Source organism: Danio rerio, chromosome 5 (genome assembly GCF_049306965.1).
Source record: "Danio rerio strain Tuebingen ecotype United States chromosome 5, GRCz12tu, whole genome shotgun sequence".
Classification (NCBI taxonomy): domain Eukaryota; kingdom Metazoa; phylum Chordata; class Actinopteri; order Cypriniformes; family Danionidae; genus Danio; species Danio rerio.
The window spans coordinates 44,365,358-44,618,515 of NC_133180.1; the positions used below are offsets into that span (position 1 = coordinate 44,365,358).

General features: G+C 36.6%; 2 protein-coding genes across 12 annotated transcripts; one reads left to right on the forward strand and one right to left on the reverse strand.

Moving 5' to 3' along the window:
• Positions 1 to 2,277: 2,277 nt before the first annotated feature.
• On the forward strand, positions 2,278 to 85,563 carry si:dkey-40c11.2. 4 transcript variants are annotated; one of them, XR_012406294.1, is made up of 17 exons: positions 2,278 to 2,596; positions 41,581 to 41,636; positions 43,785 to 43,897; positions 48,946 to 49,020; positions 59,185 to 59,322; positions 59,496 to 59,573; positions 62,229 to 62,380; positions 62,472 to 62,526; positions 62,612 to 62,686; positions 73,375 to 73,480; positions 74,068 to 74,562; positions 75,341 to 75,769; positions 75,848 to 75,928; positions 78,438 to 78,547; positions 78,636 to 78,687; positions 79,806 to 80,345; positions 80,422 to 83,735. XR_012406294.1 is itself a non-coding variant. In XM_005165436.6 (16 exons), exons 1-16 carry the CDS (start codon positions 2,511 to 2,513, stop codon positions 79,940 to 79,942), a joined length of 2,238 nt encoding a protein of 745 aa, XP_005165493.1. In that variant the 5' UTR covers positions 2,278 to 2,510; the 3' UTR covers positions 79,943 to 85,563. The 4 variants fall into 4 exon arrangements, 2 of the variants coding, with proteins under 2 accessions (XP_005165493.1, XP_005165494.1); XR_012406295.1 differs by having other exon boundaries at positions 78,441 to 78,547; XM_005165436.6 differs by having other exon boundaries at positions 79,806 to 85,563.
• rtkna (rhotekin a) lies at positions 83,870 to 232,326 on the reverse strand. Of its 8 annotated transcripts, none has more exons than XM_005165341.6 (13): positions 231,940 to 232,326; positions 110,585 to 110,784; positions 107,403 to 107,464; positions 104,316 to 104,369; positions 103,522 to 103,639; positions 101,496 to 101,720; positions 100,802 to 100,896; positions 97,993 to 98,099; positions 97,785 to 97,913; positions 93,899 to 94,064; positions 93,299 to 93,403; positions 92,468 to 92,558; positions 83,870 to 89,696 (listed from the first exon to the last, which is right to left on the reverse strand). In XM_005165341.6, the coding sequence occupies exons 1-13, from the start codon at positions 232,048 to 232,050 to the stop codon at positions 89,690 to 89,692; spliced, it is 1,470 nt and encodes a 489-aa protein (XP_005165398.1). In that variant the 5' UTR covers positions 232,051 to 232,326; the 3' UTR covers positions 83,870 to 89,689. The 8 variants fall into 8 exon arrangements, 7 of the variants coding, with proteins under 7 accessions (XP_005165398.1, XP_073806795.1, XP_073806796.1 ...); XM_073950694.1 differs by lacking the exon at positions 231,940 to 232,326 and adding an exon at positions 193,579 to 194,027; XM_073950695.1 differs by lacking the exon at positions 231,940 to 232,326 and adding an exon at positions 154,655 to 154,749.
• Between the last annotated feature and the right edge of the window lie 20,832 nt (positions 232,327 to 253,158).

Here is a 253,158-nt window from a genome sequence, read left to right on the forward strand (position 1 = left end):
GGAAGAAAGTAGTTCCTCATACAAAAGTGTTTTGAGACTACCTGTTTGATTTTCTTTTTTTAAATAATTGATTATGCCGTTGAACTGTTGTATAAATGTAACATCACACAAGTACCAGTGTGGCTAGATATTGTCACTGGTGGGAAACTAAGGCACTTGGCCTGCGGCCTTGAGCCAACGCACACCTTCCACCACTGTCGATATACAGTTATATCACACTGCTACTCGTGTGATATTGCACATATAAAATCAGGACTGTCAGAGATGAAGTCTTAACATTAAGTGATAAAGTAAATGTCTTAACATAAGTCTTATTTATTTTGATGAAATGTGTTTATTTTAAAGCATTGGTTACACTTTACAATAACGTTCATTAGTTAATGTTAATTAATGCATTTACTAACATGAACAAACAATGAAAAATACATTCGCTACTGTATTTGTTCATGTTAGTTAACATTAATTAATGAAAATACAGTAGTTCATTGTTAGTTCATGTTAACTCATGGTGCAATCACTAATGTTAATAAGAACGGACTTGGATGTTAACAATGCATTTGTAAAGGCTTAATTATGATTAATAAATGCTGTACAAGTGCTGTTCATGATTTGTTCATGTTAGTAAATGCATTAACTAATGAACCTTATTGTAAAGTGTTAACAAAGCATTTACTGAGTTTTATAAGTACTGTTGCAATCTGCCTTTTTTAAATCTATTGCCATTTTTTATGTTTGTAGACATTGACAGTAAGCGTATAAAACTATGTATAAAATGAGTATAAAATGACTTCTAGTGCAATTACTTTGTAAAATATTTAAATAAGGGTGAACTTTTGATTATTAAACACACTGAACTGAGCTAAACTGAACTGAACTTATACACTGAAAACTGAACTACACAGTTTCAATTTACTATAATCTTCTATGTGAAGCTGCTTTGACACAATATAAAATTGAAAAATAAAGATGAATTGAATTGAAAAATGATCTATTTAACAGTTTAATTTGTCAATTATGTTGTTACTAACGTGAGAGTTTAACAGTAACAGAAGGGTTTATCTAGACATCCCTATTCCTATATAGCATAAATGTGAAAATCATGAAATTAATCATTAACTTTTTTCTTTTCTTCTTTTTCCTTGTTCATATTTTGTTATATTGTTATGGCCGGTAACATCTTGTGATCCATGGCATATGACTATCAAATATAATAATAATTACAAATATAATCATGAGAAAAAACTGAAAGAAATTATGACTTTGGACACCAAATACCTGCAATTATAGAACCACTCTTATACTAAATAACACACTTTAAGCTCTTCATGACTAATAATGCATCTCACATGTGCACAAATTTATTGTTTTTTAACTTTTTAAACTTTTCTTTCTTTATTTTTTTGATTCAGACTAAAACAACCAAGAGAACTCAACAAGTGTGAACATGCCAAGATTTACACTTACAGTGGCTGCCACATCAAAATTCAATCATTTTCAGATTGAGGTGACATAGTGGCGCAGTAGGTAGTGCTGTCACCTCACAACAAGAAGGTTGCTAGTTTGAGCCTTGCCTGGGTCAGTTGGGGTTTCTGTGTGGAGTTTGCATGTTTTCCCTTCATTCGTGTGGGTTTCCTTCAGGTGCTCCTGGACATGCGCTTTAGGTGAATTGGGTAGGCTAAATTGTCCGTTGTGTGCGTGGATGTTTCTCAGAGATAGGTTGCAGCTGGAAGGGCAGCCGCTGCGCAAAACCAGATATAATCTGGCAACCCCAGATATTAAGGGACTAAGCCGAAAAAGAAAATTAACAAATAAATTTTCTGATTGAAATGCATTATTTTGGTTTTGGTTCAATGTAGGATTTAAATTCCTATTATTTCATTTTCCAAACCATGCAATTAACATTATTAACACTAGTTAGTAAATAATTAAATCTCTACACTTGTAAGGGTGAAAAAAACAAAGGAGCTGCAATGTAGTCCAGAATAAAACATGCACAGTCATCTGGTCGTCTAATGACCTAACCTAAAAAGAATGCCCATAAACCCATTGCAAATGAGTCCTCGTATTTAAACAGTCTAGAATATAAAACTGGATTACACTGCTATCTCATAGTTGCTATAATATAACTACATAATACGCTATGAATTTATCGTTAGCATCAACCAAGATAAAGTGAAATTGTGCAACAGCTCGGTGTTTTTCGCCCGGAGAGCAGCAGGAGGAGGAGGAGGAGGAGCTTTTGGAGGTTTCTTTTCATGAAGTTTTTCCAGCAGCAGCAGGACTGACTGATGCACATCGGCGGTGTTCTCCTTCTCCTCCACCTTCAACAGCTCTGCACATATACCCAAGTGGTGCTCGCGAGCACCCTCTCCATATACCAGCTCCTCATCGCTTGATAAACTCACCCTGAATGCAACTTCGGAAAAGGGAACTGCATATTCACTAAGGCCACAGAGCGTGTTTTGACGTGCACTGGTCTCGTGGAGTACAAGAAACACTCCAGCATCAGGATGAGAGCGATTAACTTGGACACGTACAGCCTGTCTCTGCTGACCGCTAAAGAAGACATCCTTAACCCGCGAGCATCCACCAACTGGTAAGTTACAGTAAACATTATTTTTAGTTCGCTCGCAAATCTTATCGGGCTGCAGTATTATACTGCTTTTTCAGCGTTAAAGGTACATGCAACATTTTTAGTGTTCACTTAGGAAACTAATCTGATCTTTCTAGGTAGGCTACTTTTGAGACAACCGAAGACATGTTTTCTGATGCTTTAAACTGATAATGCGCAGTTGCTTTTAAAGGTTGTCAAAATTCGTTATGTTTACGCTTTGAATATACAGACGTTTTTCACTTTGTAAAGAAAGCTGAAACTTGCACGACTGAAAAATCCTGCTGTAGGCTATTCTTGAAGCACATTAGAGAACTTTTTGAGAAAAACAAAATATACGTGCAACCGCCCAACCAATGCTCATTGCTCAAATAACCTGAATGAGTTTTTAATTTGTATTTGTATTATTTTTTAATCAAATCTGAACTGTAGTTTAGAGACAAGTACAGCCTACTGTTTTTGTTCCACTGGAAGTGATTGATGTGATATTTCTCATAGTAATTTTTGGTTAGTGTTTATCTGCATGCAAATGAGTTGCTGAATCTTATAAATAGGCTACTGTATATTTTTTAGAGTGAAAACACGATAAATGGCAACTGTGAAGACCAATTCATGCACAATAACTTAATTAGTTGTATGCATGTATTTACATGTTTGTCATTTTATAGCGCCACCTTTTGCCCAAAAAGGATGAAACTTCTAAAATCCCTGAAGTACTTAAAAGTAAAGTTCACCCAGAGATGAAAAATTTGCATATTAGCTTCGTATATATAGTCAGAATTTTTAGCCCCTCTTTGAATTTTTGTTTCTTTTTTAAATATTTCCCAAATAATGTTTAACAGAGCAAGGCAATTTTTAAAGTATGTCTTATAATATTTTTTTCTTCTGGAGAAAGTCTTATTTGTTTTATTTCGGCTAGAATAAAATCTAACTTTTTAAAAGCCATTTTAAGGTCAAAATTTTGAACCCCTTTGAGCTATATATTTTTTCGATAGTCTGCAGAACAAACCATCGCTATACAATAACTTGCCTAATTACCCTAACCTGCCTAGTAGTTAACCTAACCTAATTAACCTAGTTAAGCCATTAGATAAAAATATCTAGTCAAATATTATTTAATGTCATCATGGCAAAGATAAAATAAATCAGTGATTAGAGAAAATTATTAAAAATATTATGTTTAGAAACTGGGGAAAAATAAACAGGGGGACTAATATTTCTAATAATTCTGGTTTCAACTATATATATATATATATATATATATATATATATATATATATATATATATATATATATATATATATATATGAATTAATTTATTTTATTGTTTTGTTCTGGTGCATGACAAAATAATACAAACACATATTACAAATGTTCACTAGTAGGCTTACTAAATGTAAAGCCAGGATGTACAGGATGTATACAGTGGTGACTATGGACAGAACAATATTATAAAAAAAAAAAACCTGGTGAGTAATTTTAAATTGTGTAAAAAGACATTGTCACATAAGACTAAAAGCCTTTGCATACTGGGATACATACAGGGACCTCTGCTTTGTCCTCCTCATTATGTCATTTGCAAAGTAAACGTTCATACGAAGCTGTTTTAGTCATTATATTGACCTATTCTTTTATCTGGAATTTTGGGAGTTTTCCGGTGTTTTAAGATATTATATATAATTCTTACAAATCTTATAAATTCTTCTTCAGTCATTTCAGTTTATCGGTTTATCATTTTATAGAGTGAACATCTAGTTAATATTAGCTCATTTATTTACTAACATTTACAAACAATGAGCAATTCTTGAACCAACTTTATTTATTGTTATTCAACATTTACTAAGGCATTACTTAATGCAAAGTTAACATCAGCTAGCAATGAACAACTGTATTTTCTTTAACTAATGTGAACAAAGATAAATAAATAATACAATAAATGTATTGTGGACAGCAAGGTGCTTCAGTGGCTTGGCACTGTTGCCTCACAGCAGGAAGGTCGCTGGTACGAGTCTCGACTTGGCCAGTTGGCATTTCTGTGTGGAGTTTGCATGTTCTCCCTGTGTTCGTGTTGGTTTCCTCCAGGTGCTCTGGTTTCCCCCACAGTCCAAAGACATGCGCTACAGATGAATTGAATAAACTAAATTGGCTGTAGTGTATGAGTGTGAATGAGAGTGTGTATAGATCCCAGTACTGGGTTGCGGCTGGAAGGATATCCACTGTGTAAAACATATGCAGAATAAGTTGGCGGTTCATTCTGCTGTGGCGACCACAGATTAAGCCAGGACTAAACCAAATGTATCGTTCATTGTTTTTTTGCACTGACCAATCCATAATTGTAAAGTATTATATATTCTTTGCTGTGTGGCTCCACCAATAGTGCTCTAAATTGCAGTCTTCTATAAATTATTGGGTTATTCTGTATATATTCAGTTTTTATTAGGGTTCCAGCAGTTCATTTTTAGAATCCTAATAAAAAAATCCTCTGGATTAGTGTTCTAGAAAATGGAACCATTTATTGGCCTATAAAATGATTCACAGCTTTTTCTTGGTTCCTCATTCGATGAGCATGCACGTGCGTGTGCTCATTTAGAATTGAATAATGTAAGAAGACCAACCGGCCCCTTTCATTTGTGACTTTCTACCATGATGTCATGACGTTAAATTCTGCCTCTGCTTCAGGCCTCTGCGGAGGGTAGTAGTTAGCGGGGTGGTTTGCACTTAAGTGGACACCCACATGATTAGAGACACCTTTTTCTGTAACTGAATACATCTGCGCTCATTCATTTTGAGAAGTAGTTAATAGCCTGTTCCCACTTGCCACTCACACGACTGCATGATGTCATCTTAGCTGGCTTGTAATGAACTGAAAACATTGCAGAGATGACAGTCAATTGTTTTATTATAATCTGCATGTGTCGGCTTGGATATACATCTGCATTACGCCCGATCTGACAGTCCAAAAGTGACGCAGTGTCTTTCCTCTGTGATCCAGATCCAGTGTCAGGTCTTGGCAGCTCACGTTTGTTATATCAGCAGCGTCATTGTCTCTTGTATTTCAGCAGGCTCAGGCTAATTCCAGCAAACGCCCCATCAGAGGCTGCCTTACTGATCCAGGCAGCACCCATTCTATTTTTCCACATGCTTAATCACTGTGGAAACATGCTCAGAAACAATCACTGACGCTTTAGGCTTTACAAGCATATCAGGCCCATTCATGCAGTGCCTGATGCTGACAGCTTAAACAGTGATGGTGACACTTTTGTAACTTTGTATTTTTCTTGTCTTCTACACTGTCATGTCAGCTTTATGTCAAGTCACTTGCTGCAAGTAAAATGGCCCATAAGCTGAAACAAGCCCTGTAAATTTTTATCAAAAGGGGAAACCAACACTTCTCCATGACAGCTATCTCCTATCTATGTACATTTGTGGTCTGAGCAGTTGATGTCATTGATTAGTTGAGCTGATCAGATGCACTTTAAACACCCAAGAATTAGAAACAACTTACGCAATTAAGAGCTTTTACATTTTATTATTCATAAAACCTGAATTATTTAAATAGAAAAATACTCACCTATTTCTCAATAAGTTTTTGATCAGCCATCAACATATGTGTTTCCATGACCCAGAGTTAATCCTCAATTTTTGTATTGCATGAGAAATGTGAATGTGTGTGTGTATCATTCTGTAATGCATTTAGTTGTTGTTTAAAGCCATTTCAGTCATCACACTGTAGTCATCTTCTCATCAGCAACATGCATCTAAACAGTCTCTGGGTCATTGCGTGTAAAGATTTTGGACATCCTATTACACAGTTTTATTGCACCCAGACGGTTTGCTGCATTTGTAAAGCACCCATGTCTGTAGGTCAGGGCTATTCAATTAGTTTGTCATGGGGGAAAGTTCATGTAAAGTATCCCAAACGAAGGGCCGGAGAGATATGTCTTGATATATGAGTGATGACACAACTGCATATAAGAGCCCATATGCTGTATTTTTGCTCCTTAAGACACCCACGATGGCTTTTTCTACATTAAAAATGTTAATATATTGTATTTTGAAACTACATAAAAGTCACTGCATTGTACAATAGACTTTATTTTTTTTACAAACATTCAACCGTTGTATTTCAGAGCACAACAAAAGCAGTGCATTAGGCATCTTCTACATTCAGACACATTCATATGTTATGCTTTGAACTGTATAACAATTATGGATGCAACAATGATAGATTTTGGTTGTACGATTATATAATCTGAAGAGGGGAGGCAGTGGTGCAGTAGGTAGTGCTGTCGCCTCACAGCAAGAAGGTCGCTGGGTCGCTGGTTCGAACCTTGACTCAGTTGGTGTTTCTGTGTGTAGTTTGCATGTTTTCCCTGCCTTCGCGTGGGTTTCCTCTGGGTGCCCTGGTTTCCCCCACAGTCCAAAGACATGCGGTACAGGTGAATTGGGTAGGCTAAATTGTCTGTAGTGTATGAATGTGTGTGGATGTTTCCCAGAGATGGGTTGCGGCTGGAAGGGCATCCAATGTGTAAAAACTTGCTGGATAAGCTGGTGGTTCATTCTGCTGTGGCGACCCTTTAATCATGGTTTCATGGTTATCACGTCTAATGTAAATTTCAGCTTTATATTAGGTAAGTTGTTTAGAATAACTGTTGTTGCCATCTGCATACATAATCATTTTAATAATAACTCGTCTAACATATCTTTTGTTTACATTGCACTGTAAACAAAACTCTCACCGTGAGATGTTTTCTACTGCATGCGCCTGGAAAGCTGCAAACGCTTGTGTGCGCATATTGTTATATATTCTTACATTAGAAGTAACAAACTTGCAAGTGGAAAAGACGTGATATGGGAATGGCCGCTGCTGTAGTTAATGCGGTGTGCATGCGTATTAGCCACAGTGTACTTTGTGAACTTTACAGTAGCGCACAGTTGGCAACTTGGCATAACTTTATTAAACTGCAGCAGTTTGTTTCAGTTGTGGCTTAAAGAAGCCTTTACGATTAATTAACTGTGACGTATTAAAGCGCAGTTAATAGTGAAATCGGCTAATTGTTGCATCCCTATTAACGATATCAGTGCACTGTACAAAAGTCATTTTCTACAAACATTTTCAAATGTTTTTCGGCTGCCCGTGCCACTCGCTTATGGTGACACGCTCTGTGCAGCCTTCAACTGCAGCTCATGCTGTATTGAACAGACGCACTTCACTTCATTACTATAGTGACCGTTTTTCGACTGAACTAAATTTATTTTTGATATCTTGGTCACACTGTTTGGAGGGCCGGAACAAATTGTCTCCGGGGCGGGTTCGGCCAGCATGCCGCCAATTGAATAGCCTGAATAGGTAGTTCTGTATAATACAATTTACTTTCTATGTGCAATTTGATTGGACAGAAATCACAGGACTGAATTTTCTAATCCCATAGAGAGGAAAAATAGTAGTGACTGCTAGAATGTAGTGACTGCTTTTTTAAAGGAAAGAAGTGGAGTGAAAGTACAAACACTGCACTAAAATTTACTCAAGGGAAAGTAAAAGCACACATTTTTAAACTTACTTAGTAAATTTTATTTCCTGAGAAAAACTACTCAATTACAGTCATTTGAGTATCTGTAATTTGTTACTTCACCCCACTGGTTACTAGGTTACCAATACTACAGTCAACCACTCTAACAATATGATGATAATAGTTTATTTATCTCTTTGACATGTACAATCTCACTGTTGTGATTGGAATGTTCAGAGCGTCCCGCAATCAGCTGCTTAATTCAAATCTGCTTTTCCCATGATGCCTTATATTAATATTTTAGGTTTTAAACTATTAAATACACATAAATACTACCAAAACAAAACATTTATGGTTTGTAAAATACACGCTGATCTCTATGCTATCTTACACATAATCTGACAATTTGCCAGATCTTCACATAGATACTCACTGTTTTGGTTACTAGAACATATTCTCTGTGCTGTCTGCCTGTTAAAATGTCACTAACTATAATGTGTTTCGGGAGAAGCTGATGAATTTATATGTTGTAAATGCTGAAGCTCTAATCTCTCTACTGCAGTGCAAACTAATGTGACGTCAACCATCACATCACAGCTTATAGTTTAAACAATAAAATAATACATGTTCTTACACATAAACACATAATAGTTTTTCCAATTCTGATGTTAACAATTTTGCATTGATGCAAAAAAACAATAATTTGAAAAAAAATTATTAAAGTGGTTTATTTGATTGATGATAGGGTTATTTAGGTAGATAAAAAACACACTTTCTTTTTGAATGAGACATGTTAAAATATTTTGTATCATGCGTATATGATTGTGAAGGAAATTATTGGTTTATCTGAAAAGAACTTGAGAAAAGTACTTCAAAATTTTTTTTTTCACAATAGAGAAAGTGAGATCTGGTATTTTGTCACCCATATAATTTCATTATATTGTAACAACATCATAATTTTCTACAATAGATTTTTTCTGTGATTAACAATAGAAAAAGAGGCTTAGAACAATGTGATGATTAGAATATATATATATATATATATATATATATATATATATATATATATATATATATATATATATATATATATATATATATATATATATATATATTTATTTATTTATTTTATTATTATTATTTTTAAATTATTTAATAATTTATTTATTTAATCATTTATTTATTGTTTTATTTATTTATTGTTTTATTTATTTATTGTTTTATTTATTTATTTATTTATTTATTTATTTATTTATTTATTTATTTATGTTTGAGCCCTGGCTTGGTCAGTTGGCGTTTTTGTGTGGAGTTTGCTTGTTCCAAAGACAAAGACATGTGCTATAGGTGAATTAAATAAGCTAAATTGGCCCTAGTGTATGTGTGTGAATGCAGGAGTGTGTGGGTGTTTCCCAGTGTTCGGTTGCTGCTGTAAGGGCATCCGCTGCATAAAACATGTGCTCGATCAGTTGCCGATTCATTCCACTGTGGCAACCCCTGATTAATAAAGGGACTAATTCAAAAAGAAAATGAATGAATGACTTTTACCCCTCAAAAACATTTCTTAGCATTCAGGACGGGTATTACCTCTTTGTCAAACCATGACTGATTCGTCATGCTTGATCCATCTATCAGTTATTCACATGTTCTTCAAAAGTTAATGATGGTCAATGGTCCTTTATTTCCTCATAGCATTAAGCAGCTGCAGTGTTTGCTGTTCATGGGTGTGTAAAGATCACACACATTAGTCCTGTTCAGCCAGTGTAGTCAAAACTAACACAGTATCAATTGCTGCTTGATTCTTTGAAACATCCTTATTGTTATTGTCATAATTTGTTTAGTGCTTGTATAGGGAGATAAAAAAAAATGTGATTATCTGGCTTTGTACAAACTAAGGACACATTTAAGATTGTATTGTTTTGGTTGTAGGCCATAACATACTCTATTGTTCTGTCAAAAGCAGCGATTTATTGTATTGTGTGTGAATTTGTCATGCTAAGCCTTAGGCAGGCAAGGACAACTCCTGAGGGATGTGACTGGACTGGATTTGATAGGAAACTGTGAAGGCGTGGCAGAATTCCTTCCAATGAACTTTGTAGGAGGCTTTGCTGAAAAGCCACATTTGTGACATTTGAAGATCGAAGGTGGCTTCACCCCCCTTGTAGACAAAGAGGGATTCAGAGGCTGCCCTTTACCATTTTTTCAGAGTAACACACACACACACACACACGTGCACACGCACGCTAATCTTTCCATGGTGATAAAGTTAAACCATACACATCTGCATGTAATGAAGGAACAGAGCTCGGGTTCAGTGTATCTCAGGTGTTTACATCTCCATGCTGTTGGATCACAGGTTTATGCATAATTTAAGGGCCTCAAGGTGCAATGTTCTCAAGTTACCACTAATAAAACATCTGCTAAGCCTGAGTTATTACCACAGGAGCACTGTTCATCGTTAATACATAATTGTGTCCTTAAATGACCTCTGGTGATAGTTAGAAACAGATAAAACAGACAAAATAGTATAAAAAGGCATCTACAGTCTATAACAGCATCTATTAAAGCTTTGACAAATATGATCACAGCAAACAGTTTCTCAATCCGTGTTTGTAACCAGAGAGCCATTGTCATATACAGGTGAAGTCAGAATTATTTGCCCCCCTCAATAATTAGCCCCCTTTTTATTTTTTCCCCAATTTCTCTTTAATGGAGTGAAGATTTTTTTCAACACATTTCTTATCATAATAGTTTTAATAACTCATTTCTAGTAACTGATTTATTTTATCTTTGCCACGATAATAGTAAATAATATTTTACTAGAAAACTTTTAAGACACTTCTATACAGCTTAAAGTGACATTTAAAGGCTTAATTATTTTGATTAACAAGGCATAATAGGGTAATTAGACAAGTTATTCTATAACCATGGTTTGTTCAGAAAAAAATATCTATAAAGGGGCTAATAATCTTGACCTTAAAATAGTTTTAAAAAAAATTCAAAACTGTTTTTATTCTAGCCAAAATAAAACAAATAAGACTTTCTGCAGAAGAAAAAATATTATCGGACATACTCTGAAAATGTTCTTGCTCTGTTAAACATCATTTGGGAAATATTAAGAAAAGAAAAATTCTAAAGGGGGTTTAATAATTCTTACTTCAACTGTATGTTTCTATACATGTACACTGTAAAACCCAACAGTCCACTTTATCAAATTAAATAAGTGTAGTTAGCTTAAAATTGACTAAAAGTTAATTGTACTCATTTGAAAATAGTTTTTAACTCAGTGTTGAAGGTAATGAGTAATACCTCATTACTTCAGCTTAAATGAAGCAAGTTCACTGTAATCATGATGACAGAGCTTTAATTTTTTGGCCAACTATCCCTTTAATGACCAGTGCATGACCAGTGTTATTACTTTTCTAGAACTTTTCCGGTTCTCTGAGCACTTAAAATGTTTATAGTACGGTGAAAGAAGGAGATTAAACATTGATGTTGAAGTGGTTGGGAGAGTGTGCCTAAATTGTTCAACAATAATGCATTACAAGTATGATTTTAGATTTAGAATTAACAGATATGTTTGACAGCTTATAAAGAGATAAAGTACAAAACAGGTGTCTCTGGACTATTAATTAATTTAATCTATTAAGTAATTTGCACTAATATGCACCCTTAAAGCATAAATAGGGTCCAAACATGTACTTTTAAAATGGTAAATCCCTTTGCAACTTGGTACCTGTTTAAGAAAATAGAAAATAGTTTATTCTTCAAAAAGAAAAAGCATTCATCATTCTGAAGTAAATTTACAGACCGATAAATATTTTCAGTCAGGTGATCAAGCGTGTGATCTTAACCATCATTGAATACAACATGAAGATCAATGTGGCTTGTTTGTCTAAGTACTTTTATAGCATCACTTTAGAGGGGTTATTTAGTTTTATGGTGGTTGTGTTTACCACAGTAATGTTTTATAATGGCAGATTAGTAATTAAACCATTGAACGGTAAATGAAGAGACATTTTAGTGTTGACTTTAAAAGTAAGAGCTTCATTGATTTGCTTCAAAATACCCATGGGGTTTTCCCAAGAATGTTGATAATACAAAATAGTAAGCTGATCTTGAAAGCCCCAGGTTGTTGGATGTGTTAATGTTCTTCATGTCAATTGTCAGTATTTATGCCGGGGTGCTGATATGTTTTGTAAATTTTCTCTAATCCTTAAAGTATCACCTTGAACGTACCAATTATTGTTTTCACCACACTACTGTAATGCAAAGACGCTGAATGAGCTTCTTTGCAAATGGTCTGACTGAACATTTGCACACAAACATGTATGAAACCTGTACATGTCTTATTATTTTTGTATTATGATGTGTCTGTTAATGCCCAAATACCTGCTGTGCACCTTCTCCAACTGTTACTCTTAATCTAAAACCTTAAGCCATCACCTTGTGTGTTTACATCTAATTTTATGTATCTGGATTTCACATTTGGAAATTTCACACTGATCATATCATGTAGAGCTGGGTGATATGAAAAAGTGTATCCTGATGATATATAACAGTCTAAGGGCTCTATTTTAATGATCTAGGCACAAAGTCTGAAGTGCAGGGCGCAAAAGAATTAAGGGGTTATTTGAATCCACTTTTGCTATATTAAGGACGGAAAAATATGCTCTGCGCCGTGGCTCATGGTCTAACAGGGTTGAGCTTATTCTCTTAATGACTTATGGTAGTGTTTTGAGAATAAATCAGTCTCATCTCCCATTCCCTTAAGGAGTCAGTTGCGTTGCGCCATAGCGCATTTGCTCTTTATTTGGCAGTAAGTGTAAAAACTGAAAGCTTCACTAGTGAGAAAACAGTTAAACAGTCCATCTGCAGCGTGAGATTGAGTGAATGAGCCTCCTCCAATTGACCTTTACTTTCACTTTCACTTTCTCTCTTTCGTGGATAGGGAAACACACATTCACAGACATTCATTAGCCTACATAATTTATTTAGTTTGTTAAGCACAAAGATTTCTTTCAAAACTATTTGTAAATTCAATTGTAATTTACAGCAAACAAATAAATGAACAAAAATAACGAAGTGTGGTCAAACAAATATCCAAATACATATGCTATGCCTCATGTGGTCCAAAACCTGACAGGTGGACAAATCTAAGCTTGTTTTTAATAAAACAAAGGGCTTTGGTTTTTTCATTTGAACTTTTTTATGGATGGCTTTCCCGCTGTTACCAATTAGTCCAATTAGCTTGCCATGTATGTCGGTGGAGTTGAGACGCAGAGAGGAGTTGACCACAATGATGGGGTGTTGTGAAGAATGGTTCCAGAAAGCAGGTTAGATAGAACCAGTAAATAACAGGGTGAGAATGTGGTAAAAATGTGGTAAAAATCAGGCAAGGGCTTTTTTTCTGTATTGCTTTTTAAAACTTTATTGGTTGGGTTTAGGGAAGGAAGAGGCTTGATCAGTTGATCTTTTAGTCAGTCAGGCAGTCAACAACAGCTTCTGGTGGATTTACACGAGAACAGCAGGTGCGAATGGCACTCGCGAGAGAAATTTTAGATCTAAAAAAAATGTACACAGCGGCCTCTGGTGGATTTGTAAAAACAAAAACTGCAAAAAAGCGTAGCTCCTGGGATATATTTGGCACTCACAATAGAGGTTTTCAGAATGAGCCTGGGTTGTACATGTAATATTGCGTTCATATAAATTATAAAAAGTATTACTGCAAACATGTGTTTTGTGACGCCACAAAAAAAACGACAGAGAATTTTATGAAACTACATTTTTTTTTTTTGTTCATACAATATCAACCATCATATGTCACAGACCAAATATCATGGATCATTAACATGTGTTGTTTCTAGAGAAATGGCCTGTTCTCCTCCAGCTCTTCCACTGTTGAACTCTTTGGGGAAATGTTAATGGAGGTCCTCTAAGCTGAAGGCCGGGTCAAAAGCCTCAAACAATGCTGTTTGTTGTATGTTGGGTTGTAGTCCTACACAGATGGCCTGTGGTCGTTGGCGGAGCTGTGAAGCATTAACTTGTCTAGTAAAATTAACATTTGTTGCATTTGGATATCTGGATACTCTTAGAAGTCTCCAGATATCTGCTACTCTTCCAATATGTTGAAATGGCTTCCAGTTGAGATTTTTTTGGTACTTTCCTAAACCTTTAAGATCAATAATAGATTCTTGTGCAAGCCTTTCCGTGCTCAGCTTTCAGGTTGCGTGCTTGCCAAAAGTTCTGGCAAATGAACAGGGCACATATGCCTCTTTTCATTTTGCTTTCATGTAGTTTTGGCTAATCTTGTCTAGTTGAAAGATTTTTCCATTTCATTTGCTACATCATGTTAAATGCATTTTCTTTAAGCATAGAGACGACCCTCTGAGTTTTCCTGAGAGCACTACATCATTTTAAACATTTATCATGCTCTCAAATTTCATCTCAGTCTTAAAAGAGTTTTTTTTTTTTAATATAAACTGCAAACTTCTAAAACTTTACAGTTTTAATTCAGTAAGAGCTCCAGAAGTCTGAAACAACAATACTAATAATCAGCATTAGCGCTGCACAATACATCGTTTCAGTATTAATATCGCAATGTGTGCGTTCGCAATAGCCACATCACAAGATATGCAATGTTGAGTTCGAGTTAGGGTTGGGTCGATAGACGATGCCATCTTCCATTGCTGATGGTGGATAGACATCATGATGCTGAGCCAGCATCACAACCCTCTGCCCCACCCCCGTCGCAGCAACCCGCTCGCAAAAAATACACACTCAGTCCCCGTTTACATTTTAGACCAAAAATGATCCACATCCACAGTGACGTTTCATCTAACATTTCTGAACAGTTTTCTGTTCACACTATACTGCTGAAAACGCACATCACACACACACACACTCAAAAACACACACGCATACAGTCATGCGCTGCATCATACGTGCATGTCAGCTTTGTCTGGCGACTCTTCGGTCTTTTGAATCTATCAGGTAACGTGTCACAGCATCAGTACACTACTTCAATCTTTTGTTTTCACGCTTATACTTAGTAATTTTAGCAAAAACCTCAGATACTGTTGGTTGTGCACCTTTTTTACCAACCAATTTTGCCAACTCCATTATAACTACATAGATCACTCTGCCTATTCATGCCAGGGTGCTAGTGAAAAAGTGATTGACAGGTGGCAATTTGTGTGTACCTTATCTTTATTTATTTATGATTTGGTTATGGGTGAAACAAAGACCATGCGGGTCAGGTTGTTGAAACGGTAGGCTATAATTAATTAATTCTTTATAAATTCATTAATTATTCATAAGCCGCCTACGACGACGATGCCATCGTCCATCGTAATGTTTCACATTAGACATCGTAAGATGCCAAATTGTTCAACATCACCCAACCCTAGTTTGAGTTTCACTATATTTACCCATAATAGAGTAAAAGTTAATCATCTGCATGTGATGTGAGCATTTGAATCATTTTGATAATACAGCAAGAAGTTATTAAAGATGAATATTATTGAAATATTTATATGATGTGGACTTTGCTGTGTTGTTCTACATTTGATTATTCGATTTCTGCACCCAAACACTGTTAAAACTTTCCCCAGAAAATCATAAAGCACTGTTTATTTCACTTTAATATTTGCTCCATTGTGTTTTTGTTTGTTTATCATATGTATATAATAAAGTATATAAAGCAAGTTTTATATTTTTTTTATAATTTTTTCCTCAACAAACAATCCCAATCAATCTACAAAAATTACTTTCCAAATAGAGCTTTTTAAGTCATCTGGTGAATTTGTATTTATTCGCAATTCTATATATATAGAATTATTAGTATATATATAATATATAGAATTATTAGTCCCCCTTTGATTTTTTTTTTATATAAATATTTCCCAAATTATGTTTAATAGAGCAATACATTTTTTTCACAGTTTTTTTTCTTCTGGAGAAAGTCTTATTTGATTTATTTCGGCTAAAATAAAAGCAGTTTTTAAGTTTTTAAAAAGTCATTTTAAGGTCAAAATTATTAGCCTCTTTAAGATATATATTAAGCTATATATATTTTTTGATAGTCTACAGAACAAGCCATCGATTTACAATAACTTGCCTAATTACCCTAACCTGCCAAGTTAACCTAATTACCCTAGTTAAGCCTTTAAATGTCACTTTAAGGTGTAAAGAAGTGTCTTGAAAAACATCTAGTAAAGTATTATTTACTGTCATCATGGCAAAGATAAAATAAATCAGTTATTAGAAATGAGTTATTAAAACTATTATGTTTAGAAATGTGTTGGAAAATCTTTCTCTCCGTTAAACAAAAATTGTGGAAAAAATAAACAAGGGGGCTAATTAAACTAATTAAACTTTCAGTGTCATATTATCCTTTAGAAATCATTCTCATATGCTCATTTACTGCTCAAATGTGAAGAATACTTGCAGTGCTTGAAGTGCACCATATCTGATTTGGGGATTGACACTAAAATGCCATTACTTTGAGATTCAAAACAAAAATATCATGGATCAACTGTGATTTGTTACACGCCTAATTTATATTTAAACAAAAAGGTTATACTGTTCAACACGTGTTTAAACTATAGCCTTTTTTACAGACTTTTTTAATGAACATATTGGTATTTTTTTGCCAAATATTTGAAAAACTGGTTTTAAATTACAAACTTGTTATACCTTCTTTAATAATGCTGCTTTTAGTTTCAGTCCCAAACTAAGCACACATCTCGACAAGGTGGGGAATAACATGGTGCAGGCTGAGGTGCGTTTACAAGGAGGTCTTTATCACACCCCTAATAACTCACAGTAGTCGTGTACCTATAAAGAGGTCTTGTTGTTTGCAGCTCAAACTAGCATGTGTGCTTTTTCTTCATACTCAACCTATTGTAATTGGACCTCATGCGGCTCGCAGGTTTTCTCTCCACCACTTAAAAGCTCTGACTTTGACTACTAGCACAACACAGATGTAGAGCCTTGAGAGAGTTTGCAACAAAGAATTAGCCAGTACAAGTTTTGACACATTTGAGCTTTTTTATGTGACTTTAGTGTATCAAATTATAACGATTCATCTCATTTTAATGTTATTTGCATTGGCAAAATCAACACCTTCTATTTTTTTTACTTATTTTTTTTGGGTGTTGATAGTTCTTCATATGCTGGTGGCATAATATGAAGTGAAAATAGGAAAATAGGTTTGTGGTGATTTGGGTTTACAGTACACACAACACAAGATTGGCTCTGCCTGAGGCCTTTAATCACCTCAGATTGGAAACTTGCACAGGGCAGATCAAATCAACAAACAGCCTGCATACCTAAAGACTCCCACAGAGTAATGAGAACGACTCTAACACAACCATAGATCCAGAGCAAACTGATGTTATCTCATCCGTCACCTCACATAACCTGAAAAAGCATGAGGTTTTGCCTTCTAAATCTTTTATTTAAGATTATACTAAGACGAAATACTATAGACAGGACTTAATCTGTTAGCAGTACGAGATTGTCAGTGGTTGTTTTGGAGCTCGGTCACAGGTGACTGGGTATCCTAGAACTGGCATCTCTCCATTGCATGGATTAGATTGTATGGTAGGTGCAGTTTCAATAAAACTGTTTTTTTGATTCAGGCATTTGTTTTGGCATGTGTCTAATAGCTCAAGTCATGGGATATTTTATTGAATGCTATTCCTAACATGGAATTAGTTAAAAAAAAACAAAAAAAAGTCTGCCTCCCATGAGCATCTCGCTGATCTGTCTTCTCCCTCCCAAGTTTCGGCACTAGTGTGATACAGTTTGTTCATTTATCTGAGGAAGAGGACAAGCCGGTGAGATGCTCAGGGTACGCAGATTTTTTTTTCAGTTTAGTTACCTATTCTTTTCTTGCAGTTCTCTCTCTCCCTGTGATGTGTCCCTGCAAGTTTTTATGCTGTCTCTCCTGTACCATTATTGCAAAGACTATAGACTATTTTAAGGCATGTATACAAAAAAACAACCAAACAATGGTCCCATTGTATTTCCTGTTTTACATTTTTATTTTTTATATACTTTGAGAATCTAAAAAGAGTCATATATTGGTAATACTGTTATGATAGCTGTTTTATCATTGAGTTATGATTGAATCACCTCTTGTTACAGTTATGAAATAGTTTGATAACAATGACCACAGACATGACCACATCGAAATGGTATATAGGCCGCACTTACACTGCAGACCTTGATGGCCAATTTCGATTTTGTGACTGTAGCTGATTTGTTTGATGACCCTCTTACATCATCTTTTAAAAGTGACTTGTATCTGATTGTCTGCATTTACACAGCACACAATGACAAGATGTAATGAACAGTAAAAAAAAAAGAGCTGGCGCTGACTCACAGCTGATAATAAAAGAGCGCCCTTTTGTCCATTCATGTATTTAATCTGTTCACAGGGTTTCACTTTTTAAATTATTTTTGACAAGTATTTTACTATCGTTTATGACAGAAAAGTTCTCATTTGGCCATCTTTTTTTAAGCCAGTAGGCATCTTAATGTAATGTCCATGGCGTGATTTATGCACTTTATGTATGCAAAAGTATTATATATTGTTTATTTGGCGGATGTTGCGGTCTCTCTCACTCTCATTCTCTTTCTTGCTTGCTAACATGCTTGAATACTTGTGCTATATGACAATATAAATGCTTTTTTTGTTCTAGTATATGAAATATAAGTTTGAGACTGAAAATAAAATGAAAGTGTCAGACTTGATGTCATTCACTACAGTTTTTAATGATGTGCGACTCGCATTGGCATGTGAAAATCCAATCTACCTGCTTACACTGCAGACACGAGAACACAGATCTGATTCATAGTGGTTAAATTTCCATATATGAACAAGGCCTGAATCTGATTTGAGTAAATCGAAATCCATGTGATTTTTTCCTGCTTACACGCACATGTGCTGAATCCGATCTGTGCCACATAGGAGTAAAAGATCGGAATTGGGTCACTTGAACTATGCAGTGTAAATGCAGCCAACGGTGTTAGTCATTTGCCAATTGACAATACTTACTAGCCACCATTCTCCCGATCCAGTCTTTCTTCTTGACAGGTGTTCAACCAAACCCTCCTTTTGACAGTCTGAAATGCAACTTTTCCCTTATCTATTTGGGAAGAAGTGCATTATGATGTGAAAGCTGTCATTATTGTTTTTTGTAAGTTGTTTATTCCAAGATATGATTCAGCATTTGCAACCTTTCTTTAATTCGTTCTTTTTAGGGTGTAGTTTTTTTTGTCCGTGAAATGAGTAAATAATGAATCATAAAAACATTGGAAAAGTAATGGTGGGAAAGGTGTGAGACATCTTAGAGAGGAGGAAAAAAGATTAGTATTAATAATTACACATACTTCATCTCAAAATGAACATTTACTCACATTTACTAACTGTGAGGTGGTTCCAAGCTTTTGTAATTTTTTTTCTTGTTCTATTGAGCAAAAAAGAAGCTAATTTGAAGGATGTTGGAAACTGATAGCCATTGACATCCACAGTATAAGAAAAATGATGTTAACACTTTATTTTGATGGTCCATTTGAGTATTAGTAGACTGTCTGCATAATATCGGTTGATACTGCTCCTTCAACAGACATTTAACTGACTATAAGAATCTGTGCAAATAGGGCATGGGACGATAACATTTTCAAGGTATACCATGGTTTGGAAAAGTCAAGGTTTTGAAATCGCCAAAATTTTCTGTAAAACCGTTCCTAAAGTATGTGTAAGATTTTTTATTTACTTTTTTTTAGGACAACGTTATCTCCATCCAAAGATGCCATTTTATTTTGTAAAGAAATCTGTGTTTTTGAAACTAATAAAAACAGCAGAAGTCAATGATTAATTTGAATTATTTAGCCTGAGATGTTTACTGCAAAATATTTTAAATCTTAAAAAAATTAAATATATTGCTTTCAAAGAGGAAATAAATTGTTGTTTTTTTACACAGACTTTTAAAAAAGAATATATTTCAAAGCAGTAATCAATGCAATACTGTGATACCGTGAAACTGTGATATTTGTATCCAAGATTATCATACTGTCACAATCTTATACTGGCCTAGTGCAAGTACATGTCAACTTACACTAACCCTAAACCTAACCCCAACCCCAACCCCAACCCCAACCCCAACCTAAAAGTCTACTTTTAATCGAATGAGAATTAGTTGTAATTTAACTTAAATTTAACAAACAGTCCAAAAAAAAATAAAGTGTGACCAAAATGATATTCTGTAAAATACATCTAAACATCTATGCTGTATTTTTGCTAAATAACTGCATTATTGACATCTAATGGTAGGGTTTGCATTTGTGGAATGTTAGTAATCAGATAGGTTATTGCCTATTTGCTAATGATTACTTACCTCTTCATGCGTCAATAGGCTAAAGTAGGTCACTAAGCTAAAGGTTCACCAGACGAGGATCGCAGTGCCACATCTTTAATATTTAAAATCCTACAGCTCAAGAGGATGTTCAGAATCCTGACACTGACATAGCCTTCGAATAAATGGATTATACTTGGCCCAAATAGTTGTAAATTTGCACATACATTTACATTATGTGGTTCACATTCTGGAGCCTGATTCTGTTCTCTGTTGATTATTGGCCAGGCAAACTGAAACTGTTGCTTTTGCATGTTTCCACAGACCTGGGAACTGAACAGTGATGTAATGCTGCTATGTGTTTATCCCACTGTAACCATTCCAAAATCAGTGTCCTAATGTTTCTGAGGGCAGTTCTGTCCTTCTTTATTGCTGTTCACAATACTAAGAATGATCCTGAGTGAAATATCAAAAGTGAAAATATCAAAACTGCTCTCAGTTTTTGCTGACATTGACACCTTGATTGCAAATTGATCCAAGAATAAAAGAAAAAAAGCCTAAAAAATAAACAAAAAGTGGTGTAATAAAGTCAGAATGGTGTAATAAAGTCAGACCAAACTCATTCACACCACCATTTTTGAAGTGTTTCCTCAGATTTAACTGTTTTGTCTGCACATCTGGGTCCTCATGTACGAAGACTTGCGTTGAATTCATGCTAAAACATTCATACATCTGAATTTTTCATTTGCATCGAATAGAAATGTTTCTGACTCACGTATGCAAATTCTCCTTCAGATATTACCTTTATAGCCATGAGCGTGCAGTCGATCACTCCGATTACATTGGGAAAACTGGCAATTGTTGCAAATTGCACTTCAATGTTTGGCTTTTCAACTGCATGGTATGGAAACCTTATATACCTGCTAGACATATGGATGATCCCGTCCCATACAGCTGCCATTGCACGGCTCAAAGATACTTTGTAGTGTGCAATTTAACACAATTGCCTCTAGGAGTCGCCAATGGACATAAAACAAACACACATAAGAAATGCACGTACGCCGGACATAAAGTTGGCGTGGACCAACGCACATTCTCACTTTCATTTCATCGTTAGTAAATAAAACGTCAGCATGAAATCTGGCGTACGCAAAGTTTTTGTGCGTACGCAGCGTTGAGGCCCCTGGTGTGTAATGCCATCAAATTGTCCTAGCCAGCATGATGCAACCATAGCTTATCTTGTACAGTGAACCATATAAAGTTGTTTATCCATAAATTAAAAAGCAAGATGAAGAGGAGTGTTTGTGCATTCTGACCGTGTAGGGGATAGCAGACAGTGTGTACATGAGCAAGGGTCTGTGTTCCAATAGCTGTGTGGGACAGACGCCACAGGAAATGCCAGAGTTTCCCAGAGGATTGTTGTGTTGTAGAAGCCAGTAGCTAAACTCACCCTGTCCGGTTAGTGACTTATCAGGAAAGTGTTGAAGAAAGCTACACAGTGTTGATAAATTCTGAGTTTACTTTGGCTTTACATTTTCATAACATTGAAAACTCCATCTTGCTGAACATGTTTACAAGTTTTCGGTCTTTAAATACTGGAGGAGTAACTGGACTACCATTCAAATCCCCTTTAAATAAAGAAACTCTACAGAGTAACAATGTATAATAGAATTTTTTTTTTTAAATGACATGAATTACATTCGCTACATGAGAATTAATTCTGCTGAAAGTAATACTGATTTCTTTATTGAAGCAGTATAGAAAATGGCACTTACAGCACCATAGCAGGACTCCAATTGGCAAGGAAAGGAACACATTTTGCAATCTTTTTTCCTGTCAGCACGATACATTTTTTTAAGGATGTTGCACTGGTGTCACACATTTTTCTGAACTGATAGACATTGTTGATTTGGAGGATTTCATTAGTTTAGATAGTTTTTCCTTTCCTGCTGCTGAGAAAGTCTAAATTTATCCATTAACAATCTACAGTGCTCTAATTCGGACAACGCTGTAAGAGACAGCAAGGTGCTTATTGATATCATCAATCTTGCATTTAAAGAATTTAATAAAGTCATTACTTCTATGTTGAGAAAAGCTTGCTGATGCTTTATTTAGATTGGCCACAGATTAGTTTAAAAGACAGTGTTATGCATATGTATGAGTACTAAATGTGTCTATTTTTTTATTTACATAAATGTCACAAACCGTAATATATGCTACCTTTCACTATGATAGTGAGGTTCTACAGATCTATAAGGCATCTGTAAATGCATAACATGAGACTATTTTTATAGATGGTTCACTTTCCTGCTCACTTTCCTGCTATTCTGAACTCAAGCTACTGTCAAATATGCATTTCTAAAAGTCAAAAACGCATTATTACTTGTACATATGCAGCACTACCAAATCTAGTGTTGTTGCTACCTTAACTATCGGCTTTTATTAACTGTATGGTATGGGTACGTCTCACTTTTGTAGACTTTAACACTGCATTTCGTACCTACCCAGCAGACACACAATATCATAAGACATTAATATTTGGTTAGATTTAACCTAACAAGGGCAATGTACAGCCAAGGATAGTGTTATTTTGGCGCCCAATAACGACAATGAAATAACATTGATATTTGGTTGATTTTAGGCTGTGTCAGAAAGTAACCAACATCTTAAATCAACATCATATTGACGTCAAATACTGAGATTTATTTGTCAGGTATGGCAACCAAAATCCAACGCCTGAAAATCGTAACGTCCACACAGCGTCAAGTTGAAACATTATTAGACATAGTTTTTAGGTTGCGTTGCAAAGTAACCAAAATGCATCATCTGTCCTATGTTGGACATTGACGTCGGCCTAATTTTTCATCAAATTGGAACGTCTTGTGGCGTTGGGGAACTACGTCAATCTGACGTCATGTTGATGTCCTGTGCCTGCTGGGTAGAATCTGGTACTTCTTTTAGAACCATCTCTTTTTTAGGTCCAAGTGAACCATACCATTACCAAACACTCCTAAGCCATGATTGGTAGAATTGAGAGAATCATTACTACCAGTGTTATTGGATTGTATGACCTGGAATGAAACCAATAATGTCATGGCAGTAAAAGCAGCACAACTATGTGATAATCCTACCCACTTTAAGCAGTACTAAATAGCAGTGAAATTGCAAACTGAACTGAGCAAAAATGAACTGAAGAGAGCCGAGCTGTGCAAAACTGTATCATACCATGCAGGAGAAAAGTGGCTTTAATACCACCAGAGCCAGTGCTCTCAAGTGGAGTACATGGCCATGAGTTTGAATCTCATGACCTTTTAAACTTTATACTTTCAATGCAATGTGTTTATTTATATTAAAGTTTCTGCAAAAATGTGAATGTAGGGATGTCCATGTTTTGGAAAAGCTGGTGGCCCAAAGCCCAAAGTCAGAGGGTTCGGAATGGGAGGACATAAATCGTTCTGGTGTAATTTAAATAATGAAACATTTTATGTAATTATATAATTATAGTATGCTCCCCAAGCTCAGATTCAGCAGTCATTACAAAAAATAATTATAGCCATCAAATTATGAAAATTGGATTGTGCTCTCAGCTGTTCCACAGTAAATAACAACTGCTTGTAAAGTTGTAGAGTTTGGAGGTCAGCAGTAAATGTCCTTAAAGGGTAATAGCAGCATTGTTGATGGAGAACGGGGAGTCAGTTCCTGTGATTCTGATAAGAGCTGTAGTAACCTTTTTGGCCGTGATGCCTTGCTGAAAAGATCTGTCATCTCAATTGGACTTCCTTCACTGATGAAGGTTGTGTTTGTATAGAAATAATAGAAGCTTTTTAAGAGAAGAATAGCAGGCAATTGATGCTGTCTGTCTTAAGCAACCTGGCTTTTTTCAGCAGATAGCTGTTTATGTGTCAAAAAAACCTATAAGGTTACAAATGAAAGACTACAGTTGCCATTTGTAGAGTGGGGTTACATAGGTGGGTTCATGTTACATAGTAGTTACTTGAGTAAATGAAGCTTTAATCAGTGCTGAAACACCAGACATATTGTTCCTGTTTTTGTGTTTGTTCAGGTTTTATCATAGAAGCACTGAACACACCTATTGACTAAGAAGTGTGATTATTCTACACAACCATTTTTTTGTTAGTCACAATTTTGTCATTATATTTAATTGCAAAAGAATTACAATTTCCTTGGCTAAAAGCTTGACCGCAACAATTCCTCTATTAGATTGTTGCACTTCACAGGTTCTTGAATTACTTGCCAAGTTTACTATGTAGACAGTTTTGCAAAGCCCAACAGCAAGCATACTTACATCAACAACTAAACTAAATTAAATGTGCCTCCTGATTTGTATTTTTTACCAGTAGAACAAGTTAGTATGCTAGCTTGGATGATTTTAATATTTATTCATTTAGGTTGACTTTTAGTAAAAAAAACAAAACAAAACAAAAAAGTGTTGAGCTTATCATGTTCTTTTAGTGTTTTCTAATGTCTAAATATTTTCCTCAAAATTTAATACGTTTATTTTTTGATAAATAATTTCATTATGGATTGCAGTTTCTTAAATAGTTAAATAATATTTTAGTACTCAAAAACCTGCACACTTGTAGTAAATCAAATATGTTTAATATGCAAACAAATTATTATATTTAGTATTTAAAAATTATGTTTCTTTTATGGTTTCTTCAGGTAAGCCATACTTTTGTTTTGATGTCACCACTGGCTTGATTGGTTTGGGAATTCACATAGATGGATTTGCTGCACATAGATGGATTTGCTGTTAAGTGTTTGGACTTTTAGCAGTGAAATTTAAATTCAACTAAACTGAACTTCACCTGAAAACCGTACTGACAGTTTCAATTTACTAGAACTATTTACTGCATATTAAGCTGCTTTGACATAATCTACATTGTAAAATTGCCATAGAAATAAACATAAAAAAATAAAATTAAAAAATTTTTTTTAATTTAATTTAATTTAATTTAATTTAATTTAATTTAATGACGACATTTACCCATTCACCTTCAATTATAACATCAAACTGACATCTCTTTGTGCCCTATAACTTCCCATTCCACATTAATTCAAGATTTTTTCTCTCTTTCACACACTATTCGACACCAATTCATTGTGTGCCCATATATAACATTTGCATGCCAACCTCTTCAGTCTGTTTTCTTTTCCCATCCCCCAATCCTCCTAAATTCAGTCCCCCATACTCCTTTTCATTTTCAGTCTCCCTCCTTCACTGTTTATTGTCAACTCTTCCACTCTGTCCGCTCCCTCTCTCTCTCTGTCTCTCAGGAAATCCTGGTGCGTTCATTTCTCTTCTACTCTTCAAATAGCTGCCATTAGCACAAAATTGGCACTCAAGGGACCGATCCTCCTCACAAGGCGAGCCAACATTAGTTACACTCTCATTGTAGATGTCTTATGATGCTGAAACTTATTCATATAAACAGTGAAGTTAATTTAATAGCCTTTATTATAATAATAATACATCTTTGTTACAGTCATTTCCAGAGTTGAAATCTGCATTTCTTTTAGCTGTTGAACTCATTGAGCTGTTTGCCTGTGTATGTTCAGGCCAGCATACACGCGAATGAATAGCACTTGGCACACTTACTGTATTCAGTACGACAAAGTTACTGTGCCAGATGGCAATGTGCTTAACTTGTTTAGTACTTTCTGCAAAGGTTGTTAGAGAGCCCACCGTCCAGACTGGTATAGCTCTGCCAGGCCTCTGTTTGATGCTTCAATAGCCATAATTGGTCTTGAGCCATTTTCTTAGAAGTAGGGCTATTCTTTTGCAGGTTTGTTCCATTTGGTATTGACTTTTCAAGACATATACGGTGCAAAATATCCATTTTCTTCAACTTTGGATATATTAAACTGTAATCTGAGGTTCAGCTCACAAGCGAATTTACATATTGTTGTTTCACATTGAATGCCTCGGGCCAGCAGACTGCAAGCTTGGGCAAACCCTTTTACTCTATATTGCTGTTATGAACGAGGCTGTTTTTGTCTTATTAGGCAAGAACTGAGTAAGGGCTTGGACTTTTCTGCTCATAATACACAGAAACGTACAATTTGAAATAACTGTTTTCTTATTGAATGTAGATTTAAATTAGTTTAGGTAACACTATTTTGATGATTCATTTGAGTATTAGTAGAATGTCTGCTTAATATCTGATGATACTGCTGCTAAACAGACATTTAACTGACTATAAGAAACTTTGCAAGTGCGTGTCAACTTAAGCCTGGTTTATACTTCTGCGTCAAGTGATCGGCATAACCCACATAGCCATGCATTTATACTTCTGCTTGCTGTTTCTGTTGCTCTGCAATAACACTTTAGAAACGCTAGGTGGCAGTGGGGGTTTAATGTTCCTCTGTTGAGTTTCTTCACTGGTGTTTTGTTTTGTTTCTAAACACTATCTTAATGTACAAGTGGCTCAAACTCGCCCATTTTGAGACTGGACGTGCTCGAATTTGCGGACTTGCAACAACATTAATCATAATGTAAATACAAAACAACAGTCTCCATCTGGAGCTTCTCACGGAAACGCATTGGGCTCGCACGTTTCTCACCTCCGCTTACACTCGTCAGCGCTTCTAAGCCGACCAATCACAGAGCTTGCGCTAGGCGTCATTGCAACATGTACTTAAATTTTTTAGAGGTGCGCGTCAGTGACGCTAACGGCCACGGCGAGGGCTATGCATCTATGCGTAGGCTGCACCGTAGCATTGGCATGTGCTTGACGCAGAAGTATAAATCAGCCTTAACCCTAACCCCAACCTAACAGTCTGCTCAAAATCTAATGAGAAATAGTTGGCATCTAGATGCCCTGTTTCTTAAATTCAACAAAAGGACAATCAAAATAAAGTGTGAATTTAATTGTAATTTCTTCATCTTTACTGCAGTTTTCTGTGTCAGAACTTAGAAATTCTAATATGAGGATTTGCTGTTTTATTATGATCAGTTATTACTGGCACAAGTTCACTAATAATGCTTTTTACAGTTCTTTTTTATTATTCTTACAATATATATATATATATATATATATATATATATATATATATATATATATATATATATATAGTTGAAGTCAAAATTATTAGCCCCCTTCGATTTTTTTTCTTCTTTTTAAAATATTTTCCAAATGATATTTAACAGAGCAAGGACATTTTCACAGTATGTCTGATAATATTTTTTTCTTCTGAAGAAAGTCTTATTTGTTTTATTTTGGCTAGAATAAAAGCAGTTTTGATTTTTTTATGAACAATTTTAGGGACAAAATTATTAGCCCCTTTAAGCTATATTTTTTATCGATAATCTACAGAACAAACCACTGTTATACAATAGCCCCTTTCACACAGTGATACCGGTAAATATATGGAAAATATCCGGAATGACTTACCGGTATATTCAAAAAAGCGCTGTTCACACAGGCGTGGACGTTACGGAAATTTTCCGGAAAAGAGCATTCACACATCCATTCCAAAATACCGGTAAATTCTGACATCATTCACCACAAATGAGCTTTAAACGGCTGCGCTTGTTTTTGTAAACATTTGACTAAATTACAAACTCTGTGGATGATCAATATTGTGAACAACTTTCGCAGGATCACTTTCGCATGTCGAGATGTTCATAATATGTGCGTGTGCAGGCGCTCACAGGCTTTTTCACAGGCACACGCAAAGCTTGAAGGTAAACAAACAACGGCTTATCATAAGCATCTTATCGATGATTATTTACACAGTTGGCATTAAGAAGAACATATAAACGTGATCTGACTAACTTCTAGCAGCTAAATGTGCCTGGAAAAATATTCAAAGGCTTTTAGTCTCACAAACCGCGCGGACGTAAATGCATCTGACTGTTGTGATTGGCTAAAGCAGACGTCTCACGTCAGCACGTTCTAGACGTGTACGCGCTTATTACAGCAATCTTCCTTCTGCATTCACACAGCGCAGCATTCCGGCAAATTGCCGGTAATGTTACAACTTCTCTTTCCGAAAAATAGCCAGAACGAATTTACCGGTATTTTCAAAAAGGACCTGTTCACACATACATGTATGTGTGAAAGGGGCTAATAACTTGCCTAATTCTCATAACCTGCCTAGTTAACTTAATTAACCTAGTTAAGCCTTTAAATATCACTTTAAGCTGTATAAAAGTGTCTTGAAAAATATCTAGTAAAATATTATTTACTGTCATCATGGTAAAGATAAAATAAATCAGTTATTAGAAATGAGTTATTAAAACTATTATGTTTAGAAATGTGTTTAAAAAATCTTATCTTTGTTAAACAGAAATTGGGGAAAAAATAAACAAGCAGTCTAATAATTTAGGGGGGCTAATAATTCTGACTATATATATATATATATATATATATATATATATATATATATATATATATATATATATATATATATATATATAATTTATTTTTATTTTCTTTTGTCTTGCTTCATACTATTGGTGAAACTGTGATACATTTTATTTTTAGGATTATTTGATCTAAAAACAAAGGACTGAATCAGTTTCCCAAACTGACAACAACAACAATGACAATACTAATAAATGTTTCCTCCTGAGCAGATCATGATTTGATTTATTTGCTTTTGAACAGAAACATCATACATAAAATATCTTCACCAAAAAATACATTACATCTATAATGATACTAGACTATTTGGATTATGTGACACTGAGTGATAATGTCAAGACTGATCTTGCTAAAAATTCAGTTTTAAACCACAGGAATTAATACTATTTGAAACTACATTCAATAAAACAAAAGTTATTAAATATCTATCTATCTATCTATCTATCTATCTATCTATCTATCTATCTATCTATCTATCTATCTATCTATCTATCTATCTATCTATCTATCTATCTATCTATCTATCTATCTATCTGTCTGTCTGTCTGTCTGTCTGTCTGTGTGTCTGTCTGTCTGTCTGTCTGTCTGTCTGTCTGTCTGTCTGTCTGTCTATCTATCTATCTATCTATCTATCTATCTATCTATCTATCTATCTATCCATCCATTCATCCATCCATCCATCCAACTATCTATACAGTATATGTGTGTGCAAATAAGACCAGCTGCCAGTGATTTCAGTGTAGTGACGTTTAGACCTGGTTTTATGTGTCTGCTTTGAATTTATGACCGTTTTATAACAGACCCAGGAATAATAGTGAGCCAAACAGTGCAGCCAACAAGCCAAATTTGTAGACAGTAAAGCTGAACTGGCAAAGACCTATTAGTCATTTAGTATGTTCAAACTAAGGGGTCTAAGGGCTTTTCTGGAACAGTAAAATGTGCCACAGACGACACTTGACACTTTTCATACTGCTTTTAAGAGAAAACTGTTTCCTCCGTGCCAGTTTGGTTTCACAACCAGGTAGGTAAAAACTCCTGCGGCCCCTCTTCTCTCTTGAGCCACTGATTTTGCTGAACGCTTCTCTGCGCAGCTGTTTTCCAGCTTTACGCACTACAGATGGAATGTGGCCATCTTAGGCAAGGTGGACATCCAAGTCGATTTGGCCTGAGAGTTTGTTGTAAATTTATCAGTTTCAGAGAAAAGATGTAGTTAGGATGTTAGAGACAACATTTTGCTTAGCACGGTAAGCTTCTGCATTTAAGAAAGATGTAATTTTTAGGCCAATTTGAAGTGAAATTAAGGTTTTTGTCTTCTGTGAAAGTCTTGAATGATTTATTTTAATGTGGTTGTCCATGTTGAAGAGAACTTGTCACAGATCACTCACACAAATCATTCCTGCCTTCACAGGTACTTTATGAATACCAGTGTTCATGTCTGCGCACGCAGTCATTAGAATGAGTGATCAATAAAAAGTAATATTATCTCTAACTGCCATCAAGCTTTATGTGGGTCAGAAGTTCACTACATGAAAACGTTCAATTCTTGAAAACTAACATGGAAATCTGGAGATCTTGAGAACATGAGATTAAAACATATTGGGCCAAACAAAGTTTAGTTTACTATGTTCATTTGATTGAACATACATTAAAACATTACATCAATACATTGTTGTGATGTATTACATTTAATATACAAATCTGAACATTATATTTTCTTTATAATGTATCTTAAAATTGCATTTTTTTTTCACTTTAGTTCTGTTATTGCCCATTCTCACTGACTGGTAGAGTACCATACGGGTTGGTACGGGTCACATTTATCAGGCTTGCATTTCCACTGCAAAAAGGTACTAATGGTGGGCGTGGTGAGACAAAAAGCTTCAGTTGACGTCATTCTCGCTCGAGGAAATGTCAAAGTAAAGCTGTAGAGGTCGTTCACAAATCATATGAGAAGCACTTCTCACAAAACAGATGCTTTTCTATACACATAAATATTCGTGTATAAATGTTCGTTATTAACCTTTCTGTGAACAAGATTTGATTATAAGTGCAGATCAATGATGCGAAGTAGCCTACTGTAACATCTGCAATTATATAAAATAAATAAATACATGCAACATATAAACACATTCAGCCCCTTACAGTCTCTAAAATGTTACCAATTACAGAAAAACTACACGCAGCATGCATTTAGTCCTTATTTGGGTTCAAAAACAACACGCAACATATAGCCCAGTGCAAACCTCTCATCTGTATCTTTAATCTTCAGCAGCACATGTAACCTCTGTCAGAGAGTAATTTCGTCATTCCCAGTTCATAGTAGGCTATTATAGTTATAGTTAAACATGGCAGTTTGTTCATGTTTTAGGTTGCTGAAAGAATCATTTTCTCATTGTTTTTTGGCTTCTCCTTTGTTTTTTTGAGCATCACTTTTTGTCCATTTCTGAAAGCATCAGCTCTCAGAAGAACTTTAATAATCACGCACATATTATTATCATCAGCTCGCGCTTTAGACGGCCTCGTGAACAACATTGGGGCACAGGATAGCTTTTGCTCTTCTTCTTAGCTTTGTGGATCTTCATCATGATGATGACAAGGTTTGTTTAAAGGGGTGGTCCAGAATGTTATTTTTAAGGCTTGGTTGTGTTAATAAGATGCAAAGCAATGTGTGCTCATGTTTAACTTGAAGGAAATCGTGTTATTTTTTCATAAATCTCACTTTGATTATACACAGCTACTCAGCTAACATGAAAACGACTGTCATATTTCCTAGTTCCTCTAAAAGGCCCACCCTCAAGTGACTCTGATTGGTCATCATCATAATATGCTGTGATACGCCGATCGGCTTCACGTCACGCCCTGACAAGCACGCGCGTTTTGTGTAAACAGTCAGTCAGTCAGTCAACACGTGTCTGTAACGAGTGAAAATGGGATGCGGCTCCTTTAACTGTTTCTGTGCCTTTTAGTGTGTTTATGCGTGTATACGATGAAGTATTTGTAACACGAGAAGCGCATGTGCGCGGGAGAGATTTTTATTGTTCTTTTTCTCTCATGCTCGGATTAAGTTATTTTCTGTGGTGACAGAATAAAGCACAAGATGTGAGATGAGACCTTTGTGAGCCTGGATTGATTTGTTTTTGATGTTACACTCCAGTTGGGAAATCATTGCTGTATTTTTTTTAAATCAATGCGTTACAGGACGTCTTTCATGCATATGCGGAATATGCCTGTGTAAGTAACATGAATCGTTCACATATCTTTTGCGACTTTATTGTCCGAGTTGTAAAACGCATAGCATAGCTGCCTATAGAGAGAAATTCTGCCGTCTCACACAGAGAGACGCAGGTGCTGGCCAAGAGTGCGTGTATGTGTATGTGTGTGTGTGCGTTTACAGCCGTTTGATAAATATGGATTTGTAACGTTAGCTAAGTCGTTAGCGGTTACCATAATTTCCCGTTGTTTACATCTTTGCTACAACACACCGTTAAAGTTAGACACTGTACATGTCATGATCAATTTTAACAAATAAAAACACTTACAGGTCATGACTCAGAGTTCACAGCGTCTCCTTGCTCCATCTTTGAGGAGATTTTAACTGAATCCAGCACTGAACTGGGAGAGATTCTGGAAGCTGTGTTTTGTCAAATCATGCTTGCTATGTATTTTATAGTTCTCTGGAACATAATTAATATTGAACTGTAAGCACTTCTGTGTTTGGGTCGTGTCATTTGGAAGCCCAACAACAGAAACAGAACAGCTCTGTGGAAACAGCAGGATGGCATTTCTCTCTCTGCAGTAACGTTACAGCGCCTCTGGCCACGGCCTTTACCTGCGCAGTGTGGGATGCGCAATAACGAACTTTTGTGATCTCACAGGGGGCGGAAGTATTTTTTGTAGTCCCCAAAATTCGTTAATTGTAGGCGTTGCTAAGCTAACTCTGTACAAATCAAGGTCTCCCTTTGCATTATACTTTGAATATTTTACATTCAGAGATGCTGTTTATGTTCACACAGCTACATTACACATCAACTGAAGTTTAAAATATAATATCGTAGTGGACCACCCCTTTTGTTTAAGCTCAGGTCGACCGTCACTCATTATTATATGTATATATTATCACAATGTAATGTCTCGGCTGTGTATTTAAAAATGGCGCTTTCTTTGTTTTCATTCTCCTGGTTTGTTTACGTGCTAGTTACTCATCTCTGTAAACCAAAAGAGGTAAGCTGCACATCTTCTTCTTCTTCTTCATCTAGTCTCTGCCTTTTGGTACCCTTTTGTTGTGCTAAGTGGTACGGTTGTACCAGTTGTACATTAAAAATGTACCGAACCGTACCTTACCGTATTTCTCAGTGGAAACGGGCAATTAGACTTCATTGTCACTTGATTTGGGAAAAAAAGAACAAAAAAAAACAACATATGTAAACGTTTTTAGAAATGTTAAAGAGCCCATATTATGGGTTTTTGAAAATGCCCTTCCATGTAGTTTGTAACACAGCTCTAAGTGAAGTGAAGTATCCAGCTAAGGCTTAAATCTGTAAGTGTACAGTGTTTAAAACTGTTGATTCATCTATAAAAGAGTCGACTCATAGTGCTTCAAACGAGTCGCCTTGATAACGAGTCATTAGGTGTTTCACCATGACGTACTAACGAAACCAAGTTATGCGTGTGCGCGCGCTGTCGTCCGGAGGTGTGTGTGTGTGTGTGTGCGCGCGTTGTCGTTCGGAGCAGGGTTAAGTGTTTGTGTGTGTGTGTGTGCCTGTGCGCGCACTGTCGTCCGGAGGTGTGTGTGTTTGTGTGTGTGTGCGCGCGCGTTGTCGTCCGGAGCAGGGTTAAGTATGCGTGTGTGTGTGTGTGTGTGTGTCTGTGAAAAGAGCAGAGTGAGACAAGCTAGAAGATCACCTAGACAGTTTTTGGAGTTTTTGCTCAATAAAATAGTTAATCGTCTGTATTTTTAAGTCCATCGACTGTATTTACATTGACCCACTGGCAGCTAAAATCCACGCCTACACTATCGAGCGTGTATGAACTGTGATTACTTTTATATTGCTGATTAGCTGCTGGGCATTTCACTCTCTCACTGAAGGCAGTCAACCAATCGCAACAGGCTGTCATCGGTCCAATCAGCGCAGATTAGCTTCGCGCTAAGGAGGGGTTTGGGAACAAATGAATCACTGGACGATTCATACATGAGTCGCTCAGATAATTAGGTAAAAATAAATGCAGATTATAAGACCATGAAAGTGTTTTTTGACCTTGCATGCATATTAAACTGTTGTTGGAGACCCTTACAACCAAGATATGACCCTATTTCATGTATAATATGGGCTCTTTAAAAAATATCTGTACTGCCACTTTTGATTTATTTAAGGAAACCTGAAAAAGAATTGACCTCAACATTTTGTGATACAAAGTTATACAATAAATAATTGTTATAATTGCACTTATAGATGTGTCCTTGTGATGTATTTTCTTCTTCATTTTAACACAAACACCCACGTGAATCACTCGGTCTTAAAATTTCCTTCCCATGTTTCCTGTCTCCGTCTTTCTTCTTTGTGCTGCCTGTCCAAACCTCGTCCACCCTCATTTGTTTATGGCCTGTATTTCTCTCTTTCTCCTCCATTCCTCATTCTCTGTTCTTGAGCTCATTGCTGGCTGTGCTGCAGAACAGGCTGCTTGTGTTTTTCTCATCAGGAAGTGTGTAAGTGTGAGGTGAAGACGGTCCAGACGACTTCCAGACAACACCTCTCTCCATTAACTACACACAGAAAATGTCCGTTGCAGCGTTAGATTTGATTTCAAGAACAGCAAAGGACAAGGAGAATTGTTTTTTGAACATGAGTTGAGTGGGGTTTTAATATACGATCAGATCACACACTATGATTTACACATTATGCTTGCAGTAGATTCTTGCATGTTGTTCTCTGGACTTCTCTGCTTTGTTTTTTTGGAGTTTTACTGACAAGCTCTTCTAAATAAAATCTAGACTAACTCAGTCTTGTCCTGCAGGTTTTTTTTTGGGCATGTGCAATTGTGACAGGGGAATTTGTATGATATAAACCACACTGGGTTGTGTAACATTCACGTTTGACAAAATTGCATCAATTGCCAGGTGTGAGATGAGTCAAGAAAAGGCATGCTTTTACAACCACATTTGGAAATATTGGCAAAGACTTTAAGTTGTCTTGCAATAAATTAAGAGTACAGATTTGATCAATTTATGCATTTAATTAAAATTTAAATCATGACCTGCTATTAGTTGCCATAAAAAATCACATGAGATCACAGCTCATTGAGAAATCTAGTGATCTATGAAAATTACATATGTACAGTCAGGTCCATAAATATTGGGACATCAATTGGGACAAACTGCTCATTGTAATTGGGATAATGAAGGAATAACACACACCTGGACATGGAACAGCTGAGAAGCCAATTGTCCCATTACTTTTGGTCCCTTAACAAGTGGGAGGAACATTTACAAACTGTTGTGATTTCTACACCTGATTTGAATGTAAATACCTTCAATTTATGGCTGTGGTCACACTAGTTTGAGCACGCAAAATTCTGTTGTAGGGCGCTGTGAAAAGGGGCGGGATTAAACAAGATTATTAGACATTTTAAAAAGTGAGCGATGGGCCAATATTTAAAATTTCTGTACAGAGAGGTCATGTTTTGATCTTTGATTGGTCTTATGTAGCCATGTGATGCGATTTTGCAGATCAGAGTTCATCAAGGTTGAACTTTGCACTGCAGCGAACTGCAAAACTTGACTCATGAGTTTATGTTTCCGATCTGATGCATTCGCGTGTGTATGAATGGAAGTCAATGGAGAGAAAAGTCCAGTGTGACCTGACAGCAGTTAAAGCACCCCTTGTTCGCTCATTTCAAATCCGTTGTGTTGATGTATAGAGCCAAAAATGTTAGAATTGTGTTGATGTCTGAATATTTATGGACCTAACTGTATGTATGTATACAAATTCATATTTGTATTAAATTATCTTATATATGTCCAATTTATATGGAGTTTACATGTTCTCCCTGTGTTCGCGTGGGTTTTATTCGGGTGCTCAGGTTTCCCCCACAGTCCAAAGACATGCGGTACAGGTGAATTGAATAAAACTAAATTGGCCGTAGTGTCTGAATTTATGTGACAGTGTATGGGTGTTTTCCATTACTGGGTTGCAGCTGGAAGGGCATCTGCTGTGTAAAACAAATGCTGGATAAGTTTTCGGTTTATTCCGCTGTGGCGACCCCTGATGAATAAAGGGGCTAAGCTAATGGAAAATGAAATGAAGTAAAAACAAAACTTAAATACGTACTTTTACACATATTTCATTTAGGGATGGGAAGATTAACCGATATGTATCGATACGCGGTTATGCGCGTTCACGATGCGAGTGCATCGGTGGAGCAGCAGAGGATGAATGAAATTTTGGAAGCAAATCGAGATGCATCGGTTTTTGCGAGATGCATCGATTTTTCCGAGATACAGCTTATATTTTTAATATAGAATGTATTTTTTATTTATTAACAAGTGTTGTCAACCTGTTTTTGGCGCATAATTTAATCGACCTACATAAAGTAAGCCTTAGCAACGGATTTGCGGATGTGCACACACTACAACTCAGTGTATCAGGTGTGCGGATGAAGCTAGTGGTGCGCCCTCAGAAAGCGCGAAAAGCAAAACAAACATTTTATTCCCCACTGAGTTTTAAATCTAAAGTATGGCCAGCAACATTATGGATTTAAGGATGGACGACATGACAGGACAGATGCAATTTGCAAAATGTGCCGCGCATCTGTAAATACGCGGGCAGTATGACTAATTTGATATCTCACTTGAAGCGGCGCCACGGTGTTGTTGTGGAAGCATCTTCCAGTGTTTCTGCATCCCCGGCTTTCGCACTGCTTCAACCAGCTCCAAAAGTGGTGAGAAAAGCATTGCAAGTTTTTTTTTTTTTCCATGCGCAACAGTTCTGCTCGCTCTACGCCAATAACGAATGCTATTGCATTGTTCATCTGCAAAGATATTCAGCCTAGTGTCACGGAGAACGAAGGTATTAAACACCTCCTCCTGTTAATTTTTATTTAATTATAATAATAATAATATTAATAATAATAATGATAAAAATAATTCGGTGGCACAGTGGGTAGTTTGACCACCTCACAGCAAGAAGATTGCTGGTTTGTTATATTTTTATTAGCCTGTTGTTTACAGTGACAGTGATGTTTCAAAGCAGCATAACACTGCTAGTTCACAACCTTAAGTTTTGAATAATCAGTGGCAAAATATATCTTTGTAAAACTTGTTTTCATAGTTGAAAAGTTAAATCACAATTCTTGTTGTGCAATGCTAAATTTATTTATGTTGAAAGAGTGCAAATATATACATATTTTTTTAATATATATTGCACTTATACATTCTGTTTATCTTGAAAATACTTAAATAATATGTGCTATATGTTCTAAAATGGCCCTCTACTGTAAACTGACACTCTGTCTCTGAGAGAAGAGCCAGTTTGTAAAAAAAAAGTTTTGGTTTTGCTTGGTTTATAAATAATCAAACTCATTCAATGGCACAGCATCCTCTTTCACATCATCTCATAAACTTGATCTAATTAGTTAGTGCTGAAATATCGCATCGTATCGTGATATGGGTGTGAATCGTATCGTGTTGCATCGCAATATGTCACAAATGTATCGCTAATATATCGGATCGTATTCTTTGTATCGAGATGCGTATCGGATCGGCATTATAGCTTAGATGCCCAACCCTAATTTCATTACATTATACATCTATTTAAAAAAATTTTTTTGCATGCAAACATTTCCATGTATCAGATTTCTATGTAAGATCAATGGAAAATAGCAATTATCCAAATAATTTCCTATGGTCAAAATCAACTCCTGCCCTACATTTACTCTTATATAAAAGGCCATTTCACTTGGATAAATGAGAAAATAAGAAAAGACGATCACAATCTACATTTACATCCTTTCCATGACAGCTTTATAAGTGTGGATGGTAGGTGGGCTTTGCACTGAAAAACTGTGTACAAAAGTGACTGATTAGTCAATTCACACCGTTGTCATAAATGATTGCTGTTTCATGCAAGCATGTGGAATTTTTGAGACCAATTCATGTGGAAAGTGAAAGACTGAGAATAAATGCAGAAAATAAAAGGCATCTTTTCACTACATGCAAAACAACTGTAGCTTCATGTGTACTTTAGCTCACTAGGGTGCGTCATAGACGCCATGGAGATGCAATTCATGCCTGAAAGACAATGAGTGAAGTGCTGGCTGTTTGTTCTCCTTTACTATATCAATAGTGATGTGTGTGGTCCTGACTGCATAGATAAATACAATTTCACTGGAGCTGCATGTTTAAAACATGCAGCATGATGTGGTTTCACCCTTTAGCCCTATTAACGTCTGGCATTAAGGTGCATTTTGTTCAATCTGATCACAGGTGTACAATGCTAAACACGGGTTTAAATGGGGTCTAAAGTGTTTTGAGCTTATCCACTCTTGACCTCTTTCCAGTAAAAAATGCATTTTAATGATGGTTGAATGCCTTCAAACAGCCTCAAAATATCGCTTGATTATGACCCGAGTCTTAAATTATAATGTCACATGCTAATGAAGTGTGCTGTGCTGTGTTACTTTATTCTGTTAAACACAAAAGAAGATATTTAAAAATGCTGGAACCTGGCAACTTTCCTAGTAATGTTTTTTATTATTATTATTATTATTATTATTATTATTTTAATCTACTATGGAAGTCTATAGGTGCCAGCAACCAGCATTTTTAAAAATAGTAAAAATGTTGTATTCTCATAAAAAAGTTTTAAAGCAAAAACATGGTCTTATTTTACTTGAACAAACTGACTCTGCTGTCCAATTATCCACAGACTAATTACATGCTTTGAAATGGAACAAATACACAACGTGATCCTAAATGAAATGTAGATTTGTTTATTGTAATGCACTCAAGCATCAATTTTGTGTTTGACCCAAGTATCAGCTGTCGGCATGAGTTTAAAGTTTTCTTGCTTAATTAGAAATTATTCTAGCTGAAGTCATTTCAAAATGGGATTTATCAGCCTAAAAACCTTCTCTCTTGCAACACTCCTGATTTTAGTTTTTTGAACTCTTTGGTGTCACAACACCTAGAATGAATGAACATGTCTTTTAACTCCAGCACATGATCAATGATTTAGAGGAAAAACCCTTTATAGACGTGTGTTGTGTTACCCTAACTGACGCTTGCTACAAGAACATCTCTGATCCTCCATTACTCGCACTCTCTTGGCATTTTTATTCTGTTGCTGACGGAAAGAACCTGAACAATGGTGTCACAACATGCTAATTGCAGACTGATTGGTAGCTTGCTCTGGTCAAACACAGACTCTGATGTGGGGGGAACGGGCTATTATTGTTGGTCGTGTCTGAGCCCAAAGCCCAGAGGTCACAATCTGGGAGGATGCCAGAGATCAGAGACTTTGAAGACAATGGGCACATGATGACCCACTGCTGTAGATTATCCTCATTCAGTGTAGACTCCAGGGCTCATAGCGAGGGGGTTTACTGTAATAGCCCGATTAAATTCATTTAACCTGAAGTTCTGCACAGGATTTTAGTAATTAAGAACAATTGTGGTGGTTCCTGCAGCTCATTGAATGCATGATGAGATTAGCGTCAAACTTCTCTTGATATTCATTTGTTTCCGAGTAGTAATAAAATACAAATGATACAGAATTTTTGACACACAAACAATAATTTTGAAGTGTTTTTTTGATCTCTCTATTTTAGTGTCAATTATTTATTTAATAATTATGTGGTGAAGGCTTCATTAACAATAGTTAGAGAAACAGAAATGTCTATTTTATTATTTTATTTTATTAGAAATCTATCAACTGAATTTTATGTATTATCCATTATTATTTATGCTTCATTATTATCAATATTTACTAGTTTATTCATTATGTTTCCTTTAGCTTAGTCCCTTTATTTATCAAGGGTTGCCACAGTGGAATGAACTGCCAACTTACCCAGTATATGTTTACATAGTGGATGTCGTTTTACACTGAGCCACTGTATCGTCTCCTACTGTTTTATTCATTTCAGTAAATCTTTACACTAGATGGATCATCACTCTGAATCAACTTTTTTTTTTTTTTTAAATCTGTTGAACAAATGATTCAGTGATGATTGCATTTTTACCAGTTGCCTGTCACCACCTATTGTAACGGTAAAGGTGAACTGATAAACTTCAGAAGCATTGCTACTTTCAAACTGTAATTTACTCCATTTAGATTGCCAAACTCAAAGCTGTTATTCTGGTATAGCTGTTATAATTTAAATGCCTTTTACACAGAATGACAACTGCTATACATTATTATTATATACAGTTAAAATTATTAGCCGCCCTGAATGATTAGTCCCCCTGGTAATTTAAAAAAGACTTATTGTGTTTCTGTCACTCCAATATGTCTGTGGACACTCTGTACATACACACAGTTCTGTCCAAACAGCTCACAAAAGGTCTTTTCATCATAGGTGCCCTTTAAATCACAGCACAGATTTCAGAAAAAAAAAAAAAAAGAATTTCCATGTTGCTGTAAATAAATCGATGTGCATACGGAAATATTTACTTCCACAACAATGGTCATTGTGATAAACATCAATATTATTTAATGTAGAAACCAAATATATGTGTATATATATATATATATATATATATATATATATATATATATATATATATATATATATATATATATATATATATATATATATATATATATATATATATGCAGAGAAAGAGACAGTGACTTCCCCAGAAGTTTCACTAATAGTAACCCCTGAGAGCAGAGAAAGCATCCCAAGAAAATGTAGTGTCACATGCATTTCATTTGATGTGTCTTAATTTCTCAAACTAACTGCTACACCTCTATTTCACTGTTTGCTTTAGTGTGGCCCTTATACAAAATCCATTATTTTCTCTCAGCCTCAGTTTCAAGTAATAGTCCCAAAGCAGCCAATGAATGATACATAACCACAGACAGCTGTGACCCGGGTTCAAATGCTGTTTTGCGATTTCTTTCACTGTAATTACACTGGTTATTAGAGCTAGTAGCCCTAAAGAACTTTGGGTTACAAGTCTTGACTTGCACTTGTCAGAATTAAAGCTTCACTATACCAGTGTGAAAAGCCAAATAGCAACATCAGTGGACAACTCTGAGGGATGTTTGCTCAAAAATCAAACAACTAAACAGAACATTTGGTATCCGCATTACTCCACAGGGCTTGGTAGGTTTACTGGGGTCAATGCTTGGTGTGCACAATACATATTCAAAACCGAAGCATTCTGGGATAACACATGGTCTTCACGCCCAGGCCCATTTGCTGTATTTTCGGATGACGTAAGTGTGGATGGGATGCTGATTATGTTTGAATGTGGAATGCATGATTTGTTTCAGACTGTGAGAGGTCGGGTTCTCTATAGATATATTGACTTTTCACTTGCCTCATGTTAAATTGCTATCAGCACGACCTCTATATGGTCTGTTTCAGGGCTTCGGGTTACAATCTGGTTTCAGCAAATCTTGTAACTTGACTTTATCAGCAGTTTTTTAAAACATGCGTGTTCTTCCAGAGTAGTGTACTGATGTGTTTTTCTCACTCTGTTTTTTCAGGGCCTTATTTACATATGAGGGAGTCAGCAACAATCTCAAACTCACAGATTCAGGAGGTAAGAACATTTTGTTTATCATTTAACTCTTGAAAAGATTAAATTGCTAAATTTCCCATAAAGCATGATACATACAATTTTATTTTACCTTAAAATATTCAAAAACCACAAGAAAAGTTTTATGCACTCACCGGCCACTTTATTAGGTACATCTTAGACCCATCAGAAGACGGGGACACTGTACTCATAAGTCATAAAATCATACTCAGCTACTCAAATTCTTAGGTAGGCAGTGGCATTGAAACAATGCTCAGTTGGCACTAATGGGCCCAAAGAGTACCAAGAAAATATCCCCCACACCATTACACCACCACCAGCCTGAAATGTTGATACAAGGCAGGATGGATCCACGCTTTCATGTTGTTGATGCCAAATTCTGACCCTACCATACAAATGTTGCAGCAGAAATCGAGACTCATCAGACCAGGCAACGATTTTCCAATCTTCTATTGTCCAATTTTGGTGAGCCTGTGGGAATTATAGCCTCAGTTTCCTGTTCTTAGCAACCAATGTGGTTTTCTGCTGCTGTAGCCCATCTGCTTCAAGTTTAGACGTGTTGTGCATTCAAAGATGCTCTTCTGCATACCTCAATTGTAACAAGTGATTATTTGAGTTACTGTTGCCTTTTTATCAGCTCAAACCAGTCTGGCCATTCTCCTCTGACCTCTGGCATTAACAAGGCGTTTGTACTCACAGAACTGCCGCTCACTGGATATTTTCTATTTTTCAGACCATTCACTGTAAACCCTAGAGATGGTTGTGCGAGAAAACCCCTGTAGATCAACAGTTTCTGAAATACTCAGACTATCACTTCTGGCACCAACAACCATGCCACGTTCAAAGTCTCTTAAATCATCTTTCTTCCCCAATCTGATGCTGGGTTTTAACTGCAGCAGATCGTCTTGACCATGTCTATATGTCTAAATGCACTGAATTGCTGCCAAGTGATTGGCTGATTAGATATTTGTGTTAACAAGCAGCTGGACATGTGTACCTAATAAAGTGTCTGGTCAGTGTACATTTAGCTGACATGCTTACATTATTCCAAATGTTTTAAAGAATGTAAAATTTAGAGAAATAGGCAATTTTAACTAGTGACATGGACCATGTTATTGTGCAGCCATGCAAATAACATCATACACTATGATTTCAAGATTATAGTTTTATAGAAACGTAAAACACCAAAGATGCTTCAATATGTTGTGTTTTATTAGACTGCACAGATCAGCTTTTTACCAAAACCCTAAAATGTATTTAGTTTCGTACAATTGTGCTGCTTCTTTTGCATATGATCACGACTAGATAAAAAAGAAGTCATTTGCCATTTGGGATGCAGCTATACTGTAGCTTTAAGAACTATACTATTCATACTCCTACACTGTAAAAAATACTGGGTTACACACAATTCCTTCATGTTGCCCTAACACAAATTGATTAGGTTAACTTAATTGTTTTGACTAATTTAAGTGTATTTAACATAAAACTATTAAGTTGTCCCCCAAAAAACTTAAGAATCGTGTTGGTTCAACTCACATCAAATAAGTAGTTTGTACAGACAGCAAAAGTCATTTTTTTTGAGTGTACATACATTTCTTGAATTGGAAAAATCCACTGCTTTTATGGAAACTCAAAACTAGGATCATTTACTGACGCCATCAGCTTCTACATATTGTCCTGAGCGTGAGCAGGGCCCATGGCACCAGCACTGCATTTTTGAAATGCTTAATAAGACAATAAGTGGAAAAAAATACTTCCAGAAGCAAGGTCACTGCAAATGTAGGCAGTAACTGTTGTGCTCTATTTGAGTCGCTTTTAAAGCTCAGTCTGAGGGCAATCATGCAGCATTCGCATGTGAAACGCTCCTAAACCAGAGAGGATTACCAATTAAACCAGAAACTGCCAACACCATTTCTCCTAATGTCAGATGAAGCAGAAAATTCTCACATGAGAGAAGGAGAATAAACCAGGACCACTTATTACATCAGACCTGTCCGGTTCTCTGCAGATTATGATGATAATCTGGTGAAAGAATGCAAGTGTTTAGTGGCGTTTACTTTCATGTGGTCATTAATTCATAAAGATACTTTAATTTTTCTCTGTAATTCCTCCCTTCCTCCTCGGTTTGTCTCTCTCTCTCTCATCTGCCAGCTGGAGGTTTGACAGAATTGGTTGGGAAATTTCACAACAGCAGGCCCGTGTATGGCCTCTGCAGGGTGGGACTGACAGAAACAGGACAACCGCAGATCGTCATGGTCTGCTGGGTAAGTTCACATGTACAATCTGTACGTTTATATACAAGGAAAAAATCTCTACCATTTCGTTTTTTCATTCTTTTGGGGAGTTTCAAACATGTGTAGCTCTTATAACAAAAACTTCTGGATGAGGTCATTTTCCCTTGCTCTGACTGGATGTTTGAACATCACACCTAGCTCCCATTGGATGTTGCCATGGGGTGTGATCCTCAAGTGGTTGCTGATTGGCTGGAGCTGCCACATCATTAAAGAGTCTGTGTTTAAGCAATGGATGTGAGGCTCCTGTTGATGAGACGTGTCAATGGCTTCACTTCACAAAAGAGCTTTGACCTTCAGACTTTTAACTAAAGGAGCTCAAATACAGCTGGAGAGAAGCGTTCTGGGAATCTTTCTAATATCCATCTTGGAGCTGGTTGCTGAGGTGATAAGTGGGAATGTTGTGTTTGGGGTCAGAGGTGCCATCTGTAGCCAGTCAGGCATTGTATAGAGGAGGGGGAGAGTGGACATTCTTGTGAAGCAGACTGGTACTGAGACACATGCATACAGTACACACCTCTGGCTCCCCAAAAGAGAAGTTGGTTACAGATTGAAATAGTTCCTGTCTTCCTGTATTTTACCTCAGTGTTTTAAAGACTTAAAGTTTTTTACTATATAAATTTACAGCTTAAAGATTTGTTTTGATTTCAAGTATATGTGACCCTGTACTACAGAACCTGTCATAAGTATCAATTTTTGAAAATTGAGACTAATATATGTCACATTAAATCTGAATAAATAAGTTTCCTTTGATGTATGGTTTGTTAGGATATGACGATTTTTGGTCCAGATACAACTATTTGAACATTTAAATCTGAAGGTTCAAAAAATCTAAATACTGGAGAAAAAGCCTTTCAAGTTGTAAAAATGAAATTTTTTGCAATGCATGTTACTAATAATTTTTTAAAGTTTGATGTATTTTTAATAGGACATTTACAAAACCTTTCATGGAACATGATCATTACTTCATATTATAATGGTTGGTTTTTGGAATAAAAGTACAATTTGACCCTTACCTGACAAAAGTCTTGTCGTTGATCCCAGTTGAAAGAGCAACAAATAATAACTTGACTTCTAGTTGATCATTTTGAGCTAAGTGACAGACCTTCTGGAACCTGCAAGGACTCAAGATTCTCAGAGAAATCAGTCAAGTTTGGTGAAGGAAAAATCATGGTTTGGGGTTACATTCAGTTTGGGCGCAAGCGACAGATCTGCAGAGTGGATGGCAACCTCTTCTTCTTATATTTCAGCCTCCACATCAACGTTCCTGAAAGTAAAGAGGGTCAAGGTGATGAATGAGGCATTTAAGATGAATCCAAAGAATCTTGATGAACTCTGGGAGTCCTGCAAGAACACTTACTTTGTCATTCCAGATGAGTTATTTGAGTCATTGCAAAGATAAATGGATGCAGTCCTCCAAGCTCATAGGAGTCAAGACACAATATTAGTTCTTTTTCCACAGCACCATGACTTTACATTCTATACTGTACACTGTTTTTGTTAAGTGGCAAGACTTGCAAAGTCAGACCTTAAGGTCCTAATTAAATAATTAAAAATCAAGGCATGATCATATTTAATTTTGGTAAAATAAAGATAATCTCGAGGCCTTTGCCTTTCCTATAAGCCACTTCTGAAACCAAATGATCAACTAGAGGTCAATTTATTATTTGTTGTTCCTAAACTTAGATTTTAACCACTTAGATATTACTTAGTTTTGACTATTGCCAAAAACATGCTTGTGCAACATAAGATTGGTTTTGTGTTCCAGGGTCACACATGTTGCTATTTTGACCTTGTTAATGATCAAGCAAAAATACATTAAGCAGTTTTCAATTTTGATAGTAATAAGAAGTGATTGCACGGAGGATTATGTAACACTGAATAAAGGTGCAATGACATGTACTTTGATAGAAGACCTCATTTTTTTCACACATGATCTGACCACCAGTTGACCTCCACCCTCCTGGAAGTCTTAAGATGTGCTGGACTGAACAGACAGATAGTCTTGTGCTCCCATTATCAATACGAGATAAAAAAAAAAATTAATACAACTCTTGATGGAAGTAAACTTTGTGACATTGCAATTTGTTGAATGTACGCCATAATCAATGTCACAGATGATCCTAAAAATGGTCACTATCTGACCCTGAGAAGAACCATGTTCATTAAAAGGCTTTGAAATTTGCATTTTTTGTTGAATGTGGAGTGTAATTTAAATGAAAACACTCAGGGCAGAACAAAAATGAGCTCCTACACCTTTTAAAAATACAGCTAACAGTGTTTTGTTTTTATCACAGCTCTGCCAGTGTGAGTAGTTGACTTCAAGCGCATTTAGCAATAGTGCAACTCTCACACTGATTGCCCACTGAAGCTAAGCAGGGCTGCGCCTGGTCAGTACCTGGATGGGAGACCACATGGGAAGGCTATGTTGCTGCTGCAAGTGGTGTTAGTGAGACCAGTAGAGGCAGTGGCGTAGCGGACGGGCCCGCAGGGCACGCACCGCGGGGGGGCCCCGCGTGATTAGGGGGCCTCATGTCGTCGCGATTTTCAATAATTGAAAATTCAGGAACCGCAATAATCAAACTCTTGGGAACAACTGTGGTCGGAACCAAAGTTTACAGGTCTGTGTTCTCTGAACACCTCTCAAGCGGTGGACTACTTCATTCTGATTGCTTGCCGCCGAACCGCGTCATAGCCAATGAAGACGCGCCGCTGTTTCTCGCCGCCGGTTCTCGTTAAAAAATTAATGACTTCTGGCTACTTTGACGCTCTCGCCGTTTTTGGTTTGTGATCGCTCCTCAGTTTGTGAAGAATTCCCCGCGTTGTCGATCCACCCCGCCTATTTTCCCCGCTCCTCAATTTGTGACAGATATATACACTAGATATCGTATAGGGACCCTGAGAATGCGTCAATAGCGCCGCCACATTGGTACAGTGCTTCCAGGACAAATGTCATTCAACCGCACTAGTCAAGACAGTGTTATTACGTGAAGATGCGGGACTTTAGCGCTGTCTACAAGTGTAGTAACGAGCAAACAAAGAAAACAAAGCACAAAGGCAGAAAACTTCATAGGTAATATTAAGTTTTTATCTGATTTTGTATGTTCTGAACGTTGTGCTAAACAGGTAACGTTATTGATGATAACAGTCACTTACTGCATTAATCATAAGGCAAAGCAGCTCCAACTCGCACTAAATACTCGGCTTATGCTAGTTTTGTTGAATAAAATCAGCAAACAATGCAAAATAAATATGACAACGAGATGCTGCGCTGCCAGAAACGTGTATTAATGTCGGCTAGTGAAAGAGACATTCGGGGGATTCATTCACAAACGAATCGCTCCCTCCGTCAGTATGAGAAGTGAAAGCAGGAGAGGAGGATGTGTTTCAGGACACGGATTAGATCAAATTTAACAGCGAGGGTGAATAGTAAATTTCTGTACACGCAAACACAAGCTTTTTGTCAGGAATGCCCGTGCGATCAGTGATCCATCAATGTAGAAAAGTGATGTAAAATTATAATTTTCATTAAAAAAATTGCATACTAACATCCAGGAAAACTCCCGATCATAGATATATGTGTATATCTCTGTATAAGCACCCCCGCCCACCTTCGACTGGGGGCCCCGTCGGTGATCCCTGCAGGGGGGCCTCCGCATTTTGCGCTACGCCACTGAGTAGAGGGCACTCAACTTGCAGTCTGTGTGGGTCCTAATACCCCAGTATAGTGAAGGTGACTCTATAGTGTGTGCCATCTTTTGGATGAGATGTTAAACCGAGGTCATAACTCTCTGTGGTTGTTAAAAATCGCAGGATGTCCATCGAAAAAGAGTAGGGGTTTAATCCTAGCCAAATTGGCCCACTGGCCTCTGTCCATCATGGCCTCCTATTCATCCCCATATGATAATTGGCTACATCACTCTGTCTCCTCTCCACCAATCAGCTGGTGTTTGGTGTGCTGTCTAGTGCAATATGGCTGCCGTCGTGTTATTCTGGTGGATGCTGCACACAGGTGGCGGATTTTTGTAAAGCTCTTTAAGTGTCCAGAAAAGTGCTATATAAATGCAAGCAATTATTATTATTATTATTATTGTGAAGGGGGCGGGACATGTCTGTTACTGGAGAGCATTTGATTGGTCTGAAGATTTGATGAGAAAATAAGAGGTAACGTCAAAAAATGATTCAGAATTGACAAACTGCAAGCTTTGGATGTTTGTATGTATTTAATGTGAATTTTGTTACTGTTTTGGAGCACGCTGCCCTATAAATGTCCTTAAGAATAACATACTGATACTAACATCTAACCTTATTTTGATTCCAACAATGACTTTTTGGACAACTATAAAAAATCTCATGCAAATAAGTGTTTACTTCTAGTCCTCTAGTAGTATAAATGTATCTCTCTTCCACGTGTCCTGCAAAATCACATTTGCTGTCCCCAACAGACAGGTAACCAGGGGGTCACCCTATCACAATATGTGGACATTTGATTCCATGTTTGCGCAAATAAATACAGCTTTGGTGAATATAAGAGACTAGTTTTGAAAAACAATCTTACCAACCTTTTTATTCATGCTAGTGTGTCCATTTAGTTTCACATGTTGCATGTTTATATTTTGATTATTTGAAAGGGATAGTTGACCCAAAAATGAATATTTTCTCACTGTTTATTCAGATAAATCAATTTAAACCCTTTATGATTTTTTTATTCTGTTGAGCATTAAAGAAGATATTTTGAAGAAATCCGAAAACCTTTAAATTTTATTGTATATATAAAAAAAACAAATTGTATAGAAGTCAGTGGTTAAAGGTTTCCAGCTTTCTTCATAAATATCTTCTTTTGTATATTTTGAGTTGTAGAAAGTAACTCAAACAGATTTAGAACAAACGAAGAGAGATTAAATGATGACAGAATTTTTTTTTTTTGTGTGAACTATCCCTTTACACCTCCTAATTTTCCTCATGGGACTATAGGTTGTAGGTTTCTTTTAAAATACAATCTCTTTGTCTTCATTGTGCAGGTTGGTGACGGTGTGGATGAGCTTCGCAGAGCTGAATGTGCCAGTCATGTGCCTGCCATCAAGAACTTCTTCAAGGTAAATCAAAAAACAGTTGCCCACAACTAGATGCCTTTGTTTTGTCTTCATTCACATAATCGAGTTCTGCAGACATAGTTTCTCATAAATTAGGTATTTACAAATGAGAAATAAAAGCGGTATGAATGACAGTGTAGGAATCTTGAACAAACAGATTTTACAGCAGTTGAATAATTTTTATCTTGTAGCTGTTTATGAGTTGCGAAATGAATGACAGATTAAGATTGTTAGACATTTCTTATCAGATAATCTGATTCCTCACAATTCTTCTTTTTCTACTTTATTTGATTTATGTGATGTTATCTTCCTTTTCCTACACCGTCAGCTTGGAATTATAAGGTTCTATCTGCGTTCTGAATGATTTTGAGATATTGAGCTTTAAAGTTTTTGCATTCCATAGCAAACAGTATGTGTGTAACATTTGCTTTTTTTAAATAAAATGTAAACAACTTATAAAAAACATCATATAATGTAAATAAGTTGTCATTTAATAGGAATGTCAATAACTCAAAGAAACTTAAAGAATGTCAATTTTGACGAAGATGTCAGATAGAACCTTAATTCTAAGGTGACGAGACTGTAAAAATACTTTTTAATACACAGTTTTCTGTGTTTTTTATTTATTTACCATTGTGAATTGCATTATTGGATGTTAATCTGTCAACTTTTGATGTTGAAAATTCAACTCTAGAGTTTAATAAAGTGACTTTTTTTAAATATTATATTTTTATTTGACTTTAAAGCAACACAGAGCAAAACAGAAAGCAACAATTATAAAGACAGAAAAGAAACGGCAAACAAAACATAAAAAAGACAATAGACAGAAAAAGATTTTAAAACCATTGATGTATCCGCTCCTCCAGTTTTATTCATAGGATAACAATGTTACACATATATTTCTAAGCCAGTGGGCAGAGGCAATATGGTGATCTTGCAAAAAATGACAGGGTCATACCTTTAAACTGTTATCCTTCACATTTGACAGATTTTCAGGTGGCTTCGAAGCCAGCAATTCTATCAGAAAGATTGTGTCTAAGTCTCTCTAAATGTTAAGTGTTAATGTAGAGTTCAGGAAAGCCAGGATATAACACAGTGGTTTTGATTCATTTTTCCATAAACAAACAATCATTTTCAACAGCCATTCCATATTGGAAAGCTTTTTTAATTTGATGACTGAACACACAAAGTGAGTTCCGACCTAAAACAATGATTGCTGGATCAAAAAAAGACTTTTAAATTTCACTCCAAAACTGGCATGACCAAAAAAAGATGTCCTGAGGAACCCTCCGCAGGTTCACATTTGTTACATTTAGAGGGGATATGGGGTTTTATACCAACAAAGTGAGTTATATTGACATATTAGAATATTAGCATATATATTGACATATTAGCATAATATACAACATCAACCCATATAATATATCACTTTAAACTATTAAAAATTTTAATAAAAATCACCTTTTCTAACTTTTCAAGGTTAAAACTTGTTGAAATAAACATCAAGGTTGCATAATGCAATTCAGAAGCATAAATATAGGGGAAAACACGGTTCACAAAATACAGAAAACTGCTAATTTACAGATATTTTTACAGTATTACATTGCTACTTTCTTGAAAAATCTGATTTATCTTAACCTCTTTGCACACTCAAAAAACGTAATTGATTTGCATGTATGCATACTTCATATACATATGAAAGCAGCGATGTCAAGCAGTTAGTCAGTGTGCTTTTTAATAAACGAATACAAAAATGAAAGAGGCAAGTAAATGGTTAAAGTAAACTTGTGTCTTGTGTCTTGTTTTCTGCCCATTCATTTGAATGAAGGGACAGGATATGTAAATCAGCCTCTGACACACAAACTGAAAGCACAAACCTTCCCAACATGTGTACAGATGCACTCCTGTGTTTTATTCTGAGATTTCCCTCTTGTAAATGGTTTCCTTCCTTCGCTCGTATCTGTGAAGTGATGGCTAGCAGCTTGGTGCCAGCTCTTATTGTATTAAACTCTTCCTCCGGTGTCATGCCCTATTGTTCTCCTGAAGAACGAATTGTGCCGCTGACAGGCACCACGCAGCCCTACTGATAAAAGCAGAAATTATGTCAAGGGAAAGGTTAAAAGTGTTTGTTTTATGCGTTTTTAAATGATTGTTTTAGCATTAGTATCTCTTAGGAAGTTTTATGTATCTTAAGTACGCGTCTGTGGGTTTATTTACTTCACCACCCAGATGATGGGGCTTTAACACTTCCATATTTTATTAATTATTATTATTATTATTATTATTTTGGTTGCTTAAGATTGTTAAACGTACTTTATGTCTGGGATTTTGTCTGGGGTTTTGATTGCCTTATAAAGACATTGCCCGGTCAGCTCCCCAGGCATGCCAAGAATGCTGTTTATTCAATTCTCTGTGTTTCTTTCTCTCTTTTGAGATCGACAACCTTCATGACCTTGTATTGTGTCGTTTATCCGCAGTATGTGTGTGTGCGTCTGAAAAATGTCAGAATGAATGGATTACAAGTTTCTTTTATGATATTCCCATTTGGAGTGAAATCTTGTTGGGTTATTTCTGTGTTGATTGATGGTTGTTCAAGCTGATGAACTTTCATAAGGTCAGGAATGAAGTTTTATAGCGTGGGAGAGGCTGAGCCTCCCCCCGCAACCAACTAGAGCTTATACTGTATGGGACTGGACCCCGTTATAGCCATAAAATGAGACGGCCGGAGACAAGCTGTCACAGGCATTTACAGTGTTCTGTCTCGACGGTCCTGCAGTAAATTAATGATAACACTTTCTAAATTGGGATTGAGGGATCTGTGAAATCTCCAGCGTGTGACAAATCCACAAGTCACAGATGAAAACCTTTCTGATTCACAGACAGTCCACAGATGCCTTTGCCTATGTTAAAATAATTAGAGTTATGTCATTGTTTGCTCAGTTATTTTAAAAAACATTATCTTCTTTGTGGTCCATGGAAAAAGTAATAATTAACTTGAGGTTGAATAAATGCTGACAGAATTGACATTTTTAAGCAAACTATCACTGTTTTCAGCTGCAGTATGTAAGTTTGACACCCAGTGGTTGGACTAGGTATTGCACTCCTGGTTCAAAATGCATGCAAGAGCAGGATGCCAGATTGAGTACACTAACAGGAGTGTGCCTGGATATCGAGCCTAAAGGCTGATTTAAGGCTAATTAAATTTAAAAGGAACAGCATGCGATAGAAGAATTATTTTCCATATTAAAAGGAGTTTTTATTCTAACCAACACCTCAAATATATATATTTATTTCTTGCAGCTGAACAACAGGACAAACTGACAATGATCACCTCAGGTACACTGCTATGCTTTATTCAGTGTTAAATGCTAATGTGAGTTTGAATGTCATTTTACATGACATGTATTGCCATACTACTGAAAGCAGCAGCATATAGTTCACCTCAGATAAAATTAACTGTTTGAAATTAAACTTTAGAAGTGTGACTTAGTGCAACCCAACACCTATCAGTGATATCAGCATGTACATTTAACAATGTTCAAGAGGTTTAATATGTATGAATTAAAGTATAAACCTTACCATTTCACTAGAGTGCAGTAAGGGCATTATTCTGACCTCTGTTCTGAATAGCTGTATTTAAATTGTTGTCATGCTGTTTCTGGTGCAAACAGCCCAATTACGTATCTCTGAAAATGTCACATACATGTAGCATGTTGTTAGGACACAGGGTTACATTGTAACAGGCTTACTAGAGATGCGCGGATCAGCTGTAATGTCACCCGAATCCGTGGCTTTATAATAATCATCCACCCGCCACCCGCCCGCACATATAGTTTTATCTGATATATGTATCCACACCCGACCCGTACCTGAACGTCACTTTAATAATTTAACTCTTGGTTTTAGGCATGATGACCACCGTCACCATGGGTATTAACAGCAGATTCAGTGAGCTAATCTGAGCATCTCTGATAGTAAAATAATATGTTAATTGTAAACACTTTGAAATTTGTGGGGATGTCTAGGTGTCGGGCGTGAGGTGTCTGAATAACACAGCTAAGTAACGACTATGGACAAGGTTTCAGGCAGCCGATGCAATCGGAACCTATACCAAAGTTGGTGATCCGGGGGTGTTATAGAATGCTGAGGACCGGGTGGTGGGGGTTGGTGGGGATGAAATTACGAGAGTTTTCCGGGAGAAATAACAAAATGGGAGGGTGGTGGGAGATGGGTCTGAAATACGGGAAAAACAGGAGTGTTGGCAGGTATGGCCTAAATGGCAGCTATGTTACAGCATGTTTACTTGGCCTTTTTCTTGGCACTGTGCAAATACAGAATAGCATATACTGTGCCTAATTTCAGACGATTTCGCCTCACCTCCAAATTGCGGCCAGCCACACTGAATGAGTGTTTGCTCGCACCGCTTGATGTAGGAATGTACAAGATTCTCCTCACAAGGCGATGCAGTCATGGAAATAAGCAATCATGTTTCTCCCAGAACTATAGCAGATTTTCCTCTGATGACTCTACTAACTGATAGTTTGAACAGTACTCTTGCACTTCATCCATTATTTTGGGCGTCTTAACATCCCATTCTTCAAAGCTTACACTCTGCTTTTCACTGGTCCACTGCCATGTCCTGCTACATCCACCCGTGACCCACCCACAATTAATCATAATGTATTTTTTTATTACCCAACCTGCCCGCCCCGTGGATTATCGACAGCGCCCGCAGATATAACCGCCATCCGCGCATTACTACTGTCCACCTAATGTTTACGTTTGTAATATGTATGTTATTTGCTAACTAATATAATAACTCTGAATCTGCGTCTCATTTCGGAAGCTGTAACTGTCCACCGTAGGTCACATTTTTGGTTGTGGGCACATACTTTGAGAGCTTTCATGACTAAATGAATCAAATACATTGTTTTCCTTCAAGGCGATCCGGGCTGCTGAAATATAATTGACATAAGTGGCATTGGGGGGTAAAGGAACCAAAACGAAGACAGACATTCAGTAACAGGCATTTTCAAAGCAGAATATCTGACTTTAGCATTGTTTTTCAGCAAGTATGTTGACTTAAATGTTTCTTAAATATCTGTAACCTTATTATGGTATTATTATACTTAAGAAGAGTCAAAAACTTACATGCAGCACCTTTATGGCGCAATAGAAAAAAATGTTTGCAAGCTGATTCTGATTACAAGTGGATGATTCTTAATTCAGATGTATATGGGAACTGACTATTAAGCTTTTCAGATAGGGCTGTACGGCAAAATTCAAAATCAAGATAAAGATATTTAAATAGGCAGGTGTTGTCAAATGAGGGCAAACATACAGATTAAAACACCAGCAGTCTCCTTCAGCTTCTTGTGATCTGATTTACCAAAATGCATCTTAATGTAAAGAGAGATTCAGAGGTCAACAACACACTCATTTTTCTGATATTTAGTCCAGGCCTGGTTTACAAATACACTCAGGGATAGGGAACTGAATCAAATGTAAAATCCAATTCATTTATCACAGGCACATCTTGGCTTCTGAGATGTGCCTACAGCATATCAGTAACAAGATGAGCCACAGTGCAATCGAAATCCCTCCAGTTACCCCTCCCTGCTTTCTCCATTTATCACTCACACTTTTTATTGTCTCTTCATGGCGAGTCTGTGCTAGTAAAAGCTGTCATGTGTACAGAATGATTAGTCGGTGCTTTAGTGCTTAAAAAGAAATGTAGGACTGTTTGCTTTTGCAGAAGAGTCATCAAGGAGGATGTTTGATATGCAGCAGTCATCAGAGAAGACTATTAATACCAATATATCCACCTTTTCATTTTGCATTAATAAAACTAATAGAAATTAATTATTTTAATGTGCAATACATTCAAGGTCTGCATACCAAGGCTGCATTCATCAAAAAAAATAAATAAATAAATAAGTAAAATGGACAACACATCACCACTTCTGCTAAAAGTGAACCCAAGATACCTCAAAGATGAATGCTGACATCTTACACTGATGGCTTTATTTGGAGCCAGAGCCTGTGCAGTAGTAATTGAGAAGTGAATATCTTAATAGTTTAATATATATTAGGCTTCATTTACCTGACAATAATATAACCAAAAATGGGGAAAAAATTATATTGAGTTTTTAAAAAAAAGTGTTTTCAACAAAAGATTTACAAAATGATCAACAAAATGTTTATGCATATCTGCGGAAATGTCAAAAATTCTGTATTGTGCATACCAGGCTGATATTTGGCACTATCACCTTCTTAGTAAACAGTACCTGTTGGGAAATTATGTCATGCAGTCGGCAGCTCTGCATTTGGGTCAACAGTATGTCTAATTTGTCATGACCTGTAAACTGCTTTTTGAATGCAATTTGAAGTTAATCCTCACATACAGTTCAACTGGAAGGTATTGATAGCGCTTCACTTTTTCCACATTTTTTTGTTACAGCCTTATTCCAAAATGGATTCAATTCATTTATTTCTTCAAAATTCTACACACAGTACCACATAATACCACATATTTTTTTTAAACTGTTGCAAATTTATAAAAAATAAAAAAACTGAAAAATCCCATGTACATAAGTATTCACAGCCTTCTCAATTACAACAACATTATGATATGTTAATATTAAAGCTTCCATCTCCTCCTGAACCTTGTGAAAAAGTGTGCCTTGGCATGAAATTAGCCACTAATATTAATTAGCAGCGAATATTAATTTACATTAACTAGGGATATGGTTTCTTTCTAACTACTGAGAGATTTCAGCTGCAGTCTGAGCTTTCCATGCCTTTTTACACTTCCCTTTCTTGATGTGTTTAATGCGTTTTCCCTGTGTTATTTCATTTTATTACACACACCTTATTTTCTAAGCTAATTTGTTTTGCTTTCTTTGCATTGTATGTATGGATTACTAACATTCTAAGAATTTAATATTTAGAAGGTTTAAAATGAACCACGTTTATTTGGAAAAACAAACCTTGTGTAATGTAAAGCAAATTTTCATAATGCAGAACAAAATATTTGTGAGCCCGGATACTTGATCAGTATTGTAGGTCTCGGTTTTCTGCATGATTGACTGATGTGAGATGAGCTTTTATAGTCTGAAGCGCTGGTGTATTCTAACAATGAGCTGCAGGCGTGAGGTGTGTATGGTAGAGCATCTGTCCTCAGTCCTGTTAATACTGCTAAGGCCCTGAAGCTAACTGTATGTCAAGGGGCTCATCTAAAGCAAGTAATAACAGAGAATTAAGTCATTTAACTCCTCCTGAGTGGAAAAAAGGATTGACGCGATAAAGTAGGGAGGAGAAAATTAGCCCGAATTCAACATAATGTTCTATAGATGAAATCAGCAGAGTCACTGTAAAAGCAGTGAGTGAACGAATCGGTCCGGACACGTTGAAGTTGTTTGGTAAAATGTGGAAAGAGAGCTGAATGTAACAGCGTGGTAATCCATTGTAGAGCTGTGGGTTTTGTTGGGTCAGAGCCCAATCTGCACTCATGAGGCCCTGCGGCAATGAGTCTCTGTTTCTGTGTTCTTCTGCTCCCTTCCCTCCCACAAACCAGATTACTCACTCTGAGCGAATACTCTAGATTCACTCACAGTGATTTGATGTGTTTTGTTGAGCAGTGATTAACTATGATATCCTGTCATGGAAATCCTCCGAGGATCTTTATCTCAGTGACCTCAGAGCTGTTAATGAATGCTGGTGACAGAAAAATCCCTTATAAGGAAATATTTAGTATGTGGAGTTGTTAGTTTTAGGCCTATACATTCTTACATCCTGCTTCTGATATAATAATTCTGACACTTAAAGAAACACTGCACTTTTTTTGGAAATAGGCTCATTTTACATGTCACCTAGTGTTAAACAGTTGAGTTAGCTTCAAGAGTTCACACTTAGCTCATGATCTATACATAGCTTGTTTGGTGTGCTGTCCCGGGAGAGAGCCCTGAGCTCAAGAGATCCTCCTGTCCAGGGCTCCCCGCTTTCAAAGAGTGACGGGAAAGTGAGCTCAGGTCAATCTCAAACTCCCCTGCTGCTGAGGCCAGTGTGAACTTCCTCAGAGTAAGACATTAGAAAAAAAGATTTAGGCTTATTTTATCTAAAATATAGAGCATACCAGGGAACCCTTTGGGAAACCCACGCGGACACAGGGAGAACATGCACGCTCCGCACTGAAATACCAGATGGCACAGCAAGGACCCGACGCTTTTGGTATTCTCACTGTGAGGCAACAGTGCTAGTCACTGGGCCACCATGCCGCCCTTTCTGAATAAAGGTGGAAGATGGGGAGGAGGGGGGTTTCTTCCAGACAAAGATAGTTGTAGAAAGGAAATGAGGATATATATAGTGACTTGGGATCCTTTGATTGGAAGATCATGATTAGCTAACGAGGGCCAGCTGGGTCAATCATGAGCACGTGCTCCTCTCCAAATTAGTTTAAAATGAAACTTCACGTAGCATAAATAATCGAATTGGATTAGACCATTAGCATCTCGCTCAAAATAAAAGTTTCAATAATTTTTACTATTTATATCTTGACTATTCTGTAGTTATATCATGTACTTGTGACTGACAGAAAATGAAAAGTTGCTATTTTTAGGTCGATATAGCTATGAACTATACTCTGGTGTAATAATCAAGCAATTTTCTGCTGTATCATGGCATATGCAGCACATGAAAATAGTGCCCAGCTGTAATACATGATCATTTTAAAATATTCACATAAAATGATTTAAAATGTTCCTTTTTTCATATTGTACTTAATTACTGTTGTAGTACTGTAAAAAAAAAACATCCAGTAAGAAACATCCTGATTTTACACAGATTAAAATTAATAGAAAATAATGTTCAAACAAGGTTTAAACAAGGCAAAAAATGTAATTTTACAATTATTTACAAAGAACCCGCAAGAAAAGAAAATATAAAAATAAAAATGTATAAAAATGTATTTGAATTTATGAAAGCTGAATGATATTTTCTAATTTTGAATGTAATTAAATTATCGTTTCAGCGATTTTTTAACAATTGGAATAAGTGTTTAAAATACAACACATATAATATAACACATTTATTCATTCATTCATTCATTTTCTTTTCAGCTTAGTCCCTATTATTCGGGGTCGCCACAGCGGAACAAAATGACCAACTTATCCAGCACATATTTTTCGCAGCAGATGCCCTTCCAGCTGCAACCCATCACTGGGAAACACCCACACACTCATTCACACTCATACACTACAAACAATTTAGCTTACTCAATTCAACTATAGCACATGTCTTTGAACTTGTGAGGCAAACCAGAGCACCCGGAGGAAACCCGCGCGAACATGGGGAGAAAATGTAAACTCCACACAGAAATGCCAACTGACTCAGCCGATGCTTGAACCAGTAACCTTCTTGCTGTCCCACTGCGCCACCGTGACGCCCAATATAACACATAAGAAATATTATATCTATATTATTAATTATAATAAAAAAATATACAAAAATACAGTTTTCAAAGTAAATTAACATACATGGCTTAATCGTGAGACTAATTTGTATCCCTGTATTCTTTAAAGTATGGATGAGACACATACTTGCTGGAAAACCTATATATTTATTATTTACAGTAGAAGTCAAAATGATTATCCCTCCTTTGAAATCTTAATAATTAAAAAAATATTTTCCAAGTGCTGTTTAAAAAAGAATATATGTATTTTAACATATTTTTAAACAATAGTTTTAATGACTCATTTCTTTTGCAACTAGTTATTTAGCTCAAAGTGCAATCTAAAGGCTTATCTAGGGTAATTAGGCTAGTTAGATTAATAAGGCATGTGGTTGTTAAACAGTGGTTTGTTCTGTAGCCAATCAAACAAATAATAATTTCGTAAAGGACTGACAATGTTGTATTTAAATTTGTTTTTATAAACTGCCTATACTCCAGCCAAAACTTAAGAAATTACACTTTTAATGTTATTGGAAATACAGTGGAAATGTTCTAATAAACATCACTTGGGACTTATTTAAAAAGAAAAAGAAAAAAAACATTCACAGGAAGGCTAATCATTTTGCCTTCAACTGCATATATATTGCCCAGTTTCAAAAATGTGTTTATAATTGAGCAATTCAACGATGGTCAGTCTCTTGATGTTTGTGTCATTACAGGAGGCTCAAGCATTTATTACAGCCTCTCAGCAAGATGAGGTGACGGAGGAGCAGATTTTGGCTGCGGTTGCAAAGATTCGACCACCAATGGAGAGAATGAGGAGACCCTCAAAGACAGTGGATAAGGAGGAGACTGTGGTAAGTTACCACAAAAAAACCCAAAGCCTTTGCTTTGTACAAGAGATTCATTCATTAACATTGAAGAAGTCTGTTTCTCAGTGAGAATAATGATACACATCATCTATATTGTCTCTCATTGATGTTTCAGGTTAATTTTGGTCTTTTGTTGCATTTTTGTGCCACACTTATAGGGGACAAACTACAGGAAAACTAATGCTGCAATGGAGATGAGACGGATTAACAGAGACTCCTTCTGGGCACGTGCAGAGGTACAGTACAGCTCAACAATCTTTACATCTGGAGTTTCACTTAACAGCTCATTCTTTCTCCAACTATAATTAAGAAGGTTCTTATTTGTATTGCCTTTCCCTCCCATGACATATTTTTATAAACACAAAAAATTCAAAATTTGAATCATCCTGTGAAAACCATTTTTAAAACATTGCGCTATCCTGAAGATAGTACTTTAAAACCTTTGGGCAGGCTCCTCCAGCTTTGTGGGTGTGTCAGATTTCAAATAACAAAATTATCTCTGTTATTTTAAAAGTCACCTATAATGAAAATCATCTGTAAGCTGTTTGAACAGAACTGTGTATGTATTGTGTGTCCACAGTTATATTGGGATGATATAAAGACAATAAGTCTCTTTTTTTCCCTGACGTTAATATAGGATCAAAATCCCTTTCTTTTTAATGCCCACCTTAATGTGACGTAGGAGTGTGGTTTCCTCGCCCACCCATTTGATTGACAGCTGCGTATTAACATGTCTCCGTAGTAACTCGTATGATCATATCAACAAGATAAGATGTGTGCAAAGCTACTGGGATTAAAAGATCTGTTCAGCTCTCTGTGATAATTAACCATCATCAGATGTGACCAAGAATGAGCTTTACAAGTTTAAAATGTTTTTAAAACAGTGCATGTTTGTAATGAATTACAGCGATTTTACCGTCTTTATCACTACAGTCTCATGTTAGTACAGTTATAAAAGAAGACACTTCAATCCCAGTTTGTGGAGGTTAAATCAGGTTTATTTTGTACATTAACATAACAGATATACAGTGGACAGTAACGTGTAACCTGGTACATTTCCTGTGCAAAAACAGTGGAAATTTAACGTGCGCACTGTGTGTGTGTGTGTGTGTGTGTGTGTGTGTGTGTGTGTGTGTGTGTGTGTGTGTGTGTGTGTGTGTGTGTGTGTGTGTCTTTGTGTCTGTATGTGCATGAAATTTGAAACATCGTTGTTTTTGACTCATTGTTGCAGAATTAACTTCACAACAAATACATCAAATAATCATTGGGAGAGTTCTTACTGTAGTATTTCTCAAACCGTCACGTGAGATCTGCTTCATTCATGTCTGTCACTGTGCTGTTTACCTGGCGCAGCCAAGGTGGAGATTGAGGCACACTCTGACAGGCACATGGGAACGGTGGGCGGGGAGAACTAGCGTTAAAGGCACAGCTAACAAAAATAGCTATATTTTGTTCTGAGCAGAAAATCCAATACTCTGAAAGCTGTAATAAATAATTTGATGGGTGTTTTGAGCTGAACATTTAGAGACAGATTACAGATTCTGGTGACACAAGACTTTTCTTGAACAATTGGTAAAATAGGTGCTCTTTAAAGTCAAATCCTTATTCTAATTCTGACAAATCATAAAGTCTGATAAGTCTGACAGTGACTACTGCATAATTGGTTCTTCTGTTTTATGTGACAGAAATGTATTTGTGGTTTGCAGATTAACAAAATCTTTAAAAAAAAATCTTTAAAAATTTTAATTAGTGAAAAAATTATATTTAGTAAAGTACAATTTATTTATAGCAAACGTAATCTTCTACAACTTGTTTATGCTTTATTTTATTTTGCACTTTGGTGATAATCTTCTTTAGTAATAGAGCAACCTCACAGTTGGTCTGCATTCCAAACCATTGAATTGCAAACGCTTACTGTATATTGGTATTGTGCAGCTTTCACATCTATAAAATAAGGAACTAAGAGATAATAAACAGTCAACCAGAAATTATACAGAAAGATCTGGTAATTTTTCAGTTGGCTAGAAGTGCCCCGTAGAGCTTTTTAATGCCAGGTTCAGACTACACACAGTGCATTTAAAATGGGATATATCGCCCTCTGAAGGGCAATTCACAGTGAAACTCAGAAATTCACAGTGAAAAACAGTCTGTGACTCTTCACTTTGTCGTCACAGAAAGATTAGCATATTGATATACATTTTTTCTATGACAGGTTTGTTTATTTTTGTGATGTTGACCAATAAGTGTGCAGATGTTCTTTTGTAAACAACTTTCAAATATAGAGAAGGAAAAGAGAAACAATATAAACACAAGCAAGTCATGTTTATGCTCTTGTTTCCTGAAGTTAGTTGCTAGTTCCAACTTTTTGATGACATCACATGTGTACTTAAAGGGACAGTTCACCCAAAATTACAATTCTGCCATCATTTACTCTCAGGTGATTTTTTTTCCAAACCTGTATATATTTTTGTTCTGCTGAACACAAAGGAAGATAATTTAATGAATGTCAGTATCTAATCAGATCTCGCCTCTTATTTACTCCCTAATATTTATTTTTACAATGTCAGTAAATAGAAGATCAGTTTGGATATTGACATTCTTCCAAATATCTTCCTTTGTGTTCAGCAGAACAAAAATAAATTTATACAGGTCTGAAACAACCTGAGGGTGAGTAAATAATGACAGAATTTTTATGTTTTGGTGAAATATCCCTTTAAAGACAGAAATGATGATTGGTTAAGATCGTTTGTTTCTTACTCATGACACAACAGTGTGACTTTTTTGTAACAGGCAAAAATATGTTGTAAAGTGTTTTCATTTTATTATTATGTGTATTTTCAGTGCTACTAAAAGTAGTTTATCATAAATTTGTGCCAAATAATGTGTTTTAGCGTGAGGAAGAGGAGAGAAAGGAAGAAGAACGTCGAAGGGCTCTAGAAGACAGGCGACGCTGGGAGAGAGAAAGAGTCCTGAAAGAAAAAAAAGAGGCTGAAGAAAGAGACCGAAAGATGAATGAAAAGCTGCAGATGATTGAAGAACAGAGGTTTGTATGGTACACCTCATAAAAGCCTGCTTTTGTCTGAAGGGATAAGTCCATCTTTCAGCTTCAACTGCCTGCTGATTTTATTTCTCAGGAGGATCCAGGCTCAGCTTGAGGAAGAAGGTCGAAAAGTGGAGAAGTCGAAATGGGTGAGTGTGTCCGTGACTGCATTTACACTCATTCTCTGAGGTTTAAAATCATATAGTAATGTTGTGTTGTTTGTTTAATTGACAGGAGCAGCAGCAGAGAGAGCATGAGGAGGACATGAGGGCTCGGCTCAGACGCAGCGAGTCTATTGAGAAAGCAGCAGTGAGTTTTTTCTTCAGACCTCATAACCTGAATTAAATGTAGTGTAATCCCAGTACTAAGCTACAGTGTCAAACAGCCACAGCCTTGGAGAATTTATTTCCAACCCTGCTTTAGCACACTTATCTGTAGGTTTCAGTTTTATCATAGGAATCATAGGATTTGTAATCTTCATTTCATCCTACGGGACTCCTGCAGAAATCATGTTCACGGATGAGCTAAAGTATTCAAAACTTGTTATTATAGTTGTATGGAGCAGAGTAAGACTAAAATCCATTGACATGAAATGAGAGTGCTTGAGTAATTGGTGGTGAGAAATAAGAGCGTGACACAGCAAGAAGAAGTGGAGCTTTTATTATGCCACAGTTGAACACTTCTGGTTCTTTTGGTTATGATCACCTGAAGAAGAAGCAGCACAGTTTGATCATACTAAATATGTTTTAGAGTTTTTTATAATGTTGTTCTGTGCAGTCTAATAAAGCAACAACATATTAAAGCATATTGTGTTATAAGCTTTAATATTTATTTATTACTTTTATTAGCTGTGATTTTCAGAAGAATAAAAAAATAAGAGGAATGATAATAAAAAAGCATATATAGCCATTAGATTATGTTAAGTGCAAGACAAAATAAATGTATTACCTAGCCTCACTGCGACAAGAATAAACATAGTTTATACATAATCATATTGAGCATGTTTAAATGTGTAAACATACTTTATTTTACTTAGTTAAGGCAATTACACTTACAACCACAAATCAGAAAAAGTTGGGACAGTATAGAAAACACAAATAAAAAGAATGTAGTGATTTCTCAATATAGACAATATGAACACAAACTATTTCATGTTTTGTTTGTTGAACTTGATTTCATTACAGTATGTACATCGTTTCCTGTCATTCTGACCTGCAACACGTTCCAAAAAAAGTTTGGATAGGAACAATTCAGGGCTAGTAATCAGTTAAATGGGTTAAATAATGTCATTTGCAACAGGGGATAAATGTGATTTGGTACAAAAGCAGCATACAAGAAAGGTCTAGTCCTTTCTTAGAGCAAAGATGGGTCGAGGACTGCCAGTTTGCCAACCAATAAGTGAGAAAATTATTGAACTGTTCAAAAAACATGTTCCTCAAAGAAAGATAGGAAGTAGGGTTGGGCATCTAAGCTATAATGCCGATCCGATACGCATCTCGATACAAAGAATACGATCCGATATATTAGCGATACATTTGTGACATATTGCGATGCAACACGATACGATTCACACCCATATCACGATACGATGCGATATTTCAGCACTAACTAATTAGATCAAGTTTATGAGATGATGTGAAAGAGGATGCTGTGCCATTGAATGAGTTTGATTATTTATTAACCAAGCAAAACCAAGACTTTTTTTACAAACTGGCTTCTCTCAGAGCCAGAGTGTCAGTTTACAGTAGAGGGCCATTTTAGAACATATAGCACATATTATTTAAGTATTTTCAAGATAAACAGAATGTATAAGTGCAATACATATTAAATTATATATATATATTTGCACTCTTTTAACATAAAGGTTTACCATTGCACAACAAGAATTGTGATTTAACTTTTCAACTATGAAAACAAGACAAAATAAATGTATTACCTAGCCTCCCCATTATTGACACCCATTATTTTTATCATTATTATTATTAATATTATTATTATTATTATTTTAATTAAATAAAAATTAACAGGAGGAGGTGTTTAAAACCTTCGTTCTCCGTGACACTAGGCTGAATATCTTTGCAGATGAACAATGCAATAGCATTCGTTATTGGCGTAGAGCGCATAAAACTGTTGCGCATGGAAAAAAAAACTTGCAATGCTTTTCTCACCACTTTTGGAGCTGGTTGAAGCAGTGCAGGAAGCCAGGGATGCAGGAACACTGGAAGATGCTTTCACAACAACACCGTGGCGCCGCTTCAAGTGAGATTTCAGATTAGTCATACTGCCCGCGTATTTTACAGATGCGCGGCACATTTTGCAAATTGCATCTGTCCTGTCATGTCGTCCATCCTTAAATCCATAATGTTGCTTGCCATACTTTAGATTTAAACTCAGTGAGGAATAAAATGTTTGTTTTGCTTCTCGCGCTTTCTGAGGGCGCACCACTAGCTTCATCCGCACACCTGATACACTGAGTTGTAGTGTAAGTGTACACATCCGCAAATCCGTTGCTAAGGCTTACTTTATGTAGGTCGATTAAATTATGCGCCAAAAACAGGTTGACAACACTTGTTAATAAATAAAAAATACATTCTATATTAAAAATATAAGCTGTATCTCGGAAAAATCGATGCATCTCGCAAAAACCGATGCATCTCGATTTGCTTCCAAAATTTCATTCATCCTCTGCTGCTCAACCGATGCACTCGCATCGTTCACGCGCATGACAGCGTATCGATACATATCGATTAATCTTCCCATCCCTAATAGGAAGACATTTGGATATTTCACCTTCAACTGTGCATAACATAATTAAAAGATTCAAAGAATCTGGTGGAATTTCAGCACTTAGAAAAGGGCGTAAGCCTAAGCTGAACTACGGTGATCTCTGATCCCACAAATGGTCCTGCATCAGGAATCATTTATCTATAATCAATATCACCACATGGGCTCAGAATTACTTTGGCAAACCTGTCAAGTACCACGATACATAGTTACATCAACAAATTTCAGTTTAAACTGTACTGTGCCCAAAGAAACCCCTACCATCCACCCTACCAGTGGAAGCATGTACTGTGGTCTGATGAATCAGTATTTCAGGTCTTTTTTAGGAGAAATGGACACCGTGTCCTCCGGACCAAAGAAGAGAAAGATCATCCAGACTGTTATCAACAACAAGTCCAAAAGCCAGGGTCTGTCATGGTATGGGGATGTGTTAGTGTCCTTAGCAAAGATAACATTGAATGTGTGGTGCATTTTGAAGCATGACGACCCTGTACTGTTGCCCACCTTAAGACTTGTTTGCAGGAATAATCGGACCAAATTACATCCGAAACACTTCATCACTTGGTGTCTTCAGTCCTTAAATGAATGACAACTTTTGAGTAGCATCATTACAAAGTGGTAAATGCTTCACTGTTCCAACTTTTGAAATGTGTTGAAAGAACCAAAATTGGAATTTGTGAATATTAAAAAAATTCATAAAAATTCTGAGAAATACAATAAATAATGTTTGTTGCATTGTCTGCAATTAAATACAAGTCAAAGTAAATTTACAAAAAAAAAAAAAAAAAGTTAAAATTACTACTACATTTTTTAAATTTGCTTTCCATACTGTCCCAACTTTTTTCTGATTTGGGGTTGCACATTACAAACATTTACAATAGTAAACCATAATAATTCATGTAACACTGCTTAAATGCGATAGAAAATTTGATTAAATTCTACCTATGTATATCATTTAATCTGTGTACAGTATGACTTTGGGCTTTACATGACCACTTATTAATCGGGCAGATAGTCATTGGTTTATAAATGTGTGATATGTTTCCCCAATTGATTGATTGTAAGGAAATGTTTGTTTAGTTTTGCATTCTGATAGCTTTTGATTGGGCCACCACTTTGTCCCGAAGCAAAACTAACTAAGACCCTCTTGCTTTATTAAATCAAACACATTTATGCCAAGTTCAGACTGCATGATTTTTAAAGTAGTCGTGTCACAGATGTTTTTACACTGCTTGACTATCTAAGCTAGCGTTTTGTCGCTGCTTTGTTTACACTGCAAGATGGATCAGCGACAGGGGCTTTCTCATTGCATAACTTTACAATAGGAAGAATTTTGTCTCACAGCCAAAAACACGTAGTATATTTTTTGTTATTAACTACACAACGAGAAAGAAGCCTTTAATGGGGTAGAAAATGTACATATTTGCTCACCTGAGTTTGGAAGGAATTAGCAATTTCTTCTCAACTTTCTTTTTTAACTTTCTGTTTAAAACGTCAAAGAGACACGGGCGCTCCTGTCAAACCTCTAGTTTTTTCTCAATTTCTTGGGTCCAAATAAGTTGGCCTTATGCTGGCCTGCAGGTACACACACACACAAGTGAATGCTGCTCTCTCATTGGCTTTAGGTGATCGCTGATGTTATTTTCAGTCAAAACTCATTTCACACGGCATGATTTAAATCGCAGACAGCTCCAGTTCCCCTTCGGGGGGAACTCCAGCACTATAAGTGGATTTGATTGTTAAAATCCACGCATTGGGAGGTTCGGTTCAGAAGCTACTCGTCTGAAAGAGTATTGAACGGGCCAATTAAGAATGAATTGGCAGCGCAAGCCTGCGCAGGTGAGCGGCATAAGCAATCAACTGAGTATATAAGCTCACCTGGCGCCAGCAGACGCTATCCTTTTCGCTTCAGAGACTTTTCTGATCGAGCTTCATGAGGGTTCCTCCTGCTGTCTACAGCCACTTAGAGCGAACGAGTGTCTCCCGGTCCAGAGCGAATCCACGCAGCGGCAGATGGTCGAGCTGGGTTTCTCCCTTGCCTGGCGTCCCTTTGGGTCCGGTCCTCCAGAGCGGTGCGTATTGTTGCAAAGCATCCTAAAAGAGCAACACAGTCGTGCAGCACGTCCTTTTCAGGACGGCGCTCCGACTGTGCGTTTCTGGTTGCGGGGGTTTCCTGGCTCCGGATGATGGGCACGATCACTGCATTACATGTTTGGGGGTCCAGCGTGTTAATGTGGTGCTCGGGGGCGGTTCATGTCGTCACTACGATGCCATGACCGTCGCGCAGTTGAGATCGCGGCAAACTCTAGTGAGAGACCGAGCCACCCCAGTCGCCTCCTGTTCTGCAGCGGGCGCTCGGGCAGATCTGAGGGTTCCAGCGAGAGATAATCCGCCGCCTAAGGGCTCGCGGACCTCTCGCTCCTCCAAGCGCTCCATCCAAGCTTCGGGCGCTGGGAGTGATCCGTCAAATCAGATGGTAGCTCTCACGCTCGCTGTCACCGGAGATCAGATGTCCTCCGCGGCATCGGAGGGTGGGCTTTCATTGTCCGACGATGATCCGGACCCGCTCGCCCCCTTCAGGCAGGTGAGCGCTGTCAAAACGGATACTGAAACGGACGTGTTAGCCGTGCTTTCCCGGGCTGCTTCGGCCGTGGGTTGGAGATGGTTTATGCCCCAGCTCCGCGGCCGGACCGACTAGAGGGGCGTTCCCTTCTTCCCGGCGACGCACAGTAGGCTCACGCGGTCTTAAAGAGCACCTTTTTTCTGCTCGTGCTGCGTGTCCCTCCACCCTCACCACTCTTGGTGGTGGAGCAGCCAGGGGGTATGTGGCGATTCCTCAGGTTGAGTGTGCGATGGCGGTTAATCCGCGCAGCGCCTCTTCTTGGCGGGGTCTGCTTCGTCTCCCATCCAAAGCCTGTGAGTTTTCGGCTCCCTCGGAGCTAGAGCTTACAAAGCTACGGACCAGGCTGCATCCGCCTTGCATGCGATAGCCACTGTCCAGTGCTACCAAGCGCAGGCGCTGGCCGAGCTGCACGAGGGTGGGTCCAACCCAGGCTTATGAGCTTCGCACCGCAGCCGACTAAGCTCTTCGGACTACTAAGTCCGCTGCGTGTGCTCTGGGGAGGACGATGTCCACACTAGTGGTCCAGAAGCCCCACCTCTAACAAAACTTGGTTGATATGCGCAAAGTTGACAAAGTCTGCTTTCTTGACTCGCCCATATCCCAAGCTGGTCGGCGACACAGTCTGCGAATTCACCCAGGAATTCGAGGCAGTGAGAGAGCAGTCCGATGGGTGATGTCTAATCGGCGGCCCCGTAAGCCCGCTCCGCCCGCCGTGCCATCCATACCTGCTCCTCGCCGAAGGCGCCCGCCTACGAGAGCTGCACCGCCCCCCCACTCGCCTCTGGCGAAGCGAGCGCATCGAGCACCTCGGAAGCAGGCCACTCCCCCTGCCCAGAACGCCGCTAAGTCTGGCAAACGGACCGCGAAGCGTCCCTGGGACAGGTCATCTGGAGAGGAGGGAACTTGCTCTTTCCCCGCTGGAGGGCGGGGCGCCATTTCCAACGGCACTTTTTACTGCCATGAAATGAAAGGGCACTTTTCCACTTCTCCGGAGGTGACAGCCCGAAATCTGCCAGTTTGAGCTCAGCTCTCTAGCTCATAGGTTCGGTGCACTCCGCCAGTGGCTCACGGGCACTGCAGGCCCTGCCAGCCTGGGACGCGCCGCCTCTCAGCTCGCAAGGTCTGCATGCTCCGCCAGCGGCTCACGGGCGCTGGGGGGACGGTCTCCCTTCTCCCAGCCCCCAAGCCCCCCCTCCGGAGTCAGGGTGTGGAGCCAGAGCGAATCGCTCTCCTCCAGCTCTTCTGTGGGACCCTCGCGCTCCCCGGATCAGCACACCCGCTCCGCGCAGGAGTCAGGGTGCGGAGCCAGAGCGAAACGCTCTCCTCCAGCTCTTCTGTGGGACCCTCGCGCTCCCCGGATCAGCACACCCGCTCCTTGCTGCCCCTCCGCGGGTACGTCAAGGTTTGCTGCTATGACGTCATTAGCGAGGGCTCTGCCTGCCTGATTAGCGCGGGCCAGCCCCTCGCGGTGGCTCATACGCACGATCAGACTCGGCTACGAACCACAGTTCTCCAAACGGCCTCCCAGGTTTACGGGCGTGTATTTCACCAGGGTCTATCCCCTGTCCGCCCCTGTCTTGCGAGAGGAGATTGCTGCCCTCCTGGCGAAGGGTGCAATCGAGCCGGTACCTCCAGCCGAGATGGAGAGCGGGTTTTACAGCCCGTACTTCATCGTACCCAAAAAGAGCGGTGGGTCACGGCCAATCCTAGATCTGCGCGTTTTGAATCGCTGCCTTCACAAGCTGTCGTTCAGAATGCTTACGCAGAGGCGCATCCTCCGATGCGTTCGTCCTCAGGATTGGTTTGCAGCCATAGACCTGAAGGACGCGTATTTTCATGTCTCCATTCTTCCACGCCACCGTCAGTTTCTGCGGTTTGCGTTCGAAGGTCGAGCATGGCAGTACAAGGTCCTCCCCTTCGGGCTCTCTCTGTCTCCGCGGGTCTTCACCAAACTCGCGGAGGGTGCCCTAGCGCCTCTGCGGCTTGCGGGCATCCGCGTACTCAATTATCTCGACGACTGGCTGATTTTAGCCCACTCTCGGGAGCAGTTGACTGCGCACAGAGACGAGGTGCTCCGGCATCTCCGCCTTTTGGGGTTGCAGGTCAACTGGGAAAAGAGCAAACTCGCCCCGGTGCAGAGGATCTCTTTTCTCGGGATGGAGCTGGACTCGGTCACCATGGTAGCGCGCCTCTCCGGAGAGCGCGCTCGCCTGCTGCTGAACTGTCTGAGGGAGCTCGACAGCAAGTTAGTGGTCCCACTGAAATATTTTCAGAGGCTCTTGGGGCATATGGCTTCCGCTGCGGCCGTCATGCCGCTCGGATTGCTCCATATGAGACCACTTCAGCACTGGCTTCAAGATCGAGTTCCGAGACGCGCATGGCATGCGGGCACACACCGAGTCTCTGTTACTGCGCTGTGTCGCCGCACCCTCAGCCCCTGGAACGACCCCTCGTTCCTGCAGGCCGGTGTGCCTCTGGGACAGGCGTCCAGTCATGTTGTTGTTTCGACAGATGCTTCCAGCACAGGCTGGGGAGCCATGTGTGGCGGGCATGCAGCTGCGGGCCTGTGGGTAGGTGCCCAGCTGCATTGGCACATCAATCGCCTAGAGCTGTTGGCAGTGTTCCTTGCTCTCCGCCGTTTTTCTCCGGCGCTGGGGCAGCAACACGTGCTGGTCAGGACAGACAGTACGGCGGCGGCAGCGTATATCAACCGCATGGGGGGTATGCGCTCTCGCCGCATGTCTCAGCTCGCCCGCCGTCTGCTCCTCTGGAGTCACCCGCGGCTGAAGTCGCTGCGCGCCATTCACATCCCAGGTATGCTCAACCGTGCAGCCGATGTGCTCTCACGGCAGCAGATTCACTCTGGAGAATGGAGACTCCACCCCGAGTCTGTTCAGCTGATATGGGCGCGATTCGGGGAGGCCCAGATCGATCTGTTTGCTTCTCCCGAGAACGCTCATTGCCAGTTGTTTTATTCCCTGACCGAGGGCTCTCTCGGCACGGATGCACTGGCCCACAGCTGGCCTCGGGGCGTACGCAAGTATGCGTTTCCCCCAGTAAGCCTGATCGCGCAGTTAATGTGCAAGGTCAGGGAGGACGAGGAGCAGGTTTTGTTAGTTGCGCCCCTCTGGCCCAACCGAACCTGGATATCAGAGCTCTCCCTCCTCGCGACGGCCCTCCCTTGGCAGATCCCTTGAGAGAGGACCTACTTTCTCAGGGACAAGGCACCGTCTGGCACCCTCGTCCCGATCTCTGGAACCTCCACGTGTGGTCCATAGACGCGAGGAAGACTTAGGTAACCTGCCGCCCGCGGTGGTTGATACCATCACTCAGGCTAGAGCCCCCTCCACGAGGCGCGCCTACGCCCTGAAGTGGAGTCTATTCACTGAGTGGTGTATCTCTCGCAGAGAAGACCCCCGATCTTGCCAGATCAGTGTTGTGCTCTCTTTCCTTCAAGAGAAGCTGGACAGCAGGCTGTCGCCCTCCACTCTCAAGGTTTACGTTGCTGCCATCTCCGCTCACCATGACGCGGTGACTGGCGGCACCGTGGGAAAGCATAACCTCATCATCCGGTTCCTCAGAGGCGCTAGGCGAATTAATCCAACTCGCCCCCCTCTCACGCCCTCTTGGGATCTCGCCCTCGTTCTCACGAGCCTGCGATTTGATCCCTTCGAGCCACTTGATACAGTATCTTTAAGATTTCTGTCCCTGAAGACAGCTCGGCTGGTCGCGTTGGCCTCCATTAAGAGGGTCGGGGACCTGGAGGCATTTTCGGTCAGTGACTCGTGCCTGGAATTCGGGCCGGGATTTTCTCATGTTATTCTGAGACCCCGCCCGGGTTATGTGCCCAAAGTTCCTACCACTCCTTTTAGAGATCAGGTAGTAACCCTGCAAGCGCTGCCCCCAGAGGAGGCAGACCCAGCCCTGTCCTTACTTTGTCCAGTTCGCGCTCTGCGCATTTATGTGGACCGTACTCAGAACTTTAGATCTTCTGAGCAGCTCTTTGTCTGTTATGGCGGACGGCAGCAGGGAAGTGCCGTGTCTAAACAACGTTTATCCCACTGGATTGTGGAGGCCATTTCATGTGCTTATTTGAGCAGAGGCCAGCCGCGCCCCCCAGGAGTGCATGCGCACTCCACTCGGAGCGTTGCATCCTCTTGGGCGTGTGCGCGTGGCGCTTCTTTAACAGACATTTGTTGAGCTGCGGGCTGGGCGACACCCAACACATTTGCAAGATTTTATAATCTGCGAGTGGAGCCGGTTTCCTCAAGGGTGTTAGGTACCTTTGGTGATTGAGGAAACAACTCGGTAGGTGTTGTACACGCTTGCGGTGCCTTTTTTCCCTAACACGGAGAGATGTGCACCGTCCTGTCTGTCAGTAAAGTTCCCCATTTGGTGAGCCCTGCAGATTCCTCCGAGGCCCCCAGCACTGACTCAGCGGAGGAGTCACTTGCTGGCCCATTACGTAGTAGGTCTGCCCGCTGGTCAGCCCGCGTTTTGGGTATAGGTGCCTGCTATGGCCGATCCCCGCTGGTGATCCCCATGTGCTTTTTCCGCCACGGTTAAGTTCCCCCCCTGGGCGGACCCGTGCTTTCCCTATCTGCTAACCACCTTTTATGCGCACTCCCCCTTTTCAGGGTTAGTCCATATGTAATTCCATTTGTTTCCCCCTATTGGGTGCGGATGGTCTCCGCAGCGTCCTCCCTACTGGGATGGCACGCTTCCCAACGTACTGTCGTGTATTCCTAGAATTATCTAGACGCTAGCGACTCCCAAAAAAGATACCTTTTCCGTAAAACTTCTTTTGAAGTAGGATAAGTTAGGGCCAAGGGCACGTTGGAGGACCACGCCTCTCGTGATCTGGGTGCGTCACGCTTGCCTGACCGCTCTCTCATGGTGGGTGTTGGTAAGGTGCAGTCATTATGGCGCTTTCAATGGGCTCCCAATGCGTGGATTTTAACAATCAAATCCACTTATAGTGCTGGAGTTCCCCCCGAAGGGGAACGTTTGAGGTTACTAAAGTAACCCTTCGTTCCCCGAGGAGGGGAACGGAAGCACTATACTCCGTCTCCATAATGACTGTCCCTTAGCTGTTAAAAGTCTCTTCAGCTTAAAAAGGATAGCGTCTGCTGGCGCCAGGTGAGCTTATATACTCAGTTGATTGCTTATGCCGCTCACCTGCGCAGGCTTGCGCTGCCAATTCATTCTTAATTGGCCCGTTCAATACTCTTTCAGACGAGTAGCTTCTGAACCGAACCTCCCAATGCGTGGATTTTACAATCAAATCCACTTATAGTGCTTCCGTTCCCCTCCTTGGGGAACGAAGGGTTACTTTAGTAACCTCGAACGATATTCAGCACACCAAATATCTGAAAGGCATCGGCGACTCATCTGCGATTGTCTCATATCGCGTCTTTGATAGTTTTAATCTGTGTGATTGTGACTCACGTGCACGAGCACCGATTTGCCTGTGATTTCAAGCATTTGTCAGCGATTTCCTAAAACTTGTCAGCGAGTCAAAATCGGGGCTAAAATCATGCAGTCTGAACTTGGCATTGGCCGAATTGAACAAAGCTTCTTTTGTCTGTAGGAGGCAGCAGCACTTGTTTCCCAGCGCACCATGAATCCCAGAGAGTTTTTCAGACAGTTATCAGCATCTTCACAAAATTCTTCAAGTCCTGGATCACCACGCTCAGGTAAGCAGCTTTCAGAATTCTTATCAGCTTAAAGAAAAAGTTCACCCAAAAATAATTATTTTGTCATATTGTGCTATTATTGTAGAAATGATAAAAACATGTACTGCAACCAATGACTTTCATAGTACTTGTTTTTTCTACTATTGAAGTCAATGGTTACAGGTTATCAACTTTCTTCAAAATATCTTCTTTTGTGTTCAAAACAAAAAAGAATCTCATAAAGGTTTGAAACCACATGAGCGCAAGTACAGTTTTATTTTTGGATGAACTATCCCATTAAGACCTGTTCAAACAAACAATGATAACTCCAAGATAAAAATGTTTGTTTGGTTGATTAAAAGCATGTACTTACCGCATTTTTATTGTCTGCCAATTTAAACACTTGCACTTTGACATTCTGATATGCATTAAATCATCTTATTTTTCATTAGTCGAAAAAAAGTCATAGAGTTTTGTTGTTGTTATTATTAAAGTTGAGCTAAACCGAGTTAAACTCAGAGTAATTTTTATAGTTACCTTCTTTTATGTATGAACTGGTCTCTGTTATTAATTCGCCTTTTAATTGACTCGCCTTTCATTTTATCCAGGAAAATCTCCATTCCGTCGCTACCAGCGCAGTTTGACAGACACTGCCTTCATCTTTGAGAGGACCAACTCCACCTCTGGTCCCACATCTCCACTCAGTCCTTCTGCGAGATCCCCATTCACACGGACCGCATCCACATCCTCATACACATCCTACAAATGTCCAACATCTCCACTTAGTCCAACTTTCCGGAGGATCCCTTCTCCACAGCACCCTCCAACATCTCCCCCCACATCGCCTCCTCCACGCTCCGTCCCGCCGCTGTCTCCTCTACCCAGTCTGCCAGTTTCCAGACCCCCTCCACCCCAGTCTACACCACCCAGCCGACCTCCTCCTCAAGCCCCAGTCCAGCCTTCAGCTCCACCTGCATCTCCAGAGCCGCTGGACATTCTCAATAAGTCAGAGACGTACATCTGTGAGGTTAACCAAGAGGAATTCACTGTCGCTACAGAACGTCCCACAGCTTCACTCTCTGAAAATGCCATCAACACTACAGGTAAGTGAGTTTAAGTCACAATAGAGAGACATAATAATTTAATTAATTCAATTCATCTTTATTTCTATGACGTTTTTACAATGTATATTGTGTCGAAGCAACTAAAAGTTCTAGTAAAATTAAACTGTGTCAGTCCAGTTTTTAGAGTTGAAGTTCTGTTTAGTTCTGTTCAGTGCGGTTTAAATTTCAGTACTTAAAGCCCAAACACTGAATAGCAAATCCATCAATGCACAGCTCCACAAGTCCCAAACCAAGCAAGCCAGTGACGATAAAAGGATAGTCTACCCAAAATTTAACATTTACCCACTATTCACTCAACCTTAGTGGTACCAAACCTTTTATGAATTTATTTGGTCCCACTTTATATTAATGGCCTTCACTAATAGCTACTTACATCAAACAATAAATACAATGTACTTACTTTGTTAAAAATGTTTTGAGTTGGGATATGGGTCACATAAGGGTCTGGTTTGGTAATATGTGTTTTATTGATGGGTTAAGGTTTAACAATCATTTTATGTCACACTTTATTTTGATGGTCCGTTTGTTGAATTAAGCTACATTGCATCTACATGTCAACTAATTCTCATTAGATTATAAGCAGACTGTTAGGTTAGGGTTAGGGTTAGGGTTAGGGTTGGAAAGTACTTGCAAAATTAAAAGCTTAACAGTAACCCATTTACTAATACTCAGGTGTTCTTTGAAAGTTACGCACAGTCAACAGAATATGTAAAGTGGGCCATTAAAATTAAAGTGTAACCCAATATATTCTCTCCAGATCTTGTTACTGCCTCTCCAATGCTGTGTGAATCAAAATCAGAAGTGGACTTTACAGTTAGAGCTGTGCTGGTTGAAGAAGACGAAGACGAAGAAGAAGATGATAAAGTAGAGGTAGAAGAACCAGACCAACCGTCAACTTCAGATATCAAAGGCAGCACAAACTATGAAGAAACAGTGGAAACAGTAGCAGAGGAAGTGGAGTGTGAGGATGAGGATGAGAAGAGTATAATCAGGCCTCTGGTGGAGGTTGAGGAGCAGGAGCAGGAAACCATGTCTGAATCTGAGGATGAAGAAGATGCAGAGGAGAAGCCGGCTGCAGAATCACTGGACAACCAGAACACTATTGTGGAGGAGCATTTACAGGCTGAAGAAGACAGAAATGTGATCTCAGATGATGAAGCTGAGGAAGATCCACCAGAGAATCAAGGTGATGGGAAGACACATGTGAATGCAGAATGTTTCTGTGGTCGGGATGTCATTGATATTTATCTTGTTGTGTGTTCAGAGTTGTGTGTGAACGTATCTGAGTTTGAGCTGATGACCGGAGAAGATGAATTTGAATGTGGGACACCGCTTAACGGGACAGGTAATGAGCTATATGAGCTAGAATTCTCTTTGTTTCAGAAATTGCTAGTTAAATTATTAGAAATCTGTTACCACTTGCACCACCGACCTTGTTCCGCTCACACGGCTCTTAGCCATGCACTAATTGCTACAATGATTTTTAAAACAGCATTTAATCACTTTAATACCCTCTCCTTTATGAACAGTATTCTGTGAATTGACATCTGTGTGAATTCATGAAAATATTACATTTGTTCTGATCTCATACCCCCTTACATTCTTACCGACCAGGCGGGAGTCCCTGGGCTCCATTATCTCTAGGCTCAGGGTTCTCTCCCTGGACAGCACAATAAACCTGCTGTTATTATTAAGCAATATCTAAATGTGAACTCTTGAAATGTAGATTAAAACACCATCAGAGGCCTTTTGACATTTGCTAAATCATTTTACATCATCGGTTAAGTATTTTTGACAGGTCAAAAAACAAAACTGGCAAAAATTAAGAATAAAAATAATACGATTTGGACATACGTTGATTTCACATTTTTTACAGGAATTTACATTTTTTTTAATGTTAATAGTAATTGACTCTATACTTAAGATGGAACTGTCACTTAAAGGAATAGTTCACCCAAAAATAAAAATTCTGTCGTTATCAAAACAAAATAAGAAACTGATTGAACTGAACTATCTTCTTTCGTTGAAAGTTGAAAAGTTGAAATAATTTTCATTTTGGGGTGTACTGTCCATTTAATTTGTTTTGATTAAATGCAAGTTTTTTTTTTAAACCAGCTACGCTTATTACAGTATTTCTTACAACACTATTGACATTTGCACAACAGTTAATGCATTTCTCTAAACAATTAGTCATTTGTGCACATCATAGTAGCAGTTTTTTATTCCTTCCAACAAATTGCAATTGCTTTCATACAACTCTCTGCTATTTTTAACATTATTATTTGCTTATGTCATGTCAGTCAAAACAAACTAAACCTGTGAATGCTGAATAGTCATTCCATATAAAACTAATAGTCCTCATTTCATTATTTGAGTCATTAAATACAAAAATGTTGAACTAGTTGTCAAATTCTTTCAAGCAAATTTGATAAAAAAAAAAAAAGTCTTCTAAATTGAACAATTTCATGAATAATTTACAGACCTGTATATGTTGCAGGTTCAGTTTCAACATGTTCTTCAATATTGTATGCAGTTGTGCACAGCTATACCCAAAGGAAGTTTGTGTTTGTTGTAAATAAGGGTGTATTTATTCTTTTGCACAATGCTGTGAATAAATTAAAACTACAAAGAGCAAATGCAGTAAAAATGTGAAACATACATATCCAGTGTCTTGTACTCAGATACCTCACTAAATGTTGTGATGTCTAACTTTACTGTATTTTTTAAATGGCTGTGCAAATAGTATATAGTGCTGTCTTGAGCATTTTCAGGAAGTGTCACCAAAATCTGACATTTTTGTCTGGAAAAAATGTCCAGAGTAAACTGTCATAATGAAAACAGAACAAAGTCATTTGACTATCTTGTTCATAAACAATGGTGTCAGGACTTTTCATTTTGATGACACTGACACTTTTATTGACATCAGTACTTGCTTTTTAGGAATGAGCTGTCCATTTTGAGCAAGTGACACGCTTTTGCAGGTTATCAACTAGGTTTTGCAGTTTGTACTAATTGTTTAGAACAGGGGTCACCAACCTTGTTCCTGGGGAGCTACCTTCCAGCAGAATTCAGTCACAACCCTGATCAAACACACCTGAACCAATTAATAGTACCCAACGCAACACTTGATAATTACAAACAGGTGTGTTTGTTCAGGGTTGCAACTGAAATGTGCAGGAAGGTAGCTCTCCAGGAACAGGGTTGGTAACCCCTGGTTTAGAGAAATGCTTTAACTGTTGTGCAAATTGTGCGATTGACTCTATACTTTTAATGGAAGTAGGCATTTTCCTAAACTGTCCCTTAACGAAATAAGTTCAACAAAATAAAAAATTCTATCATCATCAAAACAAAATAAGATACTTTGAAGAATGCTGGGAACCAGTAATTCATTTTCAAAGTATTTGTTTTCCATACCATGAATGTCAATGTGTCCAGTTTCCAACTGTCTTCAAGCTACCTTCTTTTGTTTAAGATGATAGAATTTTCATTTTTGGATGAACTATCCCTTTAAATCACAGGTCTCAATCTCGATTCCTGGAGGGCCGCAGCTCTGCACAGTTTTTCTCCAACCCTAATCTAAAAGCTGATCCAACTAATAATGGTGTTCAAGACTACTAGAGACTATTAATTAGGTGTGAGTTAGAAGTGGTTGAAGCTAAACTGTGCAGAGGTGCGGCCCTCCAGGAATTGAGTTTGAGATCATTGCTTTAAGGCAACACAGAATATAGAATTAAAGTTGATGTGACTTGAGTTTTTAGGTACTGAACTGAAGCATCTGAGATTTTTGTACTTTTGTAACTTCACTACTGTGTTGTGTGATGCTTATATGAATGATGAATGACTTTGTTTTCAAGTAGAGGACGTGGATGTATCTGAGCACAGCACACCTGAGCGCTACTGTTACACCGTCAACCGAGAGGAGGAAGATGAAATCCAGACGGAGGTTTTAAAAGAGAATGGCGAAGTACGTACTACAACTCACATGACGAATCATCATCAATTTTCATGCAAAAAAATATTTCACATTGTAAAACATGTCTTTCACCTTCTAGTCATCACCAGAAAGACTTCTGCGCGTCAGAGCTTTATACGACTACCAAGCAGGTTAGTGTCGCTTACTTCAAGGGGGGAATAAGTAAGGGATTACATCTACTGAAAAAAAAGAACGTTTCATGGTTATATATGCTAGGCCCGTAGCCAGGGGGGTTCGGATGGTTTGAAAGACCCACCCCTTATAGACAAAGCTCCTTTTTTGACTGCTATGCCATAATAAATAGTGAAAATAACCCATCAAAAAATGGATGCATACAATCTCATTCAAATCAAATCAAATCACTGAAATCACTTTTATTGTCACATCATAGCACACATGCTGCTGAAGATGTGATAATGAAAGTGATTTGAGTGATTTGATTTGAATGAGATTGTATGCATCCTTGTGACAACTGTTATTAAGTGTCATTCACTCCTTTAAAATTGAATCCTTTAAAATGCAAAGATGACATTGTTTCAGATGTCTTTAACATAAGCAAATAGATCATAACCAGTCTTTGTCTTGTCATAAGTTGCCATAAACCTGTCATAAACATGATTGTTATAAGGCCATTATAACTGTCATACATTTCATAACAGCATCACAATCACTGTGGTGGTAAAAATTTAACTAAATATCCTTAAATATTAATAATGCTGTTCTAAAATGATTATTGACGATTTACTTTTTTGTTCCTCTGAAAAAATATTTATGACACAATTAAATGGCCTCATGACAATCATGTTTATGACAAGTTATGTTTCTCTGTAAGGTCAAGTTGTCATGACAAAGACAAAGGCAAGTGTTGATGTATTTGTTTTTTGTCAAGTCGTCATGACGATGACATCTCCAGCAATGTCATCTTTGCATTTAAAATGACATAGCTAATTGTACAGTACGACACGCAATGGCAGTTGTCATAAGCATGCATAAAATCTCCTTCATATCATGAGTATAAAGATGACAGTCTTATGAACACGCTTTTCAAGTTGTGTTATCAAGCAATCCATAGTGTATAAACTCATGGTTTGAGGTAGATTTTTATACTAGTAATATACTGATGTAAAAGGCGTTTTACGATTCTGAAGTTGAAATCATATACACCTTTAATAGCCAAGGGAGACTTAATAATCCAGGAATATATTTATTTTTGGGTGAACAATCTTTTAAACCTCTCTTTTCCCCACAGAGGATGACACTGAGCTGTCTTTTGAACCTGGTGACATCATCAGCGATGTGGAAACAATCGACAAAGCGTGGTGGAGGGGCTGCAGCAAAGATGGACGCCAGGGACTTTTTCCTGCCAACTTCGTAGAGACCATCTAAAGACTTCTCAATTAAAGACGGTTCCTCTTCCCTTTTTCTCTTCACCAGTTCTCAGGGACTAAGAACATAAAGCCCCGTCTATGAGGACGTAGCATGTGCTCTGAGACTAAGAGTCACAGGAAAAGGGTCTGGAAGTGAAGCGTTCACAGGCAGAATCCAGCCAACAATCCTTTACAAGCAGCCAAAGTCCACAATGGAGCCTTTCATGATCGTCCACTGCAAGACTGAGGAGGATTCTCACACAACGCCAGCTCAGATACGGATTCAGTACACTTCCTGTTACACAAATCATCAAATCATACACAATTATCACACACTTTACATCATTTATTATTTTACACACGGTTCTTACTGTTATCATTACCAAAGGTGGTGGAGCTGTCTACTGAAGTTTGTTAATCCAGCTAACATAGTCATGTAACGGCTCACCCTGAATATAGAAACTTTTTTTACTGTGTCTGATAATGTAGGTTAAGTAGCCGTTACATGCTATGTGTTTTGTTTTTTTAAAGCAGAGACATGTTTACAGCCGTTTGAAAGGCCGAGACCAAATGTAATCAAAGCTAACGGCTTCATGTAGAAACTATTGCTTAAAAACAGTGCTATATTTGATCTATGACTATTTTAAAATGTAATTCAGAGAGATGAATGTGCAAATGTATGCCCTACTTCCAGATGTGAAATCTACGAATCCCTAATTGTTTCAGATCTCTGTCCTATAAAACATCCATTGTTTTACTTTGTAAAAGAGCGCAAGCCATTATCTAAATCTTTCACTTCTTTATGAGGAGCAGAAAGATTTGTTTGGGAAAAAAAGTGAGACCTGATCAGATTTCAAAATTTCTCAAAAATGGTATGTACTGTACACACTTTATAAAAATAAGATCTTTAAAAAAACTGGGGTTTATTGATATAAACTAGCCTAGCGGAGAGGATAAACCATAACTAGTGAGTCACGACACTACTATGATTACAATATTTTGCTTTAGCAAACAGTGCTTTGACATGCTGAAAAGAGTTCACATGCTGACCTGGGAGAGAGCCCTGAGCTCATAAGTTCCTTAAGCCCAGGGCTCCCTCCTGTTTGCAAGCCAAGAGGGGAGTTTGAGCTCAGTTAGATCTTGAGAACTCCCCTGCTGTAGTACCTAATGAACCACTGGGCCACCATGCCACTCATCTTGGAAAGGAGGAGAAGGGGTGGAAGGTGGGAATGTTCAAAACGAAGATGGCTGTTATATGAAACTTCGGATATTTATAGTGGCTTAGGAATCGTCTGATTGGTGAATCATAAATTGAATAATGCAGGACTGGCTGCAAGCAAACATATGCACGTGATCCTTTCGAAATTAGTTTATAAATAAACCACAAAAACCCATTGAAATCAAGATTTAATTTACAAGGGTGACCTGGCTAAGAGCTGTGCAACACACGACTTCTTAAGAAAAATAATAATAAATAAAATGTAAAGATACAGATTAGTTATTCAGCTGTACCACATTACAATACTGTATGTTAAAAACACATACGTTGAGAAATGGACTGTCGTTGTTTGTTATAAAGGATAGAATGAAATGATTTGATTGGGATGAGCTCAGACATTTTTAGATTAGACTGAAGAGTATTCCAGGATGAGGGAGTGGCATGTCTAAAGGCTCGCCTCCCCATAACCTTATATTACAAGCAGACAGCAGTATAATAGAACTTGGCTGCCATTACATATTTTTAAATGCTCTGAAACCTTGCACATAAACTATCGTTCAAAGGATTGGTGTCTGTACGATATACGAAATATTATTATTTAAGTAATTTTCTTCTGCTCACCAATTCTGTACACTCTCAGAAATAAAGGTAGAGGAGCTGTCACTGGGGCAGTATTTTTTCAAATTATACACATTTTAAGAGTTTAGATGCAAAAACCTCTACAGTAAGTTCCATCTGTAATTTTCTTCTAAAATGAGCATTTTTCAAAGCCTCATGTTTATGTTCAGTTATTTCATGTTGAAAGCGATGAAAATAACTCATTATTCACCATAAAAGTGACATTTCTGGACCAGGACATAGAAACCTGAAAAATGGTAATATTAGAAGAAAGTTTCAGGTGGCACTTCATTTGTACCAAAGACTCTAGATACATCTTAAAGGGACGTTGTTTGTACCCAGAGTTCACAGTGGTACCTCAAAAGGGCATATTAGTACCCAATTGTACAGATGTTGCCACCTCAATATGTTCCCTCTGCCGCTGGACTTGCTAATCAAATGTCTCTCATTCTAATAAATAAATGTTCGTAACGGAATAACGTAAAAGGGCTTTGTTATTCACTCAGCATGCACGGTGTAACCGTTTTCAAAGTCTGTCTAATTTGTTTAACTGCAGGCTGATGAGATATACATACAAGATTGACATTTAAACTAAAAGAAATTCCTTTGACCATAATGGCGATGTTATTATCTCAAATTTTAAACATGCACACACTACAAGATATGAAAACCATGGCACAGCACACACTAGAAGATATTATGTGCCCGATGGAGCACATCACCTAAGTGCAGTATAACTTGATTTATCTATAATTAGTGTTCACTATGTAAATGTTTGACTGACTGCCACCACACTGGATGACACAACAGTCAACATCAAATGAAATGAGTGTAGTCAACAAAATTCATTTGAAAAGAGTTTTGAACTCAGTGTTGAAGGTAATGAGTTAAGTAATACCTCATTACTTCAACTCAAATGGATTAAGTTCACACTACTCACATAGATTTTTTTTTACTCAAATTGTTTGTAGCAATCGGTTTCCTTAAACGGTATGAGTTGACAACTTATTGAGTTCTACAGTACTCAGTTGGTTTGAGTTCTCTTCATTTATTGGGTTTTACTGTGCCTGAATTGCTTCATTTACTCGAATGTAATAAGTTCACAGTACTCATTTGGATTAGTTTTTGAACTTAAATGGTTTGTTGCAATCAGTTTTCTCAAATGATTTGAATGACCTTAACATTTTGGGGTTTTACATACATGCAAAACACACTCATGCACTCAAAATAGGTTCCCTTTTGCATAGCTAATAGTGGCAGTTATGAAATAAAATGAATGGGCATTATGGACCCTTCAGGTATAAGTACGTTTTGAAAAGGTACTTCCCCAGTTACAGCTCCTGCACCTTAAAGTTAATATTGTGATAATGATTATATTAGAAGAAAAAACTGCTTTCTATTTTGATTTATTTAGTTTTCAGTGTTACCTGATGTGGATTTGGTGCTCGAAATACAGCATTTCTTTGGCCATTAATAATTATTGCAAAAACCTACTTTAATCCACATTGAATTAATTAAATGTCCTATCAATTAAGATAAAGTTTGCTGAATAAAAGTATTCAAAATGCGTAAAAAAACCTACTGTACTGACCAAAAACTTTTGAACAGTAGTATATACGATAAGGTAATGTTCACTTTTGTGTAAATATTATGAAATACATGTTGTTTTTCTATGTAATTTATTTATCTGAACATGAACAGATATATTTCCTCCCTCTAGCTAAGGTTTATTCCAGTCATTTTTCAGCTAACAAAGTTCTTCTGTTTGTTTTTATATGGAAAAATCACACAAATACATTTACCCTCTATTCTCCCTTTCACTCAATTCTTATTGTAATAACCAATTAGATGTGTTTGTTTTTTCACAATCTGCAATTTAATGCTTAATTTTATGTGTTTGCCTTGTTTCACAGCCAGTACACTGCCTTCTTTCATACTGTTTTGAGGCTCACAATCATTAAAAAGACATTATTCACATGTGTATTAATGCATGAGATCAAATTAAAGGGATACTGGGTCATAATGGATTTACTATCTAGTAAAATCATTTGACAAATGCACTGCAAGAAATGAAAGAGAATTACACACACACACAAACACAAACAAAACTGCTGCATTTACTTTTAATTTAAGTCCATCTTTCCAGTCATTTGTTATCGTACATGAATCTATTAGTGTCCAAAGACATGCAGACTGAAATGACACTTACCTCCGGGTTAACATTCAATGTTATCTAGCAGGATGAGAGTCTCATAGAATATCGATATCTTTATAACAAAATTAATGTGGTAAAATACAACTTTAATAAAAGCACGAAATGAAAATTACAAAACTTTACAATAACAAATAATGTTGATTGAATATACAGTTTTTAAATACAAATCTGTGGTGTGTGACTGACAGAGAACTGTTTGTTTTGTATCGCATCATAAACCAGGGGAAAACTCTTCTCAATTTGACAGAAGTTAGGCTGATATTTCAACACTCGCAAAATGGCTTTTGCTGCCATTTTTGATACATAAAGATGTCTCTTAATCTAAAATGACAGATAAAACATAATACCTAGAATATTGTGCAGATGTGTTTTCTGCATCACAGTTATTTTAATCTGTTTAATATTTTTATGGCAAGATGAATTGTAATTTCACTCCTGAGGTTTTTATTGAACTAATAACAGTACAGTAACTTCAGTTATTGTAAATATTGCTAACACAAGTCTTCAGGAAAACATGCAGTTTATCAGAACTGGAGGAAATGCTTTGATGCTCTGAATTCAAACAATGGACTTGCAAGCCGACAGGGAAACAGAAACAATTTGAATAATCCATATAAAAATCTAATATATAGCATTATATGCAAATGACAAAATAAAACCTACAAGTTCATGTTTGGAATATATTTGTAATTCCAATGTTTGAAAAAAATGTTCAAATATACTGGCTATAATTTTATTTGTGTTCATATGTTTGATTTACACTCACCGGCCACTTTATTAGGTACACCTTACTAGTACCGGGTTGGACCCACTTTTGCCTTCAGAATGACCTTAATCTTTTTGATCGCTTTTTGATCTTTCAATGTTGGCTCCTTCTGTCATTGTGAAGAAGAATTCACCCACTAACAGGGAATGTGAGCTGGCATTAGACCAGCATGAGACAGGTCAGTTTTACATATTCCCCCACATCCCAAAGGTGCTCTATTGGATTGAGATCTGATGGCTGTGGAGGCCATTTGAGTACAGTGAGCTCATTGTCATGTTCAAGATACTAGTCTGAGATGATTCACGCTTTATGACATGGCGCGTTATCCTTCTGGAAGTAGCCATCAGAAGATGGGTACACTGTGCTCATAGAGGGATGGACATGGTCAGCAACAATATGCATGGTTCGACATGTTGTGCATTCAGAGATGGTCTTGTAACGAGTGATAATTTGAGTTACTGTTGCTTTTCTATCAGCTCAAACCAGTCTGGCCATTCTCCTCTGACCTCTGGTATCAACAAGGCATTAGCTCCCACAAAACTGCCGCTCACTGGATATTTTCTCTTTTTCGGACCATTCACTGTAAACCCTAGAGATGGTTGTGCGTGAAAATCCCAGTAGATCAGCAGTTTCTAAAATACTCAGACCAGCCCGTCTGGAACCAACAACCATGCCATGTTCAATTACGTAAATCACCTCTCTTCCCTATTCTGATGCTCGGTTTGAACTGCAGCAGATTGTCTTGACCATGTCTATATGCCTTAATACATTAAATTGCTGCCATGCGATCCATTAATAAATACTTACTTTTTGTTTCACTTATCAAGCGTATGCGTCTTCTCCTCATTCACCCAGCATCAATAGACTCACTGATTGTTACGTATCATCCCTTTAATTATTTAACATCATAAACACGTAACAGTTGCTTAGAAATTTGCATTAACGAGCAGTTGGACTGGTGTACCTAACAAAGTGGCCAGTAAGTGTATATTGCAAACATGGCATAATTTTATTCATTCATTTTCTTTTCAGCTTAGTCCCTTTATTAATCTGGGGTCACCACAGCGGAATGAACCGCCAACTTATCGAGCATATTTTTTACGCAGTGGATGCCCTTCCAGCTGCAACCCATCTTTGGGAAACATCCATACAAAATAATTCACATTCAAACACTACGGACAATTTAGCTTATTCAATTCACCTGTACCTGGAGGAAACCCACGCAAATGCAGGGAGAACATGCAAACTCCACACAGAAATGCCAACTGACCCAGCCGAAGCTTGAACCAGTGACCTTCTTGCTGTGAGTTTATATACGTGAAATCCAAATATGATCTTGCAGGTCCTACATGTAATTTCCATGTATCAGATTTCTATATGGGAATGCATGTACCGTAAATTGAAGTCTAGAATACCCTACAGTATTAACTTTAAGCTGTTGTAGCTTTGCATAGACAGGCTTTAACTGCGACAGCTTCATAGAAAAGCACGATTCAATCAAAACACACAAAACGGCATATTTCATTGATTGTGCTGATTCCTGGTTAATGTGTGTTCAGATTTTGTAGTTCAAAGACAGATGTGGTTCACATTTGCTGAGCGAGATAAAGTATGTACAGTAATCCTGAGGTCATCACAGTCGCGGTAGTAAACGGAGTCACATTAAATCCCATCATTACAAACATGAATTCAAAACCGTTAGTATTCTGGACCTTTGCACACACTGAAGCCAAGCAAAAAAGCACTTTATGAACTATAACAGACAGAGCAGCAGATATTATACATTTATTACCATATGTTAAAGGTGCACTCGGTACTACCGTTCCTCAGGTGTCAAACAAATAAAGAATCTATTATTTCTGAAAAACACTCTGCGAATCTAAAAGTCAAAGAAATAAAGGTACAAAACCCGTCACTGAGACATTAGCTTTTTAAAAGGTACAAGTTTGTACCTAACATGTCCACATTTATACCATAAATGTGCTTATTCATTCATTCATTCATTCATTCATTTCCCTTCGGCTTAGTCCCTTATTTATCAGGGGTCGCCACAGCTGAAGGAATCACCAACTATTTCCCTATATGTTTTACGCAGCAAATATCCTTTCAGCTGCAACCCAGTACTGGGAAACACCCATAGACAGTCATTCACATACACACACACACACACTCATACATCATGGCCAATTTAGTTAATTCAATTCACCTATACCACATGTGTTTGGATTGTGAGAAAATCGGAGCACCCAGAGGAAAGTTACCTACATAAACACTGGGAAAACATGCAAACTCCACACAAAAATGCCAACTGGCCGAGTTGGGACTCATCCAGCGACCTTCTTGCTGTGAGGCAACAGTGCTAACCACTGAGCCACTGTGTTGTCTAAATGTGCATATTAATTTTTAAATTGTATTAAATTGTAGCTCCTAGTGCCTTGAAGGTACTAAAGTGTATTCTAAAAGTACAATTGTACCTTTAAGGTACCAATACGCCCCTGTATGGTACCAAAAAGGTACCTTCTAAAGAGGTGCGGCCCCAGTAACAGGTTTTGTACCTTTGTTTTTGAGAGAGTATAATAAATGTCTTATTCTGTTAAGATAAACACTCCTGTTATTAGACGCTTTCCCACACAGAGCAAATGACTTTCAATAGAGCATTTCTGCAACAACATTGTAGTTTATCAGTGTATATGCAAAATGACCATACAGCACAACATCAACAAAACTGAGACTGAGCGCAGCTTGAAATAAAGTCAGTTACTGATAATGTCCATATTATGGAAATGCAAATGCAGAATTTACACTGATACAGAAACACTTTCTTTTTGCAGGTTGATGTGATTAAGATGCACTGGCACTTATAAATAAAGTGGAAATCATCAGCTGTAGTGATATTTCATTCATTTATAGTTCATAGTTTACTCTCCTTCATATTGTTTGAAACCTGATTGACTTTCAACAGACAGACAGACAGACAGGCAGACAGGCAGATAGACAGACAGATAGATAGATAGATAGATAGATAGACAGACAGACAGACAGACAGACAGACAGACAGACAGACAGACAGACAGACAGACCAGACAGACAGACAGACAGACAGACAGACAGACAGATAGATAGATAGATAGATAGATAGATAGATAGATAGATAGATAGATAGATAGATAGATAGATAGATAGATAGATAGATAGATAGATCAACAAACACAACCTCATGGCAATTATTGACTATTATGTTTTGGCAAATTACTGACTAACGTTTATGAATTGGTAAAATCTCTTTTTTGTGTAACTAAACCTGAAATTGGTCTCAGATTCACCAAAATGTAAAATTGTTAGGTTTACATGTGAGATCAGGTTGGATTGCTATATTATATTTCTATTATATCATCTATCTATCCATATTTTTATTTATGCTTTTGTGTCTATTCTACTATCTATTTATATCTATCTTGTTTATTTATTTATGTTTTCTTGTGAGATGGACAGAAATAAAAAAAAGAATGTCTTACAGGTTTGAAAAGACATGATGGTGAGTAAATGATGACAGAATTATTTCATTTCTACATGAACTACTCCTTTAAATTTAATGGTAGTAAATTTTTGTGAAGCTTATTGGTCATGAAATATACTACTTTTCAAAGCTTTGGAGTACTTATATTTTCTATTGTGTTTCTATTGAGCTTTTTATTTAGCTAAAAATAAAAATAACAAGCATCATTTAAAAAACAAAACTCCACATTTTAGTATCCATAAAACATGCTTCATGAGCAGCAAATCAGCATTTCAGAATGATCTCTGAAGGATGGTGTGACTCTGAAAACTGGTGTGATAATGCTCAAAATGCATGTATTCTCACAGGAAAAAGAATTATAATGAATGAATTCTTGATCCACATTTTAGATTAAATAACTGCATCCTGAACATAAAATGCTTCCTAAATCTCACCAGCCTCCAACTGATGAAAGTCTGTGTATTCTCCAGTCTTAACGTGTTGAACACTCTGCAGAATTGAGCCTGACAGAACCTTCTAGAAACAACAGACACGAACAGTGGCCAGAAGTTCAATCAGAAGATCTCACAAAACCTGGAAGATCTCCAATCCACCCAAAAACACCTGAACCACAAAACAACACCACACCACAATCCCCAAAGATCTAAACCACTGAACATAAAGAAACTATGTGCACTGCTTCATATATTAACAACTTATTTTATACCCAATAAAGCACAATCCCCATTGCTGAAGCTCCATCAAAAGGCAGAAGAAAAAGTGAATTCCGCATGTTGCTCTCCGCAACTTTTCCAGTTTCCTCCAGGGTGAAGTTGATGTTGATTTAGATGCTACACCTGACTCTGCAGCCAGTTTCGGGGGTCCAGCTTGGCCCTCAGGTTCCTCAGGCTGCGCCTGGCATTAGACGGCCTGGAGAAACCCAGTTCTGACTCTTGACTGTTGCTGCCCTCGCTGGAGCTGCTGCTGGAGGTGGAGCTGGAGCAGGACAGGCCTGTCTGAGCGGGACGGGGAGACACAGAGCCTGCGACTGGAGGCTGACAGGAGCACCGATAGCCACCATAGCCTCGGCCGCGCAGGGTGGATAGCTTGGCGTCCAGAGAGAGGGTTCGTGGACGGAAGCGGCTGGACAAGGAAGAAGATGAGTCGGGAGACCACGCTTGACGAAAACAGGGGCTGATGCTGGAGGGACTGTCACTGTCGGAGGTCAGGCTGGCGTTGGAGGACAGCAGGCGAGGGCTGCGGGGCGGTCGGCCATGCAGGTGGGGACTGGGCGAGCGGGGCGGCAGACGTTGATGGTTGAGGGGGGATCTGGGAGGATCTTCTTCAAATAAGGACATCCAGTGAGGGGGAGACCCGAGTTGAGTCCTCAGCTCAAACTCTTCCATACGACGAGTGAGGATGTCTGTGACTGTGCCGATGTCGTCAGAGGTGTCAATAACTGTGAAGGGAGACAGAAAAACTTCTAGTAGAAGAAACTGGACTGACTCTATAAGAACTAACAGTGTTTTTCTGTTTAAAGATCATTCTGGATTAACATTATCATGTGTTTTATATTTTTGTTCTTAGCAGGTGGGATTTTGTGACTTATTTTTGCTGTTCATAAGTGTCCATTTTTAGAAATACAATAAGCTTTCTACTGATGTATGGTTTGTTAGGATAAGACAATATTTAGACAAGATAAAGCTATTTGAATATATGTAATCTGAGGATTCAAAAATTTATATTGAGAAAAATTAAGTGTTCAAATTAAGTTCCTAGCAATGCATATTACCAAAGTCCCTTTAATGCAAGTCATTTCACTCGGCAGCCATCTTAGAAACGCCTCTCGGGAATTATGCAGGCATTCTGTCTGAATGGGGAAACATCAAATTCTCCAAAATTTCAGGCCAAGTTTCTGATTAAATTTCATATTAGGAATCACCAATAAAATGAAACAACATCCGAGTCTTTAGTTTAATTTCTAAACGTTCATATGTCACAAAATCTGCAGAAACTGACGTCTGGTCCGAGCCCCTGTCCCGGAGAATCTTTAGTCTATAGCAGGGGTCTCAAACTGCCAGCCTGTGGGCCATTTGCATTTTCATTTGCGTATATCCACCCCCCACCCCAAACCAAAACTAATGTCAAAAAAGGAGATTCGGCTCAACTAAACATATATTTTTAAATCACTATCATTGTTGTGCAGTCGCATATATACATGTGGATTTGACCCCCCACCTATTGGACATTTAAGGTACTATAATATATACTGTAATAGATCCGACTATGTATTAGGATTACTTTCAGTTTCTCTCAGTGTGAGGTTGAGACACATGCAGATTATTTTTGGGGCTGATTTAAACGTACATACATGTCTGTAAGTGCTCTTTTTTCACTAACGCTCTATTTTTGGAAATATTCAAGGGTCATTTGATTATAATCAGTTTTATACCACCTGTATTCTGTTGTACAAACACCTCTTCATGGCTTTGACGTTATGCTGGTGGTGATAATTTTGCTAATATTTGATTAAATGGTCTCATTAATAGATTTTCCACATATGCATATTAAGAATTATATTAAAAATTTGCTTTAGTAAAATGTTACTGCTGGCTAAACTGAACATGTTAAAGTAAATGTGAATATGTACATACTTCCCCCCTCTTTGTTGTAGTTTTACAAAAAGGAAAGATATTGAGAAGAACAATTGTCAGTAAAGACACTAAAGTTTTTCAACTGCATTCTGCTGTCTTACGCTATCTGTTAAACTTTTGGTTAAGCAACAATTGATTGGGACATAATAATTATTATTAATATCCATGTTATTAAATTGTAGTATTTTCATAGCAATTTAAACTACACCTTCAATATGTACAATAAGAAACAAAAAGAAGGTGCTTTGATACTGTGGGGAAGAATGTCTGAGTGCATCAATTACATCAGGTTTCCACTTTTTTCGTGTGCTGATTGTAAAACGGTCCTCCTATGAATTGTCAGTCACTGATATGGCCCCCCGCCAATTTGAGTTTGAGACCCCGGGTCTATAGCAATCGCTGTTTTGCTCCTATACTAGAAGGCAGGGCTTCATTCGCCACGTCGTTACACTTTTCCCCATTTAAAACTATTCGAGTGATATGTCTTGTGTATTCTACAGTCTTTGATATTGCTAATCAAAAAACGAGTTTTGATATACTGTATTTACTGTAGGAAATTTACAAAATATGTTCATGCAAACATATCTTTATTTAATATTACTTAATATTTTGGCATAAAACAAAAGCCAATTATTTTGACTTTCACAGTGTATTTTTGGCTATTCCCATAAATACACCTGTGCAATATAAGCCTGGGGTTTTGTGGTCCTTGGTCACATATTTTGTTGTATTATAAAATGTTGAAAATGTTGAAATAAAGAACTTAAAAATTTTAAATGCAAGTAAAAGTAACACAAAATTATTGTTTCATTGTCTGATTTTTTTATCAAATAAAACTATTAAATTTTAAAAACCTAAAATATAGCAAGGTCATTTTTACAAATGAAATGAAATGAAATAAAATTGTATCGTTTATTTAATTTTTATATATGTTTTATTATTTATTAGCTTTTTTAGAATATAATTTTAAATTAGAATTAAGCAAATAAAAAAGCAAACATAAATTAATTTTATTAATTAAATACAGCAAGCTCTCTAATAATAATAATAATAATAATAAATAATAAATAATAACTATAAAATATAAAATAAATAAAAATATTAATACTATAAAAAGAAAAGTAATAATAATAATAATAATAATATAATGAATGATAATATAATGCATAATAATAATAATTTTACTACTAATAATAATATGAAATTAATAATAATATTAATAAATAAATATCAATAATAATAATTATAATAATAAAAATGTTAAATGAATGGTAATAATAATAATAAATATAATAATAATAATAATAATAATATAAAATGAAAATTAATAATACTTATAAAAATGAATTTTATTAACATTTTTATTATTTTTTCACGTTATTAAAAATGAAATACAGCAAACTCCCTAATAATAATAATAATAATAATAAAAATAATAATATTACAAGTCTGAGATTGCTGCTATTCTTTCACAAATGATTACAACCATATTTAAAATCTACAGGAAAAAAAAGCTTGGGTTGATGCAAGACAGTCGTATCTTATGTGGTTCGAGCATGAGGTCAGACCACTTCACCTGTCATTGTAATAGGACGAGAGCAGAGCTCGAATCTCAGCAGAAACAGCATTATCCTGCAGCAAGAGCCCCTCGCCAGACGCAGGGGCCACTGAGGAGCCGCAGCAAATGCAGCGTTCAGGAAATCAGTGTTTACACAGCAACCAAATAAAGATGCGGTGGTGAGGAATGTATGGGATGGATGATTGGATTAAAGCAGGAAACCAGAAATGCATATGAACAAATACAGGAGAGTATGAAAAATTAGGAAAAACAAAGTAAAAGCAGGGGAAAACAGACAAAAAAGACAGAGAAAGAGAGAAAAGACAGTCAGTTTGTCATTCAGCGGTTAAAGAAGATACATTGAGAAAGAGAAAGATTCAGATCTGACAGAGGACATGCAGTTCACTGTTAGATTTACAGTCATATCTGTGTTATTCCTGCTCATGCATTATTTCTGTCTCATACTACTAGCCTGAATACTTGATTCTGATTGGTTGATGAACCTTTTAAGGTGTGAAGTTATTTTCAGATAATCTGATTTATAAAGTAGCTTCAGGCAGGTCTTGACCACATTACAGTTCCAAATCACTCAATGATTTCAGGTATTTCAAATTATTTTCTATTCAGATGTCACCACAGTAGAATAAATTGCCGCTATTATTATTTTTTATTATTTTGCATCAACAAACATAATTGGACCATCATGGAATGAAACGGTTAAGCAAAGAAAGAAAAAATATAATGAACATATAAAGCTCTGTAGTACTGCTGGTGTTTATATTGTGACAGACAGTACAGAGCTGAAAACTGCCCTTCAGCATTTGTGAATGCATGTCTGAAGCAACTCACCCATCTCATGGTACAGAGAGCCCTGCTTTGGCGTGACTATGGCAGGTTTGCGTGGTGAAGGAAGCTCGATCTTCATCAGGTCGTCACAGCACTGCCTCCACTGGCCTGTAGAGGGTGCAAGAGGATTAGACACATTTCCCATAGAAGTCTTTTGTTGTTGTCACAATGACAAACATAGCCTACTTTATATAATGGTGGCAAATTACTGGCACGATAATTGGGTTTTAAAGCATGAATTAAATGTTTAGTTTGAGTAACAGGCCTGCATTACAGTTCCAAAGTTCAAGCAAACAGTTGTATCATTTGCACTCACAGGTTAGACAATGTTATAAAGACTGTTTCAAAGAATGTGCTAAAGTAATTGTGAGAAAACAGGATGTCAACAAATCATTTTTAGGAGAACGGAAACAACAGATTTATAATAACAGCAGCAGAATAAAATTAAAATATGTGAAAAATAATCAGATTTTTTTATGAGGCAAGAACACTTTACTGTACACCACATAAACACAATCAAGCCTTCGAAAATAGCTGTAAAATATATATTATTGAGCAACCTGTTAGTGCTGAGTTTAGTATGCAGAGAGTTGCTGCACTCACTCATATCATAGAACTGCTGCCAGAAAGCCTCCATCCAGCGCTGTGTGTCTTCTCTGCTGTCGGCTGATAATGTGTGCGTCACCTCCTCTCCTCCATACTGGTTAGTGATACAGATGTTCTGTGCTTTGCTCTGAGGGTCCTTCTCTGCTGCTCTTATTCTCGTCTCCTGAGACACACAAACAGCACGGATCTCTTAATATTGTGCTGTTTATACATATGCTGCAAACTGTGATGGAAACTGACATTTCGTCAATTATTGACCCAAAATTGTAAACATTATTCATTCATTCATTCATTTCACCTTCAGCTTAGTCCCCGATTTACCAGGGGTCACCACAGCGGAATGTGCAATATAAAACTTGATCATTGGTTTCGCTTCACCTCAATATTTACTCAGCAGGCATACAAAATCATAAGACGTTAATATTAGGTTAGATTTAGGTCATGACGTCAGGTGACCAAAATTCAATGTCTAGCCAGCATCTAAGGAAAACGTTATTTTGACATCCAATAACGACATCAAATTACCTTGACTTTTGGTTGATTTTAGGGTATGTTGGAAAGTGACCAAAATCCAATGTCTGATAGATGTCATAGTGGTACCGTCCACACAACGTCAAAGTGTAACATGATTAGACGTTGATATTTGTTTAATTTTAGGTTGGATGTTGGACATTGACGTTGGCCTAACATTGGGTTTTAACGTCAACCCAATTTTAATTTCTAAAGTCCCCACGATATTGTGGGATTCGTTGGGGCACAACGTCAATATGGCGTCATGTTGATATCCTGTGCCTGCAGGGTAAGTTCATGCAGCCATGTAAGAGGCAGAAAAAATGTAGTGTCAACCAGTCATTATAGCAAACTTTGACAGACTGTTACAACATGCAATATAATTATTATTGTCTCTAATAAATTTTTTAAAATATATCTTTACACTTTCATGAAACTTATGAAACATTCTGAATTATGCAGTTATGCATCCCGATTTTAAATTCAGGTGAAGGATTCATAATTATGGTAATAGCAGCATAGGAAGCATGTGAAATTTGAAGACCAGTTTCTGTTGGAAGTCATTAATTAAATTTATTTGTTAAAAAAAAAACACAAAAAAAAAAAAAAAAAAAAAAAACAACTGTTGTGTTTTTTAAAACTTTCCATGGTAATACAAAGCAAAAAAATGACAATTTAAGTCTGGGTCTTTAATGTAAGTCATCGAATACTAACTGTAGTCATTTAGATGTATTTTTGTTGACATAGGATTATTTTGGTGGCCTTTTTGCCCTAGCCCCTATTATTTTCACACCAAGTGCAATAAAAGGAGTGAAATGAGTCGACTATTAACTGAAGTAGCAGAACTGTAAAAGGAGCTTTTACACATTTCCTTCAGAGCCTGCAGGTGTCAGCAGAGCTTCAGGAAAGCGTCAGCAGTATGTAGCGGTCACCTGAGAGCTGAGGAATGTGCAGACTCACAGTGCAGCTCTCAGATGTTCAAACAAAGTCTTTGTGCTGGCGACACGCAGAGCTCTCAGGGCACTCAAAGACCCAGATCCACTGCACCACTAACAAAAAGCCTTTTCACAGTTACAGACACAATGAAGAATGCTCTGATGGCTACATCTCTACTAAAAACAGAAAATGCTTCTGAAAGAACACTTTCAAAACGTTCACCATAAAAAAACTCATGATATTTCCAAAAGCAGAACAATGACCCTGATATCATGAGCATGAGCATGTTTTCAAATTCCCACAGTAGCACTCGTTAGTGTTGTCACGAAAATGTTCCAACTTTTATACAATAGTTAAAAAAGTATCAATATTTTAAACCACTTTCAATACCAGATTACTTCAAGTTTCTTCTTTCTTCTTTTACGTCTATTAAACCATCATTTATAGCTCAATGTTAGGGTAAGTGCACCCAACACATTTTCTTTTGGATCAACTAATACTTTAAGGGTTTTTATTACCGGCTGATTTAGGCCAATTGTTCAAATTTTAACTTGCCATGTCAAAATGTTTCACTTGCCCACCTGAAAAATAAAACCTAAAGTAGTAAAATAAAACAAAAATATATATGTTTAAATTCCCTCTATCAGCCCTCTCTCATCATGGCCTCCCAATCATCCCCATACCCTGAATTGACTCTATCTCTGTCTCTCCACTCCACCAATAGCTATGTTTGTTTTTGTCATTGCTTTGAACCACATAACACAATTTTTCCATGTAGTACTCTAAAAAAATTCACAATTTTTAATTAAAATTTTAGTTTAAGACAATAAAATACTAGACTTATAGCCTAGTATAGTATAGTCTATACTAACTTATAGTTAATTATATAAAATATTCTTGTCTTTAGGTAGGTCTAACTGTCGTTTTGCAAGATATTTTTTCCTCAACTGTTTCCTTTCAGTTTAGATTGTGTTTTAGGTTGAGTGTTATGTTTTAATGAGGGTATTTTGACTTTACTTGCTATATTTAGGCCCGATCCCAATTCTATTTTAGTACCCCTACCTCTACCTCTTCCCCTTGGCCCTTGAAACAGAGTATGAAGGGGAAGGGCTTTAAATTTTACCCCTATGTAATGGGACACCACTACAGCACCTGCACACGTCATCATATGTCATTGTGATTTCTTGCTTCCTATGGAATCACGACTGCTATAGTTATTCTAGTTGCGTTATTTTTTTTGGTATTTATCTTCAGGAAATCACTGAAGGCATATATTATTTTATCATAATGGTCTAATGTGGCAATAAGCTTGTTACTGTACTGTGCATTTACACAGTGGCCATATTCATCTATGTAAACACATGAAAACAACATTAACATTGTAGCAGACACTTTAAAAAGGTCACTCCCAGCCACTAGACTTTTCTGACAGGGCATTTCAGTGTCATCGAGTGTCAGATTGTTGTGGGACTGCTGTGCAGGAGATATTATTATGGATTATAGATAGCTAAATTTAGCGTTTTTTTAATTTATCGTTTTATTTTTAACGCATGACTGTAAAACAGGAATGCAGTCATTAATATATTAAAACATATGCTTTTTTTGTTGTAAAAATTTGTAATAATGACAAAAAATCAGTGTATCACATTACTTCCGTGTGCAGCCACTCTAGATGGTGTATTCTAGGAAATTTTCTTATCCCTTGGTTTTGAGCGTGGTCCTAAAAATCTTTATTTCAAGGGCTATCTAGCCCTTCTCCTTAGCCCTACGCCTTCAAGCTAAAGAGTATTGGAACCCACCCATTCCTTCACATGAATGCACAAAATGAGGGGTAAGGGGATGGGCTAAGGGGTAGAATCGGGATGGGGCCTTAGTCTATCCATTGACGCCTAAGAGCATGTAAAAGAAAATTCTGAGTGTGCTTCACACAGGTGAGTGGACATGACAAAGCAACTGTAAAAGACAGATTCTTTCCTCTTCTTATGCACCAGACACTTTTCTACAAACACTCATTTATAAAAACTCAATAATAATAATAGAAAACCTGCTAACCTAACAAGCTTGTCATGGCATCTATATATTGCTACTCTCTTGTGATTTGAAGTGCTTCATTTATTCTCATTTGTAGGTCACTTTGGATAAAAAACATATTTGCTGAACGAATAAATACAGGGATTCAAAAAGATTACCACAACTTTGAAAATCTGTATTCAATCAAAGAAACATGAAGGAGCCTTGGGTAATTAATTAATGTAAAGTGAACTTAACAAACTTAAGTTGTACAAGTTCATAGATGTTCAATAGATGTTCAATATGACCCTCTCCAGACACTTGAGTGACATCAACCCGATAGTTGTGGTATTCTTTTTGAATCACCCTGTATAAATTAAAAGTTAAAATTCAGCATTTCACAACACTAGCACTGAATATATCTTACTTTGTTGATGCCGATAGTTAAGACAGGCTCGACGTTGGCCTCCATGTCCTCTTTTTGATGATAGCAGAAGAGATTTGTTCCTTTCAAAACACCATAGACGTTCGTCCAGCCCTGTGGCTCACCTCCGAGCTTGAGAAAAAAGAACGAAAGAAACATGAGCCAAAAGAAATCTGAAATCCGAATACTTAAACGAGTTTTTCATACACACCTTTACCCTCAGACAGCCACTCATCATCTGCTGTGTCATACAGTGAGGTTGAGCAGCCAGACGACAACATACACTGCCATACAGAGGCAGCCAGTACGAACACTCCTCTACAGACAGACAGACAGACAGACAAGAAAAGAGACATTAAAGACAAAGAAACCAACAAAGTCAGAAGATTGTATTGTAGAAACCTAGTAAACAAGCTATTCAAGTGGTGTCATGTTTTGCATTCTATATTTTTAGCATACATTTTATGGCAGACCAAACTATCATCTGGAAGAGTGAACAGCCCTCATTGAGACTGCAGTAACTCCTTGAACATAAAGACGGCTATAAGCGCCTCTTATTGGCCATTCACACATCACGAGCGACCATCCAGAGAGGTTTATGAGCGTGACCTAAACACAATAAATCTGACAGATGTCCACAAAACAAACACTCTCTCTCTCAAACACACACACACACATACGGATGTGCTCTGCAGGCATGTCTGTAATTGATTACCTGCAATGTGAAGAAAACTAGCATGTCATAAAATAAACGTGCTTTAAATAAAAATCCAGAAGCACTTGTTGACAGTCTTATGAGAAAATAAATCATCTCACTTCCGATTATAATCTATAATCTAAAATGCCAAATTATAATCTCAAACTGTATTTAATTCATTTAAATTATTTAATGTTTATTATTATTACAATAATAGTTAAATTATATATAATATAAATTATTAGCCCTCTTGCTGTTCTTTAAATTCATTTTTAAAATATTTCCCAAACGCCAAAGAAAATGTTATTGACACATTTTCAAATAAAATATTCATGATAATTAATTTTTAATAACTGATTCTATTTTCTTTATCATTATGACAGTACATATGATTATATTAAAATTATAATATTTTTTTCCTTTAGCTTAGTAACTGATTTATCAGGGGTCACCACAGCAGAATGAAAAGCCAAGTACTCTGGCATATGTTTTATGCAGTGGATGCCCTTCCAGCTGCAAGTCAATACTGGGAATTTTAAAATAATAATAATACATAATATTACAATATAATATATAAATGTAGAAAATGTGGATGAAACTGAAACATGTAGGTGCAGTTTTAAGGAATATCCATGCCAATAAAGGCTTTTTAATATTTTTCCATATTTTTCGATGCCTTTTGCTGTTAATTCTGATAAATCCCTTCACAAAGAGCACAGACACATGAATTAAGCTACCCCTGAGCACTTTTTGTTTGATTTTGAACAATATTAAAGCTATTTTGCAAGATAATAGTGTTAGCTTAAAGGGGTGCTCCACTACGATATCATATTTTAAACTTTAATTGATGTGTAATGTAGCTGTGTGAACATAAACAACATCTCTGAATGTAATATGCTCAAAGTTCAATGCAAAAGGAGACATTAGCTTTTACAGAGTTAGCTTAGCAAAGCTTACAGTGAACGAAGATTGGGGACTACAAAAAAAAATATACATTCAGGCTAGTGAGATCACAAGAGCTTTAGGTTATGCACATTCACCATGTGGATTTACCACACGTATACACCCCACGCAGTGAAGGGGCGTGGCGCTGTAATGTTATAGCAGAGAAAGCTTAAATGCCGTCCAAAATGAGGTCTGCTGCTATTTTCACAGAGCTATTTCTGCTTCTGTATTTGGGCTACCAAAGGACACAGCACAAAGAGAGAAGTAATTAAAACGTTATTTTAATTATGTTCCAGAGAATTATAAAACATATATAGCTAGCATTTGACAAAGGACAGCTTCCAGAATCTCTCCCAGTTCAGTGCAAGATTCGGCTAAAAACTCCTCCAACCAACGAAGCTGTGGATTGTGAAGCACAACCTGTGAGTATTTTTATTTGTTAAAATTGATAAACTACAAGCACAGTTTCTAGCATTAATGGTATGTTGTAGCAATAACATAAACAAGGATGTAAACAACGGGAAATGCTGTTTGGCACTGCCAACAATTTAGCTACAAATTCATATTTATCCGTCAAACCGCTGTAAACACCCACAATCTTTAGCAGCGCGTGCAGTGTTTCTATATGCGGATGCTTTCAGTGTCTATGTGACCACTTTCCATGCGTTCTACGTGTCAAATGACAAACTTGCAAAAGATATGAGAATGTTTCATATTACTTACACATGCTTATTACAAATATATGTAAAAGACACTTGTCAGATTTTATTTTAGAGAGCAGGCGTGAGCTGTGTGCTCTTCATTCTCATTCATATCTGATTCAGGCAGCTAACGCTGCAAACAGCTGCTCTGACTGACTGTTTACACAGCGCAAAAACGTGTGCTTGTAGGGGCGTGACGTGAGTCAATCTGCAAATCACAATTAAGTTAGCTGACCAATCAGAGCCTCTTGAGGGCGGACCTTTCGGGGAACTAAAAATATGACAGTCGTTTTCATGTTAGTTAAGTAGCTGTATATAATCAAAGTAAGATACATGAAAAAAAAATTACCAGATTGTCTACAAGTATAGCATGTGCACACATTGCTTTGCATCTTATAAACACAACCAAACCTTAAAAATACACTGTGGACCACCCCTTTTTAAGTGCAATTTAAAAGATTAATTAGGTTAAGTAGGCAAGACGGATTAATTAAGTGAGTTATCGGACAACAGTGGTTTGTTCAGTAGCAAAATATCAAAATATTTGGACAGTATTTTAAAAGAAAAATGAAATAATGTTACGATGTGTCTGTCATATAAAGGATTTTGAGAAAGGATTTTGTCAGAATTAAAAGCAGTTTTATAAAGACAGTGGTAAAAAAGAGATGGCAGCTCACCGTTTCCTGTGATGGTGAGGTCGTGTGTACGAAAGCTGTCCTGAACATGGGAGAGATTGAGGGTCGTGTGAGCCAGAAGATGATATTTGGGCCCCCTGTAAATGACAGATGGGGAATATGCAAATATATTTAAATTAGATACTGTCTATCAAATATAAACATAACTAAATTACCTATAAAACAGGTTGATAAATAACTAACATTAGCTGTGACTACATCACACATTAATCAGCATTTGCTGAAAATAAAGAAACATAAATCCAACCCCAAACTTTTTCACAATATTATTATTTGCAAGTCAATTATTCCGTAAGGTAAGAGTACAATCATTTTCTGCTTTAAGGAGAAATTCTAATCTTTAAAATATACAGATCAAATTTCTCATCAAAGCAGAAAATGATCAAACTTTTAAGAATCTGTCAATTGGAGAATTCTCAGCAAAGCATTATAATGTTGTTGATAAACCCTAGGCTTAGTGAACTGCATTTTCAATCCCCTTTGATGAAATATTGGAATGTCTTTTGTTATGTATATTGGGTGGTTTGTATTGTTGTGTTTGTCTTTTGTACTATTGGACCTAGTGTCTGAATTAAAGAGAATCATTTGCTTGTTTTACATCTATAAGCTTATTGCAGGTCTACAGTGCACCTAAATCTGCCAGCATCAGTTGTGTGTGTTTTCTCTTCACACTCACGGCACAGAGGGCACAGGCAGCAGGATTGTGGCTCCTCCTCCATTGCTAGTGGGACTGCAGGCTCCAGGCTCTAAGGACGCCCTCATTTTCTTTCCTGCTGACCTGCCCAGAGACGAGCTCAGCTTGCTGGCCAGTTTGCGCGGTGTGCTGCCTGCTGAACAGTCGTCCTCTGAACAACAGCTATACAACTCCACCCGCAGCTCGAACCCAGGGGCTGCTTCATTACTGCACACAGCAGGAATGCATCACATACATGTCAAGTTATTAGACTCATTAAATTTGCATATGTACAAAGGCACATTTACATTCAGTAAACACTACTCTTCAAACTTTTATGAACAGTAAGCTCTTTTTTCTTTTCTGAATGAATCTAATGCTTAGAATCAGTGAGGATTTAATAAATGAAGAACCCAGCAGGCACAGGACGTCAACATGATGTCATGTTGATGTTGTATCCCAACGTCCAGGGTCGTTGCATTGTGTTTGGAAATGAAAATCAGGTTGATGTCAGAAACAAATGTTCAATGTCAGACAGACCTTGCATTTTGGTTACTTTCTAACGCAACCTAAAAACAACAAAATATCAACATTTAATGATGTTACAACTTGACGATGTATAGACATAACCACTATGACGTTTATCAGACATTGGATTTGGATTGCCACACCTGACGAATAAATATTTTACATATTTAAGATGTTGGCTTAAGGTTGGATTTTGGTCACTTTCTAACACAACCTAAAATCAGCTAAATATCCGCATCATTTAACGTCATTATTGGATGTCAAAATAACATTGTTTTTAAATGCTGGCGACCTAAATCTAACCTAATAATAACGTCTTATGATGTTGTGTGTCTGCTAGGGCACAGCTGCTGTCAGCATTGATAATATCAAGATGATTCTTATGCACCAAATCATCATAATCAAGTCAAGTTCAAGTAAAGTTGAGCTTTATTGTCATTCACATGTGTGGATATACAGTTGAGCACAAAATGACCACGGTGCTACATAAATAAACATTCCTAAATATGAACACAACACTGGATGTAAGAGTTCATTTAACCCCTGTTTAACCCATTTAATAAAGTTACACTCGTGTCCCTAATGGACAGAAATGTCTATGTCTAATAACTGTCACAAAAACTGACACACTGCTTATTAATTTTCTGAAACAAACGATGTGACCTTGTGTTTCATTTTATTTGCTTTATACAGTAGGCCAATACAATGCTCTTTTGCTCACACCTTGACATTGCTGTAAACATGTTGGATGATTAAGCTGAAAGCAGGGTAAACCTGACAAAATGGAATCCCTTTCAATGTTGTTTCTGTTATTTTGAATTCGCAATTATGTTTTACCAGAGTGAAAGTGAGATCCCATGACATTCTATAGGCCTTTGTAAAATAAAAAGCATATGCCATTCGCAGTGCCATCATCTTGAACTTATAGAGTGAACAAAAAAATGATAGGTTACATGACAAGATTATTTATTTTGTTGTTAAGGGAAACATATTCATGTTTGTTGATTTAATATGAATGTATTCCCATCACAGAAGCACTGCAGGTATAATAAGACAACGGTGTTCTGTTGTTTAGGCTGCTGTTGTTTGTGCATGTTAAAAACAATCCTTCAAAAGATTATTAAGTTATTGATGGAAAAACAAGCGCTTTTTAGCAAGAAAGTACACCGAAACTATAGTGGAGTTTTGTTCATTTAGCCTACTTTTTAATATTAGTTAATTATATAAATACTTGTTTTATATTTAGAGTTTTTTTTGCTTCTACATTGCTGTTTATGGACAGGGATCCTGTGTGTTTTATAGCCTACATCATTGTGGCAAGAGACTCTCAAGATAGCGACACCCCTCTCCCCCCATTAGAAAAAAAAGTGGGCTTCCCAAAAGTGGGCCATGGTATAGCTCCAACGCTGCATACAAGTGTGTGAAAACTTAGAGACTGCACTCAAATTTAATGTGTGAACTGTATACATGCTAAGCGTGTGAATGTCCAGAAAGCACTCACAAGACGATTGTGTTGTCAAAGCAGATGTCTGTCAGTGTCCTGTCAACCATCACCATGTCTGTGTCAAAGATCTCTCCCCCCAGCTGCAGCAGGCAGAACACAGCACAACGGTGCAGCTCTGAAGGCAGACAGACAGACAATTACATGATTTCAACTCAAGCATCACACTGTAAAGCCTTAACCAGTGTAGCAGCAGATCTGGCCCAGTGCCTGTAAAATCCCCAGAGCTCCTCTGGTCATTCAGGAAACATTTACTCCTGCACCTGTATGTCTGCTTCTTCCCGCTACACTAATACCTGTGTATTTTTTTCCCTGTACAAATTGTAGTACATGAATAATTGTGACACAACCGGCCCTAAACGTTCTTTCTCGAATCATTATGATGATTATTAAAATATATGTTCCTATTAACAGGATAAAGCACACATAAAAGCTTTCCCATGAGAGCGTAACACATGCAAGTGGGTTCCTGTGTCACATTTATCAACATAATATCAGCTCAGTCTCTGCTCTAAGCACCATAGGCGAAACTACATTACTCACCGTGGTCTGGAAAACTACTTTCAATGCCAGTAATAATATTCTGTTTACCCAGAGGGCTCTGCTGGACCTGAACGCTTCATAAATAAATTTGTTTTTTGTTATCGGTATAATGCATATTTTACTGAATGTGCAACCTATCAGAGCAGTGTTGTCTTTTGTTTGTGTTGGGTTATTCAGATCAAATAGATTCTAAACAAGCCATGATGTTGTTTTAACCTGAATATCAGAGTGAAAAAGAAAACAGATGTTACCTCCTTTATTCTTAAAATACTCTGTGTCTTTCCACATTAGAGGTATCCGGAGATCTGTAAAAGGTCAGAGAGAAACACACAAGGTAAGAACACACGCATGCACTCAGTGTCTCTCACAGCTGCGAGCAACAAACCTCGTCTGTCACTCCATGTCAGTCAAGAGAAAAATACATCTGAAACACACATCTGGTGTTTTACGCCTTGCTGTCAGTCGGTATGAATCTACATTATCCTACTGGTCCGCCCACAACATTATTGCAGCCCACCTGGATGAGTCTGTCTATCTATCTAGACCAATGTAATAACAGCAGAACTTTGTTAAAGTAATATGAAGAGGCTGTTAGGGAAGAATTAATAGGGTACTGACTTCTGATGATAGACAGCAGACAGCAAATAGAGGCTGTATGTGGGAACATTAGATTGTATGTGTGTGGGATGAACTAAATAATAAACAGTCTGGATGCTTTTGAATGGTGGCACAATGGAGCATGAGCACAAATCCCACACAGAATCAGCAGCTGAAGAAAGTGAAGGAAAGTCTGCAGAAGCGGAATGCTGACGTTAAATGTCACAAATGCCTTGTCTATTTTTTGCTTGTTTACTAAATATTGAGTAAAATTTGATCATGCGCTTAAAGCCACAATATGTCATTTTCACCACTAGAGGGCGTGTATTCAAAACAAACAATGGCGTAGTGTATTATTTATATCATGATAGTGAATATTTGGCTTGTTTTAAGGAAAAACTCACTTGATTTTAATGTATTTCTGAAAATAAAACTGTATTTTTATCTAGAATATATTTGAAATTTAGATATTTGAACTAGAAACATGACAATATATATATATATATATATATATATATATATATATATATATATATATATATATATATATATATATATATATATTGTCAATTAGGGGTGTAACGGGTCATGTTTGATCCGTACAGATCACAACCCATGGTTTGGAACACATGTGGCCCATAGATTAATACGTTGTTTTTTTTTATCTGTAGATTATTCCTAAATCTGTAATGACCACAGAGAAATCACCCATCGTGTCATTCAAATCACATCTATGAAAGCATTTAGACTTTCCTGTAATATATAATGATGACGAAAGAAGTTGTGGTAGGTTATTCAGGATGGTGGGTTTCAATAATGGTGTTTTCTGTCACTACTTGTTTAGCCTCCATCAATGCATTCAGTTTAAGCTGCATGATTAATTATTGACAGATCGAAATCTCAACACCCACACAACATAAATAAAAATGATGGTGATTTGCATGTTTATTAATTCTTCCAATCACAAAAAGAAAAACACAAACATTAAGAAAGAGATCCAGTTTTTAGTCTTTTGAGTTTGTTATGAAGTTACACAAAGTCAAACAACACAGCAATACTAGGATAATAGTTTATAGTTTAGATAAAACCACTGATGTTAATGGGAAAGATTATAATCACACTCATGTGTATTTAACAATGCTCAAATATTAAAGATGTAGGCAGCAATTATTTAACCATAAGGTGAGGACAACCAGCCATCAAAAATAAGCCACTGAATAATTCTTCAAAAATTACACATCTAGCAGTGAAACATGAAGTTTTATGAATAAAAAAACTTAACCATTAATTAAAAAATGAGACAAAAAAAATTTATGTATATGTGTTAGATTTAGCATTATCAGCAACAGTAGTAGTAACAGTGAATTTTTCACAGAACTGAATATTTAGCATTTTATTTTTATTTAGCAGATTATGATGACAGGTTCTAAGTTCTGTTTGTTAAAACCAAAAGTGTCCTGCCGTACTGTTTTAATAATAATAGTCAGAAAGAAAATAACATTTGTCTCATCCCTTATTTGACTGATGCGAAAAATGGTCTGATCCTAAAGATTTATGATTCGCTACACTATTGTCAATAAATTCTACTACTACTATTTCTACTACAGCATTTTTTGATGTGTATCATGATTGTTAGGCACTAAGATATGTCACTGTTTGGGAAACGCAGCCCAATTTGTTTATGCATTTACTTTTACATCTGTCCTCAACAGAGAATAAATTATTGTATACGATTTTCATGTTAAAGACAGAGCCTCAGCTAACTAACAATCTACACACACAATCATATTTCAAATCTGTTTGCCAGTGGATGATAATTTATCTTCAAACTCTAGATTTTGTTCAAAATGATACCACACAAGTTCATACACAGTTCCACTAGAAGAACAACAATGCCTTTACCTAGATTTCATTTAAAAATAAGCTATCTAATGCAGTAAGATTCTGCTGATCCCATCTGTGGCTACAAATGAAAGTGATTTACATTAGTGTGCGTGTGAGGATATAAGGTCCTCTATAACCCTCTTCATAATGATGTCATAATTACAGCATTTACAGGGTATCAACCCTACAGGCCTCTCACTGTGGGTCTCAAACACAGATTGAGAAGTCTGTACCGGTGGTTAATGGTGTTGGGTGTTTAGAGGGAGGCTGGTCCCTCGCAAAGATCCAGACAGTGGGGAGGGGAGGACAACTCGTAAAAGAAGCCCCACAGCATACTCAGACACAAGTGCTGATATATAAAACAGCAGGGGTGTGATTTAGTGCACAGACACCCATATAAACAGACTGGTCTGCATGATTTACACGTAAAAAACACAATCAAAACCAGCATCATATACAAAACTGTTCAGCATGATTGGTGTTAATAAGATGTTCTTTTTTTCTTTATTTTGTGTTTTTTTTTCATGTTTGTGGAAAATAAGACTGATCAATACTGCATTTATTAGATCAAAATATAAAAGATCTGAAATTAATCAAAAATTGATCAGAAATTCACATAAAAATTTTCTCAATTTTAATCTGCCTTAAGAATGTAATATATATATATATATATATATATATATATATATATATATATATATATATATATATATATATATATATATATATATATATATATATATACCTGTGATTTCATAGTTGTTTTAATTTTAAAAAACTTTTGAAAATTAGAGCATGTTTTTTTTTCTCGTGTGTAAAGTGATGACAATGGCATGAATTCGTTTCCACAAACATACCTGAAATGGCTACTTTGCCTTTACATGGGGACCGGTCATCCATTGGTCCTGCATCAGAAGACCTGAGGAGAAAAATGTATGCTTAAATAAACACAGTAATATTCAGATTTCCATAAAGGCTAATTTATGCTTCTGCATCGGGTGATCGGCGTGACCCACGGTACATGCCTTGCGCATAGTCGTGCATTTATAGTTCTGCTGCTGTTTGTGTTGCTCTGCAATAACCCTTCCGTAACACTAGCTGGCAGTAGGTTTCTATGTTCCGCTGTGTCAAGTTACTTCTCTGGTGTTTTGTTTTATCTGAACGCTACCTTAATGTACAAGTAGCTAAAACTCGCTCCTTCAGATACAGGATCCGGCGGACGTGCAACAACATGGATCATAAGGTCAACACAAAACAAAAGTGTCCATCTGAAGCTCCTTCATGGGCAGTCCTGCCAGATAATAGCTGACTTTTTCCAACTGAAAAGCAGGAACACAAAAAAAAAAAAAAAAAACGTGCGAAATATTATATTAATATTTTATTTTATTTTATTTATTTAAATCAAAACTAACAAAGTTACTTTAACTATCATAATTTTTAACCATACAGCAACCAACACTAGCAGTCACAGAAAATAACCGGATCATATCGAAACATTGGGTGGCCCTTTCTTACCCACACACTGCACTTACAATTGAGTAGATTACACTACCTATTAGAGCATGTTTTGCTTTCGAAATGGGATATAAATTCATCCCATTTGGCATTTTAAATTCCTTTGAACATAATTAGATGCCACTTGTCAATCAGACAGCACTTGTATGTTTGTTCTTGCTGTCAATTGTGGAAAAAAATGATTGATAAAAGTGTCATGATAAGCCGCTGTGTTTAACTGCAGGTTCTTTATGAATTGCGTGCACGTGAACGAGAGTCAGACTTGTCCAGGGAGTCAGAGTTTGATACAACTTTTCTTCACATCCTCTTGCGGGTGGGCCTACATGGTTTGTGCTATGCACTGGTCACTACTAAATTGAATGGAGTAGGAGCACACAGTTATGTTTTGTTAAATAAGTTGCATATCAAATTTACATTTCAAAACCGTCCAAATTTTGTCAACCCACTAAATTCAAAACCACCCAATCTGGCAACACTCTTCATGGAACTCGACACTTGTAAACAATCCCTCCACATGTACACGCGGATCTCAGTCCCGCCGACCAATCACAGAGCTTGCACTATGCGTCGGTGCAAAATGTTTTTACATTTTTTGAGAGGTGCACATCACCATGGGAAGTATAAATCAAGAAATGTAAATCAGCCTTAAGATGAAAGCATTACTGGTGTCACGATCACCAGCGATCTAACCACCATCTCTGGAGAACATTCACATTCACACGAAATACAATCCTGTCTCTAAATGAACTACAGATGCAGTCATGCAACACACACCACTGATTACACTCTCACAGCTGAAGTTGCTCAATGACTGATTTCACACACATACAGTTAAAGTCAGAATTATTAGCCCCACTGTTAATTTTTTACCCCCGATTTCGGTTGAATTTCTGTTTTTTTCCCAATGTCTGTTTATTTACTCATTTCTAAAAACTGATTTATTTTATCTTTGCCATGATGGCAGTAAATAATATTTGACTAGATATTTTTCAAGACACTTCTATACAGCTTGAAGTGACATTTAAAGGCTTAACTAGGTTAATTAGGTTAACTATAGGCAGGTTAAGGTAATTAGGCAAGTTATTGTATAACTATAGTTTGTTCTATAGACTAAAAAAAACTATAAAAATATAGCTTAAAGGGGCTAATAATTAAGACCTTAAAATAGGTTTGTTTAAAAAATTTACAACTGCTTTTATTCTAGCCAAAATAAAACAATAAGACTTTCTCCAGAAGAAAAAATATTATCAAACATCCTTTGAAAATTTTCTTTCTCTGCTAAACATAATTTGGGAAATATCTAAAAAATAAAAAAAATAATCAAAGGGGGGCTAATAGTTCTGACTTCAACCGTATATGGCTCACTTTGAGACACTCATTGCTGAGTCTTGTTTACTGCATTTGTGATATTACAACGCGTTTCCTTTGTCTTGCTTTGTCGTGTTTTGATCCTCAATTGTTTATTCCTGTCTGCTGCCTGCCTTCTGACAATCTGCCTGTGCATATGACTATAACTCTGGATTGCCCGTAAACATCTGTTTGGTGCCTGTGTTGACCATTGCTTACCTGACCTCTCTAATTAACCTGCATTTGGATTCACACTTCCGTTGTCAATGTCACTCCCTTGTGACAATCGGCACTATACGTTGTTTAACCAACACATTGTTAATAAATTAGAGTCTCGGGTATCTCTGGGTACTTCCAAAACTACTGATACATATTTTATTGAGCATTTGCTTTTCGAAAACATTGCATGTCTCAAGCCAATCCACTTGGTAAAAGGAAGCCTTTGGCTGTGTTCACATTCATAGATCAGATACCTTGGTACTTTTGGTTCAAAACTAAAAGATGAAAATGACAGATTTAATAGTGGAAAACTATGCAAAAAAAAAATCATATTGCTTATTTAGGTTAAACTACAGTTAAGACCAGCGAAAATGTGAGGCATGTTTGATGGGCACCAGGTTCAAATTTACAGTTCAAATCAATTGAACTGCTCAACCAAAGCAGTCACATTTTGTTGATTTTTTTCAATCAGAATAAAACCTGCCAAGTGTAAACACAACCTTCAATTAGATTTAACACTTTGACACTAGCTGTAAAATGACAATCCTGATCAAATATTTAAGATCAATTATCTAAAATGGACAGCACATCATTGAACTCTTTCTGACCTCAACACAATTTGATGTCATGTGCTTTGTGTCTATCCAATTTCCACTACTTTAGTCAATACCTTCTACTATTTAGAAATATATATATATATATATATATATATATATATATATATATATATATATATATATATATATATATATATATATATACACACACACACAACATATATACCTGAGGGACAAAATAACAGAAATCCTTGATCCCAAGAAACTGACCTGTTATCCGATTTTCCTTTAATAAAGCATCGCTAACATCAAACACACCAACAAATTTCACGTCTAATTTGGTTTAGATAAACTTTGTTAGGTGGACACAACCTGCATTGATTGAATCGAGTAAGACTGACCTGCGTGCGACCCGTTGCATGACCTGCGCCTCCTTCATGCGCTGCAGCTCTGACATGTAGGCCATGATGCGAGCATTGCAGGTCAGGAGACTCTTGGAGGCCTCCAGCGCTTGGTCCCTCTGAGAGCATGCAGCCAGCAGCTTACACGCACCCTCGCGCATACGTATCTCATAGTCAATCTTCTTCTGGATGTCACTGTCCTGGAAAAACAGAATGAGGATAATGTCAGTTTTACTGACCACTAGTTGTGCAAATTACACATATTAAAGAGTTTACTCAAAATTAGGGTGTATTTCACACAGCTAGACCAGGGGTGCCCAAACTTTTTCCTATGAAGCCAACAACTAAACTTGATTGAGGGTGGTGGACTGGAGGTAAATATACCAAACTGTAAGGTTGTCAATGTAATTTCCTAATTTATTTTTTGAAATTCATTATAGAATTTATTATACAGTATAATTTAATTAATACTATAATTTATTACATTTAAAATACTATGATTGTATTAATAATTATACATTTTTGTTTATTTAATAATGAACATCTTACAATAAAAACATGAACAATGTCATTTATAAGACTAAAAAATACACTTTGCCTTGAGTCGCTTGCTGATGTCTTCTGCAATGTCCGCTATCCATCAAGTGACTATATAAATTATCTTATTTTCAGTCTGATTCGTTTACAACATTTATTTAAAATATTTAAGTTACTTTTTTGTAGATTAACAATTAAAAAAACAAATAAAAGGTTTACCGGGTCCTAGTTTGGCATCTCTGAGCTAGACACACACACACAAATGATCCTTAGCTTTATTTCTTCATTATATTATAGAAAAGCAATTAATGTTAACAAATGTACTCATGATTGATCAGTCTTGAAATGCATAAATCCAGTTCCTCAAGATGTTATCACATGAATATTTTACAGTTACTGCCATGTCTCCAGGGCCTGCAATGATTCATGAAAAGTCAAGCTTTTTCTGAACAGGCTTAATGGATAGTTTCCTCTACTTCAGTATCAACCCATACGCTCTTGGCTAAAGGAACAGTGCACTTTTAAAAAGATTCTCATTTTAAAATTATTAAAAGTTAAACAGATGAGTTTTACCATTTATTTATTCATTTAGCCAATCTGATGAAAGCCCTTTCAGCTTAGCATATATCATTGAATCAAATAAAATACATTTCAATCTTTCTCATAAATTCAATAATTTGAATATTTTTCCTATTTAAAGCTGAACTCGTCTGCAGTTACATCATATATTAAGACCTACAGAAAATGAAAAGTTGCTATTTTCTAGCTCGATATGGATAGAAACCATACTCTCATTCCCCCGTAATAATCAAGAAACTTTGCTGCTGTACCATTGCTGCAGTAGGGGCAGTGATATTACTTGATGTTCTTTGATTATTCCACTAGAATAAGAGTATAGTTCCTATCCACATCAACCTAAACAGCAACCTTTCATTTGAGTTGAGTTGTGTTGACTTCATTGGGACCCGTAGGATTTTTTTTGCAGCAAAGTTTGGCATTTGATACAAACAATTAAATCACACATATACATACCCACATATAAACATACAAAAGTACATTATAAAATATTACAATTTATTCAGAGCGACAATAGATGATGGGACAAAGCTATTCCTGTAATGTTTTGTCCAACTAAAAAGCATCAGAAACCTTCGACCTGAAGTGAGTGAGTAGGTTAAACTCCTCAAACAGAGGATGGGAGCTACAGCTACTAATGTTCTAGGCAATGCGTAAAAGCTGACCACAATAGAGATCTAATACTCAGCTGTGATTCACCAATCAACCTGCTAGACCACCTCAGTCTATTCCTGTTTTTAAGGGACACACTTCCAAACCATGCCACCAGAGCAAAGGATAGATTATATTCAATAAAAGCACGATAGAAAGGAGTAAGCATATTAAGGCCAATGTTAAAACTTGATAGTTTCCTGAGACAAAAAATGCTCTGCTGCCTCTTCTTGCACACAGCTTCACATTTGCCCCAGGGTATTTAAAACAGTCAATAATGGTACCCAAATATTTGTAGTTCTCCACAGATTCTACTTTTTGACCCCTGATATTAGTTACCTCAGCTCCTTTTAAAATCAATAATCATGTCCTTAGTTTTCCTTGCATTAGGTATTAGATTTGACTCCTCACACCACTCAACAAAATGATCCACTATGGGACCATGAGTATTTTCATCTCTTTGGAGGAGGCTTACAATCACAGTGTCGTCTGCATATTTTCAAAATTAAATGATTATCAATCATGCTATTTCATCTTAGTAAACAATGTGACTACAAAAGGGCCAAGCTTTAATTTATCAAAACTCTTTGGTCTTTTTTAGATTTAGTAACTAATTCTAAGCTAAGCTAGACTAAATGTTCTAAGATCGGTTGAATGGATTTAAAATTTATCGAAGTCATATGTTAACTCAAGGGGAGTTGTAAAATTAGCCTATTGTCAAAGAAGAGGAGCGTTCCTTTAAGCTGAAATGGTTAAATCATGTCCATAACACGGTATAGGAAAAGCGACTTAATGTGTCACCCATCCATACACAGGTCACATAAACAAAGGTCACACCTTAGTCACATGACCAATCTGCTCCAGCTCGCATTGTGTCTCGATGCAGTGAGGTATGAAATTGAATATGAGAGTTAACAAGCTGGAAGAGATGCTCTGGCCTCTTGACATCAATTCATACCCTCAAATACCAGACACCAGGACACTAAATAATTTACACATACAGTTTGAGTCAGAATTATTAGCCTCCCTTTGAAATGTTTGTTTCTTTTTTTTAAATATTTCCCATATGATGTTTAACCGAGCAAGGAAATTTACACAGTATGTCCGATATTATTTTTTCTTCTGGAGAAAGTCTTATATGCTTTATTTCAGTTAGAATAAAAGCAGTTTTTAATTTTTTAAACACCAATTTAAGGTCAAAATTATTAGCCCCTTTGGACTATATTTTTTCGATAGTCTACAAAACATCATTACACAATAACTTGCCTAATTACCCTAACCTGCCTAGTTAACCTAATTAAACTATTTAAGCCTTTTAATGTCACTTTAAGCTGTTCGAGTGTCTTGAAAAATATCTAGTCAAATATTATTTTCTGTCATCATGGTAAAAATTTAATCAGTTATTAGAAATGAGATATTAACACTATTATGTGTAGAAATGTGTTAAAAAAAACCTTCTCTCTGTTAAACAGAAATTGGGGAAAAAGCAGGGAGGCTAATGATTCTGACTTCAGCTGTATAGCCAAAGAGGAAACAGTCAGGATGTGGTGGAAGAGAGCATCTTTTAAAGGCACAGTTCACCTAAAATAAAATTCTGTCACTGTTGAATTACTCTTCATTTGTTGAGTTCCCTTCTTCTGATAAACACTGTTTACCTATTATGGATTGCTTCACTGAAAAAAAAAATTAAAGATGATTCCTTGGATTTACTAAATTTGTTTAAGTTAAAGGGTAGTAAGTAATTTATTTGGGCTGGATTTAAACACACAAATTAGGTTGTAAATTACTAAATTTAATTAGTTTGTTTAAATTCAACACACATAAGTTGTTTGCAACAACTTTGCAGACATCATTTTTCAATGTACCAGATTCCAGAATATCTTCTAAAAAAAATCTCATAAAGGTTTAAAACCACTTGAGAGTCCACAAATGTCTCTTTCAATTTTTGGATGAACTGTCTCTTTAAGGGTCCCAGTTTTTCTGGGGAAGATGTAAGTGGACTGTGGCTGCATATTAAAGATAAAAGTAGGTGCTTAGAGAGGAAAAAGGAGAGATAGATGTGACTGAGGGTTTCTAAAGGTTGAATGTAATTTGACTTTGGAATGTGGTTAATCTTTAATACATTGAAATTAAATGGTAGAAAAGAACAACGCTTGACAAAGAGATAGAAAGGAATAAGATTTGAACTCCCACACTGCAAATTTTAGATAGTAGATTTAACTACCTTAGAGTTAAAATTAACACTCCCTCAGAGTTTATATGGGAAGCACTATACAAGTGTTAAAAATAACACTTTTGAAAGTGTTAACATTATCAACACTGGCAGAGTGTTAATTAGCAAACTCTTATAGTGTAAAATATCTGTTAAATTTACAAAAAAATAACCATATTTCATGAACTGATCCAATGTTCATTTTACAAAATCATAGCTTAGTGAACAAAAATGTAAAGTCATTAGATGCATTAATGTGTTCATGTGTGATTGCATTTAACAAACAGACTTTCACTGCATTAGTAACTACATAGATACTTTTAAACAAAAGAAGATGCAGCACAACATCAGATACGCTCAGTCCATCTTGGACTTGAACGCAAACGCTACTATCCTCCACAATGGTGACACAAAAAAAGTTTTGCTGTTTTTCTTTTCCTTTCTTGATTTTACAAAAAAATAAAAGCAGCTGTGGTTGCCAGTAATCTACCGTTTTTAACATTTTACATTTATAAATTTAATCTACAGAATATTTCTGTTAAAAATACCTTCCACAGTCTGTATTTTTTATCAAACATCCACCACATACATTCATAAGTGACATTGAATGACTCGAGAAAATGTGGCCATATGTAACAGACATATCTTACATATTTTGCTCTCTTTAATTTATTTAAACAAGGCAATAACTAATAAAAATTACTTTCTTGATCAGTATATTTCTTTCATTTTTTACAGTTTCCTTAACTGACACTATCCAGACCTTCTTGCTTTGCCCTTCAGCCTTCCACCGGGGCTCCTGTTGCCATGGCAACACCCCAAAAAACCCTCTTTTGTGTGCAAATTTCAGAAGCTTAATAAGGTCTAACAAGACCATCAATTAAAAGAGCACCTCCCTTCAGTTCTCCTCTTAAAGGAAAAGAGGGTTTGCTGTACAGCTCACTGCATCAGACTGTGTGATAACTGTCAAAAGGTCAGCTACAGTAGATCACTCTGAAAAGCTAAATCCAAACCAATCTGGACTATTTTAGATATTTGGGACTCTGGACATCAATACACTGTCAGAGTGAGGGAGAGCAGAGTTGGACAAAATGGTACGCTTGACAGAAAGAGGGAAAGGGAGAAAAGTCTACTGAAATCATGGCTATGCATGGGCTGATATATGATTCTGACAGTATGATAACCTTGGACTAAAAACTGCTCTAAAATATGTTCTTTTTAAATGTCTGGGGAAAAAACTAAAGCTCCCATCAAGGTGGTGCCTACCTATTTTTTTCCTGCTCTGTAAGTCAAAGAGTACTGCCAAATATCAGCATTTGTCAAAATGTCTTTTTTTTTTTTTGTTCAAATGATTAAAGGTTTGTAACAATCTAAAGGGAAGTAAATAGTGACAATTTTCATTTCTGGGTGAATGATTGCTTAAAAAATGTAAGACAACGTAGTTTGATATTTATCCAAACATTATCACTGACAGTGGCTATGTATATCTTTGATTGATGTATCCATAAGTCATGTCACCTGATAATACCATAATAATACGTTTCCAACTTCTAAATAAAGCATTCAAATCATGCAATTTAAGAACTTTGATCTTAAAACAAAAGCTTAGACTCTAAGACCTTTATACTGCAGGAGATTCCTTTTGGAGCTACAGATTGCTCACAATGTTGCTTTAGAAAAGCATAATTCCATGTTCATGGACATGGCCAGCTTCCAGTAGAATGTCACGCGCTGTCATCGAAATAACGGTAATTACGACAAGGCATGGGCACAGCATTAGACCAGTAAATTACAACTGTATTACTGAATGTCTAAAGAAATTTGAGTTTGTGTCACATGGTGATTAGTTTCTGCATGATGTGCACTGGAAAAACATTAAGACAAATATATTGGTTACACTTACAGTGCTCAGCATAATTAAGTACACCCCATTTTAAAAAAAAATTATCAATTTTTCAGTGAATATAGGCAATGTATTTTGGTAAATTTAAACAAAACAGATTTATTAAACAGATAAATTTTATTAAAATAATAGTTTAGCCACCAAACATATTTAGAAATAGAAAGATAATACAATTAAATTCATGCAAAATATTGCAAAAAAATAAATAAATAAATAAATAAATAAACTAAACTAAATTTTTCAAACTTTAATTCATTTCTTTTTAAAAATAAATTCATTCATTTTCTTGTCGGCTTAGTCCCTTCATTAATTGGATGCCCTTCCAGCCGCAGCCCATCTCTGGGAAACCTCCACACACACATTCATTCACACACACACACACACACACACTCATCCACTACGGACAATTTAGCCTACCCAATTCACCTGTACCGCATGTCTTTGGACTGTGGGGAAAACCGGAGCACCCGGAGGAAACCCAGGCGAACGCAGGGAGAACATGCAAACTCCACACACAAACGCCAACTGAGCCGAGGATCGAACCAGCGACCCAGCAACCTTCTTGCTGTGAGGCGACAGCACAACCTACTGTGCCACTGCTTCGCCCCCTTTTTAAAATTTGTATTTACTATTTTTCTATAACATATAAATTTGGTTGTATTAGTTTTGGGACCATTATCTTAAGTTATTTAGTTAGATAAGCTCCAGATTTGGCTTCAGTACTGACTAATCTAATGTATATGCACAAATATAATTTTGTATAGATTCATATGAATTAAAAAGAAAGATTTGTGAGGGGTGGGAACTGTAAGTCTAGGTATCAATTCTCACTATTTTATAATAAATATAATAAAATGGCTATTCATTTGTACTTATAAAGTACATATTCTGCATGATCTTACAGTACATCTCTAATTCTAACCAATGCCAAACTATCACTTTAATAACTTTTAATACACAGAATATTTGCAGTTCCTCAAGGTAATTGTCATAGAATATGGTTTGTTATTAGCAAGATTTGTGCCTTAAAATAAAGTGTGACTAATACATATTATATGCACTTTTGTCACGCTTACATAGCTTTATAAAGCAAGGTAAAACAAAAATGCTGTTTGCTTACTTGGCTTCGTTTAATGACAGCAGTGTGTATAAAACAGTAATATCCAAATTAATTATTTGTAGCTTACCGTTTCAACTACCTGAACCGCATGGTCTTTGTTTTACTCATAACCAAATCCTAAATAAATAAGGATTAGATACACACAAATTACCACCTGCCGATCACTTTTTCCGCAGGACTCGAATAGGCAGAGTGATATGTGTCGTTATAATGGCATCGACAATCTTGGTTGGTAAAAAAGGTGCACAACCAACCAACAGTATGTGAGGTTTTTGCTAAAATTACTACGTATAAGCGTAAAAGTGAAAGACTGAAGCAGTGTACTGACATTGTGACACGTTACCGGATAGATTCAAAAGACTGAAGAGTCGTTAGATAGAGACTAGATTAATTAAATATCACATTTGGGAACTATAGTGAGCCGTGATCCAGCAGTACATCCTTCATAAACTGTCTGACGTGCACTGCTCTCTGGGGTTTTGTGCTTAAAGCACCCACATGATCACGAGATGTGCCTTTTCAGCAGTATAATGTGTGTATTTTCAAAAATGCTAGGTGAAACGCCACTGTGAACGTGGATCGTTTTCCTTCTAAATTGCCTTTTTAAAACTAAGAGGTATTAGTATAAACGAGGCCTAAGTGTGTATTTTTTCGCAAGTGGGTTGCTGCTGCGATAGCTGTGGAGCTGTGGAGGATAGCTGTGCCGGCTCAGCATTGTGATGTCTATTGGCCATCGACGGATGCATCAAACTTATGCATCACTATAAAAGTAAAATTATTGAGCCTACATGTAGAAGTATGAACATTTCAAATGACTTTTAGAGGTTTTTGCATCTAAACTCTTTATATGCACTTATATAATGTTTGCAAATCACATAAAGTCAAAGGTCAAATTCAGCTGTTTTTCAATGAGTTGCTGAGAGTGCATAGTTGATGATACTGCATTTACTTTTACTGCATTTTATTCTAAATAAATGTGGCTAATGTAAACAGTGGTCATAAGAGACCACTTTACAAGACAATTTCTGAATGGTAGTGTATATACAGTGCGTTAAATAAACACTAGAGTTGGCACTACAGAAATTAGTGTGTAGTAAATCTACACAAAGACTCTTCAAAGACACTTGTAGCATTGCCAAGCATCATCCTCCATGTGGCAGGTGCCAGGGCAGAGCAGTGTGCCAGCCGATGTGTGTGTGTGAGGGTGGCAGGCTGGAAGCGGAGGGTGTGAAAGAGCGAGGGAGCGAGGGAGGAGCGACGTGAGGAGAAGGGAGGAGAGCACAGCGAGCGCTCTGTTCCCTGGTAATGAAGCGTGAGTGTTGAAAATGAACCCAGATGGGAATAATTGGGGGAGATGGAATCGTCCCCAAGTCAAGATAGAGAATGGGAACGAGCACGAAACAAACAACGAGTCTGTAATTACAGTGACAAACGCCTCGCATGTTAATTTCTGCCACACTTCAGAGACCCCGAGAACCCTGCAGCTATGGGACCGCCAGGAAAATGATCAGTTTATTGCTTTGAGACACGCAAACTACTTGAACTTAGTAATTGCTAATAATTACACAATGAAGCTGGATTTGCTCTCAAAGCACTCACGGTTGTGAGAAGCTTTCGATGTGGCGATGCGACTAAAAGAGGAATATCGGAAGCATTTCTGTGTTGGCAGGGGACTTGAGTCATGGGAAATGACTATGGTCTTTAGAGGATAGACTACACATTTGAAGTCTTCCCCCTGGAAACACCTTAAAAATGAATGCGAACTAATGGCTTTGTAATGTCAAATGAAGGAATGTAAACAGAGGAACCAGCCACATGGAACCAGATAATGAGATGCTGATTTGATCTAAAGCGCATTAATACACTAGTGCTTGCAGCAAAAATGTTTACAGGGACATTTCACACTCCTCACATAAATAACCATGTGTTGACATCCTGCCAGGCTATTTTGATGCATGTTAGGATTTCATACACTTTCTGTTATTATTTACTTCATGTCAGTCCAAACCTGCACAACATTTTTTTCACTGAAGATACTTTAAAGAATATTTAGTCATTGAAAATCAAAACAGCACTGAAATAACACTGTATCAGACTTCATGTAAACACCTCGATCCGATCGATCCACCACATCAAATACAATCATAAATAATAGGACATTTCACGAATAAATGAAAATGCAGTTATTATTACGCATCTTCCATTTGTACAAGCCTGTTTGAGTTTATTTCATCTGTTCAACACAAAGACAACTGTTCAACACATAATGGCTTCCATTACTTTTTTTGCACCAACTATTGATGTCAATGGCTGTTTTGTTGTTGTTTTTAAATCTAAATATATTGTTTTTGTTTAACAGAAGAAAAAAACTCATCAATATTATTAAGGTTACGTTTAATTGAGTGAGTAAACGAAGACAAAATTTCTTAATTCTTAGGCTGTTGTAAACCTGACATTATATATATACTTACTGGCCACTTTATTAGGTACACCTTACTGGTATTGGGTTTTGGTCCACATTGACATGATAGCATCACACAGTTGCTGGAGATTTGTTGGCTGCACATCCATGATGCGAATCTCTGGTTCCACCTCATTCCAAACATGCTCTATTGGATTGAGGATCTGGAGACTGTGGAGGCAATTTGAGTACAGTGAACTCATTCATTAATTTATCAATTCATTCATTTTCTTTTCGGCTTAGTCCCTTTATTAATCCGGGGTCACCACAGCGGAATGAACCGCCAACTTATCCAGCATATGTTTTACGCAGCGGATGCCCTTCCAGCTGCAACCCATCCCAAGGAAACATCCATACCCTCATTCACACTCATACACTACAGACAATTTAGCCTACACAATTCATCTGTACCGCATGTCTTTGGACTGTAGGGGAAACCGGAGCACCCCCAACTGACACCAACTGACCTAGCCGAGGCTTGAACCAGCGACCTTCTTGCTGTGAGGCGACAGCTCTACCTACTGTGCCACTACGTCGCCACAATGAACACATTGTCATGTTAAAGACACCAGTCTGAAATGAATCGCTCTTTATGACATCTTGCGTTATCCTCCTGGAAGTATCCATCAGAAGATGGGTACACTGTGGTCATAAAGGGATGGACATGGTCAGCAACAACACTTAGGTAGGCTGTGTTGTTGACACGATGCTCAAGTGGTACTAATGAGCCCAAAGTGTGCCAAGAAAATATCCCCCACACCATTACACCACCACCACTAGCCTGAACCATTGATACAAGGCTGAATGGATCCATGCTTTCATGTTGTTGATGCCAAATTCTCACCCTACCATCCAAATGCCTCAGCAGAAATCGAGACTCATCAGATCAGCCAAGTTGGGTGAGCCAGTGCAAATTGTAGCTTCAGTTTCCTGTTCTTAGTTGACAGGAGTGGCACCCGGTGTGGTCTTCTGCTGCTGTAGCCCATCCGCCTCAAGGTTGGACAAGTTGTGCATTTAGAGATGCTCTTCTTCATACCTCCATTGTAATGAGTGGTTATTTGAGTTACTGTTGCCCTCTATGAGCTCAAACCAGTCTGGCCATTCTCCTCTGGCATTTGCGCCCACAGAGCTGTCGCTCACTGCATATTTTCTCTTTTTTAGACCATTCTCTGTAAATCCTAGAGATGGTTGTGCGTGAAAATCCGAGCAGATCAGCATTTTCTGAAATGCTCAGAAAATGCTTGTCTGGCACCAACAACCATGCCACATTCAAAGTCTCTTAAATCACTTCTCTCCTCCATTTTGATGCTCGGTTTGAACTGCAAAATATCGTCTTAACCATGTCTACATGCCGAAATGCATTAAGTTGCTGCCATGTGATTGGTGGGCATTGGTGGGCAATGTGATTATAAATTTGTGTTAACAAGCAGTTGGACAGTACCTAATAAAGTGGCCGGTCAGTGTATATATAAGATATGAGTATGTATTTGATTAGCATTTTCTTTTTTCTTTTTTTTTTAAGCAAAATCTCTTCTGACTCATATCTCAACTTTCTCTTTCTGTATGTATGTCGTTAAAACATAAATGCCAATTCCAGTTTGTCTGTTGCCATTATTGCAGTGGCTTTCTTCAGGCTTGAACTTAATGACACTCTTACCCAACAGTTTAAGACTGTGCTCTCCTTCTATTACCATTACAAGTATGAAGTGGTCATATTCTGCACATTAAGACGGTGTTAAGCGCGGTGTCAAAAGCCCATTAGTGCTACGAAAAGCTGACACACATAGAACATTACTAAATTGCCACTTTAGGAGCAATTTTGCTTACATTCCGCTATTAACCGTTGTCAACTAATAACCGGCCTGCTAAATAACAATGTTAACAGGCCCTCTGGGGTTTTCAATGCATAAAGTGATGTCCTGCAGGACATTTCTCTGTGGGATAATACTCTTATCCGCTTGTTTGTTTTGCCTTATTTTTGCCTGCTCTATTTCTTACGCTGAGGCTAAGGCCAAAACATTGACCTCTCTCCCATATCTTAGGCTATTACCCACAATTATGTCAGAAAACGGGCCTCAGATCTAAGATAGAGTTCTTTTTGCTGCAACATTATAGAAAACTCAATTCGCTGATGTAAGTTGGAAGTTAGCTACATTTGAGTGTCATTTGTCAAGAGAAACTCTTTGTCAATAGCAATTCATTCAATCATTGCAAGTTTTCTGGGGTAGGTTTATATTTAAAATCAGCTAATAGTAGATCTGCACAATATTTCAAAATTAAATCAAACTTGTGATTTAGCAAAATCTGCACACTTTATCAGGGAAGTATGGCTTTGTGACCAGTAGTAAATCTCCTCCAAAAGCCAGAGGGAGCTCTCATGTAGAAATTGCAAATACACCACAACGAAGTTAGATGGTAAATCAAACATAGAATCTAACTGCTTTTATTTAATTTAACTAATAATCATACCAGTGCAGAATCATCTCAAAGTATAACTTATTTAAGACACTTTATTGAAGTTATAAGGTGATTTTGGAGTAAACCAATGTTAAATTATTAAATGTGGGATTTTCATGTGTGTTCACCCCAGCAGCAACAGAGTCATAGTTCACTGAGAAGCAACACAAACAGCTGTCACATTACAGAATGATTATGTTCAGAAGGAGAACTGTGTTGATAAAATAGTCTGCTATTTTTGTGTAGCTTGTTTGTGAACTACAGGATTATCTCAATTAGCTCCCTAGTTCAGTAGTCAGTACACTTATCAGGAAGTCTATTTTAATGCTGTCTCAATGTGCTCCCTTAACAGAAGTTCGGAAGTGCAGAACATCGAGAAGAGAATCAACAAGAGAATCAAATCATTAAACATAACAACAAATGAGATGTTATTTTAAAGAAAGTTATGTATTTATATCTAAAATGAACAAACAAAGCTAGACATGTTCAGGACAATCTAGCAAACATTTAAAATTGTTGAATTGCTGATTTGTTGCTGGTGTGTTAACCAATTAAAATATTTAGCTATAACACGTACTTCGTAAATTTAATATATGAAAAATATTAGTTTTGCTGTTGTTTATAAATTCCAGTTTTGATGTTGTAGAGCGATGATAATCTCATGTCTCACTCAAGGCTGGTTTACACTTCTGCGTCGAGTGATGCTTTGTGCGTTGCTGTGCATTTACACCTCTGCGTGCTGTTTGTGTTGCACTTCCAAAACAATAGCTGAAAGAAGGTTTTTATTTTCCTCTTTGTCGTGTTTCTTTGCTTTTGTTTTGTTTTTTCTAAATCAGCTAATAGTAGATCCTCTCCACCAATCAGCTGGTGTGTGGTGTGTGGTGTGCGGTATGGCGCAAAATGGCTGCCGTCGTGTCATACAGGTGGATGCTGCACACTTTTGGTGGATGAGGAGATCCCCCCCCCCCCCCCTCCCCATTGTGTAAAGCGCTTTGAGTGCCCAGAAAAGCGCTATCCAAATGTAAAGAATTATTATTATTATTATTAAAATGTCAGTAGGTCAATAGCTATGTTTCCATCCAAAGATGCTAACAAAATTTATAAGCAAAACTGGAATAACCCATAAAAGACAAGCGAATGAAGCAACGTTTCCATCCATTAAGTCAAAGAGAACAAAATCATCACTTCATGCAACAACTTTAAACATAAGATAAACACAAATCAAAACTTTTCACGTGGAGCTCATTCAAAGAAATCCACACCTGTAAACACTTGCTCCAACGTGTTTGCGCGGCACTCTGTACCGCCTACACTCGTAAGCGCTACCAAGTCGACCAATCACAGAGCTTGCTCTATGCGTCATCACGATGTGTCATTACATTTTTTGAGAGGTGCAAAGGCTATGCAACCGAAACAAGCCATTGTGTCTTAGAAGGATAAAACAGCCGATAGTGTCACAATGTGTCATGAACCAAGCTAATCATTGTCCTTACCTAACGATTCAATTCAATTCAGCTTTATTTGTATAGCCCTTTTACTTATGTCAAAGCAACTTCACATAAATGGTCATAGTAACTGGATCAGGTTGGTTCAGTTTTTAGTGTTTAAGTTCAGTTCAGTTTAGCTCAGTTCAGTGTGGTTTGAAATCATTACTGAGAGTCTAAACACTGAAGAGCAAATTCATCGATGCGTAGCTCTACAGATTCTGAACCATGCAAGACAGTGGTGACAGCAGAGATCCAAAACCTTGAGAGCTAGGGAGCTAGGGAGGTAATTGAGACGCACCCTATAGCTGCATCTTAATGCAGGTGCTGGAGATTTACAACTGATTACAGAACCAACTTTACTGACAATATGCACAAAAAATTAGCCTTTGATTAATTATGCAGCACTAGTTTAGAGTCAGTAGAACATTAAAAATGCAGCATATGCTGGTGAACAGCAATAGAGATTGGTGTTTGCCTTTAAACTTTAAAAACCTTTTTAAATATACAAATGAGTCAATGATGATTTGCTCTTCTCAGTGAATTGAAATGCTGTGAGGTCATATCCTGTTGTGAAAAATGTGGCTGCCGTCATCTGTGTGAAGCTCTCCTGACTGACAGCAGCAGCTGTGACTCCTGAACTGCAAAGGCTGGAATGAAGGGAGAATCAAATCTTCTGGGCAATGCTGACTAATTTAAAACACAGTATGACCTGGAATCCTTTTAAAGGGTGTGAAGCAGGAAAATGCTAAACACAAGCCTGAAAGACTTTCCACACAGGAAATTATCAGCACCTTTAACACTTAAGGAGATCACAGAGTAACTGAAATGGGTGGTGTTCTTCTCTACGCTACTAAAAACAATTTGCCTTTCACTAAAAGTCAAAAGTTCACACCACAGACAGTAATTAATATGCGCTTCTGTATTACTGAACTTTGACTTTTTCTCACACTGTTGAGAAAAAAATGGTGACACCCAAAGGCAAAACACCAATTGAAAAAGCCAAATGACTAAGCACACCCACAGAAACACTGGATTTCACTGACCGAGGCCAGTCAACCTCCAATTAGTCAACCACAAATATGCACCCGCCTCCCCAGTCTGTTCCACCCAATCCCAGTGCTACTCTTTTCGTTCTTGTGGTTCAAGTCGGCGCAGAGGACAGTGTTGGACTTTCCCATCGATACGGGCGTAGATTTAAAGAAATGAGCTTGGAAAAGAGCCATGAGGGGTTAGAAAGGACAAAAAGGAACACCGATGACTGAGTGAAGTTTTGGTGATTCAGTTTTCTACAGAGCAAAACCAAAATCCTTCTGCGTAAGCTATGTTATCCTGTTACATAAAAGATAAGTCATGCTAAGAACAAGTCAAGAGTTAAGCATACAAGAATGACTGACACACTGTAAGCATGGCTGTCTATCTATTTAGCACTCTAAAAAACAATATTGCCCATACAGTGCATGCAATATATATATATATATATATATATATATATATATATATATATATATATATATATATATATATATATGATTTGCATGGCTTACAGCAAGGTCGCTGGTTCGAGCCTCGGGTGGGTCAGTTAGTGTTACTGTGTGGAGTTTGCATGTTCTCCCCATGTTCGCTTGGGTTTGCTTCCAGTTGCTCTGGTTTCCCCCACAAGTCCAAAGAGTTGCGGTACAGGTGAATTGGGTAGGCTAAATTGTCCGTACTCTATGTGTGTGAATGAGTGTGTGTGGATGTTTCCCAGTGATGGGTTTGTGGCTGGAAGGTCATCCGCTGCATTAAACATGTGCTGGATAAGTTGACAGTTCATTCTGCAGTGGCGACCCTGGACTAAGCCAAAAAGAAAATGAATGAATGAATGAACACCACCTTTGTCAATTTGTTCACCGTAGTAAAAAAAATGTAAAAATCACAATTTTTTGGCAAATAAAAACATATTTTAATGATTTTATGCATTTATGTAGTTTTTAACATATATCAACACTACAATTCCGTAAACCTATAATTTTAACATTTGTAAGGAACATTTACTCATCAAGGACACAATTAATTAATCAGAAATCACCAAAAAGAGATTTATACTATTTCAAAAGGTTTATATTTTAAATTAAAGTGATAAAAATGCATATATAGATTAAAACGGCCTGAATTAACCCTCATATTCTACATTGGCTAAGTTTCCATTAACCTTTTTTCATGTGAATTTTGGATGTGCTCATAAAAAAGGGCAAGAAGCACATAGAAATTGAAAATAAACATAAAAAACATATGCGCATAACTGAGTACGATACACTTTTTATTCAATAAGAAAAGATTCACGTAAACTACGATGGAAACAATTTTACCAAACAAATTCCAGTATGCGCATTAAAAAAGCAATGTGATTTTGTTATAAGAGATCATGTGATGATAAAATTGTGTGTGAATGGACAGACCAGCAGGCTGAGCACACTGTAAAACATCTGAAATGCTGTTTTAATATACCTGACCTGTTTCAGCATTAGTGTTATTATATTATTAACTACCTGCAGAACTGTCAAGAGCGTCTGCACTCTGATACTCACACCTTCAAACATCACAACTTGTTCAATGCATGTTTGCATACTGTCTTCTGAGGTGAAAGTGATTTATTAAATAAAAAGAAAAGACTGACGCAGCTTCTCCTACTGCTGCAAATTACATTTTTACTTTTGATATTTGGCGCCACTTAATCAGAAAGTGACAATTTTATTCTCCTTGACTCGTTGTATGGAAAAGCTGCTTTATTCGCACGTCTTTTATGCAAAATTCAATTTTTGCGCATAAATCTAATTTGCATATTTGGATGAAAACATTCAATATAATTCAATTCAGCTTTATTTGTATAGCACTTTTACAATGTAGATTGTGTCAAAGCAGCTTCACATAAATGGTCATAGTAACTGGATCAGGGTATTTCAGTAAAACATAGCAACGGACGTACTGACATATTTTCAGTTGAAAACACCCTCAAAAATATACACAAAATTAATTTTAGAGGATGACAAGTCATCAAATTTCTCTGACAATTGGAACAGACGCTAGCCTTGTTTGAGCGGGAACAGTTTAGGGGTCTTATTGGCATACGCACTAAATTTGGTGGAAAATGTATATGCCGCTTCCCACACAAAAGTTGCTAAAATCTATAAAAAAAAAAGGTTTCTATAAGAAATTAACTTGACAGATGAATGTGCACAACTGTAAGTAAACTCTAAGTAAACATAATTAAATTAGACATTGAGTTAATTTCAGCACTTTAAATCATCATATGAGACATAATTAATAAACACATTAAAGCTGTATGTTCACTTTTAGGAAGATTTTTATATAAAGGTTTAGAAAGGAAGCCCCAGATCTTTTAGCATTGAGTGGATTTCATGGTAAAGCTGTTTTAGAGAAGGGTTTAGCTAACCTGCATTAACCCCCCCAAACCCATTCACAATGCCCCCTAAATACTGAAAAAACAACCCGTGTGGAAGCGGCATCATGCAATGATTCTATGGAAAATACTGACTTTAGCTGGCCAGCTATACTGCAGATTTTACCCTGTTAGCACTGCGCAGGCTAAAATAGAATCCTGTTTGTGCCCCACAGCAATACACAAGTCTCATTATTAGCACACACAATGGGCCGTTTGAGATCTTGTTGTGTATGTGTGTGTCAGGCCTGTACGGTTCTCCAGCCAGCTGTTCCCACACAACGGCGAGAAGCATTCCAACACAGCTGGTTTTGGACAACTAAAAAAGGGTGTGTGTGAATGTGTGCTTGGGAAAAAGAGGTGTCTGTGTCTTAAAGAGAGCTGCACAGGCTGAGACAGAAAAAAAACGACATACATGTGCACGCATGAGCTGTGAACTTTGACAATGCACAGCCCACATCTGCCATGAAAATGTATTTCTGATATGGCGTAGGTGTTTGTGTGCTGTGCACACTGGGAAACAGTGCAAAAATAATAACAGTGTGTGTGTGTGTGTTTGTGTGTGTGTTTGTGTGTGTGTGTGTGTGTGTGTGTGTGTGTGTGTGTGTGTGTGTGTGTTTGTGTGTGTTTGAGCTGCTGCCATATCTCACTCCGCAAGGAGAATAAACAATTGAGATTTCATTCCATGGATTCACAACTTCATTATAGTGGAGTGTTTGGAGGTTCTTTTTAATATATCAGATGGCTCAATGCACTAGACAAAATAGTTTTCCCTAACTCGCATTACAAAGTATTGCATGCTTGACATTCGCTTCTACTGCACATTACAGGTTTGGTCTCCAAGTCATAACATTAGGAGTGAAAATACAACTGTGTGTGGCATTCCAGACCTAATTTGAACATTGTAACTAGATCTAAATAATCTGAAAGGCCTAAATAATCTATTCAGCCAACTCTGTTTGCAGTAGTTTGAGATAACCTCAATGAACTCGCTGAAGTAAAGTCACAAATCAAAGTTTTTTGTATATTCTGATGAGCAAAGTGGCTCATTGGGGTTGTGATTGCGCAAGATTAACTGCTTTGTGTTATCAAAGAATCATTAGAAGTAATTTGATTTGAATGGGCTTTGACTGTAAAAATGTAATCAAGTCTTTGATGCAATTGCAAGCAATAAACTGATCTCTATAATTATGTTTGTTGGTCAGTGACTTGCCATTACTTTCCCGTAACCTTTTATTCATGATAACTGGATATTAATGTTATAAATCATTTTGTTTTAGACAGATTTGTGGATAAATCATTTAAAGACTTGTTTTCAAAGCTTGAAGAATGGCTGTTTGTAATGCCGGGGGTGGCACACACAACTGGAGGTAAGATCCAATATGCAGGTTTATTTAATGTCAAGCAAGCAATGGTCAAATCAGGTGTAAACAGGTCTGTGCAGGCAAATCCAGTGTCGTAATCAATGTACAGGCAATAGGTCGTAAGGCTGGCAGTTAAACAGGATAACAAGGATATACAAGGCTAGGATTGAGACACGGAGAAATAAGACATGTTTGACCCCCATTTTCTGGTTTGATTGACGAGTGTGAGTGATCCGAATCAGGCCCAGGCACCCAGGCTGATTCAGTTGACCGACCTTGCCTGCTTGGAAGAGGTGTGCCAGAGCGCAGTCGTATGAGCTATGGCATGGTATGCTTGTAGTGTGAGTGTAAAGTGTATCTGAGTGCAAAACTCTCAACATCACTTTTACAGGACTGTTACATAGGAATTTATTAGTCATTCTTACTTTTCTTTTTTTATCGGTTTGTTAAAATTTTACAGATATAACAAAGTATTTTACGGAGAAATTTAACCAAATATTTTTTCTACCCCTACCCTCTAATCAAGTTAAAATGATACTTATCTAAACATTTTTAATAAATAAATTACAAAACAAAAGATACATTTAAATTAATAAAAAAGTAAACATACTTTATTATTATAATTTTTTTTAATAAAGTAAAAAATAAAAAACCTGTACAGAATGCACATATACCTTGATAACCTAATATTATAAACATTAATCCTCAGGTATTTATACAATGTACTTAATTACTTTTGCTTTGCAGCTGAAAAAAATAAGTGATTGATAGACAAATCCAAAACATTTGTAATAATTCTGCGATGCTTGATTACAGCGATCACATATAGGGTCCATGTCTTGAGTTATTTTTGCCAACCTTATTTTTGTCCAGTATATTCGGTGAACAAATTTTAGTTGGGGCAGCACGGTGGCACAGTTGGTAGCACAATCGCTTCACAGCAAGAAGGTTGCTGGTTCGAGCCCAGAGATGGCATTTCTGTTTGGAGTTTGCATGTTCTCCACGTGTTCGTGTGGGTTACCTCAGGGTATTCCAGTTTCCCCCACAAGTCCAAAGACATGCGCTATAAGTGAATTGGATTTTAATAATAATAATAATACAAAACAATATAACTAAAGCAATCTCCATTGTTCAAAGCGAGAGCGCTTCTTTTCTGTTAAACAGTCGCATCATTGATGATGTAAGCGTGCTCAGGCTCAGAAAGCAAATAATGCAATCACAATCGGGACTGGGCATGGTACAAGATCACAGTGCCTAGTGTGAGTACACCCACTGTAAAATATTCCTAATTTACAGTTTTCCCTACTTTGTCATTCATGTTTTTATTTTTAACCATTTATTTATGCTTTTGCATTATGGGACCTTGATCTTTCTACCAATAACTTTTAACCTTAATAAGATTTTATTATTAAAAACTGATGTTTATTTACATTTTTAATAGTTTAAAGTGATATATTGTCTAAGCTGGTGTTGTATATTATGGTCCAAATACCTTGTAATAAACTGTCAGTAAATGTTCTGTTGTTTTGCAGAGTAATTTCTCTCAATACTATTTTTATACATTATATTATTCTAAAACAGGTAAAATGTCAAGAAATCACTTTGTTGAACTGTAAAGTTGAATTTTCAACATCAAAAGTCCCATAATGCAGTTTACGACAGTAAATAAATGAAAAGCACTTAATTAAATCACAAAATACAGTGAGAAACCGTTAATTAACACTTTTTTACAGTGTAGGCCAAAAAAAAAACATTGCATTTACATATATTTCTGCCAGCACTTTTCAGCCTTGCTTATTTGCTGTTTACAGTACCAGGACTAATTCTAGCACTGGCGACTCCCTTAAACTGTCCGACAGTACTCTTATCTGTCCCTTTTCCAAAATTAACTGAATTGCAGTGGGTAGCATCACAGAAAGAAGGTTCCTGATTCAAGCCTCTACTGGGTCAGTTGGCAATTCTGTGTGGAGTTTGCATGTTCTTCCCGTGTTCACGTGGGTTTCCACCGGGTGCTCCAGTTTCCCCCACAGTCCAAAGACATGCGGTATAGGTGAATTGGGTAAGCTAAAATTGTCTGTAGTGTATGTTTTGTGAATGAGAGTGTATGGGTGTTTCCCAGTGTTGGGTTGCAGATGGAAGGGTATTCGCTGCGTAAAACATATACTGGATAAGTTAACAGTTCATTTTCGCTGTGGCGACCCCTCATTAATAAAGGGACTAAGCCGAAAAAACAATGAATGAATGAATAAGTATAACTAATATTGTATTAAAAAAAATTATATGAGAGCACTTTATTTTAAGGTGTACTTATACATATACTTACTATAGTAATTACAATAAATTATGCATATTTTCTTTCAACTAACTTTAAACCCTGTTCTACGTACTTACTACAGTAATTACAATTAATTATGCATAATTGCACACAACTAACCCTAACCTAACCGCTTTCTAGTTACATTGTAAGAAGGACACAATGTGCAACCAATTATATACATTTCTAAGACTTTTCCAGGCCTGAAAATAAGCATTATATAATTTCCTGATATTTATAGCATTTCCGTGACTGTGAAACATGTTTAAACAATAATGCATTCAATCATAAACATATGTCTTTTAAGTCCATATGAAGCAGAAGTTGGTAAAGACTGTAATTTTAGTATGATCATGAATAATCGACCCTTTTAACAAGACTGTTATGACGCATTTAACCGTCATCATAATCTTAAATACTTGAAAGTTTTTAATATTTTGATTTTTAAAAAAACGTATGAACAACCATAAGCATTTATGAATGTATTATATCATATTTGCGTCAAATTACAAAAAACAAATGACTGCTTTTGCAAAATGTTTCTAATGCAGCGTCTATGGGCATGAGAGTAAATTTGACATTGTTCTCTCCTCTTGCTGCTGTCTTTAGTCTCACACAATTTTTCCCTTTTCTGAAAGTCTTGATAACACCACTGTGCAGTTTTGTTTATTATTATTCCAGCTAATCATTTTTAAATTATTATTTGTTGTACTCTCCGATTCACTGCGATCTAAGTTTACCCAACCATGACGCCTTCCGCTACTAAGAAACCCGGAAATGTGAAAAGGGTCGATACCGAGTAGGGGGCGGGGTTTGATTTTTGAACTCCTCCACTCATGTTTCACTAAAAGCTGGAGGGGTGTGGCTAAGCATATTTAACCCAAGCTGTCAAACTGACGTTATCAGAGAAATACTACCATTCCCGAGTGGAAGTAAATGGTCAGATTAAAAGATCACTAAAAGATCACTAAAGATTACCAAAACAGTTTATGTTAGTGGATTAGCTTTCACTGATTAATTGTTCACCTTAAAACTGACAATGTGCTCTACAAAAATAAATATTGTAAATATTGAGTTCATTCAGAATTAAACTACTAGGCATATAACAAGCTCTGGATTATCAAAGTGTCCCAGTAACCTTTACAAAAACACCATCCACACGCACAGGGAGTCTCTCCAGGTTTACCCCATTTGCTCCACACTGATCCTCTCTTCGCACCCAAACACAGCATGTTGGCCCGAGGCCTGACACTCGCTGTCCTCCTTCGGCCAGGTAATGTCCTGGCCCTGGAGTTCCCTGCTAAACCCCTTTCAGGCTCAGTTTCTGGGCTAGTGGAGGTAAGATGGACACGGGGGGTCCGCTCGCCTCAGTGACACACTCGGCTTGATCTGAATTCCCTTATGGCTGTTAATCTCAGACTTTGATGCTGTCGGAGGCCGAGTGTGGGACTGGTCTCTAATCAGCTCAAGCAAGCTAATTGGCAGTTAAGCACCACTGGCAGCTCTAAGTATAGAGCTGTCATGAAAAGTGGAAGCGTGCAGTGACCTTGAAGACCAGTGTGTTTACACCGTTAGATCTATTGGGCTTTAATGCACACATTGTATTAAATTATGTGCAATATACTATTTAGAAATTAAGTATTGTATAGACCTTTTTCTTAGAACACAAAATGACCCATTATGCTTTGAGTGTATGCATAAAGAGGATGCTTCGAACTTCCGGTCGGCAGCTTGATGCGTATAAACAGTCACATTCAGACAGCTTTGAAACGATAGTTTTACGAAAGTATTTACTTGCTTTTAACATCTTTGAACTAATACTGCTGTCGATCAGTGCCACCACCTGGACTGATCGTTTAAAAATTGCAATTTAGGAATAAAAAAACAACTTTGCGAGTCATTTACCCTTACTGTCAGATGGCATCTTCTGCTGTTTAAATGGAATTTTTTTTTTCAAATATATAACCAGCCCAAACAAACGTAATTCACCAAAATGTTTGACACACACACACACTTCCCGTCTCACTAACACATTGATTGAAAGACTAGCACAAAGTAAAAATAAAGTGTCATTTTGAAATGACAGAAAAACACGTAGTTAATGCTACACAACACAAACGAACTAAATAAAATATTAACGGCTCCCGATTAGAATCAACATGCAAATCAGCCAGCAGAGTATCAGTCACGTACTTGTATTCTTTGGAAATTGCATGGCTTTGTTCCATACCTGTTAAGTTTAAGAGCTCCTGAGTATAGTTTAACAGCTGACAGGTCAGAAACACTGATGTTACATTTAAGCATCTGATCTGATCTGATGGCAGACACTGAATTAGGAGACATTTTTTTTTGTCATGCACTTGAACCACATCTGACAGAAGTAAAATGGCTTTACTGTAACACAGATCTTTTAATATCAAAGTTGTGGATCACAAAAACAGTTTTCAGATCAAGTTTTACCAGTTGTACACGCTGTAAACAGAAGCTCTAAGCATCCTAACAGATAACACTGCTCGCTTTAGTGCCCTCCATGCAGCAACTAAAAAAAAGGTCCATAAGAAACAAACCAGAAAGTCAGTTGGACTGTGCATGGAAACTGCTCTAATCTGCAAACCAATCAGTAATCAATCAGTGTCTTGGATAAGATGTCATTTAAAAAAAAAATACTTATATGCAATATATAATATAGCTGCATATTATAAAACATTCTCATAAAAAAAAAAAAAAATTAGAATATTTAAATAATCAATTGAAAATAAGTTTATGCACCAAAACAGTCTGTTTCCCCCAGTTGTTTTCCCACCCTTAAGAATTGTTCTATGCCAATAACCACTGTTATGGGTTCTTACATAGCATAGTGGCTGAATATTTTATAGGTTTTGGTTAAAAAAAAAAAAGAGTAGAACTGTCAAATGTGCTCATGGTTGCAACATGTTCCATGTATGCGGACAGTGTGGACTAGAAAGAGATCTTTGTGTTGTGAATGAATACGTCAACACACATTGTACTCTTAGAAAAGAGCAAGGAAAGTCTTGTTTTCCATGACATGCTCCTTTTAAATGTCAGCCCATGAATCAACTGCATTAAAATGCGGCAGAGCTTAGCTTTAGCTCTCCTTCACACTGTTTTGACTTTGATGAATGCCTGGGGTGAATGGTTGCAGATGTATAATTTTGTATGACCTTACTTTCTGCTGCAATTGCTATGTATGTAGCAAATTTTGGTAGATAAATGTAGATGATCCAATTTACTGACCTCGCCATGAGGTCACATTTTGGCTGGTTAGCATAATTCTGTTCAGAGTCTGCGGGCCGGGTATATTTCTTTATTGACTGTAAAGACGCTTCACTCCAATGTTCTCACACAAGCACTACATAATGAACAGACCAACATTGCACAGCTTACTATATAAACAAGTGGGAAACTAATGAGTGAAATAGATGAATGACAGTTGTAAACTAGGTGGTCTTCTGTTGCTTTCAGAGATGTATAGTAACGAAGTAGAACTACTTCACTACTGTACTTAAGTACTAAAAGGCAGTACCTGTACTTTACTGGAGTATTATTTTTTTCTCCTACTTCCACTTTTACTTAAGTACATATTTTCCATGAGTTTAATACTTTTACTCCGATATATTTTTTATGTGCTGCATCGTTACTCGTTACTAGGGGTGTCAAAATGATCGATATCAGTTCAGTAATAGGTCATAACCGGTTATTACGTGATCACGTCATTTATCTCCTATGCGCGATGTCGCAATACTATGGCGAAGGACGGAGGCACGAGGGCGAGGCGGCACAGCACTCCAGCCGCTAGTTTACTGTTAGGGAGAAATGTTATAAAACTTCACCTCTGCCTATCTCTCGCTCTCTCACTTTGGACATTTGACCCGCTGGCCAGTTTGTAAGGTAACTTTTCCTCTCTTTTTAGCTGTTGAAGCTGTGGTTCCAGACATGAGCGTGCCTCATGTGCAATTAAGTTTTCTCCACTGTGTCTATTACCTGTGATAATCGCGTATTCTTCCCGCCATGGGTGAACAGCGCTTATATGTCTAAAGCCCTTTCTGTTGAGGACAATAACCAATCATAGCCGTGTAAGACCCGCCTGTCAGCGCTCAAAAAGCAGGCGGGATAATATTGACATGAGTTTATTAGCTGTAAATGCTCTTACTGTCTTCTGTGCATGAGTTTTGTTTGATACATCCAGAAAAAGTGTTTTCTTTGAGCAGGTCAAATTAGGGGCACAGTTCGTATATCTGACTGCTGTATTAAAGGACAAAATTTTATTACAAAAAACCCTTTAACTGTCACACCAAGAAATCAATAGAAAAAGCAATAGAATTTTTTTTGATTGCATTTCTTAACTCCTAATGTCGCTAGTTAACACAATCAGTGCATTTTTATTTAACACATCACATTATTTCTAAAATATCAGCCTCTACCAAATGGTTGAGATGTTGGTTTATGGTAAAAGTACCAGAATTAATAAATATACTACAGAAAATATGAACTGTAAGACCAATTTCATTAAAAACATAATAAAAATAAATAAAAATTATTACTTATTATGCCATAAGCCATAAAATATTTCAGATTTTCATTTAACACAGTAATATACACATTTTCCTGTTTTTTTTTACAATAAAATCAAAATCAAGTGAATTAGTGAAGCAGGATTTAGTTTGCTTGTTTAGTTTAGTTTCACGAGTGCTTCCAGAAGACAGAACTCCTGTTTATTGTGGTATTAACCAATCAAACTTCAAAACTCCCAAAGTGTGAGTGTGTGTTTGTGTGTGTGTGTGTGAGAGAGTGAATAATGTGCGAGTAAGAGAAAACAACAGTGTGATTGTACCTGTGTGCGCGTCGGTGTGTGTGTGTAAGAGACAGTGTAAAAACAATTGCAACCTATGTAATGTCCCCACAATTCACAAAAATGTGTGTGAGAGAGAGAGAGAGAGAGAGAGAGAGAGAGAGAACTGTGTGTGTGAGAGTGTATGAATGTGTGAGAGTGGGGAGAGAGTGTACATTTAGGTGTGTGCAGGGCAGTGTGTGTGTGTGTGTGAGAGAGAGAGAGAGTATGTATGTGAGTGAACATCCTGAATTATCTCATCAGTGAAGGCATTTTCTGGTAAAAGGGCCTGACGATGTGAGCTCTTGTACCATAGAAACTATTTACAGAGAAAAACAGTATCATAAGCCATGTTTCTTTTCGTTCTGCTTAATCAAATACCCCAAAAAAGATATTTAAAATAAACAAAACAATTAGTGTATTTTGACTGCTTTCTTTAATAACTACATTACACAATACTTGTACTTTTACTTTCAGTACTTGAGTAGTAAATTTTGAAATAAACTACTTGCAATACTTAAGTACAAAAAATGTTGAATACTTTTGTACTTCCACTTAAGTATGGTGCTTAAAGAACACTTCTACTTCTACACAAGTAAATTTTTGATAAAGCACTTGTACTTTTACTTAAGTATGGGTCTCTAGTACTTTATACATCTTTGGTTGCTTTTCCAAACACATGAGCATTTGGAAGTCGAATGTCAAAAGTGGACAAGCTCAAAATGTTTTAAAGCCAATTTATACTTGTATTTAGCATTTGTAAATGCACATAGCAAACACATTCCGATGTGATTGTAATGTGATTTTAATAGGATAACACATAGTGTTTGAGTATAAAATAATGACATGCACAGTCTAACCCACAGCCAAAGTATACTCCATTTGATAATGAATTCTGTGAATGAACGTCGCCTCGTGGTTCCATCCCAAAGAGGGAAGAAATCACTTTCGCGAACGCTCACGCTTAATCTGCCCAGTTGGTGGAATGAACTCCCTAACTGCATCAGAACAGCACAGTCACTCGCTATTTTCAAGAAACGACTAAAAACTCAACTATTTAGACTCCACTTCACTTCCTAATCTGCAATTGCCTCTCTGAATATCACATTAACTGTACCAAAAAAATATATATATATATTACTAATACTACTAATACTTAACTTCTTAGACTTTACAGACCTGAAACTTGCCTATAGCACTTATTCATTGTTGCTCTTAGTTGTATAAATTGCTTCCTTGTCCTCATTTGTAAGTCGCTTTGTATAAAAGCGTCTGCTAAACGACTAAATGTAATGTAAATGTAAAATAATGTGTGAACACAGGTGGTAAATACATGCTCACTAAAAATATACATCCTTGTTCAGCTCCTCTGAATTTTTTCTTTCAAATGCTGTAAGTGATAAAATATCATTGCATGTTATGCCCTCACACAAGCAAATACCCCCCACACAAGCGCTTGTGAACATGGGCGTCTGCGTTTGTCATCTTGAGTGTGTTTTCGTTCAGGCTTCATATCCTCTATTTTATTTCTTTTAGTGAAACAAGAGTCAGGTTCAGCGTTAACAACTTAGGAACAAACAAAATAGCAAAATATAAATAAATAAATAAATAAATAAATAAATAAATATACACACATACCTGTCCAACTGCTTGGTAACACAGATTTCTCAATGCATTTAGGCATGTAGACATGGTCAAGATGATCTGCTGCAGTTCAAATCGCGCATCAGAACGGGGAAGAAAGTCAATTTAAGTGACTTTGAATGTGGCATAGTTGTTGGTGCCAGATAGGCTTTTCTGAGTATTTCAGAAACTGCATCTCTAAATGCATAAATGCATATGCATAACACGTTGAACCTTGCTACAAAATGCACATGCTACAATTCACACTGACTCATCAAAATTGGACAATAGAAGATTGGAAAAACGTTGCCTGATCTGATGAGTCTCCATTTCTGCTGCGACATTTGGATGGTAGGGTCAAAATTTGGCATCAACAAAATAAAAGCATTGTATCAATGGTGTGGGGGATATTTTCTTTACACACTTTGGGCCCATTAGAACCAACTGAGCATTGTATCAATACCACAGCCTACCTGAGTATTGTTGCTGACCATGTCCATACCTTTATTACCACAGTCTACCCATCTTCTGATGGCTACTTCCAGCAGGAAACGCATAATGTCTCAAAGCACAAATCATCTCAGACTGGTTTCTTGAACGTAACAATGAGTTAACTGTACTCAAATGGCCTCCACAGTCACCAGACCTCAATCTAATAGAGCACCTTTGGGATGTAGTGGAATGAGACAATATGTCATTATGGACCAAAATCTCGGAGGAATTTTCCAGTACCTTGTTGAATCTATGCCACGAAGGATTAAGGCAGTTCTGAAGGCAAAATGGGGTACAACCCGACATTAGTGAGGTGTTTCTAATGAAGTGGTCGAAGAGTATATATATCAACATATGCTGAAAACGGGTTTCCTGAAAATCAATCAACTGAGCAAACATGGCAAATTTCACACTTCCACAGCAGACCTACATCAGCTGCTATTGGAATAAATATGAATGCAAATTTGCATATTTTTCCAGATATGAAACATCACCTTGGATCTCCACAACTGATCATCAAACTTCAAAAGGTCCACAAATATGCAGCGGCCAAAAAACTCTGTTGAAAACTCTCTCTCAGACTGTGTGTAACTGAGCTGTTGTGCCTCATTAAGATGAAGGCGGAGAGCATGTGTGATCGTAGAGAGCTTAAACAGAGGAAAGCCCACCTGCGGAAGCAATATCAGTCTGCTTTGTACACTCACAGTTGCCGCTCATTGCAGCTAAATGAGAAGTTCAAGCTTCCAGACATTCGCTGAGATCATTTATAGTAACAGACGTTGTGTTTTGCAACTTTGTATTTGATGCTAAAAGTAAGTGCTGAAAGCAAGCGGTGAACCCCTTTGTTATGGTTTTCCCAATACACTATTGACTCGCTAATTAATGCACAAATGCAGCTGTGTGACTGGTGTACTAGAGACGGGAGCCCTTCATTAGCATGTCTATTAAAAAGCAGGTCTACAGGCGGGATTAACTTCCCTGCTGAGTGCACAAACTCAAGCTGCCATGAGCCCACCTGACCACAGAAAACTGGAAAACCTCCTTAAGAGGTGAATACAACTTTCCCCTTTATGATAATGTTGGATAAACTGAAAAATGTATATAATGTTTGTGTTGCGTAAAATCTGTAATATCTATTTAACATATGAAGTATCTTGTGCTTACTGAAGCTGTATTAATTTTATACACCCTTTTATTTGAAAATTTTCATTTATTACTATTTTCAACTAATTTGTCAGTATCATTATTCAATCTGTAGCTATGTTTCCATCCAAAGATGCAAATTAAATTTATGCACAAAACTGGAATATGGCATAAAAAAATGTGTGAATAAAGCAGTGTTTCCATCCAATGAGTCAACAAATTTGAACACTTCCTGAATAACTAGTGCCAGATATCAACAGTAAAAACAAATTTTGCTGCAGTAGGTTTCCTTATTTATTAAATGACTTGCATCTCAAAAGACAAATGTCGACATGCAATAAACGTGTTGGCGTTTGAAGGCATGAAACTTGCAGACGCTCATGATTCTGGAGGTCATCAATAATATAATAACACTAATACTGAAATGGTTAAGGCGTTTTAGAATGACTAAAACAACATTTCAGATGTTTGACAATGTGCTCAGCGTGCTGGTCTGTCCATTCACACACATTTTTCTCATCACATGATCTCTTTTAACAAAATCACAAGATAATTTCTTATGGAATAAAAAGTTTATCCTACTCAGTTATGCGCCTACGTTTTTCTATGCGCATTTTCAAAATTGATGAGCATTTTGCCATTTCCATCAACTGATTTTTTATGCAAATACCCAAAATGCATATAAATAGGTGGATGTCAACATAGCTAGTGTGACATTCACATGATCAAACGATCCATCAGAAATCTAATATGCTGATTTAATGTTAATTATTATTGTTTTTTTAATTATTATACATTTTTCAAAAAACAGTTTGTTTCTTAATCGTTTGTGGAAACCATTACAATTATTCAGAATAACATCCAACCCATCTTTCTATTGTCGGAGGCTGCTTCCTTGTAATTTCTGACTCATTTAAAAACCCAGAACAACCCATAAAAGTTGCTGTGGAACATGGTGTTAAAAAAATAAAAATAAAATAACTAAGTTATAATCTAAAGCTACCAAACATAAAGCCAGCCTTTAATACACATGAAGCATTGGCAGGAAGCATTGTGAACTGTGAGATCCTGACTTTCGGTTTGCTTACGTGTGCACTAAAAAAAAACTATGTGTGTGTGTATAAAAATGTCGGTTTTATGTATTTTATTTCTGAAAACTAAGCTGTAGGCTTTTGACAGTATGCAGCTTAGAATGTAAATAAAGCAGAATACTGAACAAAAAAATGTTGTAAATATTACAGTGCTAAAACAAGGGCTGACAGAGCAGTACAATATATATTTCTTCTCTCTCTCTCTTGCTATATATATATATATATATATATATATATATATATATATATATATATATATATATATATATATATATATATATATATATATATATATATATATATACACACACACACACACACACACACACACACACACACACACACACACATCTCCTCCTCTCAGGTTCACATTGGATGCTGAATTTTTTACATGGATAAAAATAGTGAATGTTTCCTGTCACCGATTACGTTTAACCCAGGCTCATTCTGAAAATAGACCTCTTTATACGTTTTTTTGCAGTTTTTGTTTTCATGAATTCACCAGAGACCACTGCGTATGCTTTTTCAGATCTCAATTTTCTCTTGCGAGTGTCATTCGCATCTGCTGTTCTTGCGTAAATCCACCAGAGGTCGCTGTGGACTGACTGACTGACCAATTGACTGACCCACCCTCCTCCTTCCCTAAACCCAACCAATAGTGTTTTCAAAAGCACAGATTAATCTGCCCATTCTCTTCCCTAAATCCAACCAACAGTTTTAAAAAGCAAAATTTTTACCATCTTTTCAGATTAGTCAGCTGGTAAGAGGAAAAGGTAAAAGGAACGGTGTCATACTGCCCCCTACCATTTGTTTTAAAGACAAAATGCAGAAATACATACTTCTGGCTACGTAATTTGCAATCTCCAGAAACGTATATAGGGCTACATTTTCAGAAAGGGCCTATCTTGATTACATTTCATTCCAGTGAGCAATAATGGTAGTGTCATGCCACTGACCTTGGCATTTTGTCACAATTTTGTGACTGAACAAAATTAATAATAATATGTAGAGTAGATTGCATCCAGTTGTTTGTTTTTTTCTCCTTAATCTGCAAGATTACATTTTACAAAACAGCAACTAAACTCTTACATCTCAGATCAATGTTTTTGTTTAATAGTGTAATTTTGTGACAAATATCCACTTTGCATCAACATGCTGTTTGGGATTTATTCTGCAAGAACAATGATCATTATCCCTTAATTAACCATTAACAACTAAACAATGACCAGCTCCATCGTAAGAAGCATTATGAACAGTTTGAATATCAAACCTGAGCATGACTCATTCAGAATCCCTCCAACGTCATTCGTTTAACACTCATTCGTTCAAATCCTCAATGACGCGCTCTAAATCCTCTTTAGCACATAAAGCATTGTCCCCTCATTCACTAATGATTATGACAGACATAGTTCAAACTAAACTGATCGCGAAGGGTAGACAAAGAGATGAAATCTGCAGATTTTGTTGGTTCCTCTTCTAATCTGTAGCTTTTCCTTGAAAGATGATTGCAAAGAGGAGTGTATGCATAAGCAATTATCAGGGAGAGAGAAAAAGAGAGAGGCCATCAGTCAACAAGCCACAGCTGAATATAAATTCAAGCGCAGCATCATTTTATCATTCTGAGGGCTAGTGCACAGGAATACAAAGCTTTTTTTTTTTTGTCTCTTTCAGCATTGCTTGCCCCCCTCCCATCTGTTCTCGGTCTGTGTTCTTCCTGTAAGTGTGTTCACTGCTAGTAAATAACAATTCACACAATCAATAAAGATTCTGCTTGCAGGGACTTCCTTCTAGTTCTGCTGCATCTCTGTTGCAGGTTGCATGAGTAAAACACACAATGTATAATCCACATATTTTAATTTTTCTTTTGTTTATTGGACCAGCTAAAATGCCAGATGTCTCAGATTGAACGATGCTGGTGAAGTATCACTACAGAAAACCAATTTTTTATTTTTCATTTTCAAAGCACTTGTTTTTCCCTCAACCAAAAGATAAACAGCACTTTTTTGGTTATCAAAGCCTCAGGGACTAATTAATCTTTAGCTTGTCATTTAATCTCAATAACACAGGCCTGAAATGACCTGCTTTATGTAAAATAAAACAGCTTTTCTGAAGCCACTATTATCACTAGAGTCTTGGAGTTGGATCTGCGAGTGAACATTCATGCATCATGTAAATCGTAACAATTCAACGTATTGAAAATGGCTAATTTATACAGAATCACACAATAGCACTCGTATGGAAACATATGATTTTTAAAAAGAGGCATGATACCAAACCTGACTAAACCTGTCTCTCATTGGAGTATATGCAAAATACTACAATGTATGAATGAGATCAAACAAATTGCTATGAATAAATCAATTGGCTAAATCACTAAATCAAGTTATGAATTGGCATGAGATTGCATTGCTATAACTCAATTTACTTCAGCAGCAGTCATTAAGCTGTGCAAAATCACATTCAAAATCAAAATGTAATGTAAACCAATGTAAACCACAATAAAATTTATATAATTATTATCATGTGATAATGACAGGTTTTGCATAGATTCTTAGTGAACTACGATTTATTGTGTAGTAAATGTGTTATCCCAATGCAATCTCATGGAAATTCGCAACTTTTTGATTAAGTGGCTAATTTATGTTAATGTAGAAAAAACACATTTAATAGCATGCTTTTATTCTAAGGTCTCTTCAAACCAATTCAAATCAATCCAAAGAAAGTAGTTAAATCATCTATTCAGTAATGCTATAGGGTTTTCCTGCATTTCTTCATCATCTGAGATTCCTCATAAGTACATCCTCTGGCCTTCTGATTAGGATGTTATACTGATCAAAAAGCTGTGCTTCCCTGAAAAGATTCACATGAAAACTGCAGCTTTGCTTAATGAATGTTGTGATTTCATTTCAATTAATCATCCAGCCTTAATTTATATGTAATTTTTGCAATGAGTGCACACTTAGCAAGTTAACTGTTAACACAATCTGGAAAAATGATAGGAATGGAGATTTCTTGCATATGCAAATAAATAAACAGACACAGAATCATTCATCTACGTTCTCACACACAGCAAGAGCAGCTCACAGCAAAAAACACTAAACTAAAAAACACTAAAGTAGAAAAAAATGGAAAAAGAGGAAAGAAAAATCCAACCCATGTAAAAACGTACCTCTATATACATTTCTGGAGAGCGCGAAATACTTCACAGGAAATAAGTTTTTTTGCAGTTTTTGTTTTCGCAAATTCATCAGAGGCCACTCGGTACTCTTTTTGAGATCTCACATTTCTCTCAACATGGACATTTTTGCCTACTGTTCTTGCAAAAATCCACCAGAGGACACTGTTGACTAACTGACTGACTGACTAACTGATCTAACGGACCCACATCCTCCTCCTTCCCAAAACCCAAGCAAAAGTGTTTTCAAAAGCACCGACTGACCAGCCCACCCACTTCACTAAACCCAACCAACCATTTTAAAAAGCAATCCAGAAAAAAAAACTCTCACTTGATTTTTACCACGTTTTTCAAATTTTACCACATTCTCACTCTGTCATTTACTTACTTTATCTAATTACTTTATGTAATTTATTTTTTGGCTTCTGTTTTTGTCTTGCCCGCTTTCTGGAACTTTCTCACTTTCTCTGCCAGACTCGAACCCTGTCGTCGTGGTCAACTCCTCTCTACATGGCGAGCAAACTGGACAAATTGGTAACAGCAGGAAAGCCGTCCATACAGAGGTAAGCAGTCAGCTGGTAAGCACGAAAATGAACAGCATCATACTGTTCTGTAGCATTCAAAATGCGATCTCCAGAAACATATATAGGCGCTATGTATATAAATGAAATTTGCAACACTTTGGGACAAAGCTGAGAAAATGGGCAAAATCGAAATAAACAACAAATATTGCAAAAGGGAATGACGGAAACATAAAATGCTTTACAGCCCCTTAAAGGGATTTTGAATTTGGGAAGTTGGAAAAAACAGGTTAAGTGTGACTAAAGGGCAAAAACGAAGGAGCAGAGATATTTTAAGACATACAGTAAAGGGCATCTGCACCAGTTCTGTCTTTTAAGATGTGCTCTAGTAACACACATATAGTTTTGGTAGGTCAAACATATCCAGGCAAACACAGAATGCAGCAATATAAATAGAGCAGTGATGTTAGTCTCAGTGCGGTCTATATGTGTTCTGCAGTATATCCAGAAAACCTCACTTATTCAGTGCAAAAAGGTAAAAGAAACACAACAGATGGAGAAATTCACACAAGGATAAGGGCACTTTAGTAAACTGTAGTACTGTAATTTGCATGCTACATACTCATGCATCCAGGCTAATGTATACTTAAAGCTGTGTGGATAAGTAGTATACTTAAACCTTTATAATGAAGGTTGGGGGTTGTATTGTCAGCATTGTTTTAAAACCTGACTCACTAAAAGAATTATGCAAATTAAACAGTAGCACAAAAATTGCCTTGTTTCTGCTAACGGCAGTTTGCATGGTCCAAATCTTGGATCTAAATTTTGCAGGCTAGTTTCTGAGTACTACAAATCAACCAATACTGTACAAATCATCATGTGGAAAAAACTATTTTAATACAATTCCATTTTAGAACAGCACTGACAAAAAACAAGGCTCTTTTTGTGAATGAGATTGCTGAAGTGTGCTTTGAGTGCTGATATCAGATTGCAAGGGTGTTGTTAAGTGCTTCTTATAGGCCCAAGTAAAAACAGATCAACCTCAAGTGATATACTGGTCTTTAAATATGACTTTGATTCACCCTCAAGGGTATATTCAGTTTTTATAAGACTATTATTGGCCAGTTTCCCATCTAGCAAACAAAACCATTTTAAAACACACAGTGTTCCTCTGATGTAATTTAAATTATGCATTTCAGTTTTTGCTCTAGGTTAATGCACAATTTTAGGCAGTAACCAAAACAAACACTCCTTCATTTCTGCAACATTTGTAACAACTCACTCAGTGTACTCAGTGAACTTTAGGTTGATTTTGATGTTTTGATGTTTAGGTAGATTTTTTTGATGTTCATATATGCCTAAAAGAACCAGGTTCCAAAACAAATGCTTTAAATGTCATGTGTGAAAACATATGTACAACACAAGGCTGCACAATATATCATTTTAAAGTGCATATGCAATATTCACATTGCATGGTTTGCAATGTGGAGTCAAGATTATTGCTGACCAGATTTCAGACATTTCAGAACAGATGAAAATTTTGTAGTAATTTTTAGTTTAACCATAACAAAGTGAAAGTGTTTTTAAGGTCAGTGTAAACATTTTAAGAAAGTTTATATGTAGAGTCTGTATTTGCTCTGCTTTATTTATCTTGGCTTATAATTTGTATAGGGATGTCCCGATCAGGCTTTTTTCCCATCGAGTCCGAGTCGTTTGATTTTGAGTATCTACCAATACCGAAACCCGATCCTGTACTTCTATAAAAAAGAATAAAGAAGAGTGAAGAAACAGATGCAGGATGTTCCTTCTTTTTAATTTAATTTACCTTATTTTAACATTCAATGATCAAGTAATAAATAATATAAACTCTTGACTTTTGGACTTTAGTGCAAAAGTGAATTTTTAAAAAAATCTAATATAAAACAAATAGCACCTCAACTTAAAATATCCAGCAGGCAATCCCAAGTTTACATATCTCACAGTTTGCTATGGCAATGTTGTCGTTATCAATTTTATAATACCTCCAAACCGCAGACATACTCGCGCTTTCTGCTTCAACCTGCTTCCGGCTTCTACTTTGCTGGCATTTAACCAATAGCGTCTCTGCAACAAAGTGAAGTCATGCCGCACGCGTTGCTGTTTCTGTGTGATGTCAAGAAAGAGGTCTAACTCTGTGCCACCGCATAGCTATAGATGTGTTAAAAATAATGAGGATATACAAATATAGTCCTGATCGGGAGGTACAGTAATGTTCAATTCGGATTGAGTCTGAAACCGCGTTTTTGAGCCTGATTTCCATTCAAGATCTGAACATCATTATTTATTTATATATACATATACATATATATATATATATATATATATATATATATATATATATATATATATATATATATATATATATATATATATATTAAGCACACCCTCTCACAATCATGCCATTCAAAAATTGTATTCTAATTAATTGTTATCTTGTGGAAAATATAAAATTGCAGAAAATGTAAATATCGCATTGAACGTTTTTTCCAATAATGTGCACCACTAAATACAAGTATCAGATGGAACCATCATGACCTATTGAATAAGCATTTACGAATAATGTTTTGAAGAATGAGGAGTCTTGGAGATAAAATAACGTCCAAGACAAACAAACATTTGCTTAGGTATCAACTTGTTTGAGTTAAACATAAATTAAGTGTGAAGTCTAAACAACTACATTCTTGCCTTAAAAAACACTTTTTATTACATTATGACAACAGGAGTATTTGGCAAAATATAATGAGGTTAGTCCTCTCCTATGACTTCAGACAAGTGAATAGTGCTGTTATCACTAGAATATAACATTGCTCTCAGCCAATCTGATTTGAGAAACAGAAAGAGCTGTTGGATAAATATTAGTAAACACCACTGATTAAACAATATAATGCAAACTGTAGCCAGCTGTAGAGCATTAAACTAAATGTTCTTTTAGAAATGTAAGTGTATAAATTAATTTTAAATTGTAAAACAAAAAAATGTAAATGTATTAAAAGATTAATATGTGTCTGTATACTGTAGTGGCATTATTTTACATTAAAATTTCAGTTTAATGTCAAACTATTACTGTTTGTCTTTGCAGAAATGGGCTACTGAACTACAATGCAAAAGACCACCAAGGAACATATTTTGTAGAAACTGATAAAACAGGCTACTTGTGTGGGATTTGGGATTTTGTGAGTGTGGACACCCATATGCATCATGAAACCACCTCTAGATAAAACACACAGAGCTACTGACACACAAACAGCAGTGCACACATTAATAACCCACACAGAGAGAGAGAGAGCCCACACACTGCCCTCTCTCCCACTCCTGCAGCCGAATCATGCCTTCTACCTTGAGTGTAGAGAACACAGCTTTCACACATGAATATTTGATAACTCGTATATAAATACACCTCACACAAGCACTCTCCACAAACACAATAAATCTCTGCCCTTCCTGAGAATGTGCCTCCCTATAGCATATATACATAAACGCACATATTAAGAGCAGATATATTTAAATAGCGTTTACCTCCTTACTGCTCGCAACAACGAACAAGAACCGCCAATAATCAATACATTTGAACAGATTTTTAAAGCTTATTTATGCCCAAAATCCTCACCTACTTGTAAATATAGTTATTTTGTGAGGAAGATGAAAAAAAGTATTTAAAGATTTTGATAAAGAAAATTATGACACACTTTCTTAAATGTAAAGTAAATTGACACATTGTTGCAAATACATAAAATATAATTGAAAATGTATTTTCTTTGTGGTGGTAAAAAAATATTTTTTTGAAATTACCTTTTACTCTATTTGAAATTCTACTAATTAAAATTTTAATTTATATATATATATATATATATATATATATATATATATATATATATATATATATATATATATATATATATATATATATATATATATATATATAAAACAAAGGTTTAATACATTCGAGCCAATACCATGCCATCATAAATTGTGAAAATAACAAATAACTCATTGAAGAATGATTTAAGAACAAGCAGAATCCTCTGTTAGCTGTCACTTCAGCATGACTTATCAGTTTTGGCCAATACAAACTTATTAAATAAAATTATTTTTCACTAGTCCAATTTCTAAATTGTTAAAAAAACATACAACAAACACGTTTAAATTTTTTATTATGAAAATGGCCAAATTCTGACTGATGAAAGTGTATGAAGTGATGGCCAGTTTGTTATATATCTAATATATATTCCAATGATATATGATATACTAAATTTGTACTTTAAAAATTAGAAAAAAAAGTCTTTATTCTAAATCTTTAGGAAAAAGTGAGATAATAATGACAATGAATCCAGCCAAAAAAAAAGTGTTTAAAATGCCTCTATAAATGCTGCATTTAAACCTCATAATTAAATAACAAATGAGGTGAATTACTGCAAAAAATCTCATTTTTGAGAAAAAGAACCACTCCTTTCACCAGCCTGGCTATGGGCCTGATATACATACACACACACACACACACACACACACACACACACACACACACACACACACACACTCACATAGTAGCTAAACACAATGTCTAACTTAGGAAAATGGATATTTAAAACAAAAAAAAAAACAAAAAAACATGTAAATGAATGTTGACAGTTTATTCACACAACAATGGCATTCTGGGTACCAAAAAAATAGAAAATATTAATAAATTGTTTCAAAATTTATTAAAAAAAAACTACATCAACTAAACCATTGAAGCATGCAAGTTTGTGAAAAGAGTGATATCCTGTGCATGCGTTTTACATTCTCAGCCTATAGGCATCTGTGAAACAACATAAAAACAACAATGGCAGACTATGGGAATGTGTGTGTGTGTAGTCACATTGTTTCTTAAAAAGTGGCATCAGCAATTACTGGCCTGGGATGCAAAGTGCATTGTTTTTAGTCACTTTTGCAGATTCATGTGAACGTGGATCATTTTGAATGCGTTGTCATCTGTGCATGAAAACATTCAAAAACTGCAAATGAAAAAAAAGCATAATGAAAAGGCTATAAACTATTGCAGTAAAACTCTGATTCCACCACACACACATACACAAGCACACACTCATGAATACACACTTCCATATGGACAATGTAGGTGTGAGTGAAACTGAGAATTCAGCAGTGCTCCAGTGTGAAGAACACACTGCCATTTCAACCTCTCAACCAGACTGGCAGCCACATAAAACACAGCGACAGGCCTGTTTCACTCACCCATACAGCCTCTAATGGTGAAATTTCTCTGCGTCTCAAACCACATCTTGCTTTTCTCTGGTTCATTCAAACTAAAAATATACACAGTCCTGCTTGCCAGTAAAGGCTTAGCTGCTGTGCAACTCTGCAAAGATTTCAGACAGAAGACAAATCCAGACAGAATAATGGTGTAAGAGGCAATTATTTCAAAATAAATGCTCAAACTATGACAATCGTGGGTTTTGCGAAATAATTTAACAGGTGAAGATACATAATAAAGGGAAATCCACAAACACTGTCTGAAGCTGTGATTTCTCAAACTGCTCCCACAAAGCAATTTTATGTCTAATAGACATCTAATAGAAAAACATAGACCTCTGGGCTCAAATGAGGCTAAAATTGGGCCGTCAATGAAAATCGAATAGATGTCTAAGAATAGCATAAATCTAAACTAGTCATTAAATAGATCACGATAAATGACGACTCATGTAAAGTTTGTCTAATCAGTCTATTTGATGACAAGGCAAGTTTTGGTCTGATTTTACAAGTCTATTAGACTTTCACTGACAATGCTATAGCCTTGTTTTAACTAAGAAGTAAGTTTTTGACATCTATTAGATGTTGATTAACGGCCCGCCCTCAAGAGGCTCTGATGAATCAGCTGACATAATGTTCTGTGATTCACGGATCGACTCCACGTCACCAGGAAAAGCGTCACACCATAAATAGCATGCGCTTTTGCGCTGTGTAAATACCGTCAGTCAGAGTAGCTGTTAGCCATATCAGTTTGAGACTGAATCAACAATATCAGTTTGAGACTGACAAGTGTCTTTGACATATTTTCCGGTTATAAAAGCATGTGTAAGTAATATGAAATGTTCACATATCTTTTGCTAGTTCATTATTTCAGATGTAGAACGCAGGGAAAGGAGCCACATAGAGAAACACTACAGCGCTGGTTAAGATTGGGGATGTTCACAGCAGTTTGATGGATAAATGTGAATTTGTACCTAAACTGTTATCGGTGCCAAACAGCATTTCCCATTGTTTACATCCTTGTTTACGTCCTTACTACAACAAACTATTAACGCTAGAAACTATACATGTAATAAATATATTTTAACAAACAAAACAATACTTACAGGCTGTGGATTGTGATTGTGAGTGGTTTTAAACACAAAATTGCTTTCTAGGTACCCAGTCAGCAAGCATCTTTGTGTTTAAAATTGGTCTAATAGATGTCTAATATAGATGTCTAAACAAAGATGGCTTGTCTAAAATGAGGCTAAATTTAGTCAGTCAGTGAAAATATAATATATGACTAAAGGCCTGCTCTCACTGTGCAATTTTTTATTAACCTGAACGATTGTAGCATGCCAGACTGCATGAACATGGCTCCCATTTCACACTGTAAGATCTCAGCTGTCATAAAGTCAGACTGAATGATGATGAAGACGCGCCAAACACAAAAGAAAATGCCCCCAGAGTTTGACGTCATCCACCCGTGACACTTTCACTATCCCACATTCTGAAATGATTCACAGCAACCGAAAACAAACTGTAGCGGTAATTCTGCACACAGTGTGTCTCAATAATAAAACCAAAAAAAAAAACTGTTTTGATATTTCCCCTGGGTCGTTTAAATTGTCGCATGAATCGCATCATCAATTTAAGAGCTCCCATTGGTTCTTGGATTGGCGCTCATCGCAGCTGTTGTCACGCTACAGGAAAGTGTCTGAAATCTTCTTGACACTGCCAGAACTTCATCAGAGGAAGAATCTGAACGCAACGGGCAATAAGGGGCAGTCTGTGAACATCTCAAAGATCACCGATTTTAGCCTTGGATTTCAGGAATCTTTTTGGTTTTTCCAAATTTGTCTTAGGCTGAAATCTCACAGTGTGAGCAGGGCTTAAGAATAACCAAAAACTAGACTAGGTATCAAAAACACAGAACTGAATGATTACACATATGGGGCTCTATTTTGACGGTCCATGCGCAGAGCGCAAAACGCAGGGCGCAAACGCTTTCAGGGCGTGTCAGTATGCATTTTTGCTAACTTAAGAACGGGAAAATCCGATTTGCGCCATGGCGCATGGTCTAAAAGGGTTGAGTTTATTTTCTTAATCAGTTATAGGTGTGTTTTGAGAATAAACCAATTAGAGTCTCATCTCCCATTACCTTTAAGAGCCAGCTGCGTCACGCCAAGAGCGCATTGCTATTAACATGACGTAAAGTAAGTTCACTTTCGCTTTTGCTCTCGTGGGTAGAGAAACCTTAACGCACAGACATCAATTAGCCTATAAAAAAATTAATTTCGTTTGTTAAGCGCAAATATTTGTTTCAAAACTATTTCTAAATTCAGTTCTAATCTCCAGCAAACTAATAAATGATTAATAATAATAAAGTGTGGTCAAAATGCTGAGTTATTTCCAAATACACCTGCTATGCCCCATATGGTCTAAAACCTGACACGTGGTCAAATCTAAGCTTGTTTTTAATAAAGCAAATATAAATATGCATATAATAAATAATACTGCTAATAATAATAACATTATACAAAAGCAAATTGAATTAACTGAAAAAGCCTCCCGAGATGAAGAAAGTATGAAGGCAGTGGTTTTTAAATTCATGTAGGCTAGAAATTAATATGTTTTGTAATATTTTAATCCTTTATATTTATATCCTATATATATCCTTATTATATATATCTTTTAAGATATTATATCTTTTTCATATGTAAAGATATTTGCGTATTGCTCTACATCTTGTGTGTAGTGTGTAAGCCAGGCGCACTTTGCGCCAGACAATAGACCAACTTTGTTCTGGTCTAAAGAACAGACTATTTACAGTTTCTCAAAATAGCAACGCGCCAAAACACGCCTGCTTTTTTAGACCAGAACGCCTATGGGCGCACATTTGAGCGCAAATGCATTTGCTATTTAAACAGTGTTGCGTAACACCTCAAAATGACCCTTGCGCCAAGCTTAAAGTATTAAAAGACTATTGCGCCGCGCCTTGCGCCAGGTGTATGATAGGGACCATGAAGTCTGTCTAATCTGTGTATTTGATGACTAGTCTAGTTTTGAGCTATCTTCGATGTCTATTAAATTTTCACTAATAGACCAAATGTAGCCTTGTTTTTTCCAAGTCATCTATGTTTAGACGTCTCTTAGACAAAATATTGCTTTTGCTTAGTTATTCTTTCCTGCCAATTTGATGAATGGTCTAATTTTGAACCAATGTTAGACGTCTATTAAATTTTCACTGACAGCCCAAATTGAGCCTTTTTTTATACAAGCTGTATATGTTTAGCCGTTTACATCAGACTTTTTTAAACACATAAAGGCTTACGGGGCTCATCTGTTAAAGCCGCATCTCTGAAGAAAATCGTGAAGCGAAGAACTGCATCTCTCCAGTAAATATTGATTCGCTAAATGCAGCGAGACCAGACAATAATAATTCAACTGCAGGAGCATACAGAGGGCCTGAACTGAATACTGCACATCATGACAAGGTGACAAACATTCCTACATTGATCTTCATTGATTACATTCCTGAGAGAAAACCCCACAGCGAAAGTCACAACCAAAATGACTCGCAATAGTCCAGGAAATCTTCAAAGGGAAAAGAGCAAGCTGTCTCTTCATCTAATTGTCTCTTCAAACCTGACCTTTTCTGCCTCAGACCGCCAGTGGTTTAACGTGGACCTGACAGTGAACACTCACAACACACTGACTCAATGAAAACAGAAGAAAGTGAAAACAGAAAGGAGAATGGCTTGGTGAGAGAGTGCTGTATGAGAACTTCTGATGCAGTGCTGCAGAGATCATCGGGTCACACGCAAGTTAAAAGCAGTTTTTCTGTGAAGATTTCAATCAATTCAATAGATGTAATAAAGGGGGAAACAACTGTATGTCAGTGATGGGAAGTCTGTGTGTTTCAAAGAAAAGGTGATCCATTTGTTTCAGCTTGACACATGATCATTTTCTTCTTCAAAAAAGCCATTTTCTTACATGAAGGTAAGAACATTCTGCAGTTCAACTATCATTTCATCAGTCACATGTCTGATGGTTTAAAAAATAGATTTGTATCATGTTTACAAATTGGACATCAATGATCTCCAATGCTGTTTAGGTGAACAGGCCTCCATCCATAGATATGTGTACGTCAACACAAGACTCACAGAGGTTTAACAGCTAATGCTCTCTCAGCCATAAACTGGGTAAGAAGACTTAAAGGGTCTCAAGCAGAACCTACATTTAACCTCTCTGATTCCATTACAAACTATCCAAGACAAAAAAGAGAACATTCTGCTGAATTTTCTGTTTTTTTTTTTTTTTTTTTCTGGGGAAAAAATCCTCCCATTACAGATTTGTTACCGCAGTACAGCAAAAGCATCATTTCAGGAATAACCAATTCCTAGTCTATCCCATGGAATCTGTGATGAAGTTCAATATGATCTGCATGTGTATGTTTTATTGTCATTATTCTCTTTTGGCAAAGCACATTTACCAGATTGTCACTAACTTAAAACATTGTTTTTTACACACACACAAAAAATGTGTAAATATCTTCAAGTGCTCTGTTTACTAATAGTTTTGTTTTGGAAGAATTCTATATGATTAAATATGAATGAATGAAAAAAGTGAATAATGTGCACAAAAAGAAATAATACATTACTAAGATTACTAGTTAGTCATTACAAGACTTTCAAACTTTCATGACTATAATCAATGTCAATAAAGTTAGCATATACGGTTCTTTGCCCAAAAAAAATCACCTAATTTCCTAAAGACGCCATTTAAGAGCTACCAATAGGGCTGACATTATGCAAACTGGTTGCAGGTTAACATGTGGTGAAACAGGAATTGCTGAGTGATATGATCCGTTCTTTCTTCAAGAAAACAAAGTCGCTTGTTGTGCACTTTGCATTTTAAAACGTTGCAACCTTTTTACATTCACAAACAGCTACATTACAAACCATGAAATGCTAGTTTTAAATGCATAAAAGGGTATTTTAAATTAAAATGACTCGAATAACAGTTCAACAGCCTTTTAAACAGAAAAAAAAACTTATCAAAAACAATAACATGCCACAAGGAAGCAAAGCAATGCATCGCAAAGAGACGAGCCCCCTCAGCGCATCTCCTTCTGGACTGCAGGTATGGAGTGCGCGTGGCCATCGGATTGACCTTCCTGCTGCACGCGCACCTGCACACACGCGCAGCGCTATACCTGAGCTAATAACATCCATTATACAGATCCGATAACGGCAAACTGCAGGCATATTTTTGACAACAACCACATTTACAAGATACACGAGACACGGTGCAGGCAAAATATGTCACCATGATCGATCTGAGAGATCAAATCTCCAAGTACACAGCGCAAAAGAGCCATCACTTACTCGCTGGTTCTTCGTGTTATTCATGTTTGAAGAGTCGCTCGAACTCCGAAGTGACCGCGCGGTCTTACGCAATCCAGCCCATTCACTGCAACTCTGAAGTGATCCTATGTCCGTTCCCGCAATAAACAGTACGTCACTCTGGCACAACGAATGCTTGCCCGGGACTGTCGGTGTTTGACACGGTCATCTGGTCGAGCTCATCTCTCAGCTGTCATCTCTCTCTCTTGCTCTCTCTCTCTTGCTCTCTCTCTCTTGCTCTCTCTCTTTCTCCCTCTCTCCGGTCCAGAGGGTCACACGAGCTGCGGTGAGGGAGAGCCAACCGGCAGGGCTGAAGAGGGGCGGTGCTGCTCACTTCTGTGGGTTTAGCTACTGTCTATGTCCGGTGCAGGTATAACGACAATCATCAGCTTATACTACATATCAAGTAAAAATATATATACAGACAAACGCCATAGCGCAAATTAAAACAAAGCTGTCAGTCAGTCCGTGGTCTCAGCCCAGCAAACACTAGTCTCCATGCTCGTCATAACCGTCTCCCGTCCTGGTCCGCTTCACATCCACGGTGAGTTACATCACCTCTCCAGCAATAGCAGCGAGCGCTCGGAATAACAGCCTCGGCGGAGCAGCTGGAGAATATGGTTCGGATCAGCACGTGGGTTAAACCAATTAAATCTTTATGGAGCGACAAGAGTCTGAAGAGACAAAGTTGCCAAGGAGCTTCATGATTAAAATATGCATGTGCAGAATCATACTTTGATTAGTCGACTCACTGCGCATTTACTCAGGGGGGCTTAAACTTTTTAGATATCTTCCTGATTATAAACGTTTTGTTTCTTTCTGATTATTGTTATTTGTATTCACAGAGAAAAATGCAACACTTCCATGTAGTTCTGAGTGGCAGATTTACACAAATTATTGCCACAAAATGTGATAATAGTAGCCATTATTTATTAGTGTTGTGTTTATTCATAAATGCAATTACTTGATTACAATTTTATTAATTGTGTATTAAGGCAACACAATAGCTTAGTGGTTAGCACTGTTGCCTCACAGCAAGAAGGGCGATGTTTTCGGTTTCAGCTGGGTCAGTTGGCATTTCTGTGTGGAGTTTGCATGTTCTCCCTGTGTAGGCGTGCTCCAGTTTCCCCCACAGTCCATAGACATTGTCTGTAGGTGAATTGAATAAAATATATTGTCCGTAGTGTATGTCTGAATGTGAGTGTATGGGTGTTTCTCAGTACTGGGTAGCAGTTGGAAGGGCATCCGCTGTGAAAAACATATGCTGGATGAGTTGGCGGTTCATTACGCTGTGGCGACCCCAGATAAATAAAGGGACTAAGCCAAAGGAAAATGAACAAATTAATAATTGTGAATTAGTGTAACACTTGACCAATGTATCACCAGTAGGCTACTTTTTTATGAAGTAAAGTGAACTGACCATTTCGTCATATGGTTCGCAAAAGCAATAACATGCCACAATAACAATAACAAGACTCCACAGGGCATCTCCTCCTGTACTGCAGGTATTGAGCACTCATGGCCATCGGACTGACCTTTCTACTGCATGCACACCTGCACACATACATGCAGCACTATACCTGAAGTCCCATACTCAAAATGGTCCTCTGATTTTAACCCAACCCGACTGAGCAGTGCAGCTACTGCTTTCAGCACCCAGGGAGCAATTAGGGGTTATGTCCCCTGCTCAAGGCCACCTTCACACATCCATCTTCATTTCATGCCAGGGCCAAGAGTCAGGAAACGTCCAACTCTCTAACCATTGCATGTTTATATACCTCCCCTTAAGTATGAGTGTTAATCAATCATGAACCCATAGAAAATAATGCTGCACCACAGTACAATATTTCTGACAGATCCTCATATGTCAATGAACTCTACTGTATCCTGACTCGAGAATATTTCTTTTTTTCTGATGATATTAAATCAATTAGTTCAAGTGATTTTTTTGCTTTTTGGAAGGAGTAAATGCTAAAACCCTGAATTAATCATTTCATAATATTATTGTTAAAAATTAGGTAGAACTTTACCAAAAATTAATGAAAAAAGACAATTTCTCTCCATCAGTATTTAAGAAGAGTATCTAAATATGCACTGATGAAAGGTTAGAAACTCCACTTGGTCAGACAGCTTTATAAATGGCTGCAAAATCAAGGACAAGTATTTTTAAGGCAAATTAACATACAAAACAAAAGAATCCTGTGTCCATTAATACCAATTTACATGCATTTAATTTACTGCTTATTAAGACACTGAAAAGTGAGCAGCAACTCTGTAATGGTGATTACAATAATCACAGCCTATGCATGTAAAACCAGGTAATTGTAGCATTTTTACCAAATCTTATTGCACTTAGTGTGACTTAACAGCGTCACACACAAGCCCAGTATCTGCTCAGGATCGACTGAAGCCAGGACAATGACAGACATGCTCTAAGATTCATTAAGCCACTTCAGATGGCAGTTGTAGGGGGCACAGCAGGCTGTATTCATCCAGGTGGAAAATAGGTGAGGAGTGAGCCAGCAGAATGAAGATTAATGCCAAGAGTCCCTGTGTGCTTCTGCTGGGTCCTGTCGGAGGATACGCTGTCTGTGTGTAATTGAATAACACAACCAAAAGCACATGGCTAGAGATGTGTGATACTGAATTATGTAGCAAACAGCATGAGTTGCTTTGATTGCACAAGACTTTCAGCAAAACATTCAACTTCTGCATGACTCCATGGAGTTGAGCTATTGTCATTCAGTGCATTTTTAAATGTCTGACATTCATTAAGAGGGAAATTTCCAATCAGATGACAAACGCTTATGCATGTTCACTAGACCCTTTATTTCCGGGTTTCTCAGTAGCGGAAAGCATCATGGTTAGGTAAACTTAGTGGGCGAATCAGAGAGCACAACAAATATTTACCAACAGTATTTGGTGAAATAATAAAAGAAAAACTCTACGGTGGTGTTATCAAGACTTTAGAAAAAGAAAAGAAAAATAGTGTGAGACTGATGGCTACAGCCAGAGGAGAAAATAACGTCTCAGCCCCATAGACGCTGCATTAGAAACGCCTCGCATAAGAGGTTATTAATTTTTTTGTAATTTGATGCAAAGATTATGAAAATACATTCATAAATGTTTATAAGATTTTAAATCAAAATAATAAAAACTTTTGAGGATTTAAGATTAAAATGACCGTTAAATGCATCATAGCAGTTTTGTGAAAAGGGTGCACTCATGTCAGATTTCTTTCCACATATGAATCGGGTCCTAAACTGATCTGTGGATATTGGGAATCATGCGATTTTATTTCTCCAACTTTCATATTTGTGGGTGTTATTTGACCATATAACACATAAACAAGGCCTATTGATTAAGGTTTATGATTGAGATAAGCGATAAAGCATTAACGTTTTACACCCATTCACACGAGGCGTCAGCTTCAACGATTCATCATTCACTCCGCTTGAGAGGCGTTGCTCGCTGCAGAACTTGCTCAACTTTTCAAGCGGCGATGGAAGCGTCAGCCAATCAGATCCCTGTATGCAAATACACCAGCTCAGACAGTAGCCTATTGCTGACTAATTTTATTGGCTGACGCTGCTATGACGATCGGGTCAGCCCCAACTTCAGACACGCCCTCTGTCAAGCATTGATGCTGAAGCCCTGTGTAAATGGGTCATTAGCACTTCTCATTAGATATTTTATTTCCAAACTGCCTTGAGACTAGGGCTACACAATTAATCAAAAAAAAAGATTGCGATCTCGATTCGACCTTGCACACAATTTTATTTCAGCTTTTCTGTAATTCAGCCAATTTTATTTTCAAGGTCAGGAGAGAAGCATAAAGGCAGTCGCACAGAGGTTCATACACACCGGGATGCTTTTCGTTTTGCGTTTATCGTCAGCAGTTTTCAAAATATTTTTCAAAATAATCAAAATAATATTCAAACCCAAGCGATTTTCACTGACATCGAGCAGAAGAGTATGCAAAATCACTCCTTGACGTTAGATGGCGCTACACAACTTTAAGCTTCTGACACCCGCTTGTAACACAGAAGAAGAAGACGAGGTTGACACACTTGTTATGGAGGGTTCAAGCACCAGCTCTAACTCTAGCCATGATGAAATGATTATTGTTCACCTGAGCAATAAACAGCTCCAGGTACAAATCGCCTCTGGACATCTTCTTTAATGTGCGCTCGCATTGACAGTTTTGCACTTGAGCGCCTCCAAGTTCTGTTTTCTATCACGTGAAGTTTCATAAACTAATTTCGAGAGGAGCATGTGATATGATTGTGCACCGCTGGCCACTCATCCGTAATCAGTAATAATCCAATCAGAATGATCCTAGCTTAATATAAATGGATCACTTTCTCCTCATTGCACTATCTTCGTTTTGGAAGAATCCCCCCTTCCACCCCATCTCCTCCTTTTTCTCCCCTTCTAAAGGGGGAGCGATTGAGACCTACCTGATCTCGGTTCTCCTGATATGCTTCTAGACCGGGCAGGAGCCCTAGGCTCAAATATCTCCGAGCTCAGGGTTCTCTCCCAGTACAGCATGCCAGACCTGCTATGAGTGCCAAGCATATCTAAGTGGGAACTCTTGAATTCAGCAGGTACATGCACATGAACAAAAGTGCCAATCTGATTGGAGGAGAAGGTTTTGATGTGGTGTCGCAAAACAAAACAAAACGAGCATGGAGCGTTTATTTTAAAAATGATGCTTTTATGCCTGCCGTTTTGCGCATTGGTGTGCACGATCACATTGACACCCTTTATTTAGTCACAAGGCTTTAAACGTCGATGGAAAACGAGAGCAAAAAACGTCTCAATGTGCACGGGCCTTTAGTCTTCACACTGTTTTCTATATGTTGGTCAGCAACATGAACACCTCTAAATAGTAATAAAAGGTATAATTTACCCCAAAATGTCATTCTCTCGCACTGTTTGTTTACTACCAAAAGGCATGCACACCAATGATATCTACTTTATCGTTTAAATAATCATATCGCATTTTAGAGTTATAATTACGACAAGCATTTGATGTTTTTTCTTTCATAGCGAACACAGTGTTGTGCATGAAAATAAATGTTTACTGGGTCAGTATAACTACTCTAGCCTATACAACACTGAATTTAATGCAAGAGGGAATCTGATAATGACAAATGTCTCATTTTATCAGTGAAAAAAAGTCTAATAATGTTGTCAATGACAAATGACGAGCATATGTCTCAATAATTCAACTTCAGATGTCATCACTTTACTGTGAATTAACAACCAGGTAAAATGTAAAGTCTGTTCAAGTCCACCTTTCCAAGTCTATACAAAATACAACAGTAGACCTGCACATAGGTCTAATATTATTATTGTTGTTTTACCATATATTTGAGAATAATAATAATAGCCAACTCATATGAACCTTTATTTACAGCTACAGAATTGTGAGAAAATCGCAATCTTGATTTTAAGCAAAAAAAAAAAAAAAAAAAAAAACATGATTTTCTTATAGCCAGAATCATGCAGCCTTCCTTGAGAAATAAAACAACCAACAAAGCATATTTCCAGAGTCACATTACCACATTAACTCTTTAAATCACTTTAAGACTTCAAGGAAAGGCAAGGCCAGTTATTTAACAGATTTCATACACAATCGTAATTCAATAATAAAATGAATTCAATAAACAATATATCACTTATAATTTTAAATAATTGAATTTTTTGCAAAAATGTACTGTAGCCAGTCAGATATCGCTTATAAGAAAAAAAAGTTGGCTCATTTTGTGATGATTTATGAGAAATATAACTACAAGTCGAAGAGAGCAAGAAAAAAGTGCTTAGAGCTGGAAATGGATTGAGTGAGCGGAAGAGCAAGTAAGCGAGAGGGAAACAGAGGAAGAAAGGGAAGTGAGGTACAGTAGGGAATTGTCTTCCGCAAATCGATGAACATGGTGAGAAACAAGCAGAGATGAAAGAAAGCTGTATAGAGGGAAGAGCATTTCTGACCCGACACCATTTCACACACATCCTCAGGATGTTCCGTATGTGCCCACAGACTGTTACATACACTCAACACCCCTGTGGAAATGCATATCTCACAGTTAGGGAACGCTTTCATAAGAATCATCTGTGCAGTAATAAGATCCATTCAACAACAGCTGCGCTTACTGCCACACACAGTATTATTGGTCACAAGGAGCAAGAGAATGTGTCAGGGCTAGAGACTGCCCATCATGAAGTAAAATTAGCCTTGTGTACAAGAAGTTAAAGAAAGACAAAAGGAGAAGGAGAGGGGGTTGGGAAACAGGCTCCACCTCAAGGAACACTCCACTTTTTTGAACCTATAGAGTTTGAAATCTAATGATAATGTGCAGTGCTGCTACCTAGCTGGGGATTGTTTTCTGGTGTCATTGTCCCTACTGCAGCCATTAGCATCGTTCCTTCATTATTACATAGAAATGATTAGTTTTGGGCAAAGTTACTTTTGAAAGTAGTGCATTACAATATTGAGTTTCTCCTCTAAAAAGTAACTAACCGTGTTACTTAGTTACTTTCTATGGAAAGTAATGCATTATATTACTTTTGAGTTACTTTTGTGTTACTTTTCCTTACCTCTCTTTCAGAACTTGCAGGTGTTTTTTCACCTTTTTTATAGTGAAGCTCTGCATTTAACAGCCACCTATAGAACCTACACCTTCATTTTCCTTTAAAAAATGTAGAATAAAAAGATATTTTGAGAACTTTCTGAGCCCACAGCTAAACATGCTGTATATACAGATTAATGAAAGTATGTGCAGTTATGTGTTTTACTACTTTTGTATGTTTTGTGTTATTTGTTAAGTAAGTTCAATGACCACTGAGATAATGATTGCAATAAAGCTGAAGATCATTAACATGAAATCATTTATATTAGGGCAGAAACAGATTTTAAAACTTTCAAATGTTTAATAACCAAATCAACAGTAAGATGATAAACAACACCCCCAAATCAAAATAAATCTTTGAGCTTTAAACATTGAGTAAATTGCTTCACGTGGCTTTCACAGACATGTAAATCGTTCCCCCAAAAAGGAAAAATCTTACTATATTACAAAATGTGGTCGCTTCTACAGTAAACAGTGGCTGCGTCTTCTCAACAATAAAAGCAATAACCATTTAAAAAAAATTTTCATTAAATTAATTGTTTTACCTGGAGAACGTGAACTAATGTCAATCATTTGTTGTTTAGCTGGAGGTGGGGTGCGGGTGTAGTGCTTTGCATTCGGTTTTTTTTTCGATGTCATGTTTCTTGCAGTTATCAAGAGTTTTACTTACACATAATCTACACTTAAGGAAAAAGATTGATGACGGGCGATTCACGAATGAATCATCAGTTTTTAAGTGAACTCATCAAACCAGTTTATTAAATTGAATAGAGTTGAAATGGTTTGCGTCTTTAGTAAGTACTAACATACCAGATACCCCCTCTGACTCAAAATAAACCCATTTCCTTATTCAGTTACTAGAACAGTACACAGACTCATCTGCTGTGGAAAAAGAGAGCTGATGTCGATGATGAGTGCGAGTCGATTGTCTGTTCCCTCGCGGCACGTTCTCTCATTGAGTGTGTGATTCAACCTGAAGGTCATTTTTATTCCACAATATATATTTTTATAAGCCAATTAAGCAAGGCAAAAAGTAACTCGCATTACATTTTTTTTAACTCAAATAACTTTTCAAATAATTTTCTAACTCAAATAATATTACTTATTTTTAAAAGTAATGCATTATATTACTTGTTACATTGGAAAAGTATTATATTATTCCATAACGAGCATTACTTATAACACGTTACTCCCAACACTGGAAATAAGATTACAGTTTTCCTAGTTAAAGGATTAAATGTTAAATGGTAAATGTTAAAGCTCTCATAGTACACAATGTAACTACAGAATTGTCAAGCTTTATATAGAAAAATGATCAAAACTCTTTTTTGACATTTTTGAGTGAAATGCTAATGGTCTAATCTGATTCAATGATCTATGCTAAGCTAAAAGTGCTCCAGGGAGACTTAGTGGGACTTGTACAAGTTTTGCCCTATTACCAAAAAAAAAACGTGGAGTGTTCCTTTAAAGCCAGGACACATCAAGCCAACAGTCAACTGTTTGGCACCTTCAGGCCATCAGTGAGCATCTGTAAGCCTAGTTTTTTGGGGGCGTTGCAAATGCCATTTTACATCAGGCTCAGGTTGAGGGGAGTTTGCTTCAGCATGTAGAATCTGCATTGTGCTCTAATTAGCTGTCCGGCTTCATCAGAATGCGTGAGAACAAAAACTGAAGTGATGAAACTAAGCAAATGGCACAAAACAAAGAAGCTAGCTGTCATTTTGTTGCAGTTTTTAATTTGTGCTAACGATGCAGATTATCACACATATTTTTAAACATGAATCCCTCAGTGGTGAGCTAGAAATACTGTGAAAATGGTACATAAATGCTGCTTTGTTTGCAGTTTGTACAGTGCTCAGCATAAATGAGTACACACCTCACAGATCTCTCTTTTAAATTACTATTTTCTATAGGATGCTTTTCAATAATATATTTGTACGCAGAGTTGGGTGTAAGGCGTTCCACAATAAAGTGTTACTGTATTTAATTACATTTTTGGGGAACGCAGTATTGGAACATTTTACATTTTAAATTTGTGTAATTTGATTACAGTTACTAAAGTCAATGTAATTGCATGTGTCATGATTACCAGCGATCATAACTCCCTTGACTTCACTATGGACTACAAATCCGCCATTGTTGGACCACATTTTCAAACATGCACACCGCTCATACACACATGCTTCCTCATTCTGACTGATTACACTTGCACCACCTGAGGATTGTCAAAGACTGATTACACACACTATTTAAACAGCCTACTCACTCATTCCCATTGCAGAGTCTTGATTACTGTAAGTGATATTTCAACGCGTTTACTAGGTCTAGTTTATTCCCTCTTGTGCTTACCCTCGCCAAGTTGATCTGTATCGCCCGGCCTGCCGCCTGCCTTTCTACCTCTCACCTGATTCTTTGACCACGACTCTGGATTGTCTATATACATCTGCTTGCACCCATGTTGACCATTGCTTGCCTGACTGCCGAATAAACCTGCATGTGGATCTGAACTCAGTTGTCTGTGTCACTCCTCGTGTTACAGCATGGCTTACATTACAAATATAGTTTAAGAAAAAAAAAAGCTTCTTTTAAATCACATTTTCTGCTGCAACATCAGTTAATAAGTATTCGCTTTTAAATTGCAGGAGAACGCTAGCTGAAATGGTTGCTGACAAGAGCTTTTTCAAGTGAAAATACAGACATTACTTTCATTGAGTGTAAAAACAAAAATATTGCTGTGAAATGCAGTCTATGTCCAGTTTCCCAAGAACTTTCGACTGCTTTTAACTCGACCAGGAACTTGTTCAGACACTTGAATAGAAACCAATCTATGACAATACTCTTCACCAAGGAGGACACCGTCGCCCAATAAAATGGTGGCCCAACTCAGCTTAAACAGGCTAAATTAGATGTTTGTGCAGGATCGGGAGTGAAGGTTCTGAATGTGAAGAGAAGCGTAGCTGCATATTGGGCCATTCAGATATCGCATCTTTTAAGTTACTTCCAATGGAGGTAAACTCTTTAAATCTTTTGAATATGTCAAGCTGCTGTGATCAACCCATTGTAATGTTTATCAGTGACTATTAAATTACTGAACAAGCTGCAATTTAATTTGTATTTTTATAGGTTTATTTTATGTTTTAAAAGTAACTTCAAAGTAAAGTAATTAGAAGTCTGATTACTTTTTACATTAAGCAATTAGTAATGAAATCAGATTATAATTTTCCAGTAGTAGTCTTCAATTTGTAATCTGTTACTTTTTTAAAGTAACTTCCCCAACACTGTTTGTGCGTATACATTAGTCAGCAACAAAGCCGAAACTGAAACTATTCTAATGAAAAAAGTAAGATCACAGTCCAAAAAATTTGTGCACATGGACTACATGCACATTGACTTTAAATTTTCAACCAGGCAGCCCAAGGGTTCCAGTGAACATCTTTCCATTACAAAATTGTCTGATTACAAAAAGATCTGATTTCTTTAAAAATCAGCGATCTTCACTGCCTGTTAGATATATGATATGAAGTGTGTCGCAGATCAGACAAGAAACACTGGAATCGAAATTTGTGCGCTAGCCTGTTGCTACTGACGACGCTAGAGGTTACACCAGTCTTTCGTCTCATTTTACACTTGAACAACTAAATGAATGCTTAAGTCCACTAAACTGAATGTATTGTAATTACATTACAGCATCAATTCTGTTAAAACAACCTTGTGAAATAGAAAATAGTCGCATTAAGCTTTTAACGGAAGTTTATCTTTACTTAAAAACTCTAGCTCTGCATAGAGCTCACTGTAATTTTGTTTTTGCAACACCACATTTGAATTTAAATGTGCAATCTTTCTATTCCTAAAGCTGTTAGATGATCAGACTCTTATTTCAATCAATATAACTGTTTAAAAAAACTGTTTAAATGCACCCAATTATGTCTATATTCACTAAGCCATGAATAAAAAAAATTTATTTTCAAAAGAGGGCATACTTATTTATGCTGAGCATCATATGTGCGCAGCACAAGTTCTGGTTTCCTTTTGTGAAATGACAATGCAGACTACTGCCACTTGCTGGTATGGAAAGATATGTCCTCATGCACAGGATGTACTTTCCAGTTTCAGTCAGCTGTCTGATTGGTGTGTTCACATGCCTTTTTAAGGCTTTTTTTTTATTCCAGACAGTAACAAAGAAACAGAGTTTTCATCAACACTATAGTTATTTGATGTTGGTTTGGTTAGTCTCAGGCTTAGGACAGGAAGCCATGTGTCGTGGAATGTGAGTGTATTATGTATTTGTGAGTGTAAAGTAAACATCCAGAGGACAGTGAGACTGAAATGCCAGACGTCAATGCATAAGGGCAGAAGGTTATTCAGTGGCCTACTGGGATACAGAGAAAACACAACAACTGATATTGAAGGAAACAGTGAGAAGTAGTGGAGCAGCTTAAATAAATATGATTTAATGCTTCAATTCATTGGTTGAGGTTAATGAAAGTTGATTTATAATTTGAAATGATCTCAGTTGCCAAATAAATTGAGTCAGAGTCCATCAGGTTTTGTGTGTAGTGTCTATAACCATCCTAATCTATCCCTTATTAGCTTGTGTTTTCCCATATTTGTTTCTAATTGGAAGGGATGTTTTTTTTCCGAAGCAAACAAAATCTTGATTCCTATCTGAGGCGTGTTGACCTTGTTTCTGCAGTTTGTTTCCTTCCTCGCCATATACAGCATATCTAAAAGTTTCTTTTACCATCTAGTTACATTCTGACCAGTCCTAATGTAAGAAAAGTATAGTATTGCATGTCACTCTGCAATATCTGTGTAATGCCAATGAATTCTGATAGAAATGTACAGCTAGCATTTCTGCCCTCAGGAGGGGCTGTGCATTGAGGCAGGAAATGAGCAATGTGGTTTGGAAGTTGACCACATACCACAACAAGAGCAGCATGAGATATTTCAAATCTTTCCTATTTTATCACTGATGAAAAGGAAACAGTTCCCCAGTGGCAATATATTACTGTAAACTGTGGCATATCCAAGTATACAAATCCCTATACTATGTATAAATATATACGACCCATTGTGTTTTATGGCCATACAGTATATGTCAATCTAATTAACATTCATTAGTTTAGTTTATCTTTGTTGATGTTTGTTCAATTTTACCCAGTACCCGCATATCTTTCAATTACAACAGCAAACACTTTATGAATCACTGACATCTCTGTACAGAAACAGTTGAGCTAAAAGCACTAGATAATATAGTGTAGAGCTGAAAGCCCAAGCTGATAATAGTGATGTTCAATCAGTGGATTTACTAAAAGGCTTTTGGAAGTATTGATTTTTGCATTGTTGCAACAAGCCCAGCAACAACTCTGCAGTAACTATAGATGATTGATAGCCCAACAATGATTAAAACCAGAAAGTCAGCAGACAGCATCAGCATCCTGCAAGAAAGGCCCAATCAGAACTGAATTAAAAATCTGAAAAAGCAAAACATGGAACAGATTCACACTTTTCAATTTCTGACTTAAACGTTTTTTTGTTCAAATGTAAATAAAAGCTAAAATATTTTTCCCCCACAATGATGCCTCTTGTACATCGTCTATTGTCGTTTGGGAAAAGCCTGTGTCATTTTTGGTAAAAAGAAAAATAAAATAATACCAAAATTTGCAAATACATTGCAAAAGCATTTCCTGCTTATTCAAATGTGTCATTATTAGTGAAAACAGTTTAATATAGGCTTCTCTGAAACGGGATATTTCACTTTAACTGTATTTAGGCTAGATTATTATTTTATTTAACAAACCAACACAATCTCACGATAGTTTGAGTTTTGGTGCATATGGCGAACTTGTATGGAAGTTCTTTACCACAAATGTTATTTTTTATTATTGTTTATAAATAACTGATCAACAAAAGATACAAGATTAAAATTATAGCAAATGAAGTTCATTTCAAAATATATATTTTTCCCAAGAAAAATATACAGATTGTAATTTTTTTTTTTTTAAAGTTGTTTACATTTTAAGGCTTTTATATATCTCAATGTCTCAAAATCAGAACGCAGATACAACCTTATAATTCTAAGGTGACGATTTGCTAATTTCTTAATATGTCATTATTTTAAAGTGTATATCTTGAACATCTAAATTTTCCTTGCTGCTGCAGATGTGCTTTCATTTTCTCCAAATCAGTTGCGGAAAGTTCAGGCAAGGGAGTGTTTAATAAGCCACCCATGGCAGGAAAATATACATTTTGTGAAATAACGTTCGTCAAGGATCTCATAGGATAACTGATCATGAAAGAAAGCGTAGTCTGGCACATTTGTAACCCACAACAAGTCAAAAATTTATCAAGACAAAATCGCATAATCTGACATATAGTGACTTTCGTAACCAACAATAAAAATTGTGTAATCAGACCATGGGCTTAAGTTTCAGAAATCAAGCACATCACTGACCGGATTTCTGATACATATGCCGCACAAAACTGGACTTTGTCATTTGATTGGATCAAGTCTACAGTTTAGTCTGCCTAGAAACAAAGATGTCATGATGGCAAACCCCCTCTTTGGCAGAAATTGCCTCAAATGGAGGATTTTTGACAATTAGTAATTATGATGAAGTAAACCTTGATTTTCAATTGGTATGTTTATTTTGTGGCTAAATGAAATTAACTCTTATTGGTTGCTTGTTAGTTAGACGGCCTCCTGTCCTTGGTAAATGAAAGCCGCAGAGAAGTGCCCATTTTATCTGCTTATTGATAGAGGCACATTATACTAAGCAGCTGACCAAAGATCGGTTTCCCAGAAGAGGTTAAGGTTGAGGATAAAAAGGTTAAAAGTCTATCCAAGATCATCCTGATGACTATATAAGTGTTCTACATATGTTGTTTTAAACTTAAACTTCACCTAAAACTATTTAAGTCTACCATAATTTAATCATTCGCATGTCTTTCCAAATGTATGACTTTTTGTGTGAAGCAAACAAGAAGATATTATAAAAAAAAAGCATACAATCAGTTCCCATTTATTTCCATGGCTTGGAATGCAATAGAATTCAAAGGCAAACAACATTGTTCAGTAACAAATAATCCTTTTAAATGAGACTAGGGTAAATAAAAGATGACAGACTTTTTATTTTGGGGAATCTATCCCTTTAAATGAGTCACACTCCACTCATTTAAAGTAGATTTATTATGAAAGTGATTTAACACCTTGCAGATTAAGTTTTATTTATAGTAGCTGATAATACTTTAATCTTTTAGAGCAGTGTGGTGGTGAACCAAGACCCATTACTGGGCTCATGTGTATAATAAAAATCTGACATTAAACACACCCATAAAAAATTCTGCTAAAACCTAGTGGAGACAGTGGTTATTCTAGTATAGACCCTTTCCGTAGTGTAACAACAAAACCCAAACTGTCACCCTTTAACAAAATAATCCATACAAATCAGCTCCATATGCTGCAACCCTGCAGCAAACGTCACTTTATAAAGGCCCTCTTGACTGACATTAAGTCTTTTCTAGTTTACCTATAAAGCTGAAGTGGGGCTATGCAATTTAACAATTTATATTGTATGGACAAATTTTAAAAAATCTATCATTTAATATTATGTTTCATTGTTTATTTTGTGGCCACAAAATATATTGCTAAAGTAGTTTTCCTAATTTATGTGAGCGCAATGTTACAGGCTATTACAGGAATGCTGTAAGGAATGCACACAAACATGAATAACAGAAGGTTGTCATCTTAAAAGTTCAATAGTTATATATACATTTATATAATTTATTTATGTAGCAATTATTTTTATTAGTTTATTTTAATTAAAATAATATTTTTATTTTTTATTTTGTGTTGGACCTTTAAGCAGTAGCTTTTAAAAAGTGTTTTGTAATTTTAGGTATATTCATATTTTTATATTTCTATATTTAATGTCAAACATTTAGAATTGAAATGAAAAATATGATCACATGAATGAGTAAGTGTCTGAGCATTTAAAATGTAATAAACTAAATTCTTTACATGTGGTCAATATATATTATAACTATTGATTCATTGAATTTACAGAAATGGTACTATACCATGACATACAGCTGGAATCAAAATTATTAGCTTTCCTGTCAACTTGTTTTTATGCTTTAAATTTTTTGCCATGTAAAGGACATTTTCACAGTATTTCCTATAAGATTTTTTTCTTTCTAGAGAAAGTAATTTTGTTAAAACTGTTAAATCAGTTTTAAGGCCAGAAAATCAGAGCACATCACACCTGTCCTCGGGTCTTTACACTGGCTTCCAGTTACATTCAGAAAAGATTTTAAAGTATTACTACTTGTCTATAAATCACTAAATAAATTAGAAATTGCAAAAGTTCAGTCAAAGCAGGGTGTAGGGCTGCTCGATTATGGAAAAAATCCTAATCACTATTATTTTGGTGATAATTGTAATCACGATTATTCAAAACGATTATGAAAGTCAAAATTGTTCGCTCTTCTGTGAATTTATTTTTATATATAAATATTTCCCAAATGATGTTAAACAGAGGATTTTTTACAGTATTTCCTATAATATTTTTTTTCTTTTGGAGAAAGACTTATTTATTTATTAGTTCGACTAGAATAAAAGCAGGTTTAAATATTTTGAAACCTATTTTATTAGCTAGCCCCCTCAAGCAATTTATATTTTTGATTGTCTGCAAAAGAAGCTACTGTTATACAATGACTGATAAAGCCTTTGAATGCAACTTTAAACTGAATACTAGTACTTAGAAAATACCTAGTAAAATATAATGTGCTGTCATCATAGCAAAGATAAAAGAAATGAGTAATTAGAGATGAGTTATTAAATCTGTTATGTTTAAACTGTGCTTTAAGCATCTTCTCTGTATTTTTGATTTTATTATTGATTAATAATAAAAACAGCCGACAGCAGCAGGAATATCGCAAGTTGTCACTTTAAGAATAGTCCGGCTCTGATATGGTTTCTCTTTTACGTGTCTTTTGATTCTCAACTTGTTTGTTTATTACACAAATGAGGGTTAATATGAATAATCACTAAACACCGCGCTCTGACACAAATGTGCATGTATTTGACCATTAAAGCGCTCACATTAAGATGCCGTTAGATGTGTGTGTGCTCTGCTGTCCGAGGCTAAGAGCGACGTGTGCGCAAACACACACACACACACACACACACACACACACACACACACACACACGCTACCTGTCCAAACTGAGCGCGGCGCACGCACACACACACAACAGCACGTGCTCTTTTGCGCTTTTAAAAATATGAATGATGCGCATCCTGTGCTGCAAAAGTTACATTACAGCACATGCTTTTAGTCATTTTCACGTGGAACTGAGCTTTGCAGAGCAACACGTGTACAACTGGAAAGGGGGCGGTATGTAAGGAAATAATCGTTTATCTCGATTAATGGTTTTTCATAATCATTAAAAGCCAAAATTGAAATCAAAATCGGATTTTCGATTAATTGCACAGCCCTAGCAGTAGTAGCAGGGTGAGTATGCTTTCAGCTACTATGCCCCCCCACTACTGGAATCAGCTTCCAGAAATGATCAGATGTGCTCCAACATTAGTCACATTCAAATAAAGACTGAAAACACATCTGTTTAGCTGTGCCTTTACTGAATGAGCACTGTGCTATGTCCCACAGGTCACACTATTATGTCTTTCTTTTCTTTTTCATTCTTTTAAAACCTGCTTTAGCACATTTAACCTGTTTTTAATCATTTTTATTTTTTCTTATGCTTGTTTTTTATTCCTGTTTATGTAAAGCATTTTAAATTACCATTGTGTTTGAAATGTGCTATATAAATAAACTTGCCTTGCCACTGTCACCATAGCAAAACAAATTAGTCATTAGAAATTAGTTGTTATAACTGTTATTTTTAATAACCTGCTGAAAAAAAAATTCTCTCCTTTAAACAACACTTGGGAATTCCTTTTAAATGAATTAAAACTTCACATGAGGGCTAATAAGTTTGACCTTAAGTGTATACTGTTATCAGGATATGAGATGAATTATACTGTATGATGATATGAGAATTCGCCCAGCTCTAGTTTGGAGAATAACATGCGCAGACTGAAATTGCAACAGACAGCCTGTGCTTCCTCACGTGGACTTCAGCAACTGCTGCTACACAGATAGCAGGAGTCAGATCGATGGAGCTGGAGGCTGACGCCGCTTAACTGTTCGTACAAGGAAAATCCATTTCCACCAGCACAGCCATAAATCTAAAGGAAAGGTTCGGTGATGATGCAAGCAAAGAATTGTAGCTCATTTATTTCACAGGTACCGACAGATGCCTGAGCACTAGATCATGAAGTGGTGCCGCTACACTGTGGGGAGCATAAAGGAGGAGACATCTGAAATTAAGGGTTTGCGAAATTGGAGAACAGGTCAAAGTTTTGCAACAAGGGCATAAATCATGTTTTAATAAAAATAAATTACTGACATAAATGTTGTCACATACCTGGGCAGCAACACCATATAACGCAATTCTGTATTTCTGTAAGAGAACGCAATGATCTGCTGAAAAGTTCAACAATGTTTTTTTTTCTTTTGTGCATGAGTTCACATGCGTGCCTCTACAGCTAACACTACAAGTCTTGAATGATAACATCTAAAGTTTGAGAAATATTCCCTGTGATGGGTTGAAGCTGGAAGGGCATCCGCTGTGCAAAACATATGCTGGATAAGTTGGCAGTTCATTACCCTGTGGCGACCCCTGATGAATAAAGGGACTAAACCAAAAAGAAAATGAATAGATGAATGAAATTTGAGAAGTAATGGAATTCAGTCATATAACTTGTAAACTAAATAATTTGAAAATTCACACAGAGGGTCACATATAGTAAGACCTGTTTAATCGTAAGGTCTAAATCCAGATTTCGTCATGTTTGAATTAGGACTGATTGCTATTTGTCTTGTTTCTAGTTCAAACATCTAAAAATTTGTAAAATAAAAAAGAAGCATTTTCTAGACAAGCAAAAATTATTTTCATGTTTTAAGATACGCCAAAATTAGTTGAGTTTTTTCTTAAAACAAGAAAAAAAATCTATACCAATGGGATAAGCAAAGTAATCTTGATTTTCCATAATCAAGGTTGAAGATACAGATGAGAGGTTTGCACTGGGCTATATGTTGCGTGTGGATTTGGAACCCAAATGAGGGCTATATGTATGCTGTGTGTAGTTTTTCTGTAATTGGTAACATATCAGAGACTGTAAGGGGCTGTACATGTTCATATATGTTTTCTATAATTTATAAGATGTTACATAAGGCTAATTTAAATCAAATTAATGTTATGTTCAAAGAAGGGTTAGTTATCAACATTTATACTTGAGTATGTATGTGTATAAAGCACTGATCATCAACTGGCAGCCTGCGGGCCAAATCCGGCCCGCTGAGCAATTCAATCCGGCCCGCGACTGGATTCCAAAATTGTGAGGATCAAAAAGAAAATTGTGGTCCACACTATTAAAGCAACTAAAAATACCAAACAACTGAGTCTCTTGTCAGAATAACCACCTTTTGTCTATATTAAGGCTACACTCTGAAATGAGGACAGACTATGGGGCGTTAAGCATTTATAGTTTCAAACAGCACTGTAAAAAATTGCTGTTAAAAAACGGTCAGATTCTACGGTAAAATAATGTTTTTTCACTAAAACAGTAATATTCTGTTAAAAACAGTGCTTTCTGGGTAACATTTTTGTTTTCGAGAAAGTAACCAACTGCAGAAAACTGTGAGCTAACAGAGTTCAGATTCGATGTTTTGAAGTCTGTGTTTGAAATCACGCTTTGTGTCCTTGTTCACTATTTCATACACTAGTTAACTAATATAGTTCACCTGACTGTTTTAATGAACACTAATGAGTGAATTCAGACACTGATGAACACCTGCTGTTAATAATTACAATTACTGAAGAAAATAAACAAGAAACACAAACAGTGACTTGAGTTACAACATTAAATAAAATAAAATAAAATAAAACAGCTTCAGTCTCAGCAGAGGATCATTAAACAACTCCACAAACAACATCAGACACACTTATTACTGACTGATTTGACTTCCATACTATTCTCATTGAGATCCAACAGAAATTAAGGTGTTTTTTGTGTCACCGTAATGGAGTGAGGGGCTGGTTTAGTTGGGCTCTTCACCCTTGAACTGATTAATTCAGACTCTCCAATAACTATAATAAAAAGTTAACAAAATGCTTGTATTATAGCAGTCAAGTTGGAAAGTCAATAAATAGAGAAATATATTTGTCTGAAATTAGTCCTGATAAATGTTTTGGTATAAATCTGGAAGAAGGGCCTCATGCAATAGATTTTATGTTTAGTTACAGGTATTAATTAAATTAATGAGAAGTGAAAACAGAAAGATGCCTCCGTAATTACTTAACAGTTAAGAAATAACATACAAAAACAGTTCAGTTATGACAAATACACACTCAGACCTCATGAATCTGACCTTGTATCTCAACAATGGTAACATCTCAAATGTTTCATGCTGCAATGCATGCTGGGAGTGGCATGGTACAAATATCCCAGCATGCATTGCGGTATAAAAAAAATGTTGTATAACGGTCTAAGAGTTTTCTTTACTTGTGTTTGATTCTGCTGTTGTTTATGTTTAGACTTTCAGTTGCCTGTTTGTGAGTTAAACTGTTAATTTTGTTAGTCGTCACCATTATTGAGGTTCATCCGCTGATTATTGATGTCTCTTTGAGTGCGATATACACCATAGAGCAGTGTTATTGTCCAAGATATTCTTAAAAACTTCCAGAAATCGTTGCCATATATATACATAATGTAAAACAATAGATTTAACATTGAATGGGAGCAGTAAATTTTATTATACTAAATGAGAACAGACTCTGCCATTTAATAACAACTTAAACATCACCAGATCTTACTTTTTCAGATTTAGGTTTTTGGCTGGCTTGCCACAACAAAGGAGCTTTTTAAGCAAAGTTCTTAACAATTGCAGCAGCCAAGATATATAAATGTCAGGGCTAAGAGCCCAACTAAAGCAAACTCTGTTCTCCATGATGGTGACGTAAAACTTTAACTTTTTCTCAAGAAGAACTTTAGTAGATGTTATACAAAAATACATGTATTAAGTAATAAGTGTAGCTGGTGATGATGTTTGTAGAGTTGTTTAATCATCCGCTGATCATTTAAATGATTTAATCATTTGTTGTTCTTCAGGTTATTTCATTATAAAGCTGTGACTAAAGTTTAGCATGTTCTGTTCTTGTTTTTTCCCTTCAGTATTTCTTCATTTGTTCATTGTTAATCCTCAATTATCATTTAATTAGTCAGTTAATTAATGAATTTTCTTCAGCTTTGCTACATGTTTCTTGAACACTCAGTAGTGTGGACACTTCAATTAAAACTGAAGTATATGCTCTGGGGTTTAAAGGGTTAAAGGTGTGACAGGTAAAAACACAGTGTAAAAATGTATTTTAACAGTAATATACTGTTAATTTACACAACGGAAGTAGACTGTTAAAAAACAGTATATTGCTGGCAACCACAGCTGCCAGTAGATTACCGTTAAATCAAGGAAAAAACAGTATTTTACTGTAAAACCTGAAGCTAATTTCTTCTGTGTGTCACCGTTGTGGAGGAGAGTAGAGCCAGTGTATGAGTTAAAGATGAACAATGAACTGCTGATGTTATTCTGCATGTTTCTCTATTTAAAGACAGCGGCTGTTTAGTTGCTGATGCAGTCAGAATCTCTCTGGTGATTCCAGATTTACATGTATGTGTGCTGTTGTGAAAAATAAGACATTAGAGTTAAACCGAACTTTTTTAATTAACTAAAATAAGTTATCATTATAAGTATGCTTCTAAGCATATATAGCACATTACTTCATAAACTCATTCAGCAGTTGACCAAGTTGAGGCAGTTGCTTTCAGTGAGCAAAATGAGTTCACTTGAGTATTGTGTAAATCAATGTAGTCCATGTATTTTTACAGCAACATACTGTAAAATAACAGTACATTGCTGGCAACTGCAGCTGCCAGTATTTTCCTGTTTTTTAACGGGACAATTTTTAACAGTGAGGTTAAAGAAAAAAAAAAGACGCATAATTTTCCTCATACTCTTACTTAACATTTTTTATTTTTATTTTATTTCTAAATCTTAACAACATGCTTGAAACTAGCAGACTTAAAATAGGATGGTAAATAAATAACCTGGTACCAGAACAAAACAGGTCACAACTAATGTTTGCACATCAAATAAAACGTTAAGTGGACTTGAATTCAAATCATAATGCTGAAACGGGCTAATCACAGCGCTTAATCAATGGCTAAAGTTACATTTTCCCTCTGACACCAACTTTTTCTCATCAGGCTTGGCTGCTGTCAGACGTTTCAATGTGTCATAGGTCTCGGGACAAGATACCCAAAATACTTTCAGCACCATAGAGCCGCCTTCACATCCCCTGCGGCCTAAATTTCAGTCAGCTGGCTATGAATAGCCGCATCGTCTAATGGCAGCATTTTCACCGCGTTTGTGGAGAATTTTCTATCACTCCTAGTGGTTGACTGTGGTATAGGTGATGGGAGCCTGAATCAAATGCCTTCAGTTTGTAATGAAATGAAAAAAGTATAAACATTAAACATAATGTTAAGCCAAAATTAGATTTTTATTTGATTTTCTTCGCGGCAGTCCGGCCCCCAAGGAGACTCTCTGGTAAAACTCTGGCCCTCTGACAAATATAGTTGATGACCCCTGGTATAAAGCATCTGTTTTGTGAGAAGTGCTTCTCATATGATACGTGAGCGACCTGTACAGCTTTACTTTGACATTTCCTCGAGCAAGATTGACGTAGACTGAAAGTTTGTCGTACACCATGCCCTGTGGAAATGCAAGCCTGATAAAGGTGACCCATACCAACCTGTACTGTACCACTCAGTGGAACTGGCCATCTATGTTAAGTGTGACTGACCAAAGACAAACACTGCCCCAGCTGAAATCTCAAGATTCAACAAATGTTTATCTGCTTTATATAAGCTATCGGCCACCAAACTATTAGGCCTAAAATATCAGAATCTACCATTACAAGTTGACCACCAGTTCCAACCCCCCCTTCCTCTACCATTTTCTGCAAGGAAAGGCAAAAGCTAAAGCTAAAAAGCATGCCTAAAAAGGTGCTAATAAAAAGCCTCCTAAATCTCTTTTATCTCCAACATTAAAATCCACTGGCAGTGCTGAAAAAGCGGTGCTGAGCAGAAAATGAGCAATAAATTGGAAAATGAACATCCAGACAGGCCACACATCATCTTCCTTAGAGTACCAGGAGGATAAGGCCTCCTCTTCGGCTGGATCTGATAAACTAAGCGTCCCACACTTCAACTATTATATTCTTGGGTCCCACTTTATATTAAGTGGCCTTAACTAATATGTACTTACATAGGAACTAATAGTTTGTTACAATGTACTTATTGTGTAAATCATGTATTTACTGTGTACTTATGCTTGAATAAATACATGTATGTAATTACATCTGTAATAAACTTTTGTAATTACATTTGTAAATACACTGTTGACCATCCCCACACCTTAACCCACCCTTAAACCTACCCATGCCACCAAACCTGTCCATAACCCAACCCCTATCAAAACTCAAGAGCACCGCAAGTGTTCTCAAATACATTATAAACACAGTAAGTACATTGTATTTATTTTCTGATGTAAGTACATAGTAGTTAAGGACACTTAATATAAAGTGGGACCTATTCTTGGAGTCTGGCCAGATGGTTCCCGTCAAACTGTGCTAAAGATGAACAAACAGCGTATAGTACGTTATCTCATCCAAGTTGATTGAAGCCTTTGAAAAGCAGCACCAGTAAATTATGAGCTATTCTCTAGAGGGTGGAGGTGTGCCAGTTTGTTATATTGATGCTAAAATAACCCTCATGCAGTTCCTTTCACTCCTCCATCCAAAACGACCAACGTGAGGCTCCATTCAATTACATGGACAAGTGGCTCCATTGGCTTTATCTGCAGGCAGTGAGAAGGTTAGGTCATCACATAAACACCTGCATTATACAGGCCAGCAAGCACTCGTCCAGCCGAAAAAAAGGCACTCGTTCTATCTCAACATAAAACTTTATGATTAGAAAGAAGAAAAGGGAAGTAAAATCGCAAGGAGTTGTTTGTCCTTAGTTTGAAGGTTTTGTTTTTCTTGGGTTTCCGTCAACATGGAAAGTGGACGACTAGGCATTGCCAGAACCGTCAAACTGCTCGCACTGCTTTTGCATCCAAATTCAGTTCCTCCTCCTGACACCATGAAGAAAGACTTATGAACCCAGGGAGACAGCAGTTAGGTTCAGTTCAGGTTAAGCTAACTGCTTGTTAGTTCTGCTATCATAAACAAAACCAAATTGTGACCCTGGATTAGAAAATATTTGTTCTATGGCTGAAAATGATATATCTGTCTTTCATGCCAAAAATCATTAGACTATTATGTAAAGATCATGTTTCATGAAGATATTTTGTACATTTCCTACCCTAACTTAATAAAAACAGAATTTTTAATTAGCAATATGCATTGCTAAGAGCTTATGAACGACTTTAAATGTGTATTTTCTCAATATTTTCATATTTTTGAACTGTCAGATTACAGATTTTCAAATAGTTTCATCAAAGCCAAATATCATCCCTAATTAACAAACCATACATCAAGGAAAATATTATTTATTTAGCTTTTAGATTATGTATAATGTTAAAAAATAATACTTTTTAACAATACAGTTAGGAATATCAGGACTTTTTTAATTTAACAACTTTATTCTAATTTACCAACATTACAGAGGCAAATAGCTTTAATAGTCAAAAACAAAAATATTTAAACAAAATATTTCATATCTTTATGATAAAATAAACATTCGTGTTAAAGAGACTCTAAAACTTTATAAAGCAAATTATGATAATCAAATCTTAGCTTTCAAGTAAAGAAACTAACCATCATTATTCAGATACATACTGCAATATTAGGAAAGACTATATTATCCACTGTGCTAAAAACTCTTTCAGATGATGTGCTAGTGGCTGAGATGCACTAGAAAAGAAACCAAAAAGCTACTCTGGCGACTTTATTTTTTACTTACAATCTCCTCACTGCTGCTAAACTGCAGTAATTTTCACATGTGTTGTTATTCTGACTTGAAGTGACAAGTGCAAGCGTTCCCCTGGCATCTCTCGTAGCTAGTCAAACATCAATCGTTTTTTCAGAAGATGACCAACGGACATCCATTGCTGATGCTCTGATGCAAATTTAAGGAGAAAAGTAAAAAGCACTGCAGTGTTTGGATGCGATGTGTTTGTCTGAGGTAATTAGTCTACCATTATTACCGAGCTGTGTATATATTTCATACAAAGTGTAAAGCTGATTGGTTTGTTCTACTTGCATGAATCGCAGTGCAGTCACAGCATTCGGAAAAGTTCAAATGTTTTTAACTAAGTGCACCTGGAAAATATACGCGTCTCATTTGTGCGCCATTTGCACAACATGTACATGTCGGTCTCATGTGTCTTGCAAGTCCCCTCCATAGAAAATGACAAACTTACACCCTAAGCTTATTGGCATTCCTTCCTCAGCAGCCACATTTTTATAAAAAGATAGCCTTCATACCAATACTACATACTGAATCTTTTTTTTAATTGATATTGACAATGGTGTTCGCTCAATAAATATCAAAAACGATTTCATCACCCAGTCCTATATTCTACCATAGGTGGCACTTAAAGAAAAGCAAAAATATCCAGATTAAGGCCCACTTTGTAGTCAAAACTGATAGTTTATTGTAATAGCAGTGGTTCATGTGACTAAAATCCTATTGGTTGGCCAGTTTTCTTTCCAATCTGTATGGAACAGTTTAAGTTCCAACATTGCAGACTCAACAGATTCAGCAGGTCTTATCTTAGAGAAATGAGGCTCATTTTGGAAATCATAACATCTAAAATGCCTGAGCAGGGCAGGGAAGACTGGACAGGTAATAAAATAAGGGGCCAGGGTGAGAAACGGCGGCCTCCTCTAACACTCTGAATACTGGGAGGTGTTTTCCAAAGGAAACTGGCTCGAGTCAAGACATTTTGGCTGGTTCCTGCGCACAGACTGTCCATTCAACCCTGTTCCTGACTGCATCAGAGCTCAGGCCAGGAACGATAGAAGCTGCACTGAGGCGTGGGTGAACAACTACAATGCCCTCTTTCACTACCAGCCTATGCCCTCCTCCCAACACCCCACCCAGCTTGGAGGGCACGAAGAGTGCCAGAGTCTTGCAGATACAGGGTCTAGTCATGAAAAAGCTACACTGAAGCTTCTTGAAACCAAGAATGTATCCGATCGTGTTGAGAAATGGGTTGTTTGCTAAGTAGTAAAGCATACAGTAGTGGATAAATATGTAACTTGCTCCACTTCTTGACCTAAACCAGCAAAAACAAACTGGCGCAAACATTTCCCCATTGCTATGAACAGATCATTTCTGAACTGCTGTTTACTCAGCACTGTTATTTTGGTTCTGTTTATTTAGTTCCTGATACAAAAGTATGTAGTACATATTTACATGCTCGCCTAAACGCTGCCTTTACGGGTGTGCAATGTTAAAATGTTTACTAACTGTACACCACTGTTCAGGTCATTTGAACTTATATTCAGTATCTGGTATTTTTAATCATTAAGCAAAGAATCATGAAGAACTTTGCTGTGAGTAAATAAGGACTTTTTTTCCCAAAACCAAATGACAAAGCTACTTAAATATGTCTCCAGCTGAACCAACAATACAACTAGGAGACCGTGCTTTTACTATGGTTGAATGGTCAAACAACACAATAAATGGCTCTGGCATGTGTACATTGATGACCTCTGACCTTACGAACTCTAAAGAGAGTCACGTTTGGTTGGTGCTCACCGTGTAAGTTCACTCACCTCAGAAAAAGACTAAGGCTGCCTCTACACTATAGTTTTTGTTTGGACTTGTTTCAAAATGTTCATAATAGATCTCTATCCTCACTCAAAGTTCAAAGACCGCCGGACATCATGGGTGGAGGCCAGAGTTATGAGGTCCCCTTTTTTTTCCTTGTTACCAGCACAATACCGTCAAGTGTCAATTTAGTTGCACAAATGCCACGAGAAATTAACGCAAGCAGCAGAGAAAAACCCAGGTAAACACACTGCTGAGAGAGTTTAGAGAGACCTCTGTATCTGCTGCCGATCCTGCAGGTGTCAATAAGTCAACCAATCAATTTTCATAAATACTCTGATCAATATATCAAAGGCTTAGACTAAACATTTATTGGCGTAGCTTCATGTTATTAGCATTTTTTAAATTTCATTTTCCAAGTCTAATGTGAATCAGTCGTGTTTACGGGGGGCATTAGGACCTGGGGGACAAGGTGTGAATTAAAGGGGGGTTTGGGAGGATTGGCTCCCCTGATTAAGGCCCCGTTTACACTAATGCGTTTTAGTTTGAAAACGCATAAGTTTTGCTACGGTTACGCCATCCGTCCACACTACGCCGGAGTTCTCGAGCGCCGAAAACGGAGCGTTTCGAAAACGCTGGAGAGGCCGTTTTCGTTCTAAAACGCTGCAGCTCCGTCTCAGTGTGGATGGGGAAAGACGGAGACATCTGAAAACGGAGGCGGGGCTGCAGACATTCGCCTCTCTGATTGGGGCTTTTCCTCAATATTAAGTAGCCTAACACACAGTTCAGTCCTGAATCTTCTCCGTGTAAGTTCAGACTTCGCAAGTTTGATCAAGGCTGCATCTCTTCTTCTCAGTTTGATATGGAAAACATACCGAGGACACGCTTCAATCTTCACAGGGAACAGTGTACTTAACTTCATTCACATCACCTTGGCTACGTTGTTTCACTTTCTCAACAATAAAATGTAAACTTGATATAAGGAACTGCCTATTTTTATTTTAATATTAACAACTAAACAGACAGCAGAAATGTTGAGGCGTCGTGCTGCATGAGCGTCATCTTCACTGTGTGCATATTTATAACAAAACGGAGCCGATAACAACTGCCTCCTTTCAATTTCAGTGAAAATACGAAACACACCCTCTCTTTTGCTGAATATCAGTTTTAATAATCGATAATGGCCATTATAAAAGTATAACATACAATAAGTTTATACATTATAGGAAATAAAGGCAAGCGATCAGTCAATATACAGAATGTAGGCTACGTGCTTACATTAATCATTAACTTATCTTTGCGCTCAGCCAAAACACGTTACCTGAGAACAAGTAATAGATTCCAGTGACCAAAGTCAGGGAATATGTCGTTAGATAAAGACAACAAGATGAATGAAATATCACGTTTAATAAATATAGTGAGATTAGATCCAGCGGGAGATGCTTGATGAGAAGTCCGACTAGCAGAGCTCTCATCTGGGTAGATGGGCTCCAGCGATTGCCAAAGTGTGTGTGTGTGGTCACGTGATGTGCGTTTTCAGCGTTTTGGTGTGGACGGAGAGCAGTTCAGAAACGCTGGGTAAAACGCGAGTGTGGACGCGGATCGTTTTCATTCTAAAACGCCGTTTTAAAACTAATACGCACTAGTGTAAACGGGGCCTAAGGCTTGATCCCTCTGAAAAACATCAAAACAAGATGTATGGGGGGTCAGCCCTTTGAAACTGGGAAAAGTTCACTCTGATCTGTATTTTAAATAATAATGTTAATAATTAAAATAATACACATCGATTTAACCACCCCTATAATGGTTCATACCATTGTGAATGCATAATCGCACCAATCGGTCTTTTTTGTGAGAAAAAAGTAATTCAGCAACAGTCTGAAACCGGCAGATTTACAGTACCGATAGACACCATAAGAGAACATGTTTTCTCATGAATTTGTTTGTTTCTACATCTAGCCTAAAAGTCAATTTAAATGCATATTTTGTATATAGTTTGACCTGGAGTAAACCGAAATAACATTAGCTAATCAAGTTAGAATACAATAAGGCCTATCCCACAAAACACTGAAAACTTAAATAAATTTTTAGTAATAAAATAGATGTAATTTAAGTAAATACAAACATTTGATTCACTGAAGCATATATTACACAAACTAACATTACCGAAAAAGTTGCCTTCCCCAATCGTCAATGTATAATTCACACACTGCTGGGAAAGGTTGTTAGACAGCAGAGACTGTTGCGCCACATAGCACTACTTAGGCCGTACTCACACTATGTACAGTTGCCTCGAACTGGGCAAAAGCACACTTGTCCCCCCTCCCGTCTCCCCCGATGGCCCGCACTCACACAACAATCGGGCCTGGGCACGTTTACGTCATCGATGCTGCGCTGTTCAGGGAGAAGTGCACTCGCTCGGCACAGTGGAGATTTCTCTTGTTATTTCATTTCAGTTGTTTGATATGCAGTGACATACGCAGACAGATATTTCGCCGAACAGATCCGCCACTTTTGCCGCTCATATACAATCATGAAGTCCTCCTCATTCCTGCAGCACGAGGTTTGCAGAAGGTGCGCAGCTGTCGTGCAGTGAGGGGTTTCCGTCTTTAATAATCTACGGCAGTTTGCGTTCATTGAACAGTAAGAATGATTAATAAACCCATATTAAACGGTCCCGTAAAGTCACGTCAAGCTTTCAATTTCGGGCTTTGGCGCGTTTTGCACTCACACTACAAGCGTACCACACAAAAGCCGAAGTGAACCGCGCTCAGGCCCACATCTTCCAACCGGGCCAGGGCCGGCCAAGTGAACCGTGCCTGAGCCCGATTCAGCGCACTCACACTTCTTTAACTATCCGGGAAACGGGCCTGGGCATGGTTCAGATAGCATAGTGTGAGTAGGCCCTTACTGAGGGATATTGAACATGGAGTTATTCTTTACTCGCGTTCGCAGTTTCAGGTCGCTTACCCAAAACAGTGAATCTTAACTAGAAATGATATGCTGCCAGTTGCTGTAATAAAAGTTTGATTGTTGCAAATACTGAACAACAGCTGATAAAAAGGCCAACAAAATCAGCAAAGATTCCATCTACACCATGGTATTGTTTGCACGGTTGCGGCTGGTTTGTTATTGTCATCTTCCAGCTAGTGATAGCTGCTTTCAAAGCACTGCTTCAAGAAGCTCTGTAACCTTTACATATCTTTTGTTTTAAATCAATGGTTTGGAGAACATATCAAAATTGGCAGGGTCACGCAATTTCAGTACACCTGGCTTTGTTACGTAAAAACCATTTTGAAACGTTTAGAAAATATTGTTCTCTATCTTTGCTATCTATTCAGACAAAACAAGCGCAACCACAGGTTGCCAGATTGAAGACCAACAGGAGCGAGCCTGACTATCGAGCCTAAAGGCTGATTTAAACCATGTTCTTAATAAAAGCAATGAAACGCATTAGAAGGAATATTTTCACATTAAATAGAGTTTTTGTCCTAACCAACACCTCGAACTGATTTATTAGAAATAGCTTCTATTTTTACATGACATTTATCGCCATACGTGCAGCAGTTCACCTCAGATTTTGAAAATAAAATAAACCATTTAAAATTGAACTTTACAACTGACTCAAAACCAGCACATAGTGAATCAGCATCTACATTTAATAATGTTAAAGAGGTTTAATATTACAGTATAAGCCTTACCATTTTGTTGGAGTGCAGTGTGTACAATTATGTGCTTCTGAATGGTTGTATTTACATTTCTGTCATGTTTTGTCTCGTGCAAACAGCCAAACTGCTTGTCACTGCAAATCTTGTCACGTAGTGTGTTGTTAGGACACGGGGTTACAATGTAACCGGTTAAAGGCGGGTAAGGAGACCAAAATAAAGACATCGTTACGGCAGGGAAAGCACATTTTCAAAGCAGAATATCTGACTTCAGCATTGTTTTTCAGATAAACAAGAATGTTAACTTGGTGTGTTTCTGAAATATCTGCAAACATATTATGGTATTTTTATGCTTTAAAAGAGTCAAAAACTTACACACAGCACCTTTAACTAAGCTCAGCTTTCCAGAGTCAAACTTGACATTTCTCCTAGATGTTTGAAAAAAGAAATGGATGGTGCAGTGGCATTTCATAAACCACATTATTAAATTACAAACTTGTTGGGAGGTAGAAACAAACATGAAGATCCTTCTAGCGCTGGGCCAAACATGACACCTGTACCTGCTGGACTGTGGAGATTATCTGAGGTGGATTGAGGTCACACTGTGGTTTCAGGTGAGGTGAGAGGTCTGCCCTTTCCCAAGCATTTTATCAAGCTCCTGGCTGGAGTTCAAAGACCTGCAGGACATCATGGGTGGAGGCTAGGGTTATGAGGTCCTTTTTTTCCTTGTTACTCGCACAATACCATCCTTCCAGGGTCAGTTTATTTGCTTGACACACCATGAGAAATTAACACGAGCAGCAGGCATCAGTCCTGCTGAGCTGGACATACAAAAGCCACAATGATCCTCCTAAGGGCAGAAACCCTGGTAAACACACTGCTGAAAGAGTTTAGAGTGACCTCTGTATCTGATGCAAATTCATGTAAACAAGCTGTGTGAGTGGAAAGAGAAATCACTCAATCTGTGTAACTTGTTCAGTTGATGCTATTGACTCTGAACAGTGAAACCGAAGCAACAACTCACATTGTTGCTCTATTATCATTATGTCCTTGAACACATTTGTCATCTGGAGTTTGAGCACAATGAATTTCTTTGATAAAACAGACTAATAATAGTTATTTTGTGATCAACATTCTAAGTATATTTATACAATATGAATATTGTCTATTTAAATATGATGATTGCAAAGTTGTCAATTCAGCAGTCATTTCAGCAATCACATGATCCTTCAGAAATCATTTGAATATGCTGTTTTACCTTCTTAATAGCGATGTTGAAAACCACTTAATGTTTTTGTGATGACAGTAAATACTTATTTAGAACATTAAAACATTTGTAACATTTTAAGCAATTTACTGTATCTTCTGGCCAATTTAACACATCCTGGAAATTGCAACAATTTATTTGAAGAAAAAACAAGGTTTCTTAAACGGTAGGTAAAATATTTTACTCCTTTATGAGGTTTCTGAGAATTTTTCATGGTGATATTATTTTGATACATGGATGCCAATATTTTATTAAAGTATTTGGTTGAATGATAAAACACATTTCTTTGAAGTCCACTGCAGTAGTTGGTAAGAATACAGATGGTGGCATCGAGGAAAGGTTCATCCAAGAATTAATGACATGTTGAAATGAAATCGCAGGTTGCACTGCAACAATTCTAAAGGCATATAAACAAACTAAGAAATATTTCTGTTTAGTTAACACTTACAGGTGTTCTATTGATGTAATTTCAAGTTGGAAAAAGGTAATACATTGCAATATAACAAAGAATATCACAATATAAAATCACCAGCCACTTTAGCTGCACCTAACTAGTACCAGGTTGGACCCAATTTTGTCTTCAGAACTGCCTTAATCCCTAGTGGCATAGATTCAACAAAACACTGGAAATATTCCTTAGAGATTTTGGTCCATATCAACATGATTACATCCCACACGCTGCAGATTTTGTCGGCTGCACATCCATGATGTGAATCTCTCATTCCACCACATCCCAAAGTACTATATTGGATTGAGATCCGGTGACTGTGGAGGCCATATATGCCTTTCTGGCATATATGTGGAAATAGATGTTTCTGACATGTATGGGACATACATTATGTGTTTTATACATGTATGTTTCGGGCATATAAAAGGACATATATGGGACATATATGTGTTTTACATGTATAACTTTCTGGCATATATGTGGAAATGTATAAATAAAGAACATATATGTTTCTGAAAATATGATTCTGAAATATAAAGGATATATTCTGACATTTTTGAGACATATATGTTTCCTGCATATATGTGGACGTATATGCCTCTGAAATATTTAGGACATTAGTTTGTTTTACACATAAGGGTTGTATGCCTTTCTGGCATATATGTGGAAGTTGATGTTTGTGACAAATATGGGACATACATTATGTGTTTTATACATGTGCCATATATGTTTCTGGCATTTATGTAGACATATATGTTTCTGACATAAATAGGACATATATGTGTTTTACATGTAGGAGACTGTCATATTTGGGACATATTTGTTTCCGGCGTATGAGTTGCAGCTGTGAGTGTTTCTGACATATATGGGGCACATATGTGTTTTACATTTATGGGACATATATGTTATGGCATATATGTGGACATATACAGTATGTTTCTGGCATATATGGGACATCTGTGTTATACATCTTGGGGACATACATGTTTCAGGCATATATGTGGACATATATGTGTCTGACATATATGAGACATAAGTGTGCCACACATGCAGGGGACATATATGTGGACATACAGTGCATCTTGAAAGTATTCATAGCCTGTTACATACCTTGGTTGTAACGAGTGATTATTTGAGTTTCTGTTGCCTTTATATCCGCTGGAACCAGTCTGGCCATTCTCTTCTGACCTCGAGCATCAATAAGACATTTACGCCCACAGAACTGCCCCTCACTAGATATTTTCTCTTTTTCAAACCATTCTCTGTAAACCCTAGAAATGGTTGTGCGAAAAATCAGCAGTTTCTGAAATACTCAGAGAAGCCAGTCTGGCACCAACAATCACGCCATGTTCAAAGTCACCTTTCTTCCTCTTTCTGATGCTCAGTTTAAACTGCAGTAGACCGTCTTGACCATGTCTACATGTCTAAGTGCATTGAGTTGCTGCCTTGTGATTGGCTAATTAGAAATTTGCGTTAACAAGCAGTTGGACAGGTGTACCTAATAAAGTGGCCAGTGAGTGTATATAAAATCACAATAATATTGTATCATGGTAATGTCATATTACGGGCACCCTAATGTTTTCCCTATTAAGAAGAAACCAATACACCAGATTGAACACAAAAATAATACTTGCTATAGTCTCCCACTATAAAACTTTACAATCCCAGATATGTAGAAAGAAAAGAGTCCATGATCACTGGTTGGGCCAGTGTTGCTGTTTTCAGGCTATAGCTCAAACTAATTTTTGGGCAAAAATCAACCTGCAACTACTTCTTTTTTTGTTATCAATCTCTGCATCTTCGGTCCTCTGCTTAAAAAAAAGTTTGTTTAACTTAAAGAATTCATGTCAGCGGAAGATGTAAGCGAGCTAAATATAAAGAAAGTGTCCAAATGACCAACCACTTCTAATGGGACTGGAGATCAAGAGCAAACCACAACCTGAGGGAGCAATCATGCTACACAAAAAAGGCATTTCCACATCTAGACACGCTATTGTGTGTCCGGTCAGGCACTGTGGGTCAAGCAGAGATGACATCACACCAGAGCCCATCACTCTCAATAAGCTCAGCTATTTCCTGTTCCCATCACCCGTCACTACAAACCGGCTATGAATCACGGCTCTGCAGCAACAAAAGGTTGTGACGACACCAAGAAAGTGTGCTGCTGGTTTTCAGGAGACACACAGACACATCGTAAAGGAAGGACACAGGGAGGAATGCTCACGTAGTGCCAAGAATGTGGCTGCCTTGATTCTGAAATGGACTTGTTAAAACTTGATGCAAGTGCTAGTGCTAACACTAGAGCACAGTCGTTCAGAAAACCACAGGTTCCTGTCTCCGCGGCGCTGGAGAATATATCAGCCCCTTGTGCAAACTCTGGCTAAGCATGGTCATTTAACATTTTATCCAGACAGCCCAGAGAGATTTTACTCAGTCAATTTAATCTTTAAATCAACAATGGGGTGCATAACCTCTTGCTGGCATCCGAAACGCTGTTTAGAGGTTTTGAAGATTATATGTAAAGTATTATTTTTAGAAATTAAATAAAACTACTATGTTTTTTTAATAAAAACCTGCACAATATATTATTTCAGCATTAATATTGCATTGTGAGCATTCACAATAGTCACATCAGTGGATAAGCAATGTTGAGTCTGAGTTTTAGTTTATCACTTGCATGTGTTTTCGAGGCCTGTGAAACGAATTTTAAAAGCATTCATACATCAGAAATTGTAACGTCTGTAATTTTCTAAACATTCATTCATTCATTTTCTTTTCGGCCCTTTATAAATGAGGGGTCGCTACAGCGGAATGAACCACTAACTTCTCCAGAATATGTTCTATGCATCGGATGCCCTTTCAGCTGCAACCCACCACTGGGAAACATCCATACACTCTCATTCACAAACATACACTACAGACAATTTAGCTTACCCAATTTACCTGTACCGCATGTCTTTGGACTGTGGGGGAAACCGGAGCACCCGAAGAAAACCCACGCCAACACGGGGAGAACATACAAACTCCACACAGAAAAGCCAACTGACCAACCCGAGGCTCAAACCAGCGCCCTTTTTGCTAGGCGATTGTGTTACCCACTGCATCACTGTGACACCCCATTTTATAAACAATTCAATAAATTAATCGTTATTACAATGAAGGCTTGTGTTATTTTACTTTTGATTTTTCAATTACCGTATAGCTGACTACTGCTAGACTCCTCAGAAAACAATAAAACTGTTTTTTTCATTGGTATATTTTTCTTTATTGTATTTATCTATGTTTCTGGATTGTTTATTATAATTTTGCTCTCCTACAGAATAATCCCAATTAAAAGTATAAATTCTTTTCAAATAGAGATATTCAAGTCAATCTGGTAAAATTGTATTCATATCAAATATATCTGGCAGAAAAACAAAATATCGCTATATGTGAGATTTTTCCAAAATCATGCAGATCTACTTTTATATCAAAATAAGAGATTTTGACTCCTGTGGAATAACCAACACAATCTCAATGCAATTTGTGACTTTTTGATTTAGTGGCTAATTCATATGATCTTATTTGTACGATTCAGAACGATTTGCTCCAAGCATTTGTTGTCACGACTCCTTTTTAAAATCATACGACTGAACTCGTAAGAATTCATACAAACAAAGACTGTAGAATACACAAGACATGTCACTTGTATATTTTTGAATGGGGAAAAGTGTAATTTGGTGAATGAAGCCCCGTCTACTAGTACAGAAGCCAATCATCGATCGCTATAGACTGACGATACTCCGGGTGAGATGCTCGGACCAGATGCGAGTTTCTGCAGATTTAGTTTGATTCGAATTTTTAGAAATAAAACTAAAGAGACAGTTGTTGTTTAATTTTAGTGGTGATTCTTAATATGAAGTTTAATCGTAACCTTGGCAAGCTGTTTCAGAGAATTTGATTTTCCCCCATTCAGACAGAATGCGAAAGCATACTGCCCGAGAAGTGTTTCAAAGATGGGCGCCGAGTGAAATGACTTGCATTAAAGAGACTTTGATACCAATTAGCCACTGAACTGACAAAACATAAAAAGTTAACAGATCATTTCTCAAGTCGAATATTTTGTACACTTTAAATTTGCAAGTTTAGACTCAGTAAATATGTTGTTTTTGAAAGAAAGCTGCATTTGCTCCATTAAAATACAATAAAAACAGTAATGTTTCTAAATACTATAACAAAATGAAACCAAATTAATCAATTAAATCATCTGATGTGATTATTCTTAATGCTACTTAATGTTATGGAAACTATGGAACTTTAAAACAATTTAACTATAAAACTAGAAATGTATTTGGGTTGCTTTTAAACAACTTAAAAATTGTTTTTAATTATTATTTTTTGCTGAATTAGGTGGTTAATTTCTTGTTTTTTAGCCGTTACTGTCATGGTCTCAATATATAACCAATTTAACTGTAAGTTATACAACTTATGTCATGCCCCCATAACTCACCACAAAATAATAAATGAAACATTTAAACCTTAAAATTAAATTCAAACATTTATGCAATTATTGTGTTTTCAAGATCAATCTTTACTGTCACATTAAGTTCTACAAACCTAATTTACAAGGAATCCAGCCTGTCTACAGCATGCATATTCTGCTAGGGTTGCAATGGGCAGATTTGTTTTTGTGAGATCATACAAAGAGTCCATTTTACACACAAAGATCACATGAGTGATTAAATCTGAATACCGAGACCCTTTCAAATCGACATGGGCTTGATGCTAATTGACTTCTGAGAACTGGAGATTGCCAGCCTTGAGACGAATGACCATGAAGTATTTAAATGCTGCAGGAATTTATGAAGAAGTCCTTCAGCTCAAAGAAGGCGCCATCACGTCCTTTTGTTATCTCAGGCTTCAATTTTAGGGTCACATTGCAGGAATAGTGAGCACGTTATCCGGCTGCTGGGTGAGGAGAGCTAGCACCCTGGCGGAGCGAGGTGTGATCTCAGCATGGGACTGGACAAGAGCACAGTTTGGTCAGCCACACCAGACCACAGCGGAGAAACGGGGGGCTGAGACGCGTCATTCACTGAGATACTGAGCGTTTCTAACACACAACAGCTGCAGGACACAAAGACGCCTACTTCATTTCACAACCAAAGGGGGTTTGCAAAAAAAAAAAAAAGTATGGCATATGATATGTACTTTGATACTTATCGTATCGTTTATCATGTGCCCCCCGCTTTCTAGTTGTAAATTACAGAAATGTATACAAGTGGCAAGGACAGACATTTTTAAAGGGATAGCTTACCCAAAAAATGTAATTACCACATGATTTACTGAGCCACAACTTATCCAAGGTTTATACAACTTATATTCTTTTAGATTAATACAATGGAGTAGCTGCATCTCTAAAAGCTTTATAATGTCAAGGAATGACATTTCTGAAAATTTCAAAGCCCCAAAAAGGGTGAGTAAGTGATCAAAAGCAATGCATTTGTAAAAGAAAAAAATACCTTTGTTGATCTTGCTTCATGTCAAATGAAGGAAACACTTTGAACAGAACATATTATATAAAATGGGATTCAAATTGTGACTGGGCATATAAAGGGCATTATTAGTTTTTGTCTGAAAGACCTAGTCGTCAAAAGCTGATAATGTATGGCTAAAGTGAAAAATAAAATATGAAAAAGCCTCAAAAATGCAGAATGCTAGAGCAATTGCTTCAAATGGGGAGCAAAATATCAACTGGATGTACAGTGCATCCGGAAAGTATTAATAGCGCTTCACTTTTTGTATGTTACATCCTTATTTCAAAATAAATTGAATTTGGTGGATGTCCCAGCCAGAGTCCAGACCTGAATCCTATTAAACATCTCTGGAGAGATCTAAATGACTAACCGCCACTTCCCATTCAACCTGATAGAGCTTGAGAGGAATGGGCAAAAATTCCTAAAGACAGGTGTGCCAAGCTTGTGGCATTATATTAAAAAAATATTTGAGGCTGAAATCACTGCCAAAGATGCATCAACAAAGTATTAAGCAAAGGCTGATGTGAAAATTTATGTAAATGTGATTTTTCAGGTTTTTTATGTTTAATAAATTTGCAACAGTTTTAAAAAATCTAAAAAAAAAATTCACATTGTCATTATGGGGTATTGTGTGTCGAATTCTGAGAAAACAAATTAATTTAATCCATTTTGGATTATATAAAAAAGTGAATCACTGTGAATACTTTCCAAATGCACTGTATGCATTCATCTTTTAGGCAGCATTATGGGCTGTAACTTTACCAAACAGTAGTAAACCATATTAGATCACATATTTAAATCAGAAGTTTGCATTTCAAACAGGCAAATATATGACATATATTAAAATAATCCTCATAGGATTACAAGCTGCTTTGTTAAAGCCGTGGGACATCAGGGATTCAATTAAGTTGCAAAGATGATGATGAAGATGATGATGGGTTTTTTTCATAATCTGAAATTGCTATAATACTCAACACAATTTAAACAGAATCTCAAGTGTAGCGGGTGGGAATAGCAGGTATGTAGACAATGAGTACAGATCAATGATATAAAGGAACATGTTTTTACAAAAGGTGGAATAAAAACAGAGGTTCAAATTGTCACTTATGAAAATTCCATTATTCGTTTTTGGCTGAAAGATGTAGTCGTCACATGTGTGTAAAGCCCTCAAAATACATTGAGACAGCATGTTTCATGAAAGCCCTTCAATTGGATTAATCGCTCAGATTGACATCTCTTACAGTTACCATTCATGATTGTATAAAAGACTACAACTGGATGATCAACAATCATTAACCACCTCAATTCTTTATGTTATACGATGACACTTTTCACTCACAAAGATATCTTTCCACACCAATTTCTTTCTATTTTTTAATCTTGTCAATGCCGTACTGCTCTTATATAGCCATCAACCTCTGCCTGTTAGCAAATCAGCATGAAAGGTATCTGACTTTGCCATTTAGCCCAGATGTCTTAAAGCTTGCAAGAAGAAAGGGAATTGTTTCCATACTCATAGCTTAACTTAAAACTAAGATATCATTATGTTCGCTCTGATAAGACCAGCAACTGTTTCCAAAGATAAGGCTCATAGAGGCATTCTGGAAAACTGCTTACGTTAATTTGTTTTTTTTTTTCTTACTGGTACTTATGTATCATGGCACAAAACCATGCAGGCAGTTCCAACAACACACATATTCATCCCAGGAGACTGTGTCTTTCAGCACTGCAGCTGCAGAGTAGGACCGCTAAAGAAAAAGTGCTGCAGTTTCTCTGTTTTAAGCATTACTGCCAAGACTAAACACACTAAACTGACATGAACAGTTAAAGACATTGTATATCAAGCTCACTGTACGAGCAGCTGAAACAGGGACGTGTACTGTATACACCACTCTCACAGAGTTTAGACACACAGCTGAAAACTGGCGGAACAAGGCAGCATAAGAGATCTCTCACACCTCATTATATAATCTATTTAATTAGATCATCAAGACTATATTGACTTTGGGAAGTTTTCTGTTTCATATTAGAGAAATGTCACTTGATTTTAGTTGCTTTCCTTGAGAAGTGCTTCCATTAAATATGATAGAAATACTTGTTTTGAATCTTAAAAATATGATCTGATGGTAGATTAAAATGATGCCAACCCCTTACAATGATTAACCAATGTCTTATTGTTATAAAAGTGTAGTAAACATTTTTATTTTTTTATTTATTTTTTGGTGTACTGATAACCATTTGGTTTACTGATAACCAGAGTTTTGCTACTATGGTCAAACTAGAGCAGATAGTAAATCCATGGTTTATTTCAGAATGAAACAACATAAAATTCAAATTTAGATATCCAGAAGCGCTATAAAGTAATTCAGAACAGACGAACAGATTAAGTCAGGCTATGAAAACAGCTTTACCTTTAAGCTCAGGGCAATCTGACGAATGTATATCATATTGAGATCCTCCAAAATGCGAAGTTTCTCCTCCATGTCTGCGAGTCTGTCTATGGGCATCCTTCACCAGATATATCAGTTGCTGATTTAAAGTTTAGTCTCCCACTGCTCCTCAGACTATTAATCTGTCTAGCGAGTTGAGAAACATTATCGGAAGAAGTTGACGAGTAAATGAATCACACGATCCAAGCGCATACAAATCCAAGAAAATCAGTTTTCACATCACAGACCACTTCCACATGTCCGAAAACAACAGTCCACGAAGAACACGTTTATAACAACAAATCTAAATGAAGACAACGAAAAAGAAAGACAGAGGAGTGTGAAAAAGCTCTGTCCGCAAACTCCTCCAGCTGCTGTACAAGAGTGCAGCGCGCGCGCACGTCTGATCTGCCTTCACAACAATAGCGAGTGACTCCAGTAAATGAACGCGCTCAGACGAACGGAGTTTCTTGACACCCTCAAATCCAGCTCTCGTTATCCTGTCAATATAATGGGCCGTTTACGCACGTCGCTCTGCTGCGCTAATGTGAGTGTGTGTCTGTGTGCTCCGGCTGGACTTTACCCACGAAAGGGCATCAGAGCCCGCGTGGACTGTATTTTTCTGCCTCATTCACGATTCAGCTCACACAACACTATACAGCTCAACTACAACCACCGCCGACAGAAACTACACGCCCTCCATAAACAAACACATCGACACTGTTCTAAAGGACATTCTCGCTGTTCTAAAGGATGATGACTGCTCCATAAATAAATAAATATATATATATATATATATATATATATATATATATATATATATATATATATATATATATATATACACTGTAAAAAATTGCTGTTAAAAAACGGTCAGATTCTACGGTAAAATAATGTTTTTTCACTAAAACAGTAAAATTCTGTTAAAAACAGTGCTTTCTGGGTAACATTTTTGTTTTCGAGAAAGTAACCAACTGCAGAAAACTGTGAGCTAACAGAGTTCAGATTCGATGTTTTGAAGTCTGTGTTTGAAATCACACTTTGTGTCCTTGTTCACTATTTCATACACTAGTTAACTAATATAGTTCACCTGACAGAGTTAATGAACACTAATGAGTGAATTCAGACACTGATGAACACCTGCTGTTAATAATCACAATTACTGAAGGAAAGAGAAACAAGAAACACAAACAACACTTGAGTTACAACATTAAATAAAATAAAATAAAATAAAACAGCTTCAGTCTCAGCAGAGGATCATTAAACAACTCCACAAACAACAGCAGACACACTTATTACTGACTGATTTGACTTCCATACTATTCTCATTGAGATCCAACAGAAATTAAGGTGTTTTTTGTGTCACCGTAATGGAGTGAGGGGCTGATTTAGTTGGGCTCCTCACCCTTGGTCTCATTTAATAAGACTTTCCAACTGCTGTAATACAGAGTTTACAAAACGTTTATACTACAGCAATAAAGTTGGGAAGTCAATAAATAAAGAAATCTGTTTGTCTGAAATTAGTTCTGATAAATGTTTTGTTATAAATCTGGAAGAAGGGCATCATGCAATAGATTTTATGCTTAGTTGCAGGTATTAATTTAATTAATGAGAAGTGGAAACAGAAAAGATACCTCCATAATTACTTAGCAGTTAAGAAATAACATACAAAAACAGTTCAGTTATGACAAATACACACTCAGACCTCATGAATCTGACCTTGTATCTCAACAATGGTAACAATTCAAATGTTTCATGCTGCAATGCATGCTGGTAGTGGCACGGTACAAATATCCCAGCATGCATTGCGGTATAAATAAATGTTGTATAATGGTCTAACAGTTTTCTTTATTTGTGTTTGATTCTGCTGTTGTTTATGTTTAGACTTTCAGTTGCCTGTTTGTGAGTTAAACTGTTAATTTTGTTAAATTTTGTTAAATTTGTTGTCACCATTATTGAGGTTCATATGCTGATTATTGATGTCTCTTTGAGTGCGATTTACACCATAGAGCAGTGTTATTGTCCAAGATATTCTTAAAAACTTCCAGAAATCGTTGCCATATATAGACATATAATGTAAAACAATAGATTTAACATTGAATAGGAGCAGTACATTTTATTATACTAAATGAGAACAGACTCTGCCATTTAATAGCAACATGAACATCACCAGATCTTATTTAGGTTTTTGGCTGGCTTGCCTCAACAAAAGAGCTTTTTAAACAAAGTTCTTAACAATTGCAGCAGCCATGATATATAAATGTTAAAAATGACAGGGCTAAGAGCCCAACTAAAGCAAACTCTGTTCTCCATGATGGTGACGTAAAACTTTAACTTTTTCTCAAGAAGAACTTTAGTAAATGTTATACAAAAATACATGTATTAAGTAATAAGTGTAGCTGGTGATGATGTTTGTAGAGTTGTTTAATCATCCGCTAATCATTTAAATGATTTAATCAGTTGTTGTTCTTCAGGTTATTTCATTATAAAGCTGTGACTAAAGTTTTGTATGTTCTGTTCTTGTTTTTTCCCTTCAGTATTTCTTCATTTGTTCATTGTTAATCCTCAATTATCATTTAATTAGTCAGTTAATTAATGAATTTACTTCAGCTTTGCTACATGTTTCTTGAACACTCAGTAGTGTGGACACTTCAGTTAAAACTGAAGTATATGCTCTGGGGTTTAAAGGGTTAAAGGTGTGAGAGGTAAAAACACAGTGTAAAAATGTATTTTAACAGTAATATACTGTTAATTTACACTACAGAAGTAGACTGTAAAAAAACAGTAGATTGCTGGCAACCACAGCTGCCAGTAGATTACTGTTAAATCAAGGAAAAAACAGTATTTTACTGTAAAACCTGAAGCTAATTTCTTCTGTCTGTCACCGTTGTGGAGGAGAGTAGAGCCAGTGTATGAGTTAAAGATGAACAATGAACTGCTGATGTTATTCTGCATGTTTCTTTATTTAAAGATAGCGGCTGTTTAGTTGCTGATGCAGTCAGAATCTCTCTGGTGATTCCAGATTTACATGTATGTGTGCTGTTGTGAAAAATAAGACATTAGAGTTAAACCGAACTTTTCTAATTAACTAAAATAAGTTATCATTATAAGTATGCTTCTAAGCATATATAGCACATTACTTCATAAACTCATTCAGCAGTTGACCAAGTTGAGGCAGTTGCTTTCAGTGAGCAAAATGAGTTCCCTTGAGTATTGTGTAAATCAATGTAGTCCATGTATTTTTACAGCAACATACTGTAAAATAACAGTACATTGCTGGCAACTGCAGCTGCCAGTATTTTACTGTTTTTTAACGGGACAATTTTTAACAGTGTATATACTCCAGTATGATTGGTTATTTACACGTTACATATTAACGTTTATAATTAAACAATTAAAACTGTTGTACATTCATATAAATTATGGCATACTAATATATTATCATCATCATCATCATCATTGACGTCTTGACCGCCTAAATTGACAGACATTTTAGTCCAATAGTACAGTGAGTATATAATGCATTTATTTAAATATTGTTTTAATCTGGATTTAAAAATTTTATGAATGCATGAATGAAAATGAATAAATAATATAGGAACTGTCTTTATGTTAATATTAGTATAATGTGCCCTATTTCTTCAAGTGTAATATTGGCAGTAATATTTGTGTAAATATCAGCCTCTTTCTCCGTTGTTAGGTTGAACAACCAATTCTCATGATTAAGTATTACCTGCCAAAGATATCGGCTGTTTATTAGTACTTGTAAAGTACATATTCTGCATGTTCTTATGCACATCCCTGACCCTTTCCAATACCCAAACCCCAAAACTACCTTAATAACTTGTGTTAAGCATCACATTAGGACTTTGTTGAGCTAAAAGTCAACTGTTTCGTTTGTAGAGAATTATACCCTACAGTAAAGTATGACTTTTTTGTAATAATTAAACACGTTTTATATCTTTTGTTTTCTTTGTAATAGTATATGTCAAAATTCTCATGACTAAAATGTCATGACTATACCATATTTTTTGCTAAATTCCCCAAACTAAGCCTTTTGACTGCTCAATGAAAATTAGTCTGCATGCTGCCTCAGCTGGAATAGACGAACATTAACTATAGGAAACAAAGGCTCCATCTGTCCTCTACAATGAGAACAGTGCTCTCAGTAACTGCAGTCTCCATAAAACTTACTTTCCACATAATGATGGCATCCAGCTTCATAAATCTAAGACAGTTAGTCATCTCGATTGTCGTGCAGCGTAGTATCGACCATTTCACCAGTCAGGTAATAATTTATTCTAGGAGATATACATTTTATTTTCCATAGAGAGTCACTAGTATTGAAATATATATTTCATAAAGTGGCTTCTGCGTGTTAGCAGGGTATCAATCTTTAATCTATGCTAAATTATTTAAAATGCCACAGTTCAATTTGAGAGTGCCCAAAAGATTTCTCTCCTTCAAGCGAGTAGTTCAAATCAATGAATCGGAGTAAACAGGATGTTTATTATTGATATTGTGTTCAATTACTTGACAGTTTGTGTTTGGATATGGCTAACATTTACAGAGATATACCCACATCTGTCTCCTTTTGAATTTTTACAAGCAACATATCCAGTTTCTTTTCACATGAGCCGTTCTCTTTTATGATTCAGGATCATATCAATTTTAGATTGGCCATCAGTTTCTTTCACACAGAGCAAACCGAAGTTATTGATTCATGGAAAGAGAATGCTCTTTAGTTGTACAATGGCAAATTTTCAGAGACCACCTCAAAGTTATTATCAGTATTCTAGACTTTGAGTAAAATGTTTTTGTATTTGCATTTTCAAAACTACAGATGTTCCTTCAAAATGTAAAAAAAAAAGTGTTGAAACGTTCATTTGCAGCAAAAAAGTGACAGACTTAAATTTTTGTGAAAAATTATGTTTTTGCTGCTTGTTTAAACTACTTATTTTTAATAAGCTGAAAGAGCACAGTTCTTGAGTTTTTTTAAGGGAAAACTAATTGTTTTAAGTTCAATCAATTTAAAATTGTAAAAACCATTAAGTTAACTTAATCGATTTGCATTGAAACAAGATGAACAGATTGTGTGAAAGCCAGCATTGTTTTACAGTGTGTTTATTTATACTTTATTATTATTATTATACTTATTATTATTATTATTATTATTATATTTAAGGTCTGAAAACATGGATTTAATTATATGGACTCTATATCATTTTTTGGACATAAATAGTCCAAATGCTAAATTCTTATCAGAAATTCTGAAGACAGTTCCGATAAGGGTTAAATGTGGTCTTTTGATTTTTTTTCAGAGCTGTTTATGCTTCATAAGCTACATTTACATGACTCTGATAAGTTCATTCATTCATTCACTTTCCAAAACCAGAGCACCCGGAGGAAACCCACGCAAACGCAGGGAGAACATGCAAAGTCCACACACAAACGCCAACTGAGCCGAGAATCGAACCACCAACCTTCTTGCTGTGAGGCAACAGCACTACCTACTGCGCCACTGCTTCGCCCGCTCTGATAAGTCCCTACAGTAAATTATAAATGAAAGACTATTCAATTAACAATGAGTAATATTATATTAAACTTGGCTGATCAAAGAACATACAACAAAAAAACAAAGGCATGTGAGTCACTATTTTCCTAAAGTCTTAAGAGATGTAAAGAAAAATAGACAGCAAAATGTGGGCTCCAAGAGACTGGTCTTGTGTTTGTGCAAACAGACACAGGGGTCTCAACCATGAAACTCAATCTACCTTAGGTTCATGGAGGTTTCTGCATTCCTTTTTTAAAGCCTGTAGAATCATGCATGTATTTAAGAAGATAACTAAACAACAGACAACAGGGAGTTTCACACCTCGGAAAATCAAATGATGATGAAATAATACTATTGTATTTTAAGATGTGCTTTGCTAATCACTGTGCAATGTAATGTGTATTTATATAGCATATTTCTATAACATTTTTGGTCATACACCCAAAGCGCCTCACAATCATGAGGGGAGGGGGTCTTTTCCACACCACCATCACTGTGCAGCATCCACTTGGATAATGTGATGGCAGCCACAGGACAGTGGCACCAATGGGCTCACCACACACCAGCTGTTGGTGGAGTGGGGAGACAGTGACAGAGCTGATTTGTTGGATGGAGATGATTGGGATGGTAAGGGCCGATGGTGAGAATTTGGCCAGAACACCGGGGTTACACTCCTACTCTTTACGAGACGTGCCATAAGATGTTTAATAACCACAGAGAGTCAGGACCTCAGTTTAACGTCTCACCTGAAAGATGGTGCTTACTGACAGTATAGTGTCCCCTTCACTATACTGGGGAATTAGGACACAGACTGCAGGTTGAGCGCCCCCTGCTGACCTCGACCTCACTAACACCAATTCCAACAGCAACCTAGTTTTCCCATGTGGTCTCCCATCTAGGTACTGACTAGGCTCAGCCCAGAACGGCAGGCCAGAGGTCATCAGCCCCTGTCTATTTGCACATTGGCACTGTCGATATCATTCTGTCTGACATATTGCTCATCTTCATTATATATTGCTAACTGGTCTAATCTAATTCAAAATGATCTTTATAATTATACATATTTGATTTAAACTGTTTCTTCAGTTTAATTGTCAAGTTTTATGTGAGTGTTTAATATTTTCCCAGCATGCTCTGTGTTTCTGTTACTGTTCGATGTGAACATGAGGCACACGTTAAAAGTTAAAGTTAAGACACGGTTAGAAACAAGTTCAGACAAAAGTATAAAAAAAGATTTAGACAAGTGTATAAAGCATTAATGTGTTCTATCTAACAAGAGGCGCACTACTTCAACTACTGTAACAAATAAAGTATTGTCCAAAAGGGGGATTTTCACAGCTATACCAAAAAAAGAACCTTTTAGCACCCATTTATCAAAATAATACTTTTTTAAAATAACATTTTCCCCAATATGAAGAAGCTTTTGTAGTAGAAGGGGTTTATGGAACCATAAATGCTGTTTTTTATGATTTAATAAAGTTTATTCACTAGCATTTAACATCTATGAAACATTTTCATTCCACAAAGACTCCTTCTTTAGAGTGAAAAGAATTCTTTAGATTTCTAAAATGTTTCTAAATGTTATTTTCAAGAACGCAACCTAAATTATTTTTATATGGCATTGCCTTTATATTTATAAACTGAAATATGTGTTATCTTGCTCCATATTCTTTGTGGTTTAGCCCTGGTTATCGATTAATCTGAGCTATTTATACATTAATGTTTCACAGTGTACACCATTAAATCCTGTGTTACTATCTTTATTTGCATAACATCAATGAGCATATTAAAATCATATTAAACTGCCAACTGCGATCAACTTTTTTCCTGGATGGTCTATTTTGCCAGATACTATGAAAACTATTATTTTGTCCAGAAGAATACACAACTATTTCATACTATAAAAAGTACAAACACTGGTTTAATTCTAATTAAAAACAAGGTTTTAAAACAATGATAATACAAGATTAGGTTAAAAGCAAAAAGTGTTTGTCTGTGTGTCTGTGTTGTTGTCTGCTGTTAGAAACTCATTTAAAGACTATCAGACTTTAAAACTTGGTTGTCAAAAACAAGCAAGCAAACCATTCCTGCCTTTAGGGGATATGCATGCATGATCTGTCATGTTCAATGAATCAGCAAGAATAAAGCACTGTTGTATGAGCTACCAGATGTAGAACAAAACACATTTAAACAGAGATCAACACAACAAAGCTGAGAAAACCCAACAAACCTGGATGTCAACCCTTGAGGGCATGATGACAACTCAAAACAGCTAGTGCGTAAGTGACGGTCTCTTCAGTCAAAATGCTCACATATGTTGCTCACACTTCCATTATATCTGTACTGAATGAGCAAATTAGCTTATATAACTTCACAAGTTCACAACAAGGGGAAAAAAACCAACGTGGCCAAGAAAAGCAAAGAAAAATGCATGTAAAAGGAAAGTTCACCAGAAAAAAAAAAAAGAAAATTGCTTTATTATGTATCCTCCCTCATGTCGTTTTAAATGTTTATGAGTTTATTTCATCTGTTAAACACAAAAGAAGATCTTTTGAAGAATGCTGGTTGATGGAAGCCATCGACTTCCAGAGCAGAAAACAAAAATACTAAGGAAATTAGAGCTACACAATTATGGAAAAATTACACATTGGGATATTTTTTAATACAATTTCACTAGATGAGTTGAATAAATGTTTGTAAAGAATTTATAAGTTTAGATTGATTGGGAACATTTTGTAAGGGAGTGCATAAAATATATTGAAAAATCTAGAAGCATAGATGAATTCAGGGTTTTATTGTTTATTGTTTTCTAAAGAGTCTAAATGTATTCAGGTAAACAGTAATTGAATAATCAAATGTAAAACAATACTGCATAGTCTTCGTTTTATAAACAATTACAAACCGTACATTGTCTAAAGCTTTTAAAACCCTCACACAATCACAGGGCTCAAAAAACACTTGCAAAATGATCAAGTATAATCCAGACTCAACATGGTGCATATACTCGCGATGTGACTATTGTGAATGATCACATTGCAATTTCGATGCTGAAATAATATTTTGTGCAGCCCTGAAGGAAATCAATGGGTTCTGGTATTTTTCTAAATTGTGTTCAACAAGAAAAATAATCTCAAACAGGTTTTGAACAATGATGAATTTTCATTTTTGACTATAAAGTGAATGAGAGCTCTGAACCTTTGACAAATGCTTTGGAAAACAGCCACTGTCACTGTTTCAGTTAAGCTGCTAATCCTCAGAAATTTTAGCATATTGACTGTTACATAACGGGACATCCACATGTTTTAGGTCAGGATTGATTGCGGCAAATGCAACTGTATTAAATAGAGTGTGACCTGAAAAGGAACTTCTGACAGGCCTTTTGTTCCTCACTGAAGCATATATAGGGATACTTCCCGTTTCCAATCAAGAATAGGAGAACAGAAGTGGCTTCGTGTCTGGGCGGCCAGTGTGATAAAGCTGGAGCTGCTTAGGTGGCAAGCAGGAGGAATTTGACTGGGTGGAGTGAGGAAATGCCATGCTGAAGTTACCACAACACTTCAGGTTTGCTGTACACTTAAATCTAGCCAAAGGAAGTACTGTGACAGGTGGAAAAGGCTTGTTTTTTAAAACAACATGTATCTAAATGTATGTCTTTGTTTGTGTGGACTCATTTTCCGCTGCATATTCTGAAATGTTGTGCTTTATTTGGGTGCTTTCATATGGGTGCATAATGAACGCTTTTGGATTTGTAGTGTGTTTTGCTGTATTCATGTGTGCATTATGAATAATTCTACACTGTAAAACCCAAAAGGTCACTCAAACCATTTGAAGTCACCGATTGCAGCAAATCATTAAGGTTTAAAAAGGAATCCTAATGAGTACTGTGAACTTAATCCATTTAAGTAAATGAAACAAATTAGGCACATTATAACCCAATAAATAAAGAGAACTCAAACCAACTGTGTAGTGTAAAACCCGATAAGTTAAGGCAACTCAAACCATTTGAGGAGACCGATTGCAACAAACCATTTGAGTTAAAAAAACTAATCTTTATGAGTACTGTGAACTTACTACATTTAATTTAAAGTAATGAGGTATTTGATTAACTCATTACCTTCAACGCCGAGTTCAAAACTCTTTTCAAATGAGGAGAATTAACTTTCAGTCAATTTTGAGTTAACGACACTCAATTCATTTGATAAAGTTGACTGTTTTTTGCAGTGTACACAGTCCGAAATAAAGGTATTGAAGCTGTCACACAAATTTGCACCTAAAGGAGGTATACAGTGAGGTATGAACCTTTAGGTATGTACCTTTTGAAAGGGTACTGCCCCAGTGACAGCTACGCTATCTTTATTTCTGAGAGTGTATGTGTGAATTCCAGACATATAAAGGACTTTTACACCCTTTAAATGATAAGCGTAAAAATACCAGCTAATTCAAAGCATGAAGTTCAGTCAGGGCACATCTGTGAAACAAACAGAGGGAAGGGCAAATCCTCTGAAGGGCTGCTAACCACTACAAAGAGCCTCAGCTGCTGCCCAGCCCCATCTCAAACACTGACTACAACCCACAAGAAAGAGAAAGAAGAGGCCCACACACCGTAAACACACACACACACAACCATTTCAGGAGGCTAATTGTGCATTTGTCAGATACTATAAAAAACAAAAAAAAAGTTCAGAAATAACAAAAGTCTTCTCTGTATACTCACTTTCTCCTATACACACTTTCATTGTCAAATTCATTCATTTCCTCTATTGGAGGTAAAAAAAGAAAAATCATGGTACACAGTTTGAGAAGTGGCAAACAAATAAAGGAATATAAATGCAAATTTTTCCCCATGAAAGTATAATCACTTTAGTCTTGAATGCTGGCACGTCAATACAGTTGTGCGTGCTATTGTTCAGCTGGTCTATAAATTGCAGAATTTGCAGGAAATAGGCCTTAGGTATCATATTTTTGATATAAATATAGGTATATATTTAAAATGATGGAATTAATAAAATTACACTTTTGGATATGAAAGTAAAAGCACCAATATGTGGCCGGAGTCACTGACTATGTTTACATTGACATCAGTAATCAAATTATTTGCCTTTATCTAAATAATATAGTAATATGATTAAGATGTTCACATGAGTTTCTTTTTGAATGTTCATTTCATGATCCCATTTTGCATGTTATAGCACATAATTCAATTAACATTATTATTAACACCATGCTATCCACATTTCCTTTTGAGTTTTATGAAATTTCATTTTTAATTTGTTGAAATCAAATGCAGTTTGGCACTTTAACTTTTATTCAGGAACATGTCATACGTGACTCGATATGTGCAGAAAATAGTGTCAAACAATCGTTTGTGTATAGACTATGTCTCAAAATGCAGGGAAAATCCTACACGTATGTAGTTTACACGTCTGTCCTGCACTTCCATATTGCGACTAAAATACTGGCATACTCCACGTCTTAGTTTATTTCTGTTTAGTTTGATTATGACCTTAATCAGATTAAACTAATCAAAAATTGCTTTTTACACAGTAAACTCTTAATCAGAGTGTTGTCTTTATCGATTAAAATCAAATTATCGGTTTCCTTGTAAACATACTTGTCATAAAAAGAGAGTATTTGAATCATTGAAGCAATTCATTCAAAACTGCAGATTCATTTTCTTTAGCATCCATAGCACCATGGTGCTCACGGCGACCCGAGTTCAATTAGAGGCTCGAAGTCTTATGTCAATCCTTCTCCTCTCTCTGCTCCCTATGTATTCCTGTCTGTTTTTTACTATCCTATCCAAATAAAAAAATAAAACAAGTAAATAAATAAAACTGTGGATTTGTTTGGAAAATTTGTTTGTTTATTCATTCATTTTTGAAAAATACAGCAGAAATGCAACATAGGCTCATTCTGAAAATGTAGCTCTATATACGTTTCTGGAGATCGCAAATTATACAGCCAGAGCTACGCATGACTGCATTTTGTCTTTAAAACGAACGCTACGGGGCGGTATGATGCTGTTGCTTTTCGCGCTTACCAGCTGACCACTTACCGGCATGTGGACGGCTTTCCTGCTGTTACCAGTTTGTAAAGTTAGCTCGACAAATACATCAGAGGACTTGAGACGCAGATCGGAGTTGACCACGATGACAGAATTCGAGTCCGGTGAAGAACGATTCCAAAGAGCAGGTAAGACAAAAAACAAGCAAAAAATAAAATAAACAAGTAAATAACAGCGAGAATGTGGTGAAATCTAAACACGTGTTAAAAATCAGGGGGTTTTCTTTTTCCGGGTAGGGAAGGGCGTGGGTGGGTCAATCTGTGCTTTTCAAGGGGTGGGGGAATTGATCGGTTAGTCAGTAAGTCGGTGAGTTAGTCAACAGCGGCCTCTAGTGGATTTACGCAAGAACAGCAGGCACGAATGGCAGTCGTGAGAGAAATTTGAGCTCTCAAAAGAGGTACACAGCAGCCTCTGGTGGATTCGCGAAAACAAAAACTTTTTAAAAATTAAGCTCCTGGCACATATTTGGTGCACTCTAGAAATGTATATAGTGATACGTAATCAGAATGAACCTGGGTTGCAGAAAAGCCATATCCTGAATGTAAAATGTAAGCACTTTATATTAGGTTCATGTTTATTGAACAGATGCATTATACTGATGTTTGTGAGAACAATACATTTTTTTTAATATTTCTATGTTTTAATATGAAGATGGGTACAACATACAAAATTGTGAAAGAAAACATTACCTTAACCCCACATTTAAATGATGATAAAAAAGCTGGAAAAAAAGAACAATGTACATTCAGAAAAAGAACTAAATATAAAACTATATTCTGTTATAAATACAACCAACAAGGGACTTTTATTGACGCATTTCTTGAATTGGTCTTTTTAATTAATTTAGCTGGTATTTTTGCCGTAGGCCCTGGTAATTTCAGATCAAAGCAAAAAATACCACAACTGCTCTGATCTTAGTACTTTAATTTAAACAAACCTACTCATCAGCCCCAAATCTAAACAGCCAATTATTTCAAAGGGCTTGTGTGCATTAACTGAAAAGCAACAAAAACCCACAACACAAATAAAAGAGTGCAATACAAAATCACATTCAAGCATCTCAGAATCTAACATTAGACAACGACTTCTTGGTTTTCACCCAAAAAGACAAATATACAGTAGATTCATTTTTGAACACATCTATTTTTGCTAAAGTTTGGGTCCTGCTGTCTCCAGCACATCCTGTTTGCTCTGAGCAGTGTGTGACCATGCTAACATGCTCCACATGTCCACTAGCAGCAAGTTTCTCTAGGCTCATCAGCTCCCTGGAGATGCTTCATTTCTAAAGTCAGCTGCAGCCTGTGTGATCTGGCCCCCGTCCCAGGACCCCTCCACTGCCTACAAATCAAGCAGCTCTCTCTCTCTCATACACACACAAAATATAAATCAACATAAATATTCCAGACACTGCACAGAAAGCCCATCAAACACATATGAAAAATCATTAGACACACTGATTCAATTTAAACTATACTTTCATTGATGCTTATTTATTGAACTGGGAGATTTTCAATTAGACCACATATCAATAACAGTAACTCTCTTCTTGTTATTGATTATTAATGATAAGGTAGAAGTACAACATGTCAGAAAGAATAATCAATGTATTGATACTTCAAGCTGGTGAGCTTTAGACTAATAACATCTTCAAAAAAGAGCAATGTCTCCCCCTAATGGACAACTGTCAAACGCTACTCGCTACACCGGCTAAACGTTAAGCTTAAATACAGAAACAAAAGTAATATATCTCTGCTTCCTAAAGCATGAGCTAACCGAATGAGCAACACACCACAACATTTTACAGTAATAAAAGGTCAAATAAAGCTTTAAGGTTGAGCCAGAGCAGCAGCAAGCAGGGCGCCAGCTAGTTTAGTGAGGTTTTCTTTCCAGCGAGGGAAAAACCAGCTGTCCTGGAGAGAGAAACTGAAACAGCACACAGACACTTTTGACTGTCGCATGTGGAAACATCCGTCTAAAAATCAGTGAACTATATTTAACTATAGTTAACTATTTAACTAAGTTCAGACTTTACTAGCGGCTATATCATGCTTGCTACATGCTATGTGTCTTAAATAAATATGTACATAAAATAAGCCTTTTAAGCTGAATGCTGAAGTTGCAGATGAAAATATTCTAATAGCATGATCTTCAGTTTCTTGTAAAATGTTCTGCATCATAAAACCATCATAAATATTGACACAGTATTGGTTTCTCTGTATGTAGCCTATTTGTTTTGCATTTTCTGTACATAAATGTAGAGTAGCTGTTGACTTGCAATTTATGAGTTACCAAAGACTTGATACTTTTGGTAAAGGTTTTATTTATCTTAAAAAGTTCTTCAATTTTCTACTCAAGAAAAAAAACATCACCTAACAGTGAGTAAATTAAAGACATTTTCATTTTTGGTTAGGCTAACTATCTTTTTAACATATCTGAATAGCCAGAAAATCTGTTTCTCGACAGCACCATAAAGGCCCAGAAGCTCACATATACATTAAGATTGGTTAATGTTCTAGTCCGATCTTGCTCACAAAGACAGACTGAAACAGCTCATCCAAGATGAGTCAACTGGATGAGAATAGTAAAGTCACAGTCAGTTCTCACACTTTGCACTCTACATTACATAATTCAGCTTCCTCAGAAAGACTCCCATACACATGATGTGAACAATAAGGGAAATTCTTGTCTTTCCGATGGAAGCAAGATAAGAGTAATTTAACAAGTTAAGTTGGCCAAACTGCAGTGTGATGCAATCATTCTGCCACACCATTACCTTATTATAAGAGTAAATTTAGTGCTCATAAGAGATCATTTAATAGCTCATGAGAAACAGGGCTCTTAAAATAAACCAAGAAGTGTGTTAATGACATAGATAAAAATACTCTGAACAGGACAACTGGGGTGAACCTTATTTATTTCACTGAAGTGACTTTTAACAGTTGCTAAAAAGCAATGGGTTTAGTGTTCATTTTGGTTTATTCCATGGTTACTCTTGTTGAATTACTGGTGTCTGAGCTCTAAACATCAACAACAATAACTGATATAATGAAACAGACCAACCAAATCTCAAATATTGTATGGGTTGGATGGATGTGTGGGTAGGATGGAGGAATGGATGGATGGATGGATGGATGGATGGATGGATAGGATGGATGTTTGGGTATAGATGGGTGTGTGGGTAGGATGGAGGAATGGATGGTTGGGTATGTAGACAGACAGACAGACAGACAGACAGACAGACAGACAGACAGACAGACTGACACAGACAGACAGACAGACAGACAGACAGACAGACAGACAGACAGACAGACAGACAGACAGACAGACAGACAGATAGATAGATAGATAGATAGATAGATAGATAGATAGATAGATAGATAGATAGATAGATAGATAGATAGATAGATAGATAGATAGATAGATAGATAGATAGATAGATAGATAGATAGATAGATAGATATTTTTCTTCGCTTCTTAACATACAAACATGAAAGGGAATGTGTATTGATGCAATAGCTTATAAAACATACATTTCTGTGGCACTAAATACCCTTTTGTAACACAAAAATAGCTATACATATTTATTCTGAAGACACTATCTAAAGTGACTTCCAAATAAGGAAAAAAAAAAATTTGAGAGTGACCTGTGGACAAAGTGCTCATGCATACTCCAAGTTAATAAATGTTAAAAAATACCGGACATTCTTAAAGTGTGTGAGCAAACAAACCAACCCCCTGTGGACTCTTTAAAGTGATTAGGCTGTGAATAAATTACGAGTTAACTCTCACTATCACACCACAGTCTAGAAATGACCCAGGTCAACTACAGCAGTGCTCTGAAAACAACTGTTACACAACAGAGACATTTAATCTCATCATCGTGGAATAAAAATACTCACACACTGGTTTAGGAGTACAGACAGCATTAAAGCAAAGCAGATCAGGGTGGGTTATATGGGGATTAATGCTGTTTTTAGCCACTGAAGACATTGTGAGTGAAGCATCAGAAGTTCATTGGTGTCAGTTTGATGTCTTAAGTCACACTGCTAGACAACATGACCAACATGTTCATATGACATCGGTGTGCTACATACTTCTTAAGTCTGACGTCACACATTTCAGTTTTCTTCAGACACCAAAAGGGAACAACAAATAGCACTAATATATGCTCACGCTGTACTGTAAAACTATTAGAAATCATGATCATAATGAGGGCTGCATGATATTGGGAAAATTTATAATTTACAATTTTATTACACAGCTCTCTGGAAAACTTGATTCTGATTGGTTAGTCATGGCATTCCAAGGTGTGTTATTCCCAGATAGCAACCGCTGAAAGTAATAACATCATCACTGAATATGTTCACATTTATATTTGTATGCTTATTTGTCCCACCACCATTTTTAGTTTGGCACCAGTGAATGATTGACTAATCCGCTTGTTAGGTGTGACGTCATTCAAAGCGGCTTCCGGGTCCTAGCGCTCTATTAAACTAAATGGGGAGACTCATGAAATGGTAATAATAAATGTTTACAAAGCGAAAAGGCTTTCGAAAATCACGATCGCAGTATATATGTCCATGCCATATCCGATGGCCAGAAAATGATAATTTTTTTTTATAAATTGTTAAATTTTTGGTATTTGTTATGCAGCAAGCCCAGAGATTGTTGTGTACACTATGATTTTACATAAAATTAACTTTAATGTGTGATAGGAATAAAACGTGATCATAAACGAATGATTTCTCCACTCAAATGAATGGCGGCTTGGACCCGGAAACAGTATTACAAACGTCACAAACACATCACTACTTAACAAGCGGATATGTAGGTTATTGTAGGACACCTTTTAGCTGTTTTTTGTTTGTTTGTCAGCTTTGCGTTTAATGGGAGATATAATAATTAATTGTGGCTCAGAATGATGTTTTGGGTCTAATCTTTATGTTTTGTTGCAAGTGGCTGTATAATTAGCAGGATAAAGTATTGGAGCTGTTTTTCGCAGAAAAAAGTCTTTCAGTCTTATACAACACTATGAGACTGAGGAGCTTTAATCCACTAAAAAACATCAGGGTGTACTTTATTCCACTTATTTCACAGCTATTTGCCATAAAACATAATCAGTCACAAGATGCCGCCAAACGGTCACAAACAAAAAGCTTACAGAGACTAAACCAGATAAACAAAGCAAAGACTGACCAGTATATCATTTTGGAAAAAACCGATATCACTTTTTTACAAACCAATAAAAGTATGAGTATTTTAATTTGTGTACTCACCGATACTGAGTACAGATTCCGATACTTCTTAGATTTGGTTTTATTGAAAGTGCAAATCATTTGAAAGGAGTTTTTTTTTTTGCCTGTAGTAAGGATGAACACTAAACTCTAACAGAAGGCTGTTCCAAGTTTAAAATATACATACATTGTTGATAACCCTTAAATCTAGAACTATTCGATTACAGATTAAGCATGTACATTTATGGGCGTGATGGACAAAAGTTTCCATTCCTTAGCTTCTGTTTCTAAATTTTCTGTCTCTAAAAGTGAGGGGGCGTTAATCCACTTGACAGGTCATCAAAAAGTAGGCTACATGATGTTTATTTATGATTGGGTCATGAGTGGATTTATTTAGTCAACTATATAATATTGGGTCTTTATGTAGTCAACTATATAATAGTTTAGATTTTTTACATATAATGTTCCATTACTTAAAATGTCTTTGACTTTTTTATTTGTAGTTCATATATAAAATGAGCGTTAGCTTGTTTTACTGTGATCATTGTGCAAGGATCATATTGCATATTCGGTTTATTCTTCAGTAGCCTTAAAATGCATTTTATAAACAGATCGTTTATAAGGACTAAGCTCTTAACATATAATACATTCATTAATACATTAAGACATTGACGTCAGGCATAGGACAACAAATCACATCCACATAGTGAAATACTGTCGAGTGGTATCGCTGCATGGTATCGGCATTTCAGATACGATAAGAGTACAAGTATTTTAAAAGTAGCCACCTGATTTTGGTCAGGTGAGGCGTATAAACAAGCAGATACAATAAACATAAATGTATATGAATCTGAATGTTTTTATGACGGTCAAGGTGATTCAAATATCCTGTATGACCCAGTGTTACTTCACAGTTGTAATCTCAGGATAACATACCTTGGAATGTCACAACTGACCAATCAGAATCAAGAAATTCAGACAGCAGTATAATAATCTGCAATAACAACTGCCTGGATGTACTTTGTCCCTTGCTTAAAATATGGTTGCTCAGAGAGCACAGTGATTTTGCAAAAGATGTACTGTAATGTGTGATATGACAACACAATGATCATAAACAGCTGTTGATACCTTGTCTTCCATACGTCAAAACCCCACAAGCGTGATTGAGTCTCACAATAGTTGGTGTATAGAGTTGTTTCAGAACAAACAGAGTGTGTCAGATCTGCACATACAGGTATGTAATGGCTTGAATCATGTCCAGGAGTGACGTAAAGGCAATGTCTCTATGAGAAAGCTGTGGTCAGTCGTCAACGCTTTCAGAGAACAACTCTGTGTGTGAGCAATACTGTACTGAAGCACATAGTGGCTCAGAGTTTCACGGACGAACAGAAGAGCAGATTCCATCAAGTCCACTGGGTAAAACACAACAAGAACCTCACAGTGTTTACAATTCAACTGTTTACTTGAAACATTTCCTTGATTCACAGACCCATGAACACTTCAATGCTGGGAAGAAACCAACCAAAAGTGCCGGCAATGTTTACTACACTAAGCTGTAAGCTGAAAGTACTTCAACGGTTTTCAAAACAAGGCCATTTCACAAAAAAATAACTACTAATACTAGCAAAACGCAACACTGCTGTTTTTGTGTCAGACAATATTAGGTCTCTGAGCAAGACATACAGAAGGATCCAGGTCAATTCGCGAGAGTTTAGTCAGTGTTGCCAGATTGGTAATGTCAAAGTTTCGTACCAGAACCTCAAAATTATGGTAGTTGGAGGAAAATTATCATACACGAGTCAAACGGAGAGTATACAGCTGTTATCTAGACAAATAGCGTTTTGACACAACATGCAAATTACCACAATAGATAAAAAAAGGCTTACCTTCAACTGTAAAACATGCTATAATGTAAAAAAAAATTCTTAGAGTTTTTGTCTCATTTTTAGTGTAACTATACAAATTCTATATTTCTAGACAAAAAATACTGTATTGTCTTTTTACAGTGTAGTGCCCTGAAACAAACATTTTGGATAAATGAAAAAAATCTCAAAACACTGAAATTCACATGGCTACAGTACGTGGATTGGCAAATGGCACAAAAATGCATACTTATGTGGAAAGGCAAAATGCCACTTTTTGGCAACAATGATGTCACTACCACATGACCAAAAGATGATGGAAGAAACCCACATGTATAGCCAGAAACAACAACAATAATGGATTTCAGAGCTGTGTTTGTACTGCATGCTAAATGATGTAATATAGCCTAACGACATCTTCAAAATAATAAAATATACAGCAAATGAGAAATAAATGACAGAAAAAAAAAATAAAAACAGACATTAACTCTAAAAATTATAAATATAATACAATAAAATAAGATTAAAACTTGTAGATTATTTATACAAGGCAAATGCATTGATTACTATAATATTTATTTATTCATTCATTTTCTTTACGGCTAAGTTCCTTTATTAATCTGGGGTCACCACAGCGGAATGAACCGCCAACTTATGCAGAAAATGTTTTATGCAGCGGATGCCCTTCACTGAAAAACATATAAACACACTCATTCACACATGTACACTACGGACAATTTAGCCTACCCAATTCACCTGTACCACATATCTTTGGACAGCGGGGGAAACCAGAGCACCCGGAGGAACCCACCCCAACACGGGGAGAACATTCAAACTCCACACAGAAACGGCCAGTGACCCAGCTGAGGCTTGAACCAGCGACCTTCTTGCTGTGAGATGAACGTGCTACCCACTGCACCACCGTTCAGCCCCTACTATAATATTATTACTAAAATATTACTGTACATATATCTTGCAGCCAGTTTAGACCAGTAATTTCTTCGTCTCAGAGTATATAGTTAAGTTATTTGGAATCATTTAGACTAAAGAAATAATTATTTATTGTTTCTCTCGCTCTCACAACTGTGTGTGCAGTAAGCTGCGAAGCCAAGCAAAAGTAGGCTTAAGTAAAATGGTAATGCAAAAACACATATGATTAACGACAGCTTTAGAAAGCAAAAGTGGAAGGTCCTTTTCTGCTGGAGATCCTGTTGCCCTAACAAACTAAATAAAATAGTCATAAAAAACACATTAAAAAACCTTAAAAATCAAACTTGTTTATACCGTAGGAACAGTATAACAGCAAATGTTGGCGGTTTTAAAACCTTGACTTTTCCAAACCCCAGTAAAAATTGAAAACGGTTATCATCCAATGCCTAGTTAATAATAGAAAAAAAAAACTGTCACTAAGTATACTTTGGCAGCCACCTGGGCGAAGGTATATTTGGTATATAAGGTATACTGGGAAGCACTGATGTTACATAATCTAGATTTCCCATTTCCACCTGGATTTCCTGAAAGTATTCATGTAAGAATTTAAAACTTTTGAAAATAAGCAAAAGGAAAAAAATGAATAGTTGCTGTCATGGAGTAAGACAGTAAGATTTCTTAATGTTTTTAAAGAAGTACTAAGTTCATCAAGGCTGCATTTACAGATGTTATAATGCTTTTTATGTGATACAACAGTGCCTCAACTCTCCACTCTTCAGTGTCACATAATCCTTCAAATATCATTCTAATATGCTTATTTGATTCTCAGGAAACATTTCAATTTATGATTATAACAATGGCAGTAAATACCAAACTAAAACCTTTTCAAAACATTACTTTGCAACAATAAAGACATAGTTCACTCCAAAGGAAAAATAAACCCATCCTTCATCTGATCCAACACCATTCGACTTTCTTCTTAGAAGAAGACATTTTAAGATATTTTTAAACCTGTAACCAATCATTTCCGTGGTATTTTTATACAATGGAAGTCAATTGTTGTTTTCAGATTTGTTCAAAATATCTTATTTTGTGTTATAAAGTTAAATGTTTATAACCACTTGAGGGAGAGTAAATAATGAGTAAAACTGAAATTATGCCTTTAACATGAAGTAGGTGCAGTTTACGAGAAATATCTGAAGATGAACTCAGCCTACACAAACACAAGTGAGCACAACTTGTATGACGACAGCGGTTGTTGTTATAGCAGTGATTTGTTCAGAACTGTGTATGGACATGCCACTGCCAAAATACACAGTGTGTGACTCACATCCTTCTTTCTACACAGACAGGTATGCCTGAATGAAATGAGTCCCCTTCGGCTGAACTCAAGTGATTCAGAAACAGTTAATGACGTTAACAAAAGTCTGGGTCTCCGCTTTGTTTCATCCCTCTATATCTGAAAGACGTTCCTTTAAGCTACAAGACAAACACACTCAAGCTCCCGAATAGAGCAAGGTTAACGATTCTGGAATGACAGCGTGGTTTAGATAATGAGTCTGTGCCTAAGATAACTTTTAATTTAACCTAAAAAAGCAGATATTCAAGTTGTCAGTATGAATTAAATTCTGGTTTTGTTTTTGTTATTTTGACTGCAGCAACCAGTGAAGAGGTCAAGTAAAAAGTGAGGTAAGCTAATGATCTCGGCATTAGTCAGCACACACTTTACTGAAATGCTGTCAGTACATGTTTGAAAGGATGAGGTAAGTGAAATTTGTCAAGCAAAAAGTTGACACATGAGTTTCATTATTAACAAACACTGTTTTCAGTGCCTGTGAATGAAATGATAACGTAAGTAATGTTCACAATAATATAGCTCTTTTGTTTTGAATGTAAAGGGCCATAAACCCCCCTCTTTCCATTCAAGTCTACCTCAGAATTTTTTCAAAAAATGCTCCGAGATGGGCGTGAAGCACTGCAAGCGGAAGGAGGAGTTGTCGTGGTCAGCAGAGCAGGGGAGAAAGAAGGGAGCGAATGTCAGTTGGCTCATAAAATGAGACAAACCATGAGGAAGAGACCCATGATTTTGTAGTTTACAAAGTGAAAATGCAAAAAAATAAACAACAAGTAATTTAATGTCCTGCTTCATTTGTTATTCATAATTTATACACATATACACAACTACAATTCGTTATATCATTATAGAGAGAATCCTGTTCATATAAACACTATAAATGAGAAGGACTTCTTTCCTCCTGAATCCCTGGGTCTAAATGCAGACACAGTGGATAGCAGTGCAGCAGGTCTCTTTCCATGTCTATTCCAATTATTAGCCCTGCCCGTAATCTGGAGGATTTTAAATATAGGCGAACACAGCAGCACGGATATAGGCAATGTGTCTGAATAGTAACAAACTCAACTTATAAAAGACAAAGTCTGTCATACTCCAATGCTCATACAGCTCTCCCGACAAAAATGCTTGTTGTAAACCAACAGCTTTGCTGTATTGGCACTGACAGAATCACAAAGAAAAACATGCAACAAACCCCGTAGATCACAGGTGTCAAACTCAGTTCCAAAAGGGCCGCAGCTCTGCACAGTTTAGTTCCAACCCTAATTAAACACAGCTGATCAAACTAATTGAGTCCTTCAGGCTTGTTTGAAACCTACAGGTAAGTGTGTTGGAGCAGGGTTGGAACTAAACTGTGCAGGGCTTCGGCCCTCCAGGAATTGAGTTTGACACCCCTGCCGTAGATCATGGAAACAAACACATACGGCCCTTCATGAACAGCTAAATAATGTGTGCCATGCACAGATGTGGTCTCACCCAGTCATTGAGTCTCACAGCTTTACTTTTGGAAAGCATGTGCTCTCATGATTAATAAAGAAGCAGGGTCTTCTCATTGTAAACTCCACTATGAATAATAATGAGAAATTGATGCATCATCACTAGCAGTTTCGTGCTACGTCACCGATTTTGATTCCACCCAAAAAAATTATTTTAAACCAGAAGATAAAATTAGCAGACAAAAGCTCAAAAATTATCCAGTTTTCACCACAACTAAAGCTGACAGGTACTAACGTTGTCTTAACTGGTGCTCAATACACACAAATCTTAAACCTGTAATAAGAATATTAATATTTAAAAGGCTATCGGTATTAACTCTATTTTGCCTGTTTTGTTTTTGTTGGTTTGTTTGTGACACTCACACGGTATTCGCTGTTTTCCATTTTATGAATCATCAAAGAAGCGCTATAGAAATCAAACTAAACTGATGACACACCACTGCAAGAGACTGAGAATAAAATTGGCTTGTGGTCATGATGCAAGCAGGAAGATACTAATACCCTGCCTTTATCATCCTAACCAGGAAAAACATCACATGACATGTTCAACTGTATGAATAATGTGCCTGTCAGCTCTGCACAAGTGTGATAAGATAAGAGTGAACCGGACATCTTGATGTCCTTGAGCACAAGCACAAGACCTGAGTCCTCAAACTATTTGACATCCTGCTGTTGTGAACATCTGAGCCTCTATTCATTTTTTGGACGAAAACATGCCAATACTGAAGGGTTTATCAGCAAAGTCAATGTCAGCTAAACACTTGGACTGTTTCCAATGTCTAACATACTGTATAGTTAGAACTCTTTAACATGCACTTTAGGAATTGTATTTATGTTTGACCAATTTCTGTGTTCCTGACATAATTCTAAGCAACTTTTTAAAACAACTGCATATGTCTACATATGTCACCAGGTTATCCTGTCACCTGTTCATGCCTTTGTGACATAATATATGTCACTCGCTTTCCTTTGGCTTTATTCCTGATTTATGAGGCGTCACCACAGCAGAATGAACCACCAATTACATGACTGAAAATAAAAATATGTAATGTAATGTAAAATATATTGTAATGTGTGTATTTATGTAGCACATTTATTGTGTATGGCCATACACCCAAATCACTTCACAATCATGATGGGGGGTCTCTTCACACCACCACCAATGTGCAGCATCCACTTGGATGAAGCTAAAGGCAGCCACAGGACAATGCCGCCAGTGTGCTCACCACACACCAGCTAATGGTGGAGTGGAGAGACAGCGATACAGCCAATTTGGTGGATGGGGATGATTGGGAGGTCATGATGGGTAAGGGCCGATGAAGGAAGTTTGGCCAGGACAACGGGATTACACCCCTACTCTTTACAAGAAGTTCCACTGGATTTTTGATGACCAAGTCAGGACCTCACTGACAGTGCTCACTGATAGTATAGTGTCCCTTTCACTATACTGGGGCATTAGGACCCACACAGACCACAGGTTGAGTGCCCCCTGCTGGCCTTACTAACACAACTTCAGCAACCTAGCTTTCCCATGTGGTCTCCCATCCAGGTACCGACCAGGTCAACCTGCTTAGCTTCAGTGAGTAACCAGCTTTGGGCTGCAAGGTGATATTTCTGTGGCCTAAATAAAAAACATTCCTGTATTTAAGGGATACAAGGTAAAATGATGTATGTCCGAAATGCACAAAAACAAAATTTTTTTTTTTATGCATTTATAAATTCACTGATATGTGCTTTGAAGAAATGTAAAGAAAACACACACTGGAATGTCTTACAACACTCCCCCTTAAGGTCTTTATACAATCACAGGATGTCGATCTCATTAAAAGAGGTTTATGCCAATACATTTTTTAGTTTCTCGGTTTGGTTTAAAAAAAAAAAAACTTCAACGCAAAATAAACAAGGAAGATTAAAAAAAGAAAAATCAATGAAGCTAAAAAAAACTGAAACTCAAACATCCACTCTCCTTTATATACAGAATTCAAACAAGGCTCAATACACCTCTCCCAGCTCACACAGTTCAAGAGTGCCTGGCATGCTAACTAAAAAGAGCGAGGCTCATATGACATCAGAGCGTGGACGATTATCCTCCTCTCCGGTTCCTCTTAACAAGGGCTTTCTGCCAGAGACCAAGAGAAGCCTTCGTTTAAATCCTAAAGCATGTGCTCCTGTTTGGGCCCCAGCGTTGAAAGATCTCCCATTGTTCTCTAGAGCCTGGCGTTTCTGCTAACATGCTGAAGGGGAAGTTTTTGCATTTCTTCGTGATATGAACTCCTTTCTAGCTTACGGCATGAGCTGCTTCATTCTGAACACAGTGAATAGCAACAATGCATGAGAGCAATGTTTGTCCTTATGAGTCTCAGAGGATTCAAATATATGTGTGGAAATTACTTTAAACCTTGACTTAAAGATACAAGTGAAAGAATAACCTGTGAATCTGATAATAATAAAGGAAATGCTTAATCATAACATAGCAGGTACACTACTGTGAATTTGTTTTTAAAAGACAAAGGCTGTGTCCGATACCGCCTACTACTCAGTAAGTACTGCATTTGAATTTAAATGTACTACTCGGCCGTTAGAAAAGTACGTTCTATACAGTATGAATGTGAAAAGAATGAATGGGATTCGGACGTACTACATACGGCATTTTGTCATGGTCACGTGACCTACCTGCGTCAGTTGCGTCGCCTCACTTCCATTCATGAATTCTCTCACAGGGCATTATGGGATAGCGCAGCATGCTTGGGATGCGCACTTCAGAATCTTACCGGAAGTAGTAAGTCATACGGGTACTTCTCGCATACTGATTTTCGAATTCTATGAATTCAGACATACTACTCAGCTCGCATACTGATTTTAGCGTACTATATAATATGGAAGTATGCGGTTTCGGACGCAGCCAAAGACTGACCAAGACTGCATTGTTTTAATCAAAATAGAAAGGGTAATATTATGGAATAATATTATAATTCAAAATAAATGTAGTTATTTCTTGTCATGCCAAACTAAATTATTTGAATAATAACCCCAGTCTCCAGTATACGGTGGCCGAGAGAGCTTGATGTGCTGCAATTTAAGAAAACACACGCAATTACAAAAACACCAACAAAATGAGAAAATATCTTCATCTGTTTGACAGCACACGTGCAGCAAATCCTCACAACGCAAACACATTTAAAAAAAAAAACACACTGCATTACTCACAACACTTCCAAAAAGAACAGAACACAGGGAAATGTTTCAAGGGGACCCAAAAACATGCCGGGTGCCGCTGTGCTATGACTATAGCTGCGTCCAAAATCCTATACTTCCATACTATATAGTACACTAAAAAACAGTATATCCAAATTGATACTTGGATGATCTACTACTTCCAGCAAGATTCTGAAGTGTGCATCGGATGCTATGTTATCCCATGATGAGACAATTCATGGACGGGAGTCAAGCATCGCAACTGATGCTGGTAGGTCACGTAATGATGACGAAATGGCACATGTAGAATGTCTGAGTTCCATCATGCTACTACTATTCATATTGTATAGAACGTACTTTTCTAATGGTCGTGTGAAACATTTAAATTCAAATGCAGTACCTGCTGAGTAGTGGGCGATTTTGGACATATTGCTCAGAGAAGGTGATCTTTGAAAGGTGAGTTTTTTGTTTGTTTATTTTAATGCCCCGATTTCCTTGTCTTTTGTATTTTATTAGCCTAAACAACAATTATTTAACTAACCTATTCTGTCATGTTTTAGAGTCTCTTGAAACATTTCCATTGTGTTCCATGGTATTTGAAAGTGTTGGTATTTTTTGTAAATTGTTTGTGTTTTGAGAAAAAGCAGCACGCTTTTTTTAAATTGTGTTTGCATTGTGAGGATTTGCAGCACGTGTGCTGTCAAACGGATGAAGACCTTTCCTCAATTTGCAGGAGTTTTTTGTAATTACACGTGTTTTCTTAAATTGCAGCATGTTATGCACACCTGGCCACCATACCGGTAGCTATGCTTCCGTCCAATTCCGTTGCACATAAATTTGCTTAATGTAAAGACAAGATTCACATGAATTTTGAAAAATAAGCATTTGCACGCAACTAAGAAGGACAAATGTTTTATCCTATAAAAAATGTGCATGAAATAGAATGGAAACACATTTAGCAAATACATTTTAGCATGTGCAGCAAAAAAGTCATGTCATGTGTCATGTGATTTTGTTTTAATAGATCATGTGATCATTTGCCAAATGTTTTATGCAATATTCCAGATTTGCCCACAAATCTAGTTCTCATCTTGATGGAAACATTTCTAGTATTACATGATTCTTCATAAATCAAAATATGCTCATTTGCTGCCTTGAAAAGTTGTTAATGTTGAAAACAGTTGCGCCACAGGACTATTTGTTGGATTATTTGACCAACATAATATTTAAAAGAACATTAATTACTTTAAACAGACATAATGTGTTGACATTATAATATCTACTTTCACTTATTATTAATTTAATGGGTCCTTGCTGAATAAAAACATTTTCAAAAATTACCGACCCCAAACCTTCAAACTGTAGTGTATTTCTACAATGCATATCTTCCCTTCCCTAAGGAAGTGGTAGTGTGTATATGGCCAAGTACTCAAAGCATACCCAGGAAAGCCCGTCAAATGGAGTAAACATCACCAAAAAACATCAGTCTGGAAAACTAGCAACTGTAAAAACAAGCACATTGGCTGCTGGACTAAACGTACATAAGCAGAGGTGCACAGCAACAAAGTACATTTTATTGCATTTGAATACATTTCCCAGATATTTAAACTTTTACAAGTAAGAATATTTGTGTTGACTTGAAATTTTTAGCATTTGTATAGATCAGTGTTTCTCATCAACCAGCACTCCAGGAATGTGGTTTAGAAACACTGGTCTAGATGCTTTACTTACTGTCTGCAAGTGCAAAAAAAAAAGGGTAAACACAAAAAATAATCCACAAAACAATGAATGGATCTTTCCATTTGAACTGATAAAAATGTCTGAAAATAGATTTAAATTATTCTACTGAACTATAAACTAAACTTAATGTAAATGTTGAGAAGCTCACCTGAACAACATTGTATGGATCTCCACTAAGGCTCTAAAGAGAAGATGCTACTGGCTAGTTTCGACAAACCAGCCCAGGCTCATTGAAAATATGTGCTTCAGCACATGCGAAACATAAAATACACTGCTCCAAGTACATTTTGTTGTAAGTTTCAAATGACAAATCCACTAAAGGGCACTCTCTATATTTTGCCTGAATCTGAAATGTCTTACTTAAGGTACATTTTGCTGTATGTTTTAGATGCACATCCTTCTTCTACATGTTCACAATGAAGTAGGGCTTGTTAGATCACCCAGTCCAGCGAATCACAGAACTAAACGCTTACCTAAACACAACTAAATTGCTTTCAAATGCAGACATAAAAAAAAAAAAAAACTGCATTGCAAACGCAAAGATTTAGCTTAAAATACACTGCTTTTATCTCTTTTGTGAAACTGTGCTTCACTGGACTTAAAGTCCCAAACCCAAGTGCTCTGCATTACAAGTACAATGCAGTACAACGTGAGCTACTGAATACATCAGAAAAGTTGTCCATTTGGAGATAGACAAGTGAGACAAACGTGTTTGATTACACATCATAAACACTTTTAAATTGTGTTGTGTTTTTAATGATTTTGTGCAAAGTATTGAATGAATGTAATCCTTCACTCATTAATAATATGTCTCTTTAAATATCATTATCGTGAAAAGGCACAAATGCTGGCATCATACTGACATATAGCTTTCATTTTACATAGAAACTGCGGTCAAAAATGCTATTACACAAAAAATGTATGAAGCATATATTGCCTGTGAGACTGTGCTGGGACAAACTGCTTTGAGAAACCCATTTTTAAAGCATTTGTGTGAGATGTGTGCACATGTGCATGATTTATAAAGATTCTCCCAATTGTAAAGTCATGCACAAGTGTGAAATCCCCAGTCGCCAATCCATCCTACAGTGTAAACACAGCAGTGACAAAACGCTACTCTAGATAGTCATGCAGGGTGAAAACACCTGTGACGCCACTACTTTGAAAATTATGCAGTCTTAACTCGGCATAAGAGTTCATCACTTCAGTTTTTCTAATGACAAAAGTCATTCTGTTATTCCAAAATGGATTCAATTAATTTATTTCCTCAAAATTCTACACACAATACCCCATAACGACAAAGGGAAAAAATATTGTTTTAAACGGTTGCAAATTATTAAAATTAAAAAACCTGAAAATACACATGTAGATAAGTATTTACATCCTTTGCACAATACTTTGTTGATGCACCTTTGGCAGCAATTACAGCCTCAAGACGTTTTGAATATGATGCCACAAGCTTGGCATACCTGTCTTGGGGAATTTTTGCCTATTCCTCTTTGCAGTACCTCTCAAGCTCTATCAGGTTGGATTGGGAAGCGACGGTGTACAGCCATTTTCAGATCTTTCCAGAGATGTCCAATAGGATTTGGGTCTGGGCTCTGGCTGGGCCACTCAAGGACATTCACAGAGTTGTTGTAAAGCCTCTCCATATATATTTTAACGGTGTGCTTTGGTTATTGCCCTGCTGGAAGATGAACCGTTGCCCCAGTCTGAAGTTAAGAGCACTCTAAAGCAGGTTTTCATTCAGGATGTCTCTGTACATTGCTGCATTCATCTTTCCCTCTATCCCGACTAGTCAACCAGGTCCTGCTGCTAAAAAACATCTCCACAGCATGATGCTGCCACCACCATGCTTCACTGTAGGGATTGTATTAGCCCGGTGCCTGGTTTTCTACAAATGTAACGTATGGCATTCATTCCAAAGAATTCAATTTAGTCTCATCAGACCAGAGAACTTTGATTCTTATGGTTTGATGGTTCTTCAGATGCCTTTTGGCAAACTCCAGACGGGGAGTGGCTTCTGTCTGGCCACTCTACCATACAGGCCTGATTGGTGGATGACTGCACAGATGGTTGTCCTTCTGTAAGGTTTTCCTTTCTCCACAGAAGAATGCTGGAGCTCAGACAGAGTGGTTATTGATTACCTCCCTGACTAAGGCCCTTCTCCTCTGATCACTCAGTTTAGATGGCCGGCCAGCTCAAGGAAGAGTCCTGTTGGTTCCAAACATCTTTCACTTATGGATGATGGAGGCCACTGTGCTCAATGGAACTTTCAGAGCAGCAGAATCTTTCTGTAACCTTCCCAGCCTTGTACCTCAAGACAATCCTGTCTCGGAGGTCTACAGACAATTCCTCTGTCTTCATGCTTGGTATGTGCCTTGACATGCACTGTCAACCCCGGGACCTTATATAGACAGGTGTATGCCTTTACAAATCATGTTCAATCAACTAAATTTGCCACAGGCGAACTCCAATTATGCTGCTGAAACATCTCAAGAATGACCAGTGGAAAAAGAATGTACCTGTGCTCAATTTAGACCTTCATGGTAAAAGCTGTGAATACTTATGTACATGTGATTTTTCAGGTTTTTTATTTTTTTATAAATTTGCAACAATTTAAAAAACTGTTTTTTCACATTGTCATTATGGGATATTGTGTGTGGAATTTTGAGGAAATAAATGAATTTTATCCATTTTGGAATAAGGCTTTAAAATACAAATTGTGAAAAAAGTGAAGTGCTATGAATACTTTCCGGATGCACGGTATGTGTAAAAACAGAACTATACTTTATGGGCTTATGGGAACCATATTTGTGTGTTTGTTTATTGCCAAATCTGCAACTGTAATTGCAGATGTCATGGCAAGTTTAATACAGAAACATATTTTACATAATGATAAAAACAAATTCATAATTCAATAAAGAGCAGATGGATGGATGGATGGATGGATGGGTGGATGGATGGATGGATGAATATACTATTAAATACACTAGATATGATTTTCAGTTCAATATATGACAATTAAATTAAAATGCTGCCTGGAGAGAATGTCTGAAAACATCTATCAAAGTGCTTTCAGTACAGAAATCTTGTCTATTATATCAAATATCACATTCTGATAAAATATGATTCATGGGGAAGGAGGCTTGACAGTAGTTATAGTACATGTTGGTGGAGCTTTGTTGTTCGATAAATACAACTGATTCAACATACAGTAGAGTGACCAATTCGGCATCATGTATAAACTCTTTAGTCATGCATGGTATCAAGAATTTGATTAGTTTTATGGCAACTAGATAAAACATTTTTATACCAGAATCAATAATGAGCAATGGTCTTGAAGAATCCAGAATGAATGAAGCAGAATTCTACTTGAAGAAGCAGTTGATGTGGGTGGACGGGTGTGTCTGCTGGTGTTTAACCTACATCACTTATAACTTCCTTCAAGGAAATCTATATGCGGCTGAGTCCCTCAGCGGGAAAACACTGTGGTTTTAATGGACCATGTTGTAAGCACACCAAAAAGGAAAAAGCTAACTAGACAAATCTAATAATAACAGTGTGATTTAGATGACAACCCAAGAAAAAAAATTATTATGCAACAATAACTTCAATTTGCAATTAAAGTAAAAGTGCACTGCAAAGGTTTAACTCTAGTTGCAGACTTGGCATTAAACAAAGACATTACACAAGATACGTGAGCCAATTTTTCCATTACTGCTTTAAAGACTTAACTGATCCCACAACCTTTCTCCCTTGATAGTTTAATTTAATTGCTTCACCTGAACCTTCACATACACACTGCAACAGTACAACATTGCAAACTGGACCACGATATTATTGTAAAGTCCAGTCAGCTCACCTGTCTCTGCATGCATGCAAAGGTAAAGAGATCTCATTAAAAGACTTTCATTAGCCCATATTGATTTCCAATCAGGAGCTAGGGTGAAGACATCAAACAGCAGCATACTTCTCCCCCAGTCAAAGGAGTGATATAATGTCAGTGGGGAACAGCAGCGTCTTAAAGGCTTTTCACAAAGCACACAAAGACCTGAGCGAAATCCCATGCATCTTGAATGAGGGACTGAATTAGAAACGCGCTTAAATGATACTGATAGGGGCTAGCAGACAAATCTTATCGATAATGGAGAAATTTAAACTCTGATTACAGCAGTTCAGGAAATAAACAGAGATTTTTCTGGACACGTTTCACATTTCCAGGTACTTCAGCAGTGAAAGTCATCCTAAACTCTACAAAAAAAAAAAAAAAAAAAATCTTACTGCCTTAAATTGTTTAGTTACATCAAATTTAATTCTCTAGTCATCTCAACTCATTAGTCAATTTGACTAAATGTTAAGGTAAACCTTGTATAATAAAAAAGAAATGAGTTACCTGATTAACTTATTAAAATAAGTTAAAATAAGATAAAACATTTGAAGAGTTCAGAAGATGCAAAAGCTGCAAAATGCCATTTCTGGCAAAAATTAGCTAATGACATTGAGCGAAAGCTTTAGGCATGAAGTACATGGTCAACAAATAATTCTGCTTCAAATCATCTAAATCCCAGCGTCACTTGCCTTTGACAGCAAAACCCGATCCTGGGAACCAATCAGAAGCCTTAAATGGAATCATATGTTTTTAATGTAACAGCGCGCTGATACAACGGCTTTTATGAGGAGACTGTTTTATTCCGCTTTCGATTAAGATTTTAAAAGATAGAGTTTGATGAATTGGATGAGCCTGTCCGATTGTCAGTGAATGGCAAATGAAAACATCCCTTACCTCAAAACTCTGCTCATTATAAGAAAAAGAAAACACAATGTACAGTCGGAAGTGTAGCATGCATACACAGCGTTTTTTGTGCAGAGGCGCTACTTCGAATGAATCCAATTTACAATACATTAAACGGCAACACCGTTTCCGAAAGACAAACTTAAGATGACATTTATGAAAAAAGTTATTTTATTTACTAGATAATAACCTTATCATTACCTAAAAAATTAAACTTCTGAACCTAATTATATAAGCCTGATGGAAAATGCTCATTTACAAAAAAGGAGTTCTGATGGATTTAGAGGGTTTTGCAACTGAACTCTTCTTTTGTTGTCATAACTGTTTGTCATATAATTTTTTACAGTGTAGTTGAGAGCAATGTAACTTAGGGAGCAATGAATGGAAGATTATTAGGGGAGCGCGGGCACAATGTAAAGCAGGGTAAAATGTAAAAGAGTCTTAAGGTATTTGCTCAGGGTTAACCATGGCATGTTTTAGAGGTTTCACCACAGTGTTGGCAGACATCTTCCTACCAATTATTGAAAAAGTTGGAAGAAATTTGGATGAGAAACACAGAAAAAAATTTTGCAGCATAAAATAAATTTTTACTATACACAATATTTTTTATTTTAAAAAACCTATGAAAGAATGCAAGTAAAATATTATATTGTTGTGATCACCGTCCTCTAAGCTAAAAAACTGAGCCATTTTGAAAGAGATAAAAAACCCACAGTGACTGCTAGCCAGTTTTAAGGAAAACACGGCACAGCAGGGCAAGATGTAACAGGATAAGTAGTATTTTTTTTACTCCTGGCACTTTGGAGTGAAGGAAGGGTCAACGCAAAAGTCACGGATGTTTTGTTGAAATCAGACATCGAGGGCGACCGTCAATACGCAATACTGCACAGAAACCATAAGTCCGGCGATCATACTTTCAGTGCTCATTTGTAGGACAGGCTTGTGTTTTGTTAGTAAACAAATCTAGTTTGTCTAGCCCAATCACTTTATTCATTATTTGGCCACAACCAAAAAGCATTACTTTGTGCCCCACTCTCCCCTACAACTAGAATTTTGTGTTCCCATTTACTCAAACATTAATAGAAAAACTCCACACTGGTGTTTTCATGACTTTCAAAAAAAGAAGAAAAAAAATCAAGACTGATAATGGCAGCAAGAAGAAAGAACAACATCACATTTACTGTCCCATCTATAAACACTGCATTACAAATACCTTGCATTCAAGACTTCACACTTAGCTGGCGATTGATTATAAATCTTGTTTGGCATGCTGTCCCAGGAGAGAGCCCTGAGCTCATAAGATCTTCCAGCCCGGGGCTCCCTTCGGTTTTGCAACGTGAGAGGGGAGTTTGAGCTCAGGTAGATCTCGAAAACTCCCCTGCTGTAGTAGCTAATGAACAGATAGCGATAGCTCTTACTGCGGACCCAGTACCGGGTCTGTGACGTCATCGACTTTCGCTTTCAGATTTAAAGGGCTAGCGTTGCACCAGACCCCTGTAAGTGGTGTCGTTTGAAAGTGTACAATCTATATTTTATGAACATATGCATTACTTTACTATTTATTCTACTGTATAAAAGTTATTTACACTTAAATACACAGTATTTTGGAGACCCGAGCGAGGTATTTTACATTGATTCATTTTCATATTTTTTTATATGACACATGTATAAGTTATAGCTCAAATGAAAGCTCTTGCCGGTGCTCATACAGTTCTAGCATTCTTTTTACTGAATTATATTCATATGCCAAACAGTTGTTGAATGAATTGTGGTTTTTCCATGGCGCAGAAATGTAAACAATACATTCATGATCAATAAGCAGCCCCAGATAGCACAGACAGCTGTCATCTCTTACCTTATGCTGTGTGCTTCAGGGCCATTCTCCTCTGTTTTTGAGGTGATGTGCACAACTAATCCTTTTATATGTCTGATGTGATCCAAACACAGTGAATTATGTTTGATCAAACAAAAGAATAATGAAATATGTAAACAAGGATCTGTCTCTGTGGCTTGTACAGCACCTCTCATCAGTTGAAATGCAATAACTTTTGCATAGATTATGGTAGAGACCTTTTTCTTTTTTCCTATGATTACAGACATGTGCAGGAACCACCAAAATTAATTACAGCACGCAAGACCACACAGAACCTAAAAGGTACACTTTCAAATTTGAGTTTATAAAAGAAAATACAAAAAGCGCCTCTTTTTTTTTTTAGGTGTTTACTATAACATAGACAACATATACAGTTATTTTAAACACTTTCAATAGTGTTTTACGAAAATTCAAAGGGTTTTCTTTAAAATGATACCAAATTTTTGCATTTACACCACTTTATGTGGATTTGGGAAGCTTTTAAATTTGGGTAGGCAAAATCCAGGCGGAAATCCCCAAATAGCAGCAGAGTTTAAGTGGTTAAGAGATAACTACTTACTAGGAGCATGTCTATGGTGCTGATTTCGATTAGTCAATTAACTTAAGTTTTGGGACAGTAGGAGGAAACCGGGGGACCCCGGGGAAACCCACGTGAGCACGGGGAGAACCTGTAAACTCCACACAGATACGCTGGCTGGCTTGGTAGGGACTAGAACCAGTGACGTTCTTGCTGTGAGGCAACAGTGCTAACCACTGGGCCACCGTGCCACCCATCTAGGAAAGGAGTAGGAGTAGGGGTGGAAGGGGAATTCATTAAAACGAAGATGGCTGTTATATAGAACTTAGGGTATTTATACACCTAATCATAAGCATGTGATACTCTCGATATTAGTTTATGAATAAACTTCACTAAGTAGTAATTTTTTTGTGATTTGATGCAAAATATATTACAACATTTAGCTTTATAAAAACAGAGAAAAACAAGATATTATTTTTTTAAATCAAGATATACAAAAATTTCAGTAAATTAAGATGAGTGATAAAAAGCAACATCTGAACTAATGAATGGTTCACAGTATTTTAACTCCATGCCCACCCCATTCTCCACAACATCCTAGCCATAGTTTTGTTTTCAAAACATATTGTAGTTTGTAACCATACTTGCTATATTTTATGATGATACATATTTTCAACAGAACATCCGAGGCTATGATTGGTTAAATGCGCTTGTTGTGATGAAAATGCACCTAATTCTCACTTTCTGATTTTTTAATTGTTACATTCACATTAGGACGGAAACCCAGCTTATGATGCAAAAAAGGGAGCATGTTTGAGCATTTCGAAATGTGTATGTTTGCATCTAAAGACATACCATCCTGCTTTTGGTTCATTTAGATGTCTTTGATCTGTGATGTATTCAGAATTCACTTAAACTACTTATCCTTGGTTGCATGCCAAAATTCAGATGGCAGCAGTCAGGGTTATTTAAAAGTGAAAAGTAGTAAAAAAAAAAAAAAAAAAAAAAAAATATATATATATATATATATATATATATATATATATATATATATATATATATATATATTTTTTTTTTTTTTTTTTTTTTTTTTTAAACAAACATGCTAAGTGCAAACACAGTCTTAACCTAATGAACCACCAGCCGTGACACCGTCTTTTGTTGTTGAATCAGGACAAATCAGTCTATAATTTAAGATTCTGCTCTGAAAGGCAAATCTACTTCCTTCTCAATGTGGAAATAAATCCTTGAGCTCAACTAAAGTGTAAACATATAGTCTCCACATCAGAATGAAGACCATGATTCCAAGCCAAACAAGGAATCCAGGCTCCGCCACTGGGATTCTCCGCATCCAACAGCCACACTCTGAACCAACCGTGCTTCTTTCCATCTCACCGCAGCAGGCTACGTATAAAAATAATTAGGGGTTAGGCAGAGTTCTCTTTTAACTCAACCTACTCTGGGATAATCATATACAGATGCCATGAAGCGCTTTTCCACTAAAAGAATGCAAATGATCTACTGCAGTGTTTGATAAGATCATGTACACTGGGGGTCAATAACAAACACGTGTGTATGTACAGAGGGTCTATGACAAAAAAAATGCATGTGAGATATTATATAAAGTAGAAACATGTAGTATAAAACACACATGCCAAATCTATGTTTTGTATGTTTGTTTTGTCATAAAAAAATTAAAATTATGTATGACTAAATTAGCAAGCCATCAAGTGTGATGTTACACAACACAAGGCACCTCACTAAAATTCGTAACTTTTTGATTTAGTGGCTAATCCGTATAAATTTGTACGATGTTTTTCGTACAACTTAGTCTGTTTAGGGGCGGATTTGGGTGCTACACCTTCTTTTTAAAAGCTTACATTTTCGTATGACTGAACTCACAAAAAGTTATCAAAATCGACATTCAGAACCTGTAATTTATCTAATTTTTGCAGGTAAAATTTTTCAATTACTTTCCCTACTTTCCCTTGTGTGGAGTCATGTGACCTCGCTTTATTTAGGTGGATTCATACTTCTGCGTTGAGGGCACGCGTATGGTCCGCAGCCTTCGTACGGTCACATACCTGCACACCTCTCAAAAAATGTAACTACATGTTCAACATTTGCACTACATTGTCAATGTTTAAAAACAGCCCTAGATATGCCTTGAGATGGCATATTTTCCATTACAATAAAATTATCATTTAAATTTAAATATTTGTTTACTGAAGATGCAAGAAATGCACTGTTAAAATATCATTTACCGCAAAATACAAGAGTTTGTAATTTAGAAGAGATAATGCTTATTTTCTCCTTTGAATATAAAAAAATTTAAAATAATTCATTTTGTTTCCAAAAGTGCAAGTTATTTATTTTCACTTTTTATAGGAAAAAAGTGACTGTTGGTTTTAGGCAATGTGCGTTTTAATTTTAGCTGTTCGGTGTTGATGTTCAATAAATAATTGTAGATAGTAGGTAGTGTGTGTTTGCTTTAATTATTTAAAAGTCAAGTAATGCACCCTTTATTGAAAAATCTCTCACTTGTAATATGTGAGCATATTAAGTTTATGCATAAGTTTGCATAAAGATCATTAGGGGAAAACAGGATCTACGATAGTTTATGTACATACAATGTGTATGACAGAGTCACAGAGCCTTTGAAGCATCAGAAAAGATTAATAAAAGCTTTATTTATTTATTTATTTTTATATTTTCTTTGCAAAAAAAGCTAATTTTGCCATGATTTTAAAATACAAACATTAAAATTACATTCAGATTAAGAATAATAAACAGTGTTAAGCTTATTTAGAACTAGGCATGGGCCGGTATAAGATTTTGACGTTTTTATAGCCTTGGAACAACATGACTGTTCACGGTTTTGTAATTACTGCTCTAAAATATATTCTTTTTAAATGTCAGGGTAAAAAACTAAAACTTTTCCCCTTTTGAACACAATATATTTTAAATAGGTTTTGCACGCTTTCAGCAGTGCTTTTAATATTTTAAACTAAAATTGTCACATTTATTATCACGTTTATATATCTGTTCTGCAGAATGATAGGACAATATTCCACCCCCATTCTAACACTTTAATTCCACCAAAAATTAAAACATTAGAGCAGGCATTTTTCTTGCTATTAATTATCCTTATAAAATTACTTTTGCTAGCTTCATGTCTTTGACCAAAAATATATTATATCTATATTTAATTATCAGATCTATATGTTTGATACAAGTATGTATGTGTTATAAAAATAAACAACAAATAATTAATCAAAACTTTTAAGAAATGCATTTACAAAGATTTGCCAAACTACTAGCTTCAAGTGATTTTCAGACGCAACTTAAAGCCAACAATGAACCTTGAAAACACAAAGCATCACGTCATTCAAGCATTGCAGCATTTATTCTGTTTGAAGGAAACACGTCCCGTTATCTTGTAACTGTCAACGCCCACAACTATACATGTTGTGTTCTTTTTCAGATTAATTAATGCATCCTCATCTACTGCTATTGGTAAATTACCCAATTGCTGATAGTTTATTATAGGACGAAGTAAAATAACTTTAAGCTTCACTTTAAAATAGATTTACAAGACAAACTCTTCCACAGTTACGTTACAACGTAATCACGAAGTCAACTTACAATGTAAACACAAGACACGACCAACTTTCACCCAAACACATGTATGGAGTCCAGCAGAGCCTCTGGACAGAAGGGGGCTTCATTTACCTGAGGGGTCTCCATGAAAACACTTTGTCTGAACTTCCCCCGGCGGATCTCCATCTCCAGTGCCGAGCCCCGAGCGACGGTCGCCCTCGATGTCTGATTTCGACAAAACATCCGTGACTTTTGCGTTGACCCTTCACTCCAAAACACCGCCGTTGATCCTCTTCACAGACCAGAGACCGATGCGCAGTTCGGTTTGGAGACGCTCCACGTTGCAGCGGATCACTGCCACAGTCACGTTCATGTAAATCAAATGATGTCCGCCCGGTTACAGTCGCTTAAACAGCAACAAAGGATGGTCGCAAACAGCAGAACTTGTTTTCTGCTCTCACTACTGTAATCTCACATCAACAAAGCGTGTGATTGAATCCCCAGAGCAGATGAGAGTCTGAGATACTTTCTGAGATTGTGTGTCAGGTAAAAGAGCGTCCTCTGGTGGCAGAGAAGTGGTAGAATAACAAAACAAAAACTCAGGCTTGAGTTAGGCACGGCAGTCAGTTAAAGGAGTTTCTGGGAGGTTTGTAGGAGATAAATCTAGTAATAATTCATATCTCACATGTGTACAGTATTGGGGAGTAGCGGTAGCTATATAAATAGCTCGGCTACTAGCTTAGCTACATTTTTCAGTATCTTGACAGCAGCACAGCTTCTTATAATACAATGTAACTTTTCCAGTAGCTACATTTTAGCGGATTAACTTGACAACAGTTACATTCCATTCAGAGATCCTGCAGCAGCACAAGAGTAGGCCTACATACAATATTATTACAACCACATTGGAAAATCACACATCTCATCGTTTTACACTTATTTGTTTGTTTGTTTGCTTATTATTACTAATGTTTCATTCACTCATTTTCCTTTGGCTTAGCCCCTATTCACCAGGAGTCCCCATAGCGGAATGAACAACAACTTATCCAGCATAAGTTTTACAGCGGATGCCCATTCAGCTGCAACCCAGTACTGCTGAAAAATCCAGCTTAAACCAGCCTAAGCTGGTTGGCTGGTTTTAGCCGGTTGACCAGGCTGGTTTTAGAGGGGTTTTGGCCATTTCCAGGCTGGTTTCCAGCCATTTCCAGCCTGGTCTTAGCTGGTCAGGCTGGGAGATGACCAGCTAAAACCAGCTTGACCAGCCTAGCCAGGCTGGGAGCCCAGCCAAAACCAGCTATGTCCAGCTTAAACCAGGTTGGTCCAGCTGGTTTTAGCTAGATTTAGCTGGTCATTTTCCAGCCTGACCAGCTAAGACCAGGCTGGAAATGGCTGGAAACCAGCCAGGAAGTGGAAAAAACCCCTCTAAAATCAGCCTGGTCAACCAGCTAAAACCAGCCAACCAGTCTAGGCTGGTTTAAGCTAGATTTTTCAGCAGGGTACTTATAATAATAATTCCATACATTTATATAGCACTTTTTCTAGACACTCAAAGCACTTTACACATTGGGGGGAATCTCCTCATCCACCACCAGGAAACACTAGGAAACACCCATACGCTCTCACATTTATTCAAACCAGCGACCTTCTTGCTGTGAGGTGACAGTGCTAACCACGAGCCAACTTGTATACCTAATGTTTTGTAAATTATATTTTCCAAGTAGCAATGGATGAAATTCAATTCATAAAGTCACAATAGGTTTAGTTAATGCTAATGTAGTCATTTTTAACCAGCATGAGCTAAACGTGTACAGCATTTATTGACATTTACTAATGCACTATTAAAATCCAAATGTATGCTTGTTAGTTGTTAATACATCATGAGTTAGCATGAACTAGCAATGAACAACCTTACTGCAATAAATCTATTGTTTATTTTTTTGGTTAATGGTAAATATATTGACTAATACAATGTTTTTAAAGTTTTACCAAATATTAAGGTATTTAATTAATCACAAACATTTGTTGCAGTTTTGTTCTTTGACTACCTAAAATTGATGTTTATGTTTTTGTAATATGGCTTTATCTTTAATATAACTAGCATTTTTAGTATAGTAAGGCTGGCTAATTTTGTAGAAGTGTAGTTTGCCAATAAATTTGCTACTTTTCCTGATGAGTAGATTGTAGCTTATGAAGCTACAGTTCGTTGCTTGCTAAAACAGGGCCTGGATTAAGCAAACTACTGCTAAAAAGAACAACAGTTTTCTCCAGCCAAGCTGATCGGGATGGTTTGTATCCAGACCAATAGTCATAGCTGATTTTGGAGGGGTTTAACCACTTTTTTTTTTAACTGTTCATGCTGGTGAGGGACCAGGTAAAAAAATCCAAACACCAGCCTAACTAATTTAGACAATCTGACTCTGAGAGATCAGTTGAAACCAGCTGAACTAGTTTAACCAGGCTGTGAGACCAGCTAAACCAGCCTGATCAGCAACTTCTTAAAATGTTTAAATTATCTGTTCATTTATTAAATTTTTTAATGAATACAAGAAAAATAACATCACTGCATTGAAGAGAAAATACAATAACAAAAACTGTCCAAAACCTTAAACATTAAGAAAAAAAAATCATAAGCTTTAAGAAACTTACTTATTATTATTAAGCTTAAGAGATTCAATGCTGGATTAAATTTCAGCAAGAAAAGTATTTAATCTAGCTGTTGCCTTTAGGAACTTATTTTTGTGTATAAAAAAATTTACAGTGTAAGACAAAAAAATTTACAATAAGGTTGAGAGCATGATCATTACCAGGGAAATACAGAAAAATATCTTTTATAGACATTTAAATAAGGACAACAAATAAAAAATAATGTTCCAAAGAAGTTTAACCTGAATGCAACTATAGAATAAGAGAAATAAAGTGTCTTCTTGTCTATTGCAGAAGGTACACAAATTCGATATATCAAAAGTTGGGAATTTGTAGGATATACATTATGCATAATCTTAAAATGTATCTCTTTATTTTGTTGAATATGCTGACATTTTCAGGTAATAACCATGTCCTTTTCCATTGAATGCTGTCAGTAAAATTGGTTCAGAAAAATGTACTTCTTGGGGAGGTATATACAGAGTAATGTAACAATCAGCTGACATGTCTGTTGTCACTTCTGATTAAAATAAAAAAAGATCCAAAAAAGTTTAGGCATAATTGTTTTCCTCTTATTAAAGTAAACAAAAAGTTTAAATAAATGCACATAACTTGGTGACAAACTTTTTATAACACAATGGATTTGGCTGGCAGAAGGAAATTATGCAATGTCATAAATTCTACACAGTAAAATTGTCTGTGATTTTAACAGTAAAAGTCTGTACAATTTACAGTAAAAACCTGTTAAATGATTAACAGCTCATTTCTGTAAAAAAAAAATAAATAAAAATAGCGTAAAATAGCTGTAACAGATCTAACCTTTGTTTTCAAGAAACTAATCAGTGTCTGAAATCTCACCACACACCCTCATTCACCTGTCCCAAAATAAGTCAATTAGTTTAGTCCACCAGACAGAGTAAATGACCACAATTGATTGAATGATGAACAGCTGCTGTTAACAAGCACAATCACCGAAGGAAAGAACAAGAATAAAACTACAGACACAGCCTCACACCCAAACTAACTGAATTAAAACAGAGGATTTAACAACTTCATTAAATAACAGCATTAGCAGCTTCACTGATTACAGTTTGACTTCAGTTCTCTCATATCTGCAAGAATATTTGATAATTAACAGAGGTTTATATTTTTATTGAAAATATTTCATTTGACCTCACCATCATGGAGATCAGAGGCTGCTTTAGTTGAGCTCTTGAACCTTCACACTTTTATTCTTATGTTTCTTTGGCAATTAAAACTATATTTCTGAAACTCATCAGTTACAGCAAGAAAGGCAATGAGAAAATATACTGTTTTTACTTAATTGTAACAGATATAACTTCTAGTATTTTACAAGTTAAAACATAGAAAGTATTTTTATTTGATATGGTTTGGGATGTGTTAAAGTTTCCAATGGAGTGAAGAAATGAAAACTTAATTGGTTTCATGCACAAAATATTTTGCTACATATTAAGACACGCAGACATCATGAATCAGGATATGAATCTCAACCAAGGTTGCTAAAAAAAATCTGCTTAATTCATTCATGCTGCAATGCATGCTGGGTGCCAGCATAGTACAAAAATCCCAGCATGCATTGCAGCATGAATATATTATGCAGCTTAAAGTTCTTAGTGCTTAGAGTTTTGTATTGTTCCGGGTTGATTTTTATTTTTTGTTTGTCACTATTGTTGAGATTCAAGACTGATTGTTGATGTTAGTGTGTTTTTGAATTCTTCAATCTCATTGTGAATGATGTATTTAGACCTGTTAAACAGTCATTGGCTGCTGTAGGTCAAGTGGTTTCATTTACATATGGTATTCCTTTCTCACTTATAACTAACAAGATATTCAATGAGTGAACAAGCAGCTGAGGGTATTTTGATATCATAGTTAATATTATCAGACTTATTATTGTTCACTTTTAGCTTTTCATGCTATACAAATAATGTAATTTACACATTTAATTACAGCAGCCAAAATAAAAATTAGTGTTAAATCAAATAGTGAAAGAGCCCAATTAAAACAGACTCTGTCCTCCATCATGGTGACTTCTAAATGAACAACCAAAAATTTATTAAGAGCTTTTGTTTATGTGACAGAAATAAAGTCAAAGGTCAGTAATGAACCGCCAACTTATCCAGCAATTTTTTACACACTGGATGCCCTTCCAGCCACAACCCATCTCTGAGAAACATCCACACACACTATGGACAATTTAGCCTACCCAATTCACCTGTACTGCATGTCTTTGGACTGCGGGGGAAACTGGAGTACCCAGAGGAAACCCACGCGAATGCAGGAAGAACATGCAAACTCCACACAGAAACACCAACTGAGCCGTGGCTCGAACCAGCAACCCAGTGACCTTCTTGCTGTGAGGCGACAGCACTACCTACTGCGCCACTGCTTCACCCTGTATTTTGTTTTATTTTTATTCATTATTATTTTATTTAGAGTTTTATTTTCAGTTGATTTCATCTTTGGTTTTGGCTGTAATTCAAGAGTTCACACTTAGCTGATGATTTACAAAGCTTATTTGGCATGCTGTCCCGGGAGAGAGCCCCGAGCTCAAGGGCTCCTCGAGCCCGGGGCTTCCTCCCGTTGGCAGAGCAAGAAGGGAGCCCGAGCTCGGTGGATCTCAGAACTCCCCTGCCGCTGTAGCTAAGGGAACGTAAGGAATTAGACAAGCTTGATTGTTATGTATGTTGAATGTCTTTGGATGGTGGGAGGAAACCGGAGAACCCGGGGAAAACCCACGCGGACACAGGATAAACATACAAACTCCCCACAGAAACACTCACCGGTCCTATAGAACTAGGACCGGCAGTATTCTTGCTGTGTGGTTCACAGTGCTAACCACTGGACCGCCGTGCCGCCCAATCACAGGTAAAGGAGGAGAATAGGGGAGGAGGGGGGTTTCTTCCAAACGAAGATAAAGTGAACTGAAAACTGAGGCTATTTATGGTGCCTTAGGGCTCATATGATTGGAAGATTAGTGATTAGCAAATACGAGACTGGACGTGATAAATCATAAGCACGTGATCCTCTCGAAATTAGTTTATGAATAAACTTCACTTTGTGTTTTTCTTTCCTTTAGTGATTCTGCTGTTAACAGTTGTTCATCAATAATTCTCAATTCTCCTTCAATTAGACACTTAATTATCTCATTAACTTTATCACTGTCTGAGTGTTCAGCCCTCTGTAGTGAGGACCTTAGTGAGGATTTTGCTCTGGGATTTATGTGTTCGATAAAAAATACATACTGTGGAATTTATTTTTAACAGAAATATCTTGTAAACTGAATTTACGAATGTAAAATGTTGAAAACAGCAGATTACTGGCAACCATAGCTGCCGGTATTTTTCTGTAAATTTATTACCTCACTGAAAGGTCAATCCTGGCCTCAGCGCATTGATTATGTCTTTTGCTTTCAATATTTATATTTATATTATGTCATGGCCATATGTACGTAGAATTCTTTTTTAAGTTGTGCAGTTTTGTTAATAAATATTACAATTAAAAACAATAATGTTTGAATGTGCATTCCCTGAATTTTTTTGTTTGATAGATTACAAGAAACACAAAAACAGTGCAACGTATCAGTATCAACAGCCAAATGGGCAGTGCATTAACAGATAGCGTGACTCGCTGCTGGTGTGGGTGTTGAGAATTTTTGGAATCTTTGTCGATCGTCTCACGCCCCACCTTCTCTCTTCTCTCTACTACTGTTAGTTTTTTTTTAAAGAATATAAACTGTACATGGGTATAAAATGATGAACAGAAAGTCTTTTTTTTTGTTGTAGTTGTGTTAAAAATTTTAAATAAAAAAAATTACACACACACACACGTTTAAATTAAATGATAAACTACTTTTGAACAGTTATTTTATAGTGCGATAACATTCACAATTTTACAATGTGTACTGTATTTGTGATGAAATAAATGTGAGAAGGAGAAGCTTATTTCAAAACATTTAAAAATCCTACCTACACCAAACTTTTAACTTGTAGTGTAAATGTTTATAAAATACACAAATAAACTTTACAATGACATAACATTCAACAAAACATCTTGAAACAGTTAGTATAGAAATGTTTACTGACCACCAGAAGGCGAAGTTGAGCACGGTGTCAAAAGCATCGTTCGGCACAGGCACACCCCTTACAGATGCTGGATTTTATTCATATGTGACCATGAAAGTCATTGGAACACCTGAGACTAATGATTTGGTGTGGTGTACCAAAAATATTTGGCAATATGTATTTCAGTTACATAACTTCAATGACTTGCATGCTTAAATTCAAGGCCTCATGTTAGCCCTACCACCTTGTTGTGGCATGATAGCTACTCCATCTTATTTAGCCACGTACTTGAGTAAAATTAAAAATAAATAATATTTATAATTTTCATGTATGTGTGTGTGTGTGTGTGTGTGTGTGTATATATATATATATATATATATATATATATATATATATATATATATATATATATATATATATATATATTTTTTTTTTTTTTTTTTTTTTTTTAAATTTAGGAAACTTTAAAACAACACTTAGATTGAGAAACAACACACTGTATTACACTGTCAACTGTTGTTCAAAAATAACCATGTGTGGCTATGACAGGCCTTATTAAAAAGAGAAGCCAAGTTCTTAGTCTATTTTAAATATTCCAGGTTGGCAGTTCATTACGCTGCGGCGACCCCTGATAAATAAGGAACTAACTTGAAGGAAAATGTAATTTTATGTTATTGGTAAATATGGCTTATATAATAATTTTAAATTTTAAATAATTTTATTTTTTATTACAGTTTAAAGGGTATGGTTTAAAGTTATAATTCATGGCCTTTTAATAACTTTTAAACAGATTTGAACATTTTCAACAAGAAGATAACTTTGATTATCAAGTATTAGAAAAAACTTTTTAAATATTTGTAAGTCAGCTATTTTAGCTAGACATTTGTGGCAAATTTTATATGAAACTATTAGCCCCCCTGTTTATTTTTTTCTCCAATTTCTGTTTAACTCATCTCAAATAGCTGATTTATATTATCTTTGCCATGATGACTAATAATTTGCCATGATGAATAATATTTTACTAGATATTTTCAAGACACTTCTATACAGTTTAAAGTGACATTTAAAGGCTTAACTAGGTTAAGTAGGTTAACTAGGCAGATTAGGGTAATTAGGCAAGTTATTGTATAATGATGGTTTCTTTTGTAGACTATCGAAAAATATATAGCTTAAAAGGGCTAATAATTTTGACCTTAAAATGGTGTTTAAAAAATTAATAACTGCTTTTTTTCTAGCCGAAATAAAACAAATACGACTTTCTCAAGAAGAAACAATGTTATCAGACATACTGTAAAAAATTTCCTTGCTCTTTTAAGCATCATTTGGGAAATATTATATGCCAGGCTAATAATTCTGACTTCAACTGTATATAATAAAAAAAAAAACATGACAATGTGACAGAAAAGTATGTTACACTAAATGTCCCCTATCACGTATGCCTCTATGTATGTACCTAGTTTCGAAGATTTGTAACCAAAAAATATATACTTGACTTGCTGTATGGAACTGCTAAAAGCTGGTAAGATGGTGACATAATAAAGGAATGCCACTGAAAAGCAAAACAGCATTGATTAACCAGTCCTTCATGTTCTCTATTGACTTTGACTCAAAGGCGATAATAATAATAAAAACTTCCGCTTTGCAATTTCCTTATGAGAAATTATAAATAGTGCAGTCAGTTTAATTAATTAATTCCTTAACTCTTTCCCTGCCAGCACTTTTTTATGTTGCCATTCACCAACAACATTGTTTTTTATTCTGATGTAGATTACGCGTCAAAAGTTTGCAGTCATTTTTTTTTTTAAGAAAAATTTTCTGTTTATCAAGACAGAATTTATAAAATGAAAAATTGTTAAATTGTAAATATTTTATAAAAAATTTTAAATAACTGCTTTTTTATTGTAAATACTTTCAAATTAAATTATTACTTCAGTCATTACTGCTTTTGTTACTATTATCATTAATGATACTATTCTTAATAATAAATAAATAAATAAATAAGTTAGTTAATTAATTAATATTAGAGTGATTTCTGAAGGATCATGTGACTGAAGACTGGAGTAATGAAGCTGAAAGTTCATCATTAAATTCACTGGAATAAATGATTAAATTAAAGGATAAACTACTTTTTAGTTATTTTATAGTCCAATAACATTTCACAATTTTATTATTTGTACTGTATTTGTGAAGAAATAAAAGCAGCCTTGGTGAGCAGGATATAATTAATTTAAAACATTGAAAAATCCTACTGATCCCAAACTTTTGACTGGTAGTGTGTGTGTGTGTGTGTGTGTATATATATATATATGTATGTATACACACACACACACACACACATTACCAGTTAAAAGTTTGGGATCGAGTTATATATATAACACGAGTAGAGTCAGGATTTCATAATTTATCAGGAATCGGGATTTCAGAATTAACCCCGAAAAAGCGAGAGCAAAGCAAACATTCTGTGGTGTAAATACGTAACGTGAATATATGCATATATATATGCGGTACTCGGCTCAGTTGGCGATTCTGTGTGGAGTTTGCATGTTCTGCCTCGGGGTGCTCCGGTTTCCCCCACAGTCCAAAGACATGCGGTGAATTGGGTAGGCTAAATTATTCGTAGTGTATGAGTGTGTGTGTGGATGTTTCCCAGAGATGGGTTGCGGCTGGAAGGGCATCCGCTGCGTAAAAACTTGCTGGATAAGTTGGTAGTTCATACCGCTGTGGTGACCCCGGATTAATAAAGGAACTAAGCCGACAAGAAAATGAATGAATGAATATATATATGTGTGTGTGTATGTGTGTGTGTGTGTGTGTGTGCATTTGCTTTTAAATAGAAAAAAATATAGGTCTACTTGAATGTAGATAGGTTTTATCAAAAAGACAAAATGTATAAAAAACTATAAATAAAAAAAAAACTGAGAAAAATGTAACTTTTTCAAAGTAGTGCATTATGGAGATCACAATTCTGTCATGCAAACCATTTTTGCCCAGTCTCTTTCCTATGATGGAGTCATGAACACTCATCTTAACTGGGGTGACCTCTTTTGTGACCTCTTGGAAGAATAGTTACTGCACTCTTGGGGTCAGCCAGCCACTCCTGGCAAAGCTCTCCGTGATCAATGCCCTAGCTTTGTTAGCTCAGAAGATGGGTGTCTACTTTAGCAAAGGTTTTGATATTTGCAATATTGAAGCTGAGCAACAGCATAAAACTAGTACGATAATGACAATCTCAGATGCTGCTTATGTGTTTAATTCAGTGTTAAATGTGTTAAAAGTTTGAAAAGCATTTTCCATGACATTAATTGCAATATTGAAAGTGACTGCTGATTTTCTCAGTTTTTAAACTAAACAAATAAAATAAAATAGCTACCAAACATACAGTATGAACATCAATATTAGAACTGTTTGCAAAATAACAACATCAGTTAATATTCATTCATTAATTAATTCATTTTCTTTTCGGTTCAGTCCCTTTATTAATCTGGAATAACCACAGCGGAATAAACCGGCAACTTATCCAGCATGTTTTTACACAGCGGATGCCCTTCCAGCCACAACCCATCTCTGGGAAACATCCACACACACTCATTCATACACTAAAGACAATTTAGCCAACCCAATTCACCTGTACCGCATACCTTTGGACTGTGGGGGAAACTGGAGCACCCGGAGAAAACCCACGCAAACACAGGGAGAACATGCAAACTTCCCACAGAAATGCCAACTGAGCCGAGCCAAGGCTCGAACCAGTGACCCAGCGATCTTCTTGCTGTGAGGCGACAGCACTACCTTCTACGCCACTGCGTCAACCATGTCTACTTGGCTGGGAGTGCAGTGCACTTTTCTGCACTTCTGAATGGCTTTGCCTTTTTAAATGTTTCTGTGATGTTTCCCGAGGTCCTCAGATTAGGCGGAGTCACTGATTGGATCCAAGACCAGCGACGTGATGATCCCAAGGATTCCATATCCGGGACCAGGCCATATCCTGAGCTGCTGCTGCGCTGATGGTCATGGGGAGTAGAGAACATGAGTCTGATTCCAGCGACGCTCCAGAGACAGACGAGTCTTCGCTGAGGCCATCTTCCAGCCTAAACCACGGCGAATGAAGCTCTGCACAAGACTTTTGGCCAGCGGAGAAATTAAAAGGGTCGTGCCCAACTGAGTCTGGTTCCCTCAAGGTTTTTTTTCTTCACTCCCATCAGGTGAAGTTTTTTTTCCATCTCCGCTGTAGCCACTGCCTCGAATGGTTCAGGATTGGTAGAGCTACGCATCGATGAATTGGCTCTTCAGTGTTTAAACTCTCAGTAATGATTAAATCACACTGAACTGAGCTAAACTGAACTGAACTGAACTTAAACACTAAAACCTGAACCACACTGTTCCAGTTACTATGACCATTTATGTGAAGCTGCTTTGACACAATCTACATTGTAAAAGCGCTATACAAATAAAGCTGAATTGAATTGAATTGATGTCAAATCTGGTGCGGACTAACAAAATGTTGAAATTTTGATCCATTGCGTGTGGTAAGGACCATATGAAAATTAAAAGAAAAGGCTAACATGCATTTAATCGTCACTCACAGCATTGGGTTCCATCATTGGGCCTATGGGTGGTATTTCACACAGTTGAGTGGTCTTTCTCTGCACAGGTTTTGATCTGTAACAGGTAAACCAACATGTTCATAGAGTACATCTTGTCAACTCAATCAATCTCAATCATTTGTTCTGACTGAATTTATGGTTTCTCATTAGTAGATAACAGGGTTCGTGTGGTTTACTTTACATTAAACTTTTTATCGTTTCAGGGTCCATTCTGCAGCCTTCTGCTTTTCTTATTGCTTCAAGATCTTCATTAAATGTATTTGTTAAAACCAGGATGTCATCTACAGGTAAAGTCACACTTATTAGCCCCAGCTGAATTTCTTTTTTCTTTTTGAAATATTTCCCAAATGATGTTTAACCAAGCAAGGAAATTTACACAGTATGTCTGATAAAATTTTTCTTCTGGGGAAAGTCTTATTTGTTTTATTCCGGCTTGAATAAAAACAGTTTCAATTTTTTGAAAGCATTTTAAGGACAATATTATTAGCCCCATTAAGCTATATATATATTTTTTCTTATAGTCTACAGAACAAACCATCGTTATACAATAACTTGTCTATTTACCGTAACCTGTCTAGTTAACCTAATTAAGCCTTTAAATGTCACCTTAAGCTGTATAGAAGTGTCTTAAAAATATGTAGTCAAATATTATTTACTGTCATCATGGTAAAGATAAAACAAATCAGTTATTAAAACTATTTGTTTAGAAATGTGTTGAAATAAATCTGCTCTCTGTTAAACAGAAATTTGGGGTAAAAAAAATAAACATGGGGCTAATAATACTGGCTTCAAATGTAAGTAGGGCACACAAATTTAATCTACTTTGCCATGAAATGCTGCAGGTGGATTCATGAGACCAAATGAAATATGAATCCACTCATACAAACTTCACAGTCTACTGAACGCTGTCAAGTAGGGCTGCACAATTATTCGTTTATTCATTCATTTTCGTTTCGGCTAAGTCCCTTTATTAATCAATGGGTCGCCAGAGCAGATGAAACTGCCAAATTATCCAGAACATGTTTTATGCAGCGGATGCTCTACCAGCCGCAACCCAATAATGGGTAACACCCACACACACTAATTCACGTTTGTGCAACAATAAGCTATTTTATTTTAGTAGTCTGTAGAGCCCTTTAAGGTTGCAAGTTTTCTAATGTTTTCTGACGTTTCAAGCGCACATCTGAATCGGTTTATTTCTGTTCCTCTCAAAATGACTCAATATGATTAGAAATTACAACGACTGACAATCTCTAAAAACAGAACAAATCACAAAGTTACATTTTTAATACTTTGGCTTGTTACCTGATAAGAAAAATGATATGAAAATATCATATGAAAAACCCAAAATAGCAACTGGAAACATTTTTGAGCACTTCATATAGTCTAATTTTGTTGGAAAAATGCTATTTTTGTGACAAATTTTAATGGGAATAATTTGAATCTTTATTTTAATGTATATTTGTTGGTCAGTTATCTACAAAATAAACTAAAAGAATAAATAAATTTTAGGTGAAGTGACATGCAGTATATATATATATATATATATATATATATATATATATATATATTAATAACAAAGGAATTATGAAGTAAATTCAAGACCTATTATAACATGTAATATATTTCTGACTATTTTCTTTACAATTTAAGTTATTAATTATCGTATCGCAATACTACTTGGTAATGTGATACTTCAGTGGGTATGTGCAAACTAAAGAAAACGTACTTGTTTATCATTTTACTTTAAAACAGTGGTATCAAACTCACTTCCTGTAAGACCACACCTGAAACCAACACCTGCTTGGAAGTTTTGTCAGTAATGTCGAAGACCTTGATTGACTGGATCAGACGACCTTGATTGACTGCATCGGATGTTTATTTAAGGTTATAGCAAAAATTATTATCTGTGGCCCTCCAAAACATCTAGTTCGAGACTGATGCCATGGAAACCCATTTGCTTAATAAATGTGGATAGAAACTATTCACATACAAAATAAGAGAACAAAAGAATAAGAATATGTTTGAATGTTCTTAGTCTCAATGCACAATAACAGGTTACTGCGCACTGTGAAGTTTACCGTAATAATAGTTTGATGAATAATAGTAAAACATATCAGGTGACCAAGGATTAAAAAATCATAATAAGGAAGAAGGATGTTGCACACAATGGCAAACTTTGATAAGTTTCTGGGTTATTATTAGACACATAAACATTCACATGTCAATTTTATTTCATTTTATTTTATAAAGTTGTAAAGTTTGTTCAGTTGTATTCTCTTTGCCATCATGTTACATAACATATCAGTTATATTTATCTGCTTCTACCACAAACCCTGTAATTAGTTATACAACCATCTACCACAAAAATGTCAAACCTGACTGTAAACAACAAGCTTTTATGATCACACCATTTCTAGGAAGACAACACAGCAGCTCAAGGAAAACTTTTGCTTTAAAGTTGACTCATACAGTGTCTCTCATGTACAGTTGAAGTCCGAATTATTATATCATTATTATTGAATTATTATTATTATTATTATTATTATATTTCTTAAAGGATGTGATGTTTAACAGAGCATGGAAATTTTCACAGTATGTCTGAAATTTTTTCTTCTGGAGAAAGTCTTATTTGTTTTATTTCGGCTAGAATAAATGCAGTTTTAAAATTTTTAAACACCATTTTAAGATCAAAATTATTAGCCCCTTTAAGCTATATATTTTTTTCAATAATCTACAGAACAAACCACTGTTATACAATAACTTGCCTAATCACCCTAACCTGCCATGTTAACCTAATTAACCTAGTTAAGCCTTTAAATGTCACTTTAAACTGTATAGAAGTGTCTTGAAAAATATCTGGTAAAATATTATTTACTGTCATCATGGCAAAGATAAAATAAATCAGTTATTTGAAATGAGTTATTAAAACTATTATGTTTAGAAATGTGTTGAAAAAATCTGCTCTCTGTTAAACAGAAATTGGGGAAAAAATAAAAAGGGAGGCTAATAATTATGACTTCAACTGTATATATAATACACACATTTATATATTATTTTGTCACAATGCCAGTGTAGTAAAGTAACTAATTACAAATACTCAAGTTATTGTAATTGAGTAGTTTTTCTCAGAAATTGTATTTAAAAATGTGTACTTTTACTTTTCTTTGAGTACATTTTTAGGCAAGGCAAGGCAAGGCAAGGCAAGTTTATTTATATAGCACATTTCATACGCAGTGGCAATTCAAAGTGCTTTACATAAACAAGAATACAAGAAACAAGTACAAGAAAAATAAAAACCAATATTAAAAACAGATAAAATGTGATTTAAAAGAATGAAAAAGAAGAGAAAAACATAAAAGTGTGATCTGTCAGACGTAGCACAGTGCTCATTCAGTAAAGGCACAGCTAAACAGATGTGTTTTTAGTCTTGATTTGAATGTGCCTAATGTTGAAGCATTTTTAGTGTAGTATCTGTACTTTTACTCTACTTTCCTTTAACCTGCAGGTACTACTTTATTTTTTCTAGTTTATGGAAATTAGAAAAATCAGTCTTTTAATTCCTGTCCAATCAAATCACACAGAGAAGGTAAATTGCATCATAATGAACTACTTCAAGACATGTGCACTTTACATATATTTACAACAAACTGTTTGGAAGCATTAAGTGTCCAAGAAGATGTTCAAAATCTTTACACGCATTGACCCAGAGACTGTTTAGATCAGGGATACCCAAGGCTGTTTCTCAATTCCAAGAACGCAGAGAACGGACTTGTGAACTTGTGGAGACCGGTCTTGCCAGGTGTCCTCGGAAGAACGAACTCAGGAGACCACGAAGGCAGAGAACGCGTCCTTTGAGAAATGAGATGCAGCGTTCTTCCTGATGGTCACATGACCATCATGCATTTTAAATGGTAAATTATTTAAACATTAGATCATTCAAACAACCACTTATTGTTTTATCCCCTTTTCAAAATACATACTTTGCATAAAAACATTATCCATATACTCAACACAATATAAATAAAACTGATTTTAATATGAATTTCAGCAAACAAACACCCTTAATGTGTTTATTCCTTTATTAAGATGTCCATGGTAATGTTTACTTTCACCATTTCATTTAGGGAAACTCCTGAGGTAAATAATTTAAATCTCTGAACTTTAATAATAAATCTAGATAAAATGCTGCGCTTCCCACCTCCATTCGCAATGACTTCTGGGACTTCCAGAGCGAGTTCGGTGCTCAAGTCTGCATCGGTGCGTCCTCGATATCAAAAACACATCCGGTAAGTTTCACGCATCCTGTGTTCTTGCGGTCTTGAGTATTGGAACTGAACTTTGGCAGCTGATGATGACGTTACACAAGAACACGAGGATACAAGACCGCTGAAGAACACATATTGAGAAACAGCCACAGTCCTGGAGGGTCGATGTCCTGCAGATTTTAGCTCCAACTTGCCTCAACACACCTGCACGAATGTTATTAGAAAGCCTAGTATGAGATTGATTAGCTAGCTCAGGTGCATCTAATTGGGATTTGAACTAAACTTTGCAGGACACCGGCCCTACAGGACCGAGTATGGGCCGCCCTGGTTTAGATGCATGTGACTGATGGGAAGATGACAAATGTATGACCGAAATGGCCTTAAACACCCAGCAGGCACAAGATGTCAACATGCTGTCAGATTGAAATTGTACCCTAACGTCGTGGAGACGCTGCATTTTGTTTGGAAATGAAAATCGGGTTTACATCAGAACTCAATGTCAGCCCGATGTCAAAGTTCAACGTCCAACCTAAAACCAACCAAATATCAACGTCTAATGATGTTACAGCTTGACGTTGTGTCAACCTTTCCACTATGACATCTATCAGACGTTGAATTTTGGTTGCCATAACTGATGAATAAATGTCAGTATTTGACATCAATAGGATGTTGGTTTAAGATGTTGGCTTGACATTGGATTTTGGTCACTTTCTAAGAACCTAAAATCAACCAAATATCAATGTCATTTGAAGTCATTATTGGACATCAAAATAATGTTATCATTAGATGCTGGCTAGACATTGAATTTTGGTCACTTGAAATCACAACCTAAATCTAAGCTAATATTAACGTCTTATGACACTGTGTGCCTGCTGGGCAATAACTAAATGCACTACAGAATGTTACATTTAAACACTGTTAAACAACTTTTAACCGCATAATACTCACTGCTCACTACTCATGAGTACTTTTAAAAGGGCTTCTTTTTACTTCTACTTTGAGTAATATTTACAACAGGTACTTTTACTCAACTAATACACATTTTTAGGCAAGTAATGGTACTTTAACTTAAGTATGCATTTCAGTACTCTTTCCACCACTGCACAATGCTGAATCTATGATAAAAATACAAGCAGGATAGGTTTAATTAAGAAACCACACATTTAGCAAACAAGTTAACTTTTTAAAAATAAGTCATAAACGTAGAGTGCAAAAATTCCTGCCTGTTTTTCTTAAAATGCATTTCTTTTTAGCCTAAAGAAAGAAAGATTTTAACACCTTGAATGACAAGGACTTCTGGAATTAAACTAATCCTTTAATTTAAGGGTATCGTCACACATTTTTGATGACAAGCATACTTTGACCTGGTTAACAAGTGCTGACAATAAGGATGATATATAAACTGTCAGTTATAATTATAGGGTTCATTTCTACTGTGCTGACAATAGCACAGGCATGCAAAACGCATACAGATATAGAATCAGCATTAATCACAGATTTAAAATGAGCATGTAAATTAAAGTGTCTAAAATTCCTGCATAAGAACAATTGAATATTGTTGAAGAAAATGGTTATTAAAAATTAGACTGTGGAAAGTGTGCAATTACACAAATGTAATTATTAACTCTAAACTCTCCTTTAATGAGACTTGTGAAGCAGTGTGAAAAAACGTCTGTTTGAGAAAGTTAAAACATTTCCATATTGATAAAACATGAGGATTTTATTTTACCCTGCTTTTCTTAAATCTTTTTCATCTTTTACTTTGGTTTCATAGTTTGGGAATCATCTGTTAAGAATAAAAACACACTAAATCAAATAGTTAAGTGGTCCAGTAAGCTGACTGGGGTGTCACTACACTAAAAATTTATGGTTACCTTAAATTTTTAAGCTGAATCAAATTAACCCTTTGAGTCCAATGAACTTATATCATGTTAAACTGACTTAAAGCAGCTTGCATAACTTAGGTTAAAACATGAATAACTTTATTTAGTAAGCTACAATGACCTAAAAACATATGCTGTAAGAACTAATTGATCATAACATTTTTTACAGTGTAGTCCATTTGGAGGCTGTGTAGATGGGGCAGCTAAAGAGAATTACACATTCAATTTTAAGTGACACTGCTCATCCCCTACAATCGCCCTCAGCTCCTTCCTATTGGTCATAGGTTTTTAGTATCAAGCTGTAGAAACTAAACGATTCAAAAATAGTTTCATACTAGCAGCCATTAAACATTTAAATAAGGCATAGATTAAAGCAGAGATATTTCTGTGACTTGTATATTTTACATTTTATAGATTGTGTCAAACATTTATTTGGGGGATGTATTTTATGTATACACAGTTGAAATCAGAAATATTAGCCTCTCTTTTATTTATTTTTTATTTTTTAGAAAAGAAAGACCCTATATTAATTTGGGGTCGCCACAGTGGAATGAACCGCCATCTTATCCTGCAAGTTTTTATGCAGCGGATGCCCTTCCAGCCACAAAAAAAAAAAAAAATAAATAAATAAATATATATATATATATATATATATATATATATATATATATATATATATATATATATATATATATATATATATATATATATATATATATATATATATATAATTCTTGGATTATAATATATAATAATATATATTTGTAAGAGAGTTTTGTATGTTTACGTTTTATGTCTTTATGTCCATTTGTAGTTTTTTGTGTGGCACTGTTATGAAATGAGGACTCTTGACTGCAAACCAAATCTACCTTCGGTATAAATATCAAAGTAACCTAACCCTAGTCTAACCTAACCTAACTAATTATAGAAACTGAACAAAAATTATTGTTTTGTTCAGGAAATGTCAGATGGAGGGGAAAAATCCTTATTGAGCAAACAGGAAGATCAGAAAGATTGATGTTTTGTTTTGTTTAGTTTTTTATTGCTTCTTTGTCAAGATTTATTCATTCATTTTCTTTTTGACTCAGTCCCTTTATCAGGGCTCACCACAACGGAATGAACCACTAACTTATCCAGCATATGCTTTATGCAGTGGATGCCCTTCCAGCTTCAACCCATCACTGGGAAACGCCCATACACTCTCATTCACACACATCCACTACAGAAAATTTAGCTTACTCAATTCACCTAGCGCATGTTTTTTTGGACTGTGGGGGAAACCGGAGCACCCGGAAGAAACCCACACGAACACGGGAGAACATCCAAACTCCACCCAGAAATGCCAACTGACCCACCGAGGCTCAAACCAACAACAACAACATTCTTGCTGTGAGGAGATTGTGCTACCCACTGTGCCACCTTGACGCCCTCTTTGTCAAGATTAAAAATTATTTTCATATTTTAATATTTTCTTCTTAATTTCTGTTTTCAAAGAATTTGTTTCAGAGAGCTGTGATCAAGACCATTTTGCTTAATACAAATGCACCATTAAAACTCTAAGATTGAACTACATATTCTTTATCCAAGCCATAATAGTAATAGTAATAATTAAATATAATTTAAATATATGGGTGACATGTGGCTCAGTGGTTAGCACTTTCGCCTCACAGACAAGAAGTTCACTGGTTCGAGTTCCGGCTGGGTCAATTGGCATTTCTGTGTGGAGTTTGCATGTTCTCCCCGTGTTCACATGGATTTCCTCTGAGTGCTTCAGTTTTCCCCGAAGTCTAAAGACATGCAGTAGAGGTGTATTGAATAAACTAAATTGGCTTTAGTGTATATGTGTGTATGGATGTTTTCCAGTACAGGGTTGCAGCTGGAAGGGCATATGCTGTGTAAAACACATGCTGGATAATTTGGCTGTTTATTCCACTGTGGCGACCCCTGATGAATGAATGAATTTAATTATATCTCATTACAATAAAATATATACAGTTGAAGTCAGAATTATTAGCTCCCTGAATTATTCACTCCCCTGTTTAGTTGTCACTCCAATTTCTGTTTAACAGAGAGATTTTGTCAACACATTTCTAAACATAATAGTTGTAATAACTCATCTCTAATAACTGATTTATTTTATCTTTGCCATGATAACAGTAAATAATATTTGACTAGATATTTTGAAGACACTTCTATACAGCTGAAAGCGACATTTAAAGGCTTAAGTAGGTTAATTAGGGTAACTGGGCAGATTAGGGTAATTAGGCAAGTTGTTGTATAATGATGGTTTGTTCTATAGACCATCGAAACAATTAGCTTAAAGGGTCACCTTTAAATGTAAAAAAAATAATAAAACTGCTTTTAGTCTAGTCAAATAAAACAAACAAGACTTTCTCCAGAAGAAAAAAAATATTATCAGACATACTTTGAAAATTTCCTTTCTCTTTTAAACATAATTTGGAAAATATTTAAAAAAGAAAAAAAAAAATTCAATGGGGGGCTAATAATTCTGACTTCAACTGTATATAGTTTGGTATTAGATTATTTGCTGCTTTACAGTCACAGATTTGGAACTAAATGTTGGATTACTTCATAAACTGCACTATATGACTAACCCAATAGCTTTTTATTCTTAGTTGTAGGGGCAGGGAAATGTATTTTAATATGTTATGAAAGAAGGCTTCTATTGTAATAGGCAGTATAAATAACTCCAGGAAACCATTCTTCCTTTTTGGTAAGCTATCTATTACAAAAGTTTCCAGAGTAAACAATGCTTTTTAAGAGTCTTATCTGTGGAAATCTCACAGTATCAGGCAGATCTGTGTTGCAGCATTTTCCTCAAAGTTTACAGAGCATTTCAAGTAAACTGTCAACGTAAGTGAGCAGACATAATGCTCAACCACACGTGAAATCAGGAAGTTAAATCTTACTTAAATCACACTTAAAGCACACACCATTCGGTTTTCATATTAAACTATTTAAATAAATGAATAAACAAACAAACGAACAAATAAATAAATGCAAGAAGAAGATTTGATAACCTCTCTGATGGATGATCTCACATAATAGTTCCAAGTAGTATTACACTTTTTTTTTTTACCTTGGTTATTCTTGATGAGATAAAAAAAACATTTCAAACAAGCTTTTGTGTTTTGTATTTTTATAAAGGTGCAACACATAATAATGTATTTTTGTATTAAATGTTTGAGTTCAGCAATAATAAAAAATAATTCACTTAATGAAAGAATTTTTATTTTTTAAAATGTATTTGAAAAAAAAAACATTGTTGGTAAAACCTTCATGTATTTCATGAGTATGTATTACACTGTAATTATTATCATAGCTAACCAAAGCTAATGTTTTGTTGAGGAAATGTCAGACAAAAAAATAATTGAGCAATCATGGAAACACTGTTTTTTATTTGATTTAGTTTCGTTTTTCATTATGCGCCTTTGTCAAGATCCAAAAAATATTGGTCACTTTATTTTGATGGTCCGTTTGTTGAATCTAAGTTACATTGCATCTACATGTCAACTAATTCTCATTAGACTATAGACTGTTAGGTTGGGGTCAGGGTTAGTGTAAGTTGACATGTACCTGCAAAGTTTCTTGTAGTCCGTTAAATGTCTGTTGAAGTAGCAGCATCAACATATATTAAGCAGACAGTCTATTAATACTCAAATAGATCATCAAAATAAAGTGTTACCTAATTAATTTAATATTTTATCATTATTATGTCTAATATAGTATAGACTTTAATTTTATCATTTTAAATTCTGTTCTCGAGAAATTGGCTTCAGAGATCTGAGATCAAGACTATTTTACAAGCTTTGTATTTTGTTTAAATCTCTTTAGGTGGAACATAACA

Bases quoted from the DNA above. Each gene is read 5' to 3' on its own strand.
- si:dkey-40c11.2 (XM_005165436.6), top strand. From the start codon at position 2,511: ATGAGAGCGATTAACTTGGACACGTACAGCCTGTCTCTGCTGACCGCT. The intron at 41,637-43,784 runs GTAAGAACATTT...CTCATCTGCCAG, and splicing joins CAAACTCACAGATTCAGGAG to CTGGAGGTTTGACAGAATTG. The intron at 62,527-62,611 runs GTGAGTGTGTCC...TTTAATTGACAG, and splicing joins AAGTGGAGAAGTCGAAATGG to GAGCAGCAGCAGAGAGAGCA.
- rtkna (XM_005165339.6), bottom strand. From the start codon at position 232,050: ATGTTTTGTCGAAATCAGACATCGAGGGCGACCGTCGCTCGGGGCTCG. The intron at 104,370-107,402 runs GTATGTTTGTGG...GACCTTTTACAG, and splicing joins AGGCAAAGTAGCCATTTCAG to ATCTCCGGATACCTCTAATG. The intron at 93,404-93,898 runs GTGAGTGCAGCA...CACCCTCTACAG, and splicing joins GCAGCAGTTCTATGATATGA to GCCAGTGGAGGCAGTGCTGT.